This window comes from Onychomys torridus, chromosome 9 (assembly GCF_903995425.1).
Source record: "Onychomys torridus chromosome 9, mOncTor1.1, whole genome shotgun sequence".
Classification (NCBI taxonomy): domain Eukaryota; kingdom Metazoa; phylum Chordata; class Mammalia; order Rodentia; family Cricetidae; genus Onychomys; species Onychomys torridus.
The window spans coordinates 51,360,800-51,649,157 of record NC_050451.1 but is presented as its reverse complement, the minus strand read 5'-3'; the positions used below and the strand labels follow the sequence as shown (position 1 = coordinate 51,649,157).

Below are 288,358 nucleotides of genomic sequence, written 5' to 3'. Positions count from 1 at the left end.
AATGAATAGCAACTTCCCAGTGCTGGAGGTAGAGATGGGAGGACTGGGGCAGCTCATCTGGTCAGTCAATCTAGCTGATTTATGAGCTCTGGGTTCAGTGACAGACCCTGTCTTAAAAAAAATATGGTGGAGAGTGACAGAGGAAGACTCTAGAGATGGCCCTCTGGCCTCCAGGAGAGCTGCACGAGCAGGCCCCTGCCTCCCATTCCAACCCAGACAACATCCTGATTGCCTGCCATCAGATACAGAAATTCTTTATTTTTGCTTATCCTAAGTGTTTTATGAGGGTCTTTGATGGAGTTCTGTATTTGGGTACACAGTGGCCATTTCCAGTTTAAGGAATTAGAGCAGTTCTTCAATACATATAATATATAGTCATGGAGGACTGATTGAACTTAGTAACTGGGTGTATCAGGAAATAAGCTTTTCCTTCTCTGACAAAAGTAAATATTTAACCATTCCCTGGGTGAGTTTCCTTTGTTCTCCCTGAGGGTGTGTTTCTGAATGACTCATCTTCTGAGAGCAGGTGCCTCTGCTTCCGGCTCTGCTGCTAATGCTTGCTGCCTGTTTCATTCCATTCACTGGGTCCTTTTAGCTCCAGGATTTCTGTTGTTTCAAAACAATGATAATCTCTGTTAAACTTGTAGTTTGGGTTATTCTACTCCTTTATTTTCCTGTTACCATTGACTTGTTTTACTGTATTTTCTTCAGGCTCAATAAGCTTCCAAAGAACAATTTATTGGGGATTATTGCAGAGAAGCTGATATATCTCCATTTTTTATTTTTATTTTATTTTTTTTTGTGGTTAGCTACTGGGAAAGGCCCACGTGTGTGCCTGCATGCGTGTTTTTTTTTTTTTCTCTTTGGTTTATCATGTTTGTTGTGTGGCATTGTGTTAGTATCTGAACATATAAAGTGGAACTTATTCTTGTCTTTGAACAACATTTCTGTCTATGAGAGGGCTCCACTAGAGAGCTGGCATGGCATGTAGGTACGCTTGCCCTTGGAGATCTCATATAGGCAGGCCTGGTATCTGGGTCAGTAGGTGTTCAGCTCTGGGGCCTGGATCTATAGGTTTGTATCTAGAACCTAGGTCTGTTAAAATAGACTTCTGAAATTAATCCATGGGGGTCTGTTTGGATCTGAGGGTCTACAGAGGACCTGAAGGGTGGGCTTCAGGGACTGGCTTGACATTGGCAAGCCCACAGCCTTCTACCAGAGCTCAGGGTTGCTGAAGAGAAGACAGTAAATCCAGCCACTGATTTTAAAGATCAAGAACCTGAGCCCAAAGCCAGGAGTAACAGCACAAGCTTTTAGTCCCAGATCCTGGTCTACACAGAGAGTTCCAGGACAGCCAGAGCTACATAGAGTAAGCCACCTTGAAAACAAAACAAAAGAATAAAAAAGAAAGAAGGAAAGAAAGAAAAAAGGAAGGAAGGAAGGAAGGAAGAAAGAAAGAAAAGAAAGAAAGAAAGAAAGAAAGAAAGAAAGAAAGAAAGAATCTAAGTGCAAGTGTCAGGAGATTGTCGAAATCTAACCCAGTGTTTAACTCCATGCACCAACAGCCACAGTTGTGTGGTCCTACTATGTGTTCACACCGTGTCAAAATGGGCAGCTACAATCACACTGCTCCACTTTCCTCTGGTTCAAATTGAAGTAAGCTGCCATGTAATTAGGAATGCTGGTCCTTGTATGTTAAGCATGTCATGACATAGCATTGTGTCAGGATTAGTACTTTCTGATGGATGGTTGAAGAGATGCTGGTGGTGGAAATGTGAACACGAGGCTATGTGAGTGTGTCAATGGGGAGGAGGTTCCTGTGTCCCACACTGTCACTCGTGCACAAGGATAAAGGCAGGAGGCTGCCACAGGAAGGCAGCAACATTACTAAGGATTCCCCATTCTCCTTGCAGATGCTTTATCTCTTGATCTCCATATCTACCGAAGGCTGCAATTTAAAAAAAGTGTAAGTCATCAAAATAATAGTTTCTGACTGTCACCAATTAATAATAATAACAACAACAACAACAACAACAACAACAAAATAGCTATTATTCTTGCATGCTTACTATATCCTAGATGATCCGTTAAGCTTCTTACAGTTACATAGACATTCTAAAATCTTTTGTACGTATAGATGTGTATGTGCGTGTGAAAGGGTGGCTGTAAGTGTGCATATACCACAATGTATATTGGGAGGCAGAACAGCTCCTGTCTTTCCACTGTGCTGTGCACTCCAGGCTAGCTGGCCTCTGGGTGTCAAGCGAATTCACCTATCTCTGCCTTCCATCTTGCCAGGAATGCTGGGTATAGCATGAATCTTAAAGGTACTTGTTAATAAAACTAAAACCCGAGGCCAGTTATTGGGGTGATTGCCGGAAGATCAGAGAAGCAGAACAAGCCACAGCTATCTCACCTTGCTAGTTCCTCAGGTGATCCTGTTTCCTCAGGCTGGAAGCTTCTGAGTCCTCCTCCATACGAATCTCAGCTGAACTGTGCTGCTCCAAAGCCTGAATGCTTCTCCAACCAAATGCTTAACTAACTATATGCTTTTCTCCTCCTGTTCCTGGTCCTCATGCATTATGTACCTTTTTCTTTCTGCCCCCACTCCCTGGGATTAAAGGTTGGGTTTCTGGGATTAAAGGCGTGGATCACCATGCTGAGCTGTTTCTAAAGTGGCCTTGAACTCAGAGAGCCTGGCTAGCTCTGCCTCCCAAGTGCTGGGATTAAAGGCGTGCACCACCACCACCACCACCCAACTTCGGTTATGGCTTACTCTTCCCATTTTCTAGCCACCATTTTTGGCTTTGTTCTAGTGGCTGTCTGTTCTCTGAGCCCAGATATGTTTATTTCGGGGAACACACAATATTTGAGGGAACACAATACTCACCACATTTCCCCTGTTTTTGTCTAAAATTTAAAAAAGGTTATAACTAATACAAGAAAAACTATCCAATAAGTATATACAATATATACAGTCAAGAATTACATTAACAATGTCTAGTCCATTAACATTTGACAAATTCAGATAAAAACTCCATTATATATAAACAATGTCCAGTCCAGTAACATTTGATAAACTCAGACAAAAAAATTTTTCATTACTTATGCTATTTAAAACAAATAGTTCCTTTTTTTGAAAGTAGATTCCATAATCTCCCTTTTTATCTTATCATATCCATATTCTCTCTTTTCATAATAGATTCAATAACCTTTTGTCATCTTTCTCTTTTTCTTTTTAGAGTATATTCAATGATCTACCCATTTATCCTATCATTTCTTTACCTTTTTTCTCAGAGTAGATTCATTCATCTACCTCATATCTATATTCTCCTTTTTCTTTCTTTCTTTTTTTTTTTTAAACCTCAACTCTATTTTTGGGTTAATTGTCAAGTCCTGTATCATTTGGCCAGCCACTGCATAATGAGAAAGTGCAGGGCTTGTTTCAAGTCCTTGTTCAAGTAGTCTGTCAGGCTGGATCATCTCAGCCAGTCATCTCGAAATTGTCCTAAGTAGTTTGTAGTCCAAAGTCAATCTTTCCGTGGTGTTAATCAGCTTAATGGCTTTATCATAGCCCATGTGGAATCATCATTGTGGAGTCCCATCATCCTTTTGCAGATTTCAAAGTCACTGTTAGGCATGATCATGGTTCCCTTCTTTTTTTTTTTTTTTTTTTTTTTTTTTTTTTTTTGCCTCCTCTGTGGTTTGGAGCAATCACAGTCTGATAAATGTCTGTCTTTCGGAACCATGAACATTCTTCCCTAGAAGAGAAAATCTTCACAGCAATTTCTCCCCAGCATTTCTCTTGCCAACCTTTTCCAAACTGACCTTTGCCGATGCTTTCTCGTAACACGATGGTCCTGGCAATTCTTCTCTGAACAAGCAGCAGTAAATTCTTTGTCCCAGGTAGCAGCATCACCACAGTCACCAACACAATGAGAAGCAGCCTGTAACTCGGAGCAGTAGTCATTGCCTCCATGGTCCCACCAACACTGTTTGTGTCTCTGCCCCGGCCGAAGCTTCTCCTAGGCTGGCCTCGGACTCGGGATCCTCCTGCCTCTGCCTTCTTCAGCAAGTTCTACCAGCGTGCTCCACCACAACAGGCCGAGTGTAGCTCACAAGGCCACAGGCAAGAGGCTATTTCATGAATTCGTACCACGAACGTTGGGCGCCAGATGTAACATGAATCTTAAAGGTACTTGTTAATAAAAACAAACCTGAGGCCAGTTATTGTGGTGAACGCTGGAAGATCAGAGAAGCAGAACAAGCCACAGCTTCCTCATCTTGCCAGTTCCTCAGCTGGTCTTGTTTCCTCAGACTGGAAGCTTCTGAGTCCTCATTCCAATGACTCTCAGCTGAACTGTGCTGCTCCAAAGCCTGAATGCTAAACCAGCCAAATGCTTCTAGTTTCTGGTCCTCACGCCTTATATAATCTTTTCCTTTCTGCCCACACTCCCTGGGATTAAAGGTTGGGTTTCTGGGATTAAAGGCGTGGGTCACCATGCTGAGCTTGTTTCTAAAGTGGCCTTGAACTCAGAGATCCACCTGGCTCTGTCTCCCAAGTGCTGGGATTAAAGGCGTGCACCACCACCGCCCAACTTCTGTTATGGCTTACTTTTCCCATTTTCTAGCCATTTTTGGCTTTGTTCTAGTGGCTGTCTGTTCTCTGAGCCCAGATATGTTTATTTCGGGGAACACACAATATTTCAAGAAACACAATACCCACCACAGCTGGGATTAGAAACACATGCCACAACACAGACTTTTGTGTGGGCTTTCAGGATCTAAACTCAGGTCATCAGGTTTGCACAGTGAGAGCTTTCGCCCACTGATCCATCCATCGCCCTGGTCTCAGTTAGCTGAATGATCTCATTTAAATTGTCATCACAACCACATGACACCACTATAACCTTACTTTACTATAGTTTCCACACAAGTGGACTATTCAAAATAATGAGTTTCCAGTGAACGTAATGAGTTACATGGAGGTGACAGAGAGTCAAGAATTCAGGTTACACAGATGGTGTTTTATTTCTTCAGTTCCTTAATGTTCTCATGCCCCATGGCAGGGGGAACTGATGGGATGACTTTAGTTTTGAGTATACTCATGCCCTGAATGGCCACTTGTTTTTCAGCTGTGAAGGATGAACAGAACTTCTTTTGGATCAGAAGAGCAGTGAAGCTGATGAAGACCATGCTGGCGTATCTTCCTTGTGTTCCTTCCCTGTGCCTTTCACCCAACAGAATCTTTCTTTAACTTAATCACACCACCTGTTTGATCCACAGAGGTGCTGTTCCAGGCAGCACCCCCCACTCCTGTCAAGTTGACTTTGGCTGGCAGAGAAGTTCTTGATATAGATCAAGCAAGGAATGTAGTTATGCTGGTCAACATAACTTGGGAGAAAGTGTTTTCACTCTTCATGCTTCTGGGTGTGCATGCTTGCTTGCCTGGTAGGCAGAGTGAACTGCAGTGAACAGTCTGCTCCCTGCAGCTCAGCTTATTAGATTTAGGCTCAGGAAGACTCAATCATTCTGGTTAGGTGGGGAAAAAACAAAACAAAACAAAACAAACAAACAAGGACCACTCAGAAGCTGAGAACATTCTGTGTGGAAATAGTGAAGTCAAACATTACTGATCTTAGGTGGTCTTCTTTCTACAGAGGCCCCCCAACTTGAGGTGTACTTATATGGTAGATTATTTTAAGATGTGTTACATTTGTTTATGCTGTGGAATATTTATTTAATGATGCAAAGATGTGCTGCCTCCCTTTATGCTGCATTTGTTTAACTCTGTGAAGCTGTGATTCTTTGCCTGTCTAAAACACTTGATGGTCTAATAAAGAACTGAATGACCAATAGTGAGGCAGGAGAAAGGATAGGTGGGGCTGGCAGGCAGAGAGAATACACAGAGGGAGAAAAAAAAAGAGCAAGAGAAAAAGGAGAGGAGGAAGCTAGGGGCCAGCCACCCAGCCTCTCAGCCAACCACATAGTAAGAGTAAGATAAACAGAAATAGAAAAAGGTGAAAGCCCAGAAGCATAAGGGTGATGGGATAATTTAAGAAAAGCTGGCTAGTAATAAACCAAGCTAAGGCCGGGCATTTATAATTAAGAATAAGCCTCCATGTGTGATTTATTTGGTAGTGTGAAGGTCTAGACTTGACTTTACAGGCTCTACCTTAGGGAAAGAGCCACCATCTCAGACCACCTGCTGTACTCAGTTCCAGGAAGGACCTCAGGAACGTGCCATGACTAGAATGGATACAGAACAGTATCCTCCTACAGACATCTTGTCTGTAGTTTAGGGTCCTTGAAGATATCTAGACAACCCTGTGAGCAGTCCAGATAATCCTGTTCAGGGGGTTTTGGTTCCCTGCCAAAAGTCTAACCTAATGGTTTCAAATGCAGTTTCATGCCCAAAGTCTAGACTAATAGTTTCAAAAAATCACCTCGGCCCATATTCTTTCTACCCAATCCCAAGTTGCTAATTCCCAGTTTGTGGTTTTCCCTATGAAAACTCTACACCTAGGCTCGTGGCTGCTGCCACATTTCCTTCCATCTGCTGTGCAGTGGCCCAGGATGAACCTGAATAAAAGGACCCTTATGTGCTTGCATGGGAAACCAGCTCCTTGATGGTCTCTGGGGGTTTTTTGAAACAGGTACAACAGTAGCTGGGTGGCAGGCCCCCTAAAGAGCAAAAAGAATCAACAACATTTGGCATCTAATGTGGTGCTAGAGTAAAAGAAAATCCAACAACATTATATCTTAACAAAATCATCATAAGTGGAAAATACTGTAAGTTAAAGATGCATTTAATATACATAATCTCTCAAATACCATAGCCTAAGCAAGAGGGTATAATGTCAAATATAGGTGGTTTACCCTTGTGATTGTGTGGCTAGCTGGGAACTGCAGCCTGCAGTCATTACCCAGCATCTTGAGAGTATTGTATCATATAGCCCTTGGATATAAATTAAAAACCTGCAGCAAATTTTCATACTTCTTTCACACTATAGTAAAAATTTAAAAATTATAAGCCAAACTATTTTAAGTCAGGGACCATCTCTTTTTTGTTTTCCTTTTTTAAAAAAAGATTTATTTATTTATTATGTACACATGGGAGGGTGCCAGATGTCATTACAGATGGTTGTGAGCCACCATGTTGGTGCTGGGAATTGAACTCAGAACCTCTGGGAGAACAGTCGGTGCTCTCAACCTCTGAGCCATCTCTCCAGCCCCTCAGGGGACCATTTCTAATAAAGACACTAAAGAAGATCCTGTAAGACATCTATTTACAGCAAAAGAACTTTGTTGAACTTTAGTGACAAGAAAATCTTAAAATAAAAATAAAAATCAGTTTTCTATGGATTAGCCAAAAACAGGAGGTATAAGAAAGCCCTGGTGAGCCAGACAGTGGTGGAGCATGCCTTTAATCCTAGCACTTGGGAGGCAGAGGCAGGAGAATCTCTGAGTTCTAGGGCAGCCAGAGCTACACAGAGAAACCCTATTTTAAGCCAAGTTCCAGATGGAAATAAGCCCGGGATTAGATGGGAAATCAGCTGAAGGTTAGACATCTGTGTGGGATTCTGGGACAGTTAGAGGAAGGAACCAATTGCTTAGTCCTGAAGTCTTTCTCTAAGGCTCTCAGACTCCATCTCTATTGTACCTGTTTAGCGAAAACCCCAGAGACCACCAAGGAGCTGGTTTCCGATGCAAGCACATAAGGGTCCGTTTATTCAGGTTCTGTTAGTTATTTTGGCGCTCTTACCCTGCGAGGAACACATCCTGAACACGACAAATCCACAGAAGAGCTGTTTATTAATATAGGATAGGAAGAGACAGATGTGACAGGCCACATGGTCAAGAGAAAAGGAAGAGAGGAAAAAAAGAGAGAAGAGACCTGTGCAAAATGGCGCCGGCTTTTTTAAAGAGAGGGCCACGCATGCGTACAGGAACGCATGTGGCTACTCCATGCATGCGTGTAGATTACATGGCCACACGAGTCACTAGAGATGTTTTAACCCAGAAATGGCTATTTTGAACTGGAAATAACTAGGCGGTCTGCCGGGCAAGCCCAGCCATGTGGGCATGTTGTGACTTCCTATCTGGTTCAACCTGGGCCACCACAGGGCAGATAAAGGGAAATGTGGCAATGGCCATGAGCCCAGGTGTAGAGGGTTTTTATAGGGAAAAACCACAAGCTAGGAATCGGCAATTTGGGATTGGGTAGAAGGGGGAAGGTGATTTTTTTAAACTATTGGTCTAGACTTTTGGCGGGGAACGACAACCCACTGAACAGGATTATCTGGACTGCTCAGCAGGATAATCTAGATATCTCCAAGGGCCCTAAACCACAGACAGCATCCTGTTAAGCTTTCCTTTCCTGCATAAACGGCAGACAGGATGTCTGCAGGAGTATACTGCTCTGTATCTGTTCGAGTTATTATGGCATATTCCTGAGCCTGTAAAGTTAAGTCTAGGCCTTCACAATCTCCAAGTTTGGTTGAGAAACTGGTAGACAACTGGTAGAGAGAGGGGAAAAGCCATCACTTCCCCTTTTCATGGCAACTAGAATTGTTTGTTTGTTTGTTTGTTTTTTTGTTTTTTTGAGACAGGGTTTCTCTGTGTAGCTTTGTACCTTTCCTGGAACTCACTTTGTCAACCAGGCTAGCCTCGAACTCACAGAGATCCACCTGCCTCTGCCTCCCGAGTGCTGGGATTACTGGCGTGCACCTGCACCACCACCACCCAGCAGCAACTAGAATTTAAATTACTGTAATAAGCAAGGCGAAGAGACACAAAACAAACCCAACAAAAATGGCTGAAAACAATACTGAGTCTTGATTGAACACCTTTCCACTGGCCCAACCTTGGCACAATCAACTTCCTCACTGAACTGGAAGTCAGAAATTAACAAAATCAAATTCAAAATGACCTCTTTGTAGCTACTCTTCTTCTATGCACAGTATTTAAATTTGAAAATATTTTAGTATCATTGTGTGTGAGTGTCTTAGTGTGGGCGTACACATGCCATGGCCAGCACATGGAAGTCAGAGGTCACGTGGTGGGAGTCAGCTTTCTCTTCCCACCATGGGATTCAAGGTTCAAACTCAGGTCCTCAGCTTCATGGTAAGCACTTTTACCCATCTGAGCCATCTTGCCATCCCTGTATAGAGTATTGAGAATGCAATAAATAATGTGATTTGTGAGATAGTAGAAAATAAAATAAAAAAAATACAACAAGAAGAAGAAGAAAAAAACATGGCTGATACATATTCACTATGACCAACATTCTGGGCATTTTACTTAGTCTTTTTAATGCTTCTGGTTGGAATATTGGCAAATTATTAAGGCCACTCCACGTAGTTAAAAGGGAGGTTTATTTTGTGGGGTAACTTACAAATGAAGGGGTAGGTTGCAGGGTCTGGCAAAGGTATAGCGCAGTCCGGCGGTGTTCTCTGGAGAACTCTGCTCGGTCTACCTCCAGCATCCAGGGTCCCAGAACCAAGAGAGAGACCTCCTCTTGATCCTCCGTCTTCCGCTCCCTCCTTTGCCCCGCCTTGTGGGCGTGATCATTACCGAAGCCTCAATAGGGGTTGGAACTTCCAGGCCAATGCTGGGATGTCTGTCTATCCACTACATTGGAACAAGCTCTTTAAGAAAGTCCCTCACAGCATTGGGATCACTGGACCAGTTCCCTTCAAGTTCCTCTGAACTCATGTCTGTGGCTACATTCCTGCTGAGCCACACCTGGCCTGGCTCCAGAGCATAGCACTTAGCCTAATCCATCTTTTGTTTAACCAATACCTTTTGTTTCTCTTGTCGCCCTCTATGTGAATCTTGTCTTAGAGTCTCCCAAGGATACAAAGGCCTACGCAAAACTTGGTTCAGGAAACCTGGAAAACCTGAGAAATTGAGGAATTTGCACTTGGCATTGTATTGTTGGGAGCTTCTTTCAGGTTGTTTTGAGCATTTGGAAATTAACTGGTTAAACTGTATTGGAGAGAAATAAAACCGCCCTAGGAGAAGAGATAGGGCTTCAGTCCTTCAAGGCTGGACCCCCCTGCAGCCATGAAAGGCTAGATTCATTCTTAAGATGCCTCTGAGTCTCCATTCCATGGATCTGCGTGAACCCACACACCTGTGCAGCGACACACAGTGACACGCGTCTTTTATTCGTTATTTGCTGATTTTTCGCTTTGTAGGTTTCTCATGAGTCTTTTAAAGATATGAACCTACATCATGTTATAAGATTCCTGAAGTTTGAAAACAAGAGCCCATTGAAGTGACCAGGTGGTCTGTCTGTCTGTCTGTCTGTCTATCATCTGTCTATCCATCTTAGTTAGGGTTTCTATTGCTGTAAAGAGATACCTTGACGAAGGCAACTCTTTTTTTTTTTTTTTTTTTCAGAGCTGAGGACCGAACCCAGGACCTTGTGCTTGCTAGGCAAGTGCTCTACCACTGAGCTAAATCCCCAACCCCAAGGCAACTCTTACAAAGAAAAAACATTTAATTGGGGCTGCTTACATTTTCAAGGTTTAGTCCATCATTATTGTGGTATGACATTGAGGTATGGTGGTGTGCAGGCAGACATGGTGCTGGAGAAGTAGCTGAGTGTCCTACATCTTGACTTGTAAGCAACAGAAAGCGGTCTGAGACATTGGGTGGTATCTTGAGCATATATGAGACTTCAAAGCCTCCCTCCACAGTGACACATTTCCTCCAATAGTGCCACTCCCTTTGGGGGCCTTTGTTTTTTTCAAACCACCATTATCTATGTATATCTAGTCTGGTGGACAAAACATAGGGCAGAGTGATAGTAATTTATTTATTTATTATCTATCTATCTATCTATCTATCTATCTATTTATTTATATTAGGATCAAGCCAATAGTGTTGTGCATCTGAGACAAGGGCTCTAAAAATGAGCTACAGTGCCAGCCCCAGGACAGTGATGGGAGAGCCAGTTTCTAGTGCTGGCTCTTTGCTCTCTAGCTGAAAATTGTATCAACTCTGTTGTAAAGGTCTTTGTTTGTTATACGGCCTTGCTGGTACAGTTCACAAAGATTTTTCATAAAAATTACGTCATTTGCTCTTGAAAGTCTCTGAGACAGGATAGATAGACCAATGATGTACAACCTGCTCTACAGGCGAGAATACTGTCAGATGAAGTACCTTATTCAAAGCTCATAAAGCCGGCATGCAGAGTACAGATCAGTGCTCACCTTTACTCCTTAAGGGATCTTTGGTCTTCATACAACACCATACAGCTTTTGTTAAACACCAAACCCTGTTGACTCTCAGCCCTCAAAGAGAATGTTTTTTATCACACTTCCTGTGCACAACTCACATTGCCCAGCATGTACCTAAGCTCAGTAGGAGGCCATGGCTCAGTGATCTCTGAAATCGTGTAGGTGGTACTATGGGGGTTATCCTGCATTTTTTGGGGTAACTTGTTTTCTAAAAAGCTTACAGCCCAGCTAGAATCATGTCAGGCCAGTCTTTCAGCTTTCACATACAGGAGTCAGTTTGTACATTGTGTTCCTGCCAGTGATGATTTACGTGAACTTGGTAAAGCTATTTATCCCAGTTACAATTCAGTGGACTTGGTTTTCAAAAGGGGAGAATTCCCACCTTGAGTTTTGAATGTGTATGAGTGAAAATAACCATCACCATCACTGCCAATGACACTAGACTTATAACTTGGGAACACACTAGGCATTTGTGAAATGGGTGTCCTCTGAAGATATAAAGACACCTATCTACACAGAATTCCAGTAGGGCTTTGAATGAGATTATTGACACAGTGTAAATTGGGTTGATAGCTCAGAAGTGGCAGCTAGCAAGCACTTGTTAGTGATGAGATGCAATGTTCAAAGTCTGATCTTGCATTTATTGGGCTGCTCAATGGAGCAAGCAGATGTTCTTGTTCCAGAAGGTTCACTAGCCACACAGCTCCTGAGGTCTCAAAAGCTACATATACAGTCACTTGCCTCTTCCTTGCATCTCAGCTGACTCTTTGCTCCCTGGTTTGGCCATGAGGAGCGTACCATTGGTCCTCGTGGTCTTTGTCTTGCTCTCCTATGTTCCACCAGGTAAAATGGATTCCTTTCCTTGTGGAATCATGGTGTGGGGTTCTATGAGACTGAGATAAAGGCAGTGCTGAGAGTCCAGGAGTAGAAACAGAGAGGGATGTGGGCAGAGAGAAATGGTGTGGGTTGCTATAGGGAATGAAGAGATGATACCAAGGACACAAACAAGAGATGGCTCTCTTCAGAGAAAAAGTTGGTTCTGAATTTGGGTCTTGAACATCTGTGGAGTTTGTTGTGGGCAAGACTGGACCAACATTGGCAGAAATGGGGCAGAGTAGAGTGCTAAGACTCTTAGAGGACAGACAGGACATGGGGTAGAAGGCAAGCTATTCCTAGAGGACCTTTGGGGCTTGCCTCTCATGGTTGGCTGTCCACACAACTTTTCATTTATTTAGAAGTCAAGACAAATGCTACAGTGAGAAGAACCTAAAACCTGAGCTAGTTGTCAGAGTGTGTTAAATTACTTTGTAGCACAGTGGGATCCTGTAGGGGCATCAGAATGCGTAATCAGACTCTGTGCTCCGGACAGAAGGGAGTAATGTGAGACTATGGAGATGCTGGGCGGCGGTGGCGCACGCCTTTAATCCCAGCACTCGGGAGGCAGAGGCAGGCGCATCTCTGCAAGTTTGAGGACAGCCTGGTCTATATAGTGAGTTGCAGGACAGCTAGGACTACACAGAGAAATCCTGTCTTGAAAAACCTTTAAAAAATTATGGAGAAGCCCCCATTTAGTAATTGAAGTGGGCACTTGTGGTTTTCGGGGGAAGGTGTTCAGAAAGTTCCTTCTTCCTACCTCAAATCTTCATGTTAAAAAGCTCCACTTAAGGCCCAAGTGTGAAACCTTTAAAAGACAGTTGCTGCTCCTGTGTATGACCAGATTGCCAGAGACTGCCCCATGTGTCCTCTTGACTCTCTGTCCCCAAAGGAGTGCTCCGGGGCTAGTGAGCACACAGCAGTCAAGTGTGCTTACCAGGAGCATTTGACCATACACTATTGATTATTTGCACACATTGATTCTTTCTGCAGATCAAAGCCCAATCCATGGTTCTATGCTGGCAGCTAGTAGACACCAAAGCTTACCATAGAGGAGCAGGATGACCCAGGCTGCACTCTATGAACTGCGCCCTACCTCCTGTCCAGTATTCCTTGGCTTCCAGGGGCACTTAGGTATTAACATTGCTAGATTTTAGGTATGGGTTTTAGGTATTTCAAGCTATTTCTTACCCATTACCCCACAGGATACCTCTGAATACCCTGTCATTAAGCTAGGATGGGTCATGGGGCACTTAACAAAAAGTCATCCAGAAAGGAATTGGACACATTGGGATGGAATTAAAGGCTTCTGAGTTCTAGGCCATTGGTCTTCCATTCTTCAGACTGAACTTTTGACAACCAAAAGCTCCCTGGGAGATGCTTTCGTATGGAGTCTCTGCAGACACCTGGAACTTCTTCTCTGTCTTCCATGTAGAAAATAGCAGCAAACTGACCCTACTGTGCTATCCTATGCAGAGAAATGACCATTGGGTCATGTAATTTTAGACCATAGGGGCTAATGGCTCAAAACAGGGCCCCTGAAAGCTGGAGCCAAAGCAACTGGAAGGAGTGTGTAGCCATAGATACGGTGAATATATTTGATTATGTAGAGTTTCTCATTAAAGTGTATGAAGGGCCTGAAGTCTAAATTACCCATGGCACTGGAGGACAATAATTGAGCATTAACCTTTTCCCTCCTTTACAGTTAGGAGTGGACTGAATATTTACATAAGACAAATTTTTGATTCATGCTGGCTCTTCAAAGGTGTTTGCAAGAAAGAATGTAACGGAGAACTAGAAGAAATTTATAACATTTTGTGTGACGCTGAATCCCTGTGCTGTATAGACCGTAAGGACATGCCCACTCTGTTTGTGAAGTAATTGTGAGTATCTGGGGTCTCCCACTGGTTCCTCTGAGAAATCTGAGAAGCTCAGTTGCACTATTAAAATGTTGGCTTTAGCCTGTCAGTGTTTTTTTGTTTTGTTTTTTTTCTGCCTTTTCCCAGAGCTGAGGATGGAACCCAGGGCCTTGCGCTTGCTAGGCAAGTGCTCTACCACTGAGCTAAATCCCCAACCCCCTGTCAGTGTTTCTGTAGGCTGTGTTTCTTGGTTGCCTTTCTTCAAGAAGTGCTTTAAATTAAATTCTTTGTCACCAATATTTTTCTCATTACCCCACAGGGGAAGGGGACATTTCCTAAGGTGCTTCTAAAGGAAAAGTCCCAGCATCCATTTTTAACCTTATATCAACAGAATTACCCAGTAGTTTCTTAAAAAAAAAATTTTTTTTAAATTTTTGTTGTATATATTTGCTTTAAATCAGTGAAGGTTCAGATTCAGGTGAGTGAAGGGTCTTTATGAGGAGTTTGTATTGTCTAGATGCAAGGTATGCCGCAAACACACTCTGAAGTAAAATGGGAAATACCATCTTTCTACAGATAGGCTTAGGAACTGTAATCCAGTAATATAAGAAGTTTTCTTTCCTTGGTAGAAAGCTTGATTTAAACCTGGCAGCAAGGCCCCCATTCACAGATACAGCAAAAAGGATAGGGTATATACCACCTGTAACAAAACCAACTAATGTGCTCTGGCTCACGGCACAGGCTTCTCAGTTCAAATCACCTCCACTCAAAGGTATGCTTACAAAACCTCCACAAGCCATGCTCACTGTCAAAAATGGCATCATGGCCATTGGTAAGTTAGAAACTAGTCTAGCTGGGGTTACATGCAAGATGTGCCGATAAAGACTGTTTGCTATTAGGCCACCGAAACCAGCATTAAGCCCAACAAATACTGATCCATGTTCAAGCATATTCCTTTCTGGTTCTGGAAGTTATTTAATTTTTCTGGATATGATATCAAATAGTGAACCTTCTTTGATAGTACTTTGTGTATGATTTTCCATTTTGGACCACTTGGCGGGATGAATGGCATAAGGCACTCCTCCCGGCCTCCATGCTTGCCCAGGTTCTCCTGATCGCCGGTGTTTTCCACAACCTTCACTCGGGTCGCATTTTTTTTTTTTTTTTTTCCGAGACAGGGTTTCTCTCTGTAGCTTTGGAGCCTTTCCTGGAACTCACTCTGTAGCCTAGGCTGGCCTCGAACTCACAGAGATCTGCCTTTCTCTGCCTCCCGAGGGCTGGGATCAAAGGCGTGCACCACCCCTGCCCGGCCATACTTTTGTGGGGCTGCAAGCAGAGCCCACGTCTCATTCACACTAAGCAAGGTCTCTACAACAGAACTAGATCAGCCCCAGCTGGTCCTTCTTCAGGTCTGATTTCTATTCTGAAATGCTTTTGTGAATGTATTCCATTGTATCATGTAACTTTACTCACCACTCTCAATGGTGTGTAGGATTAGGTTGGAGAACTATTCTTGTGTAGTAAATGATTGTATCTATAGTTTCCAGCTTGGAATTTTCTATAAATAGCACTGTGACAAACATTACTTTCTTCCTTTTTTATAGGTCACATTCGGTTTTAGTGGATCAACGTGTAGTTGTGGACCCAGAAATCTCACCTCTGTCTCTCAAATTGATTGTACTGATTTACATCCTCAACCATGTTGTTACTTCTTATTCTGGATCCCAGCTAGTGTTTTCTATCCCCAGCCCCGCCCCCCATGTATACTAATGATACATAGTAACTGAATTTGTATTTTACCTATGACTAATAAATGTTTACTGAACGGTCAGATGTCCTTGTTTGTTACTCAGGTACAGCTGGAAGTTAGAGCACAATGTGTTTATTCACAAGTTATTAACAATATGTTTATCCAAGCTTTAATGTAGAAAATAGGAAAATAAAAGTCACCTGGAAAATACCTAAATTGAGGTATTGAGCATGTTGCAGTTTATAATACCCATTGAGGATTTCCTACTGCTTAGTGGGACTACATCATTTAAACATTTCTGTTAGGTGGGGATGTAGCTAGGTTTGCAGAGTGCTTTCCTAGCATGTGTGAAGCCTTGCGTTCATCCCTCCTGTCTCTGTTGCCAAATAGTGATGAAGACATAATGATATATTCCTGTTTGTGCATACTGGCGGAAAGGTGTGCAACAACTTATTTTATGTATCATCATGGTTGTGTTCTTAATGGCCATGCGTGCTAGTGGGGTTGACTCCCCAATTCTGACAGGCTGATTCTGGTACTCCCGCCTCTCCGTCAGCCTCACCTGGCTGTTGGAAGGGCCCTGGGCTATGCAAACAATCCTCTCCTCCCCAGTATACATTTTTTGGCAGAGGAAAATTTACATAGAATATTCTCTGTGGGAAATAACTGTTCACCTCTAGGACAAGCTTAAACTTTTTTTGTTTTCTCTAACGTGAACTGTTCTGCCATTCACTTCCTCTCTCATCTCCCTGGTAAACTGTTGCCGGGCTTTGAGGCCATTTGGACGCTTTTGGTTTCTTGCCAAAAATTTTCCTTGGGAACTCTGACTCAGTACAAATCTTATCCCACTTGCTTTTGAAACCCAGACAGATTCCATCATCTGTTTTCCTGCCCCCACCTCATCTTGAACTCTTTAGCACCTAAAACCCAATTTAAAATGCCAGTCCAAACCATTCCAGGGTTCTGGAGCCTATCATGTATAGAGAGCTGCGTGTAGCCGCACCCTAAAGATGGTGCTGGCTTCCACCCTCTGCCTTCCCGATGGCAAACACTCTTTATGGTAAACAGCTCCTTATTTGGCTATGGCTGGATTCGTGTGCTGCTGGCATATGCGTGAACCTGTGGACAGTGCCCACGTGGCTGCCTGGGGTTGGTAGCCCAGCCCTACTTAGGTGCTGGGAGAGGCTTGCCCCAGGGGGGAGAGACAATGCAATTAACAAGAGATTCTGATTAAACTGTATTAAGAAGAGTCCCGTTGTTGCATCATCCTTGCTGGTCGAGGCGGGCGCGACAAGTGGTGGCCCGTACGGGGGAAAAAACGGAGAAACGAACGTACGGGGAAAATTACCACGTCTCTCTGGACTCAGAACTTTTTACAGTCAGGCGGTATACCGGTAAGTAGAGCCGCGACAAAAGCGGACGGGTAATTAGAATAGCAAAGTCAACAAGTGAAGCCTGCTTCGGGACTGTAGCGGGCGGGTAATTTGCATAACAAAACAAGCAGGTGAAACAAAACCAGCAGGTGAAACAAAACAAACAGGTAAAACCGGAGGGCTGGGGCTGTGCTGTAGAGGCTCCGAGAAACCTCCGAGAAACTTCTCAAATTGAGGAAAGAAAAGGATATACTAACATGGGCGCTTCCTCCTCGCACCCAATTTTTCTGGCTCTTAATGAGCTGCTTCTCTCTAAGAAATTGAAAATATAAAAACACACCCTAGAGCGATTTTTGGAACAGTGTGATGTAGTTGCTCCTTGGTTTTGCAATTTCAGGAAGCCTCACAGTGCCTTCCTGGGAGAAAATTGGGAAGAGACCTAGATTTGGATACTGGAGCAGATCGCAGTATCATAGCTAGCAAAGATTGGCCTCGAGGTTGGCCTATACAGGCTTCCTCACAAACATTGCAGGGATTGGGTTATGCCAGTGTTCCAAATATTAGTGCAAATTTGTTAAATTGGCAAAATTCAGAAGGTCACTCTGGCGTTATGCAACCCTACGTCCTTGAGCTTCCAGTGTCCCTCTGGGGGAGGGATCTTATGAAATCCATGGGCTTTCAGTTGAGTAATGAATACTCCAAAGAATCTAAAAATATTATGAAAAACATGGGGTGTCATCCTGATTTTGGCCGGGGAAAATTTCTACAAGGCAGAAAGGAGCCAATACAAACAGTACCTAGGAAACCCAAACAAGGGCATTCCCATATCCTGGATAACGGAGGAGCCAGTTTGGGTTCCTCAGTGGCCACTCTCCTCTGAGAAATTACATGCTGCATATCAATTAGTGAAAGAGCAATTGGAGGAAGGGCACATTAAACCCTCCCTTTCTCCCTGGAATACACCCATATTTGTCATCAAGAAGAAATCAGGAAAATGGAGATTGTTACATGATCTTAGAGCTATAAATGAGCAAATGAGAATTATGGGACCCGTACAGCGTGGTCTTCCATTGCTGTCAGCCTTGCCTGAAAATTGGCCTATTATTGTGGTAGATATTAAGGACTGCTTCTTTTCCATTCCACTGAATAGCAAAGACAGTGAGAGATTCACTTTCACTTTACCGTCCACTAATCATGAGGAACCTGATAAAAGATATCAGTGGGTTGTATTGCCACAAGGCATGGCCAACAGTCCTACAATGTGTCAATTATTTGTAGCAACTGCTTTAGAACCCTTGAGAGCACGTTTTCCTGGCTTGAGATGCCTCCATTATATGGATGATATACTGTTAGCAGCTAAAGAAGAGAGCATTCTTCAAGAAGCATATAGCTCACTTGTAGAACTGCTAAAGCAAAAGGGACTCTGTATTGCCCCTGAGAAGGTGCAACAGAGCAAAGTTGTCAATTATCTTGGCTCTAAAATAACTAATCATCATATCATGCCACAAAAGGTAGAGTTAAGGAAGGATCATCTTTGCACATTGAATGATTTTCAAAAATTATTAGGAGATATAGATTGGATAAGAGGAAGTTTAGAAATGGCCAATTATGAATTAAAACCATTATATGATATTTTAGTTGGAGATGCAGCCTAGGATTCACCGAGGCAATTAACCAATGCAGCCCGAGAAGCCTTAACAAAATTAGAGGATAGGCTACAAAGAGCTTTTCTTCAAAGAGTGCAAAATAATGATGATATTACCCTGTGCATTCTGCCTACCCAGATGCAACCTACGGGGATTTTATGGCAAAAAGGACCCTTGTTATGGATTTATACTAAAATCTCACCTGCAAAATCAATTGAGTATTATCCTGTTGCTGTGGCATTACTTGCGCAACAGGGTATTCAGCAATGTTTGCAATATTTTGGGACATCACCACAAACGCTAGTTGTTCCTTATGATTCTACTCAAGTCAAGGTATTATGTGCTGCCATAGATGATTGGGCAATACTGCGTTGTACCTATCCAGGACACATAGATTGCCATTATCCTAAACATCCACTATTAACTTTCTTTAAAGAACATCCTGTAGTTTTCCCTAAGGTAACTGCTTCCCAGCCCATTCCAGGAGCAAGTGTTATATTTACAGATGGGTCTAAGACAGGCTGTGGTGCTTATATGGTGGATTCTACTGAACCTGTAAAGCATCAATTCTTGCCAGGTGCACCTCAACAGGTGGAGCTTTCAATAGTTCTTGAAGTTTTCAAGGCTTGTCCATTTGCATTTAACTTAGTGTCAGATTCTAGTTATGTTGTTAATGCTTTAAAAAGCCTTGAATGTGCAGGGTCCATCAAATCTTCTAGCCCGGTTAGCTCATTGTTTGGCCAGTTACAGAAACTGATCTGGCAACGTAAAAATCCTTTTTTTGTGCAACACATCCGCGCACATACCAGTCTGCCAGGTCCATTGGCTAAAGGCAATGATATAGTGGACCAGTATACTAGACAGGAATGGATGTTTGTGGCTTCTGCCATACAACGAGCACATGCTTTCCACAAAGAATTTCATGTTAATGCAAGGACATTACAACAAAAGTTTTCTATCTCACGTGCGGATGCACGATGTACTAGATTGTCCCCAATGTGTCATTTTTCATCATCCTTCTAGATTAGGAGTTAACCCTCGTGGTTTGCTCCCCCTAAAAATATGGCAAATGGATGTTACACACATCTCTGAATTTGGACGTGTCAAATATGTACATGTATCTGTTGATACCTGTTCTGGAATCATTCATGCCACCCCAATGGCAGGAGAGAAAGCCTCTCATGTTATTGCTCATTGCTTAGAAGCTTGGGCAGCATGGGGTAAGCCTCAACAGTTAAAAACAGACAATGGTCCTGCATATACCGGACAGAAGTTCGCTTCCTTCTGTCAACAGATGAATGTGCAACTTGTACATGGCCTACCATATAATCCACAAGGTCAAGGCATTGTGGAGTGTGCTCATCGCTCCTTGAAGGAGTTGCTTCAAAAACAAAAAGGGGGAATAGGCTATGGCCGTACCCCTAAGGACAGACTCTCTCTTGCATTATTTACTCTGAATTTTTTGAATTTGGATGCTTCCAATTATTCTGCTGCAAATTTATCTAAAAGGTTGTCTAGTTATCTTTTAGGCAATTGGACCGGAGAGTTTGATAACCTGATGGACCAGCTGAGAATGGCTATTGTCACGGTGAATTCGACACGAGTGGATACCGGACTGGTGGAGGGATTATCTTCCTGGATTGCTACAGCCATGGATCACATGAAGGAGTGGGTGGGAATAGGAACCCTAGTAGGTTTACTGGTGCTCACCTCCCTAGTATGCTTGTGGTGCATTTGTCGCATTAGGATCTCACAGCGTCGCCATGCAGCCATGATTGTCCAAGCCTTTATGGCCATTGATGCAGGACAGTCCCCCCAAGCCTGGTTGGCTACTTTAAAAGATATTTAGGCACAGGATGCGAGGCCTGCACACTGCACTTGAGGTTATGATATGCCGACCTCAAGAAGAGCAAGTCTGATTGCATGTGGGTTGGTACCCTAACTCCCACCTCTGTGAAAAGGGTATCGGACGGGTCTAGTGTTCTCTGGGTGGACGACGCCTGGACAAACATTAGTACATGTTCCATTTTAGCAGAGATCAGACCTCTACTCTTGCCTGTTGCTCTGTAAAACAAAAAGGGGGAACTGTAGAGAGTTGCATGTAGCCGCACCCTAAAGATGGTGCTGGCTTCCACCCTCTGCCTTCCCGATGGCAAACACTCTTTATGGTAAACAGCTCCTTATTTGGCTATGGCTGGATTCGTGTGCTGCTGGCATATGCGTGAACCTGTGGACAGTGCCCACGTGGCTGCCTGGGGTTGGTAGCCCAGCCCTACTTAGGTGCTGGGAGAGGCTTGCCCCAGCGGGGAGAGACAATGCAACTAACAAAGGGTCCTGATTAAACTGTATTAAGAAGAGTCCCGTTGTTGCATCATCCTTGCTGGTCGAGGCAGGCTCGACAATCATGTCTCGTGACAATCATCCCCCATCATGGGTCTCAGCAAAATAACTGAAGTCCCATACCACTCAAGTCCCCATGAGTTAACTTGGGTCTCTTGTTCTACCAGGCTAGGTAAACTGGAATGCCCATCCTTCCTGGGGACCACAGGCAGCACTAAGCAAGTGTTCCCAATGGTTTTTGGAACCAGCTGTCTCTCACATTAGATCACATTACACAGCTTTGGTCTCAAGGAAGGGAAAGCAGCCACATCTCTCAATTTCTCTACTTCTTCCGTCCTCAGACTGATCCCATCTGTCCCCATGCCCCATGACCTCACGGGCCATGCTGTGAGGGGCTCCCTCATTTCTGTTTAAAAGTCTTCTTCAATTCGAGTGGCTCAGATGCAGACTATTGTCCATTATAGTTTCCTATACTGGGCCATTATCGAGGCCCCTGTATACATATGGAATCATAGATATTACATCTACATATTTGTGTGGTAGACTCCATTTATTAAGAAAGCATGACACACTCTCTCTCTAGAGAGCATTCTCTGCTTTCCTGAGTGGATAAAACAGAAGTTGGGACTAGGAGAAAGTCAGACTCCTCTTTCTCTGCACCACTGTGTGAGCAGGGATATGTTAGGTGTCTCCATGCCAACCTGGGATGCTTCACGTGCAGATGACTTGACATCGGTTGCATGTCCTTCTCACTCTCAACGGAAATCATACACTTGCTACTTCAGCAGCCAGCCATAACCTCCAATACCACATGGGAAAGGCAGCCACGTTGGGATTGCCCTCATGACCACTTCGCCTTCAAACAGATCAGTCTTAGCTACGTGCCTTATCGCCCATCGTAGGGGCCATGCAACTGCTCCTCTTTACCCCATCTTTGCTTTTTTGTCTGCCTGTGCTCAGGCTTTAACTGTGCTGTGGGACATTTCCTAGGGATATATGAATAGGTATCTGTCTTCCCCAGAGAGGGCACCAAAGACACAACCAAGAGATGATTCTACCCAAGTTTGTCTTGACAAACCAATGAGTTTATTGGAGTTACTTACCGGGGTGAGGTGTGCACAGACCCTTAGGCAGGTGCATCATTGAGAAGCCCATTCCAGGATGGGTGGTGACTCATGAAAGATGCCTTCCTATAGCTTCCTGCGGAAGAGCTCCACTGAAGCTTCTTCTGGAATGTTTACTGCACATGTGACCTTGGAGACAGACTTTTCGAGTCTCATAATTTTCTAAGCTTCCAGAGCCTTGTAAGCTTTATGACCTCTGTGTTTATGTTAAATTAGCTAATGCTACTATTAATGGATGTTTTCTAGGAATACAGTTGACCTATTTATCTGGTAACCTTAATGAACTCATTTTTATTACTTTTTATTTTTTTTATTTTTTGAGACAGTTTCTCTGTGTAGCAGTGGCTGTCCTCGAACTCGCTCTGTAGCCCAGGCTGGCCTCAGACTCACAGAGACCCACCTGCCTCTGCCTCCTGAGTGCTGGAATTAAATGCATGTCCCACCATTGCCAGGTGTGAACTCATTTCTTAATTCTCATAGTTGTTTTCAATAGATGCCTTGAGATTGTCTACATAGCTAATCACACACCTTAGACAAGAGACTTTTCTTTGTATTTAATTGGTGGGCTCCAACTTTCCCTTCTCATCACACTGACTAGTAATCCCCCCAGTAAGACATTAAGAATTTTGAGAACAGGTATTCCTTCTTAGCTTTTCATTTTTTTCTTTTTTCTTTTTATTATTTGTGTGTGTATGAGCTTTTTGTCTGCATGTATGTCTATACACCATGTGTGTATAGTGCCCAAGAAGCCCAGAAGAGTGCATCAAATACCCTAGAATTCAAGCTACAGATGGTTGTGAGTCACTATGTGGGTGCTGGGAATAAACCCCTGTCCTGTGGAATAACAGCCAGTGCTCTTAACCTCTGAGCCATCTCTGGAGAGATGCCCTCATGTCTTCTTTTGGATTCTTGTGGAAATGCAGTATTTCACCATTAAACATAATGTTAGCTCTAGTTTTTTTGTTTTTTTGTCTGTTCTTGTTTGTTTTTAAATCACATTGAGGAAGCTGCCTTCTCCACCTACTTTCTTAGAGTTCTTAGCCTGAGTTATTTTTCTTTTCATTTATTGATGTATTTATTTATCTGTTTGCCTGAGTTATTCATATACTTCTTTCTGCTAAACAGAGTCTGTCACTCACAAGTGGCACACACACTGTACACTGGCTGACATGGCGCTTCACTCAGACGCCATCACTTACCCATCTGTAATTTATGTTGAAAAGAACAAGAAGGGAGCAACCTTGGAGTAACTTGAGGAGATGACAGCTGAAGTTTGAGTTTTTTTGAGATGTAAGCTATTTGGTGATGAACACATTATCTCCACAAATATTAGACTGTAGGAAAGATATTTCCCCATATCTATCACTTACGCTGCTTTCGTATTAGTTATTTGTGTGTGTTCGCGCAGGAGTACCATGGTATATGTGTGGAGGTCAGAGGACGGCTTGTGAGAGTTGGCTCTTTCCTATTCTTTTCAAAGGATTTATTTTATGTTTTCATGGGGTGGGTGAGCACAGGCTCTCCTGGAGCTGCATTTACAGGTAATAACTGATTGAGCTCAGGTCCTTTGAAAGAACAGCAAGAGCTCTTAACCATTGAGCTGCCTCTCCATCCCCTTCTCTCTCCTTCCGCTATAACGGATGGAACCCACACCGTCAGGTTTGGCACAAGTGCCTTTATCCACCGAGTCGTCTTCCTGGCCCTATTTATGTCACTCACGTCTTTCATAGTGTGCAGTGACAGTTACTAAAGTCTAAATTGTTGCTTCTGTGGTTTCTTTGGCCTTGGAAATCATGCTTACATATTTTTATGGCTCTGATCCGAAATGTTCCCCAAGGGCTCATTTGTTGAAAGCTTAGTCTTCAACACCACAGTTTTAGAGGAGTAGTTAGTTAGTGAGGACCCTGACATCATTAGTCCAGCATGTGCTTCTGGGCTGATGGGCTTTGGGGAAGAGAGGGACACTTTGGAGATGGGTACCAGTTGAAGGGCGCTAGTCCTGACTGAGCATGCGCCAAGGACTACATCCCGCCCCAGGCTTCCTCTTCACAAATTCATCTCGTTACTACAAGGTTGGCGGCTTTGCTCTGTCACGTGCTCCCTGCCCTGGTGTTCTGCCTGGTCCTGTTCCAGGAGCAAGGATCCACATGACTATGGACTGGAATTTTTTGTGAGTCAAAATAAACATTTCCTCCTCTAAGTGGCATTCCTTGGGGATTTTTGCCATAGCAAGGAAAACTATTATGTTAATACGGGCATCTTCTATGCTTAACTACATCTGAGAGCCAGTGACTGAATGTTTTCTAGATTAGAAGGACATTTAAAACTGGAAAACTCAACTTACCTGTGAGTTTGCACCCGAATCCTTCCTCGTTAGAACTCTAAACAAGGACTCCGGAATAAAAATGAAGGTATTAAGGGCTTACTAGTTTTAGGGTCAGCCAGTACAGCTGTTTAGCTTCCGTGAAAGACCGCTGACCCAACACGCCATGCCATGTATGTGGCTCAAGCAATTTTTAGCCCAATTACTTTAACTACTAAGACTCTCTTGGAAGCCTAGGGCTAAAATGGGCAAAGGTTAGATCATTGTCTTGGTTAAACAATAAGAACGTTGGACAACACTGACTGGAAAGAACGTCCCCAAAGACACGCCACATCCATGTTCACCCACCAGAGTCTCTCTAGTAGTCGATATACACGTTTAAGTGACATTTGAAGATAGGAAGCTTGCTATAAAGTGTCCGGGACCATCTGTCCTTGGGCTAAAAATCTTGCACAGTGAAATTTGGAAAAGCTGAGCGGAGTAAGAGGAGTTTGCAACACCATGGAGAGGAAACTGCTAAAGGTCAGATCGAAATCTACTCTAATGGAGAAGTAGCACTGTCCCAGGAGGCCGAAAGCAGTGCCGACCCTATGACTTAGGTATTTTTTAAAAAATCTACAAAAATTAGACTCCCCAACTCTAAACTCATCCAACAAATATATATTGGTAAATGAGTTAAATACATAGTCATCAAAAAGAAATCCAAATGACCAATAAAATTCTGAAAAATGTTCAGTCTTTTTATCTGTCAGGAAAAGGAAAAATCAAAACTACATTCCAGGGGCTGGAGAAGATGGTCCATCCACTACCTGCACTTCTCGTGCAGAGGACCCTGGTTTGATTCCCAATTTCCTTAGCGGCTTACAACAGTAATTCAGGTTCTATAGGGCCCAGCTCCCTCTCCTGGTTTCCACCAGCTCCTGCACCTAAGAGGTGACTATAAACTTAACGCAAGCACAACGCACATGCACATTCACCACTCACGTTAAAAAAAAAAAAAATCTTTAAAAAGACCTGTAAAAGGTCTCCAGATCCCATCGCACGTGTGTCAGGGTGGCTATCATTAAGCAGTCTCACAGCAGTGGGGGTGGGGCCGCGGGAGCCGGTGTCTGCTGTGAGCGTGGGCCCGGGGAGGAGGCGGCGCCCGGCGGCTCTCACGACCATGGCCGGGCTGCAGGCGCTGGTGCAGCGGGTGCTGCGCGCGCTGATGTGGCGGGCACTACAAGCCCTGCTCTGCCCGCACCAAGCGCTCATCTCTGCGCTGCGCGTGCGCCCGGACACCGGGAGCTGGATCCCGTGGCTCCCCAAGCCTCTGACGGACCGTGGGAATTCTCGTCGCAGTCCGCGCCGGCACCTGCACCCGCACCGGCACCCGTACTCGCGGCGGGACCCGGCGCTGGCCGCTATGCACCCCGGGCTGCGCTGGCGCGCGGGCGGCGGGACCCTGCACAAGTTGCCGGTGCACCTGGGTCTGCTGATCACGGAGTTGGAGCACAGCTTCTCGGACGTGGCGAGCATCGTGGTGTGGTGCGTGGCCGTGGGGATCTCCTACGTTAGCGTCTACGACCACCAAGGTATTTTCAAGAGAAATAATTCCAGACTGATGGAGGAAATTTTAAAACGACAACAGGAACTTTGGGGCTTAGGTTGTTCCAGAGACTCAGCAGAGTTGGCAGAGTGTAACGGCAAAGACCGGCTAGTTTTAAACTGCTGGTCGGCAGTGCAGGTGCTGTCCCCAGAAGACGGGAAAGCAGGCGTCGTGAGAGCCGCCCAGGACTTCTGCCAATTGGTGGCGCGGCAGCAACGGAGAGCCACGGATCTGAACGTGGATGTGTTCGACGGCTTGCTTCGTTCCCACGGCTTCCCTGATCCGGATTTAGTACTGAAGTTTGGTTCTGTGGACAGCACATTAGGCTTTCTCCCCTGGCAAATCAGACTGGCTGAGATTGTGTCCTTGCCTTCTCACCTGAACCTCCATTACGAGGACTTCTTCGCCGCCCTTTGTCAGTATGCAGCGAGTGAACCGCGTCTGGGAAAGTAGTGGTCCCTGTGTGCGGCCCTCGCGAGGGACTCTGATGTTTACAAAGTACCTATAAATACCCTGTGCACACCTAGTTCACATTCCTCATAATTTATCAGCAGACACAAAGAATGTCTTACTCGAGTGTGTGTGTGTGTGTGTGTGTGTGTGTGTGTGTGTGTGTGTGTGTGTGTGAATAAACCAGGGAGGCAGCAGGGAATGGAATAGCAGAGGATGTGAGCCTTCAGATTTAAAGGTCTCAGCCAGTACACCTTTCCTGATTTTGTGAAGTATAGGGAGTGATTAAAGCTGGCCGTTTGGAGTAGGATGAGGGTAATTTTTATTCGGTTTATCCTAGTGACCAAACTTTAATTTTTAAGAATAGTATATTGACTTACTAAACGGGAGTATTCTCGTTTTGAGGGCGATTCAGAGGAGCGGAATCCCGTACTCACATGTTGAAAGCTTGCTTACATTCAGAACATCTCTCCTCAGATTGCTGGCCACTTCCGTTCGTTATTCTAGTAAGCAATGTGACTTCAGAGTACTGATTTGGTGCCTGTGTTCTGGGTTGTGAAGATCATTTGAAAAAGAAATCGCTCAGTATTGAATTTTGCCGAAGATAACAATTTTAGTTGTAGAATTATGCAGTTAAAAGCTAAATAAATAATCGTCTTAAAGATGGAAAATCTCCTAAAAAGACAGTTTTGATGCCTTTGCTGGTGTGAAGAGTAGCATACCACATGGTACCCCAAAACACTTCCATTAGCTTTTTATTTAAAATGAACATTTAGAAGCTACCAAAGCAGCTCGTCCCTCCAAGGTAGCCCATTCCTCCTCCGAGTAGTCCCTGAGTTTCTCCCCCTTCCCAGTAAATCTCAATAACAACTCTGCATAGAGGGCTGAGCAGGATGGAGGTCTGTCTGTGTCGCTAAGTCTATGAAAATAACTTCACTTGATCATTTGTGTTCTCTTGTGTCAGAGAACAGCACTAGCCCTGTTATTTTAAGAATAAGTTAATCCTTAAGAGGGATTTAATGTTTTCCCCATACTGCTCACGTTTTGATGGATACTATTCTTTATATGTAATGGGCGGTTTTCACAAAGCTCTTACCAGCACGAGTCATGTACATTTAGTGTGGGGCTGTTTAAATATCAGGCCCCAGAAATCTGAAAAACAGCAAAGACAACTGGGTTTGGAAAGCAGGATCTAGAATAGCATCTCAGACTCTGAGGGGAAGAATGTGCTTTCACTTGGGATTACAAACCCCATTTATGATGTAAAAAAATATAATAGAAATTATTAAAATGAAGTTTGGTCCAGTGATATTGCTTTACACTTAAGTGGTTTTTTTTTTTTTTTTTTGGTAAAAATTCTTTTTTAAAAGGTCTTAATTATTGCCAAAAATTTGTGTGAGGCTACAACATATGTAAACATTATTAGAAAATCCTCCTTTTCTGGCGTCCCGTGCAGCGATCCATGTTCCATTGGTTTTTATTCTCCCTAGGGAGGTTAACTTAAGAAAATTCAGTGCTCTTCATTAACATGATATACATGTTCTTACTGGACCTTTTGGAGTTGGTATGGTTTTAGTGAATTAAGCTTAGCTTACTTGGAGTAAAGGGATTTAAGATTTGTTAGCCAGACGTGGTGGTGCCCATCTTTAATCCCAGCACTTGGGAGGCAGAGGCAGGTGGATCTCTGTGAGTTTGAGGACAGCCTGGTCTACATAGTGAGTTCCAGGATAGTCAGGGCTACACAGAGAAACTATGTCTCAAACAAACAAAAAACAAAAACAATCCCTCCAAACAAACAAACAAAATTGTTAAAATGAAGTTAAATTGCCCATCAGAACAGAACCAAAATCCTAAGTCTGTTGTAGTCCTGGGAAGAATTGCTTTAGCAAGTAACTAGGGTCTGAATTTCAATGTAAGCATTCTAGAACTTCTCACGTGATTGCTAATGCAATCTGGACAACATGAAGTGTACTGTTCATTCTGTAATTCTTGTCAGGATCATCACAAGCTGTACATCATCAAAACCCCTTGGAGCGTCCTACTCACAGACGGCATCTTGGAGTGTGTAAAGAAGTGGGAGGGTTTGAATCCATTCTGAAGCTGGACTGTGGATTGCTTTTTCAACCTGACTGGTTGTTGCTTGAAGTTGAAAAGCTGATTAAAATGTGAATTGCAAATTCTGGTACTTTGTGACTGAGTCTCGAATGCCTGTTTTTGACAAGAAAATGCTACAATATTAATGAACAGTGCCAAATAAACGGTGCATATCTATAGTTCAGTCAGTATGCTGATCAGCTCCTCCCATCCCGGTGCTGGTTCCACTCTTAGAGTCAGTGAAGTTTTTGTGATGCTTGGAGTGGAGATTTTGACAACATGTAAACAATGTATACAGCAGGTTTTTATGATTAAGGGATCAAATTTATTGAATTTCATTAATAAAAGTTGAAATATGTATGAATGAAAAAAATCAATAAAAGAATATACTTTCTTCATGGACCATAGTGGCTATGTGAATACTATATTTATTCTAAACAGGGATGCAGAAAGTCTTTATTTTGCTTCTTTTTTGAGACAGAGACCTTTTTTTAGCTAGTATGTTCTTTCCTGGAGCATATTCTCATTTTCACCGTTTACAGTCTTACATAGTTTATTCTTTATTTAAACCAAAAGGGGCAGCTTCACCTTTGCCAGAACTGTCGAATTCCACAGTGACTAAAAGCTGAATTTTCACCGAATCTAGAAATGTCTTTATAAGGGAGGAGATTGAAAGGTGAGAAGTGTGACGGGCCTAAGCACAGTGTTCACTTTCTTTCTTTCTTTTTTTTTTTTTTTTTTTTTGTTTTGGTTTTTGTTTTTCGAGACAGGGTTTCTCTGTGTAGCTTTGCGCCTTTCCTAGAACTCGCTTTGGAGACCAGGCTGGCCTGGAACTCACAGAGATCCGCCTACCTCTGCCTCCCGAATGCTGGGATTAAAGGCGTACACCACTGCCACTCAGCCTCAGTGTTCACTTTAGAACACAAGACCCAGCTGGAGACAGCTTTATAACTGCTGCCTTCGTCTAAAACCAGGACCCACGAAAGGCCTCACACCCACTTTGGGATCTGCCTTTAACAGAAGTGACTGTACGATGGTCTGAAGGAAAACCCAAGGCCTGTGTCAGCACTCACCCAAGACTCTAACTGATAGCTGTAAATGGATAAAAGTTACGAAAAGGAGAATGTGAAAATTTCCTGGAGGCTTAAAAACATTTACTATAAGTAATAACAACATTTAAAAAAAATTGTGAGATAATTGTATGTTAACAACCGAGCCTGATGGAAGGCCCAAGATTAGGGAACATCCACAGGTAAGGAATCTCAATTTGGCCTGCCATACTTCTGGGAGAAGAAGGGGCTGCAAGAGGTGAGAGCCTGGCTTAGTCTAGCGGTGTATAAGGAGACAGAGTTCTGCCTGCAATGGCCAGGAACAGATCTCATCAACTGAGAATTACCCTGCAGTTATATAGCTCTAGGCCTGAGGGTCAGTGTGTGGTTAAATTTCTGGAGCAACCTTTTGGTTACTGCTGCAAAGCCTGAGATCTCTGAGCTGGGGGGTGGGCTCCATGACCCCCCTAACTGCATTCTTCCTGCAGGGTGATTATTACGCAAGAGTTGCTCTGCCTGTACTGATCTTAGTGATGTGGCTGTTTCCCACACAGCCAGTACAATTGAGAGAAATCCCTTAGCTGAAAGTCACACCTCTGGGTATCATCTGGGGAGTCTTGCCCAACCCACAGCATGAAAAGCCAAGTGTGGCCAGCAGAGGCCTCTGATACACAAAGAAAAACTACTGCCACAAAAACCATCTCTGGTGGGCATCAACCTCTCCCATTCAGTATAGACTATCCAACCATAGGCAAGACAGCAAGTTCAACTAACCCTCTCCCTATACATAATAGCCTAGCACAGACACTCACCCACCCCCAACATACAGTTTAGCCAGAGATGTTAAAGACCTATACAATGAAGTTATAAAGAACTGAAAAATAAGTTTAAGGACGCATTAGAAGGAAAGAATTAGTTTAGCAGAATTAATGCTGTTAGAAGGCGTTAGCAAATTGTCCTATAGATCCAGATAGGTGATTGCTATTTTTCACCTCCTCCTCCTCCTCTTTCTTTTTCTCCTCCTTCATCTTTCTCCTCTTTCTTTTGAGACAAGGTCTCACTGTGTAGCCTTGGCTGACCTGGAATTTGCTATGTAGACCAGGCTGGCCTCAAACTCATAGAGATCAATCTGCTTCTGTTTCCTGAGTGCTGGGACTAAAAGCATGCTCTACCACTTCTGGCTGATACTTGGTATACATACATATATATATTTTCCTGAAACAGGGTTCCTTTGTGCAGTTTTGGTGCCCCTGTCCTGGAGCTTGCTCTGTAGACCAGGCTGGCCTCAAAACTCAGGGAGATTCGCCTGGCTCTGCCTCCTGAGTGCTGGGATTAAAGGCGTACACCACCACCGCCCGGCCTATTCTATTGTTGCCGATCCCAGGCTGCTTGCTGCCAGGAACTCAGCAGTCACCACACATAGCTCAGAGCCCTGGAGCCCTGAGAGCTGCTCACCTGGGACCCTCCAGTTGCTCTCTCTGGCTTGGAGACCTTGGACTAGTCCACACTGTCAGGAGAAACTTGTTCCAGGCTCCTTGACCAAATAGATAAAGGCACCAGGTGATAACAGCTGGTTTCTTACAAAGGTATTAGATACCACTGGACTCCTTGACAGAAACCTTTAAAGCCAGAAGGGCCTATAAGAGTGTAGAAAGATCACAAAACACACTCTAATTTATGTAATCACCATGATAGTTTGTTACAGGCAGTACTCATTATAATTTTAAGTTTATTCTTTGACAACTTCATACTTGTATATAATACATATTGATCATATTCACTCCGCTCCTTTCTCTTATTCCTCTGCCCCTTCCGCTGAGCCATTCTCCTTCCCAACACTTCTCGTCATATTTTATTTCTTCTTTTCTTCCTCTTCTTCTTCTTTTAAATACCCACTGAGTTTGATTAGCATTGCCCAGCCCAACCTTGTATACATGATGCAGTATATAGTTGAAAGCACAATCTAGTAAGAGAGAGAGAGAGAGAGAGAGAGAGAGAGAGAGAGAGATGTGAAAATAGACTATAAGATGTGATAAAACATGTATTTATTTCAGTGTGGCCATGTAAGCATGAAATTCCTTTTACTTGTCATACCATTTATTCTTAGGTGGGCAAGGAACTTTGAATGACTTTGGATGTCTTTTCCTAAGAAGTTGAGTTCAACTAGTCATCATATCCTTTTCTTCTTTGCTTGTCTGTCCTTTGCTCCACAGCAGATGGTCCAATCTTCACAATATTTGATGGCATATTCGGTGGTAGCACACTTCATTCTGCAGTGGCGGTACTCCGAGGAGCACTCCTGTCTGTCAAGGAAGCTCCCGGCTTTGAAAGAAAGAAGACAAAATGTTTCACTGTATTGCTTATTTGTTACTACTTTTCAAAAGATTCAGTAGGGCAGTGGAGTTGCAAACCTTTAATCTCCACACTCAGCAACTCGGGATGCAGAGGCAGACGGATCTCTGTGAGTTTGAGGCCAGCCTGGGCTACAGAGTGAGTTCCAGGAAAGGCTCCAAAGCTATGCAGAGAAACCCTGTCTCAAACCCCGTGCCCCTGAAGAAAAAGGGAAAAAAAAATCATTTCTACTACTTTAAAATTTTCTGCATATGTGTAGGTCTGTCTGCTATGTGTGTGAATGTCCATGAAATCCAGAAGAGTGTTGGATCCCATAGAGCTGGAGTTACAAGTGGTTGTGAGCTACCTGACTTGAGTGCTTGAGAATTAAACTCGAATCCTTGGCAAGAGCAGTATCTTAGCTGCTGAGCCATCTCACCAGCCCCTCTATTTGTTATTTTTAGCATTACTTTAAGTTTTGAAATTTTACTTGATATGTTTTGCCTGCACATATATTTGTGCACCATGTGCCTGCCTGGTGCCCATGGAGGCCAGAAGAACCGTCAGATCCCCTGGTTAGTTACACATGATTGTGAGCTGCACGTGGGTTCTGAGAATATGAAGTCCAGTCCCTGCAAGAGCAGCCAGGGCTCTTAACCACCAAGACACCTCTCTAGCCCCTTCTATTTGCTATTCTTATCGTTGAAAATAGTTTATGACTTAAGAAAAGAATAAAGAACCTTCCCAGAATGTAAGAAAAACAGCATTAAAATGAATGCAAAAGAAGACAAGAAGGTGTCATTGTATAAAGCTAAAGAACAGAGGCAGGCAGGTGGAACGGTGGGCGCAGAGGCAGCGGCAGCACCGAGATGCAGTTGTAATAAAGACCAGAAACTGAGCTATTACCCATTAAGGAGTGAATGAAAACAAGCTCTTAGTCAAGAGCTTGGAACAGGGATGCCTTTAATCCCAACACCCGGGGAAGGAGCCATCTCCGTGGGACCAGACCAGAATGGATCTGAACACTGTCTGAGGCCAACCCAGGGCCCAGCTGCCAATCCTGCGAAACCCAACAACTTGGAGGTGTTGCTGAAACTACCCTGCTTAGCTGAAATCCATTCAGGAGAGAATTCAGAATCCTACAGTCTGCAGTCTGAGGAAACAAGATCAGCTGAGGAGTTGACAAATGAGCAAAATCATGACCTGAGAACAGAAAAGAAGGCACCACCCAGCCACCTAACCAGATCACCAGATTTGTAAGTATACACTTCACCGACTGAGAACAGGTAAGCTCCCATCTCCAGACCGGCAGATCAGGTCTATAACTCGTAGGCCCTACCCATTGGAGTCCCAGCGACCAGACAGCTACCTTTCCCTGCACCCCATGAAAAAAAAAAAAAAACCCAAACCAAAAAACAAACAAAAAAGCTAAACCCTACGAACCTAACAACCACTGAAAACATAAGCACACCCTACACCAACTGGGAACAACTGCTCCCAGAGACAGAACCCATTAACACTGATTGGACTAAGCTGCTCCCAAAGATACAGAGCCCAACAGCACCAATTTAATCAAGAACTCCTAGTGAACCAAGACTAACAATTAGAACAAGAGAGACACCTTCAGACACAGACACCGCCTACACAGAGCAGAGGAAGAGATGAGTAGATGCCAGTGCAAGAATACAGGCCACAACATGAAGACCTACATGACACCATCAGAACCTAGTGATTCTACACCTACAAGACCTGAACATACCAAGGCAGAAGAAATCAACCCTAAAAATGACTTTAAGAAGATGATAAAGGCCCTTAAAGAGGAAATGAAAAATTCCCTTAAAGAGGAAATAAAAAATTCCCTTAAAAAGGGAATGAAAAACTCCATTAAAGAGGAAATGAAAAATTCCCCTAAATAAATGGAATAAAAAAACAAACAAATCAAAGAAAGCCAAGAAAAAGTAATTAAACTGAGGAAGGAAACAATCCAAGATCTGAAAAATGAAATTGAGACAATAAAGAAAACACAAACTAAGGGCATGCTGGAAATAGAAATCCTGACTAAACAAACAGGAACTACAGAAACAAGCATAACCAACCGAATGCAAGAGATGGAACAGAGAATCTCTGACACTGAAGACACAATAGAGAAAATAGATGTGTTAATCAAAGAAAACACTGAAGACCAAAAAATCGTAACACAAAACGTCCAAGAAATTTGGGACACCATGAAAAGATGAAATCTAAGAATAACAGGGATAGAAGAAGGAGAAGAATACCAACTCAAAGGCACAGAAAATATATTCAACAAAATCATAGAAGAAAACTTTCCTAACCTAAAGAAAGAAATACCTATGAAGACACAAGAAGCTTACAGAACACCAAATAGGCTGGATCAAAAAAAAAAAAAAAAAAAAGTCCCCTCCCCACTTAATAACCAAAACACTAAACATACAGAACAAAGAAAAAATATTAAGAGCCACAAAGGAAAAAGACCAAGTAACATATAAAGGCAAACCCATCAGAATAACCCCAGACTTCTCAATAGAGACTATGAAAACTAGAAGGTTCTGGGCAAATGTTATGCAGACACTAAGAAACCATGGATGCCAACCCAGACTATTATACCCAGCAAAACTCTCAATCACCATAGACAGAGTAAACAAAATATTCCATGATAAAACCAGATTTAAACAATACCTGTCCACAAACCCAGCCCTACAGAAAGCACTAGAAGGAAAAACCCAACCTAAAGAAGCTAAACACACCCATGAAAACTCAGGCAATAGATAATCCCACACCAACAAACACGAAAGAAGGACAACACAACACGACCACAAAAAATAACAGGAATTAACAATCACTGGTCATTAATATCCATCAATATTAATTGTCTCAACTCACCTATAATAAGACGCAGACTAACAGAGTGGATAAGAAAACAAGATCCATCCTTCTGCTGCATACAAGAAACACACCTTAACTTCAAAGACAGACACTACCTCAGAGTAAAGGTCTGGGAAAAGGCTTTCCAAACAAATGGACCTAAGAAACAAGCTGGTGTAGCTATCCTAATATCTAATAAAATAGACTTCAAACTAAAATCAATCAAAAGAGATCAGGATGGACATTACATATTTATCACAGGAAAAATCCACCAAGATGAAGTCTCAATTCTGAACATTTATGCCCCAAGTACAAAGGCACCCACTTTCATAAAAGAAATATTACTAAAGCTTAAAATGCACATCAAACCCCACACATTAATAGTGGGAGATTTCAACACACCACACTCACCAAAAGACAGATCTACCAGACTGAAACTTAATAAAGAAATAAAGGACCTAACAGATGTTATGACTCAAATGGACTTAACAGATATCTACAGAACATTCCATCCTAACACAAAAGAATATACCTTAAAAAAAAAAAAGAATATACCTTCTTCTTAGCACCCCATGGAATCTTCTCAAAAATTGACCACATGCTTGGTCACAAAACAAATCTCAACAGATACAAAAACATTGGAATAACCTCCTGCATCCTATCGGACCACCATGTCTTAAAGTCAGACAACAACAAAAATTATAGAAAGCCTACAATCTCATGGAAACTGAATAATCCCCACCTGAAACATCAATGGGTCAAGGAATAAATAAAGAAATTAAAGATTTCCTAGAATTTAATAAAAATGAAAGTACAACATACCCAAACTTATGGGACAGTATGAAAGCAGTGCTAAGAGGAAAATTCATGGCTCTAAATGCATACATAAAGAAGATGGAGAAATCTCATACCAATGAATTAACAGCACAACTGAAAGCTCTAGAAGAAAAAGAAACAAACTCACCCAGGAGAAATAGATGCCAGGAAATAATCAAATTGAGGGCTGAAATCAATGAAATAGAAACCAAGAGAACAATACAAAAAAATCAATGAAACAAAGAGTTGGTTCTTTGAAAAAAAATCAACAAGATAGACAAACCCCTAGCCAAATTAACCAAAAGGCAAAGAGAGAACACCCCAATTAACAAAATCAGAAATGAAAAGGGAGACTTAACAACAGACAACGAGGAAATCCAGAGAATCATCAGGTCATACTTCAAAAACCTGTACTCCACAAAATTGGAAAATCTGGAAGAAATGGACAATTTTCTGGATAGATACCACATACCAAAGTTAAATCAAGACCAGAGAAACCATTTAAATAGACCAATAACCCCTAAAGAAATAGAAACAGTCATCAAAAGTCTCCCAACCAAAAAAAAAAGCCCAGGACCAGATGGTTTCAGTGCAGAATTCTACCAGACTTTCAAAGAAGAACTAATACCAATACTCTTCAAATTGTTCCACACAATAGAAACAGAAGGAACACTACCAAACTCTTTTTATGAGGCTGCAATTACCCTGATACCCAAACCACACAAAGATGCAACAAAGAAAGAGAATTACAGACCAATCTCCCTCATGAATATTGATGTAAAAGTACTCAATAAAATATTGGCAAACTGAATCCAAGAATACATAAAAAAAAATTATCCATCATGACCAAGTAGGTTTCATCCCAGGGATGCAAGGATGGTTCAACATATGAAAATCTGTCAATGTAATACACCACATAAACAAACTGAAAGAAAAAAACACATGATCATCTCATTATGCTGAAAAAGCCTTTGACAAAATCCAACACCCCTTCATGATAAAGGTCTTAGACAGATCAGGAATACAAGGAACATTCCTAAACATAATAAAGGCAATTTACAGCAAGCCAACAGCCACCATCAAATTAAACAGAGAGAAAGTCAAACCGATACCACTAAAATCAGGAACAAGACAAGGCTGTCCACTCTCCCCATATTTATTCAATATAGTACTAGAAGTTCTAGCTAGAGCAATAAGACAACAAAAGGAGATCAAAGGGATACAAATTGGAAAGGAAGAAGTCAAACTTTCACTATTTGCAGATGATATGATAGTATACATAAGTGACCCCAAAAATTCTACTAGGAAATTCCTACAGCTGATAAACTCCTTCAGTAAAGTGGCAGGATACAAGATCAACTCAAAAAAGTCAGTAGCCCTCCTATACACAAATGATAAAAGGGCAGAGAAAGAAGTCAGAGAAGTATCACCCTTTACAATAGCCACAAATAATATAAAATACCTTGGGATAACACTAACTAAACAAGTGAAGGACCTTTTTGATAAGAACTTTAAATCTCTAAAGAAAGAAGAAGATATCAGAAAATGGAAGGATCTCCCATGCTCATGGATAGGTAGGATCAACATAGTAAAAATGGCAATCTTACCAAAAGCAATCTACAGATTCAATGCAATCCCCATCAAAATCCCAACACAATTCTTCACAGACTTGGGAAGAAAAATACTCAACTTCATATGGAAAAACAAAAGACCCAGGATAGTTAAAAGAATCCTGTATGATAAAGCAACTTCTGGAGGTATCACCATCCCTGACCTCAAGCTCTACTATAGAGCTATAGTAATAAAAACAGCTTGGTACTAGTATAAAAACCAACATACGGACCAATGAAATTGAATCGAAGACCCTGACATTAATCCACACACATGTGAACACCTGATTTTTGACAAAGAAGCCAAAACTATACAATGGAAAAAAGAAAGTATCTTCAACAAATGGTGCTGGCATAACTGGATGTCAATATGTAAAAGATTACAAATAGATCCATATCTGTCACCATGCACAAAACTCAAGTCCAAGTGGATCAAAGACCTCAACATAAATCCAGTTACACTAAACTTAATAGAAGAGAAAGTAGAAAGTACTCTTGAACGCATTGGCACAGGAGATCACTTCCTAAATATAATACCAACAGCACAGACACTGAGCACAACAATTAATAAATGGGACCTCCTGATACTGAGAAGCTTTTTCAGGGCAAAAGATATGGTCAATAAGACAAAAAGACTGCCTACAGAATGGGAAAAGATCTTCACCAACCCCACATCTGACAGAGGATTGATCTCCACAGTATATAAAGAACTCAAGAAACTAGACATCAAAATACTGAACAATCCGATTAAAAAATGAGCTAAAGAGCTAAATAGAGAATTCATAAAATAAGATTCACAAATTGCTTAAAGACATTTAAAGAAATGCTCAACATCCTTAATCATCAGAGAAATGCAAATCAAAACGACTCTGAGATACCACCTTACACTTGTCAGAATGGCTATGATCAAAAACACTAAGGACAGTCAATGTTGGAGAGGATGCGGAGCAAAGGGAACACTCCTCCACTGTTGGTGGGAATGCAAACTTGTACAGCCACTGTGGAAGTCAGTATGGCAGTTTCTCAGAAAACTAGGAATCGAACTACCTCAAGACCCAGCCATACCACTCTTGGGCATATACCCAAGGAATGCTCAACCATACCACAAAGATACATGCTCAACTATGTTCATAGCAGCATTATTTGTAATAGCTAAAACCTGGAAACAACCTAGATGCCCGTCAACTGAAGAATGGATAAAGAAAATGTGGTACATATACACAATGGAATACTTCTCAGCAGAGAAAAACAATGACAGCATGAAATTTGCAGGCAAATGGATGGAACTAGAAAATATCATCCTGAGTGAGGTAACCCAGACCCAGAAGGACGAACATGGTATGTACTCATTCATAAGTGGATTCTAGATATAAAGCAAAGAACAGACTGCAACCCACAGAACCAGGGAGGCTAGACTGTGGCTTATAATAAGTTTTGGTTTTACTCAGTTACTGAGCAAGCCTCAATGAAGCATTTCACTGTTGAGATAAGAATTTATACTGTATCAAGCTGATAATAGAAAAAATAATTAATTAATTAATTAATTAAAAATTAAAAATAGCCGGGCGGTGGTGGCACACACCTTTAATTCTAGCACTCGGGAGGCAGAGCCAGGCGGATCTCTGTGAGTTTGAGGCCAGCCTGGGCTACCAAGTGAGTTCCAGGAAAGGCGCAAAACTACACAGGGAACCCCTGTCTCAAAAAAACAAAAATAAAAAAATAATAATAAATAAAAAATGAATAAAAGAAAAATTTGAACTATTAAAAAAAACCCAAACATATTTTTGCCAAAGTAAAAAGGGGGATCTAGGGGCTCATCATTCCTCTCCACATTCTATTTTTTTTTTTAATTTTATGTGTATTGGTGTTTTGCCATGGGTATTGGGGCCCTTGGAACTGGAGTTACAGACAGTTATGAGCTGCCATGTGGGTGGTGAGAATTGAACCTGGGTCCTCTGGAAGAACAGTCAGTGCTCTTAAACACTGAGCCATCTCTCCAGCCCCCAAAGTTTTGGATCTTTCTCCTTTTTTTTTTAAATTAAAAAAATTTTTTTCACATTCTATTCTTTCCCTTGTTTTATATATTTAAAATTTTTTATCGGTGGATTCAGCTGGAGTATCCGCTGCAGATAAGCACTGTTGGGCTCATGTTGCAAATCACCCTCTGGAGCCATGGAAGGATCTTTCTACTGGCACTTGGAGGGGACACAATCTGGTGTTGGTGTGGGCCCGGGGTTCTGTTTATGTCTTTCCTCAGGACAATGAGGTTCCTCATTGGGTTCCTGAGCGCTGTGTCCTCCCTGTGGCTGCTGCTGAAGCCCAACATGGCAGAGACCTATGGGTCTTCGTGAAAAACTCTCCCCTTCTGATGCCAATGGGGATTGAGAGCTCATTTGGCCAGCTTTGGCAAGCATTAACATAAGCCTAGGAACTGTAGCCATGCAGTTGGATTCTCCAGAAGGTAATGTGTAGTAACTGCTTTTTCAAGTATGTTTGAGAACATGTCACCCAGACACCTTGGAGATTAAGGATAACCCTGAAGGTCACTGAACTCCACTTGTTCACAGTAGCATGCCAGCTAAGCCTTTTCATTTTCACAATCCTCTTCAAGCTGGTGTAGTACCTACCTTTCAGGAGTGGCTCTCTGCAACATTTATTGGCCTCCTGAAATTCATTTAGCCCCCTTTGAAGATACCTTAAAATTTGTGAGCCTGAATGTAGCCATTCTGAGACCATTAGTTCTGCTCCTTGTGAACTGCCTGTTTTTCCTTTATGGTTCTTAGTTGTTCTTTTGCAGAGCTGCCAGCTTAAGTCGTGCTGGGATCAAGAAAAATGGGCCTCGGCGGTTCGTGCTCCACGAGTTGTGTCCATGCCAGTGGATGCCCACACGCTCCAGAAGAGAATTTGACATCACTGCTGCTGCTGTTGTTGCTGTTATAGCAGTAGTGGCCACTGCTGCTATTGTTTCTGGGATTGTCATTTCACTACAGCTAGCACAGTGGAGACCCTGGCAGCAAAAGTAGCTACCACAGTTAGTTAATCTTTCATTCTGTTGGGCATGTTAAATTTAAATCAACAGTTACATACATTTTGATTGGCTTTGAAAGTTTTAAATTTACAAACTCAAGTTCCATTTGCTTTTGGGATACATCTTACAAGGACTCCAATTTGCAGTAAGGCTCGTTAAGGAAGGGAATGGCTCAGCTGCCTTTAGCCTACTGGCTCTGGGTGGGTTAAGACTTCTGTTGGTCTTTTCTGTGTCGAACACACAGATTGCAAGCCCAGCGCCATTTTGAGATCTTTGGCAGCAGTTAACTCTGCAGCTCACACACGATTGAGCCTGTATGATAATGAGTATTCAGAGATGGGTAATTCCTGGGGGGCCCTCACCAACCTAAGACAGAGCACCTGTGTGGCCTGGGCAGGCATCTCCATGACAGGTAAGGTGACATGCTGACGTCCCACACAACCTAAGTCAGAAGCTCATTTTTTAGTAAAAGTGGGGCCCTGTAGGGCCCTGGCCCCCATTTTGGGTAACTGTTGCCTTGCTTGCTGACCTTGATAATCTCCCTATGCTAATTCCCTGCAAGATTCCACCCTCCTGAATGCTTAAGGAAAGTTCCTTGTCTGTGTATCCAGCATATTGGGCATTAACAGCTTAGATGCAAGATTTTAAAACATCGGTAACAAACTTCTGCCCTCCAGGGTTCTCCCATTTTGCTGTAAGCCTGTATTTAAGACTTCCTTCCTCCTTCAATAAATGACATTCAGCATTAAAAAAGAAAAAAAAGGAAAAAGAAAAGAAAAGAAAAAAGCTAAAGAACACGTGAAACAGTGGGGGAAAAAAGAAGACAAGAAGGTGGTAAATACAGGCAAATGATAAGTTCTTCTGGAAAGAGCAGGTAAATGAAGTAGCCACTGGGGAGGGGCAGAGAACTATTCACTAGACATTTCTGCTTATGGTGCAAAAACAAACAAACAAACAAAAAGCAGGTGAATTTTTGAAGCAAAATTATTTCAAATGTGCTCATAGTAGCTGCATCATGGGATCAGTCTATGTGCTCATCCACAGATGAACGGATAAAGAAATGGATCGAGCTATAAAGGATGGAACATATCATCTGCAGGAAAATAGATGGGACTAAAGATCACCCCAGTAAGCAAGACCAGAAAGAAAGCATAGAATGTTTCCTCTTTTTCCCTTCTTTGGATTTTGAAACAGAACCTTACTATGTACCCTTGAATGGCACACTTGTATCTGACAAGGACTTAGGTAATGATAATTACAACGGGATATCACTTCACCTCCATCATACGACTGCAATGAAGAACAGAATGACAGACACTAGTAGGTGCTGACCCTGCGCACCACCTTGGGAGTGTGAAATAGGGCAAAGCCTGGTACTTATCATGTAGCCCAGGCTATCTTTGGACTCACCAGTCCTCCTGGCTCAGCCTCTGAAGTGCTGAGATTTCAGGTATGTGTCATCATGTTTTCTGTCATGTGGAATCTAGACTAAATGAAAACATCTAAGTAGGATGGAGACACTCTATTGTTATTTAAATTTTATATATATATATATATATATATACATATACATATATATGCATGTTTTGTCTGTGTACCACATGCAGGCAGTGCCCTTAGAGGACAGAAGAGGTCATAGGATCTCCTGGAACTGGAATTACAGACGGCCGTGAATCACCACGTGGGTGCTGGGAATCAAACCCTGGTCCTCTTGAAGAGCAGCCAGTGCTCCTAACCACCAAGCCATCTCCTCAGGGCAGTGGAACAGTTTTCAGTAACAGAAGGAATGACATACAGTGATGGGACTTAGAAACATTGCTCTGAGAAGAAGAAGCCAGACCAAAGGGCCACAGGTCATATTGTTATGTCTATATTCAAGGCCTATTGTGGGAGAGACCAGGGCATCAGGAAAGAGGGAAAGATGTGAATATTTTACAATAGTGGTGATGGCTGCATAATTTACTAAATATACTGAAACTACTTAAGGGCAAACGTAAGAAGAGTGACTTTTATGGTGAGTTACATCTCAATAAAAATACAAAGAAACACTAAGGGTCAAGGAAATCTTTCATTGTAGCTAGTAAAATGTACTTTAGGTAGTGTGTGTATTTGAAAAGACAAATCAATAGACATTAATGTAAATCCAGGCATATGTGTTTCTTATAGAACACTGGTAGATTTTGAACTTAATTTGGAAAGATTAAATTGATGATTTGGCAGGTGGCTAATAAGGTGAACTTGCCAGTGGTAAGCCTCTGATGCTGACAACACCACATGCCTGGGTCACAGGACATAGAAGATGGAGCTGGAACAGTGATGATGCTTTCTCCTGCTGGCTTGCCGTCAGAGCACAGAAAGGTATGGTGCAGGCTTCCAGGGAAGCTCTTGCTCAGCTGCACGCTCCAAGTACCATACAGACAGCCCTTGGGTGCATTAGCAGCAAGCCTGCCACACAGACAAACGACCACTTGCAAATGAGATTTGATCCTGATCCACAGGAAGTCTAGTCCTGGAAACACATCTGGTGCTGCAAACCCAGTCAAAGGCCAGTGGCTGGGGAGATCGTAGGCCCTAGTGGAAGGGCTGCTGCTTTTTTGCTAAAGGACATGACAGATCCATCAACACCCTCTAAGTAGCTGCTTGTGCCCATAGGGCAGCGATGTTGTGAGCCTGTCAGAGAAGCTTCTCTCTGCACTGGGCATCAGTGCCTGCAAAAGTGGTCTCAGTGCAGTCTAATGAGACTCATTGGATCACACACACACACACACACACACACACACACACACACACACACACACACACACACACACACACACACACACACACACGGCCTTAGGAAGGAAGGAAGAGAAAAAGGCAAAACAACAATAACAATAAAAACAACAGACATGTATGGAGACTGCTATAGAAGACCACAACCAATCAAATTGCAGAGTCACGGAGGCCGATCCCAAGGGACACACCTACAAAACACTTCAGCATCTAAGGCTCAGCAAACATAGTGTAAGAGGGGTTGGAAAGTTGACAAGAGCCAGAGGAGCAGGGAGTTTGCTGTGAGATTGTGTCTCCTGGTAACGTCAGAAGCGACACCCATAAAGTCTCACCAACATGACTGCCTGCCTACACATGAGCTGAACAAGGACATGACAAGAATAGACATGCTAATGTGTAAGAGAGAAAGTTCAGGAGAGACCTCATCCCTTCACGAAGAACTCCAGGCAACTAAGGAAGGCTGAGTGTGGGGAAATAGTCTTCCTCAGGGAAGAGCGCACCAACTGGTTATCCAATACCAAAGGATCAGCCCCGAAAACATACATACAAGTAACATTATGCAGACTGAACAAGTTATATTTGCATATATTCCTAATATGCATGAAGTAACAATTCATTTTAAAAAGGCATGAATTTGAAAGAGAGAAAAGGAGGGGTGTATGGGAGGGCTTGAGGGAGGAAAGCCAAGGTAATTATATTATTATCTAAAATGAAACAAAACAAAAACTCTAAACACACAAACAAACCCAAGGAAATTCATCATATCAAAAAAAAAGAAAGAAAGACGTGAAGCTGGAGGTAGAAGGTCAGTCGGGAAGAAGAAAGGTGGTGGGGGATGGGAACAAGACGGGGAATTGAATATAATCAAAATAGATCATGTACGAGAATGTCACAAGAAACCCATTATTGTGTATAACTAATACATGCTAATAAACAGTAAAAATGAATTCAGGTGGAGCCATCATTCCCACCTTATGTAATACCCACACAGATTAAGTAAAACCATATGAGTTTCAACCAACTTTAAAGAAATACAGCTGGGTGGTGGCGGCAGCGGCGCTCGCCTCTACTCTACTCCTAGCAGTCAGGAGGCAGAGGCAGGCGGATCTTTGTGAGTTCGAGGCCAGCCTGGTCTACAAAGCGAGTTCCAGGACAGCCAGGGCTACATAGAGAAATCCTGTCTCAAAAAAACAAAAAACAAAAAATAAAAAGAAAGAAAGAAAAAGAGAAAGGAAGAAAGAAAGGAGAGAAAGAAAGAAAGAAAGAAAGAAAGAAAGAGAGAAAGAAAGAAAAAAGAAAGGAAGAAAGAAAAAGGAAGGAAGGAAGGAAGGAAGGAAGGAAAGGAAGAAAGGAAGGAAGGAAGGAAGGAAGGAAGGAAGGAAGGAAGGAGAGAGAAACACATGGCAGCGGCCTCTGCCAGTGCTGACACCTTCTGTGAACCCAGGAGGACCGGTGGTGGAGGAGGATGTGCCTCTTCTGTGCCTCTTTTCTTTTATCTTTTTTTTTTGTTTTTGCTTTTGTTTTTCCTAGACAGGGTTTCTCTGTGTATCCCTGGATGTCCTGGAACTCACCTTGTAGCCCAGGCTGACCTGGAACTCAGAGATTCTCCTGTCTCTGCCTCCCGAGTGCTGGCGTTAAAGACATGCACCACTACCACCTGGCTTCCCACCTTCTTCTAATTGCCGTTAAAGACATGCACCACTACCACCTGGCTTCCCACCTTCTTCTAATTGCCCACTTTCCTTTTCTCGGTTCCTCAAATTTCTTACACAGCATACCCTCTCTTTCACCTCTATTTTAATATCCCTGGGATAAAAAGCTTTTGTCTTACCAAGAGGAGATATGGACAACAAGGTGAGGACTCCCAGGATTGAGAGCAGGACCCTCATGGCTGAGTAGGGAGGTTATGAGAATCAGAGGCTGGGATGAGGAGAGCCTCTGTTTGGCCCTGGAGTGGTGTGCTGCTGCATGGTTATTGAACCTTTCAATAGAAGAACATTTCTGGGTTCCGATAAGGCTTCGTACCAGGAGGCAGCATGCAACGGACAGGACTGATGTTCACTTTGAGCACATTTACCAAATGCTGGCTGGGTGTGGGCACAGATGGTAAACACAGCAGAAGGAAAGGGCGGTCCTGGAGAAGGTGGGGAGATAGATGTGCAGCTAACAATCTGTTGCCTTAGGGTTTCTGGAGCTGTGCAAGTTAAGCCCTCACTTACCAAGGGAAACTATTCACTTCATTTCCTGGTAATGGAAAGAGAAACCCTTGATGTGACATTGTGCTGATTTGTCAGTATTTTAAGGGAATAGACACTTAGATTTGAAACTATACATAGGATTAGGGAGATGTGGGGAAAAAAAACTTCGGTTATTATTTCCGAGTTAACTGAATGAGATTAGCTAACTTCTACATGGCAAGTCTTATTGAACACAAGTTGTTCATACTTCCCAGTTGTGAAATAATGTAGGAAAAATAAAGATGTTATAAAACACACAAAGGTATATAATGCAAGTGGAATAGCAACATGGGCATATTTCTGTCGAAGTAGCATGACTTACCTGTTGGGCTCTGATGAGGCAAACATAGTGGATACCACAGTAGTTTGAGGGGCCCAGGGAAAGTTTACAGGAGACAGAAGTACCCCAACTTTCGAAAGTATGCCCATATCCTTGATACTGATCTTTATAACTTAAAAACAAAACAAAACAGGGGCTGGAGAGATGGCTTAGTGGTTAAGAGCACTGGCTGTTCTTCCAGAGGTCTTGAGTTCAATTCCCAGCAACCATATGGTGGCTCACAATCATCCATAATGAGATCTAGTGCCCTCTTCTGGCCTGCAGGCATACATGCAGGCACAATACTGAATATGTAATAAATAAATACTTTTAAAAATTTGGTAGGTTGTTTAAAAAAATAACAACACCTGTGTGTGTGTGTGTGTGTGCGTGTGCGTGTGCGTGTGTGTGTGTGTGTGTGTGTGTCTGTGTACAGGAATGTGCACATGAGTGTAGGTGCCTAAAGAGGCCAGAAGAGGGCGACAGATTCCCTGGAACTGGAGTTATAGGTGGTTGTGAGCAACCTGATGTGGGTGCTGGGAACTGAACTCAAGTACTCAGCTATTGAGATGTCTCTCCAGCCCCAAGATATTCATTGCTTTCCAGATGGACTCATTCCACATAGGGAACTTTTCATCAATAAGATGGAAATTCTTTTCCTGCCAAGACTTGCTAGAGTGCTCCTTCTGTTTGGGGGTTTCAGAGACTAGACTACATGCATGTTCGTCCTGAATATTGAGACTTTGGAGATGCCATTGTCAGGATGATAGATTAACCAGGGGATGTGACTAGAGGTCCTGAGAGAGTGCACACATTCTAGACTAAGGGGACACATGAGGGGAAGGAACTCTCTAGGGGTGTCTGTCTCTAAGCCCAGGCTCAGGTCCTTCCTCCTTGTAAGTTGCTGAAACAGAGACACGTGGGCCCCCACTTCTCCAGCATTCTAGAAGGTCCTTGCAGGTGTGTGCTACTTGTTGATAACTCTTGCATTCACTCAGGGGAGTCTGGCTTGAGTTTTTACCATCTTTGATCATGAGTCCAAAATATGCTGAGTTTTGTCTCATATCTTCAAACCGTAGGCTTCTTGAAGCACAGTTTATGTGGTAAAGTGATATAATTTGTAAGAAGAAATAGAAGTTATTTATGGAACATTGAAAGCAGAATTTTAATGACTTTTTAACATTTTCAATCAATGTGTTTCCCTGTGTGATAGATTTGGAATGAGATGGTGATGCCTGGAGGCCCAGGAACACTGTGTGATGCCCAGCTGCCAACTGCCACCATAGACATCAAAGGATAATTCTACTCAGGCTATAGGCCGGTGAACACCAGGGCATTGCCAGGTCACCCAGGGCCTCTGTGGGGACAGAGAGAATGCTTTGACAATGGCTCTCCTCAAAGGTGAGAGAGCCATCAGCCATCAAGCACAAGTTGTTACAGCAGAAGAAGAGAGATGATAACTTACTGTCAGAAAGTAAACTTGGCCCAGAAATCACAGGTTTTATTGAGTGTAGCTTCTCAAAAAGTCACTAGTAACAAGTCCCACAAGAAGACCAAGCTATACAACTGTCACATATATGCAGAGGGCCTAGGTCAGTCCCATGCAGCCTCCTTGGTTAGTAGTTCAGTCTCTGTGAGCTCCTATGAGCCCAAGTTAGTTGATTCTGTGGGTTTTCTTGTGATGTCTTTGACCTCTCGGGCTTCTACAATCTTTCCTCCCTCTCTTTGGCAGGATCCCTTTAGCTCAGCCTAATGTTTGGCTGTGGGTCTGCATCAGTTACTCTCTGATGACATCTGGGCTAGGCAGTAGTCTGTGAGGAAAGCAGAATATTGTTAGGCATCATTACATTGACATTTTTTTCTCCAAACATGTTTGGAAGTCTAAGTCTCTGGGCCATCCAGCCTCTGGGTCCTGGCACTCCAGGCAGTGTGAGGGGTGAATGCACTCTTGTGGCATGGGTCACAGACTGGACTAGTCATTGGTTGGCCACTCCCACAATCTCTGTGTCACCCTTACCCAAGCACATCCCACGGGTTGTAGGCTATATGGCTGGGTTGGTGTCCCAATCCCTCCACTGGAAGTCTTGCCTTGTCACAGGAGATGGCTAGTTCAGGCTACATATTCCCTATTGCTAAGATTCTTAGCTAGAGTCATCCATGTAGAATCCTGGGAGTTTCCCTTGCACAAGGTTTCTACCTCACCCCAAAAAAGTGCCCCCTTTCCAGTCATCTCAGTACTTTCCCCTTTACACTGCCCCCCCTCATCGCCTATCCCTCATAACATTCATTTCATACCCCACAGGTTTCTACATCTTTCCTTACCTTATTATTAAATTACTAATAATTCTTATATGGATAAAGACATACACGTGTGAATTTGTGCCTCTATACTGTTTATTTTAATTTATTTTGAGACAGGGTCTCTCACTATGTATCCTTGGCTGGACTGGAACTTAAGTTTCTGTTCCACCAACTCCCAAATACCCAGCAGATACCTCCCAAATTACCACACAGTAGCTTATATTAATTATAACTGCTTGGCCATTAGCTCAGGCTTATTACTGACTAGCTCTGACACTTAAAGTAACCCATGATTCTTAACTATGTTTAGCCATGTGGCTTGGCACCTTTTCTCAGTTCAACATTCTCATCTTGCTTCCTCTGTATCTGGCTGGTGACTCCTGACTCTGCCCTTCCTCTTCCCAGCATCCTTAGTTTCCTCATCCCATCTATACTTCCTGCCTGGCTACTGGCCAATCAGCATTTTATTAGATCAATTCGAGTGACAAATCTTTAGAGTGTACAAGGCATTATCTCACAGCATTTCCCCTTTTTTGTTTAATTAAAAAGGAAGGTTTTAACCTTAATGTAGTAAAACAAAAACAGTTATCAAGTAAGAATCATACTAATAATATCCAATCCATTTGCATTTGACAAAATTAGAGAAAATATTTAATTATCTATCTTATCTTGGTAAGTCTAAAGTTTTGTATCTAATTATCTTTTATTATAACTGAAGAAAACTATAACTATCTAGTCTTCAATTCCATCAAAGACTCCAGAAAGACCGGGTGGTGGTGGCAGCAGTGGCAGCGACCCCAGAAAGATGTAATGTTACCTAATGACAGAGACATCAGGCTGCCTAGACAGTCATCCAAAGTTCCTCTGCAATGTCGGGGCATCCATCTTTGGCCTACAGGCCTAGCATATCTGATAGTCTTATCTGTGAAGCAGGATTTTTTGGGTTTTTTTTTTTTGTCTTTTTCAAGACAGGGTTTCTCTGTGTGGCTTTGCGCCTTTCCTGGAACTCACTTTGGAGACCAGGCTGGCCTCAAACTCACAGAGATCCACCTGCCTCTGCCTCCCGAGTACTGGGATTACAATCATGTGTCACCAACGCCCGGTGAAGCAGGATTTCTAAAGGACTGTCCCACCTTGTTTTGGCAAAATTCTGCAGTCACTTTCTTTTGTGTCCTTCCTGCTTATCCAATTTGTATAGCATACTGTCAGCAGTTGAGGCAAGGGCAGTTTCTTTGCCCACAGGGCTTGCTTTTGCCATAAAGAAAACAAGCTCCATCTGGAGTTTCTTCGATGCCCATCATCCTCTTTGAAGTAATTGGTGATGCCAGGAGTAGACATGTCTCACTGTTGAGAAAAGTATGAGCTCTTAAAACATTTTAAATGCCATATTCTGTAGGTCTTTGAAGTGTTTGAAGATTGCCTATGTATCTGAAATATATTTCTGTATGACCTTGACAACATGCCTAACATGACCATAAGTTTGTGATTATAGATAACTATTAATCCCTATTTCTTAATTTTATATTACATTTTTAAATGAGCTGCATAAACATAATACCCTAAACAAGAGTAGAAATATATATATACAGTATAACAAAATTAACTTTAAATTTGTATCAATAAACCAAAATCCATACTGATGTAAAATATGTAAGATTAACAGTTGTTTTTTGGATTAAAGTATATTTAACAATCTACACTTTTCCTCCATCATTTCTATATCATATCCCCCTTTCTTCTTTTAGAAAGAGATTGACTATGACCAACAACAATTTGTAACCAACCCCCTAAACAAAGACAAACATCCATAATCCATTTTGTGGGCATAGTTTTCTAGGCTACTTCCTGCTTATTGGGGGTACTGTTAATCTTATGGGCATCCTGAGAAAATTTAGGATTATGGTCAAGTCCTGACTGGAGAATTCTGTGAGGCTGGATCATCTCAGCCAGCAGCCTTGAAGCCTTTCCGGATGCAGAACTCAGAGGAAACTGCAACAGAGGTGTTCTGAAACACTGGATCGTTTGGGCCATCTGTTTCCACTGGAGATTTTTTAGGGGGTCTTCTTCAATAAAATCTGATTTTTTTCTTTTTCTTTTTTCTTTTTGAGCTGAGGACTGAACCCAGGGCCTTGTGGTTGCTAGGCAACCGCTCTACCACTGAGCTAAATCCCCAACCAAAAATCTGATTTTTTTTAAAACACAGAATGAATCCACAGCCTCTCATTTTCTGTGGAAATAAAGCATAAACTCTTCTCCAAAGTAACATATCTTTTGACTTAAATTTTGAAGTTAAGGCATTTTCAAAATATATAGGTTGGATGAATCCAGCAACATTTATAATCCAATGTGTCTTAGCTGCTGTTGCTCCTTCTTCTGCAGTCAAACAATTCAACAACACAATACCATACAGTATCCAGACTCTCTGTATTTTACATCTTAACGTGGCTTTTTTTTCTTTTACTTTACTCCCTTTTAAGGACTTTATTATTTTAAAACTATATATTGGGTTGGAGATTTAGCTCAGTGGTAGAGCGCTTGCCTAGCAAGTGCAAGGCCCTGGGCTTGATTCTCAGCTCAAAAAAAAAAAAAAAAAAAAAAAAAAAAAAAAAACAAAAAAAAAAACCCTATATATTTCTTTTTTTATGACTGTCCATACCTTCTCTTTACTCTCCCAAGACTACATATATTTTAAACACTTTGTATGTGAACAGTTTAGAGGGTTTTTTCCTGAATCTGTCTTTACTGCGTATATTTATCTCTTTCTGACCACTTAAGCATTTAATCTGCTAAGCTTCCTGCCTGGCTACTGGCCAATCAGTATTTTATTAAACCAATTTGAGTGACAAATCTTTACAGTGTACAAGAGCATTATCTCACAGCACAAAGAGATTCACCTGCCTCTACCTCCACAGTGCTAGGATTAAAAGCATGTATCTGCTCATCTAGGATACTCAATATTTTTATTCTTATTCTTAAATAGTATATTTTTATCTGAAAACCAGGAAACTAGTAAGATTCTCTACATAATGATAAATATATTATAGCATTCTACAGTTAAAAAATTCTTGCTATTTTGGCTTATTATTTGTTTTTTGGTCAAATTTCTTCCTCTCAGGATCCTGTGGTGGTTGGAATGAGAAAGGCCCCCATAGGCTCATATGTTTGAATGACTGGTCCCAGTTAGTGGAACTGTTTTGAGAAGGATTAGGAGGTGTGGCCTTGGTGGAGGAGGTGTGTCACTGGGGGTGGCTTTGAGGTTTCAAAAGCCCACATCAGGCCCAGTCTTGCTCTCCCTCTGCCTGCTTTTTGTAATCAGATGTGAGCTTTCAGCTATTGCCCCAATATTGGTGGAAGTATTAAGGCAACTCCACATAGTTAAAAGGGAGGTTTATTTTGTGGGGTAACTTACAAGTGAAGGGATAGGTTACAGGGTCTGGGAAAGGTGTAGCGTAGTCCAGCAATGTTCTCTAGAGAACTCTGCTTGGTCTACCTCCAGCATCCAGGGTCCAGGAACCAAGAGAGCCAGCCCATCCAGATCTCGGGTCTTCAGGGGTCCTCTCTTGGCTCTGCTTCATATGCGTGACAGTTACCGTAAGCCTCAGTGGGGGTAGTACTTCCAGATCAAAGCTGGAACAGCTACCCATTACACCCCAGCGCCATGCCTGCCGATCTGCATTCCAGACTCTGTGTATTTTACATCTTTACATGGCCTTTTTTTCATAGACTAACCCTTTGAAACCATAAGCAAGCCTCTATTTAAATGTTTCCTTTTATAGGTTGCCTTGGTCATGGTGTTTAAAAAAAGTTATTTATTTTATATGCATTGGTGTTTTGCCTGCGTGTATGTCTGTGTGAGGGTATTGGGTACCCTAGAACTGGAATTACAGACAGTTATGAGCCACCCTGTGGGTGCTAGGAATTGAACCCAGGTCCTCTGGAAGAGCAGTCAGTGCTCTTAACCACTGAGCCATCACTTTGGCCCTGGTCATGGTGTTTCATCAGAGGGATAGAATGGAAATAACACAGATCTATTTCTAGTTTTTAATTTTGTTCCAAATATTTCCCCCATTCCATTCTTTCCATATAACACTTTGAAAATATGATGACTAGTGCATATTCATTGCACAGGAGCCATGCTAATAATCTCTGCATGAGTCCAATATTAGTATATGTGCTGCCAGAGTAAACAATGCATACTAGTTGTACAAAGTATGTTCCATTATAACCTTTCCAGGATGCATATATCATACTTCTGTCATGTCCAGCCTCCCTTCAGAACAATGTAAACAAATAATTTTAATGGCTATAGAATGGACTTCACCGATATTCCACAATACCTTTACTTATTCTTATTTTGTGTTTATACTTTCACTATTTAAATGCTATAAAGTTACTCTAGGGTTTTTGGTTATTCACCCATCAATTTCTGGACAAATTTTCTTACCATGTGACTCCTGGGGTTGCTGATACACTTCACTTAGGTGGTGTGATAAAAGGAGGTCCTTAGTGTGCACTGTGCTCAGGACAGGAGGGTGACTCATGGGCTTTGTCTGGAGGTATGTGAACAAACATTTGTTCACCCAAACAGCGCATTGACATTATACTAACAAGATGATGTCACTCAGATCACTGAGTTTGTTGGTGTGATATTATGTGTTGGTATTACTTGTACTTGTCTGTTACTAGTGAAAGCTAAATTCACCAAGCAGTGTGCCGAGTGGCTTGCAGATGTCACTGTGTACTGCGGCGGGAATCTGCCATGCTGCTTAGCTTATGGCAGCTGGCGGCCAGCTCCATCTCAAAGGCAGCTGAGGAGAGACGAGTCTCTACCCTGATGCTGGCATGAGACTGAGACTAGGAAGCTCAGTGTGGCTCCCTTTCTGTGCGTTCAGAATCTTTAAGCTTCCTTAGGTCTACGTGGATCAATGCCCGATGGTGAGTGCCAAATGTAGCTGGAAGTTTTCCTGTGTCCTACCCAGCTGTGTGGTCCCTCGGCTGCTTATAAAATAATCATTCAGAGGCTTAATATTAATTACCAATTGCATGGCCTATGGCAGGCTTTTCTCTAGCTAGCTCTTATATCTTAAATTAACCCATTTCTATTCATCTGTGTTTTGCCGCGTGTTCCATGGCTTTAACAGCCTGCTGGCATGTGGCTTCTCCTTCGGCAGCAGCTGGCATCTCCTCCTCTCTCCTCCTCTCTCTCCTTTCTTCTTCCTGTCTATCTGCTTGAATTTCCTACCTGCCTCTAAGCTGCTTGGCCATAGGTCAATACAGCTTTATTTATCAACCAGTCAGAGCAACACACATTCACAGCATACAGAAAGACATCCCACAGCAGAGGGGCCTCCTAGGTCTTGTGGCTTTCTGAGCTTCCTCGGTCTTACAGGTATTATAAGAGTTGTGTGTCTTATGAGTCTCCCTCTTCTCTATAGCATGAAACGTTTCTGTTCTGAGGAAGTAGTCACAACAATACACCTGGGCCCGAGGCCCATCTCCCTGGCTATTCCAGATCACATCAAAGTGACAATTAACACTAAACATCATAAGCTCTAACAATGTCTATGATGTCAGGAACCAAACATGAACCATGGAAAAGTACTAGCTAGGCCGGAGAACAAATTATAAAACCATTGCCCTTTCCCAGAGCAGTAACACCTGTTTACTAACCAGAGGCCCCCCAAAGATAAGAAGACATCCCATAGTCAGGTGCCATGACAACCAAACGTAAGGAGCATTCCATGGTCAGGTAGCCTAGCAACAGAATAAATGGCCCCTGACCAGTCACCTTAGCCGACATCTTGCAGTTGCACAATCTGCACATCACCCACGTCTTGCACCCCTTCCATGTCCTGCACGCCCCTTTCCCCTTCCCTCCTTCCTGCCCCTTCCCCTCCTGTGATATATAAGCCTTGCTGAGGAAAATAAAGTTTGCAGCTTGATCAGAATCCTGTCTTGCTGTTGTCTCTCGTGTCCCCTGTTCCTTTCATTCACTCCCACAGGTGGGTCACACACACACACACACACACACACACACACACACACACACACACACACCGTTGAAACCCTGCTGGCTGGGGCAGTCTACTTTTGCTTTGTGTAATTGGGTACTCCAGTAGTGGTTGTATATAAAATGGTTATTTTCCTCATATTGAATTGACCTGTTGATCTCTTCTTTGCCCACCCCCTCGGTATTAGCTCACTGAGTGTAGCTGCTTCTGTGTATATCTCTTTTTTTCTTTCTACTTGCATGGAATAGCTCTTTCCAGCCCTTCACTTCTGGTGTGTCTATGCTTTTACTGAAGTAAAGAAGGCACTCTGTCAAAAATGCTGGCACTTGGTGAAGGCAGCAATGGACACTAAGGGTGCAGGCAGGGGGAACCAATCTTGGAACACAGGGGTCAAACCTCAAACCATACCTCCCACTATGCCAAGCACCAGTCCCTGTATTGTAGGGCACTATCTTGTCTTGGGTTCTGCTTTGTGGATCTATGTAGGTTTACCAGGTTACAGACTTTAGAGCAAGTGTGATGGAATTCCAGGGATGTTTGTACACTGAAATTAGTGTTCTCCCAGGAAGAATGGATCCTCACAGTGACTTCTGCAGACAGCGTGTAGTGGCTAAGCCTGGTCTCATGAACTGGGGGTAGGGCACAGCAAGTTTCTTTCCTGAAGCAGAGCTGCTTGGGGATTCTGGGTCTCCTAATTTGGCTTGAAGCCTGTGATAAACGGGGCACTCTCTTGTAGCTAGGATTGATGATATTCAAAGAAATGGAATTCTCCTAGGCTCTGCTAATTTCCCTTTCTTCTGTGGGAAGTCCCCTGGTCATGACTCTATGGTCAGCCTTCTGAAGGGGTCCCTATCTTTTGGGAACTTGCTGAGTCCCATGGCCACTTACTCCAGAATGTCATCATTTACTTCCTTTGCTTCCTATCTGCAGAGGGGAGAGTGCTGAGACTTTTATTTTACTTTCTTTTGATCTTGTTTCTTTTTATTTAAAAAAACTTTTCAGTTAACCTTATTTTTATTTATTATGTGTGTGTGGTGTTGTATAAGTGGGAGTGCACACACATATATGTGGTGATGTTTTATTTGTGCTGAAATGTGGTGGTATTTTCTTTGTATGTTAATAAATAAAATTTGCCTGGAGATCAGAGGAAATAGCAAGCCATTTTAAGTAAACAAGCACTCACCCTTAATCCTATCACTTAGCAGGCAGGGTCTCTGAGTGTTCAAGGCCACACTAGGGAACAGAACCAAGCGCGGTAACACACGCCTTTAATCCCACCACCAACTATAGAGACCTGGAGGTCTGTGCAGACGGGCAGTGACAATAACAGTGAGGAAGCTGGGCTAAGAGCCAATGAGAGGGCAGAACAAAAAGCCTGGGCAGACAGGAAGTCGTGGCACTTTGGAAGCTGCATCGCGGTGAGGTAAGGCTAGTTGGTGGCTATTCCTATTTCCCTGATCTCTAAGGCTTTCACCCCTATATTTGGCTCTATGTTTTTTATTTAATAAGACCGCTTGGAAATTCGTCTACACACTTGTGTGCATGTGTGGGTGGAGGTCTCGTCTTGATTGCCCTCTACTTCTATTTTTGAAGGCATCTCTCACTGAACCCTAAGCGCATCATCAGTTGCTAGGCTGGCTGGCCAATGAGCTTCAAGGATACTCCCAGTTTGCCCTCCCACCGGGGTTATAGTCACGTGGCTCTATGCTGGGCTTTTAAACAGAACTCTGGCGATCTAACCTCAAGTCTTTGTGCTTGTGTGGTAGGAACTTTGCCAAATGAGCCGTCTCCTCAGCCGTCTGGTATAGTTTCTATTTCTCTGATCCTTCGCTCAGATGGAACGTGAAGACCACGGGAGACTCCATACTGAATCAATTAAAGCTTCCCAAGTCACTGCAGGGTCTTTGTGACCAAGAGTCCAAAACCCATGCTGAAGTTTTCAGCTATTTAACGGAAAACTTTGGATCCAAGTGTGGGAAAAGATCATTTCAGGAACTAATTCATTTAGATTTTGATGTCTTTGGGCTTTGCTATGTCTTTAGAGATATTTGTTCTTTGAGTTTGGGTTTCAGACTTTAACTTCTCCATAGACATTTGGTGAGGAGGAGCTGGAGAGCGGTTCAGAGCACTTGCTCTTCTGTCAGGAACTCAAGTTTGGTCCCCAACACCCATGTCAGGCAGCTCACAACTGCTTGTGACTCCAGCTTTAGGGAATCTGGTATTCTCTTTTGTCCTCTGCAGGTACCTGTACACACTTAGGCATAAAAGCACACACACACAAACACCCCCCCACACTCTCTCCTTGGCCTGCATTGGCATCCCTCTAGCTGATGAGATTCCAAGAGCTTTCAGCGAAGCAAAGCTCTGTTTGCCTGAAGAAACCTGAAAGTAACTGTATACTTAGAAATAATCACATGACCCATGAGGTAAGAAGATACTTATGAAAGATGCTATTGCATCAATAGGATTATTTTTGTCCAATTTAAGTCTGTATGCGAGGGTAAGAGGAATGGATTTTATCTTAGTTAGGATTTCTAAAACACCATGCCCCAAAGCAATACTGAAATAAAGGATTTATTTCAGCTTACAGCTTGTAGTCTATCACAGAGCAAAGCCAGGGTAGGAACTCAGTGCAGAGACTGGAGCAGAGGCCATGGAGGAATGCTGTTTACTGGCTTGCTCCTCATGGCTTGCTTAGCCTGCTTTCTTGGAGAACCCAGGACCACCTGCTCAGGGGTTCACCACCCACAATGGCCTAGACCCTCCCCCATCAATCACTAATCAAGAAAATGCCCCTACAGGCCAGTCTTAGAGAGATATTTTCTTAATTAATGTCTAGATTTGTGTTAAGTTGACAAAAACCAACTAGAACAGATTTTCATGCACCAAAAGCAGTGCACAGAGTGTAACGGGGCATCCTTATGTTTTGATATTGTGCATATGCACAGAAATGCTGAGACTTTGTCAGTTAATGAAGACATGCCTTTTTTTTTTTTTTTTTTTTTTGGTATTTCTTCACTTGTGGAAGATAAAAAGGTTTTGGCTTGTTGGGTGGCCATCGATGGTGAGAATACATAGTGTCTTCTTGATGGTTTTGTTGATAGACTTCGTGTATCTGTCATGATTTTTTAAACTACCACGATTATAAATGGAGAAGCACATAATCACTGATCACAGTGGTATGCATTCATATATTTCACTTTGGCTTATTTATGATATATCTGACTTGTTCCTAATTGTTTCACCTGTGCAACCATTGTTATTATACAAAACCATGTGTGTTTATCTTAAGTATTTTACTGTACATACTAGTCTATAAGATGGTCTGTCGTGTTTTAAAGTTCCACGGATAAATTACTGTTTTACATTATTAGATGTATTGTAAGGAAATTTAAAGTTATGTTCTCCCAGAATTATATGATTTAGGAATTTTTTAGTCTTTTGTAATAGACACAAAGAAATGTAATCTTTTTTGGATTTTAAGGATTTGGATTCTGTTACTTGAGGTTGTATTCTGGGAGAGGAAGTAGGGATTACAACCTAATTCTCAGGTGCAGTGTCAGCAAGATCACATGATTCACAGCCTTTTACCCATATGCATGCTCCAAGTAGAACTCATCAGTAGTGAAAAATTATATTTATATTTATTGGTTCAAGCCTGGGCTAGTCAAGTGCTTTGTTTCTGAGCTACACTCCCAGCCTAGAAAAATGCTATGCTTTCAGAAGCAGATGAGAGAGAGGGTTTCTATTCCAATGAAGGCAATCAATCATTGTGTACTTCATGTTCATTACTTCACATGTTTAAAGTTCTACCTTGACCTTTTTTTTTTTTTTTTTTTTGGAAGCTCACTTTGCTCAAATATTTTCAAGATATGAGGTTCTTGTACATTTTCTTCTAGTTGTATTATTATTATTATTATACTATTTAGAGAGGAGAGTATTGCTATGATAAATCCCAAATAATTTCTCAAACCCTGTTTTTAAAGTAATGAAGTTGGACACTAAGCAGAGAGGTGTTCCAATACATCCTGAAGCAATGTGGAGATTTCCCCTCTCAACTCCTTTTACTAACTTCTGGAAGAACTTTAAGAGGCTTGCAGAGACCAGTAAGTATGGACTCAGGACATTTATTTACAGGCAAGAGAGAAAGTGAGTGTGGTTAAGCAGAAGTCTGCAAAGCTTGTCCGTGCTTGCTGGAGTTCGAAGGACTTGCAGTTGTCTCCAGTCTAAGGAGACTTCGCTTTGGGAATGGGTGTTGGGTAGGGCTCAAGCACCCACCATCTCCTACAGCACTTCTTCTCATCGTTACATTCACCGATGGTGTCATCTGTAGATGTACATGCTATGTCCTTGCATATCCCTTTCAGCAAAATGCACTGCTTTTCCCCTGGGAGAAAACCAGACTCTCCTATGCAGGAAGACATTGAACAGCACTGTTAATTCACTTTCAACGTACTGTAAATCTGGGTGAAGCTCCAACCCCAGAAGGTCGCTTTGGAATGGGAGACACAATATTGTCTACACAGAAAGATCATGTGCTTATATAGAAGTAATGTCTTTTTTTTTTTTTAATAGACACCTTGGAGTTAGCAGGCTAATTTGTGGGATTTTAGAGATGTGGTCCTCACCCTGGGCAGTACATTTTAAGTGTGTGGAAGTGTTTACTGTCAACATGATGGAGAAGGTGTCTTTGGAACTTTAGTGGACATGCAATGTCTTGTTCTGTTTCCTCTCTAGTGAATCACCCTTCACTAAAGGCATCAATGCCTCCACCAAGAAGCAGTTTCAACAGCATGTTTATTAGATGCATATATTCTCATCTCCAACTCACTTTATAGAAAATCAGGACTGTGTAAGAAGCACCTTTATTGAGTTACTCGATGCCATTTGCATGTCGTGCATGGAGAGACTTTTCAGAGCTGAAAGTTTTCTTCAAGTATATCCACATGTTTTCTTAATTCATTTGGCTGTTGAGGAGAGCATGGCTAAGGCTGTATGTCAGTGCCCTTCTGCTAGCCTTTCCAGCACCACAGAGGTTCATTCTTTCCACTGATGATGAAGGTGGACGTTACATAAAAGTCATGCATCTGCTTATGGTCCTTAGGAGAAGTTGACTCGGTGGTTTTAAAAACGAAGCACACAGGGGCTAGGGTATGGGGTCCAGGTTCCAGTGTAGGTAACCTTTGGCCCTGGCCCTGACTTGCTTCCCCAACAGCGTTGCCCTCCTCCCCCTCTCCTTGTGCACTCCTCAGCTGCCTTTGCAGACACTCCATCTTCCCTGCTGCCACTGGTGCAGCATCTCCAGACCTGTGCTAGAGTGCCCCCACCTGAATGTCAAGAAACAGCAGCTGAAGCAAAAATCAATCAATAAAAGTAAAACAAAGCACATGACGCTGAGAGAGAAAAGTGGTGGAGGGAGAGAGGAAGGAAGACCTGGAGGGAAGGGAAGAGGGGGTGGTTTCATCGAAACACATTGTATGCATGCATAAAGCTCTCAAACAACAAAAAGAATTTAAAAGGACACAATAAAAGTTACATGCTTTGTTCTTTGATCTTCCTGCGTCTTTGACATTCTGTTTTCACAAGAGACCTGGCCATGTGAAGTGCACCCCTCCACTGAGGAACTCTGTCCTCACAGTGCAACCGATTTGGGAAGAGCAAAGGAAAGTTGACCTCTAGGGTCAGGGATCTTGAGGTCAGAGGCCTCTGAGTTCCCTGTCAGCTCTGCAGGAGGGCAATTCTCCCCCGCCCCTCCTCCTCCTCCTCCTCCTCCTCCTCCTCCTCCTCCTCCTCCTCCTCCTCCTCCTCCTCCTTTTCCTTCTCCTCCTCATCAATAGCCCTTCAGTACTCCATTTTATTACCATAAGAATACTTACTGTGAGTTCCAACCTCTTCACATTTTTAAGAGCTATGGTCAGAAGGTTTTAGAATTCATCTATAAAATTGACTCACTGAATTGTCCAACTGAATTTTTATATCAACCCCCTCTGTCCTCTTCTCTTCACCTCCCAGCCCTGATAACCACCATCATAGTGTCTGCTCCGAGTTCGATTAACTTATATAGCAGAATGCCACCTTTGGTTTATCCCACCTAGCTTAGTAACCTCTGGGTTCTTTAATGCTGTCACACGTGGCAAAGAATCTTTCTAGTTGCCTCAGTACTCAGTTAAGAGACGTTGAGGCAAACGTCTGTCAGAAATCAGTTGCCATTTTTATGTCCACGTGGATTGGTGGAAACAAGAATGAGCCAGAGGAAGAGACACTTGGCTTAGTGTTGCAACCACACGTGTGATCTTAGTGAAAGCATATCATTCATGTGAGCATGGCTTCTGTTATCTACAGTGAAAGGTATGACCGCTAAAGTGCCATCTATGTTCAGGTAATTCCCATCATATTTTACATCACGTGTTCCTGCAAGTGTCTCCACCTCAGCCATGCTCTCTGACTAGGGCTGAGAAATAAAGTGAGGATTGTATCAAATCCTCTGTGAGAGTGCAGCTATGTGCCAAGTTAGATAGGAAGATGTTCATAAATTAGGCCCAAAGCCACAAGTGAGAGGCTTTGGCTGTGCTCTAAGAGGATCTCAGAGATGAGACAAGAAGGGCTCTCTCGGTGAGGACAGAGAGATGTGGGCATCCTGCTGGCGGTGGGCAGTGCTGTTACTACTGCCCAGTGCTCTGCTCCCTCAGGTATGCTCAGCAAGCCCCCTTTCTCCTAAAAAGTAGTAGGGAATGAATTTTGTAAGTTCTCACCAGAATCTGCACAAACCAGCCAAAAGAGAACTGGAGCGGCTTTAATTTCGATTCTATAAACTAACATTCAAATGTATGAATTGTGTGTTTCAAGGATGCAACCAGATTCTTTATGTGCTTCCTATCACCTTACAATTAACATTTTTAAAATTGACGCTTCCCATTATCTTCACTTTCCCCGTAATTCCTCTGGGGAATTCCTCTGAGTTTTCTTATTTGCTTCTTAGTGTTTACATACACGTCTCACCAATAGACTCTATCTCCATCTACTCAGCAAACAAGTTAATTTATCTCCACACTCCCTTGAAGACTAGGGTGCTGGTGGTAGCCATTTTTTTAAAAAGTATATTGACTTAAGTTTTCAGTCTAGTTGTTTCTCAGCCTGTTTCTTTACTTGGCTTTTCCGTCCCAGTGGTGGGGTTCTTGGGCCCCATTTTATGTCGATAGGATTTCTCCACTCAATTCTGAATTTGAACCCCATCAGTTCTGAAGATGTTGGACTTTGGGACACTCAAGTCCACATGCTGACATCCGAGTTATAAGGGACAGAGTACATAGCTGTGCACCTCAGCAGACCTCCTAAGAAGCCCTGCTCCGGCCTTCATTTCCCGGCTTACCTCTCGGCATCATCATTACAAAGAGGAAGAGGACAGACAGGCAGGAATGAGGTCTCATGGTTGAGTGGCCAGCAGTGTGGAAGGAGGTCAGTGACGGTGAAGTGCAGAGCTTTTATTTATTTCTGAGGGCCTGAGGTTCTGCCTGGTCAGTGAAGCTTAACATGCAAAGAAGAAAAACTGCTTTTGTTGGAATATTTCCAAACCTCAGAGTTTCTAAATTTGGTGACAAATTAACCTAATAATAGGAAACCAGATGATTAACATTTTCCTTCTGCTGTGTGCTCTCAGTTTCACCAGAGGTCAGCATCTTTAGCCAATTCTCTTTTTGGAAAACAATTCATGATTAAATTTTTTACATGGCATATACTGTTTATGCCTGTTTTGGAGGGCCGTGTTGTCATCAGCTACGTGGACACAGCATGTAACGGTCAAATGACGATGATTAGCAACTCTCTTCCTGCGAACATGAGCAAACATCCCCTAGCGCTTTGAACTCTTTAATTAAATATTACATATCTTTTCTAGCAGCCCATCGCATTCCCTTTGTGCTGTCTGTATGCTTACAGTGCAAGGTTATCCAGCTACCCGGGGCCACACCTTTAAAGAAAACAAACTCCCCCTCCCCCAGGAGCTGTCAACTCTCCACAGCTCCTCAGTTAGGGTGGGGCACTTTGTGCTGAAATGTTGACTGGCATGCTCTCAGGCAGATCTTATACAGGCAGATCACAGCTGCCATAAACTCATGAGGACAGCTCCTGTCATGTCCAGAAGACGTGATTTGCCCTGCTCACCCCTGGCCCCTGGCTCTTCATATCTTTCCTTCCTTTTGGGGGTGCAATGGTCCTGAGCCGTGTGGTGTGTGGTGTGTGGTGTGGGGGTGGGTGGGGGTGTGTGTGGGGGGGTGTCTGTGTGTGTGTGTCTGTGTGTGTGGTGTGTGTGTGTGTGTGTGGTGTGTGTGTGGTGTGTGTGTGGTGTGTGTGGTGTGTGTGTGGTGTGTGTGGTGTGTGTGTGGTGTGTGTGTGTGTGTGGTGTGTGTGTGGTGTGTGTGTGGTGTGTGTGTGGTGTGTCTGTGTGTGTGGTGTGTCTGTGTGTGTGGTGTGTCTGTGTGTGTGTGTCTGTGTGTGTGGTGTGTCTGTGTGTGTCTGTGTGTGTGGTGTGTGTGGTGTGTGTGGGTGTGTGTGTCTGTGTCTGTGTGTGAATGTGTGTGTGTGGTGTGTGTGTGTGTGGTATGTGTGTGAATGTGTGTGTGTGTGTGGTGTGTGTGTGTGTGATACACAGATGTTTCATTTGCGGCTGAGTACTCCACAGTCACTTCTCTGCTTTCTGACCAGTTGTGAGTTTCTGTGTTAACCGTTGTCCACTGCACAAAGAATCTTCTCTAATGAGGACTGATAGCTGCTCTCATTTATGGGTAAACAGGACAATATGATCCCTTGGTATCTTTTGACAAATAAGAGCAGTAGGTTTACTCCTGAGGCCTATGAGCTCCCCAACTCTGGTTCAGATTTACACAATAGGCATTCACTTCTTTCTTAGGAGGAGTCTTAAATCTGAGCAGAACACTGTAGAATGGTGTGTGTGTGTGTGTGTGTGTGTGTGTGTGTGTGTGTGTGTGTGTGTGTGTGTGTGTTTGTTTGTTTGTTTTATTTTTGTTGTTGCGTTTTGTTTCTTGAGACAGGGTCTCTCTGTGTAACAGTTCTGGCTGTCTTAGAACTCTCTTTGTAGACCAGGCTGGCCTCAAACTCACAGAGATCTGCCTGCCCCTGCCTCCCGAGTGCTGGGATTAAAGGTGTGTGCTGCCACGCCTGATCCTAGAATGTTCTTGACACTGCTGTACCTATGGGCATATCTTGCAAAAAAGAAAAAATAGAAAATACAAAAATTGGGAGTTGGGGGAAAGGAGGGGAGGGGCAGGGAGAGGAGGGGCAGGGAGGGAAGGAATAGGGAGGGGCGGAGTAGGGGGAGGAGGAGTGGTGGGTATGATTAAATACATTGTAGACATGTATGACAGCTTCAAAAGTCGACATATTAAAAGTATGGCATGCTGTGTAACAGAACTTCCTCCCCCACTGGTATTGTCCATTCTCTACTTTCTCACTCCTCACCATTCCCTGCTCCAGCTGATCCTCCAGTGATGGCTGATCCTCTCTCCTCTCATAGATTATCAGCTTCCTTAAGCTTCCACTAGTGAGTGAGAACACACTATTTACATTTCTGGGCTGGGTTGATTTCACTTCATACGTTTTCCGAATCTACCCATGTTGTCACAGATGAAAACAATGTTCAGACAGCTTTCCAAAGCTTCATGAGAGAAGAGCTCACTAGAGAGTTGCCAGTTCGGGGAAAGTGTCTATAACAGAGTAATATGGTGTTCTTCTTCCTGTGGTTGGCTTCACAGGACATTGTAATTAATCTCCAGCTCTACCCACATTCCTGACAATGGTAGGATTTTGTCCATTTTAAATGATGGGATGCTATTTTATTGCATTTGTGATCTAGATATCACATTTTCTTCATCCCTCCAAAGATAGGGAGTTAAGTGTGTTTTCTGTTTCTTTGCTAATGTGATTCGTGTTGCAGTAAACACTGGATTGCAGACAGATGGCTCCTGAAAATAGTTCTGTCCATTTGAGCCATTGCTGGACCCCACCCCATGGGTGGCTCTGCTTGTAACTCTGAGCAGCCTCCACTCTGCTCTGCTCCCTTTCCTGGTTGTACTAATTTCTATCCCCATTGGCATTGTGTGAGTCATTTTCCATCACGATCTCATTGGCTTTTGTGATTTTTTTCTCTTTTTGATAATAGCCATACCAACTGGGGTGACGGGACACTGTATGATGCACACAACTTGCGTTTTCTGGGCACTTAGAATTTTTCTATATACTTTTTGGCTATTTGTGTGTTCTCTTTTGAGAAAGGTCCATTCAAATAACTCTCCCTTTACAAAAACATCAGGTTTTCTCGCTGTATATTGAGTTCCTGGTATATTCTGGATATTACTTCCTCATCAGATAAATGGAGTGCAAATGTTTTCTCCCAGTGAGCAGTTCATCCCTTGATTCTTCTGATTGTTTTCTTTGATGCAAAGATTCTTTAGAGTTTGAGATTATTCCATTTGCATAGTTTTACATTGTTGCTTTTGCTCTTGGGGTGTGATTTAAAAAAAAAAAAAAAAAACCCACGCTGTCTACCCAACTTGTTAAATTCTCCACCATTCTCTTCTAGCAGTTTATTGTTTCCGAGCTAACACTTAGGCTGTTGGTCCATTTTCAGTGAGGGGTGGAGGCTACTTGCATCCTTGTGAGTATGTGTCATCTCTCGCTGGCACCACTCTGTGAAAGGTTATGTGTATTCCCTTTACTGAGAGGGTGACCCTTTGAAAGCTTGCATGAGAGGGAGTGCATTTTTCCTATGGGAGAAGGGTGTCGACTCAGAAAAAGGATGAGGAAGGACTGAGATGCTGGACAAAGGCAGTGGCTATGATACCGGTTTTCCTACTCCACAGGGGATATTGGGAACCAGGAGTTCACCTAGACCAGAAAAGAGGATGGAATACACTTGGAACCCAACCACAGTAGAAGATGAGGTAGAACACAAACTTTAATACTTTGTCTTTTTATTTGTATGGGTGTTTTGCCTGCACGTCTATCTGCGTACCACATGCATTCAGTGCCCACACAGGCTAGAAGATAGCATCAGACCCTCTGGAACTGGAGTTACAGACAGTTGTGACCTACTATATGGGTGCTGGGAACTGAACCTGGGTCTTCTGGAAGAGCAGCCAGCGTTCTTAACCACTGAGCCATCTCTCCCCGTGAAGGCTGCTTTTTAAAGAGTATCTTCTTGGAATGGAAAGATGGCTCAATGGTTAAGAGCACTGGCTGCTCTTTCAGAGGACCCAGGTTCAATTCCTAGCACCCACATGGCAGTTTGCAACTGTCTGTAACTCTGGTTCCAAGGAATCCAGCACCTTCTTTGGCCCATACCTGTACCTGCCACACTTGTGCATAGACATACATCTAGCCCAAACACCCATACACACAAAATAATAATTAAAAACAAAACAGCCTTCTCTATTCTGCTATTTTGATTTATTATTTATTGAGGAATGAACAAGAATTTATAATAAAATACAGAAGAGGAAAGGGGGGAGGGGGAGACAAACAGACTATGAAGGATCCAAGTGAAAGGTTGCAGCATTCTCACCTCTGTGTTGATGCCCCATGGACAGGCAGCAGGGTCGTTTATTTAAACACATCCCAATGTAAACTTCTGTTTTTTTTCCTTGTTTTTGTTTTTCAAGACAGGGTTTCTCTGGGTAGTTTTGGTGCTGGCCTCAAACTCACAGAGATCTTCCTGGCTCTGCCTCCTGAGTGCTGGGATTAAAAGCATGTACCACCACAGCCCAGCGACTTCTGTTTCAATGCAGTGTGATTGGCAAACAACATTTGGATGTTAACAGATTTCCTTGAACTTGCCCCCGACTACGCCCAGAGAGGATTATTGTAACTATTTACTTGACTTGATGAATTTTTACTTAGTACACAGACTGGGGGGAGAGGGGTCACATCTGGAAATAACTTTGTATGTATGTTCATTGTTACTTGATTTTTTTACACCAATACTTAAAAACCTGATTGTAATGATATTTGCTCTGCCCATGACCTTGGCCTATAGAGCCCGAAGGAGGCAGTGCTTCTTGCCATTGTACATGACCTCTTAAAAGGAAAGGGAGAGGGATCATGAGCCCCTTCTCCCTGCTGCCTGCTTCCTGGTGTGGATTAGCTCCCAGTCAGATCAGAGAACAACTTCAGCTGTCTACTCCATTCTGTATTTGCTAGTGTATTTCCTCACTCTAATAAATTTCCCTAGTACTCCTTAAACAGACTCCAGTAGATTTACCACATTACATGGCACCCAACATGGGGCATGAACCCATGACCCTGAGAGTAAGAATCTCATGCTCTACCAACTGAGAGAAGGGACCATATGACCCCTCTTTTTCAAAAAAAGAGGAGAGAGATGGCTCAGTGGTTAAAAGTGCTGACTGATATTCTAGAGGACCTGGGTTCAATTCCTAGGTCATCTGGTATCCAATTACATCAGGAAGCAGGAACCAGGAAGGGAAACCTTGTGAACCCTCTCTTGTTGCAGGCCTCAGGAATATATCATAAGAATTCAGCTGGTTATAGCAAAGTCACTACGTGGAAGGATCAAGAAATTCCTCAGAGGAAGCCAAATTCCAAGGAGCTTTTGGTGTTACTTGGCTTGTTATATATCAGCTGTCTTCTGTTATGAAAATCATGTGTGCCTTCAAAGTTTTCCCAATTGATTTTTCCCTAAGAAGGGCTAATAGTGTGGACTGATCACTCTCTTCACATACACATTCAAGGTATTTGGAGAACAGCCTCAGGAAAGGCTTTCTATGGAATCAGGTATCTCCCTTAGCCACGTTCAAGGACTAACAGTAATAACAGTCCACATGCAAGTCTCCTGATTCAAGGTAAATTCCACAAGGAGACACCACCTAGGTCAGGTGGAACTTAAATAAAAGCTTTACACAATTTAGCTTGGACCCTCCCTTCTTTACAGCCTTACTAACTTTATAGACCTCTAACTTCTTACCTAACCACTTCTAGAATATTTAGATAACCTTCTGCGCTGACAACTATGCTCAGCCTGAACCCCAGTTCAAGCCTCCCTGTAATTATAATCATTGGCAGCATCCAGGCAGGTCCATCCCCAGATGGAGGAAAGTACCTTATCAGATATAAGTCTGTTCTTAGAGAGTACAGAGTTAAGTATACAGACTACCCATTTGAGAAGGCCTGGCAGATGTGCCAATTAAGCTTAACTTCCTCCTTTTCCAAATCTTACCTCTAGTTCCAGATCTCCCTTTAACTATTACCAGAGGCATCTAGCTGTGCATAGGTTGCCTAGTGACCAAGCACACTTTCCCCCACCCTGCAGAAAAACAGCAGATAGCTTGGACAGATAGGAGCCACAGGAAAAAAGAAGGCAGTTTTATTTTCTCCCACTGACCTAGCAACTTACAGATTCTTAATATTTTCTACCAATCATGTTTAAAACTATAGTTGAGCATATAAGATCCCTCTTCTTAGATATTATCTGAATTTAGCCTTTAGTTAATTCATTTCCACATTGGTCACTTCCCTTTGGGGTTGCAAATGATAATTAATGGTTATTGCCCCTCTATGTGATTCTTATCACCCCTCTGTTTGACCCTGGAAGCCTGGCTTTGCACTGCCAAGGAAATACTCCTTGTAAGTGTATATACACCAGGACCTCCAGGGCACAGGGACGGAGAAGAGAAAAGAGAATGGAAGAACTAGATGGGTAAAAACTTGGGAGGAACAAACTGAGAAGGGGAAGAACTAGATTGAAGGGCTAGAAGAGAGTACTAGAGGAATGAGATAGAAGATGAGGAAGAGCCAGATGGGGAAGAACAAGATGAGAAAGGAGATGAGAGAGAAGGAGATGGGAGAGGAGCTGATATGGGAAAGAACTAGATGGATGAGAACCTAGAAGGGACAGAACTAGATGAAGAAATTAAGATAGAACCTAGAGGGGACAATGGATAAATGTAAAGAGAAATTGGGCAAGAAATGAGCTAAAAATGAGAGCAGAGTATATATAAGCTTATATAGAGAGGACCGACACAGAATAATAAAGTGTATTTACTAAGGAATTTCGTGTACATAGATTCATTTCTTTTCTTTCAAGATTAATTATCAGCTGGTTGTAGATTCTTCCCAGACCCTGGGAGGGGACTCTCGAGGGGCTGGACCCCCATAGTCCCTGATACTCTCTCTTCTCTTTCTACCATGGCTGTGTCCTTATCTGACATCACTCTCTGGTGATGAATTGCTCAAGGGCAGAAATCTCAGAACACTCGGTGCACCCAAGAGCCAGGCTCGAACCCTGGCACACAGGGGGAATTCAAGAAATGGCCGTGGAACAATAGCTTGAGTCGCTCATGTTTCCATTCTGTAGCAAATAGGTGAAGGAATTTGCCGTCACCCTCAGTTCACACGCTTTACGCTGCTTTGTACAGCTAAAGATATCAAACATTAAGTCCTTAAGTTACAAAACTTCGCATGTGACATGTCATGTGGACTCCTAAGAATTGACGTGACATTGGGTGCTTTTGTAAAATGAACTTCTTGGCTACTAAACCTTGTCCATTTCACAGTGTGGACCCCTGTCATTTCTATCTAGCTCAGAACAGAGCCACAGATCCTCCTGCCAAAGCACTGATGGAGGAGGAAACGGGACCGAGGGGAAAGGATTAGATCATCTAGGGACCCAGTGATGGAGGTATGAGGACAGAGTTGCAACTTATGTCCCCAGCCTTTTCTATTTCCCATCTGTTTTCTCTCTCTTCCTCTCTCCTAACCTGACCTCCCAAAGCTGCAGTTGGACTGCAGATATCTACCTAAGGTCCATGGGAGACGACCCACCTTCCTACGGCTTCTTTAACTAATCATTTCTCATTTCCATTTTGGTGAGAAGAAATGGCCTTTCCTCTGTTCGTTTTGTGACATCACACATCCTGTATTTTGTTTGAATGGCAATGAGAAGGTGAGTAAGGGGGCTGGTGAGGACTTAGTTCAGTTACCAGAGTACTTGCCTAGCTAGCATGAGGGTTTGACCCAAAGCACCACAGGCGAGAGGCAGTGCATGCCTGGAATTCCAGCACTTGGGAGGTGGAAGCAGAAGGATCAGCAACTCAAGGTCAGCCCTGATTATGTAGCCAGTTTAAGGGCTACAAGAAACCCTAAAAGCATATTCCTAAAAAGTCATATTCCTAAAAGCAAACCAGACCAAACCAAACCAAAATGACAAACCCACCAACACACACACACACACACACACACACACACACACACACACACACACAGAGGTTTTCCAAATTTCAAGGTTTTTTGGAGACAGAATCTCATGTAGCAACCAAAATTGAGTGGTGTATGACTTTCTGTGAATCAGAGGTCACCGTATGATTTTGCTCTTTGTGTGCCTGCTTAACAGCAGGGGGTCAGTGCATAGTAAATATCTACAGTGCTAAACTGGTTTTTGATTTCCGTTTTCTTCCCACTTTCATCTTTGCCTTTTCCATTTTGTATTTCCTGAATCTGAATTGTGATCTAAGCCATCCCTCCCTCCCCCAGGATGGAGCACTGTGAACTAGCTAGCTGTAAGCAGTCTTTAATTGCACGTATTAAGAAACTTGATTTATCAAGATAATCATACCTCCATGACATTTCTGCTGGACACTTTTAACAGTGTCTCTTTGCACATATAAAGCACGCAGCCAAAGTAAGCGAGATGAAAGATCACTTTCTGACTCTACCCCATCCATCCCTGAAGGTCCGGCAGGCATCAGAGAAGAAGAGACTGGATTCCTTCTGTTGTAAAGCAATGTGTTGCTTAGTATCTCTTGCTCTATGACTTTAGGAAGGAGATTTTTCTAATTTGCTTTCATTGGCAGGTTAAAGCCAGGAGCCTGTACATATTACTCCAAGCAAAGTGCCGCTTTACTTATGGTTCAAGCTGAACGCAGGACACACTCTCTGATTTCCTTATCTCAGTTCTACTTTTACAGGGTAGGCCTTGAAAAGGAAGGGAAAACCAGGGCCGGACTGAAGCCTTCAGGCATAGGGTCAAGGCCAAGGAAGCAGGTTTTTACGGGAATGGATTAGGGATTTTGTAGGCTGCAGCAGTCTCTCAAGGTCATAACTCCCACAATCCCTTCTGCCGGGCCCTACAGCAGTAACTTTTCTGAAGAGAACAGAGAGCTCTGAAGATAAAGATTTACTAGAACCGTCCCAATTTTTTACTTATAATGGAGTAAAGAGCGGTGCAAGCTCTTGAAACACCCTTGATGTCATTTTCTCCAACCTACAGTTGTAGAGAAAAATGCATGCATCAGCTGACTACAGGCCTCTCCACCAATGGATCTTCTGGATTTCTTGTGAGAATGCCTTTTGGACCTCGGGTGAGCATTATTTTCCCTGCAGAGTTTATTTTGTTACCTGGTAGAACCTGAGTCGTGAAGAAGATAGCGGTAAAGCAGAGGATAGTGATCTTCATGGTGGAGGAAGAAAGCCTGGCCTCGCTTCCGGGAGGCAGTGAGGACCTCTACCTTTGGATGCCTTTGTCTGACAATGAGTGTCCCTCTGTGCCTCATTAGGGCTGTTTATGGATGGCAGCATTCTGTAGAGTGATCTCTATGGGAAGATTGGAGTCCTTGTTTTGTGGGTCCCTGGACTCATCAAAACTGTGCATGCAACCACATCCTTGATCAGAAAACCTTGCTAAATAGGAACATGGTCTCCAAATATTTTGGCTACAGATGAAAGTTTGTGATCAAACAACCATCTATACTAAGTTACAGTGAGTTAGGCTCTGCTGGGTGCCTGCTGGCTTACTAAGTGACTAGATATTTGACTAGTGACTATTTCTCAGAATTATTAGACTTGCTAATAATTAATCACCCACTGAATTCTTGGTTTGAACTTCCACAGTGCTTTGGTCATTGAGGACAGCTTACCATATTGCATGGATATTTGCTTCCAACGCTGTGCTGTGAACCTTTTGCTTTGAGGAAGGTGTTGAATGACATGGTCATTTAGTCTCAAGGTTTTTTTTATCATCAGTAGAACAATACCAGGTAGTAAAATGCTGCTGGGGGTGGGGAGTAGCAAGAGGCCTGGATTTGAGTTCTAAGCCTCTGGATTAGCTAGTGTCTTGAGATATGGGTTAGACAGGAAAAATGCCTTCTTTAAATACCAACACCACCTTCATAGCTCCTGAGGTCTTGATTCTGCATCAGGTGATTCCTAGTCACAGCTGTACACTAAATTAGTTGAGAAGGGTTGGTTTAAAAGACATTTAACCACATTCCAAGAAGTTTTATCATTTTAAAAATTGATCAGGAATTCTGGAGGCCAATGAGATGGCTCAGTACAGACATGCAGAGAGAGTCCTCTGTTCTGCTGAGGGATGTATATGAAGACACTCAGTTATTTTATATTTTTAATAATTTGTAACCTGTAAAAGTTAAGCAGAAAAAAAGTACATGTTGAATCTGAAACCGGGAAAGACACCCCCACACAGTACAATAATCCCAGAACAGGATGTGTGGGGTCTTTATATCTCAATAATGAAGTGTTCCTGATTCATTATTATGTGGTCAAGCAGAGGGTGAAAAGATCCATGGGACTGCCTTTACCAACAGGATGTTCTCCAGTCTGAATGGAATTAAATAGGTAAGAAAGAGGGGGAGGAGATGAAGGAGTGCAGCAAACGTCTGAAAACCAAACAGCCTGTTTCTAAATAATAGATGGATGAAATAAAGAAGAAATGTATACTGGGAATTAGTATTTTGAATGTAAATGAAATCAAAGCATACAACCCTACAGAACCTTGAGTCAGTGTGAAGAAGGGTATGTATAGTAGCCCCAGGTGCTTACTGAGTCAGTGTGAAGAGGGGTGTGTATAGCCCCAGGTGCCTACTGAGCCAGTGTGAAGAGGGGTGTGTATAGGCCCAGGTGCCTACTGAGCCAGTGTGAAGAGGGGTGTGTACAGGCCCAGGTGCCTACTGAGTCAGTGTGAAGAGGGGTGTGTACAGGCCCAGGTGCCTACTGAGTCAGTGTGAAGAGGGGTGTGTATAGCCCCAGGTGCCTACTGAGCCAGTGTGAAGAGGGGTGTGTATAGCCCCAGGTGCCTACTGAGCCAGTGTGAAGAGGGGTGTGTATAGCCCCAGGTGCCTACTGAGCCAGTGTGAAGAGGGGTGTGTACAGTCCCAAATACTTGTGTCACACAACAAGGAAGCACAGGCTGCTAGCCTAAGCTGTCCTCAAGAATACTGAGGAAAACAGTAAGCCATGTTCAGAGCAAGGAAAACAGAAGGAAACAATGAAGAAAAGAATGAGAGCTGACGGAATATGAAGCAGAGAAAGAGTGAAGCCGAAAGTTGATTCTTTTAAAAGTCCAAACAAACGATAAAACTAAATACACTGACAGGAAACCTAAAGAGGAGACTCAAATTACTAAAACCTGGAATAAAATGGAGCATAGGACTACAAACTCTGAGCAATGAGGATTCTGAGGGAAGGCTGAGGACAACAGCGGCCACACAGACACAAATGGACACATTCCTGTGATGCAAATGAATGGAAAAATATAGGTGGACCTACAAAAATAGGGTAAATAATCGTAGTCGTGGTGTTTTTGAAGCACCTGTGGAGTTTTTAAAGACATTTTAATATGTATTTTTAAACCCCAGGATGAAGCGAAAGCACAATGTTCAGGAAGAGCATCTGGAAGCATTCCGATTACACCTACAACATCTTTAGAGATGTGTGGCCCGTCTCACAACATGGAAAGGAAGCAGTTGTGTTCTCACGGGCAGGAAGCTCAGGTGTCTGGGCTCTTTGTTGACCCCCAGCCACAGCCTGCCTACACCGATGACCTTCAGTCTCCATCAGCCGCTTGAGGTTTGGACTAACTGTCGAGGCTCTAGTTTTTCTAGTTTTTCCGGATGTGAGCACCGAACACAATGTTCCCAAATCTTATCTTAACACACACAGGCTATCTTGTATTAAGGCCCCAGAAAAAGAAAGATACTCCTCTCAGGGGGAACATTCCCGAATCCCTCTAGTAACCCAGGGCAAAGCCTCACTTCTCTTTGGGTAAAGCTTATTCTTTCAGAAGATGTTGTTTTGTTTCTAAAGTACATTTTAGCTGTACAGAATAATGGTGAGAAATCCATGCAAAAATGTACTTTGCTCACATTCACTGCCCCTACTTTCCACTCCCATCACTCCAGCTCATAACAGGACTTCTTGTATCTCCAAGTCTTATCTATTAATTTAATTTATTTGTGCTTTAAATGACATTAATAGTAATAATAATAATAATAATATTAATATTATTATTATTATTATTATTGTGTGTGTGTGTGTGTGTGTGTGTGTGTGTGTGTGTATGCATGTGGGTGCCAAAGGATGTCAGATCACCTGAAGTTGGAGTTACAGGCAGTTATGAGCCATTTGATATAAGTTCTGGGAATCAAACTGGGGTCCTTTGCCAGAGTGGTAAGTACTCCTAACTGTGGAGCCCCGTCTCCACTTCTAACTTAGTTAGCCTTTAGAAGCCATGTGAAAGAACACTTGGGATCATTATCTTCCTGAGCTTGGCTTGGCTCCTCCAACACGACCATCTCAAGTTCCATCATTTGCCTTTAAATGACATGACTTCATTCTTCTTTATGGCTGGTAGTACACCATTGTCTCTCTAAATTACGTTTTCTTTATACATTCATCCGTTGATAGACATTGTACTAGTTACTTCTCTTTGCTTCGATAATACACCATAAGCAGAAGTGACTTATCTATAGACGGAAGAGTTCTGGAGACATGAAAATACATCACTGTGGGGAGGCATAGCAGCAAGCTTCACGGTAGGAGCAAGAATCTGAGTGCTCACATCTTCAATTGCAAGCACTGGGAGCAGGAGAGTGAACTGGAAGTGGCCCAAGGCTTTAAAACTCTTAAAGTTCGCTCCTCAGTGGAATATTTATTCAAGTAGGGCTATACTTCCTATCCCCTCCCCAATCAGTGCCACCAACTGGGGACAAGGTATTCAAACACCTAGGCCAAAGGGGGATTTTCTCATTCAAACCATCACAGACACCTAGGCTGGTTCCTTGGCCAGTATGAGAAGTGTAAATAGACATACATATGCAGGCGTCATCATCATATGCCGATGTTGATTCCTCTTGGCACATATCCAGGGATGCTACAGCTGGGTCATGTGGCAATTCTATTTTTGGCTTTTTGAGGACCCTCTGCTGGCATCCATCACAGCTATACTAATTTCAATTCCCAGCACTAGTCTATGAATACTCATCCCTGTCCCACCCCTGAATCCCCTCTAGTACTGCTTTGCTGTTGTGTTTGTTTTGCTGTTGGTGCCATTGTGACTGGGTTAAAAAGAACGTCAATGTAGTTTCAATTTGTATTTTCCTGATGCCTAAAGATGTTGAGTGTTTCCTCATGTCATGATTGGGCATAGACAACTATTGGGAGGCATGTCTGCTCAGTACTTTGGTCCATTTTTAGTGGTTGGATTGTTTTTCCTTCTGGTGTTAACCTTTTGGCATTCCTTATATAGTCTGGTTATTAATCTTCTGATGGATGAATTGCTGGCAAGGATTATTGCCCATCCTGCCTATTGTTTCTTTTTTTAATTGAAAATAAGTTTTAAACTATTGTTTTTTGGCAGAAGTTGGTTTTTTTCTTCCACCATGTGGGTCCTGGGGGTTGAACTCAGGTTGTCAGGCTTGGTGACAAGCACCTTTACTTGCTGAGATATCTCAACAGCCTCAAGGTTTTCTCTTGATCATGGAAATGGATTCCTTTGCTGTGCAGAAGGTTTTGAATTTGATGCAAGTCCATTTGTCAATTCCTGTTATTTCCTTACTGGTGTCCTGTTTAAAAGTATGCCTTTTCCTGGGCCAATATCACGAGTATTTATCCACACTTTTTTTTAGAAATGTCATGTGTGACATTGAGGTCTTTGAGCCACTTAAGAGTTGACTTTGTACAGGAGAGGCAAGCGTCTTGTTTGCTCTTCAGTATGTTCAGAACCTGTCTTCCCAGGTAGCTGTGTGTGACCTTGTTTATGGGTCTTCTATTTTAATATCTGTTTCATTTGTCTATATGTCCATTTGTTCAGTGTTTTGTAATTTTCTTTGCATTGATTGCTCATCTCCCTGGTTAGGTTTACTCATAAGTCCTTTTGGGGGGGGGCAGGAGGGTTAGGGGTGTGGCCATTATTGTTATATGTATTTATATTATAATTAACTTGTTTTCACATATCAGCCACAGATTCCCTCATCCTCCCTCCTCCCACCCTCTCAGCACTCCCCTCCAGTCCACCCCCCATTCCCACATCCTCCAAGGCAAGGTCTCCCCTGGGGAAGTCAGTCCAGCCTGGTAGACTCAGCAGAGGCAGAGCCAGTCCCCTCCTTCCTATACCAAGGCTGAGCAAAGTGTCCCAGCATAGGCCCTAGGCTCCAAAAAGCCAGCCCATGTACCAAGGACAGGTCCTGGTCCCACTGCCTGGGGGCCTTCCAAACAGTTCAAGCTAATCAACTGTCCCACTAATCCAGAGAGCCTGGTCCAGTTCCATGGGGGCTCCTCAGCCATTGGTTTACAGTTCATGCATTTCCACTAGTTTGGCTATTTGTCCCTGTGCTTTTTCCAATCATGGTCTCAATATCTCTCGCTCATATAATCCCTCTTCTCTCTCATTGATTGGGCTCCTGGAGCTCCACCTGGGGCTCGGCCGTGGATCTCTGCATCCTCTTCCATCAGACACTAGATGAGAGTTCTATCATGATTCTGAGATACCATCTTACACCCATCAGAATGGCTAAGATCAAAAACACTAAAAACAGCTTATGTTGGAGAGGATGTGGAGCAAGGGGAACTCTCCTCCACTGTTGGTGGGGATGCAAGCTTGTACAGCCACTGTAGCCCTTATTATTAATGTAATTGATTGTCATCTAGATTCTTTCCCAGTAAAAAAAGCTATTGGTTTGTTATCCTGCTATTTTCTGAATTATTATTTCTATTATGCTTATTTACTTATTTATCTAGGGTAAGTATCTGCATGCACATGTAGGGTTCCAGTGTGCCATAGTGATGTGTGAACGTCAGTGGACAACTTGCAGTAGTCTGTTTTCTCTTTCCACCATGTGTGACTCAAGGATTCAACTCAGGTTATGAGCTTTGGCAGGAGGCACCTTTATTTGCTAAACCATTTCACTGGCTCTTTTCCTAAGATCTTGAGGAAAACACTAGGTTATTAATTTGATCTCTCTCTGTCTTATAAACTCAAACACTCACATATATAAGCCTTCATTTTAGGAATGTTTTCACTGTATCTCACAGGTTCATGGTATTGTATTTCCATTTTCCTTTGATGTAACTTGTAACCCTCATGTGTTAAAAAATTCTGTAAGTTTCTCTTGCTCTTTATTTTTAGTTTAATTCATGATTCAATAAAGTGCAAAAAATATGGCTTTTTTTTGGGGGGGGTTGTTTGTTTAGATCTGATTCATGGTTGAAGATATGATCTGTTTTGGAAAAAAGTTCCATGAGCTGATGAAAAGAACGTGTATTCTGGAACTATTGGAGGGGATATTTTACGGATGTCTGTTAAAGTCTTTTTAATGATGTGTTTAACTTCAGGGTTTCTTTGCTATAATTTTTTGTTTGGTTATCCATCTGTTAATGAAAGAGGGCATTAAAATCACCCACTCATAGAGAAAACTCTTGTTGGTATGTAAAATAAAAATTTTAAATTTAATAATAAAAGAACGCAAAAAAAAAATCACTCACTAGTATTGTATTGAGCCTATTTCTTGATTTATGCCCAGTATATTTTTATAAAGTTGTGTAGTCTGACATCATTTGCATATATGATGTTTACATACACACACACACACACACCCCTACCTTCTTGGCCTATTCTTCTATCTACCAGTATGTGATGACTGTCTTTGTCTTTGTCTCTGATTTTTTGCCTTGAAGTCTGCTGTATTAGTTATGAATACTCTTCTTTCTGCTTTTTTTTCCTTCTGTTTACCTGGATACAATTTTCTATTCTTTCCATATTCAGTCTGAGAATATTTTGACCAGTCAGGTGAGTTTCTTACAAGCAGCAAGTTGTTGAGATTTATTTAAAAAAAAAAAAATCAAATCAACCATTTTATAACTTTTAATTATAGAATTAAAACCATTTATAATCAAAGTTATTATTAAAAGATATGTACTAGGTTCTGCTATTTTTTAAGTCTTTTTTTTTAGTTATGTCTAGCACAAATTTTAAAAGGTCTTATTAATAAAAACAAACCCGGGAGCCATATATTGGGATGAACGCTGAAAGACCAGAGAAACAGAACAAGCCACATCCAACCTCACCTCGCCAATTCCTCAGCTGATCTTGTTTCCTCAAACTGAAAACTTCTGAGTCCTCACCTGAATGGATCTCAGCTGAACTGCTGTTCAAAAGCCTAAAAGATTAAAAAGCCTCTAGTTTCTGGTCCGCACACCTTATATACCTTTCTGCTTCCTGCCATCACTTTCTGGGATTAAAGGCATGTGTCTTTCCCAAGCAAAGGCAAGAGATCTCAAGTGCTGGGATTAAAGGTGTGTGCCACCACACTGGGCTCTGTTCCTAGTGTGGCCTTGAACTCACAGAGATCCACAGGGATCTCTGCCTCCCACGTGATAGGATTAAAGGAGTGTGCCACCATTTTCTGCCCTCTATGTTTATCCAGTGGCTGTTCTGTTCTTTGACCCTAGCTAGATTAGTTTATTAGGGTACACAATATATTGGGGGACAGACACACTATCACCACATTCTTACAAGCAAGTTGTTGAGATTTATTTAAAAAATCAAATCATTTTACATCTTTTAGAGAATTAAGACCATTTATATTCAAAGTTATTATTAAGAGATATGTACTAGGTTCTGCTATTTTTTAAGTCTTTCTTCTTCTTCTTTTAGTTATGTTCATTTCTTTATCCTTCATCTTGGAGGTTTGGCGTTTTACTCAGTTACTTGTGGCCTCTGCCCAATTCTCATTTGCTTGACTAGTCTTGCAGTGATACTCTCTTGAACTCATGGTGGTGTTCATCTTATTTTTTTTTTGGGTCTAGATTTCTCCCAGCATTTTATGCGATGCTAGTCTAGTGCTTAAAATTTTCTTAGTTTGTGGGTCTTTTGGAAAGTCTTTACTTCTTGTTCAGTATCGAAGGGTGTAGTGTTTTAGCTTGGGTGTCATCTAGCAGAGACCGAAGTGCATCATTCCATGTTCTCTTGAGTTTTATAGCTTCCGGTGAGAAACTGGATTTTGGTGATGATTAGTTTGTCTTTATCTAGGACTTAGATTTTCTTCTTCGAACCTTTAAATGTTCTCCTTTGTCCTGAATTTGTTATTTTAAATATAATGTGTCCTGGAGTGATTCTTTTTTAGTCATGTCTCACTGTACTCAAAATGCTTCCTGTATCAGGATGTACATTAGAAAATATCTTGTTAGCTTTTAAAATTTTGAACAGTTATAAAAAGTTGCTATTAGGGGTTGGGAATTTAGCTCAGTGGTAGAGCGCTTGCCTAGCCAGCACAAGGCCCTGGGTCCTCAGCTCCTGGGGGGGGTGGGGGTGGTGTTGCTATTAATTATACTTCATGTGCAGGTTTTGTATGGGTATAAAAATTCCTATTTAGGTAGATTCCAAGGATTAACATGGTAAAAATAAATTTTGCTAATCACTTTTACTTAATGGCAAAGTTGTACTGGTGTCCTATAATGAGCGAAAATTCCTCTTTCTTCACACCATTTCTAATATCCAATAGGGCTAGTGTTACAGGTTTGGGTCATTTGGTCCATAATGGGATTCTTCTTTAATATTCACAATTACAATAGAGTATGATGCTGAGTGAGTTTTCTTTCCCTTTTCTTTTTAGCAGAGTTATTTACTGCCCATCTCTGGCAAAATCCCTCTTCATTCTTTTGATCTAATTTTGTGTTGCTTGCTTTCGTACCAGTTTGTAGGCATTGTTTGCGTAGTCTGGATACCAGAATTTTATTAGGTATTTTATAAAGGCTTTCTCCCCAGTATCATTTCTCCTCTTATCTTCCTAAGAATGTCTTTCACATAAGAAAAGTTAATTTTAGTGAAGTCTTAAAAAGTCAGTGTTAAATCGTAGGTCACCCAGATATTTTCCAACGTTTTCTAGGCACCACACCACTCTGTAATGTATGTACTTAGATACATAGTTCTAAACATGGGTTTCAGGTTTCGCTGTAGCACTATTTGTTGAGAAATGTATTTTTTTCCCCCCACTGAGTTAGTTACCTTCGGTTTCTGTCAAAAAAGCAACCATTTTTTTCTAAGTCTAATTCTGGGACTTTCATCTATTGATGCATTAATGTGCTATTTTGTGATACATCTTGATTATTGTGAATTTATATTACAGTAGGTATTGAAGTTAGGTATTGTTTGTTTTTTGACTTTGTTCTTCCCCTCGGTGACTGTATTGGCTATCTTGGGTCTTGGTTTTCTCACTCATCAAGTTCTTACCACATTTATGTCCTTTTGTGTGTCTGAAGATTTGGTGTGGGAGAATGAGTTATTCTCTTTTGGTTAGGCTCTGCTAGCCAAGAACAAACCACAGACCTAGGGCTATCATAAAAGCTCTGCATCTGCCATACTCCAAGACCTCAGACTCTACCAGATCTCTACATCATCACATCATGGACCTTTCAGCTATGAGATTCCATCTGCTCCTCCATACTCTCCTCTTCCTTTTGGCCCTCTTACCTCCAGGTAAGTTGATGGCTAATTATAGAGGGGAAGGTCTTCAGTTTAAACGTCTCTCTGGAAGGTCGGAAATTTCACAGGTTCAGAAACTAATATCAACAGCTCCACTAAGATTATGACAGAGTGAAATAGACATCCATTGCCACTAACCCAAATGCCAAATGCAATCACATTGTACTATATCCTTTCTTTGTGTCTATGGGTTCCTTACAAGGCATGGGGAGTTCTCTGCAAATGCCTAGATCTTCTAGGACACTGGCAGGAACATCCATGATGACATCTACTCTGTCAGAAGAGAAGGATGGAATCTCATCAGGGAGAGGGTCACAAAGATTTGAAGGGGGCAGAGGGGGCTGAGTGGGGAAGACAAACCTACCAAGCAATTATTTCCAAACAAGTGAAAAGTCAGAGTCCCTGTCAGCCAACAGGAAGTTAACGAGGGAGCTTATTGGCTTTGTGAAATGGGTCAAAATATAAACCAACAACACCCCAGGTAACACACTTTGTAAAAGTTGTTATCCATGAAAAATGCTTTGCAAAATAGACCGTGGGATGAGGAAGGGGACAACTCCAGACTAATAAGCAAAGACAACGTTGCAATGACTTAGTGTGGAATGGGTTTATATGCAGTAATTGAAAACATAAGATGGATGTGAAGAATGGCAAACGACTTCAAAAATTTAGTAGGCTGAACATGCATTATAGGGATGTTAGAAGAGATATCATGATAAATCCAAAGAATAAATTGGAAAGGAGATAACAAATACAAGAAAGGAAAAAAGATCAACAAGACAGAAAAAATATTTATTGAAAGAATAGCATACTTCATGGCAATCTGGTAATATGGATTGAGAAAAGATTAGAACACACTTAAAATAGCTACTTCACAATAAGTGTTCCCAACACTCAAAGAAAAACTAGAAGATTTATTATGAATGTGTGTAATATATCCACCTCCTCTTGTGTATTTGGGGATTTTTCTGCTGTAGTTCATTATATCAGTGATTTTACATTAATCATATTCCTACTGGGTTATCACCATTAAGATACAAATACTTGAATGTTTATCTGATCTTAAAAACAAAACTGTCTTTGCCTTTCCTGTTCCATTTTGTGGAAAACGCCTTAAAATTGTGATCTGTATTCTTGCTCTTGAAATCATCCCCCTTCGTTCTCCCTTAAGTCTATCCCCAAACATTCTCCCTAAGCCCCCAACTCTATTGAAATTGCTTTTGTCTTTACCCACTCATTTTTAAAAAAGCTTTCTCTTCCTCCCCACAGAAGACATTAATAATCACCTTGCTGTTGGCCCAACCAGCCACTTACCATTGTTAACACACTTTTCCAAAGTCAGCCCCTCCCCTCTTTATAATGTTCACCCGAATGTTCCAGAAGGGAAGCTTCACTTGATTCTCAGATGGATAGAGCTCTCATGGATAGCTCCTCCTCAGTTTCTGCCACTGCTTCCTCATCTTTTCCGGCGATTCTTCCTGGAGGGGAGCCCCAGGGCTCAGTGCCTGGTCCTCTCTTCTAGTCCACAGCCATTCACTTGTTAAAGGACTTAGCTAGTCTCCCTTGAACTTTTCTTTAGAAAAGTCTTGGAATGAACGATCCAATGGCACTCTCTATTTAGATGTTTGATTTCAAAATTAATATGTCTAAAATAGAACTCATTTTTTTTCATATTCCTCTATGAATGGTTTCTGCCACTGGAGTGCTGTGGCCACCATTCCAGGGGGACCCCTTGGATCTCCACTTATTGTCAGGGATTCTCTGTTGCTGTACCTCAAAGGGGCTCTGTTGGAGTTCCTGTCTCAGTTCATTTCGGGCACCAGGTGCCTCATACCCAGTGTGTCCTGTCTTCTGCTCTCATCAAACCTTACCAGTCTGTCTATGTGCCTGTTTGTAACTAAAGAGTGGAGTTTTTTTCCCCTCAGCCCCCATGTTCCCTTTACAGGGGTGGAGGTTGTGATCTGAGACTCTAAGTAAGGTCTTAATAGTCTCCCATTAAGACCTCAAAATGGAATAGCTCCTGCATGCCCACCACATGGAGTTGCCCTATGTATCTCTGAACAGTGGTTCTCAACCTTCCTAATGCTGCAACCCTTTAATATAGTTCATGTTGTAGTGACTCCCCCCAACCATAAAATTAGTTTTGTAGCAAGGCGGTGGTAGTGCATGCCTTTAATTCCAGCACTCAGGAGGCAGAGGCAGGCTGATCTCTGAGTTCGAGGCCAGTCTGGTCTACAAAGCCAGTTCCAGGACACAAAGAAACCCTGTATTGGGGGGGAGAGGGGGAGAAGGCCAAACAAAAACAAAACGCATTGTCCTCGACCTTCAGTTGTTTGTTTGAAATTTAGGACTCTCTTCTCATTCCTGCCAACGACAGCTGCTTCTTTCTCCTGCCAATCAAGCACACATGGAAAACATGTGCCAGTCTCTTCCCTTTAGCTGGACAAAGCTCAGTTAGCTTCCACCGAGTCCTCAGCTCCTGCCTGCAGTGAGCTCTAAACTCCAGGATCTATTTTAAAATCACTGTCCAACTGTGCTCTTTCTTAGGAAGAGAACAATTGCTTTCATAACTTTTTATACCCCAAACTGAGTAGCATTTATTTCTGCTCTTTCCAGATCTGCAAATGTTGGAGAACACTTGTTAATATGATCAATTTAGTGATATTAACACAGAATTTGAACTCAGTTCTGAAGATGGTCTACATGACATTGTTTCCTCCAAAAACATTCTTTAGTATTTTCTTTCTTGCAGATGTCTTGGTAAAACATTTCAATTTATTAAAAGATGTATTTATCTGAGGGTTTGCCTGCGTTTGTCAGAACACCATGGGCATGCAGTACCCATGGAGGCCAGAAGAGGGCACTGAATCCTCTGGAACTGGAGTTACAGATGGTTATGAGCTACTATGTGGGTGCTGGGAACCTAATCCAGGTCTTTGGGAGGAGCAGGCAATGCTTTTAATGTTGACCCACCTTTTTAGGCCCCTACTTAGTTTTTTTTCTTGGAAGGTGGAATTTCTGAGAACTCAATTCAACAATAGATAGATATTTTGACATTTCTTTTACGAGCACACTTATATTTACCTTCATTTTTGCTGGGCCCATGTTATAAATTATGTCTCAGAGTATTTGCTACCTTATATTTGGGATTTTTTTATGTTGATAATTAGTTGTCATTTATAGAGTATCTCCTAAAGGTCTGTCTTGATTGACTGGGGTTGTGTTTCTACACGACTTATTATTGAAAACCCCTGGAGATGTTGACCTCTCCATGCTTTCCTTTTGTGATTTGACACAGTTATGTCAGACTTTGGTTTTACTGCTGCCGTCTGGGTAAATAATTTAAATATGTCTCTTTCTTCACACATTCTCCTGTCACCATTATATAATTAGTCATTGACATTTTGTTTGATTTTTCAACATTTTCCATCTGTAGTTCATATGCTTCATGCTCATCTATAGTATTTTTCGTGTTGTCTATACCACCCCTGACATATGACACGCACAGAAAGCTGGTGGTCTATGACTAAGATACACTTAACCACTGAAATAGATAGTTGAGTACAAAACATGGAGAGAAAAAGCAACTCCTGCTTCCTTCCAAGTTGAACAAAACATGAAGAAATTGAAAGACCAGAATTTTAGCTTGGAGCAGTGATTCCATGAAGATGGAGAGTAGGAGATACTGGCTTCCCTCCCACTCTCACACACACAATACTTATAACAATTGTTTTAACCAAAGTATCCTGTGAGGGCTCAAGGGCCATTTAAGATGCCCAGGAGCACAGTGGAGAAAAAAAGAAAAGGAAGTATTATTCACACAGAACGGGTTTCTATGAGATTGGCATCCAAAGACTGCAAGAGAAGGCTATGAGCAAAAATGAAATGCAGACATTACCATTATTAGCCACACTCGTGGTCCTCAAGCAGCCTGCTCTGCAGAGAACACTGGGATCTTCTGCCATTGGGGTAACCGGTAACCAGTTCTCCCAGGGATATAGAAACAGGGAGATGATGCTCACCTGAGCCACCTCTACAAAGAAGTGGGCATCATTGTTTCACTCCAAGACTGGAGCTATCCACTCTCCTACCAGGATCATGGCTTTGACCATCAGTGTTGCGAACATTCCAACTGGGCCCAATACCAGAACCTGGCTCTTTTTCTTGCGGCCTATACTCACTCCTTGAATACTGAGCCATTCATACATTGAGCTTCTTCACAAGTAGACTCCATGATCTAATAGCTCTCTGCACATGCCTGTGTGTAGTCAGAAGTTTTCCCTGTGTCCCGCAGCCACTCAGACCCAAGTAAACACACAGAGGCTTATGTTAATTATGAACTGGATTGCCTCTGGCTCAAGCTTCTTACTAGCTCTTGTATCTTAAATTAACTCATTTCTATTCATCTATGTTTTGCCACATGTTCCGTGGCTTTACTGATCTGCTGGCATGTTGTTCCTTGGGTGGCAGGCTGGCCTCTCTCTCCTTTCTTTTCTTCTTCCTGTCTATCTGCTTATATTTCCTGTCTGCTTCTAAGCTACCTTACCAGAGGCCAACATAGCTTTATTTATCAACCAATCAGAGCAACACATTCACAGCATACAGAAAGACATCCCATAGCACCTCTACACCAGTTACTAAATCAGTCACCATAGTGAACTCACTCATGCACTGGATCCTAGAACCAGTGTGGCCAGTGTCAAATGTACACCAGTGGTCAAAGTCTACCTGAAATATAAATTCCATAGTCACTGTTTAAGGAGTTAACTTTCTCCTAGTGTATATCAGTATCGCAGACACCAGCTCCAACACACAGACAGCCTCACCCAATGGAAACAGTGATTCCACAATATGGACTAATAATATACAACCTCATGCTGTATAGCATTATATGTATTTATCAAAATAATAAAATAGGAATATTAGCTTAGCATAGACTAGCACCACAACTGACTACCTTGCACTGTTTTCCTATGAAACCTTGATTCTGCCCTCTCAAAATGGGGGGAGGGAAGAAGGTAAGGAAAAGTGGTAACAGTAAACATTGACACAGCTGCCATAGCGTCCTGAAGGGAGATCAAGATCAGGTCTGGCAACCACACTGGGCTAACTGCGTCCCTGTTTCTTCTCTGCAGTTAGAAGTGGCTTTGGTGCTTCGGAGAGACACTGTCTCCATCTGGAGGGCATTTGCAGACGAGACATTTGCAAAGTCATAGAAGATGAAATTGGTGCTTGCCGAAGAAAGTGGAAATGCTGCAGGATGTGGTGGATTCTCGTACCGATCCCGACACCGATTATCTTTTCAGACTACCAAGAACCCCTCAAGAGCAAGATCAAATAAAACCATGACGAACACCACCAGGAGAGTCTTGTACCCCCAAAGCAATAGAATCTTCACACTGAACACGTCCAGCTCTTTAACCAGATTCTAGTGAGCTTGCCAATAAAACTAAATACAGGTTTCAAATATGCTCAGATATCATTTCCTTATGACATTTCCAAATTTAAGCAAAATATTTAAATATGAGAAACTCCCTTTGAGCTGGAGAAATGGTTACTCTCCTGGAGAACCTGTGTTCAGTTTCCTAGCCCCCACAGGTTGGCTCATAACAATCTCTAACTCCAGTTCCAGGGCATCCAACACTTCTGACTTCACAGGTACCAGACATACATAAGTTACACATACATACATACATACAGGCTAAATACAAGTAACCATAAAATAAAAATAAGAACAATTTTTAAAATCCTGTTCCCAGGTTGGGCAGTTGTGGCACACGTCTTTAATCCCAGCACTCAGGAGGCAGAGGCAGGCGGAGCTCTGTGAATATGAGGCCAGCCTGGGCTACAGAGGGAGATCCAGGATACCTGGGACTATGCAGAGAAACCCTATCTGGAAAAACCAATACGTTGTTTTTAATTAAAAATGTTTTTCCAACTATAATCGAAACTCAATAGATTAACAACTGGCAACAATGAAGATAGAAGACATTGTTAAATCTGCACAAAAGGAACAAATTAAAAGACAGGACATGGAGGGTTTCCAGGTCAGAGAGTGGAGAGAAAGATCACTGGGGAGAGGGGAGAGGACTGGAGTAAGGCTAGGAGAAAGTGATTTGTATAATACATGAGGACGTCAAGCGTATGAGAATTAATCAGAAACATGGGAAAGCAGAAAAGAAAACAGGATGGAGAGAGGAGGAAGGAGAGAGAGGCTGAAAACTAATAGAAGAGGCTTAAAAAAAAAACAAACCTTCCAGCTTCATTAATCAATAGAAATAGAAACTTTAAATTAATCAATAGAAAAACATCAAATTTCTATTAATTTAAATTTTTAACTCATTTTGTTTTAAATTTAAAAATTTAAAATTTTTACTTTCTAAATCCTTCAAAAGTAGAAGTTCAAAACTAACAGTTTGATGTTTTGCTCCTCTGAACACACGGCATGGTCATTTACAGATTACGTACGCCTTACACTTACCCAGACAATTTTCCCACCTGTAGGCACAGGCTGTGGGTGCCCCTTCCTGATACAGCCTCCTCCCTGACTGTCTCACCACAAGGTCTCATTTACCTTAGCTGAATGGAACACCACCTCCTCTCTAGCTCAGGCCTCAACGCAGAAGGGGATTTGTAAAGGATTAATTGATTGAATGATTTTTATGTGTGTGGGTTATTGTCTGTGTGTATGTCCATGCATCGTGTGTGTCCAGTGCCTGCAGAGGCCAGAAGAGGTAGTTTATCCCCTAGAGTTACAGGGGCAGTGTGGGGACTGAAAATCAGATCTGGGTCCTTTAATTTATTTTATGGGTTTTTAACATCATGTATCTTGATCCCTTTCATTTCTTGTCCCTTCACATCTGCTCTCCGATGCTGCCCACCAACCCCCCGAAAATAAAAAATAAAATAAAAAAAAAAAAAAAACGCCCAAGAGGAAAAAAAGAATCAAATGAGAAAAAAATTTTAAAAGGGAAGGAATTAAAACGTTCATTATGGAAGCTGCAGTGTGACCCAGCAAGTCACTCCATATACCCCTTGACTCTACATCTCTACTTGCAAGTGTTCATTACAAAGAGTCATTGGTCTGGTTTGAGACCCCCGGTCAACATTACATGTTCGATGCTGGGACCACATTAGGACTCTTCCTGGACATCCAAATGCCGCCCTGTGTTGTGGAGATCCTGTAACTTCGGTCTGCGGGTCATAACCCTGGGCCTGGGCATCTGTAGGGTTGGTCTGCCAGATGGGAAATGGGGACAGTTCCCCCATGGTCCCAGTTTCAGGACTGGCTCACCTACACCTGCGCTAACCGTGTTGGCTCTCTCGTGTGGTCAGTACTCAATCTCAGCGGTCTCTCTAGCTGCCCCCTCACGGCCAGCATCTTCAAACAACTCTTCCTTTTTCCTCTCCTACACCCACTTTTCCCCCATTATAGCATCAGAGTGCCTGTGCCCTGCTATTCCAGGACAGACATTCTTAAAAGCAAAACTCGAATCCTCTTGCCTTTCTTCACATTATTTCCAACAGGTAAACTTTTCACTCATGAAAACCATGGGAAAACATCTGTGAGGCCAGGATCAGTTTGCATTCACCGCAAAATCTAAGACTGGCAGCGTCAAGTAGTGGAATTTATTTGGTCAAAAGAATTGCATTTCAAATACAATGAATCAAAAAAAATCCCTATAATGTGTTCTGTACAGCAAATTCAAGAGAATTTTTTTTTCCTTCGAGACAAGGTTTCTCTGTAGCTTTGGAGCCTGTCCTGGACTAGCTCTGTAGACCAGGCTGGCCTCGAACTTAGAGATCCACCTGCCTCTGCTTCCCGAGTGCTGGGATTACAGGCGTGCGCCACCACCGCCCGGCCTCAAGAGAAAATTTTTTACAGGAAATATTTATCAAACCTGGATTTGGAAAACGCGTCATTGGCTGAATCGAAATCCTGAATCAAAAGCTCGTGGGCGCTAAGTCCACCCTGCTCAAAGCCGATGAAGTCCAGCAGAGGGCGCTGCAGGCTGCTCCCAAGAATCCTGGAGCTTTCTAGGGTTTAACTTTTATCAAGACCCTAAGCAGTTTCTTCTACATTCAAATTGTCATTCTCGGGGCTCAGCGGGGATCAGGCAAGGCCACAGCAGACGAATGGAGACCACCTGAAGGGTGAGACAGTCTGTCCTGCCTGATAGGCGAATCCACTTCCTGCTCCAAGGGTATCATACCCCTCTGTTTCTTAGGGTGTCAGCTGGAGAAATGAGAGCTAGTGAACAGCCAGGACCCCCGTCCTTGTTCTTAGTCTCTCTCCCTGACGGAGCCCGGGGGGGGGGGGGGGAATTGCAACAAGGATAATTCTCCTTGTCAGGACAGCTTTTCCCCCAGTGCCTTCTGTGTCTGCACTGGTGAATCTGCGTTGACTGGCAGAGTGGGTTCAGCGAGATTCAGCACAGACTTCGGGCTGCTGTGTTCCTGGAGGGCTTTCCAGCGGGCCAAGGAGAGGTCTTTGATTGCTGTATTCTCTGGGTGTCCCTGTGGCTCTGCAGTTTCCAGGTGAGATCCTCCGTTGATCTTTCTCTGCTGGTTTTTCTCAACCTGATATTCAGGCCAAGAGCCTTGTTTACTCTGCCTACCGGCGCAGTGACACTGGCCTTTGAGATCAGTCTGCTGGACGTCAAAGAGGCAGGCTCCTTCAGGACAGAAGTCACATCACACCTGGCCACCTTAGAATCATCCGTCTTATACCACCGGCCATTGCCGGCTTTGACAAAAATGGAAGTAGTGTCCTCTGGGACAAGTCACACCCACATGAACCATCACAGCGTACAGGGTATACACCAATGTCTTCTCTTAGGTTCTGACATGAGTAGTTGCAGGTCAAGGTACTCAAGCAAGGTACCTCACGCCCCTGACACTTTGTCACCGGTGAAGTCTAAGAAGCCACTCAACAGCAACAGGAGGCGCTTTGCACAGACAGGGTCTTGGAAGCAGCATCATTTCCTGACAACAGCCGCAGGTAGGCATTTTCTGCACACAGCCTGCACTAAATTCTCCAAGGCTTTGTTCACACTCAGAGCCGCTTGGATATCCAAGCGGAGATTTAGAAAGGAGACAAAGGTGCTTGAAGGCAGAGAAGACCTCCCGGGATCTGAGATCTCCAGGAGCCCCCAAATATCTCACAGATTAGTGTGCTGCCCTTGGAGGCCAGGTCCCCAGTGCTTGCTCCCTTTTTGAGGCAGGATGCGCACATGGCATTCAAGTTGAATATCAGAAACACACGAGCATCTTTTCTGCTTGTGCTTGTGAAGGAAGGCAGTCAACTTGAGTGAGTGGTGGATGCCATCCCTGGAGTGGAGGGGACTCTGGGTCACATGAGTGTCCATACCACACACACATCAGGCAGCCTCCCTTGAAGGCAGTGCTCCTGGGACAGCAAGTAGTTAGCAAGAGATGCTATGTGTTGTCCTATAATATCAAACGTTCAGCCAAGCTTTAATTCTTCATGTAAAAATAAACAAGCACATCCATCTCATCAGTATACAAATTTGCTTTGTCATTAATAAATGGTAATATTATATATTATATATGTATATACACAAAGAATTGCTTTTAAATAAATTTCTTTTTAAAAATGTTCTGGTTGGGTTTTTGTCAACTTCACACAATCTAGAATCATTGTGGAAGAGGAATGTCAATTGAGAGATTGAGGCCATCACATTTCCTGTGGGTATTTCTGTAGGGCGGTTAATTAAATACCGATTGATATGGGAGGGCCAAGGCCACTGGGGGCAGTGTCATAGTGTACTGGGGAGATGAGCCTGCGTGGGATAAAAATGGTGAGCAAGTCCAGGCTAGCCAGCCAGCAAACAGTGTTCGTCCACGGCCTCTCCTCCAGTTTCTATGTCCAGGTTCCTCTTCACAAGAGTCTGTAACCTGTGAGTCGGAGGATGATAGATTCTTTCCTCCCTGGCAAAATTGCTTTTAGTCATGATCTTTATCACAACCACAGAAAGTTACACTAGGACAGAAATTGGTACCAGAGAGTAAATTAATGCCATGGCAGAGTTGTCATGGGAGGATCGTGAAGGGTTTTAGAACTCTGCGCTTGAAAAGCTGCTGTGTGTTCAGAGCTTAATGAGCTCTTGTGGGAATTTGGGAGATTAAAGCTGAGCAGACAATGGAGGCCTGGCTGTGAAGTTTCAGAGGGAGATTTGAGAGGCCCTTAAAGACTCCACTGGGGCCTCTCATGTGATATTTTGAATTAAGGATCTGTCATCTTCTGGCCACTGAGGCTGAAGAGTCAGCTGTGATTAAGAAGATCCCAGCAACATAGGAGTGAAATCATCTGGGAGTTAATTCCTCATGGTCGGCATGCAGAAGCCATGGTCCAAAGTGGGCCAAGGCGGTCTCTGGCTGGCATCTGAAATTGGTAACATGTGAGGGTTCCCCAGGTGGTACGGATTTTGAAGGCATGAAGGGGTCATGGAGATCAGCTAAGGCTTGGCACTGTGAGGGGCCATTAGTGAAGGTGCAGCCTCAGTTGGAAGCCCAGGATTGCAGGGAACATAGAGAGAACCTGAGACTTAGTCTTCGGGTCAGAGTCCCTGAAGAGAGTGCAGGAGAAGTTATTGGTTAAGGCCACAGTGAAAACCCCAGCATTTGAGATGCCAGTACCATTGAAGAGCCAGAAAGAACAGCAGTAGCTGTGGTGTGGAGATGCCCTAAGCCTATGCGGTGAGTTATATGTGCTGGGGATGGTAGAGCCAGAGAGGTGGAGCTGTCCAAGGCCTTTGGCTCCCAGAAGACGATGCGTGAATTCCAGAAGTGGGACACTGATCTACAGTAATTAGTATTGTTGGAGTTTGTTTTGCTTTGATTTGATTGAAGCTGTGCCTTGGTTCTTCCATCTTGGTGTAAGAATTATGTAGTTTATTTTTTATTTCATAGGAGCCCACAGTTAAGAGGCTTTGCATTTTTGGAGACACTTTGGATAACTTTAAAGAGGCTGGATTTTTAAAGTATTTCCATTTTTAAAGACAGTGAAACTTTTAAGAGTTGGAATGTTTTTTACATTGTGGATATTGGCATTAACATGAAACCCTCAGGATAGACAAGAGAGGAAGGGTTGGTTCGATGGTGATGGGTTGGGGATGTTGACAAGGGGGTCGGTGGTCCTGGTTGGATTTTTTACACAAGCTAACATCAGCTGGGAAAATAAGCCTCAATACAGAGAATGCCTTCACCAGATTGATGACATTGTGGAGGGACTGATGGGGGAGGGCCCAGTTCACACTGGGAAGTGCCACCCTGGGAAGGTGGTACTGAGAGGTATGGGGAGGCAGGCTGAGCAAGCCATGGGGAGCAAGCCAGTTGGCAGCCCTCCTCCACCATCTCTGCTTCAGCTCTTGCTTTGAGATCCTGCCCTGACTTCCCTCCATGTTGGATTACAAGCTGTAAGGTGAGAGAGACCCTTTCATCCCCAAGTCACACTTGTTCACGGTAGTTAACAGAGCAACAGAAAGCAAACTAGGCCAAAAATTAATACTTATTTTTGTGTGCGGCACATGCACAGATGTGTACATGTTCATGCATGTACACATGTATATGCAGGTATACATGCATATGGAGGTTGATATTAAGTGTCTACCTTAGCCAGGCGGTGGTGGCACATGCCTTTAATCCCAGCACTTGGGAGGCAGAGCCAGGCGGATCTTTGTGAGTTTGAGGCCAGCCTGAGTTCCAGGAAAAGGCACAAAGCTACACAGAGAAACCCTGTCTCGAAAAACCAAAATAAATAAATAAATAAATAAAAATTTCCATTGGGGATTTAGCTCAGTGGTAGAGTGCTTGCCTAGCAAGCACAAGGCCCTGGGTTAGATCCTCAAATCCAAAAAAAAAAAAGGGTCAGGAGTGGGCAAGTTTAAGAAGCTATGCCCTAGGTGACAGCTTCTCTTCATGAGGCCTGTAGAGGCTGGATTCCCCCAGCCCTATCCTGTTCTCTCCTCTGCCTCTTCTCCCACACTATCATGTGTCCTGGGGCCTCTACCCAACCCACATCTCTTCTCTGAACTTCAAGTCTGGATCTCAAATACCCCAAACTCAGCATGGCCAACACTGGCCTTTGTCACCCCTCTGAGACCTGCTCCCTAACGAGCCCCATGGTGGGACCTGGACTCACCCTTGTGTGCACTGCTCACTCGCCCCTGATATTCCCCTCCTGGCCTCACCCACTCCACCCACGGTGCCTTCCAGATACCTCTGAAACTTGCCTTCACTCTGTCCCATCCCTTCAGCTCTGATGCCGCCACTCTGGTCTCAAGACCTTACGCTCTTGGAGGACTCTCTTCCCACCGACTCTCACCAAAGGCTTCTTTAACAAAGCTGGCAGAGGGACCTCAGACCAACACATCTGCTTGGTTGCTTCAGTTAGTCGCTTGTGTCATACAAGTTGACAGTGTTTGCTGGCGCTGACCCCGGAACTTCCTGTTTGCTCACTAACGGGCACTCTGGGTGAATTCTCCCTCCCCACACTCTTCCCTCTTCCTGGCCTTCCGTCTGCTTGTTCTTGCCTCTCTGCTATGATTTGGCTGAAACGTCCCTTCACCACCGTTGCATAAGCCACCCTGCCCCACCCCCATGTCTTCACAGCCGCTTGCACTATTTCAGCTTGGCCCCCCGTGGAGGTGGGGGTTGGCTATCTGCTGCCTGGTGAGCACTGGGCAGCAAGGAGCCCTTTTGCTGGCCCTTGAGAAGTATTTGTGAAGTGAATGGAACTGGATAAGGGAGTGTTGGAGCTGAGGGTAAGATAGAAGGACCCAAATTCTTCCTTGACCACACCAACCCTATGGCCAGAACCCCAATGACAAACTGGTATCTCTGGATAGACTTTCTAGGGAGACTCCACCTCACTGGCTTTGAAATCCCCTGAGTATAATTTGTAAGGTTAGCACGTGGGTGCCCGGGCTCACCAGATGGTCTTGTCTTTCAACACCAGGATCTGCCCAGGAACAGAAGGACAGCAGTGTTCCCTGGTACACAGTACAAGGGGCAGGGTTTTCAACCCATTGGCCAATAACCAAATTGACCTTTAAAAGTTAAGCTAAATTTTAATTTTTACTTAAACAATTTTAATTTTAATGTGTATGCGCGCGCACACACACACACACACACACACACACACACACACACACACAAGTCTGTCTGTCTGTCTGTGTGTACAAGTACATGCATGGAGATCAGAGGACAATGTTTGGAGTTTGTCCTCTCCTTACAGGGATCAAATTCAGGTCCTCAGGCTTATGAAGCCTCTTTACCTGCTGAGCCATCTTGCCAGCCCCAATTTTAGTTTTAATTCAAGATGGCTTTAAAGGTTTTGTTTATTTCATTTATTGGTACTTTGCTTGCATGTATATCTATGTGAGTGTGGGATCTCCTCAAACTAGAGTTACAGACAGTTGTGAGCCACCCTATGGGTGCTGGGAATTGAACACGGGTCCTCTGAAAGAGCAGCTAGTGCTTTTAACCAGTGCTGAGTCATCTCTCCAGCCCTAAAGGTTTTTTTTTTTTTAATCAAAAATTTCAAACCAATTTATTTCTTTGTTTATTAATTATTTGTGTGTGTCTGTTGTGCATGCATCATGGCATGTGTGTGAAAGATCAGAGGACAACTTTGGGAGTCACTTACTCCTCCCACTTTGTGGGCCCCAGGGATGGAACTCAGGTCCCTAGGCAAGTGTTTTTATCCCTGGAGTCATCTGTCTTTTTAAATGCATGCTCTTCATTTTTTTATACTGGGAATTGAGCTCAAGGCTTTGTAAGAGTTAGAAAGGTGTTTTCTACCACTAAGCTACATCCCAGGTCCCTGTAGGTATCATAAGGGAAATGTCAGTTTTCCTATGCTATATTTAAGAACTGTGTTTTAGTTAGGATTGCTATTGCTGTGATGAAACACCATGACCAAAGCAGTTTGGGGAGGAAAGGGTTTCTTTGGCTTACATTTCCATATCACGTTCAACAAACAAAGTCAGGACAGGAATTCAAGCAGGAACCTGGAGGCAGGAGCTGATGCAGAGGCCATGGAGGAGTGTTGCTTACTGGCTTGTTCCTCATGGCTTGTTCAGCCTGCTTTCTTATAGAACCCAGGACGAACCAGCCCAGGGATGGCACCACCCACAACAGTGGGCTGGGCCCTCCCCCATCAATCACTAAGAAAATGCCCTACAGCCAGATCTTACGGAGGCATTTTCTGAATTGAGGCTCCCTTCTCCCAGGTGACCCTAGCTTGTGTCAAGTTGATAGAAAACTAGCCAGCACAAAGGTCAATTTGTACTTCTCAGACAGTTGCATTTAAGGCTGTTACAGTTGATCACATCTGAGACACTGCATAGTTTAGGCATCTTTAGAATCTTCTATTTTAGTGATACTTTAAGAACATGGCATCTCTGTTACCATTCCCAGAGCATGGTTTTATTTCCTTTCTTAATTAGTTTATTGAGAGAGATTTGCTCCAAGTCATGTACCCATGTAATAAAAATCCTTGCTGCTGTATTTAGAAGACTGTGTCCAACATAAATTCCACTCCCAAATCTCCTCATAATGAGCCTCCATTGAGATAATGAGTTTCTTGGGAGGACTTATGTACAATACTGATGAGTATTTTTATAATATATACAATGCTGATGAACTGTTTTCCCTGTTACTAGGAGATGAATCTTGGGCAGATTTTCCAATAGCTGACTGTACCTTCCCCACCCCAGGCGTGCCTCCCCTGGGGGTCTAAACCCTCATCATTGCTCCACACCCCACCCCAAATTCTTGACTGTCCCCAATATTGAATAAAAGTCTTAGTGGAAAGAAGCTCCTGGATTGGATCATGCTGACCTATGATGACTGAAACCACTCATTACCATTTCTAGCCATGGCTGGCCCACGTCTTTCCAGAGAAACGTTTTGTTTTGGTTTTGGTTTTTTTGAGACAAGGATGTAATAGCCTTGGATGTCCTGGAATTCACTTTGTAGACCTGGGTGGCTTTGAACTCCAAGATCCACCTGCCTCTGCCTCCTGAATGCTGGATAAAAAAGCTGTGTGCCGCCACACCAGGCTCCCCAGTGAAAAATTCTTATTTTGAAAAAGTTAGTTGACTATCCCAGGAGGACTTCTGGACTTCCCATAACTTATGAGTACCCTGGAGATTGTTTATGAAGAACAGAAACCTACTCAAGGACGCTATCAGCATGATGTAAGCAGGTAGTCTTGGAGAATACAGAAGCAGAGCTGCTGTCCAGGAGGGCCAGCAGAGAAGAGCTGTCAGTAACTGGGGTCAACTTTGACTGTGACTGCTGTCCATTGACTCTTAACTGCTCAGCTCTTTCCTTCCATGCACAGGGCCAAATGCAGCTGTTGGTATGCCAGTCCGCTGGTCTCATTTCTACCCTTACGGGAGGCTTTCATTGGCACTGTTCGGATCAGGTGGCATCCTTGGCTCACTCCATTCTGCCTATGGGGGTCAAGGCTACATGGGACAGACAAAGCCTCTGGTCCAGAGTAAAGACTCAGGTGTGTGTCTGTTGCTGTAAACTGGATGTGGGGAGACGATTGGGAATGTCTTTAGAAATGGCGCTGAACTACAGCTTAACTAATCAGGGAACTCAGAATGTTGAAGGACCCTGGGGGAAGGAGAGCGACACTGGTTCCTATGTCAATGGCTGGCCTGTGGGTGCACCTCACGAACCGGGTAGGGAGCAGTTGGCACCATGCTCTCTCTCTAAGGGAATAAAATACCTTCTCGCACATCGGCTCAGACTCATCTGGTTCCTGACTCAAGAAAAAGGAGGCTTACTGTCTGTTGTCCACTCTGTGGGAACTTGGATAAAGTGGTGGAACCTCTCTGAGATGCTATATGACGACTGTTAGACACACAAGTACGTGTCACGTATTTTAAACTTATTTTGGGAGCTTATTTTGTGCTGTCATTGGCTGGTGTGCAAAGTCTCTGAGGACACACTGGAAGAGCCTCTACCCTTTGGAGGAGTCATGTGAGGTAACCAGGAGCCGCTCCCTGTCTTCAGGGCGGGACAGTTCCTGTTGCAGACAGTGGGAGGAGGCATCTAAATCTGCCTTTCTGGTAGGCAAAGGCAGAGAGAAACAATACATTTCTTCATTTAAACAGTTCCATTTTTAAACACAAATAACTCTAGACAACAGTTCCTAAGTCATTACTATAAGTAAACTCAATTATCCCATTTGCAATGAAATCACTATTGTTCATTTCATTTCTTAAGTCCCAAAATTCAAATGATAAATTCTGGTACTAGCCTTCCAAATATAAAGAAATCCATAAAAAAAAAAAAGATAAAACTACAAAATTTTTTGTTAAGTTCAAAAAGTTCATAAAAGTAAATTCTGGTATCAGGCTTTCACTTCCAAATACGAAGAGACATTTTACAAACAAAACTTTGCAGTTAAAAATTTTAGTTCAAACAAGTGTCTCTGCAACTTGTGTTTTTGCTGTTAGCTCAGGTTTTTCTGTGTTGCGTTGATTTTCCACGGATCTCAGCTGCGGATGCCTTGTTGTGATGTTTCTGGTGTCCGCCATTCTTAGCTTCTTAGCGGCTTCTGGAGCTTTTGAAACCATTCAGAAAGCCTGCTTTGCAGGCTACTAGGACACTACCTTCTGTGTCTCAGGTTCTTTCACCATGTACATTAAGAACAGACTCACACTCAATATTTGCACTTTTTCACAAACTCACATATAACATGTGCTTAAGCATAAACTCTCAACATTTACACATTCTTACAAACTCACATATTAACATCTACTTATTTATACTCTTTAAGGAAATTATAGAACTACTTTAGCAAATATATTTCATTACTTCTTATATACTTATATTCATTCCATCTTATTTCTAATTTGTCCTTGAGAAAGATAAAGGCTTTAGTTTTTAAGTTTTTTTGTGAGAAAGGTGAGGCTTTAGAGAGATTTTCCCCAAAAAATTTTCAAGAAAAGCTTTTTAGTTTGAGAGATTTTTCCCAAAACTTCCCAACTTTAAATTTTGACTTTTTCCACCCGAATTTTTGCCTCAGGGAGAAATCACCTTCTCCTGCTGCTTGGATTTACCATTTCAGCTGTTCCTAGGCCAAAAGCTTCCATAGGAAACTTTTTCTTCCCCATAAGCTCAAAGAAGAGTTTTACTACCTGTAAAGCTCAAAGAAAGATTTTTTTCTTCCCCAGTTTGCGTTCATAGCCCCCAAAGTTAGAAAATTGGAGTTTTTGTCTAGTTGCCTTACTTATTTTTTTTCTACACGATCTTACACTTCTAAGTTTTTTCCTACTCTATATTACTACACTATGCCTTATATTTTTCACAGAAAGAAAATGAGAAAGGGCTAGAAAATAGAAAATTTTGACAGAAGAGAATTTTGCATTGCAGCATCAGACATCCTTCCAGTCCGTTTTCCTTTTCTCTTGAGGATAAAACCCCTGCCCCTCATATATATATTACACATATATATTAAATAACACTGGCATGCCACTTTCCACTGGCAGGATGGACTCACACTTTCACCAAAAACTCTGTAATAAAACTATTACTTTCCTTTTTCTTTAGTCCCTATTACTTTGTCTTTAGTCCCTGTTCATTTGCCTTTAGTGCCTCCTTTTTTTCTTTAGTTCCCTCTTTTTCTTTAGCCCCCCCCCCTTTTCTTTAGTCCTTGTTCATGGGCGCCATTCTGTGGGGCGTTTACCCACCAACCCACAGATCCCCAGAGTTTTCTTGAGTGTGAGCAGGAAATATTAGAAGGATTTAGAGTGCGGAGATAAACAGATAGAAAATACAGGATAGCCTCGAGAAGGCCTGGAACCTTTTCCAACGAGCCCAGACTGTCCCTGCCCCAGGGTATTTATAGAGACGCCTAGGGGTGGAGCAAAAGACCTCCTCCCCCAGCACAGCCAAGTGCAGACCACGTCAGACACCTGCACTCAGGCCCGTGGTCCTAATCATCCTCTATGCAGACCTGCTGGGTAAAGCCACAAGGAACCCAAAAGTGGGCTCCCACAGTCCCAGGGTGTCCTGGAACTCACAGCACACCTGCTTCAGTTTTCCTGAGTACTGAGATCACAAGTTTGAGCCAACAATGGCTGGTCTGCATTTGGGAAAAGAGGGCCTTTAAAAGCGCCAGAAGGCCTGTTGCCAGCAGCAACGCTGTTTCTAGATTGCCCTCGAGGAATGTCCTTCAGGAAGAACAACCCAACCAATCCTCCTTCAGGACTCTGTAAGCATCTGAACTAAGGCAGGGAACAAATTGGAAACACCCCCAAATAGGGAGGGAGGGACTGTGAACTCCCACTAGTTTTGCCAGCTCTCATAAATAGGGATGCCCGGCAGGGAGAGCCAACCTTTCCCAGGCTTCATTTCCTTTCTTCTAAGGTGTCATTCATAACATTCCCTGAGAGCAGGCAGAAAAGGCAGCACAAGTCCCTTCTAATTCTCTCACATGTAGCCACAGAGGAAGCAACCAGTAGCAAACATGAAAATGCACACAAAGCAGCCAAGGCTGAAAACCCTATGAAGAAGGCAGACGCCTCCAAACCTCACCTGGACCTAGGCAGTTAAGCACTGGGTCTTGACCCCTTTGGGGGTTGAACCACCCTTTCACAGGGGTCACCTAAGACCACCGGCAAACACAGATATTTACATTACAGTTCATAACAGTAGCAAAATTACAGTTATGAAGTAGTCACGAAAGTAATGTTATGGTTGGGGGTCCCCACAACACGAGGGACTATATGAAAGGGTTGCAGCATTTGGAAGGTTGAGAACCACTGGTTAAGGTGGAGGGCATACCTCCCAAGAACAGATGAGAAAATGGCAGTGCAATGACATCTGACTGGCCCAGTGAATTTTCCAGGCATTGTAGGACATATAGCATGTTTTCATTTCAGCACCCATGTGGTACTCTGGCTGGCTATGAGTTCTCCAAAAGTAAAGAACTTAGGCCAAAGTACTTGCTATGTAAGGGGCTGAAGGTATAGCTTGGTAGCAGGGCACTTGCCTAGCATGCATACAGCCCTGACTTCAATCCACAGCACTGGAAAAAAGAAAAAAAAAAAAAAAAAGCAGCATCAGTTAGTTACCTATAGTGACTCTTTTGCCAGGTCCCAGAGCCAGGTCTCAAATCAGGCCCCGCTCCACCTCTGGCACTGAGCTGGGTACAGATGCGGTAACAGGAGGCACACGATGCTGTAGTCGGGGAGGGGTTCGATGAAGACATCCCATTCAGGTCTGGGTGCTCCAAAGCCTCTCACCCTCTGCACATTGTCCATTTGTAGGTCTCTGAGTTACTTGCCGCCTTCTACTGATGAGGTAGAAGTGCATCTTTCACCTCCTCTGATGAGGGCTGAAAGATGCACTGATCTATGCAGAATGTCATTAGCTCATTTTATCACTACCTCCCTTTAGCAGAAGAATAGTATTAGGTTTTCCCCTAGGGTTATGGCTTATCTAGTCTCAGGGTTTGGGGCCACGTTAGCAGTCTCAGATAGCAGTTCAACCTCAAGGAGTGGGCCTAATCAGAAAGTGGATGGGGGTTCCCATAACATCTGCGCTGCCATTGCACAGGTAGATCTTGTAGGCAGATGGCTGCCGTGGGTCAGAGTTGGTAGTTGGGTGATATTGATTACCTTTCTCCTCTAGTAACATGTAGCGAAATTCACAGCATCGTAAACACTAGTCAGTAGGGATGAAGCGGCTAGTTGGGCACCCACTTGACTTCTATGTGTTCAATGACGTTAAGTATGTGTTGTCTTGTCTTTAGCAGAAGGATCCTGCCACTAACTGCCACTGATTGTGGAGAGTAACCAGTAACCTTAGCAATGGCCTATGGTATTTGGTGTGAATATCTATGATACAGTGATAGGATGAATATGAACATATATTCATATTCATTGAATATATTCAATTCATATTCATATAAGATGTTGAATTTCTATTCATTGAATATATAGTCAATTAACATTCATATTTGTAGAATATGTTACATTCATATTCATACTCAATATTTGATGAATCAATTTTATCGGTACATTCATTCATCAGTTCTGTTCCTCTAGAGTCCTGACTACTACAGGAAGCATCTACTCAAGACCTTTACTGGTGTTTTCTTCCCCGCATCCCTCCTTTAACCTGCCCCACCTTCTCCTCCATTAATCCTCCTATTCTAGTTCCCTTTATCTTTTCTAACACTGTCCTCTATTTCCCTTCCCTGGGAAGATCCTCCACCTCCTCTGGCCCCTAACTAGGTTCCTAACCTCTGTGACTAACTGGATAAGCTTAAAAGGAAACATCCATATATAAGAGAGACCATGTACTATTTGTCTTTTGACTATGGGTTACTTCGCTCATGATGATTCTATTTTTACATAATATCATCATATACATGTACACCATTTTCATCATCCATTCATCAGTTGATACACATTTAGGTCGTTTCAAATTCCTATTATGAATACAGCAGCAATAGACATGGATGAGCAAGTGTGTCTGTAGCAAGCTGTAGAGTCCTTGGAGCGTTTGCCCAAGAGTGGTAGAGCTGGATCTTGTGGTAGACTGATTCTCAGCTTTCTGAGGACCCTCCATAGGAGCCGCGCAAGCTTGCACTCCCACCAGCAATGAGTAATTGTTCTTACCCTGCATCCTCGCCAGCATGAACTGGATGTCATCTGTTTTATTGATCTTGGCCATTCTGACTGGGATAAAATAAAGTCTCAAAGTAGTTTTAATTTGCCTTTCTCTGATGGCTAAGGATGTTGAACATTTTTTGAAAAGGGTTTTTCAGCCATTTGTATTTCATCTTTGGAGAACTCTATTTTTAGTTGTGTATCCCCCCCCCCCTTTTTTTTTTTTGGTTTTTCGAGACAGGGTTTTTCCATGTAGTTTTGGCTTCTGTCCTGGATCTCTCTCTGTAAACCAGGATGGTGTCAAAATCAGAGATCTGCCAGGCTCTGCCTCCCGAGTGCGGGGGATTAAAGGCATGTATCCCATTTTTAATTGGCTTATTTGTTTTCTTAATGTTCAAGTTTTTATTTATTTATTTTAGTTCCTTATATATTCTAGATAATAATTCTCTATCAGATGTATAACTGGCAAATTGTTTGTCCCATTTAGGCGACACTTTAATGACGATGTCCTTTGCTATACAGTATTTCAGCTTCATGAGGTCTCATTTATTAATTGTTGGTTTTAATGTCTTCATTTCATTCATTCTGCTGTATTTTAATTGTTTATTTCCATTTCATTGATTTTGTCCCTAACTTTTATTATTTTGGGTATTATTTCTTCTTGTTTTTCTAGAGTTTCCAGGTATGCCACTAAGTTATGAATATGAGATCTCTCCAATTTTTGTTTTATGTAGTGCTATGAACTTGCCTCTTAGACTGGCCTTCGCAATGTTTGAAAATGTTGTTTTTTCATTTTAATTCAACTCTAAAAATGTTTTAAATTTCCTTCTTCATTTCTGTCTTGACCGACTTTTCATCCAGTAGTGAGTTGCTCAGTTTCCATGGGTTTGTCTGCTCTCTGTTGTTTCTACTGCTGATGTCCAGCTTTACTCAAGGGTGGTCAGAGAGGACACAGGCATTATTTCAGCTTTCTTCTCTGAGGCTTGTTTGTGTCCTAACGTGTGCTCAGCTTTGGGTGTTTGTGTGGAATATCTTGCAGTTGTCTGTTAGGTTTCTTTGATTCATGACATCAACTCCAGCACGTCTTTGTTTCATTTTTGTCTCTGTGTTGGTGAGAATGGTGTGTGGATATCACCCACAGCACTGTGTTAGGGTCAACATGGGTGGATTTTTCCTTTGATGAGTATGTAGTGTCCTTCTCTATCTCTTCTGATTACTTTTGGTTTCAAGTTTTTTAGTCAGATATTGAAGTAGCTATGCCTGCCCGCTTTGTGGGTCCAGTTGCTTGGAATAGCTTCTCCCATTCTTTTCCCCTGATGTGATGTCTGACCTTGATGGTGAAGTGTATTTCTTGGAGAGCAAAAAGATGGGTCCTGTTTTATAATCCAACATGTTAGTCTGTGCCTCTTTATTAAGATATTGAGAGCATTTGATTCCTGATATTTTATTTTGTGGTACTGATCTCCCTTCTCTTTGATGTACTGTTCTGGGATTGTTTGTTCCTTGTGTTCTCTTGGATGCAGTTAACCTTTTCTGCAGACTGAAACTTTTCTTCTACTGCCTTCTGAAGAGCTGAATAGGGGGACAGAAATTGTGCAGTTTGTTTTTGTATTGTGGAATGTTTTTAATCTGTCAATTGTGACTCATGGCTCTGCTAGGTATAGAAGTCTGGGCTGGCATTTTTGCTCTCTCTGAGATGTAGAACATACATCCAGGCCCTTCTGACTTTCCAACTCCATTGAAAAGTCAGGGGGCTGCTGGAGAGACAGCTCAGCTGTTAAGAGAAAAGTCAGGGGGTTTTCTAATGGGCCTGCCTTCATATGCTATTGGCCTTTTCCCCTGGCAGGTCTTCTAATCCTTTCTCTGTTCTGTAACTTTAGTGTTTTGATTATTTTGTGCTATGGGGATTTTTTTCTGGTTCTGTCTAGTTGATGTCATGAATCCTTTTGTATCTTGGTAGATACAGCCTTCTTCAGATTGAGGAATTTTTCTTCTGTAATTTTGTTTAAAAATATTTGCAGCACAGCTGGTTGTTGTGGCTCACACCAGTAGGACTTGCTGAAGGAAGCAGAGGCAGAAGGATCAGGAGTTCGAGGCCAGCCCGGGCTACACATTTTTAAAAGATTGCTGTGGCTCTGATCTTGTTTTCTTCTATACCTATTATTTGTAGGTTTGGTCTTTTCATAATGTCCCAGGTTTCCTGGATGTTTTGTGCCCGGAACATTTTAGATTTAGTATTGTCTTTAATGGAGCTATCTATCCACTTCTACCTTTTCTTGGAGACCAGACATTCTCTCTTCCATGCCTTTCAATCTGTTGGTAAGGCTACTTCTGAGGCCTTTGTTTGACACACTGATCTTTTCATTTCTAGTTATATTTCAGCTTGGGTTTTCTTTAGGGATTCTAGTTCTTTGTTAAATTATGCCTTCACACCTTGAATAGTTTTCATTATTTCTTTCAACTGTTTATTTTTATGGTCTTCGTTAAAGCATTTATTCATATCCTCTTCAAGGTCCTTGAACATACTCATAATTGATACTTTGAAGTCCTTATCTTGTGCTTCAGCTAAATTGCTTTTCTCTGGGCCTATTACAAATGTGGTTGCTACCTTCTGGAAGAGGCATCTTGTCTGGGCTTTTCATGTATGTTTTGCCCTGAGATCTGGGAATCTGGACTTATGATATTTGAAGTTATGATGTTCTTGGCATAGATATCTGTTGTCTTCTTTGTTAGGTGGGTGTTCTGTTCCTTGGTTGCTGTTAACCACTCTGGGTCCTATCCTAGTGTGGTCATGGGGTCCCTGATAGGGAATGTTTCTGTGGGTGACCAGTTGTCACAAAGGACTGGAGTTGTGATAGAAGAAAAGGCTGGAAGGGGTGACAGGAAAGAACTAGGAGGACCCTGGGACTGGATCAAAAGGCGGAGTCCCTAGGGGAAGGAGGAGAGCTGGACATAGGGGCTTCTGTGGGCAGGCTGTAGCAGGACCAAGAGAATGAGTGGAGAGACCAGAATGGAGGTCAAGAAGGGTAGTAATGGTTGTCTCCCAGAGTCCAGCCCAGAGTGGCCACTGGAGTCCCCTGTAGGGAGTATGGCCACTGGAGTCCCCTGTAGAGAGTGTGGCCACTGGAGTCCCCTGTAGAGAGTGTGGCCACTGGAGTCCCCTGTAGGGAGTGGTTCTGCAGGTCAGTCAGTGGGTATCACAAATGAATGAAGATGGGCTAGATGGGCTGAGAGCTTCAGTGAGAAAGAACTTGGGGGATCCTATGTCCACTAAAACTGAACACTTAGACAAACCTTAATTGGATATGTTTTTATTATTTAAGCCAGTATAGTTAGAGGTTTTTGGTCTTGTTTGGCCACAGTTAGGATAAATCTCTCTTACCCACCAGTTCCTTAGTTGTTTAGACCCAACCAAGTAAACTTACAGAGACTTATATTGTTTACACCAGTCTTTGCGACCACTACGAAATGTAGATTGACTTAAGTAGAGGTTTGGTGTTGCTGAATTGGACTTCAATTTCAGAGATTCTACCATGTATTAATTAAATAGTAGCTATCTCTGATTTTTTATTTTACGGACTAAGACCTTTGTAACTTGCTTATACTAATGTGGACAGAGGGATTTAAAAGAATAATATTTTATCAGTGCCTTCTAAAGTCAACTATGTCTCAGGTGTCTGTGGGGCTTCTCTCAAAAATGTCCTATCTGTGACAAGGCACTTGTTCCCTTGTTCAGGGGGCCCTGGAAACCTTATCTGGCAGACTCTAACCTGTGTCTAGTCTACAAAGAGGAGGATCAGCACAGAAAAAACCTTCCTCCATGTTTCCAAGTGAAGCCACAATTAAGCAAGGTCCTTAATTTATCCTCACACAGATGGAACAGCCAAAAAGAGGCTAGAGGTAATAGGGATTCTTTCCAAGCCCAAGTGATCCCCGAGGACCAGATCCTCAACTGGCTTTGACAGTAAAACAAACAAACAAACAAAATAACAATTCTGGCTACCTGCATGTTTTTAAATACCTAACAGGAAAATATAACCAAAGACTACAGTGATTAGTAGTTTTTTTTTAATAGTTCGGGGGAATCACACTTCCAGACATGAGCCTTAAATCCATATGAGGCACAGTTTAGAAACCTATTTCTCTCTAGTGATTTTCTTCTTGGTAAGGGAAATGTTTCCCAGACATTGGCTATCATGACCTTGGCTCAATTCAATGCTGCAGGGCTTACTTGTACCCAAGAGAGACAAGCCCACTATTGATTTAACCCAAATATCAAATGATAGTTAAATGTCTTCTCTTTTTCTAGCAGCCATCTGGAAGAGACCCCACACAGTAGTTCCAGCCATTATGGTGACAGTTACCATAATGCTTGAAACAAGATACAGGGTTTGTCACTCTGGTGTCTAGTTTTGGGGCCCAAGAGCAACAATGAGAAACCCACAGAAGCCCTGTGAGTCCATCAAGAGATTTTAATGGGCTTTTATTTTGGATATTTATTTATTTAATGTTTGTTTACTTTATGTATATGAGTGCTTTGTTTTCATCCATACCAGAAGAAGGCACCAGATCTCATTACAGATGGCTGTGAGCCACTATGTGGTTGCTGGGAATTGAACTCAGGACCTCTGGAAGAGCAGTCAGTGCTCTTCACCTCTGAGCCACTTCTCTATTTGGACATTTAAATAATGTACTCTGGAGGCTGGAGAGATAACTCCATGGATAAGGGTATATACAGGCTGTTTTTCCAAAGGCTCTGGGTTTAATTCCTAGAACCCACATGACAGATCATAACTGTCCACAACCATGTCCACTGCCATGGATCTGACATTCTCTTCTGACCTCTTCAGGGCACCAGGCATACACATGATGCACAGACATACATGCAGACAAAACACATGAAATGCATACTAATTTTAGAAATATCCGCCGGGCATTGGTGGCACACGCCTTTAATACCAGCACTCGGGAGGCAGACGCAGGTAGATTTCTGAGAGTTCGAGGCCAGCCTGGGCTACCAAGTGAGTTCCAGGAAAGGCGCAAAGCTACACAGGGAAACCCTGTCTCGAAAAACAAAAAAATCCAACAACAAAACAAACAAAAAAACAAAAACAAAAAAAGAAATACCCTCCACTCTGCCTTCTCCTGGCTCTCTCCCTAGGTCTTGTAATGCTCATAACTCCTGCCTCTATTTCTCCCTCCCATCTTTCCAGACACCACCCAGGGACTTCCTTTCCCCCTATACCTGGAAGTTATACCACTGATGCACTTTGGGCTTTTTTTAAATTGGTCATCACCCCAACTCTACGATGTCAGTTAGGGTAACCTCTTCAGAGGGAGGGTGACAAGAACAGGAGGTAGAAATTGGCTAATTTAGGGTAAAGACTCCAGAGAAACCAACCAGGTGTTTTCTTGGCTAAAAGCAAGTAATGTCCCTGGGCCTCTTGGAATCTTTATCCTTGCTAAGGACAGAGATGCCAGAAGCGTGTGGGGGCTCTGATCATCCATCTGGTTCCTAAATTATATTTATTATTATTCAGGAGAGAACTCTGAAAGTAGCAACCATTAAGGGAAGACCTCCTGGTCAAGAGGCAAAAACAAATCTCTGGCCTCGGTGGAGATCTACCATTCCAGTGGAACAGGGTGGATGACCTGGCTAAAGACCAACCCTGGGGAAGATGGATTCACCTTAAGCCATTCTAAGAGATGGGCAGGAATAATTATTCCTTTAATGAGGTACGTATTTTCCTTCCCAGAGTCCCCACCCGCTAGCACAGTCCCTATGAGTTCAGCCACAACAAGGTTTAGCTGGGTCTATCCACCTTTCTTCACTCAGAAAGGTGCAATTTTCCATTTTCTTTTCTTGTTTTCTGTCTCTTTCAGATAGTGATCAGAACCAAAGTGTGCTTTTCTGATACTCTGGCCTTCCTGACTCTTTCTCTGAAACCTCCTTCCTTACCATGTAGCTGACTGACTCCTCCATGCCAGGAACTTAAACAGCATGGCCATTTCACATACCCACCCACCCTGCCCCATAGTGCATTCCTGCTGAGCTCCTGGCCTGGCTCCAGAGAGCAGCACCTCGCCCGAATCCTTCCTTTGTTTAAGCTCACCTTTGTTTCTCTTCCCTTTGATTTCTCTTATCACCTATGTGAATCTTGTCTGAGAGTCAAGGATCAGAGAGTCCCTCAAGCATCAGAGGCCTATGCAAAACTTGGTTCAGGAAACCCCCGAATACCCTAGTACCCGAGAAATCAAGTAATTTGCACTTGGCATTTGGTCTCTGGGAGATTCTTTTAGGTTGCTTCAGTCCTTCGAGGCTGAACTTCCCTGCATCCATGAAAGGCTAGATTCATTCTTAAGATGCCTCTGAGTCTTCTTTCCACGGAGCCACGTGAACCCACACACTGTGTTATGACACACAGTTACCCGCCCCCTCCCCCCCCACACACACACACCATTCTCCTCTGGGTGACATCTAAGATTCACAGCTTGCCTGCCCCAGGCCTCTCCTTTAAGCTCTAATAAATTGTCCAAAATTTAAAAAAGACCTTACTCCTGTCACGCTAAGCTGTCCCACATTCTCTCACTGATCCTACCCTCTCCTATCAGGCCGATTATGTCTCAACTTCAAATCTGAAAGGCTGTATTTCTTTAGTTTTCCCAGAGAACACGCGGTGCACTAACAGTCACACCTCAGGCCCAGAGTTGAGCTTCTTTGTAAAGTCAGTCAGCCGGGGCAGGACAACAGCCTGAATATTGCTGGGGTTTCATGAAGGAGGTGGGGGGTGTCTGATGATGTTTGTCACTGACATCTCCAGGCATTGGGGGACTGTTTATTCTTCTCTACAGCAGAAACAAATTTCCACATTAGCTGCCTGCCTGTCCCATGCCAGCCTGTCCTAGGGCCCCTGGGGAACAGCAAGCTAGGCAAATGCTCCCACTTGTCCTCCATTCACAGCAAAGAACAGTCACAGAAGCGACCAAGAGGAAGTCATCCAGGGAAGTGAGGCTGAGGAAATCTCCAGAGGCAGCAGACAAGCTGCGTTTGTCTCTTAGAACCAGTTCCCATTCTTTATTCTTGCTTCCTACAGAGAGGGCAGGACCCAGTACTAGACCTAAGTCTAACTTTGATGGGTAAAGACGAATCAGGAAGAATGTGAAATTAGGGAGAAGCCTGTACCAGAGTCCTTGCCAGGCTGTGCTGGGTGGGGTTGCCTCATGCATTTGCTTACAGCCCGCTGGCCCTGTACCTCAGGGAGCCTTCTCTCTCTCCTTAAGCTATGGACCTGAGTGAACCTGACAAGCTACTTTTTCTCAGTACCCTCTGGCTGGATGACACTTAGGGATGTAGCCTTTCATGGGTGAGCCACTTACATTTCATTTTTAAATATCTGCACAGTCACAGGCTTGAACCTCCCTGGGATCCCCTAAAACCAGCAGAACCAGGACTGATGAGCTGTTTCCTCCCCATGGAGGAAGGTAGAACCTCATCCTCAAAAGCAGAACTTTGCTATCAAGTCTGCCTTGTACACAGCTGAGAGCAGGCACCTGGGGTGTCTCTGTGTCCTGGTGAACGTTATTTTTAGGGTAGAAGGATTGCACATGGCCTGAGATGACAGCGGGCAGGTCCAAGTCATCTGGGTCACCTCAACACCACCCAGGACTTGGGAAATTATGGGTGCACAGAGGAAATGAGAGTGCTGGGATTATCTGGAAGCACCTGGAAGGCTGGTGAAGCAAAAGTGAAGGACAGCATGGCTCTCTTCTGGATCTGCCACCAGCTATGACCTCATTTAGCTGTGACCCCAGGCAGCTCGTGGGGGCTCTCTGCACCTCCCCAAAGTGAGAACCACAAACCATCGGCAGGCATGTGACTATACCATACATCCAGGCACTGTTTGTCATCGCATTGTTGGCAAATGAGGGAACTGAGGCACAAGAGGCCATGCCTTCCGAGATGCTCTTGCTGCAGCTCTGGAGATCCAGGCTCTCTCAAACACACTATAGGTGTGCTGTCTGTCAGTGTGCGTTAGCAGATTTAATGCCTGTACAGACACTCTAGGATTCATCCCAAGGGATGAAGACGTGGAAAATAACGCTGCTCATCACAGCACTGGTAAATGGAGATGGGATTATTAATCATGGAGTACCAGCACAGAAGACATCTATTTGCCCCCACTCCCCTTCCACTGATAAACGTGCATGGCAAAACAAAACTGTCTGCACCATACCATCAAATGAAGACACCTGAGGCCATTTTACTTTTTGAGGTGGGGGTCAATAGATAGCCAGGCTGGCCACAGATCTATGAGCCTTCTGCTGCAGACTTCTCTGAATGCTGGGGTTATAGGTGAGAGTGCCAGGTCCAGCCAGGTATCTAAATGGTACACACAGGTCCTAGGATCTCCTTTCTGTTCCAACCACATTCCTCTAGGAAAAGGTATGCATTGGTGCTGGCCAATTTCCAGAGACATGGCATTGTGACTTTTCCTGGGGAGGGACATTCGTTCACCTCAGATGGGGCACCAGCAGCCCAAAGAAATGAGTCTATTGGAATTATTCATGGGGGTGTGGGGGCATGACCAAAAAGCTCACCCTAGCCTGGGTGAAGACATAAGACACAGAAACTGTCCTGGAGCTCCCTGCATGCCTTGCAAGCAGCTCAGCTGGCAGGCAGGACTCTTCTCTCTTTAGTGGTTCCTGCTGCCTTTATAACCTTGGGGCAGGTCTTGTGACTCTGGGGACTTATATGACTTTCTCCTCCTTTCAGGAAGTGTCAGTTGGGAGAAAAATGGTTCCACAACTAGCTTAGGGGTTTGCCAGTCTAGGATATTGACTGCTTCCTGTCATGTGCACAAGAAAGATGTTCTTGGCTATCAGGGAGACTAGGTGTGGGGAGCTCTGTCCTCTGGGCATGAAATGAAATTAGAGCAGGTGTGATCACTTCCACAACTCTCCTAAGATTGGTTCCATTAACATCACCTTATGGGGAGGAAGGGGTTCTGAGCTTCCCCCAGCCTCCAAGATACATGAGTCAACAGTTATTGGGGTAGGGGAGCACTCTGTGGTCTGCCAGTAAGTTCTCACGCTCCTGTAAGCAATACCCACCAACTCACTGGTTCACTGGGTTTGGAGGGCTCGTTTCTCTGGTGTGCCATTACCCTCTCTTTATGGGGTGAACAGAAGTGGATTTTCTACAGAAAGTCACATGACGCTGAAACTAGGTGGGGTTGGGACTCTGAGTCTCTCAATTCTTTTTTGTGTAAAATACTCGGTTCCTCCTCTCCTGGACCCCGCTTCTTCAACTGCAAGTTGACCACCCTGAAAATGCCAACAGTACTTGTGTCTACACATTCTGTATGCGGAAGGCCACTGCTGGATCTGACATCTGAGTCATTGTGCATGTGGCCATGTGTTGTCCTCATGTGAGAGGAAGCACAGGTCAGTGCTGGTGCCTGGCTGGCCAGGGGTCCTAGAGGACCGAGTGGACCCCTGTAGTGGTCACCTGTGGTCTCAGGAGTCCAGCAGAAAGTTTCAGATTTCTTTTTAAAAGCTCAATACAGCTCACATTTTCCATAACAAACCGATGTTTTTCTTTTATCTGTAATGTAGAAAATGAGGCCTGCCTTGGATTCGATGAACTTTCTCTAAAATCCTTGTTTCTCTTCTGCCCTTGGCTTCTTGAGGGATCTGTTTTGTTCTCCAACACGTTGCACTTGGAGACACTGCTCTGGGGTCTGATGGGAACAGTGCTGGCAGAAAGAGCCCTGCTGGGTCCCTTGTGCATCTGGAGGGCTAAGGTTACCATTGGGACAGGGACAGGCAGGGCAGACACCAGGTGGGTGCTGGTGGGTGCTGGCTCAGGCCTGGGAGCTCGGTATGCTGAGATGCAGGGGAGATGGGGGAGTTCTTGCTAAAAAGAAGCAAATACCAGCAGTTCACGAAGGCCACAGCTAGCATCTGAGAGAGGCATCTTTTAGGCATGGGCTGATCCAGGGGCAGGTGCCCAGAAACCCGGGGGACACGGAAACCCAACACACTCCCCGGCCCTGACATTCAGCATTTTCAACCCAGCCACACTCAAGGCCTTCAGAGAAAGGCTTTCTGGAATTAGTTCTGAACAGCTTAGATACGTGTTGTTTTGAAATAGAGAACACTTCATTGTCCTACCCTACTTATTTGGTATTTGGCATTAAGAAGTCAAACCATACAAAATCCCTTCCTTTGCAGACACACACTCCAGCTCACCTCCTCCTCCCGGGCGAGATGTCAGGGTTCCCTGCCAGGCTGAGGGACAGACACTCCCTCGGCCCACCACTTGTAGGAACCCCTTTGCCCACTGGCTGATTTCTTCGCTGTGTCTTCCTTCTTGGTAATGAAGCAGCAACTTGCCCTTAATGGTGTGCCCTCCTGGCCATGACACCCGGCGACGGGACTTTCTCCTCTGTTCTGACTGTACCTAGAAACCCTAGTGAGGCGATTCCTTCAGCTGGTCTGGCTGAGTTTTTGGAAGTGACTGAGCCTTAATCTTAACCCCTTTCTCATTTATCTTAATGAACTTGATGTGTCCTCTGAACACGTGATCTGTCCCTGGTTCCTACCTGGGTGGTGGATGTCTGGGAAGCTTACCAAGTCCCGTGGGAGCAGCAACTGGCCAAAACAGGAACTCAAGGGCAGTAGCTGACCTTGTTCCTGTTCAGAAGCTCTTACTGTTCAGGTTTTGTGTTCCTAGAGTGGCAGGGAGGAGATGGGGCCCAAACAGAACACGGCCTCAGGCACAAGCCAGTCTTTTCTTTGGTGCCCTTTGGGTTCTAGGACAATGGAACTGTCTCCAAACATCCCTCTCATACTACCCGGCCCTGGCTGCTATCTGCTGGTCCCTAAACCTACCTTGTTCTGGCCTATGAAGAAGAGTTCACAGAAATTCTCAAAGGGGACTGAAATAGGCCAGGCCACACCAATGGGGCCAAGAGTAACCAGGGAAAACGCCAGCGCTGTGGACTAGAGGCCTGAAAAAGAGGCTCCTTTCCAGGGGTGCTTCCAAAGCACTGAGGCATCAGGGCCTTTCATGTTTCTCGTTTATTTGATTTTCTAAGATATCAAAGGGTACGACTCATTAACCCCGAGTTTGAGGGGACTCCCAACCCCTAGACAAGTGTTCTGTGCCCAGACAGAAGGCTGTATACTGCTTGGCTGTGCATGTCTCTGGAAGACAATCCACTTTTTCAGCAGCAATTTAAATAAGGCCTGGCTGTAAACCTTTGAGGACCACCTGGCCTTTGGGTGATACACTTAAAAACAAACAAACAAACAAACAAACAAACACCCCAACAACCTAAACCTCTGCATTTCAGCTTCTCTTGGTAACTTCAGAGTTGGTACAAAAGAAGCCAATGTGTTCCGAATCTGCTTGTACATGTTCTTGGTGGTCAGGGTAAACTGAAGGAGCCTCGTCCCCACAGTGGAAGAAACTCAGCTATGTTCATCCATGCAGCTGGAGACATTCCCACGCTGATGGACTGCTAGGGAACGCCGAGGAAGGGACTTCTCTGTATGAACCTGCTTGGAGGGTATATGCCAGACTAGCAGGAGAGGCGCAGCTGAAACCATCTGTCTACTGCCTCATTCCTTCCTATGGGAAGAAAGCTGTGCTTCCTGCTGGGCCGGGCTTGGGTAGCACTGTCAGGAAGGACAGGGACAGGAGCTCTGGAGTACTCGGGCGGGCGACCAAGCCACACCCTCCCTAGCTCCTCCTCACAGGGGTCCCTTGTTTCTTAGTACCTATTTTCTTCTCCATAAAATGGACCTCAAGAGTTTTCACTGAGGTTCCTATGTCTATTTACCTCAAGGGTTTTCAATGAGGTTCCTGACTCTGTTTACCTCAAGGGTCAGTGAAGTTTCTGACTCTATTTACCCTCAAGTTCTTGGTCTTTACTTGGAAACTCTACTGTGCACAGAAAATGCACCCCACATTAAAGAGAAACACATAGCGGTAGCCCACGTGCTGAGCTCAGGCTGGCCTACAATGGCTAACCTAAGATGGTAACTCTTCTTGAGGTCTACACATAGCCAGGTGTAGAGTGACCTGGAAACTTCCCCATGCCTCCTTGATGGGTCAGAACCATCAAGAGTCGCTAGGTTTATACGGTTACACTTGACAATGACGGGACCAAGATGGTAGGCAGGTGTTCGGACATTTATTCTAAGCCACAGAGGCCACTGCTCTGAGAGCGGTACATTGGAATAGGCTGCACATACATGAGGGGCTGGGGGCAGTACAGGGTAAACAAGGAAAGAGAAACATTCACAGTGCTGAGCAGCATCTGCACCGGATACAGTCATCTTAATGTCACAGAATAGTCTCACTCAGGACCACCTCATCACAATTACGAGGTCGGGATCAAGAGTGGTGGGTCTGGTTGGTGGAATCCAGTGGCACAGAGCCCAGCAACTGCCAGAGGGGTTGGCTAGAACCACTGTGGAGAGGCCTGGTCTAGCTTCTAGCTTCAGGCTCTATGGCATGCTTATCTGAGCCCTTGCCTAACCTAATTCCTGATTTTTTCTAGGAAAAAAAAAAACAAACCATAAAGTATCAGACCTACGGCAGCCACATCCAGATGTGGGCCCAGGTGGCAGCTGTGCGTGCAGCGGGAAGAACCCAAGCCCTGGATACGATGCAGCAATAGGCAGGCCCGGCGGAGGGTTAGTACCGTCCCGCTGTTCAGTTAGTAACAGTTTCTTTTACACTTGTCACGGAAGCCTTTTCCCTCCCCAATGACAATACCTTGAAAACACCACTTGAAATGAATGCAAGGCAAATGGCATCAATCACAAGCACACACAGAACAGTGGCAATGGTGGTGATGTGTTTTGGTCCATACTTCACATTGGCATATGCTATGAACGAAAAGCTGCATATCCATTGGAATGATAAGAAGTATACAGAAGCAAAGAGCTCAAACTGCTTTCCCTTAAAAAAAAAAAAAAAATCACCCTCTTATGGATCCCAAAGAACCAAGAAAAAACAAAAACAAAATGTGAATGTTTAAATCAGATTTGAAACCTACCTTTTGCACCAATCTGAATTTCCTAAATCCTTTGTCTCCCTAGTCAGATTCTCTCAACACCTAAAGGTGAACACTTGGAGGTATCTTTTAAATGAGATAGTACTAACAATCAAGTTCACCAATTTTTCTAAAACCACACCAACTAGGTCCTGGTGGAAAAGGCCAGAAAGCAGCTGCCCTTACCTGCCAGTGTTTTCATATGCCTGAGTGGGGCTGCCTCTGACGGGTGACAGTTGGGGTTAGTCCCGTGATAAGCAACACTCAGAGTCAGGGAAGTCTAGGAGGGAGCATTCATGCCTCACTCAGAGATCTGATCTCCGCTGACGACAGGCTCTGGCACTGCTGTCTCTGCCAGCGTCGAGGCTTCTTGGGGGAACCCGGGGTCAAAAGGTGAAAATGCAGACCCAAACCCCGCAAGGCTGGTGTGCAGTTCTTGGCTGTCAAGCTGAGCTACAGTTTACAGGAGCACACAGACGTTCCTGGTAGGACCTACAGCTTGAAAAAAGGTGATGAACTTAAGTGTCATTTCATCAAGGTATTGAGTATCTTCCTTTACACCAGCAAAGATATAACCTAACATTATTTTAAAGGAAAAAAATAGGAGCACTTTGGAAAAATGCTTTTCTTTTGCTTCAAAATATAAATCTTAGTGAACAAGCTCACTTATATACAAATACATATATATTTAAATACTATGAAAAAGCAAAACCAAAGGCCCCATTAAATGAATATTTCTGTGTACTAGCTGTGACACATAGTTCAGAGCTATTCTTCTGCTTTAAAGTTAAAATCAAGCTTTTAAAGGATTGATGTTAAACAAAAATACAGTACACTTTTAAAACATGACTGAGATGCCAAGAAGGTGGTGTCTCACAAGGATGGACATTGGAAGCCTGGACTCAGTGGAGCAGCCCTTAGCCAGCAGGGCAGTGGGAAGTCTAGGGCCCTGAATGTGTGATTCAACTTTGTCCCTGGGGTGGTTGGTGTGGTATGACATACAGATATATGGGACTACCTACTTTGGGGAGAACATGCACCACTCAGAACACAGGCAGGCACCAAAAGTTACATCAAATTTGCTCAAAACAGTATCAAACCTGATTCCAGAGACTTCCTGCCCCAAGCAAGGGGGTTTGCCCCTTGTGCCTACTTACCCTGCTATTGGTAATAGCAAAAGCCATTGTTCCTTGAATGTTCTTCGAGATTCTCTTATTTACACCTCGGCTCTATCTAACTGCCTGGTGTGACTAACCTAGGATATTCGAGATCTCAAGATTCCCTTTCAATGTTGTAATTTCATGAATCATTTAAACAATTAAATGAGAAATAAATTATGTTGACTGGCCTTTTATCAAATGACACAAAATCCCAAGTAGTTATTTCTAAAACCATTTTTTGCTAAGGTGGAGACACACCCATGTGGCTCTGTTAAATGCTTTCCTTTGGAGAAACTAGCAGTTAGATGTTTTTCATCCACCAACTAGGAACAAGGCTGTACTCACTGCCATCACCAGAGCTGAGGTTTCCACAGTAGAGAAAAAAAAACCAAAGCAAAGTGCAAAGCAAACAGGATGACAGATCTGTGATTTTTGAATCAGAGGAGAGACAAGCCAAGAGCTGGCCTGTGCTCATGCCTGATGGATGGAGCCTTCTTTTTCAGAGAATGCTTGGCAATCCATCAGCACCAGCAAGCTTTTCTCTGTGGGTTAAGAACACCAGGCAAACACAAGCATTCACAGTGCATTATTATGTGCATATATAGTTGTTCTGACGTACTCTTCTCAATGAATTCAGCAGCCACCTGGCTAAGAGGAAAGGGCAGAGCAGTGGAAACCTTGGTTATCTGTGGTACAACCATGATTTTCATCACTGACAAGTTTCAACCTCTGGGGACTCTTTGGGATGGGCTGTAGCTGGGAGGTGACTAGAGAGGTGTGGAGGGCCATCCAACAGTGTAAAAAGTGTTCCAATGAAGGTAATCCATTCCTAGGAGTCTGAATTCATCTATACGTAAGTGGGAATCCACACAGGCTTGCTGGGTGCCCTAGCCTTCACTTCCCTAATACTGCATTCCTTCCCCATGTGCAGTCATGCTCCAGCTCAAAGAGACTCACTTCTATCACTGATTTCCAATATACAGTTCTCTACAACTTGCCAAGTGGCTGTGGACTCCAGCAATCAACCGTTCCAAAGATATTTGCATATTTTAGCTCTGATTCCCTTTGCAAAGCTCTGTGGTGGAGTGATCACGCACAGAAGACCCAAACCAGTTAGTGGCCTGACTGAAGCTGGGTGGCATTTCGTGGAACAGACCATTAAACCACAGTGGCGATGACTTCCTGGAGTGTGTGCAGAGTTCTGCTCTCACATCACAGCTGCCAGGGGCATGGCTCTGGGAGGTGTACACCAGCCCTGCTGCCCAGTGCCAGCCAGCAGAAGTGGTTCCGGACGCCTTTCCTAGGAAGCACTCTGGGTTGTTAGTGCTAAGGGTGGTACCCAAGTATGGTTACTACCGTCTCCTCCAGAAGGAGAAGCAAGAATGACCATGGAGAAACTGCCTTTCTAGAACAGGACTGTAATTTCATTTAAGTACTTCCTGCCAGGAAACACCTGTTAAATCAGAAGTGAAGAAGATACCGTGACATGGAGAGTCAGGGCAAGCAATCAGCCTGTTTACCCACGAGCCTTTGACCCGGCAACCTCACTGGTATTCCTGATGGGTGAGCATGTGTGACGTGCTTGGACGGGCCAATTTCCAGGCACAGGCTTGCTACTACTTTAATGTACCTTGACATCCCGAAGTGAGTCCTTACTGCACCTCAGCAAGATGGGCTGATTTCCTTAGGAGAACTCTGTTTCTTAGTACCTCTGTTTAGATCACACATCGGCTTCATTGAAAAGTATACATTATCATAAAGATGCGTAAATACCTGGTTTTAAAAGGGGAACTAAATATGGATGGTGAAGAGAGTAGGATTCTAATCTTAAAGCAATAAACGTTCACATTCAGAGGCAACACCACGTAGAAAGATGCACCTTCATGACAAGCGTGGACATCTCTGTTTGTCTTTCATGTTATGAATGAAGGGAAGCTACAAAAAAAACAAAACAAAACAAAACAAAACCAAAATCCCCAAAGTCCAAAATGCAAAAGGCTCCAGCAGCCCTCACTGAATTCAGAAAGACACAGGCACTGCATGGCGAGGCTGAGTCACCGGACTGGTGACGGGCTGACAGTGGACAGCGGTTTCTGGAAGCACTTCCTAAGGTGGGTCGGCGCTGAAGCGGGAGCACAGGCACTTCTGACAACACTGCTCCCCACAGGTGACTCGGCATACAAGCATGGTCTTCCAGCTCCTGTCTGGCCACCACAGCAGAACACCAGAACAAACCGGAACCATCCACTCTGGCGAGCGGCAAGTGTGGCTGGTGAAGGAAGAGCAGAGAAAGGCTCTCTGGGACACTCTGAGGCGAAGAACATGTTTTACACGACACCATATCTTCAACAGATAGAGCTCTTTCTTGTTTTGTTGTGTTTTCCCTGACACAGAAAGCAACGAGAACAATGGAGGCTGAAACACAGAAGCTTAAACATCCCAAAACAATGCAGCACAGCCAGGCTGTATAAACCATTTGGTAAAAAAATATCTTCTTTTATGTTGGAAGGGCAACTGAAGAGTCCTGGGAGTGCTCTCCCACTGGTTCACTGCAATAGGACAGGGAGGCTACACATCCCTTTGAGCCTCCCTCAGTCTCTCTTCCTGCCCATCTGTATACTTTGCTCCTCCTGTAATGATTTCAGGCTCAAACAAGTGTTTCTTTAGTGAAAACTATCTTCTAGTCCCTGGGCGAGACATCAGGACACTACTGGGGTCATATCCCACAACTGCAAAAGAGAAAAATGCCAAGGATGAATTAAGATCAAACTGTACCGAGGATGAACAATGCTTAGAATGGCTTCAGTTCGAAGTGGGCTTTTGTTTTTTCCCAGTTATCATACAACATATAGCATACAGCATATAGCATACAGCATATAGCATACAGCAACAGCCTATAGCATACAGCCTATAGCATACAGCATACAGTCACTTCTAACAACTTCATCTTGTTGCTGTCTCCAAAGTAGGACAGACTGACAGAATTTGCCCGCTGTCCTGGGCCTCTGCTATGGTCGTGAATCCATGTGGCTTCAGAGTCTTGGATAAACACTCTTGGAGTATTCATCTCAGCAGGAAAAAAGCTTCTGTAGGACTTGGTGCCTGATTCCAGGCCTGCCTTCCAACCTACATTCAGTTCAAGACCACCTGCTTCCTAGAGCTTCCCAAGAAGCTCCCCTCCCTCTGGGAATCCTGGGTATTGTCACTCATGTTACGCTTGTGACTTCTGCACATGTCTAGCGTGTGTGAAAGTTATAGGACAACCTCAATCACCGCTCCTCAGGAGCTGTCCACCTTGTCTCTCGAGACAGCATCTCTCACGGAGAGCCATGGCTTGTTGACTAAGCTAGGCTGCTAGGCTAGTCCCCTGGGGTACACCTGACTCCGCCTCTCCAGCTCTGCGATTAAAAGCATTTGTCATCATGCCTACATTTTTTTTTAAATTCGAGGTCCTTGCAAGCACTTTATCAACTGAACAATCTCCACAGGTTCTTAGTATGGGTTTTTAAAGATCATATCCTAAGTAAATTATGCTGCAAAACAGAGTGATGAGTGCTGTGGGCTCTCAACAATGCTCACTTCCGTGGATAACCTGAACACAGACAACCTCTCAGATCCTCCTGTCTGTATACAAGGTCTTGCAATAGGAAGCTTGACAAGGGCACCTTACCTTAATCACTTTGTCAGTTCCAGAAGTCAGCAACCATCCCCTGGTTGCATCAAAATGCACGTGCACAATGTTGTGCTTACTGTCATGGAAGGTAGCTGTGGGCGCACGTCTGGAAGGAGCAATACCAGAGTAAGAGGGGGGTACATGGATGAGAGGGATCCGGGTGACTCAGAGCCTCCTTTTTAGCCTCCCGGCTAACACTGCTTCACTGTTAGGGATGCTCCTGCTCTCTCTCCTGGGTCATCTGTTACATGGTTTTAGTACTCATGTAGTGTGGGTGTGTAAGTACTCATGTAGTGTGGGTGTGTAAGTGCACACATCCAGATCAGAACCCTCAGGAATTGGTTCTCTCCTGTTAGCGTGCGTGTGGGATCCAGGGATTGAACTGAGGCTGCCAGGCCTAGGCATCTCCATCCACCAAGCCATCTCATTAGCCGTTACATGATTTAACAAGGAAAACAAGGTAAAATGATTCTTCTGGTCTCCAGAATAGGGAAGATGAACGTACCCAAGGGCCTTCAGGAAAGTGTTCTGTTGTGATGGCATCCAAGAAAATCTCTACCTGTGCCTTAAAGAACTCTTTCAAAGACCACAGTACCTTTGCCAAGTCTGTGCTTAGGAGGAAGGAATATACTCTAGCTTGGCCTACTGTTTTTTAAAAGTGTGGCTGTTAAAATGTCCAAGTCACTACTGTCTGTCAAACTGAAGATCATCTATATTTCCTTTCCTTTCCTACTGGTGTAAATACAAATACAAGTTTTTAAAATGGTATTCAAAAGTTCCACTAAGCAATGTGTGTATGTGTGTGTGTGTGTGTGTGTGTGTGTGTGTGTGTGTGTGTGTGTATACATGACCAAGCAACATAAATAATATCTTAACACATACACGCACACACACACACCACTGCTTGTTCTGTGTCCTTGGGCCTATGGCTTTCTGCTGATTTTAGTGATGAGGCCCATTGGCTGCCTTGGCACTCTGTAGGTAGGTCTGGAGTGCTTGCCAGAGATGAGGCAGAAGAGCCAGAGGTGGAGCTGGGCAGGCCAAGCAGACCTCCTCATTGTGGTTCAGGGTCTCTACACTGCTGTGAGCACTCAGATGACTGTCTCTTGGCTTCAGTTGAATCTACAGGAAAGACTTTCAGTAGTAAAATGATCACGGTAAATGATTTTAGCTTAACTTGGAATTTCTTAGACTCAGCTCTGTCTTGATAAAATGAAGAATTGGATTCAAACATCTTTAAGGCCCCCCTCAGTTCTCTTTAATGATTAGAACACTCATTAATCTCTTCATGTGCTTGAATGAGCAAATAATCAGTGCACATGAACATGTACTTGAGCAAGGCCATCTTGATGTGTATTTGATAGGGTGACATGATCTGACTGTACCACACAGTGCTGGGAGGACTAGAGACTGGCTATCCTCCTGAACTCATGGGGGGCAACTTGTTTCTGTTCATCTCGATAGTGTCTGGGGGTAGTTTTCAATTTTTAGAGTTGCTCATTCCAATTAGAGCTAAGGTCTGAGGATACCAGGCAGAATGCAGACTGAGTGGTGGGCACCTGGAACTACTTCCAGCCTGGAAAAATGGGTTTAGCTCTTCCCAGAACCTAACAACTGCTAGAGCCCTTGAGACTCAACATCTGTAAGGACAGCAGCCTGGGCACTAAAGCCAGTCCTGGCCTTAGCTCCCCGGGGAGATTCTGTGGGTGAACAGGCAGCTTAACTGAGAGTATCTGCAATTGATACATGCCCTGAGATTATTGGGAACCCAGCGGGTGGTTCTTTGAGCTTATCCCCTCTTCACCCATCTCTCTCTCTCACGATCACAGAAACCTCTTGGTGGTACAGGGCTTTTCCTGCATGTTTCTGTCTGTACTACACCCCTGGCAAACTAGGCAGGTAGACTAGCTCTGGAGTGGGATGCCAGTGGGGCTTTGTCCATGACCCGGCAGGGTGCAGGGCGTGGGACTTACTCTTCATCTGTGATGGCCTCGTGGCAGCTGTCGCAGACCCGGACTTCAAACTCAAAGCCCATGAGTGGGATGGAGGAGCGCTTGGAGCTGCATTTGCCGCACACGGCCTTCCCACATTTCCGGCAGTGGTGCTGGAGGAAAAGGCAAACAGGCTGCCATGGCTCTGGCTGCAGCCCTGGCACACTGGTGAACCATCTGCTCTCGGGTGAGGACACCAGGCCAGAGTGCCCCAGAGCTGGCCAGAGCAGCTCAGCCTTACAATCCCAGCAGTGGGGAGGCTGACACCAGGCGGCCAGACTGGGACTTATTTGTGTCTTAAGTAAAAGGGCTTATTTTATATTTGATGAAGGTAAACCAGAATACTTAACATGATTTGACTGCGCTATAAAGTGCTAAAAGGATTAGAAAAACAGTTTTCCCCCAGTAACTCACTGAATACACCATATACATGATATCACGCCACACCACCCTACATACCACATACATAAACACACTCACACAACACAACACAACATACCACAACACAACAGTGTCCTGAAACCCACCAAGGGCCTATCAGATTTCTACTCCCTTTAATTTTGGTCTCAGGTCAGAGTAAGGGCTTCTGGGAAGCATGCCTCCCTCTTCCATTTCCCACTCTCCATCCTCTTCACATGCCATTACTGTGAGCTGCACGCAGCAGGAGCACCCAATGGCCAGATCTTAAAGCTGGCTGAACTGAGGAAGTGCTACCTTGAGAGATTACAAACCTGTATCCTCTGATCCAGCCCATTTGTCTTCATTCTAGCAGTGTTCCACCAGGTAACCTAACATTATATTTCCATGGGGAAGAGCAACCCAAACCATAAAATCAGACTTTGAAAATGTTGTTATAAACAGGTGGTCCAAACAACTAAAACCAAGGCAGAAGGAGGGGAAGCTAATAATTAAGAAGTAAATCCTCACGTATTTCATGGTTTGGCGCCAACATGAGCTACTGTGACACCTCCAATATTAAGGCATACCTCAATAGCCGCCATTAGAGCTTTAACGCCGTACCACTCAAGCACTTAGAACTAGGAAACCCAACCTCAGGGAGGGCTGCTCTGCAGAAGACATTAGGTGTCGCAGCTATAAAATCACTGGGTCCACTACAGCTTCCACCCAGGGGCTGCTCCTTCTATGATTATACAGTTAGGTCACTTCCAGATAACCGCACCTAAGAGAGCACATGTCACCCACCTGTCTTAGGCCAATTTTCTTACTGTCCCACATTTGCTTGAAGTTCCAGAAGAAAGGCTGGTCACATTTTTGGCAGGAGTCACTGTCCAACCACTCAGGGGTCTTGTCAAATAAAGCAAGAGCAGCCACAGTGAGAAGCGGTATGACAAAGAACCATGGGCACTGGTTAGACTTCCAGAACCAGGACTTATGTGTCAGAGACAGCTGACCCTCAGTCACAGAGGCAGTTACAGAAGGGTTGCTAACTGTCAGGCCCTGAGGATGGGATACAGTGCTGAATAAAGAGAACCTAAAATCACAGAGATTATCATTTATTAGGGAAGAGGTCATGAGGATATTGTTAGTCATCAAAATGTCTGAGAGTTTGAAGGCCTAAGGGAAGCAGTGTTCTGGGAGGGAACAGAAGCTCTGGCAGGCTAGAGCAGGTGAGTGAGTAGCTCTGACGTAGGCTGGGATCTCTGTAGAAGGAAGTAGGCTGAGACCTGTAGCAGGAAGGGAGGAGAAGAGGCAGAGAGGGCTGAGGCGACTTCAGGATAGCTGAAAGGCAGACCAGAGCAGAGGGGAAGCTGGAGGGGTGACGTGTGTCATTCTTGGCAGGCTGCTGACCATCACGCTGAGAACTTCAGTCCCAATTCTCTAATGACATACCAGGATGTCTAACTGTGATACGTGTGTGTGTGTGTGTGTGTGTGTGTGTGTGTGTGTGTGTGTGTGTATGTATACATGTATCCCCGCCATAAGTAGTCTAAATTAAGTCAGACAGGTTTCAATAGTATGTTCTGCTTAAAGGTATTCTTTAGCAGATCTTTTGTGTGTGTGCTGTGTACATGTTACATGTGTACATGTGCATACATGCTGAGTGCTGTATTGTTGTATTGGGGATTGAACCTAGGACCTCGTGCATGTTAATAAGCACTGAGCTAGAGCAGGTTGGGAAGAGCTCAAAATGGTTCTGGGGCAGAAGGTGAAGAGAGGACTAGACTTGTAGTACAGCACTATTTGTGCATACACCGCACACAACCATATGCATCTACACATTTACACATTTCTCTCTCACACACACACCCATGTACATGCACGCATATATATATATATATACCATACACAAACATATACTCATACATACACATACCACAAACATAGACTCCACATACTCACACATAGACACCATACACACTCATATACAGACATACACACATCTTACACATATTCTATATACTGATATACACACCCAGACATCTCACAATACACTAATGCACTAATACATACTTATCTCATACATACATCACATACACTCATATACATACATACATACACATATATCATACATATATACCACCCTCCCTCCACCCACCATACATCACACATATTCTCTCTCTCTCTCTCTCACCACACATACCACGCATACTTTCATATATACACTCACACACATCTGGGTGTAAAATGCATCATAGTAGGTGTCCATGATGAAGGTATTCAGAGGGGGAAAAAAATCAATACATTTAATAGGATTCTATTTTTTGTTTAAAGAATTTTTGTTATTGTAGGGAAAACAGAAGGATGGCTGTTTGCCAACATGGAGAGTCTTTGTTAAGTCATAGATTCTGTAAACATGGTATTTCTGGATGGTGGTATCATGATTATCAAACCTGTTTTCTATTTGTTAATGAGTATTTTCCAACTTTTCTACAGAGTATGTACTCTACCTAATAATATATAAGCAGTTGATTTTACTAGCTGTATAGATAAACACGTTTAGCACCTGCATGCAGCTGATGTCACGCTGATCTGCATCCAGCCATGCAGAGTAATCCCTCACCTGCCCCGCAGTCTTCCATCTACAGCTCGTATGCCTGACTGCTGCTAACTTCCCATCAGCACCGACTGACCCCAGCAGCCTCTCACACCCACCCTGCTACTCCTTGTCTTTCTGAGCATGTAAAGCCCATGACTCCCCACATACCAGCAGCGTGTGCTGCCCACTGAACCCTCTTTGACAGCAGGTCCTAACATCCCTTCCAAATACCCAGCACTGGCATTCTGTCTTACTGTTAGCTGTAATTTCAGTACATATACCGTTGAGTAGACTCTGGACTTTCTAGAAAGTCTGTCAGCACTTCAGATTAGAACAAACTTCATTATTGTTAGCATCCCACAGCCTGTCATCACTAGGAAGCAGTTCCCAGATGCTTATGAAGAACGGTATTTGTAAAAGATGGATGGATCATTCCCATCACTCATCAGAGCTTCTAATTAACGGGATCTTAAACCCATCAGCAAGCACTGAATGTTCATATATACGCATGTCAAAATGGCTCAAAGCTGGCTCCCAAACGCCTACTTTCATCTTTGGAAACAACACTTTATGTTCCTTTGGGCTGTCCTTCCACTAAAAACAAAACAAAACAAGGCCCACAAAAGCCAGGCCTGAATCAGGCCTGATTGTCCCTAACCCAAAGCAAGCCAGGACACAATCCCCAGCTCTAGGGGAGCCTGCTTCACACGACCAGCATGGGCTGTAATGGTCCCCCGCCGGTACATGGACGGTGCCAAGTGTACTTTTCAAAAACAATATTCTACATTTCCCTGCTTCCTACCACTAAGGAGCACTTTAATCAGTTACTAATAGAACTCCTGTGGATTTATGGTTCCACAAAATAGAGCTGTGATCTTCCTAAGCATTTAATTACTGGCATCTGAAGGCACTGCATTGTGGGTAATACCAGTGACTCTCTTGGGGTGAGACTGGGGTGAGGGGATGGAAAAAACAGGGCAAGTTTTGTCTTTATAAAGTGTGCTTTTCTAATTAATTCTCACATCCTTCAAGAAATAAATGACAAGAATGCTGACTGTCAAAGGGGAAGCTGACCTAGGGTAATTCTACGTCCCCAGGAAATGGTTAACTTCAAAATACTTGTCCAGGGAATGTCCAGTCAACATATTAATTGCTAAAATGCTTATAGATTAAAAAGTAAAACTAGCCAGGTGGTGGTGGCGCACAGGTCTGTAATCCCAGCACTCGGGAGGCAGAGGCAGGTGGATCTCTGTGAGTTTGAGGCCAGCCTGGTCTACAGAGCTAGTCCAGGACAGGCTCCAAAGCTACAGAGAAACCCTGTCTCGGAAAACAAAAACAAAAACAAAACAAAACCAAAAAACACAAAAAGCAAAACTAGTTTCAATATTGGTATGGTAAGATTTAAATCTGTGCTTAAGAAGACAAGGCATAGGGTTGGGGATTTAGCTCAGTGGTAGAGCGCTTGCCCAGCCAGCACAAGGCCCTGGGTTCAATCCTCAGCTATAAAAAAAAAAAGAAGACAAGGCATGATATCTGGGGACTATTTAGAACATGGCAAACAATGACAAGAATCTTATTTCCTGTATTTCCATTAAAACCAAACTGAGTGCTCTTACTCCTGAGGAGTTTTCTAACGTGTGACATACTGCATCCTAGTTGGGGGTTTAATCATTACAGAAACAAGCAGGAAGGGGCAGAGACTGCGCTGCAGGCCTCACCCAGAGTATTGTGCCACTTACCTCTTGCCTTTCCACATCCATGTTCCAGACGACAATGCCACCGTCCCCGCCACATGAGATGAGCTGCCTTGTGTGCTGTGCATAGGAGAGGGCTTGGACTTTGTCACTGTGGAAGAAACCAAGGGTTGGGGCCAGTTCAGGACAAACAACATGCCCCACAGAGGAAAGCCCATCAGAGCCAGACAATACTCAGATTCAACAGAGCTCCAGCGAGTAGCTAGGAATCTTTACAGACTCTTCAACACACAATGGTCAGACCTAACATGAGTTTAAACATTGTTTTAGCCTTCTCAGGTCCACGAGAAAGTACTTTTGGTCAGTTACCAACACTCAGATAAGAGATGATTGCTGAAGTGACTATAACGTCTTATTAATTCTCCCGTAAGGGAGTTTATATGTCATAGTGGAAACTGGTGCATTTGCTGCTGGTCTCTAAAATGCTTGTATAAGGCAGTTCCCAGTTGTCTCTATCTGCCTTCCTCCCGGTTTTCTCCATGATATATGGGCTAGTTACTTTGGTAATGACTACAATTAAAGTGAGGAGTTAAGACTCTGTCAGCGGGTGCCGGTTGTGGCAACGCAGACTTGTAACCTCAGCACCTGGGAGATGTACTAGGATCAAGTCCATTGTCCCGGGGCCTCCCTTTACTTTTAAAACTTACTGGAGGAAACCATAGAATCTTGGTTTAAAACACGGATAAAATATTTACTGTATTTTTAGGTTAAAATGAGAATAAAACATTCATTTCAAATTTGCAATGATGAATACATTCCACTTAGACATTATGCATATTAAATGGAAAAATAATTTTCCAAAACAGAAAATGTGATGAGAAAAATCCAATGTTTGATGTTCTTGAGATTCATCCTACTGTAAGGCTTAGCAAAAGACAGATACTCACAGTTTCCTCCATTTATTAAGACCATTCAGCATCTAGTTCAAGAAGACCCCACTGTACACTTTGGAGGGAAGAAGAATGCCAAATGGTCCCAGGATGGGGTGGGGTGGGGGGCTGGCAGGAAGGGGTGGGTTCTGTTTTACAGTATCTGAAGAAGTCCATTACAGGGTTGGGCATGTTGCTCAGCTGCAACTCTTTTTTTTAATGTGCTGATTACTGCCCTTGAGCAGTGGGGAAGGGTACTCTACTTCTGTGGAACTTCCTTGATGCAGTCTGTTTTCAGAATTATGTCTGATCTTTGTATTAACGTGACTAATGTCCTTGATTTTTTTTTTTTTAAAGAAAGGAGGGAGATAAGGGGCATTCACTTGTGAAAAAGGTGCCATTCTTTAAAATGGTGTTATTTTCAGTATTTATGTTAAGGTATTTATTACTACTTTACTTAGATAGCCAGTGTTCCTATCTTAGCCAAGGACCCCAGACTCAGCAGGTTGATTTTGACTTTTCACGCTGAGTCACTACTCAGAAAAAGTAAAATCTTCAAGATGTTTTATGGCAAAGCTCTCCCAAAAGACTTCCCGTGATATGTCTATCTATTCTTTATCAATAAAAAAGCAGGAGTCAAATATCAGAGTAAGAACCTAAATGATCAGAGAACAGGCACAGAAGCCATCAGTGACCTCCTATCTCTTCAATTCCTTCAGTCAAAAACCTGAGATCCTCTCTAAGCCCAGTCTTACTAGTTCCTGTCTCTCTATCTTTCTTCAGTCCTCCAAAACCTCTATGGTTAATTTTTGTCAGCTAGTAACTAGCTCCACTCTGATTCAAAGAAAGCTTTATTGTCACAATGTGATCAAAATAGCACACAACAGTCCTGGAAAACCATAAAGATCTGATCCTTCACTTTAAAATGAGATACTATGTACACCTGCATTAAACATTACTAACACACAATTGCATTATATGTGTTACTATTTATTTGTAGAATCAAGGTCTGGGCTGAGACTAATAGCAGAATGCTACTGGTATGGGTGAGGTTCTACATTCAAAATCGAATACCACACAAAGAAAAAACAAAATAGAATTCAGGCATATGCCTCATACTGGTAACCCTAGCACTGAGAGGTGGAGGCAGAGCTGCTATGAATTTGAGGATGGGATGGGCTACACCAAGTTCCAAGGCAGTCTAGGCTATCTTCTGACAGTAATCATTAAGTCCTTAAGTCTCTAGAGGCTACAGATATCCTCTGTAGTACTCTGATGTTTGTCTGAAGGTCAAGTCAGACTTCCAAAAAGAATGGCCACAGTGTTTCCAGAAAAAGAACACACCCATCAGTCTTTGAAAACACTGACACTGTGAAGAACAGGTCCCACACAGGCTACTGGGTGTCATCACATTGATTAGACAGTATTTAAACTGTGCAGCGGACTAATGAGGATTCTCTTATATTACGGGAGCTCACTTTGTTCTGGTGACAGATGGCATCGTGAATAGGCACCACTAACCCAGGATCCATCAGAGTAAGAATTACAGCTTATTCACAGAACAAAATGAACACCAATTGTGGATGTGTTGTCTAGAATCCCATTGATGTTTTAATATTTTATTTTCTGTATATGTAATGATGTCTTTGCTCTTCCTTTAAGCCATCTCTAATTTACAGTTTAGTAAATTCTACTTTTATAATGTAAATCAAAACATTGAAAAACAGCCAATCTTACAGTGTCCACAACTTCAACCTGTTCAGACTTCCCTTAATTTTCATGATAACACAGCTATTGCATGGGTTCTACAACAATCAATCCACAGGGAATGGGGGGATTTCCATAAAGTACTTACCACACAAACATGAAGACCCGAGTTCAGGTCCCAGTACCCACATAAAAAGCTAAGGAGTCAGAGATAGGAGGATCCCCAGGACTCTCTGGCCAGCCAGCCCAGCTGGATCAGTGAGCTCTAGGTTCAGTGAGAGACTCTGTCTTAAAAAAATGAAGTAAGAAGCAATTGAGGATGACACCCAGTATCAACCCTTTGTCTCCACATACATTGCCTCCCATGAACATGCACACACACACACACACACACCCATACACACAACAAACCAACTGCACAACCAAGCATTTTTCATATTTGAGAACGATGCCCACTGAATCAAAAGTGCCTTGCCACTTTAAGAGTTTATGAGGCCAAGGTCTACAAAGCCCTCCTAGGAACTGGTCAGGACCATTCAGTACAAAGTCATGTAGTGGACCAGGAACCGGGATGCTGAACACCAGGGCTTTACCAATGAAGGAGCCTTAAGTGAGAAGTTTCTGGGGTGGCTTCTCAGCCTTGGAAAAGCAAGGAACAGAGGAAAGTTCAGGAAAAAAAAAATCCATCTAACAAGTTTGTAACAATAACTAGGCCGTAGCTAGTATTTTGTGTGTGAACAGAATGCTGTGTGGATCTAAGCAGGCAGAGCATGCCTAAAAAGAAATGCATGGTTCACTGGTACTCACTGCAAAACTAGAAATAATTAGGCCACACTTTTTAGGCCTGCCTTTCTTCTCATCTTTCTTATGATCAAAAGTAACCTTTCATAACCAGGAGTTGTGGCAATAACACCTGTAATCCCAGCACTAGAGAGACTGACTTAAGAGGAGCTGAGTTCAAGATCGACCTGGGCTCCACAGCAAGACTTTCTAAAAGTAAGCAAGTAAAAACAACTTTTTAAAAAAAAGAGCAAACAAGCCAAATCTTTGTGAGCTTTATAAATTATTCCGGTCACAGAGTTGGGAAGACGAGCTGTCAAGTAGACCGACAAGCTTGAAATAGGCAAAATAAGATGATGGCGTCTATTTTCACACTGTGTCAGCTGTGAGCTTGAACACTTTTCTGGGTTATTTGATTCTACAGGGTCTGTATTAATAGTACATTTGATTTAAACCCTGTATCATACAAAAATGACAGTACCAAAATCTTGCCCAGTGAAGATAGCACTATCCCCAGTCCCCACCAACCCATGAAAAGCCAGCTGTGTCTCCACACACAGATGAACTTGGGCATTCCGTGGGTACACAGCTGTGGGAAGGGTGTGACATGCATGTGGAGGTCAGATCATTCCTAAGAAGCCTTCCACCTTTTGTTGTTGTTGTTATGTTTACGGCCACACTGGCTGGGCAGCGATGCCCAGCCATCTCTCTCTGCTTCGCCAGCACCATGACTACAAGAACACCTTACCCAGCTCTTTAGCTGGGTCCTAGTGACCAAACTGGGGCCTGTAAGTTTGTGTGGCCAGCACTTGACGGACTCAGCACTGTTCCAGCCTTCACTTTAACATTTTCTACTGCTTATGGATGGGTTTCCCTTCAGATCAGTTGTTACATCAAAGCACTTCTCTTAGTAACTAGGGACTAATATCAAATAACTAACATTCATTCATTTCAAAAGTCAGCATTTTAAAAGTATGGAGCGCCTCCATTCTGATTTTCACGGGCAAGAGGGGGGATCCATCCTCTACCTGGCCGAACAGACTGGAAACTATGAATGAACTACATTTCATTTGTTAAGGCAGCGCTTCTCAACCTTTCTAACACTGTGACCTTTTAATAAGTTCCTCATGTTGTGGTGACCTCAACCATAAAATTATTTTGTTGCTATGCATAACTATAATTTTTGCGACTGTTATGAATCATAATATAAATATTTGATATGCAGGATATTTGGTATGTGACCCCTGTGAAAAGGTCATTCAACCTCCCAAAGGTTTGTGACCTACAGGTTGAGAACCACTTTGTTAAGGCATCCTGAGACATATATCAATGATCTTGCAATGCCAAAAGGTCCTTCCGAAGGAGTGCTTCACCATTCACAGCTGGTGGCAGCATTCAGCAACAAATGTGTTATGAGGCTCCAGGGCTGTTCATCTTCCAGCCTAGGAGAGTAGAACCCAGTGATGAACGGCAGGCCTCAAGCTTTATAATAATCTGCTTGGGGATTTGCTGATGTAAGGATTAAAAATTCAACTACCTCAACAATTAAAAACTAGAGGAGGAAATGAAAAGATACCTTCTTCTCTTCATGTTTCATCTGCTACCACTGGAGCACTTAATACGAGAAAGCATTTCAAAGCTGATTATTGTTTTGTGGATGAGGGCCTCCACGTACACATCGTATGTGTTCTGATGAGTACATGAAGACTGTGTTTCCCCGAGCATGGAGATCCGCCTCCTATAAACACTATACTCAGAGGGACAGTCTCATGCTTCTTAGCAGTTCTAGAGGAAACATGGCCTACCAGACCCAGTTATGCAACATGATTGCATCAGTGAAAAACGAAAGCATAGGGTTGGCCCCTTGTCAAAATTCATAAAGAATGAGAAGGCAGCAAAGGCAGAACAGAAGTGGGCCTTTCAAAGAATGAAGCCTTCTGGAACATTAATTCTTTAAAATATCTGTTCAACTTTATGTCTGTGCACTCCTTGTGTGCCTGGTACTTGAAAAGGCCAGACGAGAACATCAAATATGGAACTAAAGTTACAGACCAGTTGGGCCACCAAGTGGGTGCTGGTACCAGGTCCTCCAGAAGCACGGCTAGTGCTCCTAACCTTAGCCTGAATGCTAACTGATAAACACAGTCCTGCCGCCAGGGGGCGGTGGTGCACACCTGTAATCCCAGCACTTGGGAGGCAGAGGCAGGTGGATCTCTGTGAGTTCTAGGCCATGTTTAAAGCAAGTTCCAGGACAGCTGCTAAACAGAGAAATCTTGTCTCAAAAAACAAAACAAAACAAAACAAAAGATAAAGGAAAACACACAAACAAACAAAAACCACAGCTCTGCCTTCTATGACAGGATTCTACCCTCCATGAAAGCTCTAAGGCATAATATTTTAGCCTGTTACGCATTTAGTGAATAATCAGAAACAAAAGACTGCTCCTTCTCCTAATGTTCCCTAGCACCGCAGTGGGAGGCTGCCCTTAAGTCCCAGGGACTTAAGAGGAAGCAGTTGTGCATGCTGACCTCACCCTCACTGACTCCTCCAACACAGAGGGCAAGTGGAGAACACATCTCTTTTCATAGCCTCTTACCAGGGGGTAAACTCAAATCCTCCCCCTGCATGTTTATTTATAGATAGCCATTTCTTTATCAAAAGATTTTCTTCATTTCCCTTTTTTTTTTTTTTTTTGAGTAGCATCTCAAGTAGCCCAGGCTGGCTGAGGATGGCCCGGAACGCCTTTTCCTCCTGCCTGTCTCCCATGGGCTAGGATTATTGATAAGTCCCACCATGTCCCACCACACTGGACTCCCAAAAGACTAAGGGTGCTCATCAGGGAAATCTTATACACGTGAGAGAAACAAGAAGGAAAGCAAGAGCCGGAATTATGGAAAGGACAAGAACATGAGTTGGATGTACCTAGGAATCCTGGCTGTGATTGGCCTCACGAACCCTCCTGCTCAAGTCCGCCGTGGGTCCCAACATATAAGGGCAACACAAGCTCTCCACTGCTTGAAATCAAAGTACATTAACTCTCCCGGAAGTTTTAGGTCTAAGAAAGCACTACTAGCAAAAATAGAGTATAAGGCTGGTCAGGAAACAATAGGTATTATTCTAAGAATAAGTGAAGATCTAAAGCAAAAGGTACCAGTAGGTGTGGCAGCACGTACCTGTAACCTCAGCACTCAAGAGCTGGAGGCAGGGGGACTTCCAAGAGTTTGAGGACAGTCTGGGTTACATAGTGAACACCATGCCAGTCAGAGGTACACAGTGAAACTTTGTCTCAAAAACAAACAAAAGGGTGGCATTGCTGTATAAGAGACGGTGGGCATGGCACGAGACTCCTCCAGGTTATGTGTCTGCAGTATGTGTGAAACTAACAGCTGACACTTAGGAATCCTAACTGCCTCCCAAACTGGAGCCTCGCCCTTTGCCTTTCCCTGCACAGAGCTAGCCTGGAACATGACTGCATTACACTTGCCATGGGGACTAAAAACACCAAAATGCCTGAAATGCAGATAACATTACGGGAGTGTATTTTCTAAGCTGTCTTCCTTTGGACATGAAAACTCTTCAATGTCAACAGTTACCTTCTCTGTTTTGACAAGACCTTTATAAAGTTTGCCTTAATGATGGAGACAGGCTTTTGAAAACAGGTGTGTCAGGTGATTCCATCAGAGAGTGTACAGACCCAGAGGGTACAGCCCAGGTTTACACTCTGGCTACACAGGACACAAACCTGTGTGGCATTGTGTGTTTAACACAGTTACACATCAGAAGGGCACAGTGGAGGGACTACGCCTGGGATTTTGTCAGCCCATAACAACCTTCCATAACCAATGTTTAGCTGCTGGTGAGAAGTGGTGGTGGGAAGTGGTGGCACAAAAGACGTGTGGTACCATCTCGATATCCTGACTGGACAGACCCATGCCAGTTTGCCTAGTCCCTAAAGTCAACACTGACCCAGTCATCCTGGGGCAAGGAAGGAAGACCAGGAATCGTTAAGAGAGGAAGAAGAAAAAGGCAGTCTTGAGCCTAAGCAGAAATGAAACAACACATCGCCAGAGCTCATCAGCTGCCACAGGTTGGCCAACGTTCACCTCACAGTTGTATTGTCTAGCTAGCGTTTGCTGGTCAACAGAAGACAGATTAGCTACTGGTCTAACCCAACCACACAGGAACCAGGGCAAACTGGACTAAAGTATTGGGTGAGGAACTAAGCATGGAAGGGTATCAATTCTGCCCTCCACAAGCTGCCAGAGGCCTAAATTGTACAGAGACTTCACAGGCTTCCAACTCGTATTTCACAATGTTTTGTCTGACTCTCAACATTCACTTATATTCTTTATGGCTTTAATTTTTGCTCTGAATTTATTTGCAGCTGTTATTTCACTGTGTGCATTCAGAAGCACGCTTGGATCCTCAGTGGCTAGAAGCAGCCTTTGTACACACAAGTCACACTGGCTGATACGGTGTCCCTGACATGCACCTTCTGCAGCAAAGGTCCCACAGCAGCCTGCCCTGTGTCGTTGTCCACCTCATCCAGGAGCCTGCTGTGAGATTTTATGGAAGACCTGCTGCAGCCTTACTTGTGTCCTTGGAGCTCGATGGCTGTCCCTTTTCTCCCACCGATGTCCCACATGATGACGGAGTGGTCAGAACTCCCTGAGAACAGCACGCGCTGCACCGGGTCCCAGCAGAGTGCTGTCACCCCTCCTAAGAGAACAGATACGCCAGGGTTAGTCCCAGAACAACAGCCTCTCCATGAAAGGGGGTCTTGACGTGATCAGGACCCACACAGTCTCTGAATTAAGCATCTGTTAAATGAGTGGGTAAGTAAGCCCCAGAAAAGAAAAACCGCTCCAAAAATAAAAAAACTCGGCCTGTAAACAGCACATCCATTGTAATATAGCATAAAATCAACTACTATAAACAACAGAGGGCAATTCACTGGTAATTCTAAGGGAAATATCGCATTATTTGGAAGTATTAACTACATTTTCTTAGCTACTACCTACTCCCCACCCTGACAATAACGAATGAGAAGAAAATGAGAATTAAAATACTCAATTAGATCTCTTCCTTTCTCGACACATAATAACTATACTTATTTGTGGGGTTCAATGTGATGTTTTAATTTAGGTATACATCATATAACAAGCAACCCAAAGGAGTAATTAGCATATTCATCTCATCAAACATTCATCAGTGGGAGTATTCAAAATCCTTCCTAGCTATTTTGAGATATACAATATCATTCTGTTTTCTGTGCAACAAAACATCAGCGTTTACTCTTTCTAACTACAATTTGGTATACACTGACCAACTGGGGACCACTGACCTATCCACTACTTCTATGAGGCCAACTTCTTAAAATTCCATGTGATATCATATGGTACTTTCTGTGTCTGGCTTATTTCATTTAACATAATGTCCTCTAACCCATCCAATCTGGATGACAAATTTCATCCATTTTTATGGCATGATAGTATTCAATCATATGTGTAGGCATATAACAATTTCTTTATCCATTCATAATTCACTAGGTGGTCTGTTCCCATCCCTTAGTTATATGAGAAATTCTATAATGGGGGCAGCTATCTCTAGTATACAGACTCCATTTTCTTTGACTATAACCATAGTAGCTGGTCATGTGAGATTTTATGCGTTATAAAAACAAATGCGTCATTTGTTTTTTAGACAGGGTGTTACTGTGTAGCCTAGCCTGGCCTCGATGTTTTGATGATCCTCTTGGCTTTGTCTCCTGAGTACTAGGATAACAGGCATGTACCAGCATGCCTAAAAGTAAGTTTAGTTTTAGTTTTCTGAAGACCCTCCACAATACTTCCTATAAAGGCTGAAATAATTTACAATTCTCCCACCAGAGTGCAGTACCTTCCCCCACGCTTTGCTCCACTTGCTACTGTTCATCAATACCATTTGTCTTAGCTAGGGTCATACTGCTGTGCTACAGCACCAGGTCCAGGACCTATAGCAACATGGGGAGGGGAGGGGTTCTATCATCTTTCTCTATCCTCAGTCCATCACTGAGGGAAGTTAGGGCAGGAACTCAAGCAAGGCAGGGACCTGGAAACAGAACCCGAAGCGGAAACCTTGGAGGAGTGCTGCTTACTGGCTTGCTCCTCATGGCTTGCTCAGTCAGTCTGCTTTCTTAAAGCACACAAGGCCACCAGCCCAGGGAGACATTGCTCACAATGAGCTGGAACCTCTCAAATTAATCAAGAAAATGCACGACAGGCTTGCCCACAGACCAGTCTGGTATGGGCATTTTCTTGAATGAGTGCTTCTCTTTCAAAATGACTCTAGCTTTTGTGACGCTGACATAAAACTAGCCAGCATATCATTTTACCTGCAGAGAGAGGACACTACACTGAGGTTTTGATTTCTCTGGTGATTAGTGATGTTGAGCATTTTCCCTTATAACTGCTGGTTATTTGCATGTCTTTATTTAAGAATACTGTGATATGTTTTTATATTTGGATATTAGGTTTAATTAGGGACAACATTATAGCTAGAAATTGTTTCTTTGGGAACTTGAGTTTACAAATCCTGTATAAATCAATTATATCCTAAGTGCTAGTATGCTTGTTCTACTTAGCTTTAATTGTCAACTTGACAGAGTCCAGAGTCAGCTGAGAGGAGATGCCTCAGCTGAAGACTGTCTGGACTGAACTGGCCTATGGGCATGCCTATGGAGGATTCTCTTGTTCGTTAACGCAGGGGACCTAGCCCATGGTGAGTGACACCATCTCTAGGCAGGTGGTGCTGAGAAGTATACAACAGCTGGCTGATCACGAGCCAATGAGCAAGCCAGCAAGCAGCATTACTCCACAGTTTCTGCTTCAGATTTATGCTTGGGTTCCTGCCCTGACGTCCCTCAATGATGGACTGTGATCTGGAAGGATAAGCTAAATAAACACTTTCCTCCCATATGTCAGAATGTTTTGTAGGGCAACAGAGAGGAAACCAAAACAACACTCCCCTATGAAGTGAGGAGGTGGTTCTACTCCGATCACTACCACTACTCACTACCTACTGGATGAGAATTGACTGGACCAATCACGAAGGACTAAGCCAGCCGTTCTCAACCTGTGGGTCAACCGACCCTTTCACAGGGATGCCTAAGACCATTGGAAAACACAGATATTTACTTTACAGTTCATGATGGTAGCAAAATTACAGTTCTGAAGTAGCAGTGAAATAATCTTATGGTTGGGGTCACCACAACATGAGAAACTGTATTAAAGGGTCACAGCATTAGGAAGTATTGAGACCCACTGCCTAAGCTTCAGGTGCTGTAGTGTATAGCTACCCAATATTATGACAGTTTTTTCTCCAGCAATCCCTTTATAAATCAAATTCTCTGAATACTGAGAGTAGAAACGAATTTTCTATATAAAATGAACACATAGCCAACAAACACAAAGGAATGTCAGATATACTAATTTTTTAATATTATTGAAAAATATTCTGAGAATATTAAGTAGCTTATATTTATTGGAACCTGACATTTCAAAAATGATCAATTTGCTTTAATAAAGTCCTACACCTTGGAGACTTTAGGGAAGTTTCTCTCCTAACTGTCCCAGCAGACTCTTTTAAGATCACAGGGGCCCCCTCACTCCCACTGCTGTGGATTTGCTAACCAGCCTCTTCCTCTCCCTGCATTGCATTTTGCTTGCATACACTCCTGTTCACAATGAACCTCACTTCCCCTAGCAATGTGTGGTTAACCCGGCCCTCACCCTTACCACACTCCACCTTCCCCCAACAGCAGCCAAGCAGAGCACCAGGGCAGAATGAGGGGCAGATGAATGAAAATTTGAAACCTTTTTTTCTCCACTTCATGCCAAACCTTACCTAAATCCCATGTCTTTAAAGATGACCCCACCACTGCCCTCATTACTCACAGACCTCTTCCCCCAGAGTGGCTATCACTTCACAGACAAGAGGTTCTGGAGGTATCTCTGCCTGGCTTTTGGCAGATACTCAGTTTGCACAGGCAGATGAGCCAGCAGCTGTGTGATGAGGAGTAGGAATGAATGCCCCGGCCTTCCTCCCAGCAGATGAAGCAAGGCTGAGACACCTCGTTCCTGGGTAAGCAGTGTTGCTGATGTGACGCCTTCACCCAGCTGACCTTTTCATCACGGAATGCTTGAGAATCTGAAGTGAAGCCATTTCCCAATCAGGGAAACAAATAAAGCAAGGTGACAGATGTGACTTTTTCTATAAAACATGTAAAATGGATAGCTCGATTGTTTTTAAAGAAGCACATCAAATTTAAACAACTGTGGGCACTGTGAGAAAGGATGGTTTGAAAAGATCCATCAACTCAGAGACTTAATGGGTGATGGGCTCTGTTATAAAGTTAGGTCATTACAGAAATATTTCCTTGAACTATTGTACACTTAAAGTTGGACGAAATGGCCAGGGATGCAATCAGTGGTAGAGCACCTGCCCAGTATGCACAAGGCCCACAGTGCAAAACAAAACCAAAACCGCACAAGAGTTGAAACGGTAAAATCTATGCTGTATATATTTTATGAATGTAATTGTTACTGGTGGGGTAATATCCTACAACATGTATGCACACTGAGTTACTTTTACTTACTGGATTTTCCTCAACTTTGAACTGAATATTATACATTTGCAGAGATAAGCATTTCAATAAAAACTATTCACATTTCTTTCACTGTTATTTTCAGCTTTAAAAATTTATATGCATGAGTCTATATGTGTACGTTCATATGGGTTTCTGTGGAGGCCACAAGGAGGAGTCAGATCCCCTGAGGTGGAATTGCAAGTGGTTGTGGGCGTGGGCCTCCTAACATGGGCGCTGGGAACCAACTCCAGTCCTCTCCAAGAGCAGCAAGCACTCCTAACTGCTGCACTGACATCTCTCTGGCCTCTCTTTACTATTATTTTTTGAACAACAAGGTCTTGGTTGCTCATGCTGGCCTCTAGCTGGCTAAGTGATTTCCCTGCCTTAGCCTCCTGGGTAGCTGTGTAACTCCATCCCCTTGTTCCACACTTTTTATTTTACATACACAAGAATATCAAATGTGGAACTAGGTCAGAGTCTAAATGTTTTTAGAAATTTAATACCTGTTACCAAAATGCTTAGTGAACTATTTTTAAATTAATTAATTTTTTGAGACATGTACAAAAGCCTTGTAAAACTGAACTTGAGTTAGAAACTGCTGGGTCTGCCCAAGTGTGATGAAGAATGTTCTCAGTCTGGCATCACACCCTCCACAGTAAGTTGGGCAGGCTAATAACTGGCTAACAGAGAGCCTGCTCAGACCACTGTGCTTCCTACATAAAACGTCACCAAAGTCACTCCTCCAGGCCGAAGTGATGAAGATTTGTGAGCTCCCCCTGTGCGCTCTCCCCTCTCTCTTTTTTCCCTCTGCATAACTTATTTATTCGTTTTATGTGTGGGTGTTTTGTCTGTATAAACATCATGTACAGGCTTGGTGCTTGCAAAGGCCAGAAGAGGGCACTGGTTCCGCCGGAAGTGGAGTTATAGATGGCTGTGAGCTGCCAAATGGGTGCTGGGAATTGAACCCGGGTCCCTGGAAGAGGAACCAGTGCTCTTAACTGCTGAGCCATCTCTCCAGCTGCACAAAAGAGACTCTCTTACTGCTTCAAACCAGCCCATCAGGGCTTCATAGCACTTCTGCCCACACAGCACCTCGAAGAATTACCTGTAATTATCGGTCTGATGTGTTTGCAGGCTACACTGTAGGTGAGTGGAGGCAAGGACTACATTTGCTTTACTGACCCCCACATACTGGCACCATTCACACAGAGAACAAGCCAATGCCGATCAACTCAGGGGCAGTCTCCACACACTGAGTCAGACCTCACAGAAAGATCTGGGTGCAGGTGTCTAAATGGTAAAGTTCTCAATGTAATTGTTTGAAGATGCAAATGTGCACAGGACTTTCTTGGTTCTCTCAGTTGCTTTTGTAACAGCCACACTATTCCTTTTGGTTCTCCTAAACAGTGAATGAATAAGGTGGTGTCTAATTGTTTATGAATTAGATGACTTTGACCGATTACATTCAGACCCTCCTGTTTCTCATGTGTTCATGTTAATTAAAACAGTTCTTAGACTGGGCATGGTACATTACTCACACTAGTAATCCCAGCATACTTGGGATGTTGAGGCAGGAACATCATTATGAATTTGAGACCAGTCTGAGCTACATGGCAAGACCTTACCATATAAAACAAAAATCATACAAATAAAGATGTTACTGATGCTATTAACTTACAGTGGTCAAAATAGGTTTTCCTGATTTGTTCAGCTCAATTTAGAGCTTTTTAGTAGATGTGTATATGAAGAAATTACTTCAGAAAAGAATCATGGTACTTGACATTTAGTTCCAGAAAGAAATCCAGCAGAGGGAGCTAAGCACACAACATTAGTTTCCTAAATCTCTACTGATGAGAACTGGCTGGTTCCATCACTACTCCACGTTTCTGTATGACTTTCTACACTGTCGTAAGAGAGAACGATGGAGCAAATGCCACAGCTTCCTACGAAAGAGAACAACAGGACCACAGCCTTGGCTCCCCATGAAAGAAAACAACGAGACCGATGGCCATGTCTCCCCAAGAAAGGAAAGAGAATCATGGGGAGAATGACCATGGATCCATCCACAAACACTGAAGACCTCTATGTGTGAGTCAGGTCTCAACTGAGGAGACACTTCCCTCCTCTAATGGATCTTTGGTCTTTGTTTGGTTCTTATAAAAACCCCTTTCTAAGACTTTGGACTGCCTGAGGCTCAGAAGAGGCCTCCCACATAGGAAGAGCCTGTGTGTTCAGTGTAGCTGAGCAAACTGTTGCAGCCAACTGATGAAGCTCCTCTCCGAATTTTCCATCTCAATGGCTACCTTTGTCCTCATGTGAGCTAGCAACCTTCCTGAGTCATGCCATCTGTCTCAGAGATGCCTCATGATAAAAATGAGATGAGCATGCTTTAAACTATGAGAATGATTAGGACCCAGTATCTAAGTAACACTTTACAGTACAGCAAGCATGCAGAACACACAAGACTCTTAGCCACATCCAGCCAACACCACAGAGGGCAGAAGCAGTTTCTCATACTTGCTAACTTGGTGATAACAACAAGGAACTCAGAGGGCCCTGACTGACTTCTAAAGAGTCAAGAGGCTACTTTTGCCCATTCTAATCTCTTTAGTCAGGAGGCACACTCTCCCTACAAGCCCCTGCTCCCAGAGCAAACCCAGGCCTCACTAGTACTAGTAAGTACTCTACCCACTGAGCTACACTCTAGCCCACACTGTGATGATCTTCAATTTCCTATGTTTTACCCTGAATCTACCCACTTCCCCCTGCCCCTCACCAGCACCCCATTTTAAGAGACAGTTTCTGGAGTTGGAGCTTTGCAGTTAAGAGTGCACGCTGCTTGTTTACAGAAGATCAGAATGTTGCAACTCCAGCTCCAGGGGATCCGATGCCTCTGTTTCTTGGCTTCAAACTCATTCACGGTTTCTCAAGGATGCCAAAGTAAGTCCGGAGGGTGAGCCTTAGGGAGGTGACTGTGGCTTCCTTTCTGGCTACTTGCCACAACTGCCTGGGCTCTCCTTCAGACAGATGCAGCCTTGGAGGGGTGAGCAGCCCTGGCAGTGCTCAGATAGGCCCTCGGAGCTTTGTGCTCTCACTGTGCCAGTGTTCTCCCAGACATCCTCTCGGCCCTCCCTAAGAATCAACACTCCCTCCCTCCCTCGGATTTGAGGTCAAGCAACAGCTTCCCTGAATGCTCCCTCCCCAGCCAGGCCCCCCTCCCCCAAATGAGCTGCCTGTGCTCGACTTCTGGAAGTCCCTGGTGCTTCTTTCCAGGCCTCTGTCACCAGGCACCATGACAGCATAGCCTGGCTCTCACTGGGCTCTGAGGAATCTGAGGACAACAACTGTGCTTTTCTTTCTGACTGAGAGAATCCATTGAGATCCACACGATGGAGCAAAGGGTCAGGAGAAGAGGACCTGAGGCAGATGTGCAGATTCTGAGAACAGCCAGAGGCAGAAGGAAGGTGGGAGAGGCTAGTTCACAGATATGAAAGGAGGCAGCGACAGCAGGGAGGAAGTCACTATGGAAAATGCTGCCAGACGCTGTTAAACACAACAAGGTCTTAAACACATCCCAGAAGACCAGGGGCCACTCAGGGATCGCAACTCAAATGAGATAACAGGGACAAACCAGATGTTTGCCTCGAGGCTGGAAGGGAACTAGAAGGAGAAGGCCTGGGGCAGCCAGGGAATGGCGTTTTTTATAAGAACGCTGGCTCGCTCGCTGCTACAGTCTGCATGCAAACAAGCCCTTTGCAAGTGGAGAAGTACTAAATGACCCCCTTACGTGACACACTAGGAGTAGTCGCTTTCACAGGAAGAACCAGGGGTGATGGGGAGGGGCTACCATCTAAGGGTGGAGGGTGCAGCTTCACAAGATGAAGTGTGATGGATGGTGATGATAAGTACAATGACCAGACAAGACAGTTAAAGTAGTAGCTTCGAAGTCCTGTAACCTAAGTCCAGAATTGGAAGAGTAATGGGAACGGCTACAGGAGGGTTCCGTCTGTTTCCTCAACAGAGAAACGAGAAACTTAGGTGAACAACAACTGGGGACGAACTGTTGTCCAAAGGGAGTCCATTTTGGTGTGAGGATCCTGAGCATCAGCCTGGGCCCACAGAAAGGCTGGCTCCCATACAGAAGAGAGAAGAAACAAAAGAAAAGTCTGTTTCAGTTTCTAGCAGAGGACAGAATAGGCAAAGAAATAAACCATTGAAAAGCTATGGCAGCTTTTGAAGAAGGTGGCTGGAGGGGGATAGGAAGAAGAAAGGGAAGGGCGGCCATGGGACTGGGAGGAGGAGTACCGAGCACAGCGGGAGGGAAAAGCAGGCAACTCTGCACTCAGCTGGCAATCACACCCTTGCAACGGCATCGATGGTCTAAATCTCAAGAGTGACTTGTAAATGGGGCTCCTGGTTCTCGAAAGCAAAGAAAGTAGACAGCCTGAATCTTAACACTCCAGAAGGAGGGATGCTATCGGCTGAAGATGTGAGCACACTGGGAAGCATGTGGCAGAGGAAGGAGCTACTGGAGTCTAGACACACAGGTCAGATCCCTGGAGCTGGAGTTAAGGGCAATTGGGAGACACCCAGTGTGGGTGCTGGGAACTGAACTCAAGGCCTCTGCAAGAGCAGCAAGCATTCTAAACTGCTGAGCCATCTCTCTGGCCCCCTTACTGCCCCACCCCTGCAAATCTATTTGGACTAGATGGACACTATTTAATTAAACATCCTTTCCCATCTACTTTCATTTTTCTATGACATCCAGATGGAGTATTAGCTCTACACTAAAGCATGAGTTAGTTATTTTCAAAAAAACAAAACAAAACAAACAAACAAAAAAAAAAAACTGAAAAAAAAAAGCCACACCAAAGCCCACTAGCATTCATAAACCAGGCAGTGGCACATTTCCCCAAAATCAACATTTTCTGGAGCCAATGCCATCTCCCCCCCACACACAAAAAAGCCTGTATCCATTTACTGCCATTGATTCAGACCTGTCCAGAATTACGGATGATTATTTTTTACCTTATGTAGATAATCCTGAGCACACCAGTGCTATAAGGAGTTATACACTTAAGGCCCACTAGGAAAGACAAATCTGTCCCCTTCCATGTAGTCTGGCTTCCCTTTTCCTCTGTCTGGGATGGGGGAATCTTGCTTGCACACTGTCTTCCTACTTGAAGCGTGAAAAGGACAAGTGTCCTAGCAGTCTCCTGGGGTTTGAACCGTTGCCACGTGGTCGCAAGCACCCCTTCAACACACGCCAGCACTGGCTTTCTCCACACTGGCTTTCTCCACAGCAACGTGAAAGGCTCAACATTCTCAAGAGAATGGTTTCTCTTCTGTTTGAATTGTGGAGAAAATTAATTTGGTGTTATCTCTTACTGAAGCATTTTGCAATCAGCTAAGCGTACCTGTATCATCTGTAGTTTTGCCTAAGCCCAGGTTGTTCTCTGCCACCTTCAAACATGTCAGGACCAGACTAAGCTGAGGTGATGGGAGTCTTTGCTCAGATCTTACCTGTGTGCCCTCTGAAGGATGTGAGCAGTGTGCAGTTTTCTTGTTCCAGTTTGAGGATGGTGACTTGGCCCGAGTGGTCACCAATAAACACATGACGGGTTTCAACATCAAATCTATCATGTAATCATTAAGGAGTGTAAAGTGGGGATTTATGAGAGTAAAAACAGAACACTCTACATTAGTTTAAACCAGGAATATGCAGTGTATACTAGCAGAACTTGAAGACAGGTCCTGGAAGACATGAAAGGGGACTCAAGATAATGAAGGATGTACAATATTGCTAGACAGATGCAACATGACTAAGCTGTCACTTATCATATTAATTTATACATTAATATAACCACAATAAAAACATCAATATTCTCTGGAGCTCAGTATGTTCTTTCCAAAGGCCATATAGAAAAATAAATAAGCAAGAAGATACGGTAATACTTTGAAAATAAAAATAACATGCAATAGGAGGCCAATGCTACCAGCTATTAAAATATACTATAAAGGATTTTGTTTCATTTTTTTGAGAGGGTGTTAAAACATGCTTTAATGAAAACACCTTCTCAGCACCTTGAAGTTTCAAGGCCTTCATGTTCCAACCTGCAGCTGCTTCAAAGTCAGGGCTGCCTCCTGCGAACTCCTCAGTGCTGGGCACATGGCATGAGCTCTGTGCTGACGTCCCTGTAGCAGCCACTGCTCAGCCATCTTCAGTTGTGCATGCCTGAAGGCAGTCTGGTGAGTGGGGTGTGCACCTTTCTGATTCAGGCATGCAGACGGTATCTTTCCCCCGTAACTCTGTGTGGTTTATGTGGGTGAGGTGGACCCTCACCATACTTTTCATGATCTGTAAATGAAGGTGAGACATTTCATCTAGATTTGTTGTTGTTGTTGTTCCGATTTTTAAAAAATTTTATTATTATTTTCATATAATTTCTTTTGATCAGTCTTTCCCTTTATTGATGTGATAGATTTGTGAGGAATGTACAGATGAGATGCTGTGACTTGGTCACAGCATGTAGTCTGCCCAGGAGGGCTGCTTAACTACTGAGTGAAAAATTCCTGTTTTTTATACAGTGACTGCTCTCTTTAGAGGCAGCACCTGCTAAATGTCTGCCTTACAAAAGCTCTTTAAAGTGTGAGCACTGACAGAGACAAATGGTCTATAATAGGAGCCTACAATCAGATACTCAAGACACACAGAAACCTAGCATTCATCCACTTTATTTTGTTTTCATTTTGGAGGATTTTTATCTTCTAATACTATGTATTTTTCATTATTTTAGTGTGTGTATCTCTCTCTCTCTCTCTCTCTCTCTCTCTCTCACTCACACACACACACACACACACACACACACATACACGTGCACCTGCGCAGAGCACAGGACATCATCAGATCACTTGGAGCTGCAGTTAGAAGCATCTATGAGCCCTCCCCTTGGCAGCTGGTATTGAGATCTGAACTCAATCCACATGGATGAACGGCAAAGCACTCTCTTCATTGATGAACCATTTCTCCAGAACTGCAGACTTCAGAAAGAAAGCAGCCATCTGGCATAAGCCCTCTCATTTGTGTGGTTCCAGCACAGTAGGCCACTCTTACTGGTTAATGATGGAAATTCTTACCAGCCCAAGTCCCTGAGACACTTATCTAGCAAAGTAGCCTTGCAGAGATAAAGTCAGGCCTCAACAGCACAGTAAACTGAACTGGGAGAACGAAGATAACCCTTTCTGCCCTAAGCTGCTTTTGTCAGAGTCTTTTACCATAGCAACAGGAAACAAAACTAATATAAGGAGGGTGCTCCCAACATAAGAACACAGTCCCTTTGGTGTTGCAGAATACTAAAGGAATTTGGTGGTGGTGAAACTACTCTGTAGGACAACACAGTGGTGGACACATTTGTTCAGATCCACACTCCACACACTGTACAACAGCAAAAGTGAAGGCTGAAGAAAGCTAGGGATTCTGGGTGATAATGACATACATTAGTTATTTGTCTCACCTCATTTGTAACAAAGTATCTGACAAAAGCAACTTGGGAAGGGTTTACTGTGACCCCAGTTCCAGGGGATACAGTCCACAATGACAGGGACAGGAGGCAGCTGGCCACACTGCATGCAGTCAGGAAGCAGACAGCTCTGATGTGCACAGCTCACTTTCTCCTTTTCATTCAGTGTGTGTGTGTGGGTGGTGGTGGTGGTGGTGGTGGTGGTGCATGTGTAGGTGCAGCCCATGAACTGGTACTCCTCGAATTTAGGGTGTGTGTTTTCATGGCAATTAACCTACTCTAGAGTCCTTCACAGGTATGCTGCTGTGTAATCATTCTGAAATATGAGAAGACCTTCCACTTGCAGGGAAATTCCTTACAACAGAGATGCTGTAGAGAAGGTGAAACATTCCATCCCTCTGGGATGTTTAAATGTTTTAAGTCTTGGGAAGTGAAGATCCTGGAAGAATCTGGAAGACCAGATTCACTCAGTCCCTCCCTCCCCAAGCATACAGAAGCTGAGAGGACTTCTGAGCGACACTTCCAGACCAGCTGCATGATAACACGATGGACACAACTGTGTCCTAACACACGTCCAGACCATCTGAGCTGCTCAGAAGAAACAGAAACTAGCTAAGCCACCTATAAGAAGCAGTGACCTGTGAACCACCTGGAAGAACGAGGCTCTCGCCCTGAGCTGCCCTGAGACAGTCCCTGGCCTGCTGAGATGCCTGCAGGTTGCGCAGTGTGCTCCAGGTTTCCAACTTTCAGTAGATGTCATCTGGCTGGAACAGATTTTTGGTATGCAGCTGTCTGTGAGCAATTTCTGCTCCTGTAAATAATCCCTGGCCCAATAAAACTCACTGGTTCACCAAGTTGAACTCTGGAGAGATCCTCACTTTGGTCTGTCTTCTGCTCCCTACCCATAACGGAGACAACTGCTCACATTTCCCCAAAAATCATGTCACATAACACATGATTACAGATTTGTTTCCATGGTGCTTTTAAAGTCCACCAAGTTGATACAAGTTGCACATGCCAAATATAGGTTTATTAATTGTAACAAATGGGGAGTACCAGAAATCTTAGTATTATAAAATATCCTAGAAAAATGAAAACTATGAAGTGAGATGGAGAGAGTCAGGAATATAGCTCAGTGGTACCGCTTGTCTATCATTTGTGAAACCCCGAGTTTGGCCATCAGCAATACACACACACACAGACACACAGACACACACACACAATCTAGTATACGACTTTTACTAGCCAAAGATGGGACAGTTTTAATATTTAAAATGACATTTATTAAAATATGTTAAATATATTACTTTAAAAAACCTAAACAACAACAAAAACCCTAAGAATTCCTTACAGTACAAAAAAAAAAAAAAAAAAAAAAGGAAAAATCTGCGCTTCAGGACACAAACTCTCTACCTACATTAGCACTTAAGGAGTTGGTCATGTGTGGTGGTAGCCCCCAAATACTCAGGAGGTTGAGGCAGGAGGGTGGAGATCTGGGCCAGGCTGAACTATACAGTGAGTTCCTGAACAGCCTGGGCTATGTATGAAGACCTGTCTCAAACAAACACCCGAGCACAAAAGGAAAATTAAAATGACAAGGATGGAGATACCTGTCTTCTATAACATGCCATACAAGAGTAGGTAGGTGGCACTGGATGGTAAGGAAGTCTTCCGTTCTCAAATACTTCCAACCAGCACACATGGGAAACCCGAGGGTTAGAAAATGGCCACTCTGCACCTTCATGGAGCAAGTGACTCAGCTAAGGCCTGGCCACGGCGCCACAGAACTGGTAACAGAAATGCTGGCAGGGTAGTGGCTAACTGACCCAAGTCACTGACTGTGCCTGCGACAGAAGAAGCAAGAATCCCATTCACTAAAGTCACTGGACAGTCCCCAGAGACGGAACTGTGCTCAGATTGAATGGAGGAAGACGATCCAGTTCCCCCAGCTCCTGACGGGCGGCAGGGTGAAGGACTCAGAACCCTCTCCATGAGGAAGTACAAATGTGCACACAATCGAGGGAGCAGGGAGATAAACAAAACACGTAATGTCAGTGGAAGGGGGGGGGTCAGTGTCAAAGGAGGACTGTCTAGAACAAATTCAGAAAATTCCAGAGACAGTGGGAACTGCTCTACATAGGGGGAACTGGAACACATGACAATGTCTGGACAAGGTGCAGTGTGTCCACATCCAATTTCACATAATTCTATTACAAAAAGTGACTTGCAAAACAAGCATTATAAGCTGAGAAGAGAGGATTTAGAAATATGAAGCAGTTTTAATTTCCAGAGGTAACTATATCTTCATGATTATGAACAGTTATTTAGTTTTAGAAGTTCATAATGAAATATGTTGACATAAAATGACATTAAGGTCTAGAATTTGCTTCAGAATACTGTGGCAAAAAGGGACAGAAGTATCCACAGTGGATGTGAGTTATGGATAAGTGTCATTAAAATATTTCTTTTCTAGAGGTGGTGGTGGCACACGCCTTTAATCTCAGCACTCGGGAGGCAGAGGCAGGTGGATCTCTGAGTTGGAGGTCAGCCAGAGAGCAAGGTCCAGGCCAGCCAGGGCTACAGAGAGATCCTGTCTCAAAAAGTAAAAAACAAACAACAATATCAAAAACAAAAACCCAAACCAAACTATGGTCCCAACAGGGACTTAGAAAGGAGTTGAAATAAAATGGTAGTACAACCGATGCTGGAGGCTCAATATTGACACTAAGTGTTCCATGAAGAGACTAAGATAATCTTATCAGCTTTTCAGAACTCTTGACCTGACTGGGAATACACCTAAGCGATGACACTCATAGAGCGACATCTCACTACACAGGGCAACATTTTAGAAATACCTCCAATGCTCTTGAAGAAAAAACTAAAACATGAAGAGTCTTGAATTATTTTTGGAAGCATAAAAAAATGGTCAAAATATGTCAAATGGTAAGATTCTGAGAGGGGAAGGTGGGTAAGATCTCTCCTGAAATAAAGACTAGCAAGTACAGCCTAAGGAAAATACTCCCACTTCCTCTGCCCAGCCTTGGGACCTTTGGGAAAGAGCTCATGCTGGCAGATGTGCAGAGGACAGCTGAGAAATCTTAGTCTCCAAATTCTAGCATCCTGCTGTGCCAGGACCCTGAACAAATAAATCAATCCCTTGGCCTTTCTGGGCCTCTAAGCCTTTGCTGCTTCATAGGAACTGAGCATATAGTTTTCTGGGTGCATAGCACAGTGATTGCAGGAGCACTCTGAGTTCTGAGGGAAAGCTGAGCTCACACCTCCTTCCTTTTCCTCTCCTTCCGCATACCACTGTTACTATGATCGGTCACTTAATATCTGAAGTTTCGTGTATATAGCAAAATAATCGAACACTTTGATATTACTTGGGAACTGATAGCTCAACAAGTAAACTGGTCAGTCTCTTTATCCCATGGGTTTCTTGGCTTAAGTTTCAGTTATTGTCACCACTATTCTCTACTGAGAGGCCTGGAGGAAGAGGACATCTGAATGTGGTATGAGATGTCTGTCACTTGTTAACTTGGATAAATGACAGGTGGGGACAGGACAGTACTGTGTCAGCCATCTGTGGAGGCCTCTCCTATACCAGCAGCTCTCCTCTGCAAAGGCAGAGGGAATGACTTCCCTCTCCGCATTGGTGTTGCAAGGAAACAGGTGCAGGAAGGACCCTAACAGTGCAGTCATTTGCCTAACAATCTGTCTATTCACCAGGCAGTTCCAGGGAGTGGCTGGGGGTGGAGGCTCTGGCTTTAGAAGAACCACACACTTCTTGGCTTAGACCACCTCCCTTGGCAAAGCACAGGACTGTCACGCCATCAGTGTAAAGATACCTAGGTGTAAGGGTTGGTATTGTAGCTTGAAAACAAGAGCTGTTAAGATGAATTTGGTGGGGCATGCATCTTCTGGAAGGGGCTGTCCAAACACAAACACACACACACACACACACACACACACACTCACTCACTCACTCACTCAAATGTATTCTATGCTTGGAAAACAGTCATAAAATGAAGGTGACTTTTGAAACTAGTGGTTATAATCTTAAAGAATGGTTAATATGGTCAAGGCATGTTTAATTGTAATTTTTGTTTTTCATTTTCAGATAGTTGGAAAAGTTATCTTCTTGAGGGCATATGTGTGTCTTTGCTCACACTGCCTGGTTTGGCTAAGCAAGACACAAGACAAATGGAAGATGCACCATTACACTGGCCAGTGATACTGATGCCAGCGCCAGTACAAGTCACAGGATGCCATCAGTTCTGGTACCCAAGAGTAAAGAGAAAAAAGCAGAAGTCTATGGCAGAATACCTCAGGAAGAGCAGTCCCACACTGGCAGTGTGGCACCTTCTAGGCTTCAGCTGGATCATCTGAAGCCTGAGGACGTTTCCTGGACATACACATGGTGCTACCCTGTAAAGAACAAGCTCCCGTTTCTTGTTGACTTTGTCTCTGGTCCTGGTCCCTCTCCACCCTCACTGCGGTCACTTTGACCCCTTCATCTTGCTCTTCTAGTGAGACAGTAACAGCAGCATTAACCTCTGCATACTCATAAACTACCCACTGCCACACAGGTTCAAGGAAGTTGTGGCACACTGTCATATTATTAACAACTGACTGGACACTTTATAAATATAGAGATAAAACTCAAAAACAGGCCCTACTTGTTCCTGCTTCACTTAAGAGAACTTTCCTCCTTGCTGTGGGAGAAACATGTTGCACACCAATTGATGCTAGGCTTGTCAGAACCAGGCAGCAAGAAATGAGGCTTCTCTGGTATTCGTTGGTCTTCACCGCAAGTATATAGGCTGACAACTTGGGAGACAAGAATATCACACTATGGATTCTGAGAAAGTTTCACGCCTGGAACAAAGTTTGCAGGATACCACCTAGAGACAGCTAGCTTACTGGTCCTTGGCATGGCAGCCTGCCAAAAAATATTGAAAATTTAATTCACTGTTACTAGTGTGTAGCACAGTGTGCATGTGGACACGAGAGGACAACTTCCAGCAGCCAGGTGTCTCCTTCCAGCATGAATTCTTGGGACTGAACTCAGGTTCCAAACTGTGCAGCAAACACTTTTACCTGCTAAGCCATCCCACCAGCACCCCCACCAAATCTTTCTATATGAACAGGAAACTCATGGCCCACTCTCTAAGCACCAATGTGGAATTTATAATGTTAGGGGGGATTTCCTGTAAGGGAAATGACTGGTCTATTAAACCAAATGTATTTTGTTGATGACTGTATGTCCATGGACTGCAGTCCTAACAGCTGAGGATCACAGCATGTCCTGTCTCGGTGTCAGAACTATGGCACAGCAGTCAGCATACATGTTGCTTTGATGATGTTGCCTCACTCCGCTCCATTTACACGGGAACCCCCAAAAGCTTATACCTTAAGAAGATCTCTGAGCATCTTTTTCACACAGGAAGAAACATAAATCAAAAATAGAAAACAAAACCTATACACCAAATGTTCATGCATCAAAGAGAAAGGGGTTTGTCCAGCAAAGGATACTGCAGGCCCGAGGCCACAGCACTGGTGCGGTAACATCCCAGGCGCTGCCCACTCTCAGAGCAGTGCCAGGCGAACTGCTTGTCTTGCCCTGTGCTCAGCACCCACTCCAGTTCCAGAACAAACAGGACCATCGTCACTCTGCTCTGATGTGCTGAAAAAAATCAAGAGATGAGAAAATGACCAATAAAGAAAATATCCTGAGGAAAATGGAAAAATGTAGCCCACCATTACATCCTTCTTCCCATCCCAGAAGAGGGTGAAGGACAAAGCCATCAGGGCCGGGACAGAACAACAGTTCTCCTTGACACTCTTTTTTTGTTGTTGTTGGTTTTTTTTGTTTTTGTTTGTTTGTTTGTTTGTTTGTTTAAATGATCTACCTCTTTACACCCTTGCTTGTGTCTATCCAAGAATTACTGCCTCAAAGAGTTCCCTACCCCAAGGCCTGGCCAAGCATACTAGGGCTACTGGATCAGTGTGACCACAAGACACAGTAAGAATGATATTTGCAATATAGTCACTGTGGTCAGTTTATACCCAAAGGAAAGGTATACTGTTCTTTGTTGTTGTTGTTGTTGTTGTTGAAATCTGATTTTTAAACTCATAACAAAATTTCTGACAGTTTCCTGTCAGAACCCCAAAGCTTGCAGAATAATTACAAAACAGGAATGGTGGCTGTTTGAAGGAGAATCCCCCCACCCCACCCCCAATAGTCTCATATATTTGAATGCTTGGTCTTTAGTTGGTGGCACTGTTTGGGGAGGATTCAGAAGTGTGGCCTTGTTGGAGGAGCTGTGTCACTGGGAATGGGCTTTGAGGTTCCCAAAGACTCATGCCATTCCCAGTGTGGAATCTCTCTGCTTCCTGTCTGTGGATCAAGACATGATCTCTCAAGCTGTTCCTGCCTCCATGTCTCTACTTTGCCATTATGGACTTTCCCTCTGGAGCTACAAGTCCAAATAAATGCTTTCTTATAAAAGTTGACTCGGTCATAGTGTTTTACCACTGCAATAGAAAAAAGTAACTACAATAAGAATGAGACACCTGCTATGCAGAAGCAAGTACATACAAAAGAAACAGGGAGAGTTCCTATGGTTACTCACACACAAGGGCAACCCTACTAGAAGAATTTTTGCATCACACAACTTCAGAGTAAGGAGAGACTGCTCATACCTTCTAGCTATCTCTCTGTCGTTCACCTGGGCAAACTGAGGTACAGTGAAGCTGAGTGGTTTGGCTAAGGGCCCATGGTTTCTCAGTTACTTAATAAACTCAGGCAGGAAGAGTTTTGCTTTCTTACTATGTAATGCCATGCAATGAACACAGGGTAATAGGATGAACAAAGACACATTCTGCTCCTGGCAGTGGTCTGGTGGGCCAGGAGTATATTCTTGAGTATGGTGAGGTGGAGATTTTCCACCTTGATTACTGAGCAGCGTTAGACAGTGTGGGTGGCTGTCTGCAGCCTCACTGCAGAAAACCATCTGCCAATTTCAGGGTGTTTAACACATTCAACACATTCTCTTAGTCACTGTGGAGACTGAGAGTGGGATCTCGATCTCTCTCTCTCTCTCTCTCTCTCTCTCTCTCTCTCTCTCTCACACACACACACACACACACACACACACACACACACACACACACACACACACCAGCAAAGCAAACCTTGGTTTCTATGTCAGTCACTTCTCTTAGTGTCTGGCTGTCAAATGGGAAAACAAAACAAAACAAAATCTCAAAACTCAAAACACACAGTCCAAGGAGAAGAAACTCTTACTCAGAAGAAAATTCTTTGAAGGCGGACACTTATCATTACACTTTAGAAACTCACAGGAAAGCCTGGGCTTGATGTCTGACTTTGTGACTAGGAACCTGGGGGAGAGCGACACTCTTCTCATCAGAGGAATGTGCTTTCTCACCATGACGCCATCAGCCACAGGGGCTGCAGGCATTCCTCGCCCTGAAGTGCTTTTCTCTGGTTTCTGAGTTGTGATCATGAGTTCACCAAATGCTTTACCTGTGGTGCCTTTCCCCCGCTGGTGGTGGTGCTGGGGTGGAGAAGAGCCCTGTGCATGCCAGGAAAGCTACTCCTGAGCTACATCCCTACCCCTTTTCTGCACTGACATGTATGAGAGGGTCTTTCTTCTTTGGCTTGTTGATGTGACGGCTGTGTTGATTTTTGGTTGAAGAGCTCCGCAGAGCTGTAATAACTCGCTTGGTCATGGTGTGTAACTCATTTATGGATCGGTGCATCTGGACTACTAAGTTTTAGGGAAGATTACATATTCTCTCAACTTGTCCTTTTTTGTAATGTCCAAAGAAATTAATATCTTTGGTATTGATATCAGGTATCATTGGTTGATTTTTAAAAATGAATTTATTGAGGTAAATCTCACTACACTTCTGACCTTTTTAGAGATCAAGAATTCATTGGCTGATAACATATTCATGTTACATGATCATTGCTACCATCTACTTCCAGAGTATTTCCTTCACCCCAAAACAATTCAATTCTCCCTTCCCCTAACTTTGGTCAATATACTTTCTGTCTCTATTGAATCTCCTATTCCTGACATTTCACATAAATGTTATTCAGATGATGTGGCCTTCTGTGTCTGGCTTCTTCCACTTAGCATGTTTTTAAGTTCATATGTTACAGTATGTATTATCACCACTCCATTCTCTTATACAAACACACACACACACACACACACACACACACACACACACACACTCATCCACTAATAAGAGATCAGGATTATTTTCCTTTCTTGGCTATTATAAATAATGTTTCTAAGCATATTTGTTTATACATTCTGTGTGATTATATTTTTTCAATTCTAGCTATACAGGGATGAGTAAAAATGCTGTGTCACAAGATAACTATTTTAACTCTGAAAAATTGATGGAATATTTTTCAAAGAGGCTATGTCATGTCATATTCCCATAAGCAACTCTAGTTTATCCATATTGCTTTCAAAACTAGTTTATTTGATTTTTGTTTTATTTTTTTAGATAGGTTTTCGTTATATAGCCCCGATGGGCCTTGAACTCACAGTTCTCCTGCCTTAGGTATGTGTCATCAAGAATGGAGTAATTTTTCCAAAGGAATTAATAATTATTGACATACTGAATTATGCTTCAGGCATTTCAACAAGCAATTTATACATAGAATCTCTCTAAGGTTTTTTTTTTTTTTTATAGAAAATGTGATATATAATTTACCATTTTAACTACTTTCAAATATACATTCTGTAGAATTAAGAACATTCAAATTAATATATGATAGTCATCACCTCTCTAGAACTTGTACATCTTTTCACATAAGTCCCTTCCTCCCCAGCTCAGGGTAACTACCATTCCATTTTCTGTCTCTACAGATTTGATTGTAGTGAATACCACATGTATGTGGACTCCTTCAAAACATGTTCTTTTGTGATGGGCATTCACTATCCTGGAGTGTGCTGAAGTCTCTCTATCTAGCTGTGACTGTCCTGGATCTTTCTATATAGGTCAGGCTGGCCTCAAACTCAAGAGGTCCTACTGCTTCTGCCTCCCACGTGCTGGGATTAAAGGCGTGCGCCAACACCGACTGGCCGCCATTTAGTTTTTAATGTGAATCCAACACTACATTCCTGAGATAAATCTCACCTGACCATAGTGTATTCTTTTGTTCATATTGCTGAATTTGGTGAAATTTAGGTTTGTAGCATGTCTGTATGGAGAATGGCATCCTAGTTTTCTCATATTGATCTGTAGAGCATTAGTATCAGGAAATACTGATTTCCTACAATGGGTTGGGAAGTCTTTCATTCCTCAATTTCCAAGAGTTCCTGTAGTTTCACATATTTTCTTCCTTAATGTTTCATAAAATAGAACCAGCAAAACCATCTGGTCTAGGAGTATAAAGGGAATGGAAGAAGGAAGCTGTTGCTCTTGGCCTGCTTGCTTCCAGCCACTACAGCCTGAAGACCAGTGAGACATCAAACATCATGGACTGAACAACTACTGGATTCTTGGACCTTCCATTGGTACAGCCATTGTTGGACAAGCTGGACCATAGCCTGTAAGTCATTCTAATAAATCCCCTTCTCTCTGTCTCTGTCTCTGTCTGTCTCTGTCTCTCTCTCTCTACACACACACACACACACACACACACACACACACACACACACACTCCCTTTTGTTTCCAATGGCATAAACCAAAGTCACTGATTTGAGATCCTGATTCTTTTATGATGCCAATGTTTGAGCTGTCTATATTAGAGAGAGACTCATTCTCTCAGTGCTGGTCTTCTAGAGCAGCTGTTCTCAACCTGTGGGTCATGACCTCTTTGGAGGGCAAATGACCCTTCCACACGGGTCATCTAAGACCACCAGAAGACACAGATATTTATATTACAACTCATAACAGTTAATAAAATTACAGTCATGAAGTGCCAACGAAAATAATTTTATGTTTAGGGGTTACCACATGAGGTATTAAAGGGGTCTCAGCTTTAAAAAGGTTGACAACCACTACTGTAGAGAACCCTGACTAACACAAGCTTTCTTTAAGGGAAGGTTTTAAACTAAAAAGTTGGCCTCTTTGGACACATATAGAGCTATTAGGACCATCTATTTCTCTTGAGTGACCTGCAGCTTGTGCCTTTCAAAGATTTGTTGACTTTATTTGTTCTATATACCAACACATAACAATACAGCATTCACACATGGAGCTTCTGGAGGAGCGTCAGGTCACTCTTTCCCGATACTGATAATTTCCCATGTTTTCCCCCTTGCTAGTCTAGCTGGAAGTTTCTCACTCAGAAAACAGCCTTTGATGGCACTGACTTCTCTGCACTATCCGTTTTATACTTCATGAACTGCTGTAATTAACTGTCTTCCCTTCCCTCTGGGTAGCTGAGGTTTCTTTATTCCTCTCCTTTTTTATGTTCCCTCCAATGGCATAAACCAAGGTCACTGATTGGAGACCTTGCTTCTTTCATGACATCAATGTTGAGCTGTCAATCTCCCCTTAGATGCTGCTGCAGATGTATCCTATAAATATTGGTGTCCTTGTTTTCACTTTTATTCTGTTCAGAATGCTTTATGATTCCTTCTTTAACCCATGGATTATTCAGAAGTGTATTACTTACCTTCCAAATATTTTAAGATTTCCCAAGGGTCTATTCATCACCAAATTTTACTTTAATTCCATTCTTATAACATATTTCTAAATCCTTCAAAACTTATTGAGACTTGCTTTATGGTTTTAATCATAGCAGAATCATTTCAGTTCTGCATGCACTTGAAAATTGGGCATAATTCTGCATTCCTGTTCTATCAGCTATCAGGAAGAGAATGTTAATTTCTGACTACATCTATGTATGTGCCATTTGTTCCTAACATTTCATTGTTAACCTTATTTCAAAGCTATGCCAGTAGCTTATAAAAAGGCTCATTATGGCCTTCTGCTGGACTGGCCCTTATTTTTGCTCTGAAATCTGCTTTCATATTAATAGTTACCTGAGCTTCATTTGGTCGGTGTTCTCATGGTGTGACTCTACCCTTCTGACATCAACTTGCTTCTCAAATGAATACAGGTTATATTTGAGTCTCAAATCCTCACTCAACAGACTTAATTAAAAAAGTTGCCGGCTTTTAACTATTAGTTTTACTTGCTTTGGCCTTCATTTTTACTCCTGAAAATCATTTCCGGTTTCTATCTCATTTCATTGGTTAGTAGCTGTGTTTGTCACAGTACAGTTGCTCATGGTGAAAAGTATGTACCTCTAATTTACCAGTTTTCATGTTTTACATAACAACTTCACAACAGCATATTCCCATTTTTCCCTACCTCCTACTTTTATAAATATCATTACACATTTTAATTCGATATCTGATACCACTTCTATGTTGTTATTTTGGGTTAAATACCCAAGTATCCTTTAAAGAGACTGTACTGCATTTACTATTTTGTTCTTCTTCCCTCTTTGAGTAGATACACATTTCCCATTGGCCTAACTTTCTTCCTGAAGATTTTCCTTTGATGTTTCCTCTAATGGAGGTCTATAAGAAATGAGTTTTTTTGGTTCTTTATGACTGAAAAGGTTTTATTTTAATTTTAACTTTTGAAAGATATCCTCTCAGAGTATAGAATTCTATGTTTAAACATTCCTTTAGCACTTTAAACATACTGTTCCATTGATATCAAATCTATCACTAGCTTAATAATTTATGGCTTAATCTACTTACCCATTGTGTTTTAGAATTTCAATAATATTTTTCATGTTTTTAAAAATATGATTTTTATTTACAGTACTTTTGTTTTGTTAGCCTTTAGTTTCTATACCTTTTTATTTGTTTGTTTGTTTGAGACAGGGTTTCTCTGTGTAGCTTTGTGCCTTTCCTGGAACTCACTTGGTAGCCCAGGCTGGCCTCGAACTCAGAGAGATCTGCCTGGCTCTGCCTCCCTAGTGCTGGGATTAAAGGCATGTGCCACCACCACCCGGCCCAAGTTTCTATCCCTTTTTAAAAATATTATTTTATTTTATGTGTTTCAGTGTTTTGTCTGCATGTAGGAGCACCATGTGGGTCAAGGCCTATGAAGGCCAGAGAGGGAATTGTATTCCCAGGAACTGTGCATTACCATACAGGTGCTGGGAACCAAACCTGGGTCTTCTCCAAGCACACCAGGTGCTCTTAACCACTTAGCCATTGGCTCCAGCTCCCTCTTTGACTTTTTGTTTGTCTGTTCTGTTTTGGTTTTTAGAAGGGCTTTCCTATGTAGCCTAGGTTGGCTACAACACTTAGCCTTAGTTTTCAGGCAGATGGTGGATCACACTTTTAATTCCAGTACTTGGGAATCACAAGTCTTTAATCCAAACACTTGATAACATAGTGTCTTTGAAGGTCATGGATGGGATGCTGGGTAACCACAAAGAATGAGTGAGATCAAGATATCTGGATAAAATGACATCTGGGTCTTAAAGATCTAATACCTGATTACATGGTACTATTGGTCTGAATACTGGCCCCTTCCAGACACTACTTCTGATTGACAATGAATTTGGCCAATAAACCAGTGTTGAAGATGCAACAGAAATTGACAGCCCCCCAACCATACCACCCCCCCCCCCCCCCCCCCCCCCCCCCCCCCCCCCCCCTACCCCCACCCCCGCGCACGTCAAAGCATTTCTTCTAAACATGGAATGAGGCTCATCTGAAGCAACCTGAGGCTGACTCCACTCTTCCTGAGCCTGTTGTACCATTCCAGGAAGCATGGTGTAGAAAGACAAAGCTGTGGGCTTGGCAGTCACCCTGACTTAGTCTGGGTTGTACTTGACCTTACAAGTAACCCAGGTTCTTCCAGCCTCGGCAACTTAATTCACAACTGGGATAATACTGATCTCAAAGGGTTTCTCTTTTTGTTCCCCCATGTAATTTAAGTGTTCTTAGTGAGAATGAAAACTACCAAAAAATAGTTTTAGAGGCAGTTAAGAACAGTCCTTTGACTCATACCTTGATAGTTTTTCACGGGTGTCATCTTGTTATAATCTTCAGACAAAATAAATTCCTACAAGACAAAAGAAAAACATTAAGCAAAAGGATTTTTCTTGAGATTTATTTATTTTTATTTTATGTGTTTGGGTGTTTAGCTTGCATGCATGTCTGTGTACCATGTGCATGCAGTGCCCACAGAGGCCCGAAGGGGATGTCAGGTCCTCTGGAACTAGTTACAGATGGTTGTTTGCTGTCAGGTGGGTGCTAGAAATTGAACCCGGTCCTCTGGAAGGGCAGCCAGTGCTCCTAACAGTGGAGTCATCTTGCAGTCCTCAAGCAAAAGTAAAGTTTTTAATGAACAATTATGCTTTGGTAAACAGGCTGCATAACAGAATTACAAGGAACATTAGCGGCTTGTCAATCAACTTTGCATGTGTGATCATCTCCAACAGTAATCCAAACTCTGATCCATCACAAGAGCAGAAATTTTACCTCACAGCTCTCAAACTGGCTTTTCTCATATGAGGAGAATCATGTGAGCTCATTTTCTGAGTCAGGGTTCTGGTCAATGCCAATTCTAACTGGATTCAAAATCTCAGGTGCCACAGGAAACACCGAAAGACTTCAGCAGTGAGCAAATACTGCTAGGTATTTGGAGTCTGCAGTTAACATTACAATTCATTTTCCTTACACCAAGCTCCCTGCCACTGCTCATGCTCTGTTCCTGTATTTCTAGAACCATGGCACAGTTCCCTGGCAGAGTGAATTGTCAACATGTCTGTTAGTTGTGTTTACAAATCTAGACAACAAGGGCACACCCTGTGGGGGCACACAAAAGGGTCTCCCCTAAGCACCCATGCAGTTGGTGATGCCCATGCAGACACCAACCAGGTTATTTACAATGCCTGGCCAAGGGTTGACTGAGCTCTTCCACTTCCTCAAATGCAAATACCCACATATCTTTAAAGGTGAATTGTGGAGCAGGGATGAAGGAGCAACATGGGATAAAGCAATGCTTTCATCTGGGCTTACAACAGAACAATAAGGCTTTTCACAACAGTTGGAAGCATCCCCAATTTTTCTCTGGTGACTTACAAAGTGGGAGGGAGGACAGACATGGACATTCCTTTGTTGCTAGTAGGTGCTTACTGAGTTCACATAGATTATGTCACTTTTTAGGTGAAAATAGCGTGTTATTTTTGTGACAGATGTCACAAAGGTAAAATAGGGTAGCATGATAGAATACACTCATTTCTTTGGTTCTGTGTTTCTGTCACAGGCCCCATAAGAAGCTTACCTACCAAGGGATTTTCTTTCGAATGTTTTTCTTGGGAAAAACATTACTCAGCTTGCCAGTTTAAACTCGTATCGTGAGTCCTTCAAGGAGTGGCACCATGTTTACTCATTTCTGAAGAGTTCACTCAAACCGTGACAGATACAGTTGAAACGAAGCATAGAGCTCCCCCTCTGAGGAGCTGACAGACATGTCTGGCTGACTAATTGTGGGAGCCTCACACAAGACTATCTCTCTCCAGAGCCTCCACCACAGACAGAGAAAACATGTCTGCTGTAAACACAACTGATAACAGGGCAAATTTGTTTAGTTCATGTTAAATATACTGAAATGGTTCACTGGCCTACGTAAAAAGACTTGAATTCCTCTTGGAAAAAGGCAAGGCATACAATAAGATAACATGATGCAGGTTTTCACTTAGGATTTAAGACATACATACAAAATAGAAAACTACCAGCTCATTTTGTACTAGTAAACTAATTTAAAAAAAATATTTTCTTCCCATTGATAATAAAAACACAGACAAGGAAAATTCTGGGGAGATCTTGTCACTTTTTATTGATGTATGTATATGTGTATATGTAACAATGGAAATCACATGCTAGTGTTTAAGTATACCAAAGATAAATATTTAAAGGTCCTTTGGTGAAATCTATCATACTTTTATTATACAGTGTAATAATATGATTGTGATAAAAATGGAATGTGAAAACTAATTGGTAATGCTTTTTTAATATCAACAATTCAGGCAGACATCCTTTATTCACCAATTTCATTCTTTTTTTTTACAAATGAATTCACAGGATGCTGTAATGTTCAGAAGGTATGTTACATGACAGTGTATGTCTAATGAAGAAATGATAGACATTGACTGGTCAGAATTTTATATATATCTAATATATTACTACTCACAAATATCTAATATAAAATTCTGGCTAAAGTTTAAATTTATTTCCTTAGAAGTGACCTATTAAAATCAGATTACATATATTTTAAATTATTTTGGAAAAAAAATCCTCTTATTTTTTTCCATCCTACTGTCTACCTATTACCTAATTAATTTTAATGCATATTATAGTACATTAAACATACAAGGGAAACACAGGGGAAAGTTAGTAACTGTCTGCACAGTCAATCTTACATTTTAAGCAGATAGACTATGTAAACAATTTTGTAAACATACACAGAGGGAAATACACATTTAGGGGTTTTGTTTAGTTAGGTTGTATAAAAATCGGATAATGGCTATTTTCCCTTAAAATATATCAGAGCTATTTTTCCAGGATTCACTTAGTTTAGTGAAGTCCTGCCCTTTTTAAATGGTCACTTTGTCTGCTAATTTGCACTTTTATAAAACAGCATGTACACCCACATGGCCGGATGCATAGAAGAGATTGCTGACTCAAAGACTGAATACTGCCATATCCCTCTTCATGAGGCATAAAGGCACACAGTCTCCACCATCACACGACAGTGATTTACTCAATTTCAGCAACAGACTTGTTCATCTTTTCACTTTTGCCAAACTAATGTACAAGAAAATGGCATCTCAATGTAGTTGAATGTGCACTAATGTTTACATATATGGATTCTTTTCTTTTCTTTCTTTTGGCACTTTCATGTTTAGTATAAATTTTTGTTTAGATGTTGCTTTACCACCACCACCCCCAAAAGCCCCCTAAGACAAAAAAAACAAAAACAAAAAAACTGACTCCGAGGTAGTTTTCAGTTGAACACTAGATCTGGGCATGAAATTCCAGCAACATCAGCAAAGGACCAACAGAGAGAAAGAACCAAGAAAGATGCTGGCACATCCCCACCAAGCTGGCCTGAGTCTCAGAGAAGGCCAGTCAGATCTCCAGCACACTGGAGGTTGTTGGCTGGACAGACAGAAGTAAGGACATGGGAGGGAAGGAAGGCGAGGGGATTTCCCTGCAGCTTTCTCTGCCTTCCTTTGGACTGTGATACTAGTTGATAGGCCTTTAGCATCTCCTTCTGGGAAATGGCTTCACCTAGCCCCATCTGCAGCCTGGCAATGTCAGATCTTGGGACTAGCAGAGCAGTGAGTGCTTCTAAAGTGAGAAAGCAGCAGAGGAAGCAGGTATTCTGTCTGGGCTTTGGTTAAGAGTGTAACAGTAAACCCAAGGGATATGGGTAACAGTAACTCCTGAGGCCACGGACACAGTGACTCATGCCACTTTGTATTCTGTAATTTTCTCACTAAAGTATAGAAAGGTTTTGACTACTAGACTTTGTAACCCACTGTCTAATAATTAAAATCTTTCCCTCTCTCAATATCCTGCCTTTGTATTTACTTATCGGATCTTTTGTATTGAAAAATTCACTGATAAACAAATAAGCAATTGTGGCATCCTGAGTTGAAATTGCAGTTTGGGGAAGTTTTTGAGTGTGGTTGCAAGTAGCTCAGGTTGGCCTTGAACTCCCTATGTGATCCAAACCCTTGCCTCCACCTCCAGAGTGCTGGGACTTCAGGCTTGCACCAAAGTGCCATTTATGAAGTGCTGCAGACAGAAGCCAGGCCTGCATGCATACTAGGTGAGAGCACTCTGCCAACTGGGTTACATCCTCATCCTCGGCGCTATAATTTTAAAGTTTTTCTTTATAAAAAAATACTTCAACTGAAATGTCTTCCATGGAGAATACACTCAGATCTTTCTAAACTCTTTAACTGGCTGAACATCTGCAGCCACTGTTTTGCTTTTCTCTGTCTCTCAATTCCTCTGAAAACGAAGCCTAGCAAAATCAGTCAATCAGATGGTAAAATTACTTTAATTGGGCTGTATTAATTTTTTTAAGCTGCTAACATGTCCTGTCATTTTAAAAAATTGTAAAAAGTCCACGCTTGGCTAAACACATGCCAATCACAACACTCTGGAACACTTCACAAGAACTGTTATCACTTTCCATTTGCACTTGACATACATCTGTCAAATAGACACCATGGCTTTTGTTCGGTAATACGAGTTCCCTCAACTAATCCCATTTGTTAATGAGTTCTTGTCAGCCTAAGAAAGGTGCCAGTAGGCAGTATAATGTGTTTTTATCCACTGGAATGAAACATGCCATTTCGTTTTCTGGTCATCCTTAGGACCCTACACATCACAAGTTCTGGTCCTGGAGTCATTCTGTCTCTCTGTTCTGGTTTGATCAATCAGTCAAGGAATACTACACAGTTCTAAGCACGGTCCACCACTTCACCTGCTTGGTAAGGATCAAAAAAACAGATCCATAAGAATCCTGATGATGAAGCCACAGCACCTTACACGTTAAAAAACCTACTGGGTAGCAAGATGGCTCAGCAGCTTAAGCCCCTGTCATGCACGCCTGATGATCTTAGTTCAATCTATAGAATCCATGGTAAATAAAAAGGAGAAAGTCAATTCCACAAAATTATCCTCAGCATGTATGTACCCCTCCCCACAAACAAACATCCGATGCACAATAATAATTTTGTAACCTACACTTTAAGTTTCTTGCTTTATTTGATTTTTTTTTTTTTTTTTTTTTGCCAGAGCTGAGGATCGAATCCAGGGCCTTGTGCTTGCTAGGCAAGCGCTCTACCACTGAGCTAAATCCCCAACCCCCTTGCTTTATTTGAAAGCCTGCCAACAACCTCTCATTCTTTTTAAAATCTAACACTACTTCAGATTAAACACAGAATCTAAAATTAGATTATTAGCTACCAACTGTTTGTGGTGTATCAAAGACATATGTTGACTAGAATGCATGATAAGTCTACTTTTATCAAGAAAACTAAACTATAGTTACATTCCCTAAAAGGACTTTCATCTCAGAAAAATGAACAAAAGCAATCACCAAGGTCACACCCAAATAAAGAACTCAGCCCAAATCATAAAGAACGAAGGGAGAAATAACGGCATATGCTTCATCACCTAGCAAAAGGTCACAAAGATCCCCAGACTCAAAGCACTGTGTGTGCTACACAAAGCCGTCCCTGAAGAGGAGAGACACACATTCAGAGGTTGCTAAGCTAGCCCATGCCACTGACTTGGGGTTCTGCTCCCTCATCTGTGCCTCTAATGTGAAGGTTTGATTTGTTCATGGTATCCCACATTTCTTTATGTTCCCTCCCTGTGGTTTTAGGTCTGATTTCAATGTTCCTTGCTTCTTTCTTCTAGCTCCTCTACTTCATCTTCCAGTCCTAACATTCTGTCTTCTGCATGATTCACTCCACTTGTCACTTTCCTTGAAGTTTCTAGTGGAGCCATTGGGTTTTTCAATTCCAATTCCATCTTTGTTTCAGCTGGAGTCCTCTTCAATGTTTATCTCATTATTGAATTCCATCTCAAGTCCTGGGCCGCCTCTGTCCTTTCCATCCGCCTTGTGCTTGTGTTTTCTTGGGCATCACTCGATGTTTATTGTCCTTAAGTTCTTACTCTTTAACTTCACTGAGCTGTTTGTGCTTTCTTTAAATTCCTTGATTTTTTTTTTTTTTAATGAAGTTTATGGTGGTTCTTTTAAATTCTGTATCCTGGGTTCACCTAGGTAATTCTCATTGGCAAGTATTTTTACAGAAGAGTAGATTTTGGAGGTGAAATACTGGCTTGACCTTTCATACAGTTTTTAGTTTTGCCGTGAGAACTGAGTATATGGACTTCTTTTGTTAGTTCTGCTATGGACAGAGTAGTTAGGGCATAAGAGAAGATGTGTGGGCAGGTTAAGCCTAGAGGCTGGAAGTGGCTTAGGTGGAATGAAGTCAGGGGGACAGAGACTAGGCTGGTGTGTAGGATGAATGCCCTGGTCCAAGCTTGGAGTGAAGGGTTAGATCTGGTTGGGTGGAGAAGTTAGATGTGGTATGGTTTGGGCCTGTAGGCTAGGGGACAGGCAGGGAAGGTCCTGTCTGAAGCCTGGAAGTTGGTTGTGGCAGAGGTAGGGATACCCATCTAGGCTGGCGCAATGGATATGGGTACCATGCAAGCTCCAAAAGAGGGAAGCAATCAACAGTCCTACCCAGCATACCTATGAACCACAATGACCAGCATGGCATGATAGCCCTATGGGTGCAGCAGTGACACATATAACTTAACAGTAACCAACAACTCTCTACATGGATTTAAGACCTGCTTAATAAGAAGGAAATCTGCCTGTGAAGTCATGGACCTATAACTGCTCTTTTACTAAACTAGCAGACTCTCTAACTATAGTATAAATGATTTATTCTTATACCCACAGGTAAGTATAATCCTGAACCCGATATCAAGGAAACTTTGCAACAGATAAGAGACCATTACAGAAAATCATAACCAATCAAATGCAGAGTTATGGAGCCTAGTGCCAATGGATATCTATAATACAACTACTAGACCTAAGGCTCGGGGATCATTGAGAAAGATGGTGTGGAAGACTGTAAAAGCTAGAGGAACAAGGAGTTTTATGTGAGCCTATGCCTGCTAGTAATGTCAGAAGTCACCAACATGATTGCCGAACATGAGCTGAACAATGACACCAACAATAGGCATGTTAATGTGGACTGGAGAAAGCCCTCAAGACCTCCACCCTACACAGAGAACTACAGGAAACTAAGGAATATTTAGAGTGGGAGAAATAAATCTTCCTCAGAGAAAAGCACACCAGAGGTTACCCAATACCAAAGGTCAGCCCTGAAAACATGCATACAACTACCATTATACAGACTGAACAACTCATACAACTTACATACAGACTGAATGGTTACACGTATGCTAGTATATAGGTAGAACATAACAATTAATACAGAATGAGGACATGAACTTGAAAGAGAGCAAGTATGGGTATATGGGAGGTGGAGAGAGAGAGGCAGGAAGAAGAAACAACAATGCAATTATATTATACTCTCAAAAAATGAAAGAAATAAAACATTAAAAAGATTAATGTCCCTAATATGAACTCACAATTTTAATTTAAAGAAAACAAGTAATTAAATTTCTATTGTTTCCAATATATTTCCTCAGATAATAATGCAAGTTAGGTAGTGAACTCTTATCCTTAAAAGCAGCTCACCCCAATTCTGTAATATGGAAATGACACGCTAACTCTTCTTCACAATTACAAAGGCTGTCCTTCCATGGGAATCTGTTCTCTGTCAGGGATCTAAGTGAGTCAGCAGTTATTTCCTGGCGACTTTTTTTCTTCCCATAACACCTGCTGAACACACACACACAGGTTTGATGGCCACAGAGAGACTGTTTCTATGGAGACAGAGGAGTACCGCTCTACAACTACACTCATTAGGTATTTACAGGCGAAGTCCAGTTGGGAATGTGATATTAGTAAATTTCTTACTTTATGGTAGATGAGTCTGTTTACAGAAGTGTCCAGAACACTGTCAAATACATTACTGAGTGTTCTGATTACAACTGAAGGTGAACGGGTGTGAGAATGAGTGTGAAGATATTTAACACTTGACCTAGGTCCTGCTTCCCCCTCCCCCAGCTCTGGGAACCACCCTTCTATTTCCCTTACATTAAATATTTGGTTCTTACTTAGATTTTGGGTTAAACTTAGCATTAAATTTAACAGTAGTAAGACAAAACCGATCAGCTCCTTAATCACTCAATGTACTCCTTTATTGTTGAGTTTACTGAAACACACATGTGGCTTTTAGAGTTAGTTAACCACAGATTAGTACAAGCAGAGCGCATCCCCTCCCACCCAGGGAGGACAGGCTTACATACTGTATTTTACTTTTCTAAAAAGGAACTTATATTCAAGATTTCAAAGTGTAAATCAAACATGGATGTTGAACGCTTGGGATTCTTTACAAGGAAGAATGCAATACAAAGAGAGAGCTGGGCGCAAATAGTATGTGTTCATACAGGTCCTCCATGCGAACGTTTCTTCTCTGTCATTATGATTTCCTGAGATGTCTATGCAAGTGAATTTAACAGTGCTGTTTAGTTTGCAATTGCAGAACTGTGCTTATTTTACTGAACATGATGTCCTTGGGTTTACTGATATTTGTCACATGAAACAGCATTTTCTTCTTACTTTTAAGGATGCAAAATATTACATCGTATATAGACACCGAATTTTCTTTATTCATCTCTTGACAGACACTTAGCTTATTGCTGCCTCTGGGCTACTATGAATTCTGCAAATATCTGCTTTCAATTCCACTAGACAGGCACCCCTAAGTAGGACTGCTGGATCATACGGTAATTCTAGTTTTAATAATTGGAGGAACTCCTACATGAGTCTGACTGAAAAATCAGTGTCACCTTTAAAACTGCCTTCATTTTTATCACATACCTCCCGAATTAGCGGTGTCGACTTTTTGTCTGTTTTCAGGGATTTCTGAATCAAATTTACATTGTGATTCACGCAAATTGTGCTGTTCCTAACAATCTGCACACACAGTTTTTCTAGGTTCCATGCACACTCTTTTGGTTGCAAGGGAGGATGTTCCAAGACGAGTCAGAGCCTGTGAGCAGAGGCCTTGCAAGGAAGTTGTGCCGGCCAACCTGTTTCATACATCCCTTGGGATGTCTGCTGCTCTGTAAGGAAACCCAATGAATGCAAAACAACTCAGCTTCCATTCTCTCATCACTGGAGCATCCATGAAGTCATCGCTAAGCACAGAGGACTTGCAGGGCGATTGTACTACTCTGTACAATACAGTGTTGGCTGCATGTCATGGACACTTGTCCGTACCCAGAGAATGCACAGCGTCAAGAATGAACCCTGAACCATGGACTATGGGTGATAATGTGTCCACAAGAGTTCATTACTGACCATAAACATACCACTCTGGTGGGAGATGTTGATGGCAATCGGGGGGGAGGGGGAGAGCGGCAGGGAGCTGGGGCGGGGGCACAGTGAAACCTCTACATCAGAACAATACTCAAGATGCCCATAAATAAACTCCAAATCCTAGAATAATAATGCTAAAAATGACCTTCTAAGATTGTTTGGTTTTGTTTTGTTTTTTTCTCCCAAACTTGAGAATCTTTTTACTACAGCTTGACAGAAAAGCAACAAGGCAGGTAAGCTGAAAACCCCAACAAAAGGGAGTCTTTGGAGCAACAAAGAGGAAGCCCGGGGTGTCAGGGAAGGCACATGGAGGCTTTTGGCAGGTATCCCAAAAAGACAGAAGTAAGGAAAGTTAGACTTTTTGAATTAGAACTCAAAAAGTGGGTGGGCTTGGTGTGAGGTATGCAGTCTACAGGCTTCACAACAGTGTTCTGGAACTTGCATACTTCTGAAAACTACTCAGGACTCGAAAGGTCATTCGTTTATTTAGGTTCTATGAATTGATACCTATACTAGAAATAAAACCTGATGAAGTTATAAAATATTACGTCAATATAACAAATTTATATTGGCTAATAAAGTTCATGAAAAGTGGAACTTTTTATAAACAAAACTTAGTGACAAGAGTTGTACTGTTTTCCATTTTGACAAGTCTCATTAATGTCTGGCTGAAGAGAAGACAATTGGAGCCTCCTGCTGCTTCTGCATTCAATCTGTCCATCATCAGGAAGTGGGAGTGGAAAGACCAGGTCTCAGAGTTGTGATAAAGTGGCTTCCGTTCATTGACCTCACTTTGGGAGAGGCTAGCTTCAGTGACTCAGCTGGCCTGAGGTTGGCTCCTCTTGACTTCAGATCCTGCTGGCTTGCCTGCCCTGCTCCTGACCGTCTGCAGTGGTGAAAAGGGGCTTTGCTGCCTATCACGAAATCTTGCACCCAGGAACTGAGAGGCTAGGTGCCCTTTGCTGCCTCTGGAAGACCAGGGACCCTCCTGCCCGGGGTAGTTTAAGAAGTGGAGGGAAGGAAAAGCTTTAGCTTCAAGCCTCTCTCAGCTGTGTGGGAAACCTCAAAGCACATTTCTGACTGAGATGCATGGCACACAGAAGCAAGTAGAGTAAGGGAAGGAAAGAAAGTTGGGGTGTGTGCAGTAATAGCAGCCGACTATCTTTCCATATGGAAAGTATCATCTACAAGAAACTGCTAGTTTGGAGTTTTACTGTTGCCCAAGGCCCAAGTGTCAAAGTCTTCTTGGTCATAGGGTGTCACTACTGGTAGAATCTTTGGGGGATGGGGCCTAGTGGGGAAGTCATTGTAGTGTGCCCTCCTAGGGGATACTGGTTCCCAGCCTCTTCCTGTCTTCTGTGTCTAAGCCACTATGAAGTAAACAAGGACCTTCTGCCATGTGTTCCTTCATAATATACTGTGCCACCACAGGCCCATGCAACCAGGGAATGAAATTTCTGAACCTGAGAGGCAAAGCAAACCTTTCTTCTCTTTAAGTTATTTCATGGGTATTTTGTCAGAGTGATGAAAAACTAACACATGCTTTTTTTCTTGCATGTTCTTCCATAAACTTTGGTTTATACATAAAACAGTAAACTAGAAATTTCAAGATCTCTCTACACCGCTCAACTGTCTGGTTGTTCCCCAGTGGCTTACCTGGTGCATAATTTATTACCTGCCATCACCTTTTCTCATCCATGCTTTTATGCTTTCCCCTACCATTGAGTTGTGTTGATGTTCAAGATAGAAGAAGATCAAGAGGTAAAGGCTTACCGATGTATCCAAAAAGCCTCAGGCCAATTTCTGAATCTTAAGAACAAATGTTCTTAGAAGGTGTTCAAAAAATGGGAGTGTCCATCTCAAGGCCAAAATCACAGATGTATTATACAAAGAAAGCCCCTGTTCAAGCCTCATTACTCTCATGGTCAGTAAAAGGAAATGGATATTTTAAATAATATTATAATAAAAGTTAGGCTGTAACATTAAGCAAGAAATGACATTGGACGTTAATTTATATAGGTATCTCCGTTATTTCTTTTGTTGCTGTGATAAAGTATCAGGACCGAGGCAATTTATTTATTTATTCATTCATTTATTTATTGTTTTTTTTTTCTAAGACGGGTTCTCTGTGTAGTCTTGGCTGTCCTAGAACTCACTCTGTAGACCAGGCTGGCCTTGCACTCACAGAGATCTGCCTGCCTCTGTCTCCAAAATGCTGGGATTAAAGGTGTGCACCACCACCACCCAGCCTGAGGCAATTCATTTTAAAAAGTGTTTAATTAGGGACTTAGTTTCAGAGGGTTAGAGTCTATGACCATCACAGCGGTGAGCAAAGCAGCAGGCAGGCCTGGGGCTGGAGCAGTGGATAACAGAGTACATCTTGAGACACAATGACTTAGGCAGAGGAAGCTAAGTGGGGTTGGTACGGGCGTCTGAAACCTCAAAGCCCGCCCCAGGTGCTGCACATCTTCCAACAAGGACACACCTCCGAATCCTTTCCAAACAGTTTCATCAACTGGGGACCAAGTGTTCAAGTACGTGTGGCAATGGGGACCATTCTCACCCAAACCACAAAGGCTAGCTGCTGATGCTCTAAAAATGGCTCAAAACTTTGGAGAAAATTATTCAGAACACACAAAAAAGCTGCCTCATGGAAGCAAAAACTTTATAAATGAGGTCATGATTGGTACACTAAAAACTTCAGCTAGACTGTTGTTTCCACTTTGGAGCAGCTAAGGAAAGGCATTTCATTTCCCTTTCTTAAGTGTTGGATGTCCTGGAGTTCCAGGGTCTGAGGCAGCAAAAAAAAAAAAAAAAAAATGCTACCGTGAGCATGTTAATTTAGACAGAGCAGTTCTCTGTTAATACTAACACATTTTGAAGGACATAAAATAGTATCATGCTATACAAATATGAAATTAGTTTTTTTCTGTGAGGGTTACTGTAAATAAGTGCGACAGATACTAATTTATTTACTATTTAAAGAACCCACTAGGGAAGAATGAAACAACTTGGTTCACATCAACAGCAGACTTTGAAGTAGGAAATATGACTTCTCAACTGGAGGGTCAATGCTTCCCACAGTCCAATTACATAAAAATGGGTGCAATTAACAGGCAGTCCAATAATTTAAGAAGGAAGAGAGCCCATTACTATGGTGTTGTTTCTCCTAGTCAGTCTGAGAATTAGAACAATAAATGCCGTTGACTCAAACCTCAAGACTGACCAATGTTCACTTCCTGGGTCAGTTAAGCCACCATATCCTGCATCTCACCTTATCCACTTGCTTTACATCTTCTTCTGGCTTTAAGTCCACAGTTCTTTCAGTCCTGAACACTATTTAAGAAATAAATATGGCCGGGTGGCGGTAGTGCACACCTTTAATCCCAGCACTCGGGAGGCAGAGCCAGGCGGATCTTTGTAAGTTCGAGGCCAGCCTGGTCTACAGAGTAAGATCCAGGACAGGCACCAAAACTACACAGAGAAACCCTGTCTCAAAAAACAAAAAGAAAAAAAACAAAGAAAGAAATATGTACATAAAATGTACATAACAATAACTAAAGTCAAAATTACAAATAAAACCAAGTCTTATTAATCAAAAACACAGTACTCACAAAAAGAAAACTAGTTCACCAGACACGTTGGAGAATCTCCATAACCCCAGAACTCAAGAAGGGTCATTACATGTTTGAGGCAAGTCTACACAGAGTTCAAGGCAACCAGGGTTATACCTAGACAATCCTGCTCCCCTAAAACCAACAAAAACTGGATGGTGGGGAGAGGTAAGGAAACTAGCTTGAAAATGATAAGCTTACAAAAAAACTTAATTCAAGATGATTAATCATTGTTTAAAAACAAATTCTCTTCAATTTCAGATAAAATAATTGTTTATCAAAAGTAAAGTTCAGCACATATTTAATCCCAGCACCAGGGAGGCAGAGACAGGTGGATCTCTGTGAGTTCAAGGTCAACTTGGTCTACAGAGCTAGTTCCAGGACAGCTAGGAATATTACACAGAGAAACACTGTCTCGGAACCCCTTCCCCCACAAAAGGGGAAAGTTTACCTACTGCAGAAATGAAAACCATTTCTGCCATATAAGGAATTATTACTGACACGTGACTGGAAGCCAAGGCCTCTGTGTTGTTCATTGGCTTGTCTGTGTAGCCTCGGCAGTCCTTGAACTCGAGACCCTCCTTCCTCAGCCTACTGCATGCTGGAATTTGAGGCTGTACCTGGCTTGGTTAGGTTTTTATTCACTTAAAAAGTATTTCCCAGAATCCAATTTCACAATGTTCTCTACAGAGAATGGGAAATGCCATTGCATATATTTCCTGTCTTGAAGCTACTCATGCTAAGAGAAAACAAAGGAACACCACATTTACCTTCCCATCCTACTCCCAAACAGATAAATTCCTCTGATTTGACAGATACTTCAGTGACTTCATGTGTCATTTTATTAAATACAAAAGGATATAAATGGAATATTCAGACATGTTAAGGTAGCAAGTGTGAACTAAGGACCTTCCAACAAAGCTGTGCAGATGGCCTTTCACTGGGATGGCTCTGGGTCTCCAGGTCTAGTCTTAAAAGCAGGGTAAGTCCTGGGGAGGTGTGAGAGCAGGGGTCAGGTATGAGGGCTAGCATCTGATTTTAGTAATATGGCTCCTCATTCCTGGGATGGATGTCAACCACACATGTGATATTTGGTAGTAGAACTCTGATAGGCAGATTGACAAGTAGGGGCAAAAAAGTGCTTTCAACTTTATTCTTCCTGAAGTTGTTGAGAACTACTTATACCCTAAGGAGAGGTGAAATTAAACTATAAGTTTGGGTATGAGGAAAAAGAGGGAATAGGAGACAACAGACAGAGGGGGCAGTCTAGTGGGTTACTGCAATGGGCCACAGTCAAAACTATAAGGGATAGAAACATTTTTAAATCTAGTGAACAGACTGTAGACAGTTCTGGGGTTGAGGGAAGATGTGGCTTATGTTTCTGGATGGGGCTCTGCATGATGCCATTTACTAAAGGAACAAGGGACAATGGGCTAAATCTAAAGTGTCTTTAGACATCCAGGTTGAAGGCACAGTCAGTCGGTTTCTGCAGCCTGAGTGGGGGCTCAGGACAGCAGCAGCAGCCGGCAGCACAGTCCTGAGAAGTGGAAGAGCAGGACAGTGAAGCTACAGGGCAGATTAACAGGGAAGAGTGGGCAGGAGGGAGGAAGCTCGAGGGAATATCACCCCAGAGTATCCAATGGAAGAATCAGGAGGGGGATCCGGACTTAGAAAACCATACCAAACACCGAACCATGACTCCGCTTAGTAAGTACCCTGGAAGACACCCTTCCTGTCCTACCCAAACAGAAAGCTCAAGGGTAAAGAACCAGTTCCACTCCTTTTTTGAGGTGTGTATGTGTGTGTGTGTGTGTGGGGGGGTCTTATTAAGTAGCCCATGCTGGCCTTGAATTGAGAATCTTCCCATTTCAGCCTCCAAAGTAGCTGGAATTACAGGCATGTACCACTATGCCTGGCTCGCTCTAACGTTTTTGACTTCTCTCTAATCTAGGAAACCAACTGGACCCATGTGATGGCTGCTGACGGGAAAGCCATGCTGGTCTTTGTGTCAATGTGGTAAGCAGTCCCTCTTCAATCTTCTCTGAGATAAAGGTCTAATATTGATAGTATATGAAAGTGTACAGCCATTCCCTGGTAATGGGGAAAACAGCTGTTCCTGCATCTGCAATGGGGAGGAGCTGGAGATGAGTGGTGTGGAGCATAGATCCAAATTGTAGTGTGTGTGTTGGGGTTGGGTGGGTACATAACAGCAAGAAGCACACACCTTGGAAAGAAAACCCACCTTTAGTTACAACACCCTAGGTCACTGCACAGCTCAGCACCGAACCCCAGAGACCAGGGCAGACTAACACCACACCCTTCTCTGATGATGTAAGCCCTCATGACTGCCGGGATCAAAAGCAGCTGACAGACATTCCGCAATGACAGAATGCTCGTCCCTCCCCACACTCTGGCTTCAGTGAGTTCTGAAGCCTTACAGCCCAAAAACAAGCATCAGAGGGCTCTTTGGGGACATGACCCGTGGCTCTGCTGCGGTCAAGGTGCCAGAGAGAGGAAGACTTGCCCAGTGATTCAAACATGGGGTCTGAACAAGACTGGAGAAATCTGGCATGACTCTAATTTCTCAAAGAGATGAAGGCCATATGGAAATCAGCAAAGTATCTTATGCCTACAGAGAATATTCTTTTATTTGATGGGTATAGTAAAGAAAATTGATTTCTATTGCTGAAAAATACTGTAGGGACTTGGGGAGATGGCTCAGCAGGTAATACACTTGTTATCACCCCAGAATCCATGTAAAAGCCAGTGGCTGTAGTAGCTGACCTGTAACCCCAGCACAGGATGTAGAGACAGAAAACACATTCACCCCTGCCAACAAGTTAGTCAGTCAGACAGGTCCAAAACACTTGTAGGACAATTGAGGAAGATACCCAACATTGAACTCCGTCTTCGGATTCACAAGTGAATATGTATCCATCCACGTACACAAATACATATATGCATATACACTACACCCACCCACCTTGACCTTGGGTCACTCACTGAACCTGGAGTTCACCGATTTGGCAGTAATAGCTGCCCAGCAATCTCCAAAGATGCTCCTATCTCGGCCTTCCCTATACTAGGATTACAGGGGCATGCCACTACATCTGGCTTGTTATCTAAGTACTTGGGATTCTAACTCAGTTTCTTGGGCAAGCAGTGTACCAACTGAGCCACCTGCCCAGTCCCTCTACCCTCTTTTTAAGGGTGATGAAGCTGAAATGGCATTAACTTAAACATGTCTACAGAAAAATACAGCTTTTGGTGCTCTACATTTTGTGAATTACTGGAGAATTACTGTGATGATTCAGCAAAGACAAAAGATGCTTCCACTAGGGCATTTCTTCCCCCGGCCATGACCTACTAAATCCACTTGACATGGGTTTGGAAGATTCATGAATACTGGCTACAGAGACTGCTGCTGCTGCCAGCGACCTTGGCAGGAGCTAATTTTTATCCACGCTATGCACAGGCTGTTTTAGGAGTTTTCCATGTGTCATCCTGATACAAACTATATAAAATGAATACAATTATCATCCCCACTGATGAAGGAGACAAGAGAGCAAAGAACCTTGTGCAGCGTGCGTGACAGAGAAGAGGGTAGAAGTGCTGTGACTCAATTCAGGCAGTGAGACTCCAGAGCCTGGGTTCCTAGCCACTATATGTCAGCTCCATGGATCTTATCGTCATCCAAGCACTCATTCATTCATTCATTCATTCACTCACTTGTTGATTCTGAATGTTTACAAAGCATTTAAAATTGAAGAGTCCTGGGTGCTAGAGACCCTGAAAAACAACCAGACTCAGTCCCTACCCTGTGAAAAAACATGGTGAGCAGAGAAAAGAGACCTAGGCTGCTAAGGTGAAATACTGAGCTAAGTGGCATGGTTCAAACCAAGGCTGTAGTTGTGGGTAGGGTGAGACCTTCAGGGTCCCATTGGCTATCTAAAAACGTTTACCCTGTTTCCTAAGCATCAGGGGAGCCATTAAAGGTTCCACTGGTAGATAAGATTACAAACTCATCTCTATAAAGCTCCTTTGAGTCCTAATATGGAAGACAACTTGGTCAGAATAACTATGAGATGGCAGTGAAGGGACAACTGAGGAAGGTAAGGAGGAGAGGAGTAAAGGGATAGGAGGTGGGGGTGAAAAGGGGCGAAAGGAATGGGGGAGGGAAAGGATGTTGACAAACAGGTAAAATCAGTTAAGTGACAGACTAGAGAAAGACCAAGTCATTAGAGGGCCACGACCCTTAACTTGTGCAACACAACACAAGGGCCTCAGTCACTGTAGTGGGGACAGGAATGAGGAGGGATGAGTTCATGTTGGATGTGCTAAGTTTGGGGTTCACTTGGAACATTCAACTGGAAACACTAGGAAGGAAGTCAGAACCCTAGAGTACAGTCTAGACAGAAACACAAAGCTCATCTTGTCCCATGCATAGCAAATGAAGTCATGGTGTAGATGAGACTATACAGAGAGAACTGAACCAAGGCCTAGAGCAAATGTGGACTGACTCCAGCGCTGGACCAGAGTTGCTTAGAGAACAACCAAGGACAGAAGAGCTGGAGAACAGAAGAAAGCCAGCACAATCTTATGCTAAGGGTGCACAAAGAGGCCATTGCCGGAACCGTGAGTGATGCTCCATACTGCAGGGAGCATTTCAGAGGGACGCAACCAGCACTGCTGCAAAGGTCAGACCCACTGTGGATAAGTCCACATGGGCCTTCCTAATCAGCCAGTAACCTGAGCAGGCTGATGGTCCTGGAAGGCTGACTGCAGTGGTTGGCGTTTGTGGTGGATGGTCTTATGTCAGCTTCACCAAGCTAAAGTCATCTGAGAAGAGGGAAAACGCTTCCCTAAGATCAGGCTGTAGAAAAGCCAGTAGGGCGTTTAATTAGCGATCAATGGGGGAGGGAGGGCTCAGGCCATTGCGGGTGGTGCCATCCCTGGGCTGGTGGTCCCGGTTCTATAAGAAAGCCGGCTGAGCGATCCACGGGGAGCAAGTTAGTAAGCAGCACCTGTACATGGCCTCTGCATCAGCTCCTGCCTCCAGGTTCCTGCCTGGTTGAGTTCCTGTCCTGACTTCCTTCAGTGATGGAATACAATGCCAAACAAATCCTTTCCTTCCCAACTTAATTTGGTCATGGTGTTTCATCACAGCAATAGAAACCTTAACTAAGACAAGTTCCAAGTGAAGAACTATACTATGGTGACTGTAAAGAACTCTTTTGAGAAGTGAGATCATAAAGAGGGAAGGGGCTGAGAGTTACAGTGTTTCAGTTCTTGTTTCAAGGAGCCTGAGACTCTCCTAGCCAATGGGAAGGAACCAAGGGAGGAAGAATCATTCCGGTACAGGCCTAAAATGAAGAGGAGAAAGTACCTGACCGTGTATTTATCACTTCCTTGCCATTGCCTTTCTGAAACACAGCTGTGGTGACTGGCCAACCTAACTCTGCATAGACTATGTAAATGGTTTTAACCCATCCTGAACAGCAGGGCCTCCCTCTAACCTAATTTATGTGACAATCGGGGTGTTCCTGTAAGTATTCATGTTACAGAAACAGTCTCAAAATTTGCATCAAGAAGGTCAGCTAAGCCAGGTGTTGGTCATACATGCCTGTAATCCTGGTATTCAGGAGACAGACACAGGAGAAGTTCAATGCCATCTTCAAATGCAGAGCAAGTTCAAGGCCAGCCTGGGCTACATGAGAACCTGTCTCAAACAAAGGTCTTCTAAAAATTCACAGCTACAGAACAGAATGGAGGCCTAATGTTTAGGAGTTTGAGGCAGGAGGATCAAGACTTTGAGGCCAAACTCAGCAACATGGTCCTATCTAGTTCCCCCTAAAACCGAAACAGATAAAAAACCCACAATTACAATGAAGTACTAGAAAATAATCTCAGCTCAAAGAGCAGGGTTGGTACTGAATTCACTCACTACTGCTCCACTAATATTCACAACAACACAAAGTCACTAAACAAAAGGTGAACAACTATACAGGTAATGACATTGGGGAAGACAGGTTTGGTCTTGAGAAGTTCTGGAAAAGTCCAACACCCACACAAATGCCAAAGGTACAGTAACCACCAGTTTTCTTTATAAAAACCCCCTTTGGGGAATTAACTGTGTCAAAGAACAGTAAGCCACTGGTATGTCAGTGCTTAGAACTATGTCCTCCTGAGCACAGCTCCAGCACCTGTGTTAAGTTCACTGTAACTCAGCACAAGAGCAGGAGAACATGGTTACCTTTATGTTAGAAAGGCTCACATCGAAAGTCCAGTGACTCTAAATGTTTAAAAAACAAAACTCAGAAATGGTGTTTATTTATCTACTTAAGGGGGCGGGGGCACATGTGCACATGCATGCATGGATGCATGTATGTGCCATGTTTGAAGGTCAGAGAAAACTTGTGGGTGTCAGTTTTCTTCTCCCATGTGCGTGTCAGGATTCAAGCCCAGGTCGTTATGATAGGTGACAAAGAGTCTTTACCAGCTGAGCCATCTCACCAGCCCTGACAATGCTTGGAGCTGTGATGATGTCATCGCCATCTGGTAGTGTCGGTAACTGAAGGAAGGCCCTGGAGATCCCAGCTCCACATTTCTGTGAATACAAGACTTGTGGGAACTTCCTTTAAGACCATCTGAGGCTCTCACAATTAAGGTTTTATTCCTAGACAGAGTCAAAGTAGGAATCCCAGAAAGCAACCTCAGTTCTAGAAGTACAAAACTTGCCAGCTAGAGAGCAGTGCTGTGGCTAAGCTAGGAGAAGAGTTAAAGGACTTCCGTCAGCAGTCATGGACTGACTGTAGACTTGCCTTGGACACAGCTGAAACGCCTTCCTCCAGGCTGCCAGTCATTACTGCACAGCATGACCTCACCACATAGGTGTGGTGGTGTGGGGCGTAGTCCATGTAGGCTCATAGTAATCCATGGCAAGCACTAACAATAAAAATCTACTCAAAGCATTTTGTTAGGATACCTCCTCTCATAAAAACATGGACTGAACATACAAGTTTTGGCCAACTGCGCCCAATACCCTAGTAAACACTGCACACACTCCAAGTAGTTGGACTGCCCTGATGGTAAGAAGTCCACCTGGAACAATACTCAGAAAAATCTACCCAAGGTCAAGGAGGCCAGCTCAGCCACCACTGTTATGATCTCCCCAATGCACCTACCCAATGTAACCTATCCAATGTGCTACTTAACTAGAGGAGAACTGCACTAGTTACAGAAGAATGTTCTTTTCAATTCTGACCTTTCTCTCTCCCAAGAGGAATTTTGGCTCATGCTCTAACATCTTTGGATATTTCTTCCTAAATCACACCTCATGTCAAGCAACGTTATAAGAACACTGTAAGAGAACACAGCAGACAGTAGGTGAACTGAGCTGAGTAATAGCCTCCAAATTCACAACTCTCTGGAACCTCAAAGTATGACCTTATTTAGAAAAAGACTGAGTTAAGATGTGATAGGTTAAGATCTGAAGATGTGACAAGTTAAGATGAGGCCACACTGATTAGTGCTGACTAAGCTCAATGACTGGCATCCCGCAAGGTAATACAGATGGGAAATGATGTAAGGATACAGGTTAGTGCAAGTGTGGTGAAGGTACAAGCCACAGAACACGGAGCACTGCCAGCTAGTCCTAGAGGCTAGGAAAAAGCAAGGAAGGAGCCTCCCCTGCCAGTGTCTGAATGAGTACAGCCTTGCTAACATCTTGATTTCTGTGTCTAGTTTCTGAAACTGAGAAAATGAATTCCGTTGTTTTAAGCCATCCAATTTGTGATGCTTTGTTGTGGCAGTCCTAGGAAAGTAACAGGCTAGGTATTGATACCTGGAGCACCTCTACTGGTAATGACCCACCTTGCTCCTCTTTCACATCTCTAAGGGATGCCTTCCAAGTCTACCAATGGATGCCTATGAGACTGTTTTGTTTTGTTCCCTATACACACTTATGAGAGAGTTTAGTTTATAAATTAAGCACAATAAGAGATTAACAATTATAACTAAGATAAATGATTACTTAAACTTAGGAGTCATTTATTTCTGGAATTTCTGCTTACTGTTTCAGACCACAGCTGTCCATGGGTAGCTGAAATTGCAGAAACAGATGCAGACAAGAGAATGCTGCACATACGGGTCACTACAAACAGTGCTCTGTCCTGCACATTCTCAGTACAGTGAGACACTGGCCGTGGGGGATGACATCACTAAAAGATGCCCAGATTCCTTTTTTAAAGGACGCTAAAAACTGTTATTTTAGGCATAATTTTTCTCTTTTACTGGAAAAAGAAATACCCTTTCCTAAGGTAACTACATTCTTTTCCCTTGAAGCCTCTGAAGGCTCAGGAGAGTCCACCTGGGTATCTCCTGTTACAGGGGGAAAAAATTCTGCCCCTGGGGGTTTCTGTGAAAACACATAACACTGTGAGCTCCCTCGTGTGACACAACATCAAGCTAGGCCACCTGAAGAACACCACTAACAGAAGCAAGCTGTTCATTTAACTTGCAAATACGAATCCCTACAGAACACTATATACAAGAAGACAAAGTTTATAAGACTTCCAACTGCATAAGAAAACGATGCCTTCAGTTCCCTCAAACTGTCAAGAACACATTCTGTTTCTGCTTATTGTGTCCTAGTGTCCATTCATGCTGCCCTCCCTTCCTCCCTTTTCCCCTCCTTCTCAGCTTTTCATGTTAAGAGCACCCTCTCCCTGAGCTAACTCCCAATCTTACTTAGGTTTTCTACTTGACTGCTTAATACAAGTCTGAGGATTCCAAGAAGTACAGTGTGGTGTGCATCTATAGGCCTAAGCTAAGCACATAAACACATCACCTGCTTACATGTCAACTGAGAGCATATACACACTGAGAGCACATACACACTGAGAGCACATACACACTGAGAGCATATACACACTGAGAGCATATACACACTGAGAGCACATACACACTGAGAGCACATACACACTGAGAGCACATACACACTGAGAGCACATACACACTGAGAGCACATACACACTGAGAGCACATACACACTGAGAGCACATACACACTGAGAGCACATACACACTGAGAGCACATACACACTGAGAGCACATACACACTGAGAGCACATACACACTGAGAGCATATACACACTGAGAGCATATACACACTGAGAGCACATACACACTGAGAGCACATACACACTGAGAGCATATACACACTGAGAGCATATACACACTGAGAGCACATACACACCGAGAGCACATACACACTGAGAGCACATACACACTGAGAGCACATACACACTGAGAGCATATACACACTGAGAGCACATACACACCGAGAGCACATACACACTGAGAGCATATACACACTGAGAGCACATACACACTGAGAGCACATACACACCGAGAGCACATACACACCGAGAGCACATACACACTGAGAGCACATACACACTGAGAGCACATACACACTGAGAGCACATACACACTGAGAGCACATACACACTGAGAGCACATACACACTGAGAGCACATACACACTGAGAGCATATACACACTGAGAGCATATACACACTGAGAGCACATACACACTGAGAGCACATACACACTGAGAGCATATACACACTGAGAGCACATACACACTGAGAGCACATACACACTGACAGCACATACACACTGAGAGCATATACACACTGAGAGCACATACACACCGAGAGCACATACACACTGAGAGCACATACACACTGAGAGCACATACACACTGAGAGCATATACACACTGAGAGCACATACACACCGAGAGCACATACACACTGAGAGCATATACACACTGAGAGCATATACACACTGAGAGCATATACACACTGAGAGCACATACACACTGAGAGCACATACACACTGAGAGCACATACACACTGAGAGCACATACACACCGAGAGCACATACACACCGAGAGCACATACACACCGAGAGCATATACACACTGAGAGCATATACACACTGAGAGCATATACACACTGAGAGCATATACACACTGAGAGCATATACACACTGAGAGCATATACACACTGAGAGCATATACACACTGAGAGCACATACACACTGAGAGCACATACACACTGAGAGCACATACACACTGAGAGCATATACACACTGAGAGCATATACACACTGAGAGCATATACACACTGAGAGCACATACACACTGAGAGCACATACACACTGAGAGCGCAGTGCAGAACTCCATTTCATGTCCTGGTGAGATGAGCTCAAATCTTTTCTCTCTGTTTTTCACCTTGCATGTGGCAAAGCACCACGGTGGTCCAAGGAACAGTTTCAACACAAACTGGAAGTAGATGCTGTCTGCTTTCACAGCCTGGGAAGGAGACAGACTCACAAACTGAGACTATGACTCCCAAGCCCATGGACAGGCTCCCCATGTCAGCTGACTGCTTCTTAGCTGGGTAAACTCTCCAGGCTTCATTCTCTTTATCTGAGACATGAGCAATACTACCCACACCTCAGAGTTAATGTGAAACACGAATGAAGCAGGGTGGCAATGCTTATACAGGGGATATATTCAATAAATTTCTAGTTCTCACTCCTTTATTTCCTTAACCCATGCCAACTAATAAAAATATATGCAGTAAGAATATGATAGGGCCAGGGAGATGGCTCAGTTAGTACTTGGACCTAGCTTGATACCAATGCCCATCAAGAAAAAAATAGGTGTTACAGCACACACACAAAATCCCAGCACTAGAGAGGCAGAGACAAGAGGGTCCCTGGGCCAGTCTACTCTAATCGGTGAGCTCCAGGTTCAGGGAGGGACCCTGTCTCAAAACTTAAGGTGGAGAGTGATTGAGGAAGACATACAACCTTAACCTTTGATCTCCATACACGTGCAGGCATGCATATATATGTACACACACACGTAGGAAAACCAAGACCTAAACCACAAATCCATATCTAATCAATTACATTTATTTTTACAAGGTAATAACACTAATATAGATTAATTCTTTCTTCCTGTCTGAGGCAAACTTCCTCTAACATATGTATGATTAACCTTCAGGTATCTTTTGGTTGATTTTTGTTTTGATTGCTGTTTGTTTTTGAGAAAGATCACACAGAGCCACAGCTGGTCCCTAATTCACTATGTACATAAGGGTGACCCTGAACTACTGATTATGATACCACTTCCATTTCCAAATGCTGTGATTACACGTGCATGATACCACATCTGGCTCCAAGGAAATTTTTATATTGTTTTGAGAATTTGTTTGAGGGACAGAAAGATGGCTTGGGGGTAAAGACACTTGCTGCCAAGCCTGATAACTTGAGTTTGATCCTCAGGACCCCCTACAGTAGGGAGAAAGAACTAACTCCCACAGTGCCCACTGATCCCCAAACTCATGCTATAGAGCAAACAGCCCCACAAAATAAATACATAAATAAGTGTAAGTTTTAAACCACGTATTTTTAAAAGCAGGAATTGTTTAAAAACTCTTTAAAGACAGGAATTCATCTTAACAAAATATTACTAAGAATGTTGACTTTGTAACAGTTTGGTGAGGAAGATACATTTTTATATAGATAAACATATACATATGGCTGTCCTATTACCATTTTTCAGTAGGATTGGTGAAAAGTCTTTGAGTAGCAACTACTTCTGTGTTGACACTTCCTCCTCATCCATTACGAATTATCCACATGTGATGGCTGTTTTTGTTATCAACTCGACTACATCTAAAATTAACTACAACCCAAGCAGCTGGGTATACCTGTGAAGGGTTTTCCTTGATTGAATCATTTTGAAGTGGGAAGACACACCCTAAATCTGGATCTTTTGAGGTGGGAAGACCCACCTTAAATCTGGGTCACACCTTCTGGTGGCAGTCTATATAAAGAACATGGAACAGTGATTCTCAACATGTGTGTCATGACCCCAAAAGACTGAAAGAAAAAAAAAAAAACAGATATTTACATTACAAATCATAACGGTAGCAAAAACACAGTTATGAAGTACCAAGGAAAGAAATGTTATGGTTGGGGGTCACCACAACGTGAGGAACTATATTAAAGGGTCACAGCATTAGAAGGTTGAGAACCACTGACCTGGAAGAAGAGCTTGCTCTTTGTCTGCTTGCCCTTGCTCTTGCTGGCAAGTCCATGCCTTCACTGCCATTACAGCCCACGTCTTCAGGACTCCAGCATATACTGAAGACCAACTAAGACACCAGCCTTGTGGACTGAACAACTACTAGATTCTTGGACCTTCCACTGGGAGACAGCCATTATTGGAATAGTTGGGATCATAACTTATAAGTCACTCTAATAAATCCATATATATGTGAACATATGAATATATATTAATTTTATCGGTACATTCATTCATCAGTTCTGTTCCTCTAGAGTCCTGACTACTACAGGAAGCATCTACTCAAGACCTTTACTGGTGTTTTCTTCCCCGCATCCCTCCTCTAACCTGCCCCACCTTCTCCCCCATTGATCCTCCTATTCTAGTTCCCTTTATCTTTTCTAACACTGTCCTCTATTTCCCTTCCCTGGGAAGATCCTCACCCCCTCTGGCCCCTTACTAGGTACCTAACCTCTGTGACTAATTGGATTGAAACACATTTATAATTAAAAACTAACAACATGTGTGTGTGTGCGCGCGCGCGCGCATCTATATGGAGGGAAGGTGGCATCCTGATGTCCCACTCCCTAGCTACTGACATTTGATTGCTGTTGGGAGAGGGAAGGGCAGTTTTCTTTCACGGTGTCACACCCAGTGTCTTGAGCACATTCGAGGGCAGGCCCCATGCTCAGGAGCACTCAGCCCACACAAACTGAACTTGTCAATTGGGGTGAGGAGGGGGGTGAAGCTGGGTAGACAGGGAAGTGGGGGAGGATCTGGGACCAGTAGGGGACAGGGGATGAATAAGATCAAAATACATTGTATGATGTTGCCAAAGAATAAAAACATTTTAAAAAGCCTGGTCATGTCCTTAATACTTGATTCTTTGATGGAAGAGACAGATTTTTAAAAAAATCATTTAATGAAACACAAATGAAGTAGACAACAACACAGCAAGCTTCCTAAGCATTACAGGTGATTAATTCTAATTACTGGGGTCCAGAAACAATCTGCATGAAATAACATATAAAAGAAATGTAAAATATAACGTCTGTACAACATCTTAAAAGATGGTTAGAGCTTTGCAGCCCAAGGTGGTGAACAGGGTTCTGGGCTATTTGAAAAGAAAGAACGAAAGGGGCAGGTGAAGACAGCCTCCCCACCTGCAGCTTCTCTGTGGTTGTCACTTCAAGAGAAAGAATACAAGGCTTTCCTTGCCCACCTCCCATAGCCAAGAGATGTGTCTGTCTTTCCCTCTGCTTCAGAAGTGCCCCAATCCTTCCCTCTGCTAGCATCTCCCAAGTGTCCCGCCTTCTCTTGCTGCCTGTCTGCACTTGGTCCAGTGGTCAAACGGGATCTGTTCTTCCTTCTCCATCTCTGACCCACTGTGCAGTGACAATGGGACTGGTTCAGTAAAACAAGGATCTACTTTCTGACCTTACCCTTCCCTTGATTTAGAATTTAATTATTCGGACACATAGTCTCAGAAAAGGATTTCTTGTGTCTAGAGAGTACACTTGAACTGACAAGATTCCAAGCATTTTCTGTAGCAAGGAATCTATTATTACAGCGATGAGCAGCCAGAACCTTAAATATTCTGGTCTCTCAATATATCTTTCCCTAATATATGAGAATTTTATAAGGCTTCAAACATGAATCAGTAGGATGAGCAGTTAATTCTCCTCAGTGAGACAAAGGAGGTACTTTTAAGGAAGTTCTCACACAAGCCAGCCCTCAGTCCTTTAGAGGAAGGTAGTTTGGCATCTTGACACCGTAGTAAATAACCAGAGAAGCGGAAAGGCCCTGGCCCTGACTGATGCTCCCATTACCTGGAAGTTCCATTTAATAAGAGGACTAATGGCTTTGTGGTTTCCCTGCTTCTACACAATAAATAGCTAATAAATAAATAAAATAATATCTGTCCATAACTTGTCTATGCCAATCAACCGTCTGCACTGATTTCCAATGTACAAAGAACCACTATATGTAACCCAGATCCAAGACTTTGCAGAGACAGTGAATGTTCTGTATGTAATTCAATGAACTGGTGGATAACACATGGATCTCAGCTTATCTTTTCTTTTCCTTTATAATGAACCCTTTCAGTTCACTAAGCAGTCCAGTTATTTCTTTTATCTTTTAAAAATAACTGACATTACAGAGATGGTTCAGCAGTCAAGATCTCATGTAGTACTTGTTGCTCTTGTAGATGGCCCGGGATCCATTCCCAGCATGCACACTGCAGCTCACAACCTCCTGTAAGTAATCTGATGCTCTCTTCTGCCTCTGCAGGCATCAGGCACACATGGGGCAAACATACATACACGTAAGAAAAATATTCTTATGCGTAAGATAAAAATAACAAACTGTAAAATAAATCTATCCTATACACACCCCTCCTTTAAAAAGTGGCTCTCCTTAAAGTGAACAAGGATCAGTATATAATCTCTGCTTTCCTAAGGAGAAGCTTATAGAACTACAAATGCAATCTCAAAATCCTACTAAGTAACGGGCATTAGAGTCCCATAAATACTGCTGATAAGCTGATTATGTTTAGTAATACTATTAATATTTCCTAAAGGCCATTAAACAACTACTTTGAGATTAGGAATTACCCAAACACACCTCTAATGCTTGTAAGGGCTGAGGTAAAACTGTAGGCAGAGGCTTATTTTCTATTATGTATAAATTTTAAGTCAAGCTATTAAATAAAATATGATCATAAAGTCTGATACTGACCTTCCACTACCTGGAAGGACAGGTTCTTAGGTTCTTGGATGTCCCATACCATAGTGTGGTGGCCTCAGGGCGAGCCTACCCTTCCTCTTCCGTTCCCCAGTTCTGTCAACATCTCCACTCCTCTTCCTCCTCATCTCTTCCCCCTCACCCCCTTCTCGAGCATATCTTCTATGTTACCCATGCTGGGCCTGGTCACAGTATCTTCCATCTTTCAGGCTTTGCCTGAAATACCACCACCTGCCTAGTACCTGGGGTTACAAGGTTCACAGCATTTCAATGTGGGACCTTTCAGTTCACAAGTTCCAAAGCAGAGCTTCTCTTGCTCAGGACACAGGATAATTTTTTGTTTTGTTTTGTTTTGGTCTTTTTCTAAACAAGGTTTCTCTATGTAGCCCTTGCTGTCCTAGAACTTGTTCTGTGGACCAGGCTGGTCTTGAACTCAGAGATTCACCCACCTCTGCCTCCCAAGTGCTGGGATTAAAGGTATGTGCCACCACACTCAGCTTGGATAACTTACTCAATGAAGAAATGGACAGATCACATTTGCTACCAGTCAATATACTAGATGAAAGTCAGTAAGTAAGACGATAAAGATAAAACCTAAACTTCCAAGCCCTAAAGCACTTCAGGTCTCTCAAGACCAAAACCAACAGCTCTAATATTTATCTGGATCTAGATCTAAAACCTTGTTCTGTACTTCCTTAACAAACCCATTCAAGTTTACAGCATTCTATTCCCATTACAAGAGCGTTGAGACAACAAGAAAAAGCCAAAGAACAGAGAGTATCAAAACACAAGATCAGCCGCGCAGATGGAAGAGAAAGCATTTCCCTTATGTGACTGTTGCTAACACTCAGATGGTGCAGCGGTCCAATTTCAGTATCACAATACAGCAAGTTCAGGATCCAGCAAAGCGGCAGGCACACTGAGCCACAGCACGTAAGTAAAGACAGCCTCGCCCTACACAGAACCTCCCCCTCACCATAACTTACTGTGCTCCATGCACTTGATTAGCCAGAAAAAGACCGTTTACTTGAAAAAGCTATTAGATAACTTGTTAGCGCAGTTCATAACACTCCACAAGAGGGCAAGTATTTCAACTGGAAATCTTACTTATTTGTACTTACTGAGATTGTACCATTGTCTAGACCTATGGACAGTCTTCTTGTTTCCGGGTTAAAAGACATGCATGAACATGGAGCTGAAAGAAATGAACATGTTGATGAAATTAACAAAACAATGATTCGCATCGATTCAGGGGTGTCTAATGAGCTAAGTGAGTGGCTAGGTTCGCCCCACTGCCTCCTGAAACAGCTCATTTAAACCACACTCGTAACAAAGTAAAAATAGCACTTTTGTAGCTGAGCGCCTAGTTTTTAAGTTGCCCTTTTAATGAATATACAAGTAAGACATTCTCAAACGTGGCAAGTCCTAAAGGCTGGAGTTTTAGCTTGTGCTGGCCATACTGGATCTAAATTTGCTTATCTAGAAGACTGACTCTACTTTGTGCTGTGCAAACTTTGACCCTTGCTCTCTTAATCCCACTCAAATCCCAATTTAAACAGGGGCAAGCAATGTTTTCTAAGCTGGAGAGAAAATAGAAAGATTTTACCCTCCACTGCTAGACATTCAAATACACACACCAGTGCAGAAAAGTGTGTGGTTCAGAATTTATGTGGGGCAAATGAACTACCAGGGAGATTTTACCCTGAGTGTTCAAGAGACACACTGGAACTCCCTAGTTGAAAATAACTGTGGAGTCATTTTTTCTGTATGAAGTTAAAAAAGACCTCAGTTTAAAAGCAAATAAACCATATAGGTCTATGGAGGTAAGAATCGGTGGTTTTATTTGTGGGTGAGTTGTAGTTTAATAGCAAAGATGCAGCACATTGAAGAAGGAAGAAGCCCTTATTCAGCATCACTGATGTCTTTGGAAGAGCAGAATTCGGACACAGATACACATACAAGAACAGCATGTGAGGTGCAGCCAGAGCTAAGAGTGAGACCAGGAAGCCACCAGAAGCCAGAGAGCAGCAAAGCTCAGGCTCCCTCACAGCCCTCAGAAGCCACCAAAGTTGTGCAGGACCCCCTGAGATCTCAGCCTCCAGAACTGGGAGACAATACAGACAGTCTGGTGGGTTGAAGTGATTCACTTTGTAGTACTTTCTTACAGCCCCAGAAAACTAATGTAGGAGTTATTTCGTTGTGTGGTGGTATTAAGAATAAAAAGCATCCTTTTAAAGTCTCTCACTCTCCACTTCTGGGTCTCTGTATTAACTGCCATCTACTGCAAGAAGAAGCTTCTCTAATGGAGGTTGAGAGATGCACTGACCTATGGCTATAGCAATATCAGGAGTCATTAAACTGCTATGTTCCTTTAGTAGAATGACAGTATTTTCTCCACTTATTAGAGTGTGTGCATGTGTGTGTTACAGGTGTGCAGATGGGTGTGGTTGTGTTCACACATCCAGAGGTCATTTGGCATGTCCAATTCAAATGTCCAGTTGTCATCCTCTACTTCTCCACATCATTCATTGTCTTGACAAGGGTCTCTCATCGCAGAACTGGAAGTCTGCAGTGGGGCAGCCATTCCGGTGATTTCTTTACTGCACCCCTGTGTACAGTACTAACAACTTGTGAAACCACCTTACAGGATGGGATAAAAAGGAATAAATAATCATCAGACAACAGTGGCCGTGGCCACACTTTGACCAGGACTGCTTGGGGAGTGTGTACATCCTTGGCCCTCTAGTTAAACTTTATCTTACCTGAAGGACTCTAAAGATGGAGTCCAGGGCTTTGCTGGATCTATTTGCTTCCCCCAACACTTTCTCAATGTGACCACATAAATCTTCTTTTTCTGCTTCCCAGATTTGACTCTTTTAACTGGCTTGTTAAGGAAGGGTGGCCAGACATGACTTGGCACAGGTTTTGACCACCAAGTTAACTCCTAGAATGCAGGTGGGGCACAGTAAAATAACAGTCCCGTCAGCCATCTAGAGACAGGGAGAAGCTTAAGTCTATATGACTAACTTTACCTTTGATCCTTTGTATTAAGCCTTTCTCTTATCTTAAAAAAAAAAAAAAAAGATAAACTTCTTACCCTTTTCTTTTGTAAACCGACTGTACCTAATTTCCTGTTATTTGTGTCAGAAAGATTTGTTTAACCAACTATAGCCACTTCAGTTCCTTTTTTAAAAATTCATGTTGGTTGTGTTATAAAATTATTATTATTAGTTTTTTGGTATATCCAATTAAAGTATGTGTACAGATTTAAATTTCAATATTGTGATCATATTTTAAGGCCTAATGAATACATAATACTTTATACATCTGAGTACCCTAAACATCTTAAAATCTATTACATAACATCTTTAAATGTTAATTGTTTATATAAAACAACATTCATTAAAGTCATAAGATTTTATTAAGCTATAAAGTTGAATGTTATATTCATAAATTTAGATAAGGATTTCCTTCTAAAAGAGATTCTAAATATATAGTTAAATAAATTTTTATCTTGTTATATAAGTGACATAAAATTCGAGTGATTTCTTCAAAATACTATATATATATATATATATATATATATATATATATATATATATAAAATGTTTATCATAAGACTTTCATACAATATAATCTGACAATAGTTTCCCCTTCCTGGGCTCCTTTCAGAGCCTCCCTACTTTATCTATGAAAACTAAAGTTCAAAGGGTAAAACACCAGATGATTTAATCAACTGAAAGAAAAGAACATCACTCAAAATGGCTCAAAAATAAACTGTCTCTAATTCCCTTAAAAAAATAGCCACAGAGAATTTCATATTATGTCCATGTAAGTGTAAGATGAGGCATTTATGTAGAATTTATGTAGAATAAAGGCGTTTATGTAAAGCGGATACAAGTGCACAGTTCAGAACTTAGGTGAAGCCTCAAGCCACCCACCACAATCAGGCTCGCTCTCAACTTGGCCTTGAATAGATCTGGGAAAATAGATGGTTCAAAATCAGTGTTTCAAAAAGGGCTCAAGATCCTACATGTGTGAGCTGAGCAGATGGTTCGGTGGCTGTACCTGTGTAAAATCGTGTGGCCTGGCCACAACCTCACACAAGAGCCAATGCAAGAGCTGGAACAGACGACAAAACACGTTATCTCAGTGATTTGTAAGCTGTGCCTATCTTTGTATCTGTAAGTATCTGTAATTATCTTTGGGGGAAAAAGCCAGTCTCCTGTTTTGTTGTGGGGACAAAGTCATAAATGTTCAGGAGCTAACGTAAATTCCACCTGCCTGGCCTGAAAAGAGACTCCACAGTGGCCCTGCCTGAGGCTTTCAACCCTCAACCTTCTAGCTACTCTACCTCTGGCAGCCCAGGGAGTTGACCTGTCCTCTCTTCCCAAAGGAGAAGTTGGCAGCAAGGACCCAGCTGTGACACCCAATCCTCTCACAGGACCATCTCCACCACCTGCCGCCCCGGCTGACACTTCAGTTTCCTCCCTGCCTCTCTTCTGTCTTGAGCCCACGAGTGACAAAGCTACTCACACGTAAATCTGAAGTATGTCAACCATGGGTAGCCGGGACTTTCACGTGCTACTCTGTCTGTAGTTTAATGAGAATGTGGTGGTTGAAACAGTACCCATTACACATGCATGGGGGCAATGAACTCTCAATCCTGGGCCCTGAGAAAGGTCCCTCTGCAGTTAACAAACTTGGGTAGAAGGTCCCAGCTTAGAAGCCTGTAAGCAGACAGTGCCTCAGCAACCAGCAGCAATAGCATGGAGACGCCAGGGAAGAGTGAAAGAATATTTGTTCCCATTTCCCTTTGCCCACAATATCAGCTGGTTTACGGGAAACTTCAAACAAGGCAACAGTCACCCTAAACTCTCTGCAGAGGTACTGGGAACATAGTTCACTAACAGAGTGTGTTTAATAGGCAGGCTCATGGCCCTGAATCCAATTCCCAGCACAGATATAAGCAAAAATCTGCTGCAAAGAGTTTAAGCAGACTTTCTTCAGGGAATGCCAGTGACAAGGTCCTTATCACTTTACTTCTCAAGATGTCATCCTCAATGAATTGTGGGCAGCGCTCCTCTAGTGCCTGCTTTCTTCACTCACAATAATGACAACTATGGAGATTATATACATGGCTTTTTTTTCCCTTTTACCTGTGCATGATGCCAAAAGCATCCAAGAATGAAAAATTTCAGAGCTCGCCTTGCTCTATGAAGCTTCTTCATGTGCAAATCCCTGGCACTCATCATTGGCCTATTATACAGTAGATATGTTATAAATGTTTGACTAGCATGATTTACATATTTATAAATCAATACTGTATATGCACAAGTCTTCATCTGGGTTCATTTAAACATACATATTGCTCAGCAACACATAAGCTATAATGTTACAAGATCATAGACTCAGCTTTAACACACATTGAAATCACCTGGAGATTTTACTACAACGCAGATTCTGAGCCGGTTGCTTGGGGTAGAACCTGATAGCATAATTCCAATAATTGGTTAGGAGACACTGAAAACCATCTAGGGATCAATGTAGAATGGTTTTAATTCCCTTTAGAAGACTGTACAAATATCTAAAGTCTTACTTCTCAAACCAACATACCACTATTAAAGAAGCAGAGCTCATGCCCTTGGGAAATCACACCTATTATTAGACGCCATCATCCCACGGGTATTTACTTAGTACCTATGTCATGCTGCCCAGGGGTTTCTGCTGCCTGTTCTGCACAACATGGGGAGCTGTAACTCCCTGTTCAGTTACAGCCACTCCTTGTCTCTTCTTAGTAACTATGTGTCAAGTCTGTGAACAGGAAAGACCAGAGAAAAGACTGGTTATTTTACTTAAAGTATGGGGGAGTAGGGGTCATCAGAATTTTTTTTTTTCCCATGTTCTTAAAATATCATTCCTACCATAGCTTAATAGTTAATGTTAGTAGAGGGAGGGAGCTAAAATGGCAGGCCTATAACCTATAATTGTGTCTGCTAGAACCAAAACAGGTAAAGCACAGAACCCCCAAAAGTTTCTTCTTCACTGAAAATCAGGTCAGCTTTGTGGCTGCCACATACCTAACAGAAAATTCTAGAGTCATTTTGACAGCCTCTAAGCTAATGTGAGAGTCAGTGAAAACCACTGTATCCTTAATGACGCAGCTGTTGTCCTTTTGGCATTTCCAGCCCATCTCCACTCCTTTGTAACACCTGCTGACCAGCAGAACCACTCTCCACAGGGGCTCCAGTGTCCACTCTCTACAGGGACCCCAGTGTCCACACTCTACAGGGACCCCAGTGTCCACACTCTACAGGGACTCCAGTGTCCACACTCTACAGGGACTCCAGTGACCACACTCTCTACAGGGACTCCAGTGTCCACACTCTACAGGGACTCCAGTGTCCACACTCTACAGGGACTCCAGTGTCCACACTCTACAGGGACCCCAGTGTCCACACTCTCTACAGGGACTCCAGTGACCACACTCTCTACAGGGACTCCAGTGGCCACACTCTCCACAGGGACTCCAGTGTCCACACTCTCTACAGGGACTCCAGTGACCACACTCTCTACAGGGACTCCAGTGGCCACACTCTCCACAGGGACCCCAGTGTCCACACTCTCCACAGGGACTCCAGTGTCCACGCTCTACAGGGACTCCAGTGTCCACACTCTACAGGGACTCCAGTGTCCACACTCTACAGGGACTCCAGTGACCACACTCTCTACAGAGGCTCCAGTGTCCACACTCTACAGGGACTCCAGTGTCCACACTCTACAGGGACTCCAGTGTCCACACTCTACAGGGACTCCAGTGACCACACTCTCTACAGAGGCTCCAGTGTCCACACTCTCCACAGGGGCTCCAGTGTCCACACTCTACAGGGACTCCAGTGTCCACGCTCTACAGGGACTCCAGCGGCCATACTCTCTACAGGGGCTCCAGCGGCCACACTCTCTACAGGGACTCCAGTGGCCACACTCTCCACAGGGACTCCAGTGTCCACTCTCCACAGGGACTCCAGCGGCCATACTCTCTACAGGGGCTCCAGTGGCCACACTCTCCACAGGGACTCTAGTGACCACACTCTCCGCAGGGACTCCAGTGACCACACTCTCCGCAGGGACTCCAATGGCCACACTCTCCACAGGGACTCCAGTGGCCACTCTCCACAGGGACTCCAGTGGCCACTCTCCACAGGGACTCCAATGGCCACTCTCCACAGGGACTCCAATGGCCACACTCTCCACAGGGACTCCAGTGGCCACACTCTCCGCAGGGACTCCAGTGGCCACACTCTCCACAGGGACTCCAGTGGCCACACTCTCCACAGGGACTCCAGTGGCCACACTCTCCACAGGGACTCCAGTGGCCACACTCTCTACAGGGACTCCAGTGGCCACACTCTCTACAGGGACTCCAGTGGCCACACTCTCTACAGGGACTCCAGTGGCCACACTCTCTACAGGGACTCCAGTGGCCACACTCTCCACAGGCACTCCAGTGGCCACACTCTCCACAGGGACTCCAGTGTCCACTCTCCACAGGGACTCCAGTGGCCACACTCTCTACAGGGGACTCCAGTGACCACACTCCCTACAAGGGACTCCAGTGGCCACTCTAGGCTAGACTCTGGGAGGCAACCATTACTACCCTTCTTAACCTCCATTCTGGTCTCTCCACTCATTCTCTTAGTCCTGCTACAGCCTGCCCACAGAAGCCCCTATGTCCAGCTCTCCTCCTTCCCCTAGGGACTCCGCCTTTTGATCCAGTCCCAGGGTCCTCCTAGTTCTTTCCTGTCACCCCTTCCAGTCTTTTCTTCTATCACAACTCCAGTCCTTTGTGACAACTGGTCAACCACAGAAACATTCCCTATCAGGGACCCCATGACCACACTAGGATAGGACCCAGAGTGGTTAACAGCAACCAAGGAACAGAACACCCACCTAACAAAGAAGACAACAGATATCTATGCCAAGAACATCATAACTTCAAATATCGTAAGTCCAGATTCCTAGATCTCAGGGCAAAACATACATGAAAAGCCCAGACAAGATGCCTCTTCCAGAAGGTAGCAACCACATTTGTAATAGGCCCTGAGAAAAGCAATTTAGCTGAAGCACAAGATAAGGACTTCAAAGTATCAATTATGAGTATGTTCAAGGACCTTGAAGAGGATATGAATAAATGCTTTAACAAAGACCATAAAAATAAACAGTTGAAAGAAATAATGAAAACAATTCAAGGTGTGAAGGCATAATTTAACAAAGAAATAGAATTATTAAGGAAACCCAAATTGAAAATGAAAACTTTCACAAGTGTAACAAAACCTCAGACATAAGTCTCAACAAGAGATTACAAGACATTGAAGAGACAACTTGTCTTGAAGACAAGGTAAAAGACATGGATAGCTCAGACAAAGAAAGTGTTAAATCAAAACAAAAACAAAAAACTGGACACAAAACATTCAGGAAATCAAGGACACTATAGAAAGACTATAGGTACAGAGGAAGAAGAAACTCAAGTCAAAAGCACAGGATTTTTTTTATTCATAGACTTTTTAAAAATCATAAATCATAACATAAAAGTGAATACATACCATGTATGTCTTTCTGAGTCTCAGATAACTCACTCGGGATGTTTTTTGTTTGTTTGTTTGTTTTCCTAGTGCTATCCATTTACCTACAAATTTTGTGATTTTTTTTTCTTAATAGCTGAGTAACACTCCATTGTGTAAATGTACCATATTTCTTTATCCACTCTTTTGTTGAGGGACATCTAGGTTGTTTCCAGTTTCCAGCCATTATGTATAGAGGTAGGATGAAGCATACTTTGGGTATATTCCCAAGAATGGTAGAGCTTGGTCTTGAGGTAGATCAATTCCCATCTTCATGAGGAACCATCACTTGATTTCTATAGTGGCTGCACAAGTTTGTATGCCCACCAGCAATGGATGAGTGTTCCCCTTACTCCATATCCTCATCAGCATGAGTTGTCACTTGTTTTATTGATCTTAGCCATTCTGACTGGGATAAGATAAAATCTCAAAGTAGTTTTGATTTGCATTTCCCTGAGGCTAAGGATGCTAGACATTTCTTTAAATGTTTCTCAGTCTTTGAATTTCCTGTTTAGAGCAGTACCTCATTTTTTTAATTGGGTTATTTGCTTTCTTGATATCTAATTTTTTCAGTTCTTTATATATTTTGAATAATTGCTCTCTATTGATGTATAGTTGGTAAAAGTCTTTTCTCATTCTGTAGACTGCCACTTTGTCTGAATGATGGTGTTCTTTGCCATGCAGAAACTTCTCAATTTCATGAAGAACCATTTATTAATTGTTGGTCTTATTGCCTGTGCTAACAGTTTTCTGTTCAGAAAATATTTTCTGTGCCAAAGTGTGCATTTTTTCTTCTATCAGGTTAAGTGTATCTGATTTTGTGTTGAGACTTTTGGTCCATTTTGAATTGAGTTATATACAATGTGGTAAGTATGGATCTATTTGCATTCTTCTACATGTTGCCATTCAGTTTGACCAGTACCATTTGTTGAAGATGCTATCTTTTTTTCCAGTGTGTGTTTCTGGTTTCTTCATATATATATATATATATATAAAAATCAGGTTTCCATAGGCATGTTGATTTATGTCTGTATCTTCAATTCCATTGATCAATGTGTCTGCTTTTGTGCCAATACCATGCTGTGTGCTTATATGTAAATATTAACTGTTAAGTCAATGATAATCAGGCTACAATCTGTAGAACCTTATGATAGGTATAAAGTAAGGAACTGGAATGTACAGATAGGTCTTATTAGGAAAGAGAAAGAGAATCAATAGTTATGGATGGAGGGAGGGGCTGGAACCAGACTGGGGAGTAGAAGAGGAGGGAGGATGATAAAGGGAATGCAGGGAAAGGCAGCTAAAATTAAGAACCATTGAGGGGAGTATGGAAAGCTTATACAGTAAAAGCTTCCTAAAATATATACATAAGTGAAGGCAATCTAAATGAAATTGTAGAATAATGGGAGAGACTCAGTCCCAACTGGCTATCTCTTGTCACTAAATGAAGCTTCTAGTTCCAGGACTGGGTTACATCTAATTGGATTGTTGGCCAAAGGGGTTCCATGAGAAACCCCAAACAACCTAAGGCTGTTGCCAAGGCAAATAGGTTACTCTCCACAAAAAGACAGCAAGGCGCAATTGGTATGCACAATACCTACAAAACTCATTTAACATGGAGAAGTCAAGCTGGTGCCTACATAGAGCCTTCACTCCTCTGTTTTAGTACAGGAAGGTACTAGGCATGATACCAAAAGAAAAACTTAAACACCAAGCCAGTCACAAACCTTTGCTCTACAATGGTGTCCTGCCTGTAAGATACAGTAAGACAATGGTGGCACAAAGCTTATGGGAACCAACCAATATCTGATTAGACTTTAAGGCCCACTCCATGAAATGGAACCAATACCCAACACTGGTTGGGTAACCAAGAACCAGAGAGACTAGATAGTCTGGGAACCTAGGGTAAAACCAATACTACTGGTCTTAAAAGAGCAAAACAAAATTGTGATAAAAATGACTCCTAGTGACACTCATAGATCAGTGCTTTGCTCAGCCATCGTCAGAAAAGCTTCCTCCTGCAGCAGATGGGAACAATTATAGAAGCCAAAAGCCAGATTGCAGAGAGAGAGACCTTGGAACACTCAACTCTAAATTGGATGGCTCCATCAAATCTATCCACTTGGGCCTCAGAGAACCCTGATGAACTGGAGGCAGAAAGGGTGTAAGAGTCAGAGGGGATGAAGGACACCAAGAAAACAAAGCCCTCTAAATCAAAATGATCAAAGCTCACATGAACTCAGAGACTGAAGCATCATGCACAGTGCCTGTACAGGCCTGCACCAGGTCCTCTGTGTACATATTATAGCTTCTAGTTTAATGTTTTTTTATGGGATTCTTGAGTGTATGGACAAGTAGGTTTCTGAATCTTGTTCTTTCTCTTGGGCTCTTTTTATCACCCAGAACAAAACTCAACTCCAAAATGGACATCACCATAACACCAGTACCCTGCCTCAGTCTGGTAGAAGAGAAAGTAGGAATAGGCTTGAACTGATTATCATCACAGGAATGGACTTTCTGATCAGGACATCAATACTATACGCATTAAGATCAACAATTAATAACTGATACCACATGAAAGTGAATAGGTTCTGTACAGCAAAGGACACCATCATTTGGACAAAGCAGCAGGCTACCAATTACACACCTAATAGGGGGTTATTATCTAAAATATATAAAGAACTAAGACAACTGGACATCAAGAAAACAAGCCAATATAAAATGGGGTACAGAACTGTCTTAGTTAGGGCTCCTCTTACTGTGAAGAGACACCATGACCACAGCAACGCTCATGAAGGAAAACATTTAACTGGGGCTGGCTTACAGATTCAGAGGTTCAGTCAATTACCGTTATGGCAGGAAGTATGACAGCACTCAGACAGACATGGTGCTGGAGAAGAAGCAGAGAGTTCTACATCTGAATCAGCAGTCAGCAGGAAGAGAGTAAGCAACTGTGCCTGGCTTGAGATTCTGAAACCTCAAAGCCCATCCCCAGGACACACTTCCTCCAAACTGTGCCACTCCCTGTGAGCCTGTGGGGGCCATTTTCATTCAAACCATCACAAGAACTAAACAGAGTTCTCAAAAGATGAAACGTTAAATGGCTGAGAAATACTTAAAGTAATGTTTGACATCTTTAGCCATCAGAGAAATGCAAATGAAAACTATTTTGACATTTCATTTTACCCTGAAGTCAGAGTGGCCAAGATAAATGAAACAAATGACAGCTCATGCTGGTAAGGATTTGGGGAAAAGGGAACACTTATTCACTGCTAGTGAGAATGCAAATTTGTACAACCACCATGGAAATCAGTGTGGAGGTTCCTTAAAGAGCTGACAATCAATCTTCCACAAGATCCAGCTGCATCATTCTTGGGCATATTCTTAAAGGTCTCTACAGCCTACTCCTGGCACACTTGTTCATCCATGTTCATTGCTGCTATACTCATAATAGCCAGAAATTGAAAATGGCTAAATGTCCATCAACTGAGAAACAAATGTGGTGCATTTATACAACAGAATCCTATTTAGCTGTTAAGAAAAATGAAATTTGCAAATAAATGAATGCAGGTAGAAACAATCTTCCTGAGTGAGGTGACCCAGACCCCCCAAAAAACCATATATTGCATTACTTCTTTTATACATAAATGTTAGCTTTTAACCTTTAGATATGTGTTTCAATCCAAATAACCACAGATGTTAGGTACCTAGTAAGGCACTAGGGAGGAACAGAAGTAGATCTTCCAGTGAAGGGAAAATAGAGTACAGTGTTACAAAGAGATAAAAGGGAAACTAGAAAAGAAGGACCAAGTGGAGAGTAGGATGGAAGAGCAGGGTAAAGAAAGGAATATGGGGAAGGATAACTCACAATAAAGGCTTTTTGAAAAAACATACAGAAACCTACAACCACATATATGTGAATGGAAAAAAAATTCAAATGGCGTCATCTTATAATGGAGGAGGCAATCGTCCTAACTAGACATTTCATGCCACTAAATAAAAACTCTCACACCAGGAATCTTGTTGAGTTACTAGCCAAAGTGGTGTCATGAACCCCACCCCACTCCCACCCCCCACATCACAGGCTACTACCAGGTCTAATGGTTGTTCTCCACAACCCGATGAAGGCCTATTGCTGAAAATAACACAAGTCATAGAACATAGAGAAGTTTAGGTGTTACCCAACTAGAAGCTTTTCCCCTACTGACTAGCACTCATAGTATTAAAAGGCACTCTGCACACTACCAGAGGAAAAAAGTAATAATCAATATCACTGACTATAATAGCATCAAGCCTGCAATATATACTGGTACAACCATGGCATGAATGTTATGAGAGTAACCAACAACTTTTTAAAATTGGGTTTAAGGTCCACTCGAGATGAAACCCAAACCTGACACTGCTAATGTGGCCACACACCTGAGACTGGATAGGTCATGGGCCCAAGGGAAATCCTGCTACTGTTATTCTAATAAAGGAACATAACATAAAATGTCTCCAAATGACATATTGGTATGCCCATAGAAGCTTTTTCTTGCAGTAGAGGGTAATTAACAGGGATCTACAACTGGACAGTGTGCCCAGTGTGAGAGACTTTGGAGCGCTCAGTCCTATATGGGATGTGCTCATCAACCCCCTACCCTCAATTCTCAGGTATCTATGCAAAGAGGAAGTGGAAAGAGAGAGACAGAGGGGATGGGTGACCCCAAAGAAACAGTGTCTTGCTGACACAACAGGACTGATTTATGAACTCAAAGAGACTAGCAGCACAAACAAGCCCTGCACAGATTCAAGGCAGCCAAATCCCAGAAGGCAAGAAGACACAAAGTCCCACCACTAACCAGGAAGCTATTTACAATTAATACCTGCGAGGAAAAGGAAAATCAGGTTTTTCCAATGGATTTGTCACTGCATATATCAACTCTAGGGCAGGCCCATATCCAGTAGTAGTTGGCCAACACAATGAACTCCATGAGTTTAGTTTTTGTTTTACATGTGGGTAAGTGGGGAGGGGGCTATTTGTTTTCTTTTGTCACTTTGAGTCTTAGTGGGGTTTGTTTGTTTTGATTTTCATTTGGGAGGTTGTTTTGGTTTTGTTTCTTGAAACAGAGAAAACGTGAGTCTGGGTCAGTAGGGAGGTGGGGAGGATCTAGGATGAGTTGTGGGGAACATAATCAAAATATACTATATAAAAATTACAAAAAATAAATCACTCAGTCATGAACAGGCAAACTCTTCTGATAGAAGCATTAACAAAATCACCTAGAACCTACTTTGGCTTAGCATAGTGTCATGTACTGAAGGTGGGTACCTCTGAAGGAATGAGACACACACTACAGATCGCCAAAGAGCATGTGAGTCCTAACAAACCAGGGAGATTTTTCTACAATGCCAGAAGATTAAATGGACGCCAGGCATGGTTGCACAGGCCTTTAATCCCAGTACTCCACCCTACACAGTGGGGATACAGGGGGAGACAGAAGCAGATGGACCTCTGCGAATACGAGGCCAACCTGGTTTACATAGAAAGTTCTAGACCAGGCACACAGTGAGACCCTATCTTAACAAAAAAGAAAAGACAAAAATGTTTACTATAATAAATTCAAACAATTATTTTACACCAAAACAAACAGAATAAACCTCATTAATTGTAAAGAATGAAATCTCTAGAAGAACGATCTGGGAAGTTCTCTTCTCTCCCGTCCTCTCCTCCCCTTCCTCTTTCAGCTCTATGGTCTCCCAGAGGGGAAAACTGGCTGGTGCCCTTGATTTGAATCCTCTACTGCCTTGAAGGCTTATGCCGACGATGGCTTATGCTGACAATGGCATGGCTGGTCCAACTCTTGCACCCATCAGTATAAGGACATATTTCTTCAGAAAGATCTTGGCGAAATGAGACCCACTTCTAATTAGAATGTTTCAAGCCTAAGCAAATCCTTGAGAACTGAATGCTCAATGCTGAATGTCTTGAATTTTGAATAGATGGTTTAACAATAATATAAGGACAAATTTACTTCATAAATGTAACCACCTGACAGAACTCTGAAGTGTCTAAGGACACAGATTCCAAATAGTTAAAGCAAAGTTAGAAAGAGGAGGGAGACTGCTGTCATCAGAGAGACTGTGTCTTTTTCCTATATTTCCTAGGAATATATAGTCAATTTCCAAACCATATCTTACTTTTCACAGTGAGAGCCTAGAAAACTACAGAATTATTTAATCTGGTACTTTTCAGTTTAATGAGATCTCCAACCTTTAGTCTTAGTTACTCAAGAAGAATATACAAAAAAGGTAAACAGGGAAGGAAGGCCACTGGGGTAAAGATCTGGGTTCTTAGGAGACCGAGATACTTACAAGGCATTGCATGGTATATGCTTGGCCAGTACTGTCCACTGTCCCTCTTTAACCAAACACGAACTGTCCTACAACAGAGGAAAATGTATACATGAAATCATAGCATTTGGAGTCATGCAAAGACAGTAATACACAAAAATCAAACTTTTTTTTTCCCTTTTTTTCTGAGACAGGGTTTCTCTGTGTAGTTTTGGTGCCTGTCCTAGATCTTGCTCATAGACCATGCTGGCCTTGAACTCACAGAGATCCGCCTGGCTCTGCCTCCTGAGTGCTGGGATTAAAGGCGTGCACCACTACTGTCTGGCTCAAACTTTTTAACATTATATATGTACAGATTCATTACAGGTATAATAGATAGAGATGCATACTACATGAGCCTATCTATTACATATCTATTTATATATCTAAAAATCCTATATTCCTTACATTTTAGAAAATAGTTTTATAGATTCTTTGAGGAATCCATACAATGTTGTCATAGTCCTTAAATTTAAGGGTACTGTACACTCACTCACAATTACACAACCCTCAAAATACCACCCTCACGTATGAGGCGTACATCTACCAAGAGGGTTTGAAATGGTTTTCACTCTATTGCTTTGTTTCTCCAAGTACCCGGCCTTTGCACTAGCGACCTTGAAGCATCCACTGTTCTAGGGAATCACAGGTCTTTACTAGTGAACACAGAGAAATTGCTCTGCAAAGAAAGTACAGAAATCACATAGAATAATATTCAACATGTGCCAGGAAGAGGATACAACAGCTACATTCACATCTTGTAAGCCAGGCCTTTAATCTCAAGAAACAGGTTTTCCAGGTACACAGGCTGTACGCACGCACGCACGCACGCACGCACGCATGCACGCACACACATAAAACACCTTTTAAATTAAAGAATCACCGGGCGGTGGTACACGCCTTTAATCCTCGAGAGGCAGAGGCAGGCAGTACTTTGTGAGTTCTAGGCCAGCCTGGTCTATGGAGCGAGATCCAGGAAAGGCACAAAGCTACACAGAGAAACCCTGTCTCAGGGAAAAAAAAAAATTAAAGAATCAATACAGGAATGATATCCTAGAAGATGTTGGGGTAAAACACACTGAAAAATCAGTCCCTCAAGCAAATCAACTACTAAGATGACAAGAACTGTTAAAATCAATTATTTCAAATTCTGAGGTCTATTACATCATGTTTTCAGCACCTGGAGAAATACTGAACTGGGAACAAAAGGGGGATGGGTGGCACTGAATTCCAGCATTCAATAACTTCCAACATCTGTGGGGATAGATTGTGTACCCTAATAAACTTGCCTGAGGATCCAAGGGCAGAGCCAGCCACTAGATCAGACACAGAGGTCAGGCAGTGGTGGCACACATCTTTAATACCAGCACTTGAGATCTCATGCCTTTGCTTAGGAAGCACACCTGCCTTTAATCCCAGGAAGTACTATGGCAGGGTAGAGAAAAGTATATAAGGCATGAGGAAAAAGGAACTCACTCTCTTTAGGCTGAGGATTTTGTAGAGGTAAGAACCAGTGGCTGGCTGCTCTGCTTCTCTGATCTTTCAGCTCTCACCCTGATATCTGGCTCTGGGTTTTTTATTAAAAGACCATCTAAGATTCGAACTTTAAACATCCAGGCTCCATCTGGCAGGTAGCCATGGAGAATGGCCTGCTGGAGCGAGGGTGGAGACCTCTACAATGTGAAGACATGTGTTCCGAGTTACCTGGCTGTTGAATGAGTGAACAGGACAGAGGCTCAGCCCTCTCAGGGCGGAAGGGCTTCCCAAGCATTCCTTAAAGAAATGAGTGACAGCAACATTCCTTTCCCTTACTGGACCCAGATAGTTAGCTGACCTCAGAGACATCAGAAAGAGTCAATGATTATACACAAGGAATACAGTCCTTATAAAAATTACACACTAAGAAAGACAGCTACACTCCAGAGAACCTGACTTCCAGGGTTACTGCATTCTTATCTGCTCTCAACAGGAAACTGTGAAGTACACAATAAAACAGAAAGTATGGATCACCTCAACAAAATTGATAGAACTATCCAGGAAGAAGTGCAAGCATTGGGCTTACTGGCAGACTGCTTACAAACTCACAGACAACAAAATAAGACCAGGATGAGAATGTACGACTGGACCGGGAACCTCACTTCTGATGACTGCTCTGTAAGGAAACGGGTAGAATTACTGCAAAGCACAGGGATAGGAATTAAACATCTGGGGAGGGCCTGCAGGAGGTCTGAGCACAAAAGAGAAGAGGCAAGCCTAAAGCCAGGACGACTGCCTCCAAACGAGAAGCTGAAAAGAATAACTAACCAGATAAAATAAGCAACAACGGCAGCTTAGGAGAGCCATGTGGCAATCATTTAGGTTATTAACACACAAGTATGGGAGTCCTGCAAGAAGGGAAAGGGAAAGAAAAGTATTTAGGAAAAACAGATAGAAATTCACCAAATTTGAAGAAAGACATACACATCCAAGCAGCTCAAAGAACTCTAAGAAGATAGACTGAACCAGATTTAACAGACAGAATAAAATCAAATCATCAAATGCAAAGGAGAAAAATCTTCAAGGCAGCAAGAGAAAAACAACTCATTTATACAACAGGGCATCAATAACCAATTTTTCATAGAAGCAGCGGGCAGAAAGGTCAGGGGCTAAATGAGACAACTACCATCCAAGAACTACCCACTGGCCCACCACGTAGAAATGAAAGAAAGTCTAAGTGGGGACTCCATGTCACTGCATCGCTGAACCCCAACTGAAGCTCCTCCCATTTGCAGTAGATGGTGGTTAACACAGGGCCCAAAGCTGACCAACATGTCGGGAGTAAGTGACTTCTCAGCCCCAGTGGGAAGGTATATCCTTCGCACACACAAACACCCCAAGGCTTTGGGATCACTGCAGAAAAGGGAGCAGAGTGTCAGAGCCAGAAGACGTGGATGACCACAGAGAAACATCTTCAGGACACAGCACAACAGCTGCACTATGAACTCACAACTGTGACACCGTGTACAGAACCTGTGCAAGATCAAAGCCCAGCATGGAGAGGGAAAGTGGGCACGAAATGTCACCCCTAGCAGTGAAGCAAATGGCAACTGTTAGGTACTGGAAGGGGAGGAGCCGGTCTTCTAAGAGTACATCTCCTGCTAAGCTGACTGTGCTCCAGGGGAAGACCACTCGGCCAAGAATATCAGGGCAGCACAAACTGGTCTTCAAGGGGGTTGTTTTATTTTCTTTAAAAAAGAGGGGGCACAAAATTCAGTGGATAGACAAAGTGGAGTGGATATGTGAAGAGGTGGGGGAGGGCAAATACGCTGTATATCACTTGTATAAAACCAAAATCTCTCAAAGAACTAATAAAATAAATTTAAGACCTTAAAACCCAACCCCTCCTATAAATGAAGGGGAAAATTAAGATTATACCAGATAAGCAAAAGCTAATAAAAATGAATCGGTGGTCTATAACTTTCAATTACAGATAAAGCATCTAGACCAGTGGTTCTCAACCTTCCTTATGCTGTGACCCTTAAATACAGTTCCTCATGTTGTGGTGACCCCCTAACCATACAATTATTTTCATTGCTACCTCATAACTGTAATTTTGCTACTGTTATGAGTTATAATGTAAATATCTGATAGGCAGGGTATCTGATATTCGACACCTGTGAACGGGTCACTCAACTCCCCGAAGGGGTCTCAACCCATATGTTGAGAACGCTGATCTAGACAGAGGTTCAACAAGAAAGTCAAAGGCCTGAGTCACACAATCAATGAGATCTCCAGGCACATGATGTCCTAAAGGCAGAACATACAACTGACATGCACACTACATAACCCATTCTCTAGCCAGGATGGAATGAAGCTAAAATCAGCAACAGAAGGAATAGGGGGGGGGGGGGGGTCACAATGAGTTGAAAAAAAAATTACAAAAATTAGAAAACACTGTAAGATAAACTGAAATGAAAATAAAACACAGCAAAATCTAAGAGAGGTAAAGTAAAAGTTTAGATGAAAATTTATGGCAGTCAATGTCTATGTTAAACAAGATCACAAGGCAACAACCTAACTATATACTTAAGGCACCAGAAACAGAGCAAACTAAACCCAATGCTAAGAGAAGGATGGAATGGTAGACTAGATCAAGACATAGAACAAAAACAACAACAACAACAAAAACCCACCAAACACTAATAATAGTCAATGAAACCAAGTCGGATTTGACAAACTGAGAGGCAGTTGAATTAAATTGGAAATGATGGTGTTTGAAGGACTCTAGTAGGCCCACGGATGGCAAGCATGGCTCTGGCAGGTCTTGCCCTCCCTCTTCCTCTCCCTTGCTGACTGTGAGATTACAGTCCTAAAGCTAGCCACCAGGTCTATTCCCTTATTTGCCCACTTCCTCCTCCTGAGGCTGACCACAAGGTCCAGCTGTCAAAGTATTTGTCAAAGTTCAGCAATCAAAAGCCCCCTTTTGGTTACCCTACTTAAAACCAAGTCATCCTAACATGGGTGTGTGTGTGTGTGTGTGTGTGTGTGTGTGTGTGTGTGTGTGTGTGTGTGCGCGCGCGCGCAGCGGTCCCCTTTTCCCTTTATAAACTGCCATTTGCCTATGGCCCAAGTCTGTCTCCTCTCCATCCAGAGGCAAACATCCCTCCCCGTCTCGCTTCTTCCTTTTCCCTTCTCCCTCTTCCTCTGTCTCCTGTCTTTGTCTCTTATTCCCTGCCCTCTGTTCCTCTAGGGCACATAAATCTCCTTTGTGCTGAGAACTTGATCTTGGGGTGTCCTGTGCTGACTCAGATCCTTTCACAGTTACTAAAGAAAATTTGAATATTCTAAGATAGTTCTTATAAGCTTGCAGATGAGATAATCTGGAATAAACAGCCACATTTCTGTGACATACTAGCTACAGGACAGACTGCAGAAGAAACAGATAGCTTCAACAATACTAATGCCAGCAGAGAGTGAATCTATAATCAAAAACTTGAAAATAAAAACGGCGCAGGACCAAAGTAGCTTCACTAGCAAGGTCAACCAAATATCTGAGGGAAAACTGACAAGGATTCTATTCAAATTTCCAGAAAGAAGAAAGACTACTTTATAAGATACTCTAGTGGCTGGCTTTATGTTACCAAAACTAGGCAAATATATCACTAAAAAACTCAAGTTCATATTTCTTGTGAATATAGATGCCAAGTTTCTCAACAAAACACTGGCAAATCAAACTTAACAGTACAACAGAAGGACTGTACTCATGAACCAGTGGAACTTATTCCAAAATGCAAGGGTCATTTAGAATAAGAAAATCAATCCATATAGCACAGTTTATCAGTAAAATAGAGCATCTATGATCATCTAACTCAACCTTCCTAATGTTGTAACCCTTTAATACAGTTCCTTATGTTGTTCATGAAATTATTTTCATTGCTACGTCATAACTGTAATTTTGCTACCATTATGAATTGTAATGCAAATCTCTGCGTTTTCTGATGGTCTTAATCGACCCCACCACCCACAGGTTGAGAGCAGCTAATCTAACTGGAATGCATTTGACAAAATTCAGTTTTTCATGATAAAGAGTACACCTCAAGCGGAAGGAGTCTTCCTTAACTTAATGCAGGGTATCTATCAGTTGCTTTCTTGTCTCTACAAATGAAATACTTAAAGAAGCAACTTAAGGATGATTTTATTTAGGCTTACAGTTTGAAGATACAGTCCACCATAGCAAGGAAGGCATGGTGCCTAGTCACATGAGTGCAAAGCACATAACAGAGAGAGACAAATGCTGGTGTTAGGCCCTATAAGGCCTGGGGGTGAGGCCCAGTGTAACTTCTCAAGCCTAGCTCAAGTTTGGCGACCTGTCTTCGGACATGACTTCTGCATAAGAGTGACTCAGCTCTACCCAAACTAGAATCACCTCTGCCTAGTAACTGCTGAGATGGCATCATCTCATTGGCCCACTATCCTCACCCCATCACACCCATCACCCAACCTATATAAGTTCACTCCTGATGCAATAAAACGAGTTCCTGCTTTGACAAGACTCCCCGCTCAGTGTGCTTCTCTCTGGTGGAATGGGGAGGTCTGGGCCGTCAACACTCACCATCCTGCTCACACACACACACCCCACCAGTCCTGCCTCCGCCCAACCTGTCGGTCAGCCCAACATGCTGGTAAGCAGCTGGCTTTCCCCTCCTTCCTGTGTTATCCAATCCAACTCAGAACCCCATCTACAGGATGCAATCACTCATATTCAGGGTGAGTTTTCCGCTCTGAAATTCTCCTTGTAAATGCTGGTACATATATGCCCAATGTTTCATAGGTGATTCCACATCCAGTCAAGCTGACAATGAAGATGAATCACACCAGGTATTCATGGAAAAGTCACACTAACAGCATACTCACTGGTTAAAGAATGAAAGCTTCCCCTAAAAATCAGGAAGAAAGAAGGTATGCTCCCCATTTTTTGAACCACTGCCAGCACAACTTGGATAACTAGTCAAATAAATAAAAGATGCAATGGTTAATCTTAATTGTCAAGTTGACTGGTACCATCACATGGGCTCAGGTCCTATGCTGAATAAAAGCAGAAAATAGCATTCATTTCTGTTTCCTAGTTGCAGACAATGTGACCAGCTACCTCATGCCCCTTGCCTCCATGTCCTCCACACCTTGGTAGACTGTATCACCTCAAACTGTAAGCCAAACTCCCCGCTAACCTGCTTCTTGTCAAACATTTACTCACAACAACAAAAGTCACTAGTAAAGTCATCTAAATTGGAAAAGGAGTAAAGTAACTCTATCTGTATGTACTAGGGATGGAAAGGAAGGGGAGAGAAGGTTCCTGTTCCAAGGGCTTTGACACCTTCTTCTGACAGGCATACACATGGTACGCACACAAAATACTCATACACATAAAATAAACATCAAAAAATGGAGGTGGTGGTAGAGGAAGGAAGGGAAGCAAAGAAGAAAAGAAAAGAACTGCAATTCAGAGACAAGTTAAGACAGTAGAGGTCAGTGTGCTGGGGAAGGAAACTGTATAGCTGCTGAACCCCTGCCCTCTTTCACTGTGGTGGGGTGGGTAGAGGGAAGCTGCACACCTTCACAGGGATAGATGGCAGAGGCAGAACTACAGTAAAGGGAGGTAAGGACTGAGACTATGGGAGCATGTGGAGGTTCTGGACACTGAGCACATGCCTCAAGTTAGGCAGAGAAGAACTGGGGAGGGAATGGAGGGCATTGTTGATATGGGAGCAGATGGCCAGCTAGGGAGACTGCCATAGTGAGCAGCAATGGTGAGAAAAGGATCAGTCAGAAGGCCATGGAAGGCTGAGGAGGCCACTTAAAATAAGAAGCCAGAGACAGAATCCCATTTGTTTATGGGAAGCCAGGGCAAGTCCTGGTTACCCTAAAGTAGCTGGTTTGCTCACTCCTCAAAGGAATAAGAGGTCATTTATTCTGAGCCAATTATGACAGGCCATGGTCTGGGGACAGAAATTTGGGTTATAGCAAATAGCATGTTCGACACTGACAGTAAATACAAGAGCTTTTATTAGTTAAAGAGTAAAACAAAGCCATAAGGCAGGCCAAATACAATGCACAGGTAGGGACCACAGGCTGGTGACATTCTTTGTTTAATAGTAGTCAGAAACTAGTCTCTGCTAAGAATATGTAGATAGGGACAAGAGATAGTAACATACATTATGCACATGTATGAAAATGATACAATGATAACCATTATATATAAGTAGTATACACTAATAAAAACATGAAGAAAAATACATTCCAAAGGTTTAGGAGGTAGTCAAAAGGATTCAGGCCAGACACTGAAGTGAGCAACAGGCTTTCAAAGAGACTAAAAAGCAGTCCCAGATAACTGGCTCCAGATCTGTAACATTCTGTCAACAATCACAAAACATTAATCAGTGATTCAGCCACTAACACAAGCCTGGCTTTCTCCCCACCCCCATCCCACCCCCCAGAAACTTCAACAAAAAGGCTAAGATGAGTAGGGGACTGCTGAGTGGTGGAGCACTGCCTAACATGTACAACCCATCTCCAGACCCACAGTGAAGGGTTAGTGACCTAAAACAATGAACCTGAGACAGCTTAGAAACTCCCAACTCAACCTAAGAACACCTGCCTGACAAGAAAGCAACATCCAGAACATCTGATGACCTCATTCAGCTTTGCAACTATAAGCAGCACATCCACTGAGAAAACTGTCCTCCCAGCCTTCCCTCCTCTGCCCTATGAAGAAGCCCCAAGTCCCCTGCACCTGGGTGCAGACTCCACCACCAGGGACAGATTGGTGTCCTTCAATCACTCGGCTTCTCTTCAGGTTGGCTTACTCTTTCTTTTATTTCCACATTGCCTTGATCAACCCTGACCTAACACAGAGCAAGGGGGTGATGGTACAAAGCGGTACAGAAAGAGAATGCCAAGGTCATAAAACCATGAGGACTGATTACTAGTGGTTGGGACGGGTACCGTCAGGCTTGGGTGCTGACTGAATGTGGGTATCTGTGAACAGTGGTGCCTTTCATTAGCAAGGGATTGTTTTTTTGTGGAAGGCAGTTGTTTACCTTGGAACCCGTTGAGTTTGGGGATAGTTCACACAGGGATGTCATAGCAGGAACTAGCCTACCTGGTATTCACAGCTGGGAGTCACAGCACACAGGAGCTGAGATCAGTAAATAAGAAGAGATCGCTGAATAGCACCAATGTCCAAGGGGTGGGGAAGAAAAACAAGTGCAGAGATCTCTCAGGGTAGGTGACTGAAGAACAAAGGAACTGCCCTTTAGACACAGAGTGTGCCCTGATTTTAGATCTATCAAGTAAGGTCATTGTCATCGAGATACCTACAAAGTACACTAAATTCACAGTGAACACACAATTAAATACTACCTTCAGAGCTCATTTTTCTGAGGAGAAAAGGGAGGCTTCGGGTTGTCAACAAACATTGCACCACAGGTTGCTAAGCTACTAGGGGGAAAAAAAAAAGACAATCTACCCATGTTGAAATCTAGGCTTTTAAAAATGTGCCTGAGAATGAGGCAACCTTCATTAGTTACCATGGCAACGAGCTTCAATTCCCTGAGGACAACTGTTTTTGCTGAAGTAACTTGGGGTGAGGGGTAGAGAGCAAATTCCACTGTGTGTGGTAAATCTGGATTTCCAGGGAATGCCTCTCCAATAGATGACTCACACTGCAGTAGCAATACCCAAGCAAGGAACATGCCCCCAGCAAGCTGTTAAGAGGAAAAGTTTGAGCCATGGGATGTCAGTCAGAGTCTTTTGGTAGTTTTTACAGTAACTGGTTTAAAGGCTACAAAATGTTCCAAACGCAAAGACAACTGCAGAGATTCTGAGAAAGTGTATGTGAAAGATTAACTTAAAGAAAAAAGCTCTCTCTCTTTGATTGCTAGATTTCTGATTACTGTGTTGTTCCTAATACTGCATTCTGCTCACACAGTCAATAAACTAAATCTAATCTTCATCAATGCCCTGTGTATTTTTGGTGCCCAGAAGCTGCCAGTGCATAACGACAGTTAAAGCTGTGTGCCATCCAGTCCCTGGTCATTTCTGCCACAGAGTTCAATTCCTCAAATCATGGACCCCACTATGAAAGACCTACATACACCATTTGCTGACTCACAGACACCAGTCATGTTCTTCGATGCAGCAATCCTTAACCAGCGCCATCTGTTGGTAGCTGGAGAAGAGGTGTAGAGTGCTACAGCCCAACACCTTGAGTGGAATTACTGCTCAACAAACATTATCAGCCTTTGGTCATTTGAAGTCACACAGCAGCCAGCAAGGTGTGCACATGACAGCCACCTTCCCTGGGCATTTCACCATTGGAGGCATGTCTCTTTTACTCCAAAGTCTGGGAGTAAAAAATAAACCTTCACAGTTTACATTGATTACAAAAATCACAAGCAAGAGGCATGATTGTCAGGTTTGAAACTACTTTTAAGTAGGTAAAATGGAGCCTACAAAGGAAGATAAAGTGACCCATGTGACAGGGGCACATTAGGAAGATGACAGCCACAACTGCACTATCATCCATCACCACACATGTATGAGGTCACATGGATTAGGAGCCCTACAGGAAATACCATGCTGGGAATGGGAACAAACTCTGGCCCCAGCTCTGGTGACCAGATCACAGTTGACATGCCCAGCACTTCCGAGCTTCCCTGCCACCTTGTTTGTAAACCGTAATATAGTGCTGGGGACAAAGTAGAGACGGACTAAGACTTTTTCTCTCCCCAGTTTTAGGCAAAACTATAAGTAAATTCATTTTTCTGTTTCTCTCTATTGTGTGTAGTTTTAATGTGAGCAAGTACTGAGACCCAGAAGCAGGTTTTCTAGCCAGTGTCTCGGGTAGCAGTTCGGGCCCTGGAGGAAGTCCCATAGGCTTTCCTGAGTAGCTGTAATCATGTCTGCAAATTGTGTCCTCACACTGTGGTCTGGCCTTTGTGCGTTCTGTCTCCTCAAGCTGTGGTCTGTGTTTTAGCATGGGCATGCTGCAGTTTGTCCTTCAACACTGTGGGCTTCTGGCTTCCAGGACACCTTCCTGCTTGCAGTATTTCTGCACATTCCTTCTCTTTAAAGAAGAGCCCCTCATGAGGCCTTTGGGGCTCCTCAGACATGACGAAGCTCCAGGATCACACTGCACTTGTGTCTTTGTGAGGACACATGACATTAGCTGTCAGCACTACTTAGCAAGGCCGTTCACCCAGGAGAAAGGAGTCCTCTTGACAACTCTGCAAGTTTTTCTTGAGTATTTTTATACTTTGTATTTCCTTGAGTATTTTTATATTAAACTCAGGGTTTACATATTGTGACGCTGATATTTTTATCACCTACAGTATTTAACACAGAGGAGTTGCTTTCAAAAGGTTAAGGGAATAAGTAAAAGGGGAAAAGGACAAGACATAAAAGAGTGACGCAATGGTGGGTCGGAGGCTGGCAGAGCCCTGGTTGTCAGCAATGTCGTCTGTTCTCACAGGAGCCCTCACAGCACTGGAAATGGGAGCAGAAACCTCGAACCTAAGTGACTTGCTCATGCTTCTCAGCACTGCCCAGAAGGAAGAATCTGGATGTCACTGGAGGAATGGTCTAGATCTAAATGTTGGTCCTGGCTCCATCCACTCTGGGGAGTTGGGGAGGAGAGGGTCTGTTTCATCATACCAGTATACTCCTGTCACCTGTGACAGTGGCAGGCATGGGATGAAGGCTCCAGTAGAACTCATAAAACACCGAGAAGCAAGAGAAGCCACTCAGAGAGAGTCCTGATTGTCGGTATCCCAGATCAGCCAGTGGAGCCAACTGCTCTCCTGTCACCTTAAGTCACAGCAGGGCTCCAGGAGAGGGAAGGACAGCTTCTGTTGATTATGAAATGTTCTGGAAGTAAACCGTGTTAATGGCCTTACAATACTGGGTATATATGTGACCTAAAACATACACTTAAAATTATAGATGGCTATTATAAAAAACTAAGCAAATGGAACACAGCTGTAGTCCTTGCACTCAGGAGGTAGAGGCAGGAGGATCACTGTAAGTACAGAGCCAGCTTTGTCTATGTAACAAATTGCAGGCCAGCAAGGGTTACACAGAAAGAACCTGTCTTTATAAATAAATAAATAAATAAATAAATAAATAAATAAATACAACTCAGAATTTCTAAAATTGTCATTTTCATAGAGTTGTCAGGAACGCAGCAATTAGAATACACCAGCAAATGACCCCAAGTGACTCAGGAGTGACCCAAAGCCATCCTGGCTAACATTGTGATAACAGAATCCATTTGGCCACTCCAGAGCAGGGCAGTGTTTAAATCCAACTGAAACTCAGGCATGACACCCTAAGAAAGAAAGAAAAAGATAGCTTCTGAATCATGTTTGCATCATGAGAAGAAATGTCTCCAAACACTGTGTCAGCAGTAACAACTGAGGACTCAAAGGACAAAGGAGCCAAAATGGCTGCCATTGTTCTAGTCTGGAAGCTTACCACAACAGATGTATTAACCCATATTTTAAAAAACAAGAAAACACAAAAAAGCCTCACAAAGTCTAATCACTCTTTCAAGAGAGAAAAATTAGAAAACTCAGTGAGTTGCAGTAGTGTGGCAGAGGAAGACCTGGACTAAATCATAAAAAATACCAGTAAAAATGGAGGAGTGTGTGTTTAAAAATCAAACAAAACAAAAACCACTGCCAACTTGCCCATAAGTCAGTAACCTGAAGATCCCCAAATCCAAGGGAATAGGAAGGATTTTAACAAAGTTTACCTCCAAGTTTTAGTTCGAAGAGCCCCTTCTGAGCTCTGAAGGCCCATCTACTGCCACATTGGGCCTAGAACATAGAAGCAATTCTGGTCAAGGTACTTGGAGATCTCAAGAGTGACACACTGAGGTATGACAGTGAATGACAATAAATCCCACCCTGCAAAAAGGTGACAGCAAAGGAGATTTGTCTGGATAAAAAGAAGGTATCTAAACAACGAGGCTACCAGGGCCAAATCTAATTGTATCATCAGAAAAGTCTCAAGTGGTCCGATCTAACACTGTCCTCAGACAACACAGGAGAAAAAGCAAATCCAGGCTGCTAGAAACACCCAACTTTAAAGAGGGCCCCCAGAATGTTTCCAGACAAAAGAAATCTAAACAAAAATGTATGAGTGATAATTGGCAACAGATAGGTGACATTGAATAATCATTTATTTCGAGAATAAAACCTTTTAAAAATATGAATAGGGTAAGTAAACTATATTTTAAAAATTAATAAAAACTAACACAGGGAATAGGCACCAGGTGTGGTAATATACACCTATAATCCCAGCATTTGAGAAGTAAGGACAAGATCAATGTCATTCAAAGACAGCCACACATGGATACCCTGTCTCAAAAAAAAAAAACCCTTCCAAAAAATGAAACATAAAATTACGTAAGAATCTTAGTGGGCAAATGAAATTTTAGACACAAATCTTTAAGTTTTTATTAAAACTTTGTTAGAATGAGCTTGCAAATTAAAAGCCTCACACACATTGAAATTAACCCGTCTACACATGTCAATGAACTACTGCCGTACTGCCAGTTAGAACAGCTCCATTAATAAGATGGACCTGAGTGGAACAGAACTTGGGTTTGAGAAATATTTTCTACTAACAAAACTAAATAAAGCAAGCAGAAAACAAGATCATCATCTATTCTGCTTGTCCTCTATTCTCTAAATCCTTTTACAAATCACCTTCAAATGAGCCAAACAAAGGCATAATCACACCCCGTGGCTGTAGGAAGGTACTGGAACTCTAGTTGATGGAAGTTGCACAGGTAGATGGGGCAAGGTCATGTCCCAGTCACACTGCCTTGGATACAGTGTGAGCCTTGATTAGATACTGCCCCAGACTATGACATGATATTAAGACATTATTGTTACCTTAATTCTGTATGACAGTGGTCTATAGAACAAGTTGTCCTTTAGTGGTACATGCTGTGGGTTATCAGATGAAATGTGTGTGCACACACCAGAGAATGAGCACACCCGTAGCACTGAGCTACATCCCTCACTATTCTTCCCCATCACGGGTAGGGGACAGCAGCTGCAGGAACAAGAATGACAGAGGCTGATAACTGAAGCCGAGGAGTGATGTTGCACGATATTTATTCCTTGTATATGTAGATTATTTGAGCTCTTGATTTCTATCAATAACTATCTGTGTATATTCTATCAACAGCCTCCTCTGGGATCATAAACAGGGAAACTGTAGTGGATATTAATCCGAATGATACTTGTCATCCACTTAACGATCTGAATTCGTTTACTATCCTTTGTTGATATTAATAAATAGCCCACAGACAAAATACCTTTTACTATTAGGTAACAGGTTCTATGCTTCTAAAAAGAATGAAGACTCTCACATAGGTTATATTTTTAAAAACTGACCAGCTACTGCTAATTATCTAACATATGTACCTAAATGTTAAAAAAATTGTACATAGTGCCAAATCCTCCCACCAGAAAAAAACAATCTAAGTTCTCACATCAAAATGTCTCAAGCTATTTCTAGGACAGAGCCAACAGTGGAGGGAGAGCAGCGGAGCATAAGCTTCCTGGAAGCTCGGGGACCTGGAAATGCTTTCCGCAGTGCCGTCCATAACTTCTCAGGAAAAAACTTCTCCCAACAGGAAACAAAGGACTTCCACTGTAAATAATCTCTTCATTCTGAACATATGCCTGCTCTCTTTTACGACAGAGAGACAAATACTGGGTTTTGGGTGGAGTCATGGAAGCCCTTACAGTTCAGCCTAGTTCAGAAGTAACTAGAGCAGGTGGGGAGATGGCATAGCAGTGAACGGAGCTCAGATCCCAGCACCCATGTCACATGGCTCACCCATGTCACATGGTTCACAAACACCTGCAACTCCACCTCCAAGGACTTGCCTGCCATCCACTTCTGGACTTTGGCAGCAACTGAACAAATTTGTTAAGTAAATATTCCTTAAAGTAACTAAAACTAATCATATTTCTGACAAATTTAATACAAATCTGATGTTCTGTACAAAGGAAGCATAAACCATGAGAATCGAGGCAATGATACTACATCTTTACTCTGCCTAGTCAAATGAACATACAAGAGTGGCCACTGCCCTCTACAAGGTTGTTTGATATGAAGTGATGAATTAAAATGAATGGTTGAAAACAGCAAAACTCTTGCCATCTTGAAAAACCAAGTTGGGCATAGTAGAGCACACCACTGATCTCAGCACCTGGGAGACAGAAACAGGATGATATGAGTTCAAGGCCAGCCTAGCCAACACAGGTCCAGACAGCCACGGCTACTCATTGAGACCATTTCTTAAAAGAGGGGGTGAGGAGAGGGAGAAGAAGGAAGGAAAAAAGGGAGGGAGGGAGGGAAGGAGGGAGGGAGGGAAGACCAAAGTATCAAAGCATACAGATCTCTCCCCATAATCAACCTCTTGCTGTGGTTTTTTGGGGTTTGTATTTGTTTGTGATTTTGGGTTTTGTTGTTGTTTTCTTTTTCAAGACAGGGTTTCCCTGTGTAGCCCTGGCTGTCCTGGAACTCTCTCTGTAGACCAGCATAGTGTCAAATTCAAGAGATCCTCCTGCTTCTGCCTCCTGAGTACTGGGATTAAAGGTATGTGCCGCCACCTACTGACCTTATTGTGGGCTTTTAAAATAATATCTATTCATGAATGTTAATACACCTCAGAGTCAAATCACATTAACTTCTCACATTGAACCTTTCCTATAATTTGCAAAGACTTATTCACCAACATTCCCTGGTGTGTCAAATGCACAGTACAAAGAAATGGAGACAGATCTGCAACAGTGAACTTTTCCTATACACTGGCTGGACAAGTAACTATTAGCAGAAAGAACTGATTACTTCTTGATCCCCTTGATTTCAAGTTGTACTTACCAAAAGGCATAAAAGTAAACTGGTTAAATGAACCAAGAAGCTGGAGAAACGGGGCCTTCATTTATTAGTGAATCTAAGCTTCTTGGGGTGGGGGTGGGGGCGGGGGCGGGGAGCAAAGGAGCAGCTACAGTTTAATTTCTAAAACTCCCAAGAATTCACTAAACTACAAAAAGATGTGAATGCCTAAGACCCTTGTGTGCAAGTTAAGAAGGCACACAATCCCATGGTACTAAATGCCATTCTACAGTGCAAGCTTGTTGGGGAAATCCTGCTCTATGTAGTATGGAGAGAAGCCCTGCGGAGATCCAAGTGGGAGCAGCTGAGCCGTGGCCAGTATTACTGTCAGCCAGCACTGTTCCAAGGAGTGATGTCTGTAAAACAATAAATGAAACCTGCACTTTCTGAGTTACACAGCACAGCTTTTCATGAATGGGTGCTTAATGGAAGATGGATTAACTCTCTGATAAGACTTTAATGAGTTACTCTTTGTCTTTGAGAGACTACACTGCACAGAGCTCAATCACTCCAGTTATTTCGATCCATTGCTAAGTTTTGACTTGCACTCATTCAAGCATATTAAATTAACCAAAAATTAAAGTCAAGGGATAATTTGAATAATAACACTGTCTCTACCATCCAATAAATTAGTAACCTCTGTCAGTTCTACCTCCATCCTTAATCTGAGACAGGTCCTGTCTGCGATCTGCACTGCCTCATTACACTTTCATTGTGATCTGCTCCTAGCTGGATTCCGAGCTCCTACTTCACCCTTCGCTGATTCTCTGCAACAAGCCACTGACAGAACCTGATTACATTAGTCATTCAACATTGTCAGAACAAGTACAATCCATGGTTTACCAGGTCTTCCAGCACCTCACCTATGTGTGCTGCTCCTGCCCTGCGCAGCCCGGCTCCCAATACGCCCTGTGCTCTGCTACACTACTCTTAGTTCTTTTTCTCAGCAGTCGTCAATTTTTGGTTTCATCCATCAGGAGGAACTATAACAGAAACTGCTGATAAGGTAAGTTACACAGAAGGCCACCACCAAATAAAAAATATTTCAAATAAGAACAAAATGTATATATTTTTAAAAGCTATGAAAAATATAATCCTAGAGTTTTAGAACTTACACAGATTCAGTTTTAAGAATTAAAATCTTGACTGCATTGTTTTCTGTGTCACTCACTGCATGCACACTTGCAAACCTTCTATATAGACCGTCCACCAGTTGGCTGCCCTGACGCATCATTCCTTTGTGTGCCTGTATACACCGGTCTGCTGCTGAAACATCGTGTCCTGCCCAACATCCCCTATCCACTTAGCTAGTGCATCTCAATACTCACCTTACAGTGGACCTTTCCAATTTTAACACTTAGAAAGACAACCTGAGTATCTTAATAAAATGCAAATTCCAGCAATGTGTGTATGCATGTGCATGTTGGCACACTGTGTGCAGTGTTATCAATCCAACTCAGAAGTGATGGTAGCGATTTTGTACTTGACAGGATTTAGAATCACCATGGAAATGCATCTCTAGGTGTGTCCATGGGGTGGGGGGTTGAAGAAAGATTTAACTTAGGAGGAAAGACTCACACTGAATGTGGGCTGCACCACCTCAAGGATGAGGGTCCTTGATTGAATAAAAAGGAGGAAGTGAATAGAGTGCCAGCATTCCCATATCATCCTGTTCTCATGACTTCCCCACCATGAAAGACTATACCTTCAAATTGGGCCAGAGTAGACCCAGCCAGCCAGCCAGCCAGCCAGCCCGCCCACCAACCCACCCGCCCTCCTTCCTCCCTTCCTTCTGTTGCTTTGAACCAGTATTTGTAAGTAACTAACACACCAGAGCTATACATAAAGATAGGTAGTATTTCCCCACCAAACTGAAACTCTAGCCCTTGTTCTTTTAAGATAGGCTTGGTCGGCCTTGAACTCCTCATATAGTCAAGGCAAGTTCAAAAACATCCTCCACCTAAGCCTTCTGGAGTGCTGGGGTCACAGGCATGTGCCACTGCATGGAGTTCATATCACAAATAGTTCGGCCTGTGCTTCCTCTAGAAGTTTTACATTTGAGTCTGTAACTTGTTCCATGTCCATTTCCATATGTGGACAGAGTATATAATGGCTTCAAGTCAGTTTTCTCACAGGTGGATATCCAACTGTTCCAGAACCATGTTTAAAAGAATATGCTCTCTCCAATGAGTTGTCCTTGTTCTTTTTCCAAAAATCAAATTGACCATGTATATGTGGGTCTCCTTCTGAACCTGTCTGCTTATGCCAAGCTCGCATCTCTCTGCATGTCTCCTGATCCAAGGACAAAAATATTCTGCAAATGAAAGAAGACCTGGATGGGGTCCTCTGTACTTCCTCCTCTACCTCTGCCTGTCAGACATGAATACACTCCACAAAGTCTTTTGAATCCTTCTAGATTTTGTTTTCCATGTTAAAAAAAGATCTTCCTTGGCACAAAGCACAAGAACTAGATGGTTTCTATCATACCAAAAGATGTCAAGATCAATTCCCTCTCTGATAGAAACAGGTGTGGTAATGGCAGGCAAAATATCTTGCTTGCTGTGGAATAATCCTTTTGTTCACTGTGAATATGCATTAATATCATTGGTTAATAAAGAGCTGACTAGCCAATAGCTAGGCAGGAAAAGGTTAGGTGGGACTTGTAGACAAAAAGAGAGTATAGGGAGGAAAGAGGACAGTGTTGCCAGCAAAAAGCTGAGAGAAGCAATATGAACATACTGTGCTGAAAAAAGTACCACCACATGGTAGAGCATATATAAGAAATATGGGTTAATTTAAGTTGAAAAGCTAGTTAATAACAAGCCTAAGCTAATGGATGATCATTTATGATTAATAATGAGTCTCTGTGTGGTTATTGGGGAGCCAGAGGTCCCAACGAAAAACTCTGCCTACACTTGCTAACTATAAAAGAGAGGCCTTTTAGTTTAAAACATGTTTATAAGTCAAAGTATGTGAACATACCATGTATGGATGTGAAAAACAAGCAAAACTCAGGAAAAGACAAACTTCTATCCCTTCCATTAGGAGCTAAAAGACTAATGAGGGTGTATGAGGCACTTCCATTTAAAGGGGAACTTAGTCTGTCCCACCCAGATACGGGAAGAGAAGCAAAGCATGGTGACGTGATCAAAGCTGATACTTCTCCTTCTGCTTGTGATTAAATATTTGAGATAATCAGTTTAATGGAGGAAAGGCTGATTTGGGTGCAGTCTCCATCCCTGGTTGCTTGGCCCTGTGCTTTGTGGCCACTAGAAGTACCATACATTAAAGTGGAAGTATATGGCAGAGACAACCTGTTCATCTCTTGGAGCCAAGCAGCAAAGACAGAAAATCAAAAGGCTAGGTCCCAGTGGTCCCCTCAATGGCTAGTGCCCCTCCTTCTAAACCCACCTCTTTTTTTTTTCCCCATCAACTTGTATTGATTCTCTGGGTTTCACACTTACCTCCCAGCCCCTCAATTCTACCCTCTGCCCATGTAACTCTTCCCCTAAAACAAAACAAAATTTAAAAGAAAAACCAACCAAACAAACAAAAACAAAAACAAAAAGAAGGAGAAGAATCTCATCTCGGAAGCGGAAGCTGTAGTGTAGACTGGCAAGTCGCACCATTCACTCTTTAGTCCATCCGTCTTTCTTGCAAGTGTTCATTGCCATGAGTCACTGATCTGGCTTGAGGCCTCTGGCTTCTGCTACACCATCGATAACGGGCTTTCTCTGTGGCTTCTCTTGGATATCCTGTTGTCCTGTGTCATGGAGATACTAGTTTTGGATCAGCCAGCCCCTTCACATGTTTCAACATGTGAAGATGAGGTGGATGCTGTGATAGGCTAACTCATAGGCCTGGTTTGGGACCTGGGTGGTAGCTGGGCTGGTCAGCCTGCCAGCTTTCCCTCATGGTCACTACCCAGGTGAACTCTCTAGCACTGCCCAGGCTATCTTACCCAATGCAGCTAACAGCAAGGAACAGGACCCATTCTCTTCTTCTCACGTCCCCAGATCTGCCCCCCCACACCACTCACCCCACTAGGGCCAGTTCTACTGTTTTGCCCAGGTAAGGGGCAGAGCCCCCCCTCCTGCTGCAGGGGGTATATGGGTGTGGGTGTTGAGGGGGGATCAGCTCTCCTGCTCTCCTGCCTTCAGGTCTGGCTCACCTGTGCCTACAACAGGGTTGGCTCTAGTGTGCTGCCTGGGTGAGGGGTAGGGCTAACCCCCCCCCATCTCATGATCCCATAGCCAGCTCTCTCACCTGCTGAAGGTGGCAATCCATGTCACAATATGGCAGATGAGGGGGGGCAGGGTCAGCTCTCCTGCTCTCACACCTCAGAGTCAGCTCATTTGTGTCCTCGACAATAGGTTTGGCTCTGGTGTGCTGCCCTGATGAGTTTCACATCTATGGTGAGGAGTGAGGCTATATTTTCCCAGTGGAGGGTAAGGGGAGTTGGGGAGTAAGGGAGAACAGCTCTCCCCTGAGAGGCGGGGCCAGCTCTCCTGTCACAATATCTAGCAAGGAACAGGGCCATCCATCCCGAGGCTAGCTATTGAAGGGCAGGGCTGGCTCAGCACAGCCCTTGGATTTCTACACCTATGGTTCCAATGACCCCCGGTACTAATACTGGCCATGGGCATCATCACAGACCCCAGCTGCAGTAGGGCCCTTGGCAGCAGCTCGAGCCAAGAAGTCACCATGGCTGAGGCAGCAGCACAGGCCACTTAGATCAGTATGGCCCTGGCGGCAGCCCAGTCCTCAAACACCCTCCTGGGCCACAGGTTGCAGCCCAGACCCGGGGCATCCATGTGTAGACCTCTACATGTTAAACACTATCTCCCAATAGCACTATAGACTGGCAACACACTCTCCTTACCTACCACTCCCAAACCACAGTATTCTACTAGTAAAGAGAGTTACATAAAATAGAAAAATAAACAAAAGGGTGACCATGACAAAAGGTGTCATTTAGGACACACGGTGATTGCCCTGGTTTACATCATTTAATCCTCAGGTAAGTTCTAGGATGGAGAGCCTGTTTATAGTCCCATTTCAGAAACAATATGGAACAGGAAAGGCCAACTCTTACAGATTGAAAGTCTCTTACTAGAATGGTTAAAGCTGGCAGTGAAGCCCAGTTGCTAGAGCGCTTGCCTGGCATGAATGAATAAGTCCTCCGGGTTTGATTCTGAGCACCACAGAAAACAAGGTATGGTTGGTGCATGCCAACACTTGGGAGGTAGAAGTAAGAAATCAGAAAGTTCAAAGTTAACCTCAGCTTAAGAGTGAATTTGAGGCTAGCCTGGACTACATGAAAATCTGTTTTAAAGGGGAAAAAAAGAGATATGTAGGACCAGAGGATTGAACCCAGGGCCTTTTGCTTGCTAGGCAAGCGCACTACCACTGAGCTAAATCCCCAACCCTGTGTTTCATATTTTAGAATGCCTATGTATATATAATGAACTAGCTTAAGATCACGACTCAAGTCCACACACAAAGTTCATGGTTTTACACACACAGCCTGAGGTGATATTATCTACAGTCTCAGTGCATTTGTGTTTTGACCATGACTCACCACATGAGATCAGTGATGGAATTTTCCACTTGTAGCCTTACTTGGTCCTCAAATGTCCTAACTTAGAGCATTGCCAATTTCAGATTTTGGGATCCTCACCTGTGCCATGAAATTGTTTCTGAAGTTGTTTAGTACTCAGAGAAGAGAAAACCAGACCAAGAGGATAGAAGGCGGGAACAGAAGCATGGCAGCAGGTTTGCTGCCCAGAAGCCACCGTGGAAAAGCTCCTGGGCTTCCGGGTACCTAGCCCCACACATCCTAACCCAAGCCTTCAGGTACAGGGGAATGCCCAGCAAAGCCCATGCTGTCCTGCGGCTGTTACAGAGCTGTGTTTTCCACAGGCTGACAAAGAAAATGATGCTCACTTCATAATCCATGTCAACCCCTTGTAAGCCACTCAAAACCTTCGGGATGTATCTCTGGGGTCAGATCTCGAGAGGACAGTCCTCAACTACGCTGTCCTCCAGTTTTCATTCACTGTGGAGGAGATTTGTTTAATCCAGATAACGTAATCAACTGGTTGGTCAGCACATAAATGTTTCAGCAAACAAATCTTCCTTGATCTAGTATTTATTTCTCGGTAGTAAATGTATGAGGGAAAAAGTCTTTTGCAGTATTAATGTGTAACATGTATTGTATATTTACACTAGCTCAATTAACTCTTGCCTGAGTAAAAAAGGCTAGAATGTTACTTTTTCTCCTCCCTTCCTTCCTTCCTCCCTCTCTCCTTCCCTCCCCCGCCTCCTCCTTTTTTTTTTTCTAGCCTACAGAACCCTGAATCTCCAGGCAGTCTCCCATCCAAGTACTGACCAGGCTGACCCTGTTTAACTTCCAAGATCAAGAAAGATCGGGTACATTTAAGGGTAGGATGGCTATAGACTTATTGCTCATTTTCAAAAGCACATATTAAAGTGGGTCTGGTAGTTCAATCCTAGAATCTCAGCAACCCAGCTTTCATGCCTTCCTTGCGAACTGGACTTCCTCTCCAACTGTGAGCCAAAGTAAACTGTTTTTCTCTAAGTTTCTGTGGTCAGGTGTGGCTACAGTGACAACACAACAGGTATTGTTACTTACACACAAAATCAGCTATTGGTGTTATTAAAGTCTTTTAATGGTTGCTGCTTAGAAATGAGAAGGAAAGATAATCATTTAATTCAAGAATCTACATTCTGCTGCTCTTTAGTTCTGAAAGCTGGATCCAAAACAGAGAGTCCATGTTGAACTGGGTAGCAAATCTTAAAATGTAACAGCAAGCTTTATTAAGTCCGTACACTGAGCCAAGCGCAGTTATAATTACTTTAAAAGAATTACCTGTTTTAATCTTTATTACAGTTCTATAAGCCACCATTATATCACTATGTCCCTTTTAAAGATGATAAATGGCAAAGAGAAATAAGTAATTTATTTAGCCTCTTAGGAATTAAAAGGAAGCCTGAAGGATCTACACCCAAGTGGCCTACCTCTAACTGTTAACTCCTGTCTTCTCCTGCCACCATAGGACACAGATGTAACCAGCAAGCATACTGAAAACATACTAAAAATAATGAGTGGAATGTGAATTTAATGATAGCTATATATAATAATTATGGACCCTTTACTCCCTTCAGGTGATTTGAAAAATAGACTTCAGGTAGTTTTAAAGAATTACACATGAACATTTGGAACCAAGACACTTAAAACTCTACTCCTCACAACTTCATGGAAATGTGTATCCCTAATTTAGTAGGGAAATTTCCCTACCAACAAGTAACGACTTAATGAGCTCCTGTCCACAAACCCAAAGTCTCAGAAAAGCCAGTAAGAAACGGTTTGAAAAGGGCCAGCAAGATTGCTCAGGGGTAAAGGCATCTGCCAGCATGCCTGAGGTCCACCCCCAAGTACAGACATCGTGGAAAAGAACTAATCCCCACAAGTTGTCCTCTGATACATGTTTATGCACAATATATATATGTATATATGCATATATGTATATATAATTTATATAATAATAATAATTTCAATCATTTTAAAAAAAATAGATGAAGAAAGGGCATGGTTCACTCAGCAGCCAGAACTGATGGAAACTCCCATTCATCAGTCATGAGAGCCAGACACCCTACTAAGTACCTTAAGAAGCCATTGCAAATTTCAGATCACCACGCACATGCGGAAACTGTTGCTGAGAGAGTCAACAGACAGTCCGTGCCACACGCTAACAGGAACAAAACTAGGATAGGAACAGAGTGGCACTGGAGCCAAGCTTGAACTCTCCACCACAACACCATCCAGCGTACCCAACTCCACCACGATCCTCCCTGCGGTGCCTTCCCATTGCTCCTGTGTTGTAGGAGGGCTGGGGAGCGAACCAGCTGTGTAGGCACTTCTGCCTAGATGCCAAGGCCAGGCCTCAGCAGGCCTCAAGGGGCCAAGGAGACACAGAAGAACACTGTTTCTGACAAAGGTCCACTCTGTCTTGCAGCTGTCCCCCACTACTTGCAGCCCCATCCCTGTCCCATACAAACTATTAGAATTCCAAGATCCACCCCCAATACAGACGATAAATCATAACTCTTCTCCCTATTTGTGCCTGGAGGAGAACTAACAACGACCTACACAATCTCTGACAGTGCACTATCAACTACTATAAAGAAACAATACCACTCACTTGGCAGAAGAGAACCTAGCAGGTCAGACGGGGAAAAGACTAATTAAGAGAAGTGGAAAAATCTGAATAATTAGGGTAACTGTAAGAACTGCTTTTTAAAATATACATTCTCGGGCTGGGAATTTAGCTCAGTGGTAGAGCTCTTGCCTGCCAAGCACAAGGCCCTGGGTTCGATCCTCAGCTCAAAGAAAAAAAGAAAAAAGAAATAAGGACTGAGGGCAGACAGAGAGACAGGAACACATTTCAGACACCACCCTGTTCTGTTTGATACAGATAATGATCTATGATAGCTATATCTTCGGTTTGAATGAGTGAATTTAGTAAGTGTGATACTAATCTTGATTGTCCACCTGACATACCTGGGAAGCCTCAATTGAAGAAGTGCCTCCATCAAACTGGCCCATGGGAGTGTCTTGGGCATTTTCTTGATTGCTAATTGATGTAGGCGGGGGCCGCCCACTATGGGTGCTGTCATCACTAGGCAAGTAGACCTGTACTGTATAAGAAAGATAGCAGAATGTGAGCCTAGGACCAGTGTTCTTCCTTGGTTTCTGCTTCAGTTCCTGCCTAGAGCTCTTGTTCTGGCTTCCCTTGACAATGGACTCACCGGTAAGCTGGAATAAAACCCTTTCCTTCTCAAGGTGCTTTTGGTGAGAATGTTTTATCAAACCAACAGCAACCAAACTAAGACACTAAGTATACAGCAAACCAAAGTAAGGAATGAATAGCAAGGGCTGAAGGAACCAATCATCAAATGAGGTGCTCAAAACATGCAGCAGAAGTCCACTGTGGAAGCCTCCCTCGGGCAGCCAGCTTGAGTTTCCCAAAGAGAGACGGGGGTCTCAGGTAGAGAAGCGTGTCCTGTTGGGTGAGGCTTCCACGTAAAAGAACAAACGGCAGCGGATGATGTTATCAAACTGGATGTTCGCAACATCCAGCAGCAACCAGCTGAGTAAGCCAGGCAAGCAGCTGGAGTCCCGGCTGAGCTTTCCCTACACTGCACTTGTAGCTTCTCGTTTCCCTGCAGACACTTGCAAGCAGCAGCAGCCTCGGCTGAAGACTGGTTAACTACTATCAGGGTTCAAGGGCACAATGCTTTACTCTTAGGCATTTTTTACATTTCTCTCTTTCATGGGGCCAGATCATCCCCAAAGCCCTGGAAGACACTTTAAGACAAACATGCTTAAATCTGAAATGGAGGAAGAGGCAACCCTGCTTCCAGAGCTAGCTTCTAGATCAGCTTAAATAAAATATGAAAATTTACCAACGTAATATACATCACATAGACACAGAGGAGTAAGATAAGATTTTGAGAGGTTTTATTTTAATTTATTTTATAAAGTTTATTATTTAAAAAAACTGCAAATAAAAAAATCACACACCAAAAATTAACCAGACCCAAAGTCTCTCTCCCTCCCCTCTCTATATATGTACATATCAATGAACTGAGTTTGAATTCAGAAGCTGTAGAGCTTCACAGTGGATTTTACACTTTCACTACCAAACATATACTTATGCACTTATCCACCATCAGAAAGCAAACAAAAAATCCACGATAGAATTAGAACTAGAAAAACAATTAGCTTATATTCTCTTTTATACTTTGTGTTTATTACCGGCACTCAGGGATTTTTTTAAAAGATTTATTTTATTGTAATTATGTGTATGTGAGGGAGGAGGTAGTGTGCACAGCCAGAAGAGGAAGTCTGGGCCTCTGAAACTGAAGTTACAGCAGCTGTGAGCCACCTGACAGGGTGCGAGGGACCAACCTGAAAGTGTAGTTTGTACTCTTAACTAACCACTGAGCCATCTCTGCAGTCCAACCTTGGGTTTTTCATTTATCCATACAAAGTGCTAACAGACAACGGAGTAAGATTTACTCATTCACTACTATAAGAATTCAAAGCTTGCGGGTTGGGGATTTAGCTCAGTGGTAGAGCGCTTGCCTGGCAAGCACAAGGCGCCCTGGGTTTGGTCCTCAGCTCCAAAAAAAAAAAAAAAAAAAAAAAAGAATTCAAAGCTTGCTCTCAGGGGAACAGGCCCTGCACCTCACCTGGACAGCACAGTAGAGCCAACCCTGTTGGTGGAAGTGTAGGGGAGCCAGCCCCAAAGCTGTGAGTGTGGGAGAGCTGTCCTCACGACTCATCTGTCATGCAGCAGTACGGGTGGGGGAGAGATGACCCTCCCTTACCCTTCACCCCTCACCGCCTCGGACAGTTGAAGGAGCTGACCACCCCCATTACTAGCTGCAGCAGTCAGGAAAAAAGGCCCTACTCCTCACCTGGGCAGCACAGTAGAGCTGACCTTGGTGGCAGAGGCACAGGTGAGCTGGTCCTGAGGGTGTGAGAGTGGGATAGCTGGCCACCTCCCCCTTGTCTGACAAGTGGTAGTGAGGGAGAGGGAAAGATGTCCTCCTCCTCGTGCCCTGGCCACCTCTGGTGGAGAAGAAGCTGACCCTCCCCGTTACCAGCTGAAGCACTCAGAAAAATGGACTCTATACCTCACCTGGGCAGCACAGTGGGGCTGAACATGAGCATGGGAAATCTGGCCCCGCCTCTCATTTGCCACATGGGGAAGGGGATGCCATCGACCCCCACTGGTCAAAAGAGCAGGAGAGCTAGCTGTCCCTGCCCCTCACCGGCTGCAGCACTTAGGAGAGTGGCCCTACACCCCACCTGGGCAACACAGTCGCACTGGCCTTGATGGTGTAGGTGTGGGTGAGCTGACCCTGAGGATGTAAAAGGAGAACTGGCCCCACCCCTTGCTCAGTGCTGCAAGGGAAGAACTAGCAAGGGTAATGCTGGAGAGCTCACCCTGGTGGTGAAGACAGGGGAGCTAGCAGGCTGACCAACTCTGCAACTACCCAGGCCCAGAACCAGGGTTATGTGTTGGCCCACCCCAGCATCCAGCCCATCTATGATCTGCTGGAGCATGTGAAGTAGCCAGTCCTGCAGACCCAAAGCTGCAGGATACAGGGCAGCAACAGGATATCCAAGAGGAGTCCCAGTGAGAGCCCAGCATTGATTGTACAGCAGAAACCAGAGGCCTCAAACCAGACCAATGCTCTTTGCTACGAACATTTGCAAATAAACATTTGCTCACTATGTCACACTAAAGCTTCCATGATGAGATCTTTTCCTTTTTTTTCTCTTAAATTTTATTTTATTTTGGGGGGAGGTTGCAAGGACAGAGGGCAGATATAAAGGGATGGGAAATGAATGGGATCAAGATGCATGATGTGAAAGACAAAGAATAAATAAAAAGAAAGTTAAAAAAAGAATTCAAAGTTTGACTAAATCATCAGTTCTGTATTTATCTTAGGAAAAATGTTCTAATGGAAGATACATAATCAAGTGGAAAACAGACTGAAGAACCTAAGAAGTAGAAGATACACAGAAGTACAAAGAAATAACAGCAACAACACCCAAAAGCAGTGTTGTCTACACAATGTGGTCATGGCTTGAAGTTACAATGTAAATATTCAAAAAGGGCGCACTTTGTTAAAAGTCATATGGTAAAATATTTCTTATTATTTTAACAAAACTTAGGAGATGAAAGAAAGGCAGGAAGAAAATAACATTCTAATGATCATATGGCTTGGAGAAACCCCATAGACTGTTAAAAATGGTAAGTTCAAATTCTAAACGTACCTACAATAAGATCAAAAATTAAAACTCCCAACTCAAAAAGAACACTTTTCTTCTTTAAAAAGGCAAAACTTATTAAAACAAACAAACAAACAACAACAACAAAAACCAGGCATGGTACCACATATTTTTAATCCCAGCACTCAGGAGACAGAAGTGGGCAGATCTCTGAATTCAAGGCCAGCCTGGTCTGCAAAGAAAGTTCAGGACCTGTCTTGAAAAACAAAAAACAGAAAAAGAAAACGAAAGACAAGGAAAAAAAAAAAAAAAAGAAAGAAATCCTGTTTAAACAAAAAATTTATTAAACTAAAAGAAAATCATTGCTGGATGCCAAGGGAGGAGCACACATCGTCTTGAGTCATGTGCCCACTGCTGAGCCCTAACTGGGTAACTCCAAATCCATGGTTACACAGACAGCCTGGTTAAACTCAGTGTGTCACAAACAAAATAGATATAATTGGGGGGGAGGGGAAATATGTAGGGATTAAGGGTGGGGGTAAAAAGGATTGTGGGGGTCCAGAGAAGGTGGGTGAATAATCATTAATCAGCATGTACTATATACATGTATAAAATCCAAGATCAAATTCAAAACAATTTATAAAAACCAAAGTAAAAGTCTCAAAATGAGCGGGCAAGACAAGAAGTCCTACTTGTATATTTATTTTACTGTTGAGTGTTGTAAGAAATCAGGGCCAGGGAGATGGCTCCGCTGGTTACCACAAGAAAGTCAGGCACATGACTGTTCATCTCAGTGCTGGGCAGCAAAGATAAGAGGATCCATGTCCTGAAAGCCAGTCTAGCTGAACCAGTGAACTCCAGAGCCAAGGAAAGTCACTGTCTCCAGGAAAAATAAAGCAGAAACCTACTGAAGTGATGCCAACATCAACCTCTGGCATACACAAGCAAAGGCACCACACATGCACATGCACCCTCAAACACGTGTGTATACATGCACATACACATGTAAGAATTTCATACATGGGAGTAATTAACGAATTCAACATAGTTTTCTCTGTTTAGAGTGCTATTTAGCTGCCACTAACAGAAGATTGAATTAAAATGATTTCAAGAAAAAAAGAACTGATTTAAACAAGAGAATGTAAAGATACGTGGTTCCAGGTTGACTGAACAAACTTAATTCCTTCATAATTGTAGCTGCTATATATACCTTCAAATTTATAGAGAACATCATGTTAAGCAAATATAAACTTTTTGTAAATTTGTTTTTTTGTTTTCCAAGACAAGGTTTCTCTGTATAGCCTTGGATGTCCTGGAACTCACTGCAGCCCAGGCTGGCCCTCGAACTCACAGAGATCCACCTGCTTGCCTCCCGAGTGCTGGGATTAAAGGCATGTGCAACCACTGCCTGGCAGCTTTTTGTAAATTTATTTTTTAAATACACATATACATGAATTCTAGGCACTGTGGCTCATGCCTGCAATCTCAGACTGACCGGCTGAGACAGGAGGATTGCTATGAGTCTAAGGCCAGCCCAGGCTACATTCAGTACTGCAGTGTGAGACAAAAACTGTGCATTTGTGTGTGTATAGATATACAGACATGAAAGCTTATGGACACATCATGGTTACACACAATGGTAACATCATGGGTAGTTTGTTATCTTTTGATTCTGATGCTTTTTTTTTTTTTTTTACTTCTCATATTTTTCCTAAGAATACGTGTATAAGCAAAAAAGGAAAAATGTGTATAAATCAAAGAAATCAAAGGGAAGTGATACTGAAGGAAAGAGGAAGATCAACTTCCTTGGCCATGTCTCATGGGTTTCTTGAGAAACCTCTGCTTCTCAGGTAAGGTTTCCAATTCTCTACCACCCACAACAAAAGGAAGTTCATGGTGCTGCTGAGGTTATACGAGTGTGGAGTGTAACACATGTACGAATGCACAGTTCGCAGGGCACTGTGCATGCCTTGATTTATTATCTCCCTCACTGAAAACAGGGCTGACAGTTAATCTGTGTCGACGTGTGACTAGATTTAGAATTACCTAGGATACAAGCCTCTGGACACCATGAGGATGTTTTTGGAGGGGCTCAGCTGAAGGAAGACTCATTCTGCATGTGGGTGGGCACCATCCTATGGGCTGGGAACTCATAAAGAATAAAAGGCGGGCAGAAGCGACCACACTGAGCACCAGCATTCAGCTCCTTCCTGACTGCAGACATGGTGGCCTCCGGCCTCTTGTTCTTACTGCCGTGCTTTGCTCGCCATGATGAGTACACGCTCAGATCCTGAGCCAAGAGTAACCCTCCTCCTTCATTCTGCTGCCTGTCAGTTATTCGATCACAGAAAGAAGAGGAGTAACCAATACTCCATGAAAATAAAAATAGTAACCAGACTACTTTGTAATGATAAACTTAGAAATTGCTACCACCCTGTAGCCTCTTCCCTAACTGCATTGCAGCAGGACACTTACCTACTACCGCCCCAAACAGCACCCTCTTCATTCGCAGAATAACAATGCAATGGTCCACAGTCACACTGCCGCTATTCCAAGGAGCTCCGTATTGTTAGCTATAAAATATCAGTGACCACCTGTGATTCTGAGTCAACTGTAAACATAAAGAATGTTTAGATAGTAGGACAGGCTAAAAGAGGTCCACACTATCCATTTGGGTTGTGTGGTGTGTGTCAGTAACTTCCTTCTATAAATATCCTCCACATAAAAACCAGAAGAGCCTAATGCCTTCCTTCAGACAGATTGTCACTTACTCATTACCTTATAGACAGCTTCCTGGAACTATCATCCCCATACCTTAAGACTAAAAATCTCACATTCTCAATTTCAAAGCAAGACAAAGAAAGAACAGATTCAACTTTCTTATTTCAGACATAAGGAAACTGTCAATGTGCACTTTGAAAACATCAAGATGAATGCCAGGCGGTGGTGGCGCACGCCTTTAATCCCAGCACTCAGGAGGCAGAGGCAGGCAGATTGTGAGTTCGAGGCCAGCCTGGTCTACAAAGCAAGTTCCAGGACAGGCTCCAAAGCTACATGGAGAAGCCCTGTCTTGAAAAACACAAAAGAAAAAGAAAACATCAAGATGGGTCACATTCATACACAAATATTTAATGACATGCACAAATACGTATTCAAAAAAGGTCTACAGGAAGGCTCTGTGCTGCTCAATCTTAATTACCAACTGTATGGCCTATGGCTCAGACTTCTTACTAGCTAGCTCTTATAACTTAACTCAACCCATAGCTATTAATCTATGTATCCCCATGTGTTCTGTGGCTTTACCTGCATCCCAGTACATGCTGCTCCTTGGGTGATGGCTGGCGTCTTCTCCTCTCACTGTCTCTCTTGGATTTTCCCGCCTGGCTCCATCCTATCGTGCCATAGGCCAGTGCAGCTTTATTTATCAACCAGTCAGAGCAACACATATTCATAGCGTACAGAAAAACATCCCACAGCATCTAAGGCCCTTTTTTGATATTACAAATCCTCCCATAAGAAAATTCTATTAAACTGAACAGTATACAAGGCTGAATATGCAGCACAGTGGTAGAGCGCTTACCAAATATACATGAACAAAGGCCTGGAGTTCCTGTCCCAGGACCAATAAATAAATAAATAAAATCTGAGTGCGCCAGAACAAAGCTGCTAAGAGCATCTGTGATATACCAAGAGACCTACCTGTCTCTTCCTCACCTCTCATGAAGACTATCACTGTGGCTGTCCTTACGAAAGACTAAACACATGTGATGAGAGCATTAGACACAGGTGTGTATAAACACCAAATTATAAACAAAAGATTGACTAAAATAAAATCTGTTAAATTTTCTTTAAGACCTGTTACACATTAGCTATATATAACATATTAAATGAAATACACTTCATTTGCAAAACAAAACTATCAATAGCTAAGATGTTGAGCACCAATCAAAATAAACCATCTGTGTCTCACTGGTGAAGACAGGGAAAAGAGCCCTTGACTACATCTTGCAGCATGGAAGATGCTCCTGTACTTCCTGCACGGTGTCTTGTATAACCTTCATCGTTTCTCTTTTACAGAGAAGCTAACTAACACTTGCAGGCTTATTCTAGATGCCAAAACCTCCTAGACAAATAGAGTTAGTTTAACCAAGCCAGTCCCACTTCAAAAGAAGTGGGAGACGGAAGAAAAGACGACTCTGGAGCCTGAGAGATGACTCAGCAACGGAGGGCCTTATTCCAAGCCTGATGAGCTGAGCTGGATCAAGAGGACCCACCTAAAGGTGGAGGAAGAAAACTGGCCCCCATAGTAAATAGTCCTATGACCCCTGTCTTGTCAGGGTTTCTACTGCTGTGATAAAACACTATGACTAAAAACAACCGGGGAGGAAAGGGTTCCGTTCATCTTACAGCTTGTATGGTACATATCCAGGAAAGTCAGGCAGGAATTCAGGGCAAGAACAAGAGGCAGGAACTGATAGAGGCCATGGGGGAGTGCTGCTTATGAGCTTGCTGCTCCTACCTTGCCCCCCCACCCACAGATGGGGTTTCTGTGCAGCCCTGACTGTCCTGGAACTCATTCTGTAGACCATGCTGGCCTGGAACTCACAGAGATCTGCCTGTCTCTGCCTCCGAGTGCTGGGATTAAAGGCTTGCACCTTTACCTCCTAGCTTCATTTTGTTTTCTTATACACCCCAGGAACACCTACCCAGGGGTAACACCACCCATAGTGGGCTGGACCCTTCCATATCAATCACCAAGAAGAAGCACCTCAGGCTTGCCTACAGGCCAGTCTGTCCTATGGAGGCATTTTCTCAACTGATGTTTTTCTACTTCTCAGATTACTCTGAGATTCCTGTACCTTCATTAAGAATAGTCTGCAAAAAAGAATACCAACTGTCCCCAACCCCACCAATATATATCTCATTACAGACAGAAGACTACGGCCTCACTTGAATAGCCTTCTGTCTTAAGTTGTTGTTCTACTGTTGTAGAGACACTATGAACAAGGCAGCTTGTTGTCCAATATTCGTTTAACTATGTAAACATGTGTTGCTGTTTTACCTTGCTTACCTAAGGCACCTGATTGGTCTAATAAAAAGCTAACTGGCCAACAGGGAGGGAGGTGGTATAGGTGGGATTTCCAAGCAGGGAGAATAAGTAGGAGGAGGAATGGGGGAAGGGGTGGAGAAAGGGGAAGAAATAAAAGAAGGGAAATGCCAGGGGCCAGACAGACAGACATGGAAAGTAGGACATACAGAATGAAAGAAGGTAAAAAGCCCCAAGGCAAAATGTAGATGAACAGAAACAGGTTAAATTAAGTTAAAAGAGCTAATAAGACAAGCCTACACTAAGGCTAAGCATTCAAAATTAATATTACGTCTCTGTGTCTTTATTTGGGAGCTGGTTAGTGGCCCAAAGCAAATTCCAACTACAGCAGCTCATTGAAGAAAGCCTCGTTTACCTTTTCAGAGGGTTAGTCCATGACCATCATGGTAGGAAGCATGGCAGGCGATCAAGAAAGCCTGGCACTGGAGCAGAAGCTAAGAGCTCACATCTGACCCACAAGCACATGACAGGAAGAAAGAGCAAGACTCCCTGGGGGGTGCTTTGGAAAAAATCAAAGCCCACTGCCAGTGACACTCTCCTCCAACAAGCCACGCCTCCTAATTCTTCCTAAACAGTCCACCAGCTGGGACCAAAAAAATATATGAACCTATGGGGGCATTCTCATTCAAAATGCCACAACTTCCATTACAGAATGATGTCTTCCTGTTGGGCTCAGTCACTGGTTAGGGGTGCTTGCCACCAAGCCTAATGACCTGAGTTCAAAGCCTGGAACCCACATAGTAGAAGGAGAGAACCAACTCCTGTAAGTTGTCCTCTGACCTCCACACCCACCCCTACACAAAGCAACTAAATAAATGTGTATATATATATATATATATATATATATATATGTATATATATATTTTTAAGTAACTAGTACATATATCAATAAATTTAAACATGTTTTTCCCTATTTAAACTTTGTCAGTTTATTTTGATGAAACTTGAGAGGCCCCAAGGGAAATTGCCCTTGATCATTGTGTCTGAGAGAACCAGGAACAATTTGTAATCTTCAATATGCCCTTTGTAACTGTCAATCAGAGTGCTGAGACATTTCTACTTCATTACTCAAGACTACCTAAAATTTTTAGAGTCCTTAAGACTCTTCAAATCAAAATAGTCCTTCAGTGTATCTAAGTCTGTTTTCCCAGGTAATCAATTCCCCTTTAATTCTGCATCTAATGAAGCTATTCTTAAAAGCTATGTTCTATATACAAGTAACCCCCAATCTGTTAGGTCCTCTGGACAAGGCTTCTAACAGAAATGCTAGAGAACGGGTGAGAAAGAGAGAGAGAAAAGCTTTACCCAAAAGAATGAACCTCATCACTGAGGCCAGCGGGACCTGGGAACTGTAAGAAAGTCATGAGCAAGAGGGGAAGTACATGAACACGTGTGTCTACTCTTCCCTCTTACAAGGGATGCTCGCTCACAGGATAAGAGAAACCTAGAGGGCAGAAGCTTATGCCACACTTCCCACATGGGATTCTAGGTGAAGATTGACTCACGAGCTGTACCACACCATCCCCTGCCTAAGGCAGCCCTATCAAAAAATCCTGAGCTAAGGCAAGTCGGGGTGATGGCTGTAGTTTATCTTTCCCTACCACACTAGCTTTTGTTCCCACAGGAAAGCCTGACTAGGTGAAGGACACAAGCCAGAAGACTCTGTGAAGCAGAGCTGGCCAGAAGCCCTGACAAGCATGACCCGGCCAAGATGGACAAGAAACCACCTGAGTCTCCAATAGGGGACATCAAGGAGGGAATTGGTCTTTACCACTCTTCAGCTCAGGCCAGGGGCCACAGCTGTTCCCCTGCTGAGCTAAAAAGGATCCATAGGTGACTAGAGCACCTGCCAGTCCATCTATCCGCAGAGCCTCTCAGCCTACTCACATCCCTCTCCCAGATACCATCTAATGAGAAAAATCAGAGGGGATGAATCAGCATCTGGGCACAGTGTTTCAAAACAGCATTTATCCAAAAGCTACTGAAATACTTGCATCAGACTCATTTTTTCTGGACTGAATAGTAATGTGCATGAGAACTCCTAGAGAGAAGCAGCGTCTACAGAGATGCTATGACTAACTAGAGGAGCAATACTTAGAGACTGGAACAGGGCAGGTCTGAAGTCTCATTGCCTTATCTTAGACCAGCTCTGCCCTTCCAGAACAGCCATTCCCTGACTACCCTCCATCCCAGAATAACCTGTGACTGCCAGATAAAACCTTTTTGGAATTATTAATTCTAGCAGGCCACTCACTTTCACCAACCCAAGCTAAGAATGTCATCAGAGAGCATCTTGGGCCCACCTTGCTGTCATTGCTTCTCTGGTGCACTCACCAGTGTACTGTAAACTTGACAAGACTCGTGACTTTGTTATGTGAAACTAACATGTCACGGAACTGCTTTTACTTTGGAACATGGAACATGAGGTAATCTAAATCTGTGTCGCCGGACCACGAACACTCAAAATGGCTCCAGAATAAACTACATCTTACTCCCTTTCAAGTGAGAGCTATTGTTTCGTATTGAGAATATTCCTCTGCGTGTGAGTGTCTGTATCCACCGAAGGAACCTGTGAGAAAGCTCAGCCCAGATTATAGAAAGTAAAAGAACATTTGCTCTGTCTACATGAGTAAACAAGGAAATGCGTCTTCTAACTAGAGGGACACTGACCATACATGAGGCAGCATTAGGAAGTCATCCCTAATCTTCTTGAAGGACCTCGCGTCTACCTTCTAATTTTGGAAGGGATGGGCGAATCACCACAAACATTGGTCTAGACTCTATTTACCTGTATCGGCAGAAATCTTGTGACAAAAGTCACAGCTGAGAGAAGGGACCGTCAAAGAAAGCAAGGCACTGGCCTTTTTCCTCCACCTTTGTCTACATGGCACTGCAGCTGAGTGACTACTTCTAGAGGAAAGGTATGTGGCACGCCTAGCCCTCTTCAACGTTCCCTCCTCCAGGATTCACACACAGGGAGGAGGCGCACCAAGTCCTTATTGTTTTGCACTGGCAAGTGTCCATCTTCTAGAACTGTAATGCTCTGTGTTCTAGAGATTCCAACAGCATTCCCTGAGAATCTGAGTCAGTCCCCTGGGGACGAGTGCTCACACTGAGAATGGCATTTGGGATGGCAGGAACAGACAGGCTCACTTTACACAGGACAGACAGGGTGCACTGTCCTCTACCAGTTAGGAAATGCTTTCAGCATTCATCAGTTCTTTTCAAGATCCAGTAACTGTCTCTAAATCATAAAATTCTCCAGACTGAGGACGGACCGGGTTGTTTTTCCGTGAGTTCACTCATTTATCCATTCATCTGCCTATTCACAAGCATTCATCTAAGTGCAGATGAGCACATGCTTGCAGTGTTCTGACTCGTTCATTTTTCAGTGGTGTGAAAGTGAATGTGGATCTGTTCACAGGACAGCGATTTGTAGTCCAGCCTTCTCTCCAGATGCTGGGCGGCAGCGACTGCAGCTCCCAGTCAAAAGCATGAGCGTGAACAGCTGATGCCACATGCAGGGTTGCTGAATTAGGATGATAGGCAGGCAGCTCAGGTGGAAAAGTCAATGCATTTGACTTTTATTTTCTATTAATGAAGGGCACCAGGAAGTTTCCCTTTCATTTTTTCTTTTGTTCCTTTCTCCATAACCCTGTTTTTTAATCCTTTCTGTTCTTCAGGAATTCAGCTCAGGCAGATCAAGTTTCTCCAGCTTTTCCATAAGCAAGCAGATACAACCCCATGGTAAGTCAGGGAGGATCTGTAACTTGCTGGTCACACCTCATGTACCACCACTGTGACTCATAATGGCACAGGAGACAATCCCTGCCCTCAATAAGCTCAGAAGCTATTAACAGACCAAGAAAGCATCTTGATTCTTAATTTATCACCAGTACCACTGCCAGCCATGTGAGGAAAGGTGTCCACTGCCCTAACGTCTTTAAGTAATGAGCTAGCACATAAGCAGTGCTCAAGTGTGTGTGTGTTGCACATACTAGTTCTCTTCCCTGTCCACTCTCCTGATCTGATACACCTAAAGAAGTGCAGCCAAAATATAGCAGTAAATATGGGGGGGGGGTTCCTTTTGACTCAACATTCTGTAGAATTCAGACAATGCTTGTAGCTTTTCCTTACAAAGCATTCCACATTTGAATAAAATACATATCTACATCAATAAATATGTAGCTGCTTTCATTATAGGATTTTATTCTATGGTCTGCCCAAGACAGCTGAACAATGGTGGGTAAATTAGCAATAAAGAGGAGCACATATGCAGCCTCATATTTTATAAACCAGTTTGCAATGTAGACCTTTAAAAAGCTTTTTCCTGTTAGATGACTAAAGAAGAAAAGTTAAACAAGTAAGTCAAAGAATTTAGCATGGAAAATTCAGGGCTCAGAGAGCTCAATTGCATATCTCAAGAGAGGATTGTGGGGGACCAGCCCTACTTTTATGACCAGGGTACTCTTGAGCAGAGAGAAGTGGTGAATATTTAGATAGAAAGAGATACCTAGATGACAAGAGGAAAGACAGAAACACAGGATAGCCTAGGGAGGGTCTGGGTCAAAACCTACCAGCTCAGAACTTTATTCAAAAGGGTTTTTTATAACAATGCCAAGGGGCGAGGCAAAAAAAAAACAAAAACAAAAACAAAAAACAAAGAACAAAAAAAACCCTCCTCCTGCTAGATACAACCAAGTGTAAAGCCTTCCAAACACCTAATACCCAGGTCTATGGCCTAATCATCCTCTTATGCAGTCCTGCTGAGTAAAGCCACTAGGAAAACCTCGGCAGGCTCCAACAGAGGATGTCTATGGACATAATGCATGACATTTCTTGAGACTCGGCCCACTGTTTTCAAGTGATAATTGAGATTCTTCTACATCTTCTTGGATTCTAGGGAAAGATCTATGGTGTAAATGTTCCATGGTGAGGAGTGGGAAGTCCTCAAATGCCTTTTCATTTATGAGAAAGCAGGAGTGAAAGGAAGACACAACAGCAGGGTTCATTTGGAGAACGAAAGGTCAGAACAGAAAGAGAAACTCAGGATGCCACAAAGAGAACAACTTCCTTCTCAACATCAGAGGAAGTACAGAACCCTGACGGACTGACCTGCACTCGCACAGCAACTGTCCAAACACATTTCCTTTCTCCTAAGTGAGCATCATGGACAGCCACATCCTCAGGGGTTCCTGCTGGCAAATGCAGGTGCTCCCAAGCCCACACATTGCTCAAGTATCTTATGGCTTGTTTGCCTATCAGGCTCTGTCATGGACCATCGCTGAAAAGACCCCAGGATCTGGCAATGGTCTGTTAACTGCCTTTCAAGGCCACCCCAGCCTCCAGGTGAACTGAATACTCTACTCGGCAGTGAACTGAAAGAAGATGGCCTTTCTCTGAGAATTTAAGATGGTCACTACCACACCCATCGTTTGCTCCCCTCACACCTCACTGAAGGCGTCATAAACATCACTTTCTCAATTTTAGCATTTGAGGAATCAAGCTTAGATGTCATCTTATTTTCAAATGTTCTTCCTTTAGAAAGGTGATAACTAATTAAAGAATCGATGATTCATTCTTGCAAAATACACATGTCAATTTACCCTTGCAAAAATTTCAAATATGGGGCTGGAGCAATGGCTCAGTGGTTAAAAGCACTGGCTGTTCTTCCAGAGTTTCCAGCACCCATATGGCTCACAACCATCCATAACGCCAGTCCCAGGGAATCTGATGCCTTTTTTTAACCTTTTTGGGCACCAGGCACACACAGCACATAAACACATGCAGGTCAAACATTTGTACACATAAAGTAAAACTTTTAAAATTTAAAAACATGCCCGGCGGTGGTGACGAATGCCTTTAATCCCAGCACTCGGGAGGCAGAGCCAGGCGGATCTCTGTGAGTTCGAGGCCAGCCTGGGCTACCAAGTGAGTTCCAGGAAAGGCGCAAAGCTACACAGAGAAACACTGTCTCGAAAAACAAAACAAAACAAAACAAAACAAAAAATTTAAAAACATAAGCATCAAAAATGAACAATCACAACTGGAAGTAGTGGCATATACTTGTAATCCCAGCACTCAGAGGCAGGCAGATCTCTATGAGTTCAAGGCCAGCCTGGTCTAGATAGTGAGTTCTAGGCCAGCCATAACTACACAATGAGATCTTGTCTCAAAACAAAAACCATTAACAAGATTTCTTACTATGAGGTTTAAAACATACATGGTATTTTAGAGTTTACACAAAAACAGCCTTCACATCATTTTGCAATCTAATAGCCCATAGACAATGTTGTTAATAACTGCATTGTATGGACCAAACAATTTAGATATGCATGTCTTCACAGATACACAGCTTGTATCACATTTTTCTTAATCACAATGTCAAATGATGTTAGCACCTGTCTAAAATTCGCCCAGTTGAAGGCCATGCTGTAGGTTTCGGTCAGCATGCCCAGCCCAGCTGCTCTCCATAGTGATAGAGGCTCCTTTTCTCCTCAGAGCCTTATAAGACTGGATAATATCAAATTTTAAAAACATTTTTCAAGATGGGAAACTCAGTGGTGTTTTAGCGTTTAAGTTGTAATGATCCAGTTATATATTAATATTTCCAAAATTTTTGTAATGTCTTCCTATTCAGATTTTTAATAAAATTTTTGTCATTAAGTATCTGTAGAGACTTTTATTTTGAAAAATCATGGTTTTAATATATATTTCAAATACTTTTCCTCCAGTCGTTCATTTACAATACTGGCTTTTAACACAGACTTTTTATTATTATTACTTATTTAGAGGGAGGGGCACATGTGCCCACATGTGGAGATCAGAGGACACCTTGCAGGAAGCAATCAGCTCTCTCCTCCAATATCCCCTTCCACCATGTGGGTCCTGGGATTGAACTCAGGTCCTCAGGCTTGGTGGCAAGTGCCTTTACCCAATGAGCCATCTTGTAGGCCTCTTAACACCGGCTTTCTAAAATGAATGTGGTTTACGTTTGTCAAAATTTCCTGTTATAATCTCAAGATCTCAAGACATCATCCTTTAAATTAACTACAAGCTTCTGACAGTTAAGTGAATGTTTTCACAACTAATACAATTAATTCTCCCTTTTCAGCTCTTTAGGTCTTCCCTACACCTAGTTATTCTTGCATGTAAAATGCATATATGGCCTCTCAGAGTGCTGTTGCTCAAAAGGAACCAGCACTTCATCCAGTGTGTATCAGGGTTTTTTTGTTTTTTGTTTTTGTTTTTATGTGTTTGGACATTCTATTCCCCCAAGTCCCATTAGTTTATAGACAACAATGGTATAAATTCTTTTCAAAACGTTTTCCCACCAAATTACATTCAGCATGCCAATGGGCTAGCCTTGTGTGAATGAGGGGAGGCAGTGCGGTTAAGGAGCTGCAAGCAGGAGTCACCGAGCTTCCAGGTGACCGAATGAGAACGGTGCAGCTGGCGGAAGCCTTCGCCATCGGCGCCATCTGCTCTCTTCCTCCTTCCTGTCCCAAAGGCAGACTCAGTGACGACTGGGGAGCAGCCACAGACAAGGTCACCACGATGGTGGCATGACCAGGCAAAAGCAGCTTGGCCTTTGATGGCTGCTTTGAGCCTCCTACCACTCCTGGACAACCCACCAACGTATTTAGAATACTGCTAATGAGCTGGGGTCTCTGGTCCCTCCAGCAGAACTTAGTATTTAAACTACACGGCAAGACACTCTTTCCAATTTCATGACTTGAGAGGATTTCTTGAAGAAAATCTCTGCTGGTTTAAAGAGCAAGTTCTGCATTCACAACCACATTTAACTTTTAAAAAAAGGAACCAATCATTAAGCACTCAACCAGAAATCAAGAGTTGTCTTTACAGAGAAGTCAGGAACTGGGAACATGAGCATCACCTGTGGTACTCTTGGTGTTAAAGCACCCTCATCAGGACACCATGAGGGGAAAAACAGCTGGAGAAGTTTTAACAGTAACAAAAGACTGAATGGGTTTTTGTTGTTGTTGTTATTAATCAATCTGTATTTTAAGAATATATTCCAGAAGATGCCCCAAATCCTACCACCATCAATCATATTCTTCAGTGTTTCTGCAGATGAGGAGGACAAGCAGAGGAAGTACTGAACTACTGTGCTACCAAGAAGAACCTTCCCAGAACGCACTTAGATTCAGCCCTCACCTCAGGTAACAAAAAGCAGAAAATAAAATAGAAGTAAGACTTGGTGTTTATGTGTCGCTTGTGGTTTGAGATAGGTTCTGTTTCCATACATAGCTCTGCTGACTTGAAATTCACTATGTAAACCAGGCTGGCCTAGAATTCGTAGCATCCTCCTGTTTCTGCCTCCTGGATGCTGGGATTGTGGCAGATGCCACCATGCCTTGCAGCAGTAAGAATTTCAGAGCAGTGTTTGTCAGAGGTGATCAATCGTCAAATAACTAGGAACCATCTAAAACCATTTCAAACATAAACACTTGCTCTGGACAATCTAGTTCCTCTCAAACCCAAGCAAGGCTGTTTACAGAAATGCTATCCACTATAATAGGAGCCACCAGAGCAGGAGTGAGGAGCCACATTATAGTTATGACTTCAAGAGTGAATTCATCAGCACTGGTGGTCGCTCTATTTAGAGCTCTCTGGGTTCCAGTCCTTTCCTGTAAAGTGACAGTGTCTCTCTAGAAGTCATGAAGGAAGTCAGCTCCAAAACTGGCGACATGGCAATTGGTTCTCTCCATCTTTTTCTTCGGCTGTATGCAACACACCACACATTTTCAGGCTCCCTCTCCTTGCTGCTATACCAGCTCCAGATGGTGACAACCAGCCAAGACAATGGACACAGGGAAAACAGATCCTTCCTTCCCTGAGAATCCCTTTCAAGCAAAGAGGAAGCTTGTGCTTCCCTGCTTTACCTCGTCAATCTTCTTCCTTACATCTCTGATCACAAACCTAGACCTGAACCAAACCGAATTCAGTCTAGAGTCATGGGAGGTAGGGTAGACACCTGAACAAAACTTGTAAAAAATAAAACAATAGAAGATTCTAGTTAACTTACCAGCCAGCAAGAATCAAGAAGGGAACTGGAGAGATGGCTCAGCAGTTAAGAGCACTGGCTGTTCTTGCAGAGGACCCAGAAGGTTCAGTATGCAGCACCCATATGGCAGCTTTAAATGGCCCACACCCAGTTCCAAGGGATCCAATGCCCTCTTCTGACCTCTGAGGGCACCAGGAATATACATGATGCACATACATGCATGCAGGCACTCATATATACAGATAAAATAAAAAATAAATCTTAAATAAAGGATGAAGCAGAAACTGGGCAGAAATCAAGAGTGTTTAGGAACTACTACTTCCCAGTACTATAGCAAGAATCAAATGCTAAAGCATGAAAACAAACTCTCAATTATAAAAATGCTCTATAAAAGTGAAAGACCTTGGAACACTCAACCCTAAATGGGATTTCTCCATCAAATCCCTCCCCGCAGGGCTCAGGGAAACTTGATGAAGAGAAGGCAGAAAGAGGGGAAACCGTAATCAGAATAGATTATGTGAGAAAATAATCTACTTTAATAAAATAATCAAAATAAATAAACAAATGAAAATCATCTATAAATGGAAGATTATCTTTCAGTTAGGGAGACATTTCATGTCTCAGTGAAGAAAATCTCAGCCAAGCAGTGGTGGTGCAGGCCTTTGATCCCAGCAGAAGCAGGTGGATCTTTGGGGTCAAGGCCAATCTGGTCTATAGAATGAATTCCAGGACAGCCAGGGCTACACAGAGAAACCTTGTTGAAAGGAAGAAAAGGGGGTGGGGGGAGGAAGGAAAGGGAGAGATAAAGAGGGAGAGAGAAAGAAAGAAAGAAAGAAAGGAAGGAAGGAAGGAAGGAAGGAAGGAAGAAAGGAGAGGAGGGAGGGAGGGAGAGAGATTGATTCTCTGAAAACAGAAGATACTACTTTTTAAAAATCACAGAATTAAAAACTATAATGGCCATCACTCACTTATAAAATGTGAAATGTTGAACTACTGTGAAAACATGTATTCTTCATATACTACACATGCAGACTGACTAAATGAAGCACCAGCAACAGTTTTCAGTGGTTCAGCACCTCCAGTCTACATTCAGTAAATAATGTGAGTACCTGCTGTGTATGCAGCATGGTACGAAGCACACAGAACAGAGCTAAGTCCTACTACTTGGTGCTTGCATTGAATATTTACTTACACAACTCTTTTACGACTAGCATTCTGAGTGACACAGGTTAAATTCAGTCAAAAATAGGAGGTTTTAAGAGTGACAAATCAATGATTAGACGTTGAAAATCACCAGAAACCTAGGCATGCTGGCACACCTGTAGCCCGAGAGGCTGAGGCAAGAGGCTCATTTGAGCCTAGGAATTTGAGACCAGTTTGGGAAATAAAAGATAGAAAGATCCTCCTTTTTTTTTTGTTTTCTGTTTGTTTTGTTTTCCTCATGACAGGCTTCTTTGTGTAGCCCTGTTTTTCCTGAAACTAGTTCTGTAGATCAGGCTAGCCTGGAACTCACAGAGATCTGCCTGCCTCTGCCTCTGAATGCTGGGATTAAAGATGTGTACCGCCACATTCTGGCTAAGATCCCCCTTTCAAAAACTTTCTAAATTTGCCACCACTACAAGGAATTAGATAGTTGGCCATTAACATAAAGAAGGACAAATAAGCTTGGGACACACAGCACCAAATGACACAACTCTGAGTCCACTTGAGGCTGTGGCTAGCTCTCGGCTAGTGAGATGCGGGGGGGGGGGGGGCACGCCCTCGCTGCCTATGATAGTTAATCTTTATGTTAACCCGGCTGGATTCAGAATCAACATGGAAACACACCTCTCAGATGTCTGGGAGGATGTTTTCTAAGAGATTTAACTGAGGAGGTAAGACCACTTTGGTTGTGGGCAGCACCATCCCCTGGGCTTAGGTTCTGAGCCGAACAGAACATGAGAAAAAGAGACAGAGCTGAATGCAAGCATTCACCTCTGCTTTGGAATGCAGATGTCATGTGGCCAGATCATGCTCACTGCAGATGTGATGTGGCCAGCTCATGCTCACTGCAGATGTGATGTGATCAGCTCATGGCTCACTGGCATGATGTGATGTGGCCAGCTCACACTCACAGCAGATGTGATGTGGCCAGCTCACGCTCATTGCAGATGTGATGTGGCCAGCTCATGCTCATTGCAGATGTGATGTGGCTGGCTAGCTTAAACTCACTGCAGAAGTGATGTGGCCAGCTCACACTCACAGCAGATGTGATGTGGCCAGCTCATGCTCATTGCAGGTGTGATGTGATCAGCTCACACTCACTGCAGATGTGATGTGGCCAGCTCATGCTCATTGCAGGTGTGATGGGGATCAGCTCATGCTCAATGAAGATGTGAGGTGGCCAGCTCACGCTCACTGCAGATGTGATGTGGCCAGCTCACACTCACAGCAAATGTGATGTGGCCAGCTCATGCTCAACGCAGGTGTGATGTGGCCAGCTCATGCTCACTGCAGAAGTGATGTGGCCAGCTCACACTCACTGCAGATGTGATGTGGCCAGCTCATGCTCACTGCAGATGTGATGTGGCCAGCTCACACTCACTGCAGATGTGATGTGGCCAGCTCACGCTCACTGCAGATGTGATGTGGCCAGCTCACACTCACTGCAGAAGTGATGTGGCCAGCTCATGCTCACTGCAGATGTGATATGATCAGCTCATGTTCACTGCAGATGTGATGTGGCCAGTTCATTCATGCTCACTGCAGATGTGATGTGGCCAGCTCATGCTCACTGCAGATGTGATGTGGCCAGCTCATGCTCACTGCAGATGTGATGTGGCCAGCTCATGCTCACTGCAGATGTGATGTGGCCAGCTCATTTTCCTGACACCATGCCTTCTTCATCTTAACAAACTGTGGTTTTTCTTCAGCCGCAAGGCAAACAAAGCCTCTCTCCTTTGCCTTTTTGTCAGGCTTTTTATTACAGCCATGAATAAATAACACACACCCCACCTCAAACGCCAGCCAACCTCTCACAGAGGGGAATTTATCTTTGCCATTTTTGGACCCTCTGGGCTTGGTGGGGTGGGCAGGAAGAAAATGTGAAGAACTATATGCACCCACAATTCACATCCATCTCTGAATCCTCAGCAGTAGTCCAAAAGGACTTTTCCTGGGGAGTTAACAAAACAGTGTGCCCTCTGAGTTAGACCTAGAATGCAGCTCCAACTCAAACATCCCAGGAGCTTCCCACAGAACCCGCTGAAGTGTTCCCATGAAGACTGGGCTGCCCAATTCACCACACACTGAATGTCTGCATCTGACACCAAAGGGCACAGAGGCAATCTTAAAGGACTTTTGTTTTTCTTTATTAACAAAACACCTTTTAGTTATTCTTTGGCAATTCCATACACTTAAACAATGTTGAAAAACAAACAATGTATCTTACTGGGTAATGGTGGCACAGGCCTTTAACCCCAGCACTTGGGAGGCAGAGACAGGGTTTCTGAGTACACTACCCTGGTCTACAAAGTGAGTTCCAGTACAGCCAGGGCTACACAGAAAAACCCTGTTTCCAAAAAAAAAAAAAAAAATGTATCTTAAACATGTCCATTCCCAACTCTCCCCGCCACTCCTCTGCATGCTCCCCCACTGCATGTCACCACCCTCCCCCACCTCACTCATGAGTGCTGTCTGACTGAACACTGACTGCCCTGGTTGGCTTGATCTTGCGCAGGTCGCCACAGCGGCAGTGAGTTCAGGAGTGCCACAGCCACGTCACATCCAGAAGACACACTGCACAGCACCCTCCCCACCCTCCGCTTCATCTTACACTCTTTCTGCCCTCCTCTTCGTGCCTGGCCAGGGCTGGGGACATGTGTGTGAAACACAGAGGGCTAAGCCACAACAGTGGCTTCTTCTCAGCTCTCTGACTAGTTCCAGAGTCTCTGCACTAACTGCTGAGCACTACAGGGAGAAGCTTCTCGGCCAAGGCAGAGGGCAGCCACTATCTGTATGTAAACATCAATGTTTGGAAGGCAATTTGACAACATGCCCATTGAGCAAGACCACAGTAGTGTGTCCTCCTCGAGAGCCTCTGACCAGACTTTCAGTACCAGGCAAGAATTCTTCCCCGTGGAGTAGATCTCAAATCAAATACAAAAGTGGTTGGTTACCCCCACACACACCCTTCCCCCCCGCCCCCACTCTCACAGCCAGGCCACTATTGCCCCAGTGGACACATCTTGCTCTAGCAGGAAGTTCACCAACGGGTAATGTCACTGATAGTTCTTCTCCTCAGGGGGCCGGACAGTACCTTCCAGCACTAGAAAGCTAGCCAACAGAAAAGAAGTTTCAGGTCAGTTCCAGCTTGGTCTCTCTGTCCTACAGTATGTTGTGTCTTCAGCAGGAGGATCTTCCCATCTAGTTATGGAGGGCAATCAAGAGCAATGCCAACAGGCCGTGTCGTTTGTGGGGACCTCTGGGGCCTCCCTGACTAGTAACTTGTGTAGGCAGGTAGCCCACACATGGCATCTCAATGAATTTTCAAGGTAACTAGCAGACGGCCTCTTTTAACACTGCATCTCTTACCCAAAGAATTGAAAATAGGGACACGCATAGATTTGCAGAAGCAGCAAGGTAACATTATTTGGAACAAAACAATTGTGCAGATTAAAGAAGGACACACTGTCAAGATTGGTAGCAGGCCACAGGAGTAAGGCTACTCTAGGGCCCAGGCTACAGCCCGGAGTCTCTTTTTATGGAGTCTAAAGAAAGAGGAGCTGGTTATACTAAGGGACATAGTTTGACTGATTAAGTTATATAATCACGCTTCTTACTGTGCATGCCCCTTCCTATAACACATCTTGACTTTAACAATAAAGACCTACAATCAAAAAATCTGAGGGGGGCTGGAGAGGTAGCTCAGAGGTTAAGAGCACTGACTGCTCTTCCAGAGGACCCGGGTTCAATTCCCAGCAACCACATGGTGGCTCACAACCATCTAGAATGAGATCTGGTGCCCTCTTCTGGCCTGCAGCCATTCATACAGGCAGAACATTGTATACATAATAAATAAGTCTTTAAAAAAAAAATCTGAGGGAATCTCAAGTTAGTAATTTAATAATACACCCAAAGGCCTTGGAAAAACAAGAACAAAGAACTCCAGAGAACAGTAGCCTGGAAGAGATCACCAAAATTAGGGCTGAACTTACTGAAATAGAAACAAAAAAACCATACAAGGAATCAATGAAACAGAGTTCTTTCTTTGAAAAGCTTAATATTGCTAGAAAATATTTAGCAAAATTAACCAAAAGAAAGAAGGTGGGGATCCAAATGAATAAATTAGAGATGAAAAGGAGACATCACAACCAACACTGAGGAAATTCAGAGACTCATAAAGACGTATTTTAAAATCTGTATTCCATGGAACTAGAAAATCTTCACAAACTGGATGGATTTCTTGAGTATATGGCCTATCAAAGCTAAAATAAGATGAAATAAATTACTTACATAGACCCATAACATCCAATGAGATAGAAGCAGAAATTAAGAATCTCCCAACTGAAAAAAGTAGAGGCTGGATGAATTCAGCACTAATTCAACCAGACCATCAAAGAAAAACAAACACCAATACTATTCAAATTATTCTGCAGATGGCAGAAGCATTCCCAGTCTTTTTACGAAGCCAGTACTACCCCGATATCAAAAACAGACAAGGACCCAACAAAAAAGAAATAATTTAGGCCAGGATCTTTGACGAATATGGACACAAAAATTCTCAGTAAAATACTTGCCAAGTGAACTCAAGAACACATCAAAAAGATCATCCACCATGATCAAGTAAGCTTCATCCCAGAGATGCAGGGATGTCTAATATAAATAAATCAATAAATTGAATTCTTCACATAAATAGACTCAAGGACACAAACCACATGATCGTCTCATTAAATGAAGAAAAAATCCGACATCCTTTCATGATAAACATCCTAGAGAATCTAGGAACAGAGGGAACATATCTCAACATAATAAAGGCAATATACAACAAGCCCAGAGTGAACATCCTGCTGAACAGAAAAAAACCCAAAGCACTTCCACTAAAATCAGAAATAAGATAAGGATTTCTACTACACAACCCATTCTCAATCCTGTTAAACACAGTACTTGAAATCAGCTGTAACAGTAAGACAAGGGAAGAAGATAAAGGGCCCAGCACATACAGGCCATTGCAGTTAGTACACCGGTGAATACTGCAGGAAAGAAAACCATATCCCCACTCAAAAGAACAGTTAAAGACTAGCTCACTCCTGGTATAGTATTACATAGAGGCAATTATACAGAGGCGCATGATTATAATCGTACTCCTGAAGCCTGCTTCAGGACATCTGCTAGAAGGTAATATAAGACAACAGTCAGTGTGCTAAGGTTTATGGGCAGCCATTCTTTACTGTAGTGATAATGTCTTTGTTTAATATGTAAGAATATTCCAGAAGAATTATTGTTATTGCTTAAAATTAAGGTGGTCATTAGAAATTGGAGAAAAGATAATGTTTTCTTTTTTTTTTTCCTTTAAAGATTTATTTATTTATTTATTATGTATACAGCCTGTATGTCTGCAGACCAGAAGAGGGCACCAGATCTCATTACAGATGGTTGTGAGCCACCATGTGGTTGCTGGGAATTGAACTCAGGACCTCTGGAAGAGCAGTCAATGTTCTTAACCTCTGAGCCATCTCTCCAGCCCCTGAGAAAAGATACTGTTTTCTTAAGAAAAAGAAAAGGCCTGGAGTTGGAAGGGTGGGGAAGTGAATAGGATCTGGGAGATGAGGAAGGAGAAACTGTGATCAGAATATACTATATGAAAATAACTTTATTTTCAATTAAAAAAATAAAAACAAAAAGATGTAGTTACAAGAAAATGCACTGAAATATTTAAGTTAGCATCATATTACAGGTGTATCTGTCCAGCTATAAAGGAAAGTTTCCTCATACAGACGTCAGCAATGACATTCACAAGTAGGTGAGATGCATCATTTTTCAAGTACTAAATCAGTAATAAGGGAACACACCACAGGAAGCCAAAAGGCCACTCAAGCAACTACCCAGCTTTTTGTGAACTGTACTTCCATTCAAACTGGATTGATTCCAGAACTACAGTGCGAATTTCAAAACAGGAGAAGACCAGGCATAGGGTAGTCTGATAGGGTTTTGGTCCCTGAAGAAGAGCAGAGATAGGGGCCAGCTCTCTACATAGCCCTGGCTGTCCTGGAACTCCCTATGTAGACCAGGCTGGCCTCAAATTCACAGATATCCACCTGCCTCTGCCTCCAGGGCACACACCACCATACCCAGTTGTGTTTCATATTCTGAAAAAAAAACCACAAAACTAAAAGTATAAAGGCACAGAAAAGACCTGAGTAGCCCCTCTAGAGAGCTGACTGAATTCTGAACTCTGGTTCCCAGCCCATTAGTGGGTCAGGACATCAATCAGGAGGGAGATGATCAGGACTTAAGAAGAACCAAAACAGCAAAAAGTCAGTGTGCTTGTCCCATGAGAAGGCTACCATCTCATGGCACAGAAAACTCAGAAAATGCCAAGGTCAGAACAGGGCTGGCTGGGATCTCATTCCCTGCCCCAGTTCATTTGGAGGGGGTGAGATGGGGGAGGCAGGTACTAAATACTATGATTTGTGGTCAAAAAGCTTCTAAAACACTACTCTGCACACCCAGGCCCTGACTGGGTGCTAGCAAGCTACCCAGAGCTAAATGTTCACTACTTGAAACTTAAGGATTCATCTAGAAGCAGAAATGTAGTGGATCTTCTTCAACTGGGTATTAGGCACCAAAACAAAACAAATACAAATCTGGAAGAGTGCTGCCAGGAATAAATAACCACTGCTCTCTAAAGGCTCCAAAAAGCATTGCTTCCCAGTTGCTCCATGAAACGGGGACAACTTCACACAAGCACGCTGCTTTCTCCCCACCGTATTCTATTTCACTTGTGATTTCGGGGTGAGGCAGTTGCATGGACTTTCTGTTCATCTAGTCACCCCAAGGGCACAAAGGAGTTCTGAGACACAAACTCCCTCCTTTTCCAGATGAAAAGACTCAGGCTGAGCAGGAGGGAAGCCAGATTTGGCTGGGGTCTCAGCTTCTGCCCCAGGTCTCTTCCAAGAACTTTAAATTAAAAACAGAAGAGCACGGAGCAGCACCCCTGGCTAGGACAAATAGGCCACTTCCTTTGCTCTTTTGGCCTTATTGGCTATTTTTTAGAACCCTGTATTAATTTTTACTAATGGTTAACCCCGGAGGCCTCCTGCTTGGGGGAAGGGGGAGTTCCCTCCTTCAGCATCCTGATACTCTGTTCTAACAGTATATTTGAGCAGAAAAGATGGCTTCATGGCCTTTATGTCTCAGGTAAATAAGTATATACTATATACCATTCAGTTTAATGCTACAGGTATCAGCAGACTAATACTCCTGTTTTAAATCACAATTTACTAACTTCTAAATGCCATAAAGTGGTTTCATTTCCTCCAAACTCCTAACTATTTTTTCTAAGCATATCCCATGCTAACCACAAACTCTATATTTAGAAAGCCAAGGCTGACCTTGAGCTTCTGCTCTTCTGGCCTCATCTCCCAAGTGCAGGGACTATAGGTCCCTGCATGTTCGATATAAGGACTATAAGGACTATAGGTGCACCACTATGTTCCCTTTATTTGGTCCTGGAGTGGATCCAGGGCTTCCTCCATGCTCAGCAAGCTCTCCATGGACTGAACTACATTCCCACTCTTCCAAACTCTCTTTTAATGACATCAAGATGATTCTCAGTAACAAACAAACAAAAGAAAAAAAAAATGTCCCTCTCTCTTTGCCAAAAGGCAAAACAAAAACAGCAATGGAAAGACACTGTGTAAGTAAAAAATAGAATTGCTTTTCAAAAGTTTTGATCTCCTTTTTTTGGGCAGGATTATCGCTCTCAAGTATCTTCTGGATTTTTCCTTCTCTTCTGTACTAGGGGTATGTATCATAGGCTCAAAATCATTCATGTCAAGAGTGTCAGAACTGCCAGCCTGGCACTTTCCAATGTTGCAATCCAAGTGATTAAGATCTGTACAGTCCTGCAGAAAATCCGGTTCCACAATATAAAAGAAATTCAGAGCTGCCAGCAGCCTTGAGGCCTCCTTAGTAAGCTGATACACGCTTTCCCACGAAGATCTTAGAGTCAACCTGCTCCTGACCTCAGGGCCACACAGGCAGCCCCCTGCAGATTCCTGGGCACCCACGAAGCTTGAATGCAGAGTAAAGCCCTCATTTTCAACAATCAGATGGAGGAAACTCCTTCTTTGGGACTTGAAAACGGGAGCATTGGTGCCAAGTGATGGCTCTCTAGTGCAGAGGTGAAAGTTTACTCATTTTATGCCATTAAATAAAGTTCACATAGTCAAAAAATTAGTTTGGGCTTCAATCCATCACTCTAAGAAGTTCTCAACTTTCATAACTAAGCTTCAATTGTAGGAAAAACCTTGATTTGCCCTTCTTTCAAAAAGTATATGCAAATGTTATAAAATCCTTGGTACAACAACTCCATCATGAGCCTAGCTGTATGGTGATATTTTATTTGTGCTGAAATGTGATTTTATTTGTATGTTAATAAATAAAGTTACGTGGGGTCAGAGCTAAGAACAAGCCATTTAGCAGAAGTCTGGCAGTGATAGCACACGCCCTTAATCCAGTCATATGGCTGGCAGAGTCTATGTGTTCAAGGACATAGCCAGCTTAGAAACACACACCTTTAATCTCAATACCAACCATAGAGACCTGGAGGTCTGTATAGAAAGGCAGTGAGGAGGAGGTCATATGGTTGGGTTTAGAGCCAATGAGAAGGCAGAACAGAGAGTCAATAAAAAGACAGACACAGAAAGTAGGTCTCTTTCTGAGAGGAAGGACAACAGTGAGGGGTAAGAAGGCGGTCTTGGTCTTAGCTCTTGGCTGCTGCTCGATCTCTGGGCTTTTAACTCTGCATTTGGCTCTGTCTTTCTTATTTAATAAGACTGTTCAGAATTACATCTACATAGCTGAGCTGGACTGTGGTCTAAGTATTAGTGCAATTTCACTTCACAACGAAAGAATTAGTAGCAAATTAACCAACACTATGATGATTTGTAAGAGATAAAAGTCTAACATATTTTTTCAAGTTTAGAAACATTTGAGAGACTTAGGGGTGTAAAGCTTTAAAGACAGAAATCCAAGCCCACTCTAGTCCAGCTCACTGCCATCTCCACCCCAGGGAGAATGGTTCTGCCTGCCTAAAGCAAGCGGCTTCCCTGAGTTTCCCTGAGGCTCCGCTTTAAGCCAAGGGAAACAACCCATTACAACTCAAAATCATGTTCACTTGAGGTGTTGACAGTCTCCTTTGTGCCAGCCATTGGGCACCAGATTTCCTCTTTCTGAGATGTAAATATGTCCCTCATTGTTCATGGGTTCTATCCTAAGGAAGCTGCTGAAAGGGCTGATTCTGAATAGTCCAAGGATATGGGAGGAGGAGACCTCAGCAGAGGAACCACTTCCATCACACTGGCCTACGGGCATGTCCATGTGGCATCTTCCTAATAAACGATCGATGGAGGAGGGCCCAGCCACTAGGCAGATGCTCCTTGGGTTGTATAAGAAAAGCTGCACAAGCCATGGAGAGCAAGCCAGTAGTAAGCAGCACACCTCCTAGTCTCGGCTTCAGCTCCGACCCGGAGCTCCCGCAGTGACTTCCCAAATGATGGACTGTGATTGTACCAGTAAGCCAAATAAAACCTTTCCCTCTCCAAGACACTCTCCACATAGTGCTTTATCACAGCCACAGAAATCGAATCAGGCCGCCCTCCCTCAGGTCCCCTCTCATCCTACCATCCTCATCCCCAGCCTCCACAAGCCATTTTATCCAGAAAAGAATCCCAAATGCTTGCACCCAGATGTTTCAGTCATTTTTTTTTTCTTTTCAGATTTAGTTATTCCTCTGGAGACACTCATTTTCCAGACTCCTCGAGGTGCAGCAACTCTCAGAGCTGACTGTGCCTAGTATAGGCTGGCTCCACAGTTTTACCTGGATCCGTAGGGCTTGTCCACAGGTGCTGGTTTCTCTTACCCCACTCTCCAGAATGCCCTTTCCTCTACCACAGCTCTTGTTTTTTCTTCTGGTAGTACTAGGGATTGAACCCGGAGCTTTGTGCATACTAGGCCAGGGCTCTCTGCCACTGACATACCCTTACCCATTTTTCACTACTTTATTTTGAGGCTGGGTCTCCCTAAATTGATGCAGTGGTTTTGAACCATGTAATCCTACTAACTCAACCCCTGAGTAGACTCTGGAGTAGCTGCACCATCAGGCTTGGCTTACCCCACTTTTTTTCCTCCTAACAACACCCATCTGAGGGAGAGATTGCTGTGCTTCTCTGATCACCCAGCAGAGGAGAATGTCAGCTTCCAATAACTAGTGGAGACTACTAACTACAGAGCCTGTATGGTGAGATAGCTGCCCTGAGTTAAAGTATGTATATAATGAATTTAGGAAGGTGTGCTGGTTAGTGTGTCAACTCTACACAGGCTAGAATCACCTGGGAAGAGGGACCCTCAACTGAGAAGACATCTCCACCAGACTGGCAAGTCTGTGAGGGCATCTTCCTAATTAATGGTTGATGTGAGAGGGCCCAGCTCACTGTAGGTGTGGTAGCCCTGGGCAGGTCCTGGCCTGTATAAGAAAGCAGGCTGAGCAAGCTTTGGGGAGAGCAAGCCAATAAGCAGCACTCCTCCATGGCCTCTGCTTCAATTGCTGCCTCCAGGTTTCTGCCCTGACTTCCCTGAGTGCTTGAAACAGACCCTCTCTTTCTCAAGTTGCTGTGGGTTAAGGTCTTTATCACAGCAATAAAAACCTAACTAAGACCAAGACCAAGATAAGGATGGGAACAGGGCTGGGTCACACCTGGACAGATGGCCGCCTGGCTTTGTTCACCTTAGGCTCTACTAAAACAGAGCACAGAGGCCTGAAATGATGCTCTTCTATGGCTCCCCACCCCCTGCCACCCCTCCCCGCCCTTTTTAAATTTTTATTTTGTATGTATGCATGAGTGTTTTGTCTGCATGTATGTATGTGTACCACATGAATGCCTGGAGCACTTGGAAACCAAAAAAGGGCATCACATCCAGTTCTCCACTGGAACAGGAATTATAGGAAGTAGTGAGTCACCACTTGGGTGCTGAGAACCAAACTAGGTCCTCTGTAAGAGCAGCAAGTGCCCTTGACCCCTGAGCCACCTCTCCAGCCCCTGAATGAAGAAGCTCTTACACAAGGACCACTGAAACACCATTAGCCCAGAAAGGGCAGCCTGAAAAGAAGCAGGGCAATGAGGGACCCTGGATCCCAGAGTTTGGTGTAGCCCTTGGGAACAGAACCTAGCTACAAGAAATGCATCTGCAAGGCCAGTCAGTTCTGGGAGCAGGTCCTGCCTTAGTGCAGAGAGCTGGACTGGCAACTCAGCTGTTCCTCTATTTCTTATTTTCCCAACATTTCCTCCTTTGATATCATGTAAATTCCAAGTTGTCCTAACTGTGCCACAGTGAACTTGAAAGTGAAGATTTCTTTGACCTACTCTTCAGCGTGAGGATGTGAGCACCATCAGCTTCCTAAGGTGAGAAGGTTGATAATGAAAACGTACTTCAAGTGTGACAATCCCCCGAAGCGGGAGATTGAGAGGGCAAGAAGGGCTGTGGAGCCTGGTCATTCTTCCCCATCTGAAAGTTCTCTTTTCAACACCGTATCCTAAGTGTAGTGGTTTTGTTTTATTACATAATATTCTTGGGCTGGGGGTGTGACTCAGTGGTAGATGCTTGCCTAGAACACACAAGGTTTAAATAATAAGTTCCATCCCCAGCACCACATTCATACACAAAACAAAACCTATACTCTAAAGTTTCTGCTCCTCAACTGAGAGCATCACTGCTGTGTATGCACACACACACACACACACACACACACACACACACAATGAGAACACACCAGTAACTCAACTGTCTAATAGGATGAATGAAGCAATGTGTGGACTTCCCAGTTTTAAAGTGTCTAAGGCCACCTAGTCTAATACTTCCCCCACAAATGTGTATTTGTCTACATAAGGTTCTCATAGGTCATTGAAATATTCACTCAACAAATATCAATTAAATCCAGAATAGTTAAGATGCTGTGCTTCCAGAAACAGTCACCGATAGAACAAATATTGAGGGACTCCTGCGGGCCAGGCACTATGTAGATTACTATAATCCATGAGACACAAAAAGCTCCCTAGCTAATTCAAAGAACACAAAACAGACACGAAGTATGTATATTACTGTTTCAAACAAAGACTGTTAAGTGTTTCCAAAGGCATACATACAGGCTATAATGAGTCAGACTGGAAAAAAGGAAAATGAGGATCTCCTAAGAACAATGCTACGTGACATTATTTGTAGCTGACCCTCATGGTTCAATAATGAATTGGCAAAGCAGCTAATGGTAATGTCTTTATAAGTACTGGTGAAAAATCAATATTCTGTCTTCCTATGCTTAGCATTATATCAAGAGGCACTAACATTGATTTTGAAAAGCAAGAACACACAGATCAATTCTCCTTTAGTGAAAACCATAACTAAAAATGCTCTCTAAAACAGTTACTTTCATGGTTGAGTGGCCCAAAGAAGCATAGACTTGCCAACTTAAATTATAAATTGTACAGAGCCAAGGACCCCGGATTTCTGTAGGGGCCTATTTAACAGTAACTCCACAATTAGATAAAGTCTGTTATATACATTGCAAACTAGGAAAGCGAAAGATAACTAAACACTGCACTTCCTTCATCCTGTGATGAAATGAAACTTACTCTTCTCTTTCTTCCACATATACTGTTAGCTTCTCTGGACACTGAACTATTACCTCCACTAACACTGTTTCCTTTAAGGAATGGGAATCAGGTGCTTCCAAACTAATCTACAGGAGCGGAGGTCTGACACGCTTTCTCCTCCTCTGACTTGATTCAATGAACTTATGAACTGCTTACAAACTGGGAATCAATTTCATCTCTAGTAATGGAAAGGGGCATTTATCAATATAGCTCTTCAATATATTTTATGGAAAATATTCCAAGAAGATAATTCTTTGACACACACAAAAAAAATTTAAGCCCAGAAACAGTCTGATGCAGTCTAGGCATGTGACACCAAAGGAAAAAATTAAACATTGTCATAAGACTTCTTTATGAATTTCAAAAGGCTCCCCCATCCACTTCACTCCGTTTCTTCTGTTCTTCCCGGACTGACTGCCATTTAACATGTTGGCAATGTTTCCCCATGCATCTACATAGGAAAGGAAGCAGGTGCCACTTATATCAAGCATGATGCAGTCGTAGATGTGTAATATACACATGTAATACACTCTCCCTGGCTATATTCAAGGACCTAAGAAACAAATCAAGTAAAAATGTTTGAGTTTACATTACAGAAAGTGCTGAAATGATTATTTAAAAAAGAAGTGAACACTTTTGCTCTGCCTTTGCAATTTCAAGAGTCATTACGGAAGAAAACTACCTCAGCATGGTACCAACTTCTATTGAGAAAACCTAACTACTTGGTTGAAGCCAAAAACCCAGATAGTCACATGCCTCTACCGTGTTACAATTGTTTTTAGAATGCTTGTAGATATCACCCAAGCAGTAAAGTCCTATCTCTCTATTACCCCAGTTCCTATGTTCACGCGGCATGCCTCTGGAAATCAAACACGCAGTGCAAGGGAGAAAAGGCAGAACGACTAGAGTTTGCTAACTAAGCAAACGGAAAGGAAGCAGGGAGTGGGAAGGAACTCAAGAAGTTCTCTGCAAAAGTGATGGCTTGCAAGTTCCAGACACTTCCCCTTGAACTCCAAAACTAAGGTTTTAGGAAAGGAAGGCCCCACAGGCAGAAGCCTAAAGTTACTCTCTTCACAATGTAATAGCCCTTGATTTCGGTGAAAGATGCCCTGGAGATACACAGATCGGTGGACTGTATAGCAGAAAGCAGTGGCGCTCCCTTTCTCGTTTGGGGAGCTAAGACCTGGACGAACTAGCGTCCCCAAACCATGCCCGCGCAGCGGTCTGCTTCCAAGCTAACACACCTGCAAGGCCAGGCGGCTCCTCCCTCTGCCCCTCCCATCTCCGAAGCTAGACCCGGGTCTGGTGTCCCGCGCACCGTTAGCCCAAGGACCATTTGACTCTGCCAGGAGCCAGTCCCCACGGCCGAGGCCGACGCGATCAGAACCGAACCCGTAGGCGCGGTCTCCACTCCCACCAAACCCTGGCCAGACCTCTGCGCGGCGGAGGGGCAAGCAGTCCATACCTGTCTTCCGAGACACTGATGACACCCTCCTCCTTAGGCACGATCACCGCCATGTTCACCACCTCCTGCGACCCCTCGACCCTTTGCAGAAGGATCGGCTTGCGGGTCAGGGGCTGGGGCTGAATCTCCGCCGCCATCGGAGGGGGCGCGCCCGGGGAGCAGCCGACCGCGCCGGGGGGGCTGGGCTGAGAAGACAGTTCAGGCTCGCGCCCAGGATCGGACTGAGATGCGAAGCGGGCCTTCGGGAGCTGGCGACCATAGCCCTGCCGCCTGTCCAGGGAACGTGCCCGCTCCGGCTTCTGGAAGCAACACCACGGCCACACCGGCCGCAAGCCGGCGCCACCTAAGAGAGCAGGGGGCGGGGAGCGGGGGCGGGGCAGGGGCGGGGCCTGCCGAAGGGCGGCCGCTCCACTTCCGGAGGATGGGCCCTGGCGGCCAATGCGCGTGCGTCAATCCAGCAGCCACTTCCGCCCCGTGTCCCGTCCCTCTCCTCACTCCCGTAAACTCTCGGAGCCTTGCAGCTCCGCTGGGACGCATGCGCTCTGTTCCCGAGGTCCCCTAGCCTTCCTCCTCCGCCCCCCCCCATAAAAATCTGTGAACGCGCTTGCCCAATGCCCCATCCGCACCAGACTCCAGAGAATGGGGCGGGGAAAAGCCTGCGTCATCCCGGCCGGAAAGGAACCTGTAAGAAGGATAGAAGCTAAACTAGTTGAGGAGAGACTGTGCATGCGCGCAGATGACTCGCTTCTAGGTTTTAACAATAATGCACCGGGGAGGGCGCTGTGCTATCGGCCAGAATTAAGCACCCGCTCCGGCCAGCACCGCGTGGACTCCTGGGTGTTGTAGTTTTCTCCATCCTCCCCGTCCTTGTTCCAGAAGGCCGCTCAGCCCTGGAGGAGAGGTGTAGGTAAAGGAAGCCCAGCGGCTGCTGTAGGTTATTGCCCAAGTCATTGTCAGAACTACTATCTAAGGGGGAGAACTAAAGAGCAGGCCCTGCTGAGCAAGACTTCCCCTTGTCACACTGCCAACCCTATGTAGTGGAGTATGGGGGTAAGGAAAGAAGAGACTCTCATACAGGCTTTTTTGAGGGGTTTTGGAATCATGATGTCAATCTTCTCTTTGTGTTATAGGACTAAAGGACCCACACTTGAACCTAGGCCTTTTTGTCCGATCTTGTTTCCAATCCCCAGCAAATAAATATTTTTGCTTTCTCCGGTGATGATGGACAGTTAATATAATAACAATAAAATATAGAATGACTATAATAAAGAGGACAAACGCTGACTGGGCTGTGGAAAAAATGAAGCGCCTTCATACACTGCAGGTGGGATTGTCAAATGGCTCAGTCTCTTTGAAAAAGAAAATGTAGCGTTGCTTCAAGGGATAAACACTGTGCTACTGTCAAATCCAAAAGAAACTCCTGACAACTAGGTATCTGTGGTGCTTATCAGCATACCAAAGTGTGTGCTAGCCTCCAGACTCACTCAGTACCTGCGGCTCCTCTCAGCTCTTCTCACCACGCCGCCCCTACCTGAAACCTCTCAAGCTCACTGGCCCCAGCTCTCATTCCTATATAACCCTGACATTGCTTTCCCTCCCACTCTTCCTCTCTCCCTCTCTCTCTCTCTCTTTCCTCTCTTAGTCTTCCTCTATTGCTTGCCCCCTCTCCCGCCTCTCATGGCCTGGTTGAGTCTACTGTCCATGTTGAGTCTAGTACTTTCTCTGCCTGCTCTATGCTCTTCCAGATGCCTCTGGCTGTAACTCTCCTTCATATCTACAATGAAAACCTTCTCCTCAGCTATACTTTGGTGTGGTTATGTCATTACTTAAGATGACCACCATGTGACCTGGCAATTCCACTTCTGCAAATAGACCAAAGAACGATGAAAAGGGTCTCATATGAAACTGAATATGCTACTTGTGCTGGATAGTTTCTGTCAACTTGACACAAACTAGCATCACCTGGGAAGAGAAACTTCAACTGATGATTTTCTTGATAAGTAATTGGTATGTGAGGGCCTAGCCCCCTGTAGGCAGTGCCACCCTTTGCATAAAAGGGGGAACCCTCTTACAAGCAGTGTTCCTCTGTGGTTACTGCTCTGGTTCCTGCCTCAAAATCCTGCTTTGGTTTTCCAAAGTGAAGGATGGTAACTTGTAAGATGAAATAAGCCCTCTCTTCCCCCCCCCCTCCAAGTTGTTTTTGATCAACACTATGTCTTGGACAGTTCTGTGGGAGAAGGGTAGAGAATTGAAGATCTTTCAGCTAGAAAAGTCATTGAGTGTCCAGGAGATAATGTGTGAACTGGGAAGATAGTGCCTAGAGAATAACATAATCGCCAAGAAGTGCATGTAACCTCAACATCTACTAATGGATAAAATGCTACAAACAGTGGGACATTGTTTAGCAATAAGAAATGAAATACAGGTACATGTTACACCTAGGAGAGCCTTGAAAGCAAAATGCTAAATAAAAGGAACCAGTCATATAGGACCACTTGTTTTATTTTAAGATTTCACTTCCATAAAATGTCCAGAAGAGGCAAACCTATAGGGCAAAAATCAGATTAGTGGCTGAACAGAACTGGGAAAGGGAGGATTAAAGCAGTCTGAGGGCTGTTTTGGGTTTGTGTGTGTTCATGTGCTATGTGTGTGCCAGATGCTCAGGGAGGCCAGAACAGGGCTTTGGATCCCCTGGAACTGGAGTTATAGACAGTTGTGAGTTCCTAGTCAGTGTTCTGAATCAAATATGGTTCCTCTGGGAGAGTAGCCAGTGCTCTTAACTGTTGAGCCATCTCTTCAGGACTTTTTTTTTTTTTTTTTTACTTATTTTATATTATGTGTATGTACATGTGCCTGAGTGTACATATGTGTACCATGTGTATGCAGGAGCCCACCAAAGTCAGAGGAGGTGGACCCCCTGGAACTGGATTTGCAAATTATTGTAAGCCACAATGTGGATGCTTGCATTTAAATCCAGGTCTTCTAACAAGTGCTCTTAATTGCTGAGCCATCTCCCTAACCCACTAGCAAGGCTATTTTTGATAATTGGATTAAAATGACTTCTATTAGATTAACTTCTCACTCTTGGATGGCCAGTTATGGAAGACTGTCAGACAAAGAAAGGAAGGGTCACAGCAGACTCCACAGCCCATTTTAGTAACAAACAACATGTATTTTTTTCTGGCACATTCAACCAAAACTGGTGATAGAAGGGTGGGTGGGGACCTGGGACCCTGGAGTCATCTGATGAAATACACAGGAATCCAGGTACATACAGCAGTCTGAGACCCATGGAGGTAGTGGGTCAATCATAAATGGACATTAACTAACAGGTAGCCATACACCAACCTGCAGGTTGGAATTCAAGAGCAAGTGTCAACAGAGGAAAGACACAAAGGACTGTGAAGGTGGAGGAACTGTGTTCCAAAGCAAAGGGGTGAGATAAGATTAGTGTCCTGAAGCAAATGGCTTAAACCTTTTGAGCCCTATCTTCCCCATCTGTAAGTTATGGGAGGCTATCCCTAGTGCCAACTTTACACTGTGGTTATACAAGGAGAGGAGGAGGAAGAGGAGATGGAGAGCCTTCATTTGGAGGAATGATCCCTTCATCTTGCAAGGAACTGCTATAGGACAAGAGCAAGATGTAAGGACTTGGAAGAAGTTCAAGAGAAGAAAGGGGGTAGAGGTGACACCTTTGCCTCAAGACAAAGGAATGTAATGGTGAGGAATGGATTACTAGTAAGGGGCAAGGGTCACCAATCAGAGTCAAACCGTCTTGCAGGAGTAAAAGTCTCAGCTTTTCAAATGTCAAAAATCTGAGGATAGCCAGGCGGTGGAGGTACACGCCTTTAATCCCAGCACTCGGGAGGCAGAGGCAGGTGGATCTCTGTGAGTTCGAGGCCAACCTGGTCTACCAAGCAAGTTCCAGGAAAGGCGCAAAGCTACACAGAGAAACCCTATCTCAAAAAAACAAAAACAAAAACAAAACAGAAAGTATTTCCAAGTACTTTTAATGTAGGGAACACTCCACGTCTAGTTTAAAATGCCCAATAAAGAGCTCCTGGGAAGATTGAAGGCAGTGTGGAAGTGGGGCCTGCAGTGGGAGGAATAGCTCTGATCTTTTTTTCTTCCTCAAGGAAAGACCATGTAGGCTGCTGGATTTTCCACTGTTGTTAGTGCATACTTATGTTTAGGTAGGTATCTTTGCTATTGCCTAGTGAGTAAGAGAACAGCTCATCTTCCTGTACGCAGTTGTACTGGGAACTCTGTGTGTGTGTGTGTGTGTGTGTGTGTGTGTGTGTGTGTGTGTGTGTGTGTGTAATATGTGTGTGGGTGCCATTGGAAGGTAGAAGAGGGTGTCAGATCCTGAGGAGCTGGAATTACAGAAGGTTGTGAGCCACTTGAGTCCCCTGCAAGAGCAGCCCATGGTCTTAACCGAGGAGCCATCTCTCTAGCTCTTGTTTGATTTTGAGACCATGTCTCGTTGTGGAGCCAGAGCTGGCATTGATCTTCCTGTGCTGAGATTATAGTTTTATGCCACAGTGCCTGGCTGAACACAATTAATACAAGATTTATTTTTTTATTTTATTTTATTTTATTGCTGGGTTTTGTCTTAATCTTCTTCTCCATTCCCCTGCTCTAACCCAGAAAACATATGCTGAAGGTAAGGCTCTACACACACAGAGGAATGAATCTAAATCTACCTGCCTACCATCTACTTATTATCTACCTATCTTCTGTCTGTCTATCTATCTACCTACCTACTTTTTTTTTTTTTTTAGTTAGTTACCTGTCTTAAAACTTTTTTTCGAATTTATATTAGAGGGGGGAATGCATGCAACAGCAGAAATGTGGCAGTTAAAGGACAATTTGCAGAAGTTGGTCCTTACCGTCCGCTCTGTGGGAGTCAGAGGTCAAACTCAGGCCACCAGGCTTGGCAGCTGGTGCCTTTCCAGGTTGAGCCATGTTGGCAGCCCAACTCTTATCTTTTTAAAATAGATTTTATTTTGTACCAACATAGTCACAGTAAAATTGAGCCAAAGGCACAGTAAATTCTCATATACTCCCTGCCCTAATAGTCACAGTGTTTTAAGTAGCCCACCTCTCCCACCATTGTGGAGTATTCATTATAATCAGAGAGCTTACAGTGGCTGCCACCATCACCCAGAATCTGGAATTTACACTAGGATTCATTCTTGAAATTGTGTATTCTACAGTTCTGGACAAACACAGACGTATGCAACCACTGCACAATCACACAACACAGTTTTATTTCTCCCCAAATCCTCTGTGTGCCAACTGTTCGTCCCTCTTTCTTCTCAACCTCTATCAACCGGTGGTCTTTTTACTGTCTCCACAGCATTGTTTTATTTTGCAGGTCTGGGAATTGAACACAGGACCTTGTAGAATATTTGTGTGCTGTGTGAAGATGGATTGCTGTGATTGGTATAATAAGAAGCTGAATGGCCAATAGCTAGGGAGGAAGATGTTAGGTGGGACTTCTGAGCTGAGGGAGAGAGAGAGAGAGAGAGAGAGAGAGAGAGAGAGAGAGAGAGAAGAAGAAGAAGAAGAAGAAGAAGGAGGAGGAGGAGGAGGAGGAGGAGGGGGAGGAATCTAGGCTCACAGATTTCACCAGCAGACTTGGAGTAAGTCAGATGTACTGTACTAAGAAGAGGCAAACTGAACCATGTGGAAGAATATAGATTTTAAAGTATGGGTTGGGAACAAGCCTAAGCTAAGGCCAAGCTTTCATAATTAATAAGAAGTCTCTGTGTCATTGTTTGGGAACTGGCTGGCAGGACAGAGAAAGACTTGTCACAGGGCCTGGAGTATGCAGGGAAAGGACTTTACCACTCCATGTCCCCAGGCCAGCTATAAATATATATATTTTTTTTCTTAATGTTCCATAGTTGTAATCTTACAATATGTAATCTTTTCGGGCATTCTTTCACTTGCTAACCTGGGTTTAAGGTTCCTCTATGTTGTTTCATGTCCGTATGACTCATTTCTTGTTATCATTGAGGACTATTCCATTTCTTAGATGTACCACCCTTTACTTCTCTATTTACTGACTGAAGGCATCTTCTTTGTTACCAGGGTTCAGCAACTGTGATCAAAGTAACTGCAAATATCAGTGTCTTTGCTTTAGTGTACACATAATTCAGCTAACTTGAGTAAGCATGAAGAAGCAGGATTTCTGGATCTTATGGTAAAACTGTTTAGGTTTGTAAGAAACTGGCAGGCTATCTTCCAGGTACTGTTCTGCGTTCTCACCAGCAATGCGTGTCAGTTAGATTACCTAAACTTCCAAGGAAAATCAACTCTTGGAATTCTCTACAGAGGAGCTGGGAACAGAGGAAAACAAAACAATAATAGAACCCAGTCTTAGGGAAATAATGATGGAGAAAGTGAAAGAGAAGGCAAGGAAAGGTGTTTTGCATAATGTCCATGCCACTACAAACATATTCACCAGCCCACTGGCTCTGGACTGGCTGAAGAGTCAGAGACCGCAGCTGAGGAGGTATGCTTCTTAGAAGACCCAGAACTTGGAAACCGCTAGGGCGCTTGGTCAGGAAAAGCGAGAGCAGGGCAGCTCTCCAAAACTGTTGGTTAACCAAAGCAAGAACAGAAACCTCAGGGGCCCAATAACCACAAAAGCCCTTGGTTTAGCTCCGGAATCTCAACCTAACTCACCATTCACTAGACATTATCTCCATTCATTCTTTTTTCCAGGAAATATTTATTCAGTGTCCGCTGGCTGTGCGCCAGGTACTGAGCTGGATCCTGGACATGATCAACTGTCTTATGAAATCCAGGGCAGAGCTCAAAGCTGTGCTTACCTTGAGTTTATCATCAGAAGGCCTCTGGCTCTGGGACACAAGGAACAAGTAAACAAGAGGAATTGATGTGACAAGAATTTAGTAAGTACTAGTCAGGCTTCAGCAGTGTTTGGGGAGAGCTACTGTAAATGTTCTGCATCAAAGAGTCTTTAGTAGAACGTACCAAGAGAGCATGGAGACAGTCCCTCTGGATGGTCAAAAGGGGGAGGGATGTGGGTATGACATATATTGCTATAGGCAAAATGCTTCAGCAACTTGGAAGCACAAATATAATCATAGTTCCTTGGGTAAGGAACGAACAATTTGTATCTCGTGACCAATCTGGCAATAACATAGCTTTCAACAGGTGCCTGCTTGGGGTTCAGTTTTCCACTGCAAATTGTACAAATGAATGAGAAAACAATGGTTCTGTTGACAAAGAATGAGCTTGTCTTTCTCCTCTAGGACACTTGTTGAAGTCCACTGGTTAAATGACAAAAATTTGTGTGCTATCCCTACAATCTGTGGTGATATATTGTGTGCCCTAATAAACTTTGCCAGAAGATCAGAGAACAGAACAATCCATTACATTAAACATAGAGACCAGGCAATGGTGGCACACACCTTTAATCCCAGTACTTGGGGGTCACACACCTTTCATCCCAGCACTAGGAAAGTTGAGACAGAAAATGACATGGGTGGAGACGGAATAAGGTATATAAGGCGTGAGGAGACAGGAATTAAAGTCTTTCGGCTGAGGAAAGCTTTTCAGGCTGAAGAGCCCTAGAGGTAAGAGGTGGCTTATTCCTTTGTCTCTCTGATCTTTCAGCTTTCACCCTAATATCAGGCTCCAGGTTTTTATTAAAAGACCATGTTGAATTCATGTTACAAGAATCCTGGCAGAAATGGCATCTGACAGTCTTTGGATATATCTGATAAAACTTTTAAATACTTTTCATACACTTCAAGGGGCAGCAAGACATGCATAGCTCACTTTAGATGAAGCAGCTGCTGTCATATCTGCCTCTATCTCATCAACATGGTCTCCTGCAAAGCGCTCCCCACCCTTGACTCCACATTTTAAACTCCTTTGTTTTGAGCAGACACTCCCCTGACCTCCCTCCACTGGCATGGAGTGCAAGGCCTCACAAGGGAAAACAATAATGGCAATCTAGGTAGAAAGGCCGACCCTTTGGATCTTTTCACAATAGTTTCCAGGGAAGTGGCAAGTGGGTGTCACTGTGCCTCGGCTTCTCATATCAACAGAGTTGACTTGGTAATTTATCCTAGAGCTCAAAGAGATCAGGACGAATGTGTGTTACCCAAGACCCTTCTGAAGACATCGGTTAGGATCAGGTGGAGTCCCCGAAGAGCAGCAAATGTCCAGGGAAAGGGGCTCTTGTACTGAAGGATTGATTCAACGTTATTCTTTTACTGCCCCTGCTTTTATGTCTCCAGCAGAAAAAAACAAAAACAAAAGCAAAAGCAAACAAAATCTTTAAAATGAAGAAAGCACTGTACTGATAGGTAAAAATGTTCATGAAAGAATAGGAAGTCCTAAAGCAAAACGGAGACCGGAGATGTTACTGATCCCCAAATAATATTTTCCCACATTGAGCTCCTCTCACAGAAAGTTCTGTGGCTTTCTGTGAACATATACTATACTCACAAACGAAGTATTTTTGAATTTGTAAGGATTAATTGTATGCATACGAGTGTTTTTCCTGAAGGTATTATGTATACAACGCATATGTCTGGTGCCTTTGGAGATCAGAAAAAGACATGAGATTTCCCTGGAACTGGAGTCATGAACCACCATGTGCTTGCTGGGAACCAAACCCAGGTCCTCTGCTAGAGCAACAAGTACTCTTAACCTCTGAGCCATCTCTCCAGCCTTGAGTTATGCTTTGTAATTGTTTCTGAGAAAGGGCCCCACTATGTAGCTCTGGCTGGCTTAGCACTCAGATTTCCTCCTGCCTCCGCCTCCTGAGTGCTGGGATTAAGAAGTGTGCTCCCACACTTGGCTGAATTTAAAACTCTAGTTTTTAAGACAGTGTTTCTCTGTGTAGCCTTGACTGTCTTGGAACTAGCTCTGTAGACCAGGTTGACCTTGAACTCAGAGATCCACCTGCCTCTGCCTCCCAAATGTTGGGATTAAAGGCGTGCACCACCACCAGGCTGAATTAATTTTTTTTTTTCCAAGACAGGGTTTCTCTGTATAGCTTTGGAACCTGTCCTGGACCTCACTCTGTAGACCAGGCTGGCCTCAAACTCATAGAGATCCCCCTGCCTCTGCCTCCTGAGTGCTGGGATTAAAGGCATGCGGCACCACTGCCCCGGCGAATTAAATATTTTTTAAAAAAATAATACCTTTTTAAGAATCCTTTGGGGAAAGGATCTAAAAGTGACACTTTTGGAAGGAATAGTAAAAGAAGAGGAAACATGACTTGGATTCCTCACTGGTCCAGCTCTGTTCTTTCCAAGCCAACCACACTGCAGCTACAGTAGTCTTTTAAAAGTCATATTAGGGGCTGGAGAGATGGCTCAGCCATTAAAGGCTAAGCTCGCAACCAAAAAGTCATATCAGATACTGTCACTCCCTAGTGTGACCAAATGCCTTAAGAGCTCTCTGTGTCTCTAGAGCAGACCCATTCTCCTCACAGAGCTCATTCTCCATCCGCTTTCAGCTCAAATCAGCTCAGAGTTAAATGGTTCCAGTGAGAACCACCCTGCAGCCGCCTCATCAAAGCATGGTCAAGTCGCAGGCTCCATTTCTTTGCTTTTTCCTCTTGTTGACTTTTCTCATCCTAACAAAATAAGAAACAGTAATCTTAGGCTTGCACGCTTCTTCCATGTCCAATAGCAATGAGTGCATCTCTGTCCCCTGAGAAAGCCATGGCTAATTTGCTTAGGCCTGGAGGACATACTTTTTGAGCAGCAGCTGTGGCAAGAGAATGGGTTGTGGTGACTGGGGCCCACCCAGGAGCTAGGAATGAGGCTAGTTTTCTTAACTCTGTGACTAAGACATCGGAATGGGAAGAGAACAGATGCTGAATACGGAGCTCCAGAGTCTGAATTGCCTTCCATTCCTAAGGCTCTGGTATACTTCCCCAGCTGCCTCCTCGGATGCCATGACCTCGGCTGCTCACACACACACACACACACACACACACACACCCTGCCTCCTTGGAGGCAGCTCCACTTCAGCTATCTGGTAAACTCTTACTCTCTCAATCTCTGATCCACTTTTTCATCTTTCGTAAAGCAACACTACTACTCCCTTCTCTGTGTGGTTCTGCACTCCTCATCAACCCAGGGCCTCTCACATCTAAACAAATACTCCAGTTCCGACTAAGCCTCAGCCCCTCCACATTCTCACTGTGTATCACAGCAGACTTGAGATCTTGTCTCCACTGGCACAGGTCTCCCCAGATAGAAGGCTAAGTCCCTGGGGAGAATCCCTGACTTTCTTTCTTTCTTCCTTTTTTTTTTTTTTTTTAAGATTTATTTATTATGTATATAGTGTCTGCCTGCATGTATGCCTGCAAGCCAGAAGAGGGCACCAGATTTCCTTATGGATGGGTGTGAGCCACCATGTGGGTGCTGGGAACAGAACCCAAGTGCTCTGGAAGAGCAGCCAGTACTCTTAACTGCTGAGCCATCTCTCCAGCCCCCGTCTTTCTTGTCTTTCTTTCTTTTTTTCTTTTCTCTTTTCTTTTGGTGTTTGTTATTTTGGTTTTTCAAGACAAGGTTTCTCTGTGTAGCCGTGGCTGCCCTGGATCTCACTCTGTAGACTAGGCTGTCCTGGATCTCACACTGTAGACCAGGCTGGCCTGGAGCTCACAGAGATCCACCTGCCTTTGCCTCCTGAGTGCTGGGATTAACAGCAGGCACCACCACTGCCCAGGGTCTTTCTTTTATTTCCTCCTCCTCCTCCTTCTCCTCCTCCTCCTCCTCCTCCTTTTTCTTCTTCAAACTCTTGGTACTATGAAATGACCAGAATGTACATAAGCATCCTCTTGTATAAATATGGGGTTAATTAATTTGCTGAAAGTCCTTTTTTACCAAACTGTGCTCTCCCTGTTACAGGTGTGACCTGCTCTGGTGTCATGAACTGAAGAGAACGCCCTCAAAGCTATCACTGGAGCCCCGGACACTTGCATGTGGAAGCAGAAATAGCAGTCACCGATCTACACCCATGTTTCCTTTATTGTCCCTAGTCAAAAGCGGGGAGCATACCCCAGCATCACTTTCTCCACTTTTTGTTAGCTGAGGATCGAACCCAGGGCCTTGAACTTACTTGCTAGGCAAGCGCTCTACCACTGAGCTAAATCCCCAACCCCCACTTTCTCCACTTTTATCTCTGCTTTCCCTCAGTAACAGGATCTGAAGCTGAGGACTCAGTGGCAGGTGCTCAGCTAACTTGTACAGGGCCCTGGGTTCCAGCCCCAGAACTTTAATAAATAAGTTCAGTAGTAGTAGTAGAGGTAAGGAATAACATATTTCAAAAATAAGACAATTATATTTGTTAGTAGTCTTTTAGTACATTTACTTCTGGCTAGGTATGGGATCTGCAGCCAAGAAATGTAGGAAGCAATTGGGGATTTCAGACAAACCAATAATGAGGTCGCAAATGAGCTTCACTCTGAAAATACTAATGTTGATGATGACAATTCACACATTCTAAAGCAGTGGTTCTTAACTTTCCTGAGGCTGTGACCCTTTAATACACTTCATGTTTTGGTGATCCTCAACCATAAAATTATTGTCGTCTCTACTTCATAACTGTAATTTTGCTACTGTTATATTATAAATTATAATGTAAATAGCTGTATTTTCTGATGGGCTTTGGTATATGAATAGCTGTTCTAAAGGGTCCTGGGACTTGGCGATGAAACATGCAACATTCTAGATGCTTCCATCTCATTCAAATCATAAAGTAGGCAGAGGACAGCTCTGTGACTTCGGTAAGTCACACACAAATGTAGCTGCTAGGTACCATTAATAAGTATTAGGTGGTACACTGTAAATGATGTATCTTCAAGGCCAGCCACAGCACCATCTGACTGATTATGAAGGGAATGATCAGTATGAGATGATGTTAGCCAGGGAAGGCTCTTGAAGGGGCCAAGTCACTACTTTGTGAACAAGAGGCTGACATGAAATAGACCATACTTTTAAACATGTTATCTTAGCAACAGGCTAGAAAATGAAGCGAAGTGAGGGAGCACAGGGCAAGAGGGTCAGGCAGGAGACAGTACTATAAACAGAATGATGGGAGCCATCCTACTGTGGGCCTATGGGATACAGCGGAAATGGTTTAGCCAGAACAACATGGCCTATCGCACAACAGCGTGGGCTTTGCAGCTAACCTGGCTTGGAGTCTAATTCCAGCCCTACCACTCTCTACTCAAGTTACCTGGGTAACCCGTCAGCCTACTCTATTTGTCTCATCCACACACAATCAAGAGATGCTAGCATACTGTGAGTGCTCACTGAGTCACTGTCTGAATATCCTTCCCGACTGGAATGAAGCAAGCTATTCTTTCTGCTCCTGACAGTCAGGCCACAGGCACATGCTTGTGCGGGAGGCAGGAGGATGGGGAGCTCAAGATTAGCCTGGGTCACATCATAAGTTCAAGGCCAGGCTGTGCTATATTGGTAAACTGTCTCAAAAGCAAAGCCACTGAAATAAAAATAATGAACTGTCACTGAAATAGGGTCAGGACTTCATGCTCTGCCTCTTATTTTGGCCCCTACCTGTTTCTATCCATCTACTTCCCCGTGGATGCTCTGAGTTGCCTAAGCACTTTTTTGGTTTTTTGGGTTTTTTTTTTTTTTTTTGGTTTGTTGAGACTGGGTTTCTCTGTGAAGCTTTACGCCTTTCCTGGAACTCACTTGGTAGCCCAGGCTAGCCTTGAACTCACAGAGATCCGCCTGGCTCTGCCTCCCAAGGGCTGGGATCAAAGGCATGTGCCACCACTGCCTGGCCTGCATATTCCTTTCTTTCTTTTTTTCTTTTTTTTTTTTTGGAGCTGAGGATTGAACCTAGGGCCTTGCGCTTGATAGGCACATGCTCTACCACTGAGCTAAATCCCCAACCCCCGCCTAAGCACTTTTTACAGAGTCCAGTTCCAAGTAAGTTACTGTTAGGTCCCAAGAAATTCCTTTCCCCGAAGTCTGGTATTTAGACAAAAGCCAGCGTTCTCTCAGGAACTTAAGAAGGTAGTTCATTCTCTTATCTCTGGCAAAAGGGACATGTGGCTCTTCAATTAGCCTATGCCTGTGGTACCTATTAGCACATCAAGGTCTATGCCTCTAGGCTCTCTCACCTGTACCTGTCCTGGAAAGCATACCCTGCCCCCCACCTCTCCACCCTGAGCTTCCCTTCCCTTCCCCCAGCTTCTCTTTTCTCCTATATAACCTAGCCATTTTGCCTGCATACTTTTGTGGCTCCTTGTTCCTCTTTTGGCCTCTTGGTCTGTGGCTCCTCTCTTTTAGCCCCCCTTTTCTCTCTCTCCCCTCTTCCCCTCTCCCTTCACACTCCTTATGGCCCACGTTCAGAGTTCAGTTTAGACCCTTCCAGATGCCTCTGGCTATTCTCTCCCTCATATCTACAATTAACCTTCTCAACCTTGGAGCAATCATGTCCTGTTTTTTCATTCAGTTACCGACTGTTAACAAGAATCTGGAATAGAACATAATCTCCAGGGGTGAGGAGTTGGGGGGAGTTGGTTTGAGGACAGAATAAGGTAAGTATATGAAGTTCTGACTTCAGTTCTTCCCACAGGGAAATGCTGCTAAATTGTTTGTCTAAGGAAAAATAGTATGTGACAGAATGTCAGCTTTTGATTACTTGATTCAGGAAAGAATAAAAGAGGAAGTAGGGCAGGAGACCATGCATACCACAGCACAGCATGAATGGAGCATGGTGGTGCTCACTTACAATCTTTGCACTCAGAAGGAAGCAGGAAGATCAGAAATCCAAGGCCATCCTTAGCTGCACAGATAATTCGAGACCATCATGGGATGCATGAGACGCTCAAAACAAACCAACCAACCAGAGGAAGAACGGGGATAACAGCAAGTTTGCATCTTTTCTAACTTACATAACCAGGGTCAGGGTAGCCAGCAGACGGACAGACTGCTTGGAAAGTGTTTGGGAATAGCCAAAGTAGAGCTCTCCATGTATCCACTGAGAAGACAGTCTTGCAGACAAGGCAAAGTCCAAACTTGTTAGGCAAATAGATACATAGATACTTCATAATCTGTCCCAACCTGCTTTCTGAGACTGAATCTTGTCAATTCATGAAAAAACTCCTGCCGAAGGTGTCAGCCAGGCTGTCTAACATGTCATTCTGTGCTTCACTGCCTTGGGACACAGGGTCCTCTTTGTCTTTTATTCTTTCGCTCTTTTTGTGCTGAATGAAGGTCAAACCCAGGGCTTCATGCATGCAAGGCAAGCTTTATACCACAAAGCTACACCTCTGGGTGGAATGTCTTACTTACCCACTTGCAACTTAAGCTCCTCATTTAAAATACGGTTTACACTGGTTTACATACTTTCTTCTCCATGAAGCAGTCTAATATGACTCCCTACCTTCTCTGGATGATCACAAAATTCCATTAATGTCTCTACAATGAATCACATCCTATTCTCCTGTGTGTGTGTGTGTGTGTGTGTGTGTGTGTGTGTGTGTGTGTGTGTGTGTACAGGTGTGAGCATCTAGAGGCCAGAGGCTGACTTCAGGTGTTGTTTCTCAAGTACTGGCTCCTTTCTTTTCTCTCTGTCTCTGTCTGTCTGTCTGTCTGTCTGTCTGTCTCTCTCTCTCTTTGTGTGTGTGTGTGTGTGTGTGTGTGTGTGTGTGTGTCTTTCTCTCTCTTTTTTAGACAGGGTCTTAACACTGACCTGAATCTCCCTAAGTAGCTAGGATGGTTTACCAGCAAACCCCAGGATTCTGTCTGTCTCAGTCCCCCAGCGCAATTGCCAGCTTTTTAAAACTTGAATTCTGCAGATCCAGCTCAAGTCCTTCTGCTTGCGAGGCAAACATTTTACTGACTGAGCCATCTCTCAGCCTCCCGGTTGATTCTAGTTTTCTCTTTATAGCTGTTATTTGTGGTATAGGACAACAGAGACAATCATTTAGTCTTCCCTGGCTTGACGCTATCTGGCCTATCCCAACACTTCACAGGTTCATTTCTGAACAACTCCCAGAATATTGTTTTTGGAGAAAAAGAGGCCTGACTATAAGATGATGGATTTTATTCAACAATCCACAACAGAAGCCAGTTTGCTTATTTGTTAATCTGTAAGATAATAATTAGTGGGTTTGAATTTCCTAGGTCCTTCAGGGAAGACATAAACTCACCTTATACCCATAGGCTTTTGTTCACCAGATGCAATAAAATGATTAGAATTCTTTATGAGGTGTTGCTTCTCTGTAACCAAAGCAATGTGGCTACTATGGCAGAGGGAGTGGCTAGGGCTTGTTATCACAGACCAACTAGCAGGCCTGGCTGTGGGTGTGCACATGTGTGCGTGTCCTTGGTTTTCTCTGAAGGTATTTTTCTATTCTAGTTCCCATGGTTCAGCCAACTCACCTTACTCTGACAGGAGCCCCTGATGAAGATAAATATTTCCCTTAATCTCTTTCCAGTTTAGGCTGAAGCCTATGATTTCAAAGGAACACAACCAGGAGGTCAAATTTTGATTCGTTTACTCCCAATACCCCCGACAGTATTCTTTGAAATATGCTACTTCCCACTGTCTCCATATTATTCTTTTAAGTATTTTACTTCCCAGATTTTAGAGAGTTCCTTTGCAATAGTTTAGCTGGGATTATAGTTAGGTTAGGGTGGTAGTTGGGGTTCTGTGCTGATTCAAAAGTCTACACAGTATAGTCTCCCAAGCCCTCCTTCCTCAGACCCAGAACTTCACCATGAGCACCGAGCTGTCACTTTCCTGTGCACCCCGCCAGAGGTGTCTTACACATATAAGGAAATAGTAATTTTCTCTTGTGGTCTTTATGCAACATGTAGCTTGGCATACACAGTCCTGCTTCTTACTTGTTTCTACTAAATTATTTCTATTTTTCTTTCTTCTTTTTTTTTTTGGTTTTGGTTTTTATTTTATTTGTTTGTTTGTTTGTTTGTTTGTTTGTTTATTTAGGAGACAGAGTTTCTCTGTGTAGCCCTGGCTGCCCTGGAACTCACTCTGTAGAGCAGTCTGGCCTTGTACTTAGAGATCCACCTGCTTCTACAATAATTTCTTTCTTTTTGATTGATTGTTTATTTATTTGTTTGTTTTCTTGGGATACAGTGTCATTATGTAGCTCTAACTGTCCTGAAATTCACCATGCAGACCAGCTGGCCTCAAACTCACAGATACCCTCCTGCCTCTGCCTTCTGAGTGCTGGGATTAAAGGCATGTGCCATAGGGCTGGAAAGATGGCTCAGTGGTTAAGAGGACTAGCTGCTCTTTCAGAGGACCCTGGTTCAATTCCCAGCACTCATATGGCTGTTCATAACTGTTTAACTCCAGTTCCAGGGGATCTAACATCCTCACACAGACACATATGCAGGCAAAAACACCAATGCACACACAAAAAAATATTAACTCATTTTAAAAAGGTGTGTGCCACTACACCCAGCAATAATTTCTGTCTTTAGAATTTTCCATACCTTTTGGTCTGTTATGTAGGGGACTGTAATCTGCTCAACCAGTCCCCTGTAAATGGGCCTTTCTCAGATTTGCCCCATTCCTCACCTTATAAACATTTCAGCAGCTCATCTAAGCCTCAAATTTCCTACCTAGCCTGTGCCTCCTGCATTCTGAAAAACACTATCTTATCTCACAAAGAAAACAGACACCATTGGCTGGAAATTCCGGCAATTTCCTGCCTTCAGTGTACCTTGTACACCGTGTTCTTTCATTACCAAACAGCATATAGCTCCCGGACTGTGCCTGGCTCTGTCTGGCCTCCGGGGCCTCTCAGATACCATTTTCACTCCCTTCGGTTTGCCTGTGAAACATTTCTTAACCTTTCAAACCCAAACCAGGATATCATCCTAGGAGTCAACCAGTCACTTCTGTGTATTATGTGCGCACCTCATGTGCTTAATGGCCCTTTCCCACCATTGCTCTTCATATGCTGATCTGAAAATTGTCTATGAGGCTATGTTCCCACAAGTCTTGTAAATGCCTGAGAGCTAATTTACATCAGAATGCCCAGCACTTGCCAGTGTCAGGGATTAGAAGCTACTCAATAAATAGTTGTTGAATAGATAGTTCGAGAGATGTAAGTATACGCGGTAATGACAGGGACTGCAGAAGTAGAAATGGATCATCTGCTTTGCCTGTGAAGAGAAGACACTGTTGGACCATCAATGGGGACCCAATTCTAGTCCCTGGGAGCAGAAACCTCAGACCTGCTCACTGTTGCCTCCTTGGTGCCTAGAGGCAGGGCTGGCTTCACTGATGCTGAAAAATAGTGAGGCCTCCCCTTGTATTTGAATCTACAAAGGATACCCTTCCACAGTCTACAAGGAAGTCAAGAATGAGAGAATCTGCTGCTTTCCCACTAACTTGCTAATACCCAGTCATGGGTAAAATCTCATAGTGTTCACGGTGCCAGTCATCTTGTTAATAGCTTAACTCAAACGATCCCAAAAGTTGGCCTCTGTGTATGAGTGGTATGTGCCCTCACATAGAAGCCAGTGGAAGATGTTGAGTGTCTTCCTCTATTACTGTTCACTTTATTATTTTTTATAATTTATTTTTATTTTATGTGTATTGATGTTTTGCCTGCATGTATGTCTGTGTGAGGGTGTCCGAAACCCTGGAACTGGAGTTACAGACAGGCATGAGCTGCCATGTGGGTGGTGGGACCAGGTCCTCTACAAGAGCAGACAGTGCTCTCAACTACTGAGCCATATTTCCACCTCTCCCCCACCTTACTATTTTTTTGGATAGGGTCTTTCACTGAATCTGAAGCCACTGATTTGGCTGGCCTAGCTGGCCAACAAGCTTCCAAGATCCATCTATCTTTGTTCCCCAAGGCTGGGGTTGTAGGCGCATGAAGCCATGGCTTCTCCATGGGTGCTGAGGACTTGAACTCGGGTCCTCTTGCTTTTATACTTCATGAAATAATAATATATGGTGTGCAGTTATAAAACCGAGCAAGAAAGATTGTAGTAACTTTCTCATCAGGACCACCAGCCTGCAAATAATGATGCTGAGACTTATTATTAATTATGAAAGCTTGGTCTTAGCTTAGTCTTCTTTCTAACTAGCTTTTATAACTTAATCTGTTTCTATTACATTTCACCGCATGGCACAGTTACCTCTCCTCTGTCCCGTATGTCTGCCTTGTTCCACATCCTGCTGGCATCTCCTTCACATGCCTAGATTCATCCTAGGGTCCTCTCTTTGCCCAGAAGTTCCGCCTATTTTCTCCCTCCTAACTATTGGCCATTCAGCCCTTTATTAAACCAATTAGAAGGCAACTTGGCAAAGACACATCTTCACAGTACATATAAACATCCCACAACAGAGGATCTCCATGTTAATGCAGATAGAGCTTTATAATATACTGATAATATAATGATTTTAAAAAGCAGATATATGAGGTGGGTGGTGGTGGCACACGCCTGTAATCCCAGCACTCTGGAGGCAGAACAAGGCGGATCTCTGTGAGTTTGAGGCCAGCTTGGGCTACAGAGTGAATTCCAGGAAAGGCGCAATGTTACAAAGAGAAACCCTGTCTCAAAAAACCAAAAAAGAAAGAGGCCGGACGGTGGTGGCACACACCTTTAGTCCCAGCACTTGGGAGGCAGAAGCAGGTGGATCTCTGTGAGTTCAAGGCCAGCCTGGTCTACAAAGCGAGTTCCAGGAAAGGCACAAAGCTACACAAAGAAACAGAGAAACCCTGTCTTGAAAAACCAAAAAAAAAAAAAGAAAAAGAAAGAAAGAAAGCAGTTATAGAATAGTATATATAGTAGGTTACATTCTGTGTTATATGATGTTCATAATCCTAGAAGCAGAGGTTAGCAAGATGGCTCAGTGGTTAAGAGCACATAGTGCTCATAGTGACCTGCCTCATAACTGCCTGTAACTCCAGCTCTAGGGGATCTGATACCCTCTTCTAAATTCCATAGGCACAAGTACACATGTGCGCATGCACACACACACACACACACACACACACACACACACACACACACACACACGAGTTAGTATAAATCTTTAAAACAAACCAACCCTAGAAGCAGAATATCAAAGATGAAAAAGAGGAAAGACTTGTAAGAACCTGAAAATTTCAGGAGAGTGACATAAAATTTGGACCAGTAAGTGTTTTTGTTGTTTGTTTTGTTTGTTGAAGCCCAAACAAAGTGAAGCAAAAAACAAAAAACAAAAACAACAACAACAAAAAAAAAAACCCTCTAAAAATACCACTGAGTGAGTTTTGTATTGGCCATATACTGCTGGGCATGGAGTCTGCCTTTAAATGTGATTTGTATACCCTGAGATTCCATTGGGGAAAACCAATTTTTCCTTTGTGGGCAGTTGTGAATTAGAGTTAGCTTCTTAGGTAGGGATGGGAACATATGTCCACTTCTCCCTCTCAGTTCTGGAAGCTCATCTGGCTTGGACTTATACAGGCCATGTGCACGCTGCCATAGTCTCTGTGAGTTCATATGTACATCAGTCTGATAGTGTCTGAAAGACACCATTTCCTTGGTGCTGTCTGTCCCCTGTTACTCATACAGTCTTTCTGCTTACTCCTGCATAATTCCCTGAGTCCCAAGGGAAGGAGTTCAATGAAGATATCCCATTTTAAATGGTGTGTTCCAAGGTCTCTCACTTCTGCACATTGTACAGTTGTGAGTCTTTGTATTTATTGCCTTTACTACAGAAGGAAGCATCTCTCATGCTATTGAGCAAGACCCTGACCTATGGGTATAGCAGAATGTCATTATGAACCATTTGGCTGTTACACTCCTTTAGCAGAACACTAGTATTTGACTCCCCCGTGGGCCCATGGCCTATCTAGTCCCACATTCTTGACCACCTGAGCTGTGAGGCATGGGTCCCATCTCATGGAGTGGACCTTAAATCAGATCAGGTAGTGGTTGGTTACCCCTACAACATTTGTACCACAATTGCACCAGCATATCTTGCAGGCACTCACCATTGTAGTTGGGACAGTTTGTAGCTGGATTGGTGACTGTCTTTTTCCTCTAGTAGTGTGCAGAGTACCTTCCAATACCATAAATGCTAGTCAGTGGGGGTGAAGGTTTTAGGAATGTACCAGCTCAACTTCTCTATGTTCAATGAAATATGTAAGTGTTGCCTTCAGCAATAGGGCTTTACCATCAGTTTGTGGAGATCAACCAATAGACTTGGCAACAGCCCCAGTTGTTTGGGGGTTTCCACGGAACCTCTTTTGCCAACAACTCCATTAGATACAACCTATTCCCACCAATGGAGGCTTTATTTGGTGGAAAGAGATGTGCAGTTGGGGCTTTGTCTCTCCTGTTCTTTTGTGTCTTCCATATATGTATGTATTTTAAGAAGCTTCTACTGTAGTAGTTTTCCATAAGACCCCCTCAAGTGGCCCTTAGTGTTAGCTGCCCCTCCCTTTATTCCCTCCCTTACCCGCCTCTTCCCCACGTTATTGCGTTTAACCCTCCCATTCAAGTCCTGCCTCTATCCCTCCATAACTATATATTCTGTTTTCCCTTCCTTGGGAGATCCTCCCTCCCACCTCCCAGTCCTTTACTCTGTACTATGCAATGGTTATTATACATTGCATCATGCCAATGGAAGGTTTAACAGCTAATACTCACATATATGAAAATTCATACCATACTTGTCTTTTGGGGTCTGGGTTGCCTCACTCAGGATGATTGTTTTTCTAGCTCTATCCATTTACCTGTGAATTTCATGATTTTTTTTAAACATCTAAATAATATTCCATCTTGTAAATGTATCACATTTTCATTATCCATTCATCTATTGATGGACATCTAGGACAATAGATTTTCAATTTCTGGCTATTATGAATAGAGCAGTAATAAACATGGTTGTGTGGGATGAAGTGTCCTTTAGGCACATGCCCAAGAGTGGTATCACTGGATCTTGAGGAATATTGATTCCCAGCTTCTTGAAGAACAGGGACTGGGAACTGCCACACTGATTTCCACAGTGGCTATACAAGTTTGCACTCCCCACCAGCAGTGGATGAGTGTTCCCCTTATTCCACATCCTCATCAGCATGAGCTGCCGCTTGTTTTATTGATCTTAGCCATTCTGACAGGTATAAGACAAAATAAGTAGTTTGGTTTTGCATTTCCCTGATGATTAAAGATGTTGAACATTTTGCCAGGAGATGGTGGTGTGTTCCTTTGATCCCAGCACTTGGGAGGCAAAGGCAAGTGGATCTCTGTGAGTTCAAGGCCAGCCTGGTCTCTAGAAATTGTGTGCCAGAACAGCCAGGACTACACAGAGAACCCCTATCTCAGAAAAAAAAAAAAAGATGTTGAACCTTTTTAAAGTGTTTCTCAGCCATTTGTGTTTCATCTTTGAGAACTCTGTGTTTAGGTCAGTATCCCATTTTTAAAATTGGGTTGTTTCTTGACATCCAGAATTTTTAGTTCTTTACATATTTTAGATATTAACTCTCTATTAGATGTGCAATTGATAAAGATCTTTTCCCATTCTCTAGTCTGCTAATATGTCCGAATGATGGTATCCTTTGCTTTTAGCTTTTCAGTTTCATGAGATCCCACTTATTATTTGTTGGTCTTAGTGCCTGTGCTATTGGTGTCCTGTTCAGGAAGTCTTTTCCTATATGAATGAGTTCAAGACTATTGCTCACTTTCTCCTCTCTCAGATTCAGTATCTGGGGATTATGGTGAGGCCCTTGATACATAGGGATCTTTTTTATTCTTCTGCATGAAGCCATCCATTTTGGCCAGCAGCATTTGCTGAAGATGCTTCTGACTTGTTTATAAAAACAAAACAAAGCAGTGTCCATAGGTGTGTGGATTTATTTCTGGTTCTTTAATTCCACTACAATGATCAATATGTCTACTTTTGTGCTGATGCCATGCTTTTTTAAAAAAAAAAAATCACTATAGCTCTGTAGTAGTTTGAGATTGGGGATGGCGATACCTCCAGCAGTTCTTTCTTTTATTATTCAGAATTGTTTTAGCTATCCTGGGTTTTTTTGTGTTTCCAGATGAAGCTGAAAATTTTCCTTTCAACTTCTGTGAAGAAATGTATTGGAATTTAATGGAGATTACATTGAATCTGTAGATTGCTTTGGGTAGGCTGGCCATTTTCACTATATTAATCTATTGATTCATGAGCACGGAAGTTCTTTCCATCTTTTGATATCTTCTTCAGTTTCTTTCTTCAATGTCTTCAGGGTTTTTTTGTTTTGTTTTGTGTGTGTGTGTATTATAGTTCTTTCACTTGCATGGTTAGTTACCCCCAAGACATTTTATATTATTTGAAGCACTATCTTTTTCTTTTTTGATTACTATACCAAGGTACCTGAGATTGAGTAGTTTATAACTTATATAATCAGCTTTATAGTCTGAGAAGTCCAGATCAAAGTACCAGCAGATTTGGTATCTGATGAAAGCTGGCTCTCTGTGAAGGAGGACTTTTATCTGTGTTCTTGTATTTGTTCTTTTTCTGGGAACTGGCACAAAATACCAGACAGAAGCCTTTCAGGAAGAACAGGGTTATTTTGGCTCATGGATTCAACACGTACAATTCATGACTGTAGGAAAGGCTCAGAGGCAGGAGTTTGTAACTTCTCTTTGACCAATACTTACATTGATTATGTTGTTTCCTGAGATATTACAAGAAATGGTGTTATCACAGCATCAAGGTATTTTTCCTCACTTTCTGAGAATTTTGCAGAGCTTTGTAACCATTAAGTTGGATCCTTTGTTATTCAGTTATCTGCCTTTCAGTGTTTATTACTTTATTTGTATCTACTGAAATTGTCTTTATTGCTTTCTTTGTATTTACTACAACTGGTATATTATTAAAAAACATGGAATTATTATGAAATATCTTTAAAGATGTATTTTACAGATGTGTTGCCATAGCTGAGGGTGGTGGTACACATCTGTAATCTCAGCACTTTGGAGGCAGGAGGATTGCTTCATGTTTGAGGCCAACTTGGCTCATGTAATCATTCCATGACATCCAGGCCATGTAGCAAAAACCTTAAAAAAAAACACAAAGCAGGGCTTTGGTAAAAGTAATTGCCACCAATCCTGACAACCTGAGTTCAATTCCTGGAACTCCTGTGGTAGAAAGAGTTCAATACCTGGGACCCCTGTGGTGGAAAGAGAGAATTAATCTAGGATCTACATGACAGAAAATGTGATAATAGTCTTTCTGAATCTGGTGAATATCACTTAACATGATCTTCATTTACACCCATTTTCCCAACAATTGCATAATCACATTCTTCCTTATGGTTTTTAATTGTACTAAATAGTTGTTCACTGTGCAGTGGTGATGCATGCCTATAGTTACAGCACTTGAGAGGTAGAGGCAGGTGGAGCTCTGAGTTCAAAACCAGCCTGGTATACAGAGTGAGTTTCATGGCAGCCAGGGCTATACAGAGAAACTCTGTCTCAAAAAAAAAAAAAAAAAAAAAAAAAAGTTCTTCATAAATGATATGGTGCTTTTGATCCTAAGGAGGAACTAATTTCTTGCTATTTGAAATAGCTTATTTTTTAAAGTATATCAATTAATATAGTAGTTTATAAGTATTGTGTCAATTTCCAATGGTAAGAATGATGTACAGTGGTATGAACTCTCTTCCTTGAGGCATCTACCAGTAGGTTCTTCTTCGTAGAACGTCTATATCCCATTGGAGAATAGAGACGATGAAGGGGGGGTAGGCGCTGGAGAGATGGCTCAGTGGTTAAGAGTCCACACTGCTCTTGTGGAAGACTAGAGTTTGGTTCTGAGCTCCCACACATGGCAGTACACAACCTCCTGAAACTCTGGCTCCAGGGACCCTTTCTCTTTTGAGTATGCACACACACACACACACACACACACACTTTAAAATCATAGAAAAATCATTGAAAAAGAAGTCTTTATATAAGAGAGTGAATGTTGTATCTCTCTATCTATCATATAAAACATCAGATGTTTATGTGATAAAATGATGTCAAGCAGTCCAATGGGAGGAAATCCAAGACCCCAGAAGTTAGGAGAGGGGAGCTATGCGAGAATTGGCTAAGCAAAGTTTAACTTCCTTGTACTTTTCCAGGAGATCTGGTTGTCCATCTAAACTCCAATTTATCAAGTAACAGCAAGAGATACACCTAAAATCCATACCACATAATTGCACAAAACGTAAATACCCATTTCCCTCATTTTCCCCTGCTTGAGTGGTAAATGAGATCGTCATCCCCTCACATCCCTGAGACAGCAGGCCAGAAGTGTAACAACAAATCAGATCTTTGCACCTAAATATTTAGGTTCTTCAGTTAGACGAGAGAAGACTGAATCAATCAAAATCATGGCCCAAAAATAACTTAAAAGACTTTCCTCAAATAAAGGTGCACTATGGTAGTTTGAATGTAATTGGGCCCCATAAGCTCATAGGGAGTGGCACTATCAGGAGGTGTGGCTTTGTAAGAGTGGGTGTGGTCTTGTTGGAAGACGTGTGTCTCTGTAGGGGTGGGCTTTGAGGTCTCATATATGCTCAGGTTATGCCCAGTGTCTCAGTTCATGTCCTGTTGTCTGCCAATCAAGATGTAGGACTCTCAGTTCCAGCACCATGTCTGCCTGTATGCCACCATGTCACACCATAATGATAATGGACTAAGTCTCTAAACTGTAATCCGGCTTCCATGAAATATTTTCCTCTCTGAGAGCTGCTGTGGTCATGGCGTCTCTTCACAGCAATAGAAACCCTAACTAAAACATATACCATGCTATAAACAAATTAGAATAGTCACATGGACCTCAGCAGTCAAGGCAGGCAACTGAACTGTGCCTAGAGTCAGTGCAGAGGGGTGGGGATGGGTCATGCTGTTAAAGCTGGGAGCAGTGGAGGCAGCTAGAACAATCTGGGGACAACAAAGGGGAGACAGAGATGCTGATTTCAGCAAATCAAGCTCATAAAGAGCTGATTGACATATAGACATGTCATTTCTTCACCAACCAGTTTGTTAGTGAGGTGTTTTTACCCTTCTACATATAGTCTTATGACAGACTAGACTTTGTAGGCAGACTTTTCTGTCCTGCCAGCCAATTCTCAAATAACCATATGGAGACTTCATATTAATTATAAAAGCTTGGCCAATAGCTTAGGCTTGTTTTAGCTAGCTTTTATAACTTAACCCATTAACCCTTTTCATGCTGCTTCTTCCATGTCTAGCTGGCAGCTCCTGAGACTCTGCCCTTCTTCTCCCTAGCATTCTCTCTGCCCTGAAAATCCTGCCTATCTACTGCCTGTTTAGCTTTTTTTATTAAACCAGCCACAGTGGCATATGTTCACACAGTGTAAAGGAATATTTCACAAGAGTTAATGATGGTGATGAGGACAACAGATACCGTTTTCAATGTCTGGGCAGTGTTGGATAAACCGTCCTCCTGTGCCTGTCACTGAAGCCTCCTGACCCTCCCATCCCCCCTCACCTCACAAATCCCCTACAGCCCCACTTGCGCTTTGCATCAAGCTCTAGGGTTACAGACACATGTAACTGGTTTTCTATGTTGCTGCTGGGAAATTGAACCCAAGTCCTCATGTTTGCATAGCAAATGGTCTTACCTGCTGATCCATCTCCCAGCACCCCCAACATTTTTTTAAAGATTATATTATTTTCAAACGTAAATATAAGACACCTTCAAATACATGGGGAATAAGCAAATAATGTAAAATAAGGATTTTAAAATTGAGGGTGGGGTGGGAAGAGGGAGTTTAATGTTAAAAGGCAATCTCTAACAGGTGAGTGTTTCCGGGGTGTCTAGTGTCTGTCTTATTCTGTCCTTGCCTTTCTTCAATCTAATTACAGCACAGACAGTGGCACAGGCCAATCTGATGGAGGCATTTCTTCATTTGAGGCATTTCTCAGATAATTCTAGCTTATATGAAGCAGACATAAAATTAGCCCACACCACACAGAAAGGAAAAGCCAAACTCTGCCTCCTGAGTGCTGGGATTAAAGGCATGCACCACCACCGCCAGGCCTTCACAGTTCTCTTAATGATTATGGAGTCCGTCATCCATCAGAGAGCTTTACTGTGAGTTGATTTCAGAGCACAGCCCCCTTTCTCCATTATGCAGGTCAGATTTTGAGCTGTCCTTAAGCCGTGCTAGGGTCCTTGCACTTGTCCCTCTGCTCTTCTCCTTCACAATCAGAGCTTTATGGCCTCACTCCAGTACCATCTTTCCTTTCTTTAAGTTTATTTCATTGTGTTTCTTTTTCATTTTGTTTCATTTCTTCTTCTTCTTCTTCTTCTTCTTCTTCTTCTTCTTCTTCTTATTATTATTATTATTATTATTACTAGTGTGTGTGTGTGTGTGTGTGTGTGTGTGTGTGTGTGTGTGTACCATATTGTATGCAATAGACTTTCCACAGGACAGGGTTGGGATTTGTTTTGTTCGCTGCTGCATCCCTGACCCCTGCCCAAGGATGGAGTGGCAGCAGTGTTGAATAAATCCAAGGAGGTGCTTGGTGTTTCTCCATTTCCCATCTCATGTGTGTCTTCTGACAAAGGTTCGATTTTCATTGTTTTGTTTTGTTTGTTTGTTTTTGTTTTTGTTTTGAGTCAGGGTTTCTCTGTGTAGCTTTAGAGCCTCTCCTGGAACTCACTTTGTACCCCAGGCTGGTTTCGAACCCACCTGCTTCTGCCTCCCGTGTGCTATCACCGCCTGGCTTGATTTTCATTGTTGTACATTACCAACAGTAGACACTATTAGTGATGATGTTTTTCCTTTCTCTTTTCTTTCTTTCTTTTTTTTTTTTTTTTTTAGCTAAGGATCGAACCTGGGGCCTTGCGCTTGCCAGGCAAGTGCTCTACCACTGAGCTAAATCCCCAACCAGCCATTAAAGGCTAGGCTCACAACCAAAAATATAAGAAATGATGTTTTTATGTTCGACATTGTTGTTCCCTGAAATTTAAATCTAAACCAAAGTACCTTTAATGTTTTCAAGCTGGAATTTGGACAGCCCTGTTTTGTTATCCCTGTTTTGGATATCCTTTACAGGCACCCCACATAGACGAAGATTAAAAGAAGTTGTTTGTTGCCTTTTTCTCAGCATAGTGACATTTACTGCTTCTGAATTAAAATAAGTGATAGATTCTCACCTAAGTTCAAACTGACCTTTCCTATTTTAGCCTGACTTCTTCAGCCCTTATAACTCATTTTAAACTTTGTTCCAATGGTGTGGCCTGGCTCTCCACCTTTGCCTCCCTGGAAATAAGGCCCGCCCACTGAGTCTCTGCTTCCCACAGTAGTTGCCTTACAGAAGGCAGAGTCATTTAATAGTTCTTGAAGGAAAGTTGATGACTCACTCCACAGCCCCTGGGGAGGGAGGAAGTGATTGCAAACAATTTAGGATGGGGCAAGAAAGCCTAACAGCAATCAAACACCTACAAAAAAAAAAAAGTCTTGCCTAAACTTGATTGAATGCTCATTTTATTTTTCCAGAAAGATGTTAGCTTAGCAGTCTACTGGGCTCAACACTATTTCCCTTACTGTGACATAGTACAAGTTTGAACCATACTAAGTTTCATAGCTTCAGATAATATGTATTCGGAAAAAAGATCACCCTAAAGATTTTTAATTTTTTCTTCTCAAAACATATGATTCTAATTTTACAGGAGGTGGGGTGTCACAGTTTTAATTGAATTTTTGTGAGAGAAGCATTTTTGTTTTTGCTTTTGCTTTTGCAAATAGAAGCCAAGATCTAATACACATCAGCCATCTAAGTGGGTGCAGGGGACAGCTGTCATTGGCAAGACCCCCTCAACTCTCCCCGTCAACTTGCTTCTTGACACCTGAAACCTTGAAAAGTGAGGATGCCTTTGTTTGTATAAAGACTTCATTTGTGGAGCTTGGAGTGTAGCTCATGGGTAGAGTGCTTACTAAGACCTACAAGACCTGGGCTGGATCCCTTAGCACGGAAAATGAAATCCATCTCTTCATAGATTGGAGAGGTGCTCAGCTGTTAAAAGCATACGGCTATCTTCATTTGCTGTTTGTTGCTGCGATAAACCCAATGACCAAAGGTGGAGAAAAGGCTTTACTTCAGCTTATAACTTCCAGATCATACTCCACCACTGAGAGAAACCAAGGCAAGAACTCAGGCAGGAGCTGATGCAGAGGCCGTGTGGAGGGGTGGTCCTTACTGGCTTATTCCTCATGGATTGTTCAGCCTGCTTTCTGATACCTCCCAGGGAGAACCTCTTGCATGTGATGGCACCATGCATAGAGGACTGGACCTTCCCACATCAATCATTAATCAGGAAATTGCCAGACAGGCTTGCTTTCAGGTCAATCTAATGGAGCATCTTCTCAATTAATATTCCATCTTCTGGACCGTGTTGCCACTGAAGGCCAGTCAGATTTCTGTGGTCTATGTTGCAGCTTTGAAGAACATGCTGATGTCCATCGGAGGCCTTTGTCTGGGTCAGTGGCCACACAACAACTGGGAGCTCTTTGCTGACACCAGAAACCACGTAGAAACCCATGACCCAAGCTCCCACAGATTGTAAAGAGCAAATAAGCTACTCTGGCAGTGATATCGATGGCTGCAGACACACAGTTAAGAAAGAGGGACATGGAAGACTTCTGGGACAACACCTACCTTCACCCGCATGCCCCCATCCCCTCCCAAAATAGAAACAGTCTTAACAAGAAGTCATGTAAGAGAACTCTTAAAAACTGTGATAGGATGCTGAAGTGTCACTCTCCACAATAGATAGTTTCCATCAGGGTTGCAGAGGGGAAGAACTCAGTTCTATTTAAGGAGTAGGCCACTGGGATTTTGTCCATGTTCCGGTGAATATATAGATAACATAAATTAGACATTTTGTTTTCTTTTTTGCTGGTGGTGGGGGAGAGGTCACAAGGGCTTCAGAGATGGGGGGGGAGGGTGGACAGGGAAGGATGGGGAAGCAAATGTGATAGGGGTATAGGATGTGAAATCCCCAAAGAATCAATAAAAATATTATGTTGGAAAAAATATATTCCATCTTCCCAGTTGGGCCTAACTTGTGTTAACATGACAACTAAGCAGCACACTGCTTTTTCACAGGACTGAAGTCTGAGTCCCACCACCCATATCTTTGACTCACAGCCACTTATAACTTCAGTTACGGGGGATCTCACACCTGTGTTCTCTACGGACACCTGCACACATGTTACCCCCCCATATACAAATAATTAAAAGTAATAAAATTAAATATTTTTAAAATCATCTATTAAAATATTAATGGGCCCAGCTTGTCAAGTTGTCATCCAAGGCTAGCTGTCACAGGCAGGAAATGCTCTTAACCACTGAGCCACCTCTTCATCCCCTGGGACTAAGACCATTGAGTAGCTTTACCTGATTTCTGCCTATGAGCATAGAGAAGGAGCTGAAAGATGGGTGAAAGGGTGTAAAAACCAGAACACAAGCAAATCAAAAGAGCTTCTCCTTTTTAAAAAGAGACACCTGGGGAAGTCTATTTCTTCTTACGAAGCAGGTTAGGAATTGATACAGAAAATAGTCCAGGTCACTGAGTTTTGACACTATTTTTTAGTCGATAGTACCAATATTTAAAAGAACAATGATTGCCAGGAGGTGGTGGTGCATGCCTTTAATCCCAGCACTCAGGAGTCAGAGGCAGGGGGAATCTCTAGGAGTTGGAGCCAGCCTGGTCTACTGTAGTCGGAATTTTCTTTGGGAGCCAACCAAGTCCCAAATAAAGACATGGAGACTTATTATTAATTATGAATGCTCAGCCTTTGCTTAGGCTTTTCCCACTAGCTATTTAATGTGATTTAACCTGTTTCTGTTCACCTATGTTTTGCCTCAGGGCTTTTTACCTTTCTTTTATTCTGTATGTCCTACTTTCCTGCTTCCTCTATGTCTGTCTGTCTGTCTGTCTGGCCCCTGGCGTCTCCCTGGTGTCTCTTCTTTCTTAACCTGAACCTAACTAAATTCCTTCTCCTACTTACTCTCCTTGCCCAGAAGTCCTACATATCTCCTCCCTCACTATTGGCTGTTCAACTTTTTATTAGACCAACCAGGTGCCCCAGGCTGGCAAGGTAAAACACATCTTTACATAATTGAATAAATGCAACAGACTTTTTACATAGATAAACAAACATCCTGTAACAATCTGCAGAGTGAGTTCCAGGTCAGCTAAGGCAACAAGGTTTTTGAAACCTTGTCTCAAAAAACCAAAGAAGAGGAGAAGGAGGAGCAATGGTTGAGTGCTTATGGTTTCTACCAGACTTTCAGGGACATGGGTTGCGTTGGAGGGCTAGTCCACCCCTACTAAAGGCAGTTGAGAAACGTGACACAATATGGTAACAGTAGCAAGAACAAGACTTGTATCTCTTGGGTTTATTATTACCGAGACAGGGTCTTGTACGTATCCCAGGCTGGCCTTAGACTCACGTCAATCTTCCTGCTCCAGACTCCATGGCACCCAGCAGGCGTTTACTCTAGAAGCGTTTGGTGTTATTTCATCTGGGTTCCCACAGAAATCTGTCTTCAGGAAATATATTCTAAAGGTTCTGTGGTCATATTTACAGGAGCATGAGGCCTGTGGGCTGGAGAGAGCGGGAAATGAAACTGTGATAGTTGTAATAAAGGTCAAGTGTCCCCACAGGGTGCTGCGGAGATGGGAGGTTCTGTCTGAGTTAGCCTGCTTCAAGTCAGGAACTTTAGTTCAGGTCTTTAATGAGTCATTGGAGATAGCTGCTCTCAGGGAGGCAACACTGACCTAAGGAAGGCAGCTAGCTGTTGAGTGAGGACAATTCTGGTTGGATCTGGCTAAAGGTTGTTAAGGTGACCACTGCCAGCAGCTGGAGAAGGAAGTGTCAGTTCTGAAGATCTTTATTCCACAGCCTGCACGGCAATCCTCAACATAGCTTGGCAATGGTATTTTCATATGTACACTTGAATTCTTGTACTCATTAACATGATCCTTGTTGACAGACACTCAGTTCTATTGTATCTCAAAAGAAGTATGGGGATAGCTAGGAAACTCAGTGATGGAGCATTTTCCTAGTGTAAATGAGGCCCTGGGTTAGAGCCCTAGCATGCTCCCCACATGTATACGATGTAGTTTATACCAAGACCTTATCAGGAGATACATAATATTTATGGATATTAATGGTGGTTTAAAAAGCATAACTTGTGGGACTGGAGAGATAGCTCAGCAGCTAAGCACACTGGCTGCTCTTCCAGAGGACCCAGGTTTGAGTCCTAGCATCCATATGAGCACTCACAACCTTATACATCTCCAGTTCCCAGGGATCTGATGCCCTCTGTG

The 288,358-nt window shown here is 43.2% G+C and overlaps 7 protein-coding genes and 1 pseudogene across 8 annotated transcripts; 3 read left to right on the top strand and 5 right to left on the bottom strand.

Moving 5' to 3' along the window:
* Positions 1 to 12,034: 12,034 nt before the first annotated feature.
* On the top strand, positions 12,035 to 14,003 carry Defb135 (defensin beta 135). The gene is made up of 2 exons (XM_036198817.1): positions 12,035 to 12,092; positions 13,828 to 14,003. Exons 1-2 carry the CDS (start codon positions 12,035 to 12,037, stop codon positions 14,001 to 14,003), a joined length of 234 nt encoding a protein of 77 aa, XP_036054710.1.
* Positions 14,004 to 14,433: 430 nt separating this feature from the next.
* Positions 14,434 to 15,036, bottom strand: LOC118590755 (annotated as a pseudogene).
* A 10,663-nt stretch (positions 15,037 to 25,699) lies between these two features.
* LOC118590754 (dehydrodolichyl diphosphate synthase complex subunit Nus1-like) lies at positions 25,700 to 26,578 on the top strand. Its single transcript, XM_036198515.1, has one exon. The coding sequence runs from the start codon at positions 25,700 to 25,702 to the stop codon at positions 26,576 to 26,578; it is 879 nt and encodes a 292-aa protein (XP_036054408.1).
* Positions 26,579 to 31,888: 5,310 nt separating this feature from the next.
* On the bottom strand, positions 31,889 to 34,165 carry Defb131b (defensin beta 131B; the record flags this gene model as incomplete). The annotated part of the gene is made up of 2 exons (XM_036198826.1): positions 31,889 to 32,040; positions 34,114 to 34,165. Coding segments are annotated over 2 exons (204 nt in total), but the record flags the coding sequence as incomplete, so codon positions are not given.
* Positions 34,166 to 58,252: 24,087 nt separating this feature from the next.
* On the bottom strand, positions 58,253 to 61,453 carry Defb130b (defensin beta 130B). The gene is made up of 2 exons (XM_036198877.1): positions 61,396 to 61,453; positions 58,253 to 58,434 (listed from the first exon to the last, which is right to left on the bottom strand). Exons 1-2 carry the CDS (start codon positions 61,451 to 61,453, stop codon positions 58,253 to 58,255), a joined length of 240 nt encoding a protein of 79 aa, XP_036054770.1.
* Positions 61,454 to 65,563: 4,110 nt separating this feature from the next.
* Positions 65,564 to 70,506, bottom strand: Defb108b (defensin beta 108B). Its single transcript, XM_036198514.1, is given in 3 exon segments — positions 65,564 to 65,673; positions 65,817 to 65,879; positions 70,449 to 70,506. Coding segments are annotated over 3 exon segments (231 nt in total).
* A 9,254-nt stretch (positions 70,507 to 79,760) lies between these two features.
* Positions 79,761 to 85,165, top strand: Defb109b (defensin beta 109B). Its single transcript, XM_036198880.1, has 2 exons — positions 79,761 to 79,818; positions 84,960 to 85,165. The coding sequence occupies exons 1-2, from the start codon at positions 79,761 to 79,763 to the stop codon at positions 85,163 to 85,165; spliced, it is 264 nt and encodes an 87-aa protein (XP_036054773.1).
* Positions 85,166 to 112,667: 27,502 nt separating this feature from the next.
* Wdfy2 (WD repeat and FYVE domain containing 2) lies at positions 112,668 to 257,366 on the bottom strand. 2 transcript variants are annotated; one of them, XM_036199019.1, is made up of 12 exons: positions 257,000 to 257,366; positions 200,189 to 200,256; positions 186,335 to 186,408; positions 157,668 to 157,722; positions 150,168 to 150,318; positions 142,636 to 142,748; positions 133,079 to 133,205; positions 125,116 to 125,221; positions 121,582 to 121,683; positions 120,361 to 120,491; positions 118,385 to 118,493; positions 112,668 to 117,443 (listed from the first exon to the last, which is right to left on the bottom strand). In XM_036199019.1, the coding sequence occupies exons 1-12, from the start codon at positions 257,134 to 257,136 to the stop codon at positions 117,414 to 117,416; spliced, it is 1,203 nt and encodes a 400-aa protein (XP_036054912.1). In that variant the 5' UTR covers positions 257,137 to 257,366; the 3' UTR covers positions 112,668 to 117,413. The 2 variants fall into 2 exon arrangements, with proteins under 2 accessions (XP_036054912.1, XP_036054913.1); XM_036199020.1 differs by lacking the exon at positions 121,582 to 121,683.
* Between the last annotated feature and the right edge of the window lie 30,992 nt (positions 257,367 to 288,358).

Excerpts from the sequence above, each read along its gene's own strand:
- Defb135 (XM_036198817.1), top strand. The coding sequence starts at position 12,035 with ATGAGGAGCGTACCATTGGTCCTCGTGGTCTTTGTCTTGCTCTCCTAT. Across the intron at positions 12,093-13,827 it reads GCTCTCCTATGTTCCACCAG|TTAGGAGTGGACTGAATATT; the intron begins GTAAAATGGATT and ends CCTCCTTTACAG.
- LOC118590754 (XM_036198515.1), top strand. The coding sequence starts at position 25,700 with ATGGCCGGGCTGCAGGCGCTGGTGCAGCGGGTGCTGCGCGCGCTGATG.
- Defb130b (XM_036198877.1), bottom strand. The coding sequence starts at position 61,453 with ATGAGACCTCATTCCTGCCTGTCTGTCCTCTTCCTCTTTGTAATGATG. Across the intron at positions 58,435-61,395 it reads TGTAATGATGATGCCGAGAG|GAGAGTCTGGTTTTCTCCCA; the intron begins GTAAGCCGGGAA and ends CTTCCTGCATAG.
- Defb109b (XM_036198880.1), top strand. The coding sequence starts at position 79,761 with ATGAGATTCCATCTGCTCCTCCATACTCTCCTCTTCCTTTTGGCCCTC. Across the intron at positions 79,819-84,959 it reads TTTGGCCCTCTTACCTCCAG|TTAGAAGTGGCTTTGGTGCT; the intron begins GTAAGTTGATGG and ends TCTTCTCTGCAG.
- Wdfy2 (XM_036199019.1), bottom strand. The coding sequence starts at position 257,136 with ATGGCGGCGGAGATTCAGCCCCAGCCCCTGACCCGCAAGCCGATCCTT. Across the intron at positions 120,492-121,581 it reads AGAAAATTGGCCTAAGACAG|CACCACTGCCGGAAATGTGG; the intron begins GTGGGTGACATG and ends CTTTTCCTCCAG. Across the intron at positions 118,494-120,360 it reads GAGGCCATCACAGATGAAGA|ACGTGCGCCCACAGCTACCT; the intron begins GTAAGTCCCACG and ends TGCTCCTTCCAG.